A 222,653-nucleotide genomic window follows, 5' to 3' on the forward strand; every position below is an offset into this window, starting at 1 on the left:
CGTAAATCATGAATATAAAATGTTATTTAAATAGTCAGATTGAAGATTCATGTCTTGTTTTTATTTAATGTACACAACTATGGATCCCGTTCGTATTGACTTCATGGCACATTGCACGGATCGCTGCATGAATTTGCATGTGTAATGAATTTCAATCCGTGGAATGTAAATCTCCGAGAACCGTAGCATAGAAGTCTGGTCCATCAGACGTGAGGTCCTCATCCTCCTCTCTGCTACAAGTGAAATGAAAAGAGCGTGGGTTCTGTTTATAATCAATTTTTTCCACGGCTCCAACGTGATACTAACTAGTTTTTACTCAATAAAGTGTAAATATGAATTTTGTTTTATGGAAAACACGAGTTGTGGATATAACAAAAATTTGCTTTCATTGCACCTCTCCAGATGATGGTTTTGTTTCAAACATATATTTGGATTATGTGTCGTAAGCCACATTGAGATTCAACAAGCTTGTCAGTGGGCTTTACAATATCACAGTGTAATAGAAAAAAAGATATTTGTACATTTTCCTAGTCCACCGGCGTTTCAGCATTATGCTTGTTTGGTGATAATGAAGTCATGCCCTGCTCAGCAAGTCAAAGCAAAATAAAAATGATGCGCACAAGGTAAGCTGGGAAAGCTCGACAATGAAATAGTTTCTTCAAACAATGGCAGGCAACCTGTGCACTTACTCCGCGCATGATTTAATACGTTGACTAAAAAAAACATGTGAGAGTGGTAGTGTTAAGCGTGAAATAAATGTGGCTCCCGCAGGGCTCCGACAAAAAACACAAAGCCAGTGAATTCTGTTTTCGGTGCGTCTTTTGTGTGACGCCAGGAATGAACACAAAGGTCCACCTAAATAGCAAAGAGGTTTTGCATCATTGACCACCGTGTCACCCGATTGTCGGTCTTGTTTGAATATCACACAGTTCCCAACGGGGAGATGATTGTGTTTGTGTCCTCATGCACGTGTGCATTGTGCAAATACATGTCTGTGTCATCACAGTGATACAATGTTATTGTTGTATTGCCAGTGCAACCATTTTGTAAATCCACTGCTGGATGAGGGCCTCCCCATACCATGCGTGTTGTGGGGGTTATTTGAGAAAATGTCACCATGCTGAGCAGTGCAGGTTGGTGAGGGCATGGACCATAGATGTTGGAACGTAGTACAGCACAATAATGGATGTTGCTGTATTCCTCTCTGCTGGCAAAGCAGCCCCACAACAGCCGACAGCACTTGTTCTATAGACGGTGGTTGCCCATCCAATCACTATCCAGGATTAGCACTGCTTAGCTTCCAAGATTTGATGAGATCAGGTGCAATATTTGCTCACGGAGTTGTATCGGTTAAACATAAGCAACATTAAAAGCGACCCTAAAACGCGTGTAAATATGTGCAGCGAGCATATGGGGTCCTGGTGCGAAACTGTTGCTAACGACTGCGTCCGCGAAAGCAGATTGTTAATGAAAAGGGAAGACTTCACGCTGTGATTTTATGAAACCGGGCATCAATATTGGATGCGCGCGTGCTGGAGAGAGGACTCGTGCTCGCTGCCCGACGTCCTTAAGACATCCTCGGCCCAGCGTGACGCTCGCTCTTGCGAATCAAAGGCTTGGCAGCTCCCGAAGTGCGTGTTTTTGTTTTCTGTCTCTCTCCAATATTAATGTTAATTGCAGTCGTGCGCAGATGTACGATGCGGTGGTGTCTACAGTCATTCAAGCGTCCGTGCAGGGAGTTCGTGCGCGTTTCAATACCCAGGTGATTGAGAAGCATGCGGAGGTTTGCAAAGGGAGACGCATTGAATCTCAATGGCACAAACGGGGTCTCTCCCATTCATTATTTCCGCCACTTTCGATGCGTGTTATATCGGTGAATTGCCCGATGATGCTGGATGTAATTACCAGCGAAACGTCGTACTCAAAAATTGCAAATGTTGTGGATTCACTCTTCAACATATACCGGTGGGCTAAAGTAGTGAACTATTTGTCTTTTGTCAACGTGACACATTTTTTACTGAATGGCCATGTCGGGTGGTGGAGGGTTGCGACACATTTATAAATAACGCGATGTAACCCAAAAGCGTTTATTATGAATAATTTTGGTCATGAAAGCCTACACGTTAAACAATTCATCATTGTTTGTGGGTTAGATGCATGGGGGAATTGGTACATTTTACGCCCCTGGTAGTGAGTGTTTATTTCTTCGTGAATTAATAACAGTCCTTATTCACATGGTGTATTAGAAATGATTGGAAAAAAGAATAATAATTTACAACCCTTTGTACATCCACTGCTAACTGAAGGCTTTCTTACAACACGTCTTCACGTTAACTACTTGACTATGCTTCACCACACTAGTTAGGGTGTTATGGTTGTGTGTGTTTTTTAAAGATCTAATCCTGTGGCAATAAATGCATTAATGCATTCATCCCAAAAGCTTCCATACAGTGCCAAACTTGTGCTATGTGAGATACTACAAGTTAAAGAGTATCTAAAATCACTATTGTAGAGCTAATTTTGATATTTTTTTTTGTTTAAGCAATTTAAATAGCTATGTTATAAAATAAAATATTCAAATGATTTATTTCTCGTTTCAAAATATATTATTTCTGAGAACATAAAATATCAAGATTATGATTCTATACTCGAAGCTAACGTTTATTTTCTGTAGGTTCCTATGCATTAGCCACTATTTGTTAATGCTGCGTAAAATTGTAATCTTTGGGACACTGCAAGATCCGTAAAAAATGTTTTCTCTTATCAGATTTAATTAGGGGGCCACGTTTAAATGCAGTGTTAACCCTGGCAAAGTGTCATCGGTCAAATCAACCATCCATTGCAATGTAAATATCCACTGCTGCCAATCTTATTTTGTCGATCTAACGCCTGCCTCCCCCTCGCGTCCAGTGGCATGCGATCTGTGGGGCAATGATAAGCCCATGACTCTTTCGCTTTCGCCCATCAGTGGAAGGTCATGAGCATAACGGGGTTATTGCGTCGAGGCCTGTTGCTGAATTTATGGAGCCGCTTGCAGAGTAAAAACGGTCGGTGTCAGAAATTGTCATAAAACGGCAGCTGGCAGTGGGGTCAGAGCCTTTCTGTCACCTTTATTGGCCCGTGGACTGCAGGCATTCCTGTGATCTACGTTTAACCTCATTGTGTTTTGATGAACACAATGAAATATTCATGCACAGGCTGGGAGGCCATTTGGAACGATATAAAGTGTACATTCCAGTAAAACATTGCACGTTGCGCCGTGTATTGGAGAATGCATAAAACCTTATGGAAACATTGCATTTATGAATTGCCTTCCGATGTCAAATATTATGCTCCGTGTGTGTCCTTGTTTTGCTGAAATTCCATCGGAGAGAATTTTCTATGACTGATAAAATTTTTTTTTAGAGATTAAGGTTTTCCAATTAGTGATCCTAATATTAAGATACAGTTTTAATAATAAGCCTTTGTCAGTTTAATGCTGATTGTAGGTCTCCCGGTGCCATGTCAGTCTTAGAGATTCGATCATACTTCACCAGGATCAGTTTTGATGCCACTCGCCATTGATGTTAGCCATGGCTGGGAATTGAACTCAGGCCATCGGGTTCATATCATCGTGCGCTAATTACTGCACCACCACTCTATTCTCTGTACTCTTTTTGTGATCTTCTTGGTTCTTTCGGTAAAGTCACGTAGAATGGAAATAATAAAATAATAAAAATAAAACACAATAAAATAATTCTCACGACGTTTCGGCCACAACGCAAGCAGCCGTCCTCATGTGTAGAACAGGTCTGTCGAGAAGACAGAGTCTGAATGTTGAAAATGCACATTTTGATCACACAGACCACCAGAATGTATATTGGTAGGCTCGAGTCTTATAAAGCCTGACCTGTCCCTATCCATCTCACTCCAGGGTGAGTCTGTAAGGAACCGGCTGCCATTTTAAATCCTCATGAGAGGCCTGCAGGCTGTAGTCCCGTTGGTGAACTTTGCTAAAATAAAATGGTGGCTTATTGGGATTTTGTGTCGGTTTAATTTTTTAGCACCGTACACAACAATGTTAGTTCATCGGCAGATCATGTGTGGTGGGGTAAAGTGTGAACGATCTCACATCTTACAAAGAAACGCCTGACCAGTGTGGAAGATTAGGTCAAGCACCCACCCCAGTGACCTCCTGTTTGCGATATTTAGACACTTAACGTGGCCTTAAATGCACCTGGCCTGGCACAAGCACCGTGATGACGTCACCACCACTTCGTGGCAACATTTACTGCTGTTGTTCATGTGCGTGTACAACTAGTCTTTGGATTTCCAAAAACAAGGACTGATATGTAAAAATAAATACCAGCACGATCGTAGTGGTATTAGCTTTGATGCCATACAAGTTTCCCAATCCTTGTACCATAATATATTGGCAGACATCACAAGCCGATCACTCTTAGCATAATTAAACATCTATAAACATACACACATGCACACATATTTATGACTGTAGGCATGGGAAATTTGACTTTTGGCGGATAAGGTAGTGGGGGACTGGAGATTTAAAACCACTGTGGTACTGAACTAACTCATTCCGAACATAGTTTTTTCAGGGCAAATGGAGAAGGCGTCAGAAAGTTGACCACAGAGTTCAATCCCTGAGTCCCCTCTTTTGTCAAGCCCAGCACCCGTGGGGCAACCATTTCAAAGTTCAAAGTTCATTTATTAGGTATAGCCCTGTGAGCCATTCGGCTCCTGAATCGGGTGCAACATCAATAAACAAAAAACAAAAACATGAACAAGAAAACATCTTAAAGTGATTATGTGCAAACAGAAAATCCAAGAAAAGATAGCAAAAAATTGCAGAAAAAATCACCGTACACCAACCCTGTGCAAATATCCCAGTGGGATACAAGTCAAACAACAACAACCACAAGACAACTTAGATTAAGGCCATCAGTCTAACTCTGTACTACAACAAACAAACATGGCCAAACCAAAAAACTTTTCGAAAATCACCAAAATAAAGCCATAAAAGCAATGAAACAGTGGTCATAGGAACTGTGACCGAATTTTCACAATAAACGACGTAAACAACATGTACTAACAAACTCTGCAGCCATAGCTGGCTGCATGAGTCACTCCACAACAGTAGGAGCATCAAGTCGGAGTATCAACATTTGACACAGCGCACACTGCAGGCTCGTTGCTGGCAGTAGCATTGCATTATGCAGGACTGGTGCAGAATGCAGAGACAATAAGCGACAACCTGAGGCCAGTGCAGACACATCCAGGGTCGGTTTTGATAAGAAACTTTATCGTGCTCGCACTGCAGATGAGTCATGCATGCTGCACATGACAAACAGTCTTTACAACCAGTTTGCCGGGCTCATTTAACTGCAGTTATTGTTGATCATAATTCTAACAAACTGCGTTTTTTTATTTGTTTTGTAGGGGTGGTAGTGATGCTGGTTTAGTTTTGGATTTTTATATGCTTTAAAAAATTGGTGAGAAATAATGATGTCAACATATATGGTGGATTTAATTAGCTCCGATTTGCCACTGAAAACACAGCGATTATAACAAACGATGGAAATGAACAGCAGACGATAATAATACAAATGTTAAACTAACAAGGCTGCAAAGTTGGGTTCCACTTAAATTTGAGCAAGAGAAAAGTCAAGTGTACGACATGTTTAAAATAATAAAAAACAAATGTTGGAGGAAACAACTGGTAAACACAGCAGAGCAAAATATTCTGGATTGCTTTGTTTATTGCAGGTAGAACATGGCAGCACAAATGTTGCCATTGATTTTTTTTAATGCTAGAGAACACTCAATTGATGGGAAATGTATGAATGCATGTTGATGGTGTAGAGAGACATTGCAGCAGTTAAACGTTTGGCTGCAGAATATCTTCGTGGCAGAAAGACTCTTTAAGGTGACCCCAGGTCGGGGTGGTCTGCGGTGAATGAGGAACATTTCAAGGCTGAAAATAATAAAATAATAAAAATAAAACATAATAAAATAATTCTCACGACGTTTCGGCCACAACGCAAGCAGCCGAAACGTCGTGAGAATTATTTTATTATGTTTTATTTTTATTATTTTATTATTTTCCTTCTACGTGACTTTACCGAAAGAACCAAGGAGATGAATCCCTGCAGTCACGAAAGCTTTAAATCGAAATTTCAAGGCTGTGCGAAACGTGGTTTTGGAATATTACCATGTCACTGTAGCTCGATTAGTTAACACCTTGGACATGGTTGCATGCACATTGAGTCCCCAAGAATGCTAAGATGCGACGTCAAGCGCGAACGTCCGATAACTTCCCTCGATAATCTCACGAGGCAGACTGGCATACATTTACGAGGCAATAAATGTCACGATGAACATACCTTGATTCACCATTTACGACCCCAAGTTCACATGCAAACCATGCAGTGAAAATATCCAACATCTCAAACAACGCATGAAATGCAATTGAGAGTGCTCCGCAGGTAATGTGTGCACTTAAACATGTGGCACATGTTGACTTCATGCCACACAAGGGGACGGTTAGAGATACATTATTGGGTAGACTTTCTACGTTGATTGTATGAGCCAAGCAATGGAAAGCGCCGTGGAGAGATGAGAGCCACACCCACTAATAATAATAGAATACGACGTTTCGCTTGCAACACAATCAACCATCATCAGGTAAGAATGAATGAGAAAAAACAAACCTAGTTAACTTAGAAATATAATCCAATACAACATAGAGAGTCGGCTAACACAATAGTCAACACCCTACCTGGTTAGTGACGTTCTTCCAAAGAATGCTAAATTTGAGAGAGAGACAAAACACAGACACGGAGACAACATAGACACACAAGCAGTGAGAGAAGTGTCTCTCACATGCATGTTGTCTCCGTATCTATGTTTTGTCTCTCTCTCAAAGTTAGCAATCTTTTGAAGAACGTAATCAACCAGGTGGGGTGTTGACTGTTGTGTTAGCCGACTCTCTGTGTTGTATTGTATTCCATTACTAAGTTTACTATATTTTTTCTCATTCATTCTTACCTGATGATGGTTGCTTGTGTTGCAAGCGAAACGTCGTATTCTATTATTATTTTATTTTATACGTGACTTTACCAAAAGAACCAAAGAGTAATTCCTGCAGTCACGAAAGCTTTGAATCTAGTTTGAGCCACACACTCGTTTCTGCATGAAAGTGTCTTGGCAAGGAATTCCATTTTGAGGAACTCCTTAATTCTGTTCATATTCTTAGGTTTATTCGGTTAATTCTGCCTCTTCAACGAAAATATATTTCTTTACCAAGTAAGGCCCACTGAGCTATACAGTGTAGCAATTTTCAGAAGCGACCTGGTCACAAATGATAGTTCTATGAAATGGCTCATCATGTGAAAATTTATAGCAGCCAAATGCTCTAATTGCATATTTCAAAATGTGGAGGGAAAAACTGGAGGACCCGGAGAAATATCCACGCGATCACGGGGAGAACGTGAAAACTCCAATTAAAAAGGCGTCAAGCTCGAACTTACGACCTCCTGTATTCCAGGCGAAGTAGTTAACATTTTCTCCAGACGCAGCATCCAGTGACCTTCACGTGTTTCCCAGACTCAAAGCGCATGTGTGTCGGAAGCATTTTGACGATGGTGAAGATGAAGAGTTGGAGGCGGCTGTTGCAAAGAAACAGAAATGGGCTGGTAGAAAAAATATTTCTGGAGGGTATCCAAAAGCTTCAGGAATTATGTGAAAAATGTATTGAGAAGGAGGGTTGACTTGAAAAATAATGTTGTTCCTATCGGTGTGTGTACGTTGAAATGAGTTGGCCTCAAAACTTTTGAATCATGAATGTGAACCAAATTAATCAAATTTAAAAGTACATTAGTTTCAATCAATACACTTATATAATATTAATACAACAGCAATGGCTCATCCTGGCTAAAGTTTTGCTCAGCAATACATGTCGTGTAGGTGAAAAATGTACTGGGGTTTTCATTTAAATGCGTTGTTATCACTGTGATGTCTTCAGCAAGATTCCCCCTTTTAAGGATACATATTAAGGATCCATGTTTGCACTTATATGACACTTAAATGCCTCATTAAATCAAAGCACCTGACATCACATCTCGTCTCAATCGCTCCAGTGCCCTGCTGTAGCCTCGATAGGAGTACCCCCAGCGGCAGCTGTCCCTGTGAGACACAAGATTTACACATCACTGGCCGGCAAATAAGAATTATTATGATGCCAGTTGGGGCAATGTTGCTATGTGGTTTCCCCAAAATAAGTTCAGTAATTACATGTTGGCAAATTTGCACCAGGGCGACGGAATGCATAGCCTACGATATTTCTTTGTAACGTCACGGGATCTTTGACGTCCTCTCTGAAGCAGACGACGCGGCGTATTTATGGTTAACACACAGTATTAACCAGGGCGGCCACCGGCCCACGAACCTCCAAGCTCTGCAACGAGTGGCAAACGCTCTCAAGCTTTCGTGACTGCAGGGATTCATTTTCTCGGTTCTTTCGGTAAAGTCACGTAGAAGGGAAATAATAAAATAATAAAAATAAAACTTAATAAAAGGTATGTCGGAAAGACGCTGTTCTTCACCTGAGGACCTGTTCTTCACCTGAGGACGGCTGCTTGCGTTCTGGCTGAAACGTCGTGAGTATTATTTTATTATGTTTTATTTTTATTATTTTATTATTTCCCTTCTACGTGACTTTACCGAAAGAACCAAGAAGATGAGTGGCAAACGCTCTCCCGCTCGGCCACGAACTGCGCTGGACGGTGACGTGGCCGCTGATGCGTGCGTGCCGCACTGTGGAAGCATCGCTCGCAATGCACGCCGGTGTTGTGCAGACAAGTCCTAATGTGATGAACGTGCCTCGCCATGCCATTAGCCTGCGCATTTGTTATCTGATGGATTTTCTGTAACATACAAAAAAACATTACACCATGGTCGCCCCTCACCCACCACCACCACCACCACTACCATCCAGCACCCATTCTCGGCACGGTGCTACCATAACTAATGATGAAGAGTCGTCTCGTTCCCATTGACTGCCTGTCAAAGATTGCTAAAGTGCCTGACCAGGCAAGCACAGCGCCACGGAGTGATTTATTGGGCTTTTAAGACAATGGCATGAAATTGTATATTTTTTTCTATCTCCCATTTTACATCAAATGCAAGTGTCAAATGCAAGCGAGATAATCTCAAGGAGCTTATTTGGATGTGGATTTATAGGAAAGGTTCTGCGCACTTAACGCAAAACAATCGCACGTTTGGTTATTGTGGGATAGAGGTAATGTCACTTTTTTTTGCCACAGAGCGTCAGATGTTATCTCTTAACTGCCGTTTTCCATGAAAGGGTGTGGGAGCAGCTGTCAGCAATTTACAGTTGCGCCTTCCAATTTTCTGGTGCGTCATCCGAAAAAAAATGCTATCTTTACGAACGCCGCGTGAGGTGCAATCGTCACAGCATTTTCCATCTGAAAGTTTTGTAAAAGTGGTATGGACAACTGTGTTCCAAAAAATAATTACGTACAAATATATGACAGCCATTTGTCAATCCACATCTGGATGAAGTTCTCCCTTTGCGTTATCAGTTTTGACGGTTGCTTGATCATACTTCACTAATTGTGGCAGTACAAATTGTTTAAACAAGGTAGTCCTGTGTGCTTCAGATATCACTCAACACTGATGTTAGTTGTGACCAAGATTTAAAGGGCGGTTATCGGGTTCATAGCGCAGTGTGCAACCCACTTTGTGTGGCTCTTAAGTTAATAGAAATTACCACGTACAACATAATAAAAAAAATTAAGTAAAAATGCTTAGAATTCTAAACTGACGTTTAACAAAACATTAAAAGGCCAAGTTTGTATTCCCACTGCTACTGTCACATCAATTACTTCAACGCGTAAAAACGTATGGGTGGAAAGGTAGCACAGTAGTTAGCTTACTGCACTCTAAACAAAGGCGATTTCGGTTCAATTGCTGGTCACAGCTAATGTCAGTGGCAAATCAAATCTGAACCGATCTGGGGCACCCATCCCACCTTCACCAACCTACTTTGACTCGCGTGGTGAATTATGGTCCCTCATCTCCCGTGACTGAAAGTCATGGGGAAAAAATATCATCAGGCGATTTATTGAAAAGATGACCTTGATATCATATGTAGAATTACATTTCTTAAATGCATGCTGGGTAAAAATATTGATTACTGACATGTGTTATGGCTGCATTAATTAAAACTTCTGATTTTTTTTAAATAATGGCATGCTTTAGTGAAGTGTGGCGGTATGACAATGCAATTTATTTATTCGCCCCTGTACGAATTTATGTATTTCATTCATATATATGCAGTGTGTAATTGGTTCACGCGACCCCTGCATTCATTATGTTCAATAACACTTTTAAAGGAAAAAAAATATTTTTAATTAAATTTTAACCTCGAATCATTTACACCCCTGGTGAAGTGTTCCCGAAAACTCATCCACCCATCGGTCCTGGAGTGCCACCACAGACACAAGCCACGCACAATTATGTCATGAGTTACAGCCTTGAATGTAACACTGGCATTGGTATTGCAGGCCGTAACATGCTACAATAGCCTATATATGTAACTGACATCATGGGACTGGGAATGAATAATGCTTTAGTGAGTAGTTTTAAAACCAGCGCAATTTAAAACCATAAGCCTGCTTATGGTGAGTCATAGAATGCCCTATTTTGCAAGTTGCCATGAGTGATGAAATAACCACATGGTAGCGAATTGTCCCTGTAGTTTTGTTTTTGCCTGCAGCTCTTTTTTTTGTATTGAGTGCCCCCGTGCTAACCGACAGTGCTTCTTTCTTCGCGTGAGATTGTCACTGCGACTCATTCTTACATACAGCAGCCACTGTTCATGTAGTCCAAACGCTGCCACTTTGCTCCAAAGTCAAAATCGACTCTGTAGCAATATCGCATTCATCTGCAAGTGGATGCTCCAGTTTTCTGTCAATCATAAATAATCAAGACAGAATTACGCAACATTCTAAAAGCAGCATCCTCCTGAACATGATTACACAACGAGCATCATCCCAAATGAAACTGACATTGAAAAAAAAGTATTTAGGGAAGTAATTCTTCCTATGATTCAAATGATAGAATCCTGCGTGAATTCGTCATCATCATCATCATCAGCTGTGATCCATTCGCTGCAGGAAGAAGGTCTTCGCCATCTCTAATGATCCTGGGATGTCGTAATCCGCCGAGCACATACTCACTGGCTGATTTATTTGCTCCGTCTCATCGGTCGCCATCATCTCAGGGCAACGTTCCCTCCTATTCTTAGGTTTTTTTCGGTAAAGTCACGTAGGTAAAAAAATTAAATTAATAAAAGTAATATAAAAATCAAATAAAAATCACGACGTTTCGGAGGCAACACAAGCGTCCGTCTTCAGGTGGAACCGTCACAGCACGATAGCTGTATCAAGTGAGACAGATTCCAAGAAAGTAGTCCTTGTATATATACTGGTTGAGGGTGGGAGGAGCCAAGGTAGGCCCTGAATATTATTTTTGTGAGGTTCGGTGCGGCTGAAGCACGCTGTTAGGAATGAGCCTTTGTTGTGTAAAGTAGGTGCGGATGATGTAAAGGTGCGTGTAAAAGGGACTGCGCCTTTTTGTTATGTAGGAAATGTTTCCTCCTTTCGCTGCGACTTCACCGTCATTCTTGAGCATCAGGCCTTCATCTCTTCTCGCGAAGTGTGCCGAATTCACATTGCAACGCGTGTTTTTTGAGCAGCATTCAGATAATAAGAATATTTAGCGCGGCATCTCATACTTTCATAACGTGTTGATAGTTTTAAATGCGCAGAGTAAAAGTGGGTATTTAAGTGGCACCATCTGAAGTGGCTTTATAGTTTGCCTGTGGATGGATATAAATTGGCGTTCAACCGAAGAGTGTATGACCTTGCCGCTAAAGGTTGTTGAATGACCAAAATAGGTCTTGGAAGATGGAATGGGATGGGACGAATTTCCGTGTAAGTGGCACTCAATTAAATGCATTTTAATGAAATAATAATCTTTCGCAAAAGCGCTGTCGCACTTATTAAATAAGTTTTGATCCTAATTATGGGACGGCAGGGCCAAGCTAACGCCCTTGCCACATCAAGTCACTTCACTTTGGTCCGTCGCTAGTCTTATTGAATTACACAGGTCTCCTTTGATATTTAAATAACGCGTCATTGCCCTCATACGCTCACTTAGCCCTACTGTTTCGTGTGATAATATTAATAATATTTCACGAAGGTAATTTAGCACTTTATTAAGATCTGTCCTTTTTATAAAAACGAATTTTTCTTAACTGCAATATGTATACAATGTAACATTATATTGTACTTTATGTCTCCCCGTCATAAGTTTAAGCTATTACACTCCGCAGCTCCTTATTGCGCCACATGTAATAGCCTCGATAATACATATTAATGCTCATTTAAGAGGCTGCATGTGATGCATTTAAATGGACAATAATGCATGTACATTTTAAAGTACCCCTTTTCAAACCTTTAATGTCATCGCCTATGCCTCATACCACTGTTTCCTGTTGATCATAAACACGGACAGTGAGAAAAAGAAAATGGAACAAAAGCGTTTGAGCGACGCAACGAAGCAAAGAATAGTGCACGCTAGCAGAGAAACGCATGAATCGGAGAGCATAGAGACATCACATTAACTGTTAAAACATGTAAAGTGGGCTCGGGCAAAACCACTTCTCTAGAAGCAATAATGGCCATTTGTTAAGACTAACAATGGAATGTCAGCCAAAGGAGAGAACATTCGTGAGAGGGCATACAACAGGGAGAAGAAATTGGTGATATCAGCTCATGCATTAACGGGCATCGCAAGAGTCTGACAGATAGCAATGGCTGGGGGAGACGTTCATCCAGTTGTGGATAGATCAGGGCTGATAATGACTACATCCCATACTTGCCTGAATATGGCCCATATATAAAGAGCACTTTAATATACCACTATGCACCGTGCCATTCTCAAGCGCCCTTCAGAGAGAAATAAAAAATAAAAAAATTACTATACTGTGTTTTCTCAAATCTTGCACAATGACAATGTTTGTGTATGCAGTCAAACATGTTTATTTATTTGTTTCCCCAACCTTAAATAATTCGCAGAGCCGAGACATGTTGCGACATCTGCGCGTCTCGCCGTGCTGGGTATGGCCCCGTGGTTTTGATGTGTAACGCGCCGGGCCCCCAGTGTGCCTGCACGCAGGGGGGCGGGGGGGGGTGGCATTGCGTCTCGGTGTGTCACTTCGGCTCATCGTCTCGTGCGCCTAATTAGTGCCGAGGAGGTTCGCGTGAGAAGTGAGGATCTGGCACTGGTCTCCGCTCTCCGAGAAGGCAACCTCGCCGCGGGCAAGACGAAGGGCGATTTGTTGGGATGCCGGCTTCCCGCAGGCCCTCCGGCCAGTGTGGCAGCGACGGCGGCAGCACGCCCGTGAGCAGGCAGCTTCTCTTTATCCGAGCACATCCAACGGTTTGCGCCAAATTTCGTCGAGTAATTTACCTTTTTAAAAAGTTAAAGGTGCAGCCCTGCAATATCTTGCTTACGTCACTGCCGGTGGAAGGGCACTGCACTCGAGGGATCTTTAGAGAGCCCCTCTAGAGGGTATTTGGCCTACACTTCCACGCTGGCCAGCCGTCTTGGAAGAGTTCGAGATTGTCCACACTTTACCCCGCCACGCACAACCTGCTGATCGCGTAACTAGTTTTGTTTGCAGATTTTAAAAACGTTGTTAATCGGTGCATCTTGCCCGCTATGATATGTGGATGCGGAAACGTGGACATTGACAAAGAAAATGCAACAACATGCAAACCAAATGACTTAATGACGTTTATCATCAGCATTTATCATCTTATTCAAGTTATCATTACGAGGCTGGTTTTATAAATAGAGGTACACAATCTAGAATCGAGGCAGCAACAATGAACTTGAATCTAGCAGCTGATGGAGAAAAGATGATGACTTTTATTATAGTTATGAAGATAATAGTTATGAAAAATACACATGCGTGCACACAGACAAACGGTTTTAATTAGTGGATATTAGCTGCTATGACATAGGGGATTCATATTTATGAACATTGACAAACAAAAGCGAACAAATGACCACAATACCTGCGGTCGGAATGCAAACAAAAAACACAACTCTGATAATTCTAGATTTGAAGCTTTCGTGACTGCAAGGATTCATATTCTTAGGTTTTTTTCGGTAAAGTCATTTAGGTAAAAAATTTAAATTAATAAAAGTAATAAATAAAATAATATATATATAATATATACGGGGTGGTATTTCTTGTGATCTCTCATTTACTTGATACAGCTGTCGTGGCTGTGACGGTTTCACCTGAAGACGGAGGCTTGTGTTGCTTCCGAAACGTCGTGATTTTTTCTTTAATTTAATTTTACTTGTATTAATTAATTTTTTTTTACCTATGTGACTTTACCGAAAAAACCTAAGAATACAACTCTGATAATGTATGCACTGTCCTTGAAATTGATTGGTCGCTGTCTGCCCGACAGGCCTGGTCTTCACCTGAGGACGGCTGCTTGCGTTGTGGCCGAAACGTCGTGAGAATTATTTTATTATGTATTATTTTAATTATTTTTATTATTTTATTACTTCGCTTCTACGTGACTTTACCGAAAGAACCAATGAGATGAATCCCTGCAGTCACGAAAGCTTTAAATCGAAATTCTCCCCATCATCATCACCGACATCATCATGCTGCTGTCAACCCCCAATGGGTTCACACACTGATGATGAATTCCTAAAGAACACCGTTTTACGCGATGCACACGTACCATAAACCTCTTCGTAAACCCGACATTGCATTACGTCTGTAATCTTTATCTCACACAACTACGTTAAGAGCAAACAGGTGAGTGTGTTTAATTGCTGTTGTTGCCTTGTCAGAAATAATATATTCACAATGCACACACAGCATGTCGTGTCGTATTTAAATTGAGGGCCACCAGCTGGATAACGAGCATCAGCGTGCTGAGAAAGGCAGACAGAAGAAATGTTTTTTTAAAGGACCTCATGTGTGCCTCCTGCATATTCACACTTAAATCCACTGGCTTCGTTATTCTCGAGGGCAGCCGAGTTCCTCACAAGGACATTGTTGGCTCTACGGGAAATGTAAAGTTTTCACGACACCCGGCACATGCGCCGTCATTGTAATTATCGTCTCGTGCTCTCTCCGCTGCCGAATGGAAGTTTCACCGAGGCTGTTGCCATCTCGTGATGATATAATTCATCCAGCGTCTGCACCCGAGATTATTTCATTGCTCCATCTCCGCAGGAGACGTCCTCTTGGGTATGTTCCCTCCTTTGGCGGCTGCCGCTCCATCATCAGTTGACCATCGGCCATCGTCCATCCTAGCGATGTTATCTGCGCAAGCTCACTGTTCATAACAGTCAATGTGACGTTTTCTGTAACTGAATCTCTAATCCGCGTGTTGCTATTACTGTCTCTCAGTGGAATTCCAAGCACGCATCTCTTCATGCTTCATTGCGCATATTGCAGCTTTTGTTAAAATGAAATGCAATGTCCATATTTATTAACCTATATATCATGGCAAATGATATAACCTGGTAAAAAAACCTTTCTTCTGTGTACCTGTATATGGAGATATCAGCGTTATAATGTTAATCATCAGCTGTGCTCAATAAAATGGTGAATCAAAGTTTCTCATTGTTCATGCCTCAGTTTTTAGATGATGTATCTCCATATACACACATCAATTTAAACCGATTCTTATGCTCACCGTCAAACTCAAGAGGTTATTATAGCCATTGCTGCTGATGCCACCATCACTCATCTTCGCTTCCTTAGCACAATTAGAGAAATTTTGTTGAATAATGGACCTTGGCAATAATGAATGCACTGAGCATGCAAATGTATGCGGATTATTTGTGTAACGTTGCATTGAGGGATAATGGAGTAAACAAACCTGGACAAATGGGACAAACATATTTTTAAACAATACAAATTAGACGGTTAAAATGAGACAAATAAAATACAATTCTCAATCACGATCCTAAATACTTACAATGTAAGAATCTATCGGGATTGAATCATCACAGCTCTAGGTAAAACACATGGATGAGCATGGAATAACTTATTTCTTTTTTTTTTCACAAGCACGGTTAGTATCCAAATTAGATAACGCACACACAGATATACTCAAAGGTTAACTTTACATAAGATTACTAAAGAATAGGATACCAAAAAGAGTCCCTTTTATGCGTTTTCCACTTGGAGCTGCACACACGCACCCACGTTATGTGATTGATACAGTATCCAGATGAAGAATGACCACGAGTCATGTCAGTTTTGCGCAACGACCACCAACAAGGCTTCAATTTTACCGCATTAAAAAAAATAAACCCGTAAAAACAAAGTTTTTCACTATAAATCATTTATATGCGTGGAATCGGTTTTATTGTATTATTCATTTCTGTTTTTCTTGAGTAAGAGTTTCATTTTTATCACATTGGTATTTTAAATTAAATTTGAAAAAAAAATTCTAAAAAGTGCAAAATTTTGGAATTTTTTTCACGAAAATAAATTGTCACGCACAACGAGTCTGTGTGCAAAATGTCAGCTCGATTGGATCACGCGAAGTGGGTTAAAAAACGACCGAAAGATTTGCACGGTCGTAAGCGCGCAAGCAAGCAAGCAAGTGAACTTAATATAAAGGATTTAATAAGTAAACCCGTAAAAACAAAGTTTTTCACTATAAATCTTTTATATGCGTGGCGGCTAGAGTCCTCTCGTCCTCTGGCTTGAGATGGCTGCCACCTATGGGTCAGATGATTGTCTGCCAGTATTAAGCAATTGGTAATTAAATATTTAATTTGTTTTCCCTAAACAGTGTAACATTTTGGAAAAAAATTTTCACGAACATTAATTGTCACGCACAACGAGTCTGTGTGCAAAATGTCAGCTCGATTGGATCACGGGAAGTGGGTTAAAAAACGACCGAAAGATTTGCACTGTCGTAAGCAAGCAAGCACGCAAGCACGCAAGCAAGCGAACTTAATATAAAGGATTTAAAAAAACACCAGAATGCTGTCCCTTTTAAAGGATTAACACATGTCGTTGTGAAATTTAACAGGTTCCGCTTGCTGGCAGAAACACGTTCTCTTTTCGACGATAACTGCTTTGTGCATTCCAATGAGCACCAACCCCGACTGGTCAAGTTGTCTTGGCAAAATACAGGCAACGACAAAGATCCCCCGTATAGCCTGAGCAGACTTTTGGGGCAAGTGCTGTTCGTGAGCACCAATAAAAGCCGGCACGGCACACGAGGGAGTGGGGGGGTGGGCCAGTAGCACAACCTTTGTCTCCTTTCTAGCTATGTTATACACACCGCACCAGGTACTCGGTTTGAGGCTGAGTCAACCTAGCAGAGGCCCAGCACCAAAACAGATAATAGTCACTGATGTTGGCCGTGAGCAGGAATCGAACTCGGGTCGCTGTGTCCGTGTCACAGCGCTCAAGCCGCTACGCCACCGCACAAATATACAAACGCACAGGGGCACGTCACAGAATGAGTTTCACTCTGAACATCAACCACAGACGCACAACGAGTCTGTGTGTGCAGAGCTGTTTTCTCGCCAAATTAACACACACACATATAACGTGTACATCCACTTGAGTGGATTTTTCTTGTAAACTACGGGTTCCACAGCAGTAGACGTGAGATGGGAAATGTTTTTCATCAGCCTGTCAGTCATATCAGATAAGTACAATATTTTTTTCGTTAAAACTTGTTTTTAGTGTAATGGGCTCGACTGTTAACGTTTAATATATTTCAGCGGTTCACTGCATCAAGGGAGGATACTGAAATCATTAACAGTGCAGCCATAACTTGAATAAATCCGCCTCCTCTTCTGTCTCTCCGCATTAAAATGAAAAAAAAAATAGTTTAAGGGCCTTTTGGCCTTTTCAACTCCAGCAATTGTTGAAGCACGCAAACTCACGGAGACACAAAACAGAGGCTGAATAATGTATTTTATTACCCAGAATGCCCCACAGCATGAGTTATTAGCAACGCTCCTGGGCTTTGGCAGGATTGCGGTTGGACTCGTTTCCTGATGAAAATATTACCGTCAATTTGGTGCCCATTTCCCAGTGAGGTGGCTTGAAGAGGGTGGGTAGGGGGGGAGGTGAGAGAATATTTCACTGGCTACTTAGGAAGAGAAAGTTTTAAAGAGGCCTTCACCACACAAGGGGCCTAGAATCGATCGTGGTTTCTTGTGGGTTCTCGGAATTAGGGCAAACATAGAGCGCAAGTCTTTTGCATCACTTTAATGGATTGCGATGGATGTCTCCCTGACAAGTTCTCTCCCAGTGCGGGTGCAGCATCGTGCAGCATTCCAGGGAGGAACACTACACTCGGCCGTTTCGTCCATTTGAAGTCGTTAAATATTTGATGATGCCTCTGCTCAAGAGAATAGCCATTATATACTAGTTTGATGGCCACATTAATGGGACATATCATATACGCGTTCCCTATTTTGTGTGGCACTGGTCACGGTGAAACCTCGATCCTGTTAATTATCTAGAAAAATAATTAGATTTTTTGCTGCATAACATACAGGTCGTACGTCAGATTAATGCGCGTTAAGTATTTATATATCTCGGAAAGTATCACCACGGTAACTCATGGGCAATAATCTACCTCGGCTAATTTAATTATTATCAGCGATGTTCACTCCACTGCTGGATGAAGGCCTCTCCAATATGCCGCCATCTGCCGTGATCTCACGATGTACCAATTCACATCGCACCTGCACACCTGCGGTTTTCATTTCTCCACTTCGGAAAACACATTCCTGCGGAGGGAGCTGGTAGGAACGTTGGGTTGCTCGGTCAATGGCCAGGGTCAACGGCGGCGTGGTGTATTCCGCAAATATGCCCGACTGTGAGGGCGAGCATAAGCCGGTGTGAGTAGGTTAAACGTTGAGTTTTATAAGGGCACCACGGGGTGATCAGCCCCTCCCCACATAACAGTCAACACCCGACATGGTTGATTACGTTCTTCCAAAGATTGCTAAATTTTAGAGACAAAACACAGACATGGAGACACGTAGACAGACACATAAGCAGAGAGAGATAACACAGAGACACATAGAGATAGGCACACAGAGAAACAACGCCTCTGTGTCGAGGCCTTTAATGAATATTATAGAATTATTATACACGTGTAAATCCAATAATGCATCACGAATTCATTATCCAGTAACATCCTTTTACTTCAAATACATTTTCAAGTGAAGACAATGAGCAGAAAATATGGCCTGTTAACTAGTGGTACAGGCTTGTATTATTTTCCACATTGAGTGCTGTTCAATTGCATATTTATTTAACACTTATTTTAACTCATTACATAATCCGGACAAATAAATGAGTGTAAAATGTTCCACGTGTTTTGTTCAAACAAAATCTGTCCCTTATGTAAAGATCAAGCATTGTAACACTGCTGAATGACGATGGTGTGTGTGTGTGTGGCATACAGTATTTTATTAAAATGTGTTTCTTCATATTATATTGCATCCTGTCGCGAGACCGGTGCTGTCACGCTTGGGCTTCAACAATTGGGGCCTGCGACCTGGCAAAGCAATAATCTTGGAGATGATAGACAAATAGATACGAACAAAATACTGCGATGACCCTTGGGGCGCGTGTACTGGTGGCGGCATTGGAGAAGGAGAATGGAAAAGGGCCGCTGTGTGCCATTCAGAATGTGCATTTATACGGGAGGAATCCGATGAGCTATGAAGCTCTTTTCACAGATCTCCAGTATGCGAGGGTCAGGACATTACAACAACAAACAATACAAAAAGATGATAGGAGTGCAAAGTATAGGAAAGGTAAGCCAATAAGTGGAACCCCCCCCAAAAGTTAAACTATATTTGTAACCTCAGGGGTGTCACTTAGGCTTATGCATACCAAGCAAAAACTCAGTGCCCCAGGAAGTCCAAGGACACCCGGATTCATAGAAAAGATGGGTGTATGAAATATCAGCTCAAATCCCTCCCAAAAATAACAAACTATTCAACATACACATGCCAATGAATCATCCTCGCCTCAATTTTATTCACATATCTCTTCTCTAATCTCACTACGACTATTTGAGTGTGCATTCCTCTTATCTTACCGCACCTATATATCTGGAATACATTTCCTATGTGATCCTACTAGAATCTTATCAATTGAGAGCGAGAGGCCCCCAAATATGCGTTTCTGTTTCGGGCCCTCGGTGTTTGTAAGGTCGCCGGGCTCATTCTGGGCGAGGTTGTCCGAGTTCAAGGCTCTCAGAGGATTACAGAGAGTTCAGCTGCAACCCGGTTTCGGTTCAAAGTCTGCGCCCAAATCCCACGCGTCGCTTCGGAGGGGAAGCGTGAAATTAGCGCCAGACACTCAAGTCATCTGTGGCCTGAAAGGCCATTGGAAATTATAATGCGTATTGTACGTACTGTAATTTTCATGGCTGATTGAGTTAAAAATAAGCATTTTTTTTTGCAATTTACTACAGAAGAAATTATTGCTCAGATAGATCCCCTCCGCCCCCCATTATTTCTACCTCGTTTTTTAATGAAAATCAAATGATAATTCGATGAATACTGTAATTACATTTCCCTTATTATTTCGCTTTAGAAAATTCTCTTTTTTACTTAATGCCTTCATATTATTAAAATGCGTACGCATCAGTCAAAGTAGGTTTCACCAGGGTAATGAAGACTCTTGGGGGATTTTTAAATCGACTTTACATTTGCTTTGTTTAAAAAAAAAAAACTTCAATGTTAAATCATTTGAGAAAACTCTAAGTATGCATTCGGGCTAAATAATGAATAATGCTTTAATAGCAATAGCTGGTTCACAGGCTCCTTGATGTGTGTTGTAACTCACTTGAAGTGTTGTCAGTATCGCCCAGATTGATGCAATTTGCTGTGGCTTAGCAGCAGCGTTAACTCGGAATGTATGATTGTTGCATGGCAGGCACGTGCAAGCATGTATTTTGACAAATATTATAAGGCACCGTGAACATTAGGGACCTGAAAAGGCAATTAATTCTATTGATTCAATAAAAGAAAGCATCATTATAGAGCAAAAGCCCCTCGAAACAGATTTCTATACTGGTAACAATGTTGCAGGAATTGGACATTAATTCAATAGCAAACACGTCATAATGACTAAAACAATAGGTCCTATTGAAACTAGTTGTAGCCAATTCACTATATAATTCAGATATAATTAACAGTGACAGGTGTTGAAGGTGTGCAGATAAATCATGGACGTTTGTGAATTTTAAACAAGGACATTAACTATACAAACCCCATAGTAAAAAAACACGTGAAAGGAGTGATTTATAATTCCGTTACAAATCATCTGCAAATTACTTTCTGTCTTCTCAGACAAAATAAGTGGGATGCCCAATCTGACTTCAGCGATTCGTTTGAGCGTCCGGTCACAGCTCAGTTCACAAACAAAAGTCACTCTGCAAAACGTCTCTTCCCTTCCTGTTATATATCGATGGTCCATTTTCATCACTTTCTGCCACTCAGCGCTGCACTGCTAAACAGGGCTGCATGGATTTAAGGAAAATTGGCACTTTAAGGGCTTCTGATACGCCCAGGCAAGAACCACTGATGGAGCTACCGTGGCCACCATGGCGTTAATGTAGCTTTGAACATCAGTCCGGGGGCCCCATGTGACCACCGATTTCTCCAATAGGTAAGGCTCCATTACACTTTGGAGTGCACACAGTGTGTATATTACCTATAAATAGCTGTGCTATGGTTAGCTTGAAGACCTGAGAATTTTGTTTGTCCAAGTTGGCATGCCGTGGGCCCGGTAGTGATGCTTGCCCATTGGAGGCGCTAAGCAGATGACAGAAGAGATATTTCCAAGAGCTATCGAGATGACAGGAGATGAGAGAAGTGTAGACAAAAGACAGAGCTGTAGTGATATGAGATAAGAGAGATGCAGATAATACAGATCCAGTGAAATTAGAGAGATGGAGATAAGAAACGAAGATTGGAGCGAGATGAGAGACCAGAGATACAGAACAAATAGGGATATAATATGAATTTGCCTTTCATGTTAATTATCTGTTTTATGTGCATTAAGATTTGAATTTGAGTTCATGTTTGGTTAACTTCTATTTGACAAGCAGAGGGAGTTTTTTTTTATTAGCTTGGTCTTAAGATGGGAAAAAATATTGCTTGGCTTTTTTTACCTCTTTACTTTGTTGGTGATGTAACCCGTGACGTCGCCTTCTCATTTCTCCCAGCAGTGGCCTGGTGGCTGCCCACCACCCACGTATCGCTCGTCCTCACTGTGAACGCTCGTCCTCACTGTCACCACTCGTCCTCACTGTCACCACTCGTCCTCACTGCCACCACTCGTCCTCACTGTCACCACTCGTCCTCACTGTCACCACTCGTCCTCACTGTCACCACTCGTCCTCACTGTCACCAGTCGTCCTCACTGTCACCACTCGTCCTCACTGTGATCACTCGTCCTCACTGTCACCACTCGTCCTCACTGTCACCACTCGTCCTCACTGTGACCACTCGTCCTCACTATCACCACTTGTCCTCACTGTCACCACTCGTCCTCACTGTCACCACTCGTCATCACTGTCACCACTCGTCATCACTGTGATCACTCGTCCTCACTGTCACCACTCGTCCTCACTGTCACCACGCGTCCTCACTGTGACCACTCGTCCTCACTGTCACCACTCGTCCTCTCTGTCACCACTCGTCCTCACTGTCACCACTCGTCCTCACTGTCACCACTCGTCCTCACTGTCACCACTCGTCCTCACTGTGATCACTCGTCCTCACTGCCACCACTCGTCCTCACTGTCACCACTCGTCATCACTGTCACCACTCGTCCTCACTGTCACCACTCGTCCTCACTGTGACGACTCGTCCTCACTGTCACCACTCGTCCTCACTGTCACCACTCGTCCTCACTGTGATCACTCGTCCTCACTGTCACCACTCGTCCTCACTGTCACAACTCGTCCTCACTGTGACCACTCGTCCTCACTATCACCACTCGTCCTCACTATCACCACTCGTCCTCACTGTCACCACTCGTCCTCACTGTCACCACTCGTCCTCACTGTGACGACTCGTCCTCACTGTCACCACTCGTCCTCACTGTCACCACTCGTCCTCACTGTGACCACTCGTCCTCACTGTCACCACTCGTCCTCACTGTGACCACTCGTCCTCACTGTCACCACTCGTCCTCACTGTCACCACTCGTCATCACTGTCACCACTCGTCCTCACGCGATGGGGTTGGGTCCTGGTTTTTCGTGCGCTTGGAAGAAACGCGATTTTAAAATAGAGACGCACCAACATGCAGAAAGATTGACGACTTGAGCTGAAAAGTGCGTTCCGCAACATTGGCTTGGGGTTTATCGTGCACATCAGAATGCAACCCACGTGATCTCGTTATGAACATTATTTGAAATGACGCTGTTAATGTCCACAATTATGTTGTGTATTTAATTCCAAAATTACGCACACAATTCATGCAATATGTGCAATCGCCTCAATAGAGAATGAATGTGGCTCCACCCTGGCAATGAGGCCACCACTGGGAGGCTGCTGTGGTGATAACATCGTGTGACATCGAGGTCGACTAACGCACATTGGTGCACAACAAAAGCTTTCACTCCAAAACCTGCTCGAGCAGCAGACAAACTCAATCTCCTAAATTGAGCACGTAGTTTTGGTCTCTACCCAAGTTTCGTTTGTGACTGATTTCTAAAATAAAAAACCCCAAAACTAGCCAAAAGCAGCGTAACATTGCGTGTGTGTCTTTGTCTGTATACAAGCTTGCAAGGTTACTCCCATTACTTTAGGCTTCCTATACATGCAAACAATCTCTGCTGATTAGAGGCTGTGCCACATTATAAAACCCTGGAGGGTGGCCGGGGATTGAAAATCGTTGGTCTGTGACTTATTGGATCAGCGCTGAGCCACTCCTGTGGCTGGTTTCTGGATCGCGTGTTTTTATGGCTGTATGGGGAGATGTCTAGGTGATAGAACTTTCATTTCAAAGCTATTAATCTCTGCCATTCACGTGGCCACACATTGTTAATCTTGTGCCAAGCCTGTGATGGTTGCTCTAATAATGTCGTGAAGCCGCATACCTTCCCGTAAATACTCGCTACGCAATACTGTAGCACAGCGACATGAATTCTACACAGATAACCACACTATTTCAGAAATCAATTGGTTTTGTGGTGGTGAAAATTAATTGACAAGCTGATTGGCTTGCGTTTGAAAATATACATTATCCATGTTTCTGAATTTGTGTTAATCGCATGGTTAAAATAGACCTCAAAGTGATATCTAAATATATTTGTATTGTGTGAATGGTAGAAAATCTGAATAGACAGGTGATAGTGCTTTCTATCTATTATCAAAACTGCAAGAAAATACAAATTATACTGGGAAATAAGAAGAAAGCGACTATTTAATTAATCTTTAATTGGAAAAAAGCTTATCCGTCAACATTGTGGCTGTTTAATTCCATTTGCTTATCATTTGTATTCCTTTTGCACACTAGCTTGTAACATAAACCCTTTTTTAATATCTTAATGGAACAAAGACTAAAAATATGCACTTGACAATGCCGTACCAGTCAGAGATGTGGTTGACCGCAAATGGCCAAGACCGATGCATATCATATGACATCAGATTACATTAAAAAAACACTTCCTGCCCATGACTCAGGAAATTATTTAAATGTGTTACCCAAAGACAGATGGTTCATTTGGTAAAAAAAAAACACTGTATAATTTGAATAAACACTGCAGTCTGCTTGCTTAGATATTTGTCTTTTATGTTAATAAAAAATGTCAAATCACATCCAATAACATTTATTTACAGAATTTTGAGTAGAATGGAAGCTTCAACAACAATTTTAGTCTGGCCAAACGACCGAGATTACCGACAAATTCGGGAGGTCCTCATTCAGCAGAGGGTTGTGAATGCTTTTTAAAAGATTACTTTTTTTTACTGGTGCATGTGACCGCACGAAAAGGCTGAGTAATGAAAATGTAGAGATTATGAATCAGAGTGCCGCACGGTGTCATAGCTATTGAGTGTGCAGACGGTACCACTGCTCTAGGCCCACGGGTCAGAGGGAGCCAGGCTCTGGGCTTTGAAGAGGGAGATAAATTGGATTGTGGGGGGCCCATTTCCTTTCTTGCACCAGGACCCATGCCGACCGAGCTACCCTACTGGTGCCACACATGCTGCACTGTGGGCCTGCATGGTCTACCACGGGTGTATCGGGTGCATATCGCAGCCGTCTGGAACACTCTTCCTTCCGATATTAGGTAGCTACTGGAGCTATGCATTCTAAATTAACTAATTTCCTTAGAACTGCTTTTTGTGTTTAATTTGTTGTCATTCCTCTGCACCTCCGATTAGCACGGTTGGCTACGTACGGTGTGAAAGAAGTTCAACATACATACATATCGAAGCATAAATGTGGGATCAGGTGGCAGTGCAGTCTTAATTGGAAGTGTGAAAAAAAATGTCTTGACGCCATCGTTTGTTTTACTGTCTGCAGTAAAAACCTTGAGTAATGGTCGCATCCGCCAACATTTATTTTACTAGCGCATGTTTATTTTACACTTGGTGGTATTGTTTATAAATATTAATATACAATACTCCTACTGGATTTCACGTACCATATTTATTGGGAGCATAAGTGCACATATATATAAATTTCTAACATTTTGGAGTATCAGGAACTATATTCTTGGGTTTTTTCGGTAAAGTCACGTAGGTAAAAAATTAAAATAAAAAAAATCACGACGTTTCGGAGGCAACACAAGCTTCCGTCTTCAGGTGGAACCGTCACAGCACGCTCGCTGTATCAGTACTGGTAACAGCAAGCGTGCTGTGATTTGTATTTAATTTTAATTTTTTACCTACGTGACTTTACCGAAAAAACCCAAGAATATGAATCCTTGCAGTCACGAAAGCTTCAAATCTAGTATCAGGAACTAACAAAAACGGTGTGATCTTACATTGGGGCTTATTTTGAAACCCTACCATAGCGTAATAAAATGGGTAGGGGTGGAGCAGTGTCGCGCTGGGTTGCACCCGTGGCATCGGGCGATCGGCGTCGATTCCCTTCCACCGCTAACATCAGCGGAGAGTTACATCAGAAGCGATCTTGCCCCCCCCCGCATCCCCCATCCCACTTCCTCAACCTGCACTAACGAGCATGGTGAAGTTTGGTCAAACACGTTCCTTCGGAGTGGGCAGGTAGGAACTTGGTTGGACAGCGTATTCGTGCACGACAGACAGACAAATAATCCCTGGTGGGCAGTGTGGAACCTGTTGTTCCTCCTACCTGTGTACAAGATCACGTGACTTGAGGTAGCCAGGCAGACAGCCAGGTAGCCAGCCCCCTTCACTATCGGCCCCTCCCCCTTGCTTAGGCCCCTCCCCTTACCCCCCTCACTTAGGCCCCTCCCCTGACCCCCCATATCCTCAGGCCCCTCCCCTGACCCCCCCCTTCCTTAGGCCCCTCCCCTGTCCCTCCTCCCTTAGGCCCCTCCCCTCTCCGTACCCGGCAGTAGGTCTCCACCAATCAAAGAGCTGTTTGTAAGGTCTCCACCAATCAAAGAGCTGTGTGTGTTATATATTTATTTATGCACGACAGACAGACAGTCAGACAGACAGACAATAAATCCCTGGTGGGCAGTGTGGAACATTGTTCCTACCTGTAATATTCATCCCCACGAACGACATGGTATAGGGAGGCCTTCATCCAGCAGGGGTTTGACGAAGACGTGTGAATTATGTGAATACATTTTTTGTTGCAATTCAATGATAACCCCCCCCCCACACACAAACATGAGTCTATGATTGTCTTTAATGTGGCATTGACAAAACCCCACGAGTCGTCATCTGATATGTTCAACTCTACGGTAGAAAAATATAACATCACGTCGAAACGCCTCCTCCTCCGCATTCGTTAGACGTGCACAAATGTGCCTCGTTAGCGTTTTAGCTGCGCATGTCCAACACGATGGCCAAAATCAATTGCCGGGATGGAGTGATGTGTGTGTTTGGGCGCTCCGTGTGAGGAAATCCAATGCCACTTTGGGGGGCGGGGGGGGGGGCACGCGCGCGCGCCCAGTTTCGTGGCCACACATCCCGCTTCGGAGACCAGCATCTGGAGAAAGACGCTCCAGTCACTCGAGCCGTGAAATTAATCGATTTCCGTACGCACAATCCCCCCCAACCCAACCCACCCCTCTCTCCTTCATTCTGGACCGAGTTGACTCCCTGACCTAATATTGATTTTAGCTGTGATCCATATTAATGGACCAGGTCACAATGTTATTGGGGTGGTCAGTGCTGGTTGTATTTGTAATGAAAGGGTAGAAATAGAGCGATCACTCTTTATCAGCCGCGGGACAGACGGTTACGTCCACTCGCTCAGTCTTTATTCTTGGGCTCACTTCGATGCTCGGTTACACGCGATTCCAATCAATAGCAGCTCTCCTCCTCTCGCTGTTTATGGTGAAGCGTCTTCAGCTGCTTTCAATATAATCAAGTCTTGTAGCGAACGCTGGGAGAACGGAGTACACGCGTACAGTCGTGCATCCAAGGTGACGTATTCACACAACAAGAAAGGGTGAGAGTTAACTTTTATCAGTGACAGTAATTTTAAATTAACATGCATTTACAGAGTAAATGGACACACTTTGATAGGATCAGTATATCTTAAGGTTTATATATTCGATATAAAATGCTAGTTTTACCTGCAGCAGTGTGCAATAGGGATTGCAGACCCCCCCCCCCCCATATTGGCATTCATTGATATTAATGTATTTTCTTTATTGGCCAATTTTATTTGGATGGTGATTCTGGCATGATGTCATGCCACGAATAGGATGAAGTTGTTCATGTTGAGCTCTTGCAAGTGAAGTGCCATTGCTGTGTGTTGGTGAAAACACATTTAACGTGATGTTTTTTTTGCGTGTACTCTTGGTGACTAGGCTGAGATCATCAACTGACTACACTTGAAAGCCTGGTTGAATTACAAGTTGTCAAAATATAGATTGAAAATCAGGATCTCAGTGTTGCTGGCTCAATTGCTCCTCCCACCTCGCACCCAGCTTAGATACGATGCCAAGCTTAGCAGTGTTCATTGGAGCGCTGTCTTTCCGACAGCTCTGTTTCTTCACCTGAGGACGGCTGCTTGTGTTGTGGCCGAAACGTCGTCAGAATATTATTTTATTATGTGAAATTTGTATTATTTTATTATTTCCCTTCTACGTGACTTTACCGAAAGAACCAAGAATATCAATTGTCACTGTTATGACCCTTGAGCCACCATGCCACATCCTAGTATTGAAAATCTTACAGCAGCCAAGAAGGAAAAAAAAAACTGCGCTTGTTAATGGGTCCTGCACATAATAGGCTCATCGGCTGAGTGACCAGTGCCTCATTAATCCACTGTCTTCCATTCTGATGGCCTTTGCTCACTGCAGGCAGCGACAACACTCCAAAATCAAACTGGGGTACCACCTTCTCAATCTTCATAAAATGTCCCCCGAATTTCAACGCTGAAATTTCCACTTGAAAGACGCGGGTTCAGTCCATTGATAGTTTGCATAAGCCACACTCATTCGTCATCCTTTATTTGTCAGTCAGTTCGGCACCTTTGTACCCGACCTGCGGTGTTCTCTCCTTGGCCTGGCTCGTTTACGCAATGACAGGCACTTGCGATGAATCCCCGAGGAGGGAGATTTACGTTACCGCCTGATTGACAGCAGCTGCTGCAGCAGCTGTGCGGCTGTCAGTCGCTACCGCCCGTCACCGCGAGGGAGGTAGGGGATCTTTTGAAATTGTTTGCATTATATATATATATATGTCCAAGTATTTTTCCCGTCGTTTGCAAAGGAACGGGGAAGCCATTGTTTACACGCTGTCTCTTTTCCAAAGGTCGACTTTATTCAAATGTACTGAGTAAATAGACTCAGCCCAGTTAGCAATAACTGCACTTAAAATTGCACCGTCGTGTTGAATTTGGGGTTCGCGCTTAAATTGACCAAATGCTAGCCCAGATAATTTAAAATATCAGTTTTGCTGTCATGTGTTAGAGAGGCTTATAGCAGATTGTGTGGGGAAATTCAACAACCCCTACATTGAAAATAATCATGAAAGATTTTTTCAGAAAAGTTGTGTAAAAACACATTCTTAGGCATCCAGTCCCAGGGATGAAATGCGCTGCATGGTGTCTAAATGGATACTGGTGATAGACCTGAAACAAAACAGCACAATTAAACCCGACTCAAAAGATAAAATTAATAAAATATACAAACAAAGGCACACCTTGGAGACCTGTTTGAGAAAGAAACCAAACGATTTGTAATGATATGATAATTTAGCTGTCGGTCATTTTCAAATATGTGGTTATGCTCAAACACCAACAAACTCTCTCTATTCTTTCAAGCGGCGTCGCCTGAACTTTGACTGGTCCTAATTTACAAATCAGGCCGTGCTTTTGTCAAAGTTCCACAGCGTCACGTGCCACTCAAGCTGCTGGGCCAGTGCGAACTGGCTTAGTGGCGAGCACGCTGACCTTTAGAATATTCCGCCTTTTTTGTTTAAATTACCATTGCTGAGTGCGTGCGAAGAAATGTTCAATAACAGAGACGATGCATGCTTTGCCATGGCAATCTGTCTAATAAATTACGAGGGTAAAAAAAAAATCCACATAAATGTTGCGTAATTAATACTTTTCTTTCGTGAAATAGTAGTGTTCTGTCTAAGTTTACAAAAATAAAGTTAATTAATCGTAATGTTTTAAAGACCCCAATAAATAATTAAGAACGTTAATCTATGGAAGATTAATGTGGCAGTGCTTGCTATACAAACTGACGATCACATTTCAGCGCTCTCTAAATAATTATCTGCCTTGCAGTAAAATAACCGCTTTGCCAAACCGTGCGGTGAATGCCTGAGGACAAAATAAAAGCCGACTTAAAGATGTGATTAAAATTTCAGGAAATGATCCTGATACGCCACTTATGCACATACGACTGAGTGGTAATTTGATAGATCTCTTTCTCTAAAGTCTAATGTTGTGATGCCACCATAACATACGACAACACCAGAAAAAATTAGTTTTTTTTCTGTAGGCAAGTCTCTTCTTACAATTTTAACAAACGTTAAGTACAGTTACTTCGCAGGATCAAAGAGATTGTTGACAGCTTGGGGAGGCCTACATCCAGTAGTGGATTGACTTTGGCTGACAACGATGATGATGATATCAAAACATGCTTAGTGGATTTTACGAATTAATTTTAATTTGTGACTCATTTGCAGAAAAAAATCTATTAAGATCCGGTCCTGCATTACACTGTTTAAAGTGTTTCTACAGCCATCGCCCTTTGTAATGACGGTGCGACATGATTTGTCTCCGGACCAATTAAAGAGCTGCAGGAATATGAACGCATGATGGTGACAGCAGGCTCATTAACGCCCAGTGGCCTGGCTGCCCGCAAAGCTAATTTAGTTTGCTGTTGGTCTCAAGCCATTAATAACAAAGGAGGGGGTAGAGAGTGTGTAATCTGCACCCTCTGGGCTTTACGCTTGTTAAAAAAAAGTACGTAATAATATTCAAATCCTGGCCATCGTGACTGGCACGGTAATATCTTGTCTTTGTGTTGGGGAAGGGTTTGAGGGGTAACGGCTTATGGGATATAAACCAGCGAAGGCCACAACCTTGTGAAAGACCTGCCCAATGAAGGGATGTCTTGACTGCAGGGACTCCAAGTGTACACGTGTGGATTTGTGGAGTATTCGGAGGGTATTGCTCCCCGTAATCCGAAAACTTTCAGCGGTGAAATAGAATTCTCAAAACTACACAACGGAGAATGCTATTTTTGTAAAATTGCATCTCGCATTACAAACATTTTAATTACTTCACTTAACCAGTAATTCATTTTGGCACATAACCTAATCTGGTTGAAATATGATACATAACCGCTGAAATTGGAATTGGTGCAAGGTTATTTTATATATTTAGAAGTAGCTGGATGGTTTTTTTTATTGCATCAAGAACATTAAATATTTAAAACGAAATGAAAAGGAGGGGGGGGGGAAACTCTACCGCTGTGTAAATTAAACTTAATGACTTATCCGGGCATTTTGAGGTTCATATTTAATACCGTGGGGCCTCATTGTGCTGGGTTTATTGCTTGGCTGTGCTAAAGCAAAAGCTGAATGCTACATTTACAAGAGGCTTCTGAAAATGCAGCGCACCATTCATTCACCCTGAGCTGCCGGAGATGAAACACTGGTGTGTTATATTTATACTAACACACATTTCCTTAGTAAGCTCATTTATTTCCACGTTTATTGGTAGTAACTCCAAATCAATGTAACGTAGGAACATTGCGCTAAGGTGAATGAATGAATATGCTGGTTGACCTGTGATTGCAAATCAGATTTTCTTTTGGATACAGGGAGCGCTCCTCTTTGCATGTTAAACAGGCCACCAAGTTAATATTCTGGCATCAAAAGCCAGGCTTCAATGCTCACGTTAATTCCAGAGAGATTTATTGCCAGTTATTGCCTACTAAAAATTCCTATTTTATATGAAAACCCTTGTCAGAAGGTCAACAGATGATGTATAAGGCAATTGGAATGAGCTTTTCTTCTATTTAAAATAAAAATCACACTAAAATTATCTTTTCAGGATGAGATGTTATTTGTGTATTTTTTGGGATGTAAGATTTTACGTATGGATAATAGAAACCCTTTTTTCGTGTATGTGTCGTGGATCTCTGCTTTTGTTTTGTCATGATAAGAACAACAACCGCCATTCGCCACTAAGTGGTGGTGACATCACCGTGACGCTTGTGCCAGGCTACATGCACAACATAGGAAAACATGCATAATCTTGTATGACCATATCCAGGTCATAAGTTCTCACTGAATAGTGTTCAGGTCACTGGTATACTGAAGTAGGCACGTGACTATTAGCCACCGTTATAGTGAGAGGTATACTGGATGTGGTGTGCCTGGTGTGGAAATATTTTTCGGTTCACCGATCCCGAACGATATCTGCTTAAAAAATAAAAAAATATAATTGGTGGAATGGCCAGTGATGAGCAAGTGAATTCTAGGGTGAATGCACGTTTAATTTCAGTCAGGGCTGCTGGAAATAGGGGACTATTACTGGTAGGAACGAAGTGGACCAGACCACCAATAGATTAATGTGTCCGTCCGTCCGTCCGTCCGTCCGTCCGTCCGTCCGTGGGAGGGGTGGTGTTGGAAATGAAAGACTACGAGTCTTTAAATCTAACAGCGTTTCTTGTCAAAACAAACACTTTTAATTAACGTTACACTAGAATACAGTAATTTTTTCTTTAACTCCTCTATACCCGGTCGATATCTCTGTACCGGTACTAAGTATTATTCCTACCAGCCCACCCCGCAGGGTCCTGTTAAAGGCAGCCGTACAGATGCCTTGTTCTCACCAGGGCCCAAAGGGCTTGAATCAAAGGCCCAGAGGGGTTGAATGAGTTGGCCAAAAATGTCAAAAATGCCAACTTCTGCATTGTTCTGCTCCTAGTGTGAGCTCTCTGTGGGATTTAATATTACAGAACATGTATTGCCTAGAATGAGACGAAGATAAACGCGATGTTACGTAACACAACGACTTTACAGACGGCCAGGTTTTAGGTTTAAATATTGCAGAAATCAATTGATAACACATGGTCTAATAAAACAAATAATCCCAGAAAGCCTCATTGAGTCTTGAGACTATTTTCATGATGTTCCTGTCATTTCATTATTAGCCACTTCCTTTACTGAGTTGATGTTTGGCATATGGGAAGAATAATTAAATAATACAAATATATAATAAAATAAGTCGTATAACTATTACTTACTTATTTTTTACCTACGTGGCTTTACCGAAAGAAAAAAAACCTAAGAGTATGAATCCTTGCAGTCACGAAAGCTTCAAATCTAGAATATGGGAAGAAGCTAGATTGATCAGAGAACAGCTACGTGTCACGGCATAACACTGAACCCTCTCTCTGCATAGGTATAATCAATTAACTTGCTGCACCATCATTGTACTGGCTATCTCGCAGCCCAGCAGGTTTTCCTGCTGGGTTCTCCTGCCGGGCTGCCATAACGCTGGATTACAAATGCGCACCACTGCTTACATCGGCTCAATGATCGATGACCGATGATGAATGACAATTTGCAGAAGGTGGAGAAAAACAATGTAAACAAAATCAAAGGACAATTGATTTTAGTTATTGCATTGAGGCCACTTCTCGCGATTGAGTGCCGTTCACCAACGTGTGATTGCACGGTCCAACATTTGTCATAGTTTGTCTGAGTCATGGTACGTGGAAGCTTATCTCAGAGCATGGCAAAGCTGACGGTGGTGTTTGTTGGACTTTCATTGATGGATATATTCTGTAACCAAATAAAAGGCAAAAGGTCACCTTGCGTGGACATTTGGCTGCTGCCTTCCGCAAAATGCGCAGAAATAATGGCCTGTTTAGCCTCAGAATGATTTAATTTGAAATACAATTATGTTATCCCGGCGTGGCTGCTCGTCCGACACAACAAACTCAAAGACCTCACTCCCATTAACTTCTGATGAAGCAGATAGCAGCCCAGTATAATCTGCAGACCAGTCTCTGCTATCTGTTTAAGTGTGAGTGTACAGCCCCCTGTCAGTGCCAACGCTATGCACGTTATGGAGGTTGAGTGACCATACTTCACCATGCTGGGGTCTGTGTGCGTTGGTTAAGAGGTGGCGAGCCAGCACCAGTTCAGCTATCACTCGCCACTGGTGTTAGCCATGACCAGGATTCAAAGTCGTGTCGGCGACTTTATATCAAAGTGTGCTAATCACTACACCACCGCTCCCTGGCTATCTATTTAAAAGTATAATGCTGTCGTGTGCATTATGTCAAATATTTGGAATGGATCACTGCAAAACACCTCCGATGATATTGAGAAACGAAAAAAGCAAGACGGATAAATCGTTTAGCAAAGTGACGCGAGCCTTCGTGTTTTGGAAAGATTGTTTGAGTGAATCTTTTATTTGCACGCATTTGTGGGGTCTCCAGGAAGCTGAGCAGAGTCGTGCTTGGATATGGGCGACCAGCGGATCACGTTGTCGGCATGGGACTCTGAAGTGGCCAGGACATGGCAGAGCCGAGGGCTACCCCCTCGCATATCCGTGGATTTTCTCAGGGTACCCAGGTACCTTCCCACATGCCAAAATGCTCATTGAGGGAATCAGTCAAGCATCCCAAATAAATCAGAGAACGTAGTCTATTGACACTCAATAACACTGTCCTGGGTATAAATTAAGAGCGTTCTTATACTTCTCATTCTGCATGCATCTGTATGTAGGAAGATGTAACTTCAATGCGTGGGCCTCCTTTACAAAATAAAGGGCTCAATATAATGTGTAAGTTCATTATATCCATTACACAAGCATGGCATTTTCACGTGTTAGCAGTTTACTGAGAATGCAGACATATGACATGAAGTTAACTAAAGGGCCATTGCCCGAACTCATCAGTTTTGTATAAGCATCAGAGCTTATGCTTGGTAACTACATTTACGTGCTTTTACACAGGTACCTGCGAAAAGGACTTACACGCAAATTTGGTGTCAAACGAATTCTGCTTTTTTTTTACACACGCTGATAAAACAGAAAAAGCTTTCAACTGAAGTACCACCACTGCCACTCCATTCTACCAAGAAGCATTTGCAACTAAGTGGAGTTTTGTTCCCCGTATAGATTGTTGCCGTCACTGCGCTGTGATGGTTAAAGTTCACTCTGTGTTTGGACGCGATAAGAGCTCGACTGCCATTCTTTGGAGCTCGTGTTGAGATAACACAACGAGAACAATAGGGATTCAACTGCAGCTATTACATAGGTACTGGACTGCAAAATTACACGCATTTTTTCAGTGTACTTTGCCCTTTTTCACACTTAAAAAAGTTATTGTCCATACTGCATCATTGTTATTTTAACGTCTGAATAACAACTGAACATGTTCTGGGCTGTATGGTGTCGTGAAATCTGTATATAAACAAGCACATGCATTTAGAGCAAGGCCAACTGTGCTTATAACCAACGTAGTGTGCTTGTATCAGAAGTTGCTCTTTTCCTTCCCCCGACTACTGTGGTGCAATTTAAGGACGTGTTGCTGATTTGAGAGCTTTGCTTATAGATACTATAAAACGAACAACTCAGTATGAATTGCTGCAGAGCATGATGGGTAAATGCATTTCTACCCATGATGCTGTTCTCTGTCTCCAGATATAAATGCAAATAATGATTTAACCCATGAATAATATTGGCTTTTCATTTCAAAATGATCAAGCACCAGGTAAAGTCACGTAGATGGGAAATAATAAAACTAATAAAAATAAAACAATAAAATAATTTTCACGACGTTTCGGCCATAACGCAAGCAGCCGTCCTCAGGTGAAGACCAGGTCTGTCGGGGAGACAGCGTCTGAATGCGTTGTGGCCGAAACGTCGTGAGAATTATTTTATTATGTTTTATTTTTATAATTTTATTATTTCCCTTCTACGTGACTTTACCGAAAGAACCAAGAAGATGAATCCCTGCAGTCACGAAAGCTTTAAAGCGAAAAAAGCACCATGTATTTAAGAACAAAAACCCCCTAAACTCTGGACTGGTTTCGACCTTCCGTGCTTATATTAGGGGTGCGCCTGTATCCACCCTCGAATAAGTACAAAGCCATTCCGGCATCGACGATATAACTCAGTGTCTGTCAGCTAAGCCTGTCCACGTGAGACCATCCCTCCTCGAAGCGCCTGTCGCAACGTGTCAAAAAAAAAAATCGACCCGGCACCCCACGCAGCAGCTGTGCAAGACGGTCGACTTTGATCCCCCCCCCCACTCACCTCCCATTGCGGATGTACGGCACTTTAATGTGCTGACCAGCCACCTACCAGCGAGCCCCCCTACAAGCTTCCATGCACAAGTTAACTTTCGAGAAGGGAACAAAGGTGCGCGCGCGTTCGCGTGTGTATGTGTGGGAGACAAAGGCGGCCGGGCGTGGTGCTGGCCACCCACCCCCTCGTGTGTGCCGTGACGGCCTTCATAGGTGCTGCTCGCTAACATCACTTTCCCCAAAGGTCAACACAGCCAATTAGTAAGGTTTGTCACGTAAACAAAACATGCCAATTGGTTACTAGTACAGCACACCGCTGTGTTGGAGAGCCAAGCCACAACATTTACAATCTGAGTACGACGTTTCGCCAGTAATTACAACCAGCTTCATCAGGCGACAGCCAAATTTGTGGAAATCCTACTTGTTAAAGAAACTAAACACGATCGCACAAAAAGCAATCTCCACCTCGCATAAGCGTAAAGTTAATTCGACGTCTTGTGCAGACGTAACCTCCATAATACAGGTTTTTCTGGGGTTAGATCGCGTACATATGTGTCGTTAAACCCGCCACCACCCGACACGGCCAATTTGTAAGGTTTGTCACGTAAACAAAACGTGCCAATTCGTTACTGGTACAGCAACACCGGTGTGTTGGAGAGCCAAGCCACAACATTTACAGGCTCTATGGGAGATCTCTGTTTTCTGTCTCCCGAGTAAAATAAATGAACGCCCTAAGTCCTCGCACATCCTTGGCATTAATTTAGCGAGACGGTTTGTAATTACCTGTGCACATGATCAAGGGAGCAGTCGATACATCACGCAGCGGTTCTTGCTTTGGGCATTCTACATATTTTTTTTTAAAGCTCGTGGAGAACCCGTTGTTCTGCAATGAAAAATAAGACACGTCATAAATGTGACACATTTTCGTATTTTCCTCACAATCATGTCTTTGGACCACTAAAAGTACAGTAATGTTTTTGACGTCATAAAATGTGAATATAACACGTATTCTGATTTGTTTTATTCTCTATGATTTTAAGAATATTCTTGCGAAATAATTGCATCGAAAGGAGCAAAAATGTAAAACTTTGAGCAAATTTTTAATTCACCATTCTCAGTCTTCCGTATTCACTACTCCCACCTCTTTGGTGTCGCTAGTTTCAGTGGCAACGGCCCGCCGCCACTAACTACAGAGTTACCATTAAGGTGGAGAGGAGCCCAGCAAGCAGCCAGCCAGGAAACTCGAGGCATGGATTATTTGTAATCGTGGTATGATAAAGCAGCTGGTAAAAATGCAAACCATTGACAAAATATTCATAGTAGTAGATTTTTACCCTTTTAAACTGGTACAAAACTGACACCTTTATATGTTTGCAATAATATGCACTGTCCTTCAAGGACAGTGCATATTATTATCATTATCAGAGTTGCTTCTTTTTGTTTGCTTTTTTGACTACTTGTGTTGTGGTTATTGCAAACATAATGCCTTGAATAAAGGTGTCAGTTTTGTACCAGTTTAAAAGGGTAAAAACATACTACTATATTTTGCCACTGGTAAAAGAGATCTTATAGTGTTAAAATATTCATAACTGAAAATTCTGTGATTCAGGGATTCCATCCTATTTGTCATTACGAACACAGTGCATCTGGAATCGTGGGATTTCGTTACTCGCAGAGTTGGAGGCAATCGGATAAAACAATTGTTGAGACTGACATATTGAGCCCAAGTCATACACATACATACATTGGATTATACTTCTACTAACATATATTAATTTAACGTATTTGTATGTTGGACAACAGATTACTAATGTAACTAAAATACAAAGTTAATGAACAGTACTTTTATAGATGTATATGTTATAGAAGGCGGGACTTAAAATTGTAATTTTTTTTATCATCGCGAGCTTGGGAAAGAACTCCCCACAATCCATTGCACTCCTGAACATGAGCTGACCTCATGGCTTCATCTCCACGATGGCCATGTTCTCAGTTATGTTTCCTTCAGTGGCTGATATTCCATCACCACTCTCGGCCATCAGCCTGCATCCGTCTTGCGATGTGTTCTGCCCAAGCCGACTTCTTTTACAGTCAGTATTATGCCTGGTTTTAAATTGTTGCCTGATCCATGCGTTCCTCCTTCAGTCTCTCACTGTTGCCCCCCGGGCATGCTTCTCTCCAGCACATTATCACTGCAGAAGAGACATAGAGCCTACGTTCGAGGCAATAGCCCTTGAGATCAAAGTGTGTCTCTGCCCTTGTTAAGAATCAATGGCACGGGGTCACCGAATGTATGCATCTCCATGTTTGAAAAGCAACTGCTCGGTTTGCACGGGACAGCCAAGGCGAATGGGCGGGAAAGATAGCATTCGTCCATTTTACGCAACGTAAGAACTTGAAGCGGAGGTCGTGATTGACCTTCCACAGATAACATCTCCTCGAGCGTATCTCCCGCGACCAGTCCGGCTCCATTAAGCCGAATGAAGTTGCTGCTGTGTAGAGACGTGGTGTGTTTACCTTGCATGTAGAGGCAGGGAGGCACGGTCATTTGAAGTCGGCATGACTTTGGAGTCGCTGTGGGAGCTGTCAACAGTAATGTGTGTTGCGAGGCAGACATGTTCACTCAAATCACTCTCAAAGTCAAAACGAGGGACCGGTGAAGAAGCGTAGCAGAGGGCACCTCATGCATGCTACACGTGCATGTTTTTACGACCAGGGTTAGGTTTGCATAACCTCCAGTGCACCATATATATACACCTTCTACGAAAACCTTTCATACGGCTATCATTCAAAATTGGCAACAAAAACAAGTTGCGCATCCGATGTGTTGCGGGATTTATGGCAGATTAAAATACATCGAGTACACGGAACTGAGGTGAGATGAATAATTGTACATTTCTGACAGTGCTTTTAAGATCACTTTCTGTGAAGTTATATAACTTGTTTATTCGCTTTGAACTTATAGGAGGCTTTAGCGGTGGAGGCTGAGCATGGAGGTGGGTGTGGAATAGTGGTTCATGGGTCACCTTCTCGACCCTGAACTCCTAAAAGCTGTCACATTCATCGGGCTTGCACGAGCACATAGAGTCATCTTGTTTATTTTTAATAGCACGCATATTTAGAGTTGTTCTTTTAAGTGTTTTTTTTTCATGCGCCGCTAGCTTTTGGACTTCTGAGTTGATGAATAACGCTTATAAAAACATTGTTACAAATGTAATTCCACATGAGCGTGCGAGCGAGCGAGTGAGTGGCACGTGTGTGTATGTGTCCAGTGCAGTAATCATTTTTTTTTCACACAAGGTGTAGGCATGGATGCTCAGTAATAAAACCAAAGAATGACCCTCAACATTCTAACGTTTGAAACTGTGTTATAGTTGTATTATAGTTAAACCAAAACCAATGTCCCTATTTGGGCAGCGTAGGAAGTTCCTGTTTGTATACTTTTCCATTTCTTAGTTAGAAGCATTGACAACCATGTAATTATATATATTAATAATGATTTACATTTTTTTTGTCGATCCACTGCTGGATGACGACCTCCCCGTGCCTTATCAGTCATGGGATTATTTAACCATACTTCACTTCGTTGGCCAGTATAGTTTGGTGAAATGGGAGGGAGGACCGATTTCAAATATCACTTGCCATTGATATTATCTGTGGCCGGGAATCACCCCGTGACATGTAATTTCACAGAATTCACTCGTGCATTGAAATCATGCCAAGCAATGTAGGGATCTACCCACCAGGGTCGTGTCTCCTTGCATGCATAATATGACTTGATATAATGTTCAGTTTATTTTAAAACTAAACTATATGAAGTGGTTTGGTGGCTCTGATGCTCAATGAACTATCAACTCATTGGTGACCGCGCACACTAATACATGTAAACAAAGATCCCCCGTATAGCCTTAGCAGACTGTTGGGGCAAGTGCTGATAGCGAGCACCTATCAAGGCCGGCACAGCACACGAGGGGGAAGGGGGGTGGCCAACATCGCATACAGGCCGCCTTTGTCTCCCCGTGCTCATATTTACACACTTCAGCAGGTACTTATTTAAGGCTGAGCCATCTTAGAGAAGGCTCAAAACTGTTTCAGTCGTGACCAGGATTCAAACTCAGGTGGCTCGGCTAATAACGCAGTATATTAAACACTGCGCTACCACTTTAACAACACACTAATACAAATATAACAACAACTGCCATTCGCCACTAAGTGGTGGTGACGTGACCATGGCGCTTGTGCCAGGAAAAGTGCACTTCGAGGCCACGCGAATTGTCGAAGGCTCTCTGGCAGGAGGTCACGGGACAGACCCAGGTGTCATGCGTTGACTTGACTGAGATGATGGGTAGATGCACCACCTGTGCCCCCTACTGTGCCAACCTGCTGCATGTTAGCCGCCTGGCGCTCCGCTCGTTGTTTTGTGAGGGCGACTTCCTCCAACTGCCCAGTAGCGTCCTTTTCATGCTCCTCCATAAAGGCTGATCTTGAAATTGCTGGTACTAGTCATCGCCAAAGTCTACTCAACTCCACATCATCCTGTACCGCATCAGCCCATATCTTCATCAGCCCTTACTGCGCCCATTTAGCCCCCTCTATGCGGCCAAACAGAAACTGCTTGGGCATGCGGTGGCTGGGCATGCGGGCTACGTGACCCAGCCACATGCACTCACCGCACGCACTATTAACAGTTAGCACACAACCATGTATCGAGTATTTGATGTGTTGATCGCGTGGGAGCTGTAACAATGAAATGTAATGGGAACGTTCTGGAAAGGCCCAGAGTAGACGTGTATTTATTACGGGAGGAAGAGCAGACGGAGCTCGTAAAATATCTATCACAAAAGTTTCCGACAAACATTCGAGCCATCCACTCTCACCGCTGTGGGTTTACGAAACACTTGACAGAGCCTTAGAAAGACGTCAGCCTGGCAGAGAGCATGGTCTGACGAGTCAGCCATTGATAATTGTTTTTTTACCCTTCTATCTGGCAACAAAACTGACACCTTTTTACAAGGAGTCATGTTTGCATAGACCGCAATACCTGCAGTCATAATACAAACAAAAGAACATAAATCTGATAATGTGCACTGTCCTTGAAGTTGATTGGTCCACACCCGAGACAGCTTTCCTTAGAGCCTAGTCTCACATGGGTTGGACCAGATCATATTTTTACTGGCAAATGAGGTTCCCATAGAGTCAGCCATTGTGGCAGCGTGCGAACGAAGAAGCCGCCATTGTTGTACTGCACGTGGCACCTGACTGAGGATAGATGGTAAAATTGAGGGCGTTGCTTTTCAAGGAATGCAAAGGTGGTGCCGCTTTTCAAACGATGCCCCTCCGTCACATTAGTAACGCTGATACACAAGCTCCCTCCCGGCAAAGAAATGGACCACAGCAGAGCGTAATTCTCCACGAGGGTGTGAGTGATTGATGTGTGAATGATGTTACACTTAGTAACACTAGTAGCCTGGAATGAATGGGGCTGCCATTGGGATAGCATTGTATATAGCAGGTGGCTGGGTGGTCTGCTTGGTTATTTTGCTTGCCTCTGGGTTAAGGGTACATCAGTTTCGGAATAATGTGGCATAAAAAACACAAACTATATATATTTTTTCCATTTTCTCTCTCTTTACAAAGAGGACGATATGGGCATGAGTTATCATAGAATTTGAGTGCGCTATCTAAATATGTCCAAATTATAAAAACGCGTATGTAAATGAAACAAAAATGTGCCGTCAATATGCAGTTAAAATAATCAACAACTGTACAACCATTCTCAATCTGACAATGGATGAAGGCCTCCCTATGCCATATGCCAGTCACGTGGGTGTTTTTTCTCATATTTCACACTGGCCAGTGATGGTTTATAAGGCGCAGGGGGTGGAGGGGGGGGGGGGTCTGGGGGACCATGGGCGCGTCGGGATCAGAGAGGAACCGATTCTAACATCACTTGCTACTGATGCTCGCGGTGGCCGGGGATCGAACTCGTCCTTTCCGAGTTCAGAGTGCATCGCACTAACCGCCACGCTGCGCTCCGCTGTCATATGCATTGTCGATGTTGGCGACTACGACGCGATGCCTCTGCACGTGCAGCATCGGACGAGTGTCGCGTGGTGGACCATCGGTGGGTCACCTCCAGGCGCCAGGCTCACTGGACCAGATCGTTGACTTAACGCAGGGGAAAGACAGGCAGAGAAATTTGTCTCCCTATAAAGCAAGCACAGCTGGAGCGCTGAAGGTGCAATAAAGACCACATAGCCAGGCTCACATTACGGCTTGAAAGAATGCGATAACTCAAGCCTGAAGGGTCGATGAAGAGTGAAATAGTTTGGGGGCTTCATGAGGGAGATAGGGTCTGCACACATTCATGTGCATTGACTTCTAATGGGCAGTGGAAGTATTATTTTGCACAAAAGTAAATGATATTATTCAAGCGCAGTGAAGCTGTGGAACAACTCAATTCGGTTTAAAAAGCACTTTTAATGCAAGTGCATTTGAGAGTGCTTGCATGATACCTAAAAAGGTAGCGCTTTTAAACGAATTATAATTTGTTTGTTTTGCAGTAGTCAAACTCGCAAAGCTGCTTTGAACATGAATGTTGGTGTAGTTAATACGCTACTGTATTTCAGTTGAATGGAATAGTTTAACTTGGTAAATGAATGCGTTTTTACATCCTTTCAAATGTTTCTTAATAATAATAATGATGAATGGGAAATAATAAAATAATAAAAATAAAACATGATAAAATAATTCTCACGACGTTTCGGCCACAACGCAAGCAGCCGAAACGTCGTGAGAATGATTTTATTATGTTTTATTTTTATTATTTTATTGTTTCCCTTCTACGTGACTTTACCGAAAGAACCAAGAAGATGAATCCCTGCAGTCACGAAAGCTTTAAATCGAAATAATAATGGATTCATGAACGAGTGTACTTGTATTCATATTGTGCTCTATCACGCAACAAAACGTCTTATGAGCACAGACCCTCCTATTGGCAGCAGTCCCCTGTGCGTCACGAGGTGACTCAACACCCGGCTCGGCGATGGCATTCGTCTGCCAGGATGGGGCGATGATTGCTTCGTAAGTAATTTGTGTAGAGTTAATTTTTTTTGCAAGTTTCAACCGATATTGATGTTGTATTTATTTATTTATGGAGGCAGGGTCATCTATGGGGGGGGGGGGGGGTGTGGTCCAGGGTAAATGCCACCACGTGGGCCCCCCGACGCATTCAAACCAATTACATTTTACACCTGTGTTGTCGAAGCGCGGGGCCCCCCAAAGCGCGGGGCTCGGGGCAGTCGTCCCCGATTCTCCGTGTACCCCAGGGATGGCTCTGTATGGGGGAAACTGGAAAAAACCACAGAGGGAGAACATACAACCGCTAGACAGAAAGGCGTCCGAGTCGGGAATCTGACCCAGACTATTCTTACTGTGAGGCCCATTGCCACTTGCACCACCCAATGCTGGGGCAAAGCCAGACCATGCCATATCCAACATGGGGGTTATGTGACGATGATTGACCACACTGGTCAATGTGATTAGGTGAATCATTATCATTGTTAACAAAACTTGGGATGTGCTTGATGATACTGATGCTGATGGTGATTGGTGTGGCATCTTTTCAGGCAAGAGGTTGTGCATTCAGAACGAGGCTTATTGTGAAATGTGCCAGGGAGTGATGTTAGGGCCATTGTGAGAAGACACTGCAATGGACAGAGGCTGAGATTCTTCCTTGAAGAGCGTCCTGACAACAGCTTGTGTGATGGCCGCAGCACCATCGTAACCATTGCGTCTTTCTCCTGGGTGTGTCATGATTGATCAGCCTTTGTGTTCGCAGACAGCCAGTGCAAGCCTTCTCACAGCGCTGTGGAAAAATACGTATGGATGACGGATGGTGAAGGGGTTTAGAGAATGAGATACTGCAGCAATGTGTCAAGATGATTTTGAGATTACTATTGAGGTGTGTTTTCAATATTACGTGATATTGCAATTTTAAAATGAGCCTCGGAATTTGGTGTACCATAAAAACAAAACCATGTTCAGTTTTGAAAGATATGTATTTTACTGCTCATCATAAAAGTAAAATTGGTTCTCATTAGCTGGTAAAAAAGAGACATTTTAAAAAGAGTTAGTAATGCAAACAAATACACGGATCATGTGACTAGAGAGACATTTGCTTGTCAAGAAAGGAATCCTGGCATTGATAAATGCATTTGAATATTACAAGTTGTGAAATTATGCAGACATTTCACCAAAACACTGCTTACATTAGTACTCATTACGAGTAGCTTTAGCTGACACAGGGCAGACAAAATCAGCACATTTTGGTTGCCTGCTAATTAAAACCCAAAGACGTACGTGCAATCTTCCCGGGAGAGTGTAAAAGCGACTAATTGCTGGAAAATTATTTGGCAAGCAGCCGATGTTTGGCGGGTTGTGTCTCGTCACGGCTTCCACAGTAAAACAAAAAAGCGTGTAATGACGTCGCTGCTCTTCCCATGTTTTTCTATTCGCGTTGAGTATTAATGCAGCCTTCCTCTGAGAAATATTTTTTTTTCCCGTGACCGTCTTGCATTGCCCCAGGCGCTGGCCTCGTGTAATGTTGCCAAGCAGTTGGAATAACAAAAATCTTGATGTTTTAGCCCAGGCTGATTTTGACGATGTTTATGTTTAAGGGGAATTGCATATATTTATATATAAATAATCAATGACCAATGTGTCAATATAAAAATGCGATTTTTTCCAAATGAATTGCGTATTTTTTTTATCATAGACTAAAGTTATTTGTTCAGAATACATAAGTTATGGTTATATATTACGTTTCTTTACAATGCATGACAATGAGGGAATTGGATATTCACCGCAACCACATTTGACTTTAGCCTTAATATAGTCCGTTGTGGTTTTCATCAACATGTGTGCACATTGTGAGTAAATGTATATCTGCACATAGTCATACATCCGTACAGTCCTGGCTCAAGACGAATGTTATTAAAATAAATGTTAGCATTGTCGATAATCACGTGCAAAATAAAAGAAATCTATTTTTTCAAAATCAATTATCCTTATTTGCCACAATTTGCCAAACAACTGGAGATATCTATTTGAGGGACACAGCTGGATACGCTGCGGCGCAGGTGGAGTTTGACTTCGAAATATATCATTTATTTTTTATCTTAATTATAAACTACTGAAAGTAAATTAATTAAGGTGTCTAGTTTGGAGGCGGGCTTAGCCCCCATGTGCCCCCCAACCCCGCCAAACTCTGCCCATGCACTGCGGAGGACGTGTACCTGAGACAGTTATGGAAGGTGGAACGGGACCAGAGTGATAGAATAACGGCAGGTGACAGCGATATTTTGGGAAACTGAACTTGCCAATGAAAAGCAACAAAAACCCATGTGCCTCCAGAAGCATGATCTAATCAGTGCCAATTGCTGGCAATGACGCGTGGATTAAATGGAAAATGGAACAAAAACAAAAACCGACACAAGCGTGCTTTGAATGACACTGAGACAGAAAGCGGAACTCGTGGATTAGAGAAGAGATGCAGGTTACCGACACGATGCAAGCTGTGAACAAAGGCGAGTGGGCTTGGTCCGGACACAGTGCTCCAAGGGACGATGGCATGTGGTGGAGGAAAAAAAGAAAACCCGACAGAATGGCAGCCCAAAGGAGGGAAGGTAACCAAGAGGATGCCCACAGCAGAGATGGAGCGATGACATCAGTTCACGTGCAAGAGCCAGATGGAATGTACAACCACGGGACCACGACGAGAGATGTCGATGGCCTGGGGGAGGCCTTCGTCCAGTAGTGGATTGATCACAATCGATGATAATGACAATGACGACTATTATTTTACTGGATATAACATTACACAGTTAAGCCGTCACTTTGCGCGCAGCATGTGCCATTCTACCGCGTACACAGAGCCGTGTCACTGGTACTAAGCGGCGCCACGTCAGTGTCTCAGTGGAGACCAGGGGCCTCAGAGCCGCTCCAGAGCACTTGCAGACAGGGCAGTGGGCAGGGAAAGCGACAGAATGTTGCAGCCATCACACGGACGTGGCCATCATTTGAAGCCACGAGTCACACTCCCTTGCTCACATCTCCCAGCGTGTTCACGCTTTCCTCGGAGCAGGGCAAAGTGTCAGAAGATCATGGAGCGGGGGTTTCGTGGTTGGAAAAAGGAGAGTGGCTGTGGAGGAAGTGAGCAGGTTGTCGGGTGAGTGAGAAGTGTAGGGGGCTGGGGGAAGGCACAGGATAGCCAGTCGAGTGAATTGAAATGAAACAGCTTTCAGGCTTTGCACAGATACCGAGGACCTTATCCCCAATGGCAATCGCTCTCTCTCTCCACAGTTGATTGATGATTTGCTTTATGTACTTGCAAGGTACACGCTGCATTAATTATGCATGCGCCTCTTTGGTGTTAACGGGTTTTTTTAAAATCATATTTTTACAGCTCTGTGTCAGTCCACTGTTCAAATGCAGCCTCTCTACGCCATGTCGATTATGGGGATTGTTTGACCATACTTCACCACGCTTTGGCGGGGGCAGGATGAGTTGAGGCATCGCTCGACGCTGATTGTCATCCTTAGGTAGTGCCAAACCGTCCCCATGGTATTCAGGGAGGGATTGTCCAAATAAAGACCCGAGGCATAGGGCGGCAAAGATGGCCATAACTCACCGATGATTCCTAACAAGAATGAAACTGGTATCTTAGGCGTCTCATTATTCTCAGAATCAGAAACGGTTTTAATCGCCATGTAAGTTTGCACAAACAAGGAATTCACTATGGCGGGACGGTGCATACATTGAACAAGTAGGAATCTTAACTTATATAAAAGGTATACACTCTAACTATACTAACGTTACAAAGTATAAGTAATACCAAAGGGCTAAAATCTTTAAAATTATGAATAAGTAGACCTTATAAAATGCGAATGTAAAATGTAATTAGCCATATTAAGCAATCTTAAAATACAAAAATACAAATAAGAGTACACGTTGTAAGTATGGAAAGGTGTAATTATGTAGATAAAATGTTATAGTAAGTGTAACAGTCATTTTAAGTGTAAAAGTCATTTTAAGCCCTTGGCCTTGTTGAGGAGGCCAACAGCAGATGGGAAAAAACTGTTTTTATGACGTGAGGTTTTGGTCTTGATGGACCGCAGCCTTCTGACGGAGGGGAGTAGCTGGAACAGAGAGTATCCAGGGTGCGAGGAATCGTCCGCAATCTTCCTCGCTCGCTTCAGGGTCCTCAAAGTGTGCAGGTCCTCAAGGGTTGGTAGATTACAGCCAATCACCTTCTCAGCAGTGCGGATGATACGCTGCAGTCTGCTCTTGTCCTTGGCAGTTGCAGCAGCGTACCAGACGGTGATGGAGGAGGTGAGGATGGACTGAATGATAGCTGTATAGAAGCACACCATCATTGTCTTTGGCAGATTAAATTTCTTCAGCTGCTACTGTCTAAACTAATACGGCCACAATCTAAAACTAAGGCTCTGTGCATTAAACTCTAAGTCCGGTGATGTTACATGATATGCAAGGCATGATGGGAGTACGTGCCCTGTCCCTTTTTGCTGTCTGAAAATTATCTTTTGCGTGTATTATTATTACGACTCTTCTCTGTTTCCAACATGTACTCACTTGTGTCTGATGAGTTTCTCATCATTTACACGAAGTGGTAGAGTTGGTTTTCACCAGTGATGTTGATCGTGGCCAGGAATTGAGCTCTGGTCGCTGGGTTCACAAGGCAGTACGCTAAATTCTATGCAATGCCTGACCACCCTTTATCATATTATTGTCAATATATTAACTCATACTTTTTCGCAATTATGTTTTTTTGTCACAAGAATTCTAACTGAGCTGAAGTAAATTACAATAATGCTAAATATGCATAGATAACAAATAAAACACTCAAAACATTCATCAATAATACTGCCTGTAAAATAAAAAGGTATACAATAGGTGACGTTTTGAACAATAGCCCTTTTTCAAAGCACACAGCGAGAGGCCAGAAAGAAAGAGGCACCACTGTAAACACAGTATCACCAAATAATTAGTTTGAAATGCCTAGCATTGAGTTTACGATCTCACTCTAATAAAGTGTAGTATTCCACACAGTATAGTAGTTTATGTTGTTATGATACTTTTTTATCAATTGCCGTTGTTTACCATTTATAAATCAAAAGATAGAGAGGAGGTTATAAGAAATTGACATCATCATGAATTCATCTTCTTGGTTCTTTCGGTAAAGTCACGTAGAAGGGAAATAATAAAATAATAATGTGGCCGAAACGTCGTGAGAATTATTTTATTATGTTTTATTTTTATTATTTTATTATTTCCTTTCTAAGTGACTTTACCGAAAGAACCAAGAAGATTAATCCCTGCAGTCACGAAAGCCTTAAATCGAAATTTAAAAATCATCATGAATTATTTTATACCCTACCTCCGATGCAGTACATCTAGAGACGCCACGTCTTCAGTCAACTTTTTCTGGTTCAATGTCATTCACCTCTCAGCCCAAAGCAGGCAGAGCCAATTGATGCACTTGACAACTGAGCTTCAAAAGCCGATATACCTTGAAACCCGGCTCTACTGATGCCCTCGTGTGTCCGATGGCTGAAGGACATCTGTCTGTATCGATGAGCGGCATGGATCAGCGTGAGTCGCAGGCAATGATGACGTTCTGTGCGTTTGGAATAACACTGCGTCCACAAAGAGCAAGGTCAGTCCCGAGTCCCGAAATCCCTCACTGATTTCATCTCACTGTCATGTTGCGCTTCATTTAGAGTGGCGGAAATGCACTTCTTAAATTTGAACAAGAAACTTGCCCAGTACTTAGTCCAGGGCTTAATTACTTGTGGATATTTTATGGGGTGCCCAAAAACCCACAATTCCCTGCACCACCAGCTCCCACCTAGAGAAACCAGCGGGACGAAATATTTTCATGAGCACAGCCCTAGACAGCTCGAGCCGAATTCAAGCCCTGCCTTAGTCTGCCTATGCAGTATGATCACCATTGTCATCGTAACTGGGGGTTGATGCCCATGATGGACGCCTTCCACCTTTGGCGCTCTTCAGCGACTCTCATGCGGAGCCCCGTCCAACTGCATTGTCCTTGGCGTGAGATGTGAGGGAAGGAAATGAGAGGTGGTGGTGGGAGGGGCGGGGGGGGCATGGGTTGCTGGCAAGCAAATAGCCACTTTGGATGGCACTGGTCTCTGGGAGATAATAAAGTCAGGTTTTTCTGGCACGTTTACACTGATGTGTGACTCCAGGGACTCTGATAATGTCCAATAGTTCCATATCCTTGGGGCCTTGTATTATATTCATTATAATCCAACATTGCTATGTACACACGCTTGTTTGTTACGTATGTCCACTATTCATATGCGTACGCGTTTTAATGTGTAAACATTCCATATCTCGATCACCTCTTGAAGATCGTATTCGTGCTAAGGAGTCTGACAAACTACTACGTGAGGTGCCGTGTGGATCAATTACTTGGTCACGCCACTGCTGACGGAAAGGCCTTCACTTTAGGGGGCTCTAGGGGGCCTCTTTGGACGGTATTTGGGCTGTGCTTCGGCGCTGGTTGATCAGCAGGTCACATGGTGGCTGGGTAGAGCGTGGTGACTCTCACCTCTTGAGAGACGCCACGCTCTACCCAGCCACCATGTGACCTGCTGATAGACTAAACTAAACTTTTTATTTTACCAGGTAAGAGGCCCACTGAGCTGTTTCGCTCTTTTTTCAGAAGCGACCTGGCCACAAATGACAGCTCAACAAAGTGGCGTATCACGTGGAAATGTATAGCAGCCAAATACTACAATTGCATGTTTCTAAATGTGGAGGGAAAAACCTAAGGACATGGAGAAAAATCCACACAACCACGGCGAGAACATGCAAACTCCAAATATACAGGCGTTAGTGTCGGGATCGAACCGTCGACCTGCTGTATACCAGGCAAGGTAGTTAACATCTCGCCATCATGGCGCTCCTGGTGAAACCATTTAGACTGTTGGATGGATAGTGACAGGGGAATTAGAGAAACGTGTACACTTGTTTTAGATGCCACACCAGGAGACCGAGAGCTTGAACCAGTGACCCCCCGTATTGCAAGTCCAGTGTGCGAAGCATTGCAACATTGCAACATCAAACAGGATTATTTGAAAACCTGGTCGGTGATCCAGATCGGTAGTTTAACATTGCAGGAGCTGCTCATTACAATGAACTTGTTCATTTAAATGTCACTCTAATCCTCTAAGTCAATCGGTATATGTGGTAATGTTCTTTCATGATTAAACATTATTTATTGTGTAAATGAAATACGCTTCAATGTCTCGTAGGCGCGGCAATGAAAATAATATTTTGAACTTAGTTGATTTCTGCAAGTTATTCATGAGCCATTTTTTAAATGGTGTCGCGTTTTTAATGATAATATAATGAACAGGAAGGTGTGTCGGTAGTTAAGTTGGTGGGTGTGTATGTGGTTTATTATACAGATATAGAGAAATGGAGAAACGTACATTGAAAAGTGTAAAACATGTGTTAAAACGTTATTAATGACTTACAACAGCAAGTAAAGGTTTTCAAACATTACAAGCCTCCTAACGCCAGCCGTCAAAAGGGATATATCATAATTTAAATCCAAACGTTATTTATGGGACCCTTTGAGGAAACATGTACCCACTGCTATTCGAGGTGCCATCAAGGCCCATAGCACACCACCACCACGATTGGTTAACCACTGACCTGGAAAGTGAACTGACATTTTTGTATTAATAGCCTTCTCGGAGAAGGAAACAAGTGGTCTTATGTAACCTTCTATTTTTCACTGCTGGAGAAGTTTTATTCATGAAGGCATAGCAGCATTTATGAGCAACGTATGCAATAATAACATCATCTTATCAATATATTTGAGTCATGCGGTTGTGGATGTGTGCCTTGAGGTTTATTTTTGCCTCCTCCGGCAAAATGACGATGATGAATGTTCTGCTACCAATGTTGGAATCTCTCATAAAGAACCCCTTTCATCTGGTCTGGAATGATACGAACATCAACTACCTTAAAGATAATGAAGTTAAGTTTTTGGTGAATGAACTTAAATCCCTCATGGAGAAAGAGATCAAAGATTCTTGACATTTAAGACATATTTTTTCCCTGACAGATGAAAGTAAAAACGTTTTAATCGGAAGGGTAAACACATGATAAACTATCCATCAAAGCAATCTATTTTGATGGATAAAATTGACTTTCAAATTGCAACTTGCCAAAAAATGCTTTTCTTTCAAATGTAATTCCCAACGTGAAAATGTACGTTTTGCCTCGTGGCACTCGACTATAAATTGGGGCCTCTGTTATGAACGTGGCTGCTGACCACCGTCTAGTTGCGTCTTGCGGCGCGTTGACAGACGGACTCATCGTAGTCGCCATTGCTTGACGCAGAATCTTCATCTCCTCAACGCCAGATGGGTTGTGACAGCTTCGAGCCGGCTGATTGCCAACGAATGAAATGCCCCGGCAAGCTGCTCTTTGACCTCTTGCATACCAACCACCGGGAGCCTAAATATATGCGGAATTAGGGGAGGGGGGTGGGGAGAAGAGAACACGTAGGAGGTCACCTTCACGTCACCGGACGAGGCTTTGTGAACACGGCCTACGCGCGACAGGGAGAAGCAGTGAGACGGCACAAAGAGATAGAGCGTTAAATCTTGATTAAAAGCTTTCGTGACTGCAGGGATTCATATTCTTGGTTCTTTCGGTAAAGTCACGTAGAAGGGAAATAATAAAATAATATTAATATTAAACAATAAAAATATCTCAGGACGTTTCGACCGCAACACAAGCAATCATCATCAGGTGTGAAATCCACAGCAAGAAAATTTTCTTTCTGTGCATTTCACACCTGATGTGGATTTCACACCTGATCATGATTGCTTGTGTTGCGGTCGAAAGGTCGTGAGAATTTTTATTGTTTTATATTAATATTATTTTATTATGTCCCTTCTACGTGACTTTACCGAAAGAACCAAGAAGATTGAGCGTTGCTTAATAAAGCACACGCGTGTGCACGTGTGACGTCCCGAGGCTCTCTTGTGCGTCTAAAACGAATGCCACGAAATGAAATGCTGCTTTAGAAAGCCAGCTTGTGGAGCACAGAAAAAATGTTTTTATCACTGTACAGCGTTTATCTGTTTTTGTTGTTTTGTTTTCATTGGGAAACGCGGTTGCTTTGATCGTTCCTGCGAGGTGGCTTTGCTCACGTTAATAATAGATCGTGTCGTGTCGTGCGGATAAAAAAAACACAGTTCAAAGGTGCCGCTGGTAAAATTTGCAATATCCAGCAAAACGCCATTTTATAAACCTTTTATTGTCACTAAATAATAATGCTAAGATTACTGCAGTATTTTAATTGATTTTTTTCGCGTTCAATATATTGAAATGGAGTGGAGCGCATGTGATTAATGAACTACACTATGAACCCAGCGATCTGCCTTCGGTTCATGGTCACGGCGAATGTTAGTGGCGAGTTATCTGCACCAGTCATCAAGTTATCTGCACCAGTCATCAACCCACACTAACCAGAGTGGCGAAATATGGTCAAACCACCCCTGAGACTGACATGGTGTGGGGAGGATTTCGTCCATCAGTGAACAGACAAATGGCTGAGAATTAAAAAAACGAATATATTGACACATGCAAAAGGGCCAATGTCAACAATATAAGTGATAACATCATCATGGGCCATGGTCTAACCACTGCCGGATGAAGCCTCTCCAACACCTCGTGCCCCTGGGATGCCACAATCCGTCACATTGATGATCACCATCTCGGGTAACTTCTCTCAGAATCCGAATCTTTGTTTATCCTGGACAAATTGGATGAGCCGTGAAGCATTTTGCACAGATGTCCACTCGGGGCACGTCAGAAAGTTGGAAATCATCTCTTCTGTGTCCTTCCCAAACCCCACAGTTTTTGTTGAAAAATGACCCCCCAATTGTATTAATTTTGTTACACTCGGTGTTATTTTATTAGGCAACTAGAGCGACGTCTGCGATATTGGTGTGTGCCACGCATTAAAACGAAACTGATTCTCAAATGCACTACAGAGCTGTGGTTGTGTTCACTGATACATTTTTGTTTTTCATTTGGTACTTTCTCTCAACGTTACTGATGCATTGTTAACCAGCTCTGTCGTGGATATTTCTCAGTGGATTGAGTGACTGTTTGCATGCACAAAACTGGCCAACACGTCACGCAAACAATCAAATGCATGGTCCCGGGGAACCATACTGTCCCACTATCGCTCCGCACTGTCTTTACACAAGTACAGGTAGTCCCCGACTTACAATGGTCCGACTTACGATATTTTCCACTTACGATGAGGTCGTATCGTAAGTCAAGGACTACCTGCATTCATCGTTTGGGTGCCATTCAACTAATTCAGCACGTTGTAATCTAACACTGTGCCATGATACGCTGTTGAGATGCAAAATGTCTGACGGGCAACTTTAGAATTCTTATTTGGCCATGTCATAATCTTGAAGTGAATTAAGCAGCTAAGTTCGCAAGCCATATATGACTGATTGTTATTTTTGTGTCGTTATCAAGCCTTGTTGATAAAGGGGGTAGAAATGTATTTATTTTGTCGTCTATGTATACTGTAGTACAAATAATTGATGATAATAATAAAATAGAAAATAATTGATATCCCTTACTCAGTCCTCTGCTGGATGAAGACCTCTCCATGCTGTCTCGGTCTTGGGGGTTGTTTGACCATACTTCACCATGCTGGTGAGTGCAGGTTGGTGAAGGGAGTGGAGGCCCAGGACTGGTTCAGGTATCGCTCGCTACTCATGTTCGGTTGCGGCCAGGAATTGAAATCAGGTCACCGAGGAACATAGTGGCCGTTGCACTAACCACTGTGCCACCGCTCCACCCCTCCCTGAAAGATTACTTAACAATCCCGTCAAACAAAAAGAGTGAGTGGCCCAAGACCGGCTCAGATGTCACTCACCACTGATGTTGGGCATGGGGAATTGCACAAAGGTTGTTTTCCAGGTTCACTACGTAGCGTGCCCATCACTGCGCCGCCACTCCATCCCAGTACAGCAACAAAAAGGATTATAAAACATATATCAAACGGATTGTTACACACGTTGTAATATCCTGTCTTCGTATGCTTCATTGAACGAAAGATATAAAGAAGGGGAGGATAGAAGGCCTGATGTTACGACTGCGTTTGATGGGAGCAGTTTTAAAAAGCATTGCACGTACGTGTTAATGTCGCCCGTCTTAAAGACTGATTAAGATTCGTGTTGGCGGATCTGTGCTCTGCTCATTTTCTGCATCAGCTCCTCTCAAGGATGGTAATTCGGAAAATCGAAAGTGGAAATCTTTGAGCTCATTCTAAAAGGAGTCTGCGTGTGTAGTCTATCGCCGGCAGAGGGAAATTCGTTTCCCCACATAAACCTTAACTTCAGTCGTTAAACGGAAAACATCTGCACAGTTGCAGATGGACATGAAATAAAAAAGTTAATAGATGTACAACCCTTTATTAATTCACTAACGAAGACCTCCCCATGCATTTGAAGCCCCCCCCCCTCCCCAAATACCTTTCATTGAGAGTTGTTTGACCATACTTCACCACGCTGGTCAGTGCAGATTCGTGAAGTGTGTAGGGGGGAGGGGTGCAGGACTCATTCAGATATCACTTGCCACTAAAGTTATCTGTGTTTGGGAATTGAACTCAAATGTTCGGTTTTTGAAGGGCAATGTGCCGACAGTTACACCACCATTCCACCCCTCCAGGTGGGCACATGCTGCTGCAGCAGAAGCATGCAGTGTTTAAGTTGGTGTGTTTCAACTTAAAGTTGGGATCGTACGAGCGTTTTCTGGTCACAGGATTATTTTGAGTTGTGAACTTAACCTTTGCTTGACTTCAGAGGAATGTTGGTGGAGATTCAATCAATCAACCTTCATTTTACGTGCCAATATTGCCTGCAATAAAGTAGGCATCGGTGTACATGGCAGCGGGAAGGGAACAGTACCTGAGGCATACAGCAACAGAAAACAAGATGTATTTTACATTCACAGTAAAACGTCTAGGACATGCAATACTGAATATATATTATTGCTCAATGGATCATTTAGGCTGAATTATCATGATGAGTGAGGCATTCAAGCGGTAATGAAAAACAATGAGTATGATAATCCACATTACCTCAGTATTGTGGGTAGAAATGTATTCCTGCGACTCTGATTAAGAAAAAACTCCATAAAAAAACAAAATACATAATGTGTGGCCCTTTGGGGAAAATTCAATCAGTGAGCTGCTGTTATTGATCATGTAAATGGTCCTACAAACTCTTAAGCATTGCTATATTGCAATTTCAATTTAGCAATTAAAGCAGTAACCACATTTTTTTATTAATTAGAAATCGAATTAATGTCACATTAACAACTTATCGCTTGATATAAAACAAAATGATTGGTCATGCAAAATTGGATTTGCATTGTAGTTACATGGTTTTCAATCTGAGCACCAGTGCGGCACCCCGATCAGATGTGCACATTTAGAATTCAACATGATGGTCGTGCAGAAATTTCTGCCTTTTGCTTGACCACCACAATGAATGTTGCCCCATGGGTTGTATTTGAAGTTGATTTTCGTCACGTGGAAAAGACGGCAATGAGATATATTTTAACCGCAGCTCTAAATTCAGACAATATGATTTCAAACCAATATCTGTTTAATGTGTTTAGAGGTGACAGTGACGTGCAATTACTTCTGCACTTAAAAATGTGATATTTTCAAATATGAAGTGAATAAATAAACCACTTACAATATTATACGAATTATTTTAAAGCTCTGGAAAAAAAAATCCCTGAGCATGTGTAGAGCAAAAGGTTAATGTATACGGGACAGCAATATTCAAAATCCATACAAGCTTTAATTGGATCTGCCACTGTCGCCTTTGGCTCTGCGATTAAAGGATATGCGTGAGGTGGACGGGATAACGTGTTCACGACCGTCTCGCGGAAGGTCGACGGCCTTTGAACACTCTGCTCTCTCCGTAATGAGTGCAAGTGACAGCCAAGATTCTGGCTCAGCAAGACCGCGGCCTCATCAGACCACACGGCTGGGACGCTCATCCTCCTTGAAGGGCGCATAGTACTAACCCAGCTTACTCAGCGAGGAGAATCCTGCCCATCACTTTCTTCTAATTGCCTCCCACGTTTATCCCACCGGCCTCGAAAACACGAATGCAGGACAGCGGTGTCCACGTCCCAGGGAAATGTAATGCGACAATAGAATGGCGATGACTGCCGCTAAATCCGCGCCGCTGTGTGGGGGGGCAAGGGCGGCTCTTAACGTAATTGATGGCACTGTAATCGAAACACTCGTGAAAAAAGCCTGGCCGAGGAATAAGAATGGGAAATGGAGGGGTGCGAAAAGGATTCCATTGGATAGCCACGTGGTGGCTCGTTAAAGATTGCGTTTACAACGGCACAGGTGTTAATTCAGTGGCATTTACGTGGGATATTTTACTTGTCCAAACATCGCAGCCTCTATCGTGATTTATGTTTATGCATTGCCTTAAATGCTGCAATAAACCTCAAACACAACACGCGGTTCGTTTCATCGTTCCACGGTGGCGTCTTTACTTATTTGCAAAAGAAGCAGAATGGCTCTCTTTGTTACGCAGATCATTGATTATGGCACATTGGCCCTTGCCCAGTGAGATAAGTGCCTCCTCCAGGGTAGGTTATTACGTTTTATTTATGAGATTCTGGCGAGTGCATTGTCTAATGCGTGTTGTTGTTGTTGCCGCAGACTCTGCGCTTTTTCTACATTGTAATGTTTAGATGCATTTTTAATGCCTCTAAAGGTTAGATAGCAGAGGCTTATGCATGGGAGATTCAACTCTATGCAAATACAGATGTAAAACATCCTGTATATGCCCTGCCTTGTTATAAACGAAATACAAAGTGAATATTATATCTTTATAAATATATATTGCTATCAATTGTGTTCGTTCTTGTGTTTTCTCCATATATATAGAAGGCAAAGTTGTGAATGTGTGTCTGTTCAAAATGTTTAGCGTACTTCCCGACATACAACAAACTGCAAATTTGTCATGTGGGTACTTTCCAGACTGTACACCATGCAAACATTATAAAAATAAACTTTTTTTGGGGGGGGGGAGCTCAATAATGCATTTATTTTTTGCACGGCAAGTGAGCTGTGACGTCAAAACTGTCACGTGACCCGCGTATGTGGAAGCGTAACGCATTCACGCTCACGGCCACCCACCACCAGTGACGATTATTTGAACCGGTCCTGGGCCTCCCCTAGATCGACTCAGCCTCAAACGAGTAACTGTTGTGGTGTGAACATCGCCACTGGGGAAACAAAGGCGGCCGGGTGTGGTGAATCCAAGTCCCGGGCGAAGCCGGGTAGTACAGATAGTATATAATATTTTTAACTTGTAACATGCCACACAGTATTCGCTCATTCCAGAAGAGAGAGAAAACGACTCAGAGGCGGCAAGGAACCAAAGACAAACTGGAAGGCAGCCAGGGAGTGAGCTGGTACCAACATCGCCCAAGGTCTCTAGCCCTCTATATGTTAATTTCAAATTTGTTTTCAGCCAATTAGGGCAGGAGAGATGAAAAAGATGTGTTTTCAGCAGTGGTGCAAGTGGTTGGCGCTCTGCGCTGTGGATTAAAAGTTTCAAGTTTCATTTATTAGACATAGCCCTGTGAGCCATGCGGCCCTTGACTCGGGTGCAACCGCAACAAACAAAAACATGAACAAAGAACATCTTAAAGTGACGACGCGCCACAGAAACATCCAGGAAAAAACAGCAAAAATGTAAACCATCAACCTGAGTATTATTCCATGTTACAGCAGGCAGCAGTAGCTTATGATATCTGAACTGTTTCTGGGCCTTTCCTTTCACAAGCCCACACTGACCAGTATGGTGAAATAACACTTTCCTGCGGAGGGAGCTGGTAGGAACGTTGGGTTGCTCGGTCAATGGCCAGGGTCAACGGCGGCGTGGTGTATTCCGCAAATATGCCCGACTGTGAGGGCGGGCACAAGCCGGCGTGAGTAGGTTAAACGTTGAGTTTTATAAGGGCACCACGGGGTGACCAGCCCCTCCCCACCCAGCCACACCCCTCCCACCCCCCACCTAGCCCCACCCTCCCCTCCCCACCCAGCCCCTCCCCACCCTCCCCTCTCCACCCAGCCCCACCCCTCCCATTTTTGGATGCACGACGGACGGACGGACACAATAATCCCCTGTGGGCTGGTGGAACCAGGTGGTTCCTACCAGTATAATAAATCACCTTCATGATCAACACAGCATGGAGAAGCCTTCGTCCTTCAGTGAATTGAGAACGGGCTGTACATTATTATTAATACTACTACATATATATGTGCAGTGAAAAAATCTAATACAAAGTCTGCCCGAAAAACACGTGTGTAAGGATTCCATTAAAGTGTTGCATCCTGGTGTAACACAGGCTGCCCTTACAAACTTTGCTGATGCTGGTTTTTATTAGTTTACCGGCCACTTTAAAAAATTGTACGTCGTATTTGGGTGCTAGACAAATTTAAAATTAGATTACTTATCATCCTAGTAAGTTAGATTCTCAATGTTGAGTCTTTTTAAGTGGAAAAACGTTGAATATATGAAGGAGATTGAATGTTGAGGTATGCGAAGTGCCTTGCGATAGAATAAATGTCGAAGCCCCTTGACGTCGGAGTGATTGAGATTTCCAAGACTCAGAAGGTAATTGGTAGTCCAACTCTCCCGGGATCCCTTCCATGCGTCAGACAAAGGTTGGGTGGTCTTTTGTGAGCCCATCGGTATTTGCGCCGCTGTCTTTGTGCAATGGAATGTGTTCTGTGTGTGTCGAAAAGTTGTTTTGTATTTAGAGAACTATGTTTAATCAAACGGACTCTGTTGTTCATTTATCCTGCGAAGTGTCAACGAGTCTTAAGAATGATTTTATTTTCGTATGGCAAGTACTACATTGGGATGTATGGCCAATTCATTAGTGTATAGATAACATGTGGGAGAACACTGAAGTACAGTACCCAGAAGAAGAAAAAACATTCATACAAGTATGTAACACTCAAAGATCCACACAAATGTTGTCAGGAATGTATTGATGTACTGCCATGTCAAGCCGACAATATCTAGTATGCCTGTGGAGTGGGGATATGCATATCAGAAATAATGTATTTTCCATGCATGCTCTGGGAACATTCCATGGTAGCGCTACACCCGCAGCTATGAGGATAGCAGAAGAGAATGAACGATCTCTGACCTCCTACTGAGTGAAGGTTGACTGGGGCCTTCAATAGAAAGCATTGGTTGCCGGTGTAGAGAGTGTGGGGGAGGGGGAGTAGAGTGAGAGGTAGCTGAGTAGAATCTTGAAAATAGTCAGTGAGATCCTGAAATTGACCCATGATCGGGAGCCTGTGAACAGATTGGAGTCGAGGTGCGATGTGGTCTCATTTACAGGTGTGCGTGATGTCTTGGTGTCGGTGAGGTATCGAACACTCGCATTTTGCAGGGCACGTTCACATCAATAATGGAGAGGCAAACATGGCTAGGTGTGTAATCAGGCAAACGACACGATCCTTATCTCTCTAGGTGTATATCTGTGAGCTTATTTCTTCCTGACCTAGATGAATGGATAGCAATGCCGCTCTTCATTAAGCCTCCAGTAGCTACAATACCAAAGCAATCATTTTTCCTATGAACATGGAGGCGTGGTGTATGCAGTAAGTGTGGATGCGATGTTCATGCTGGGGCAGTTCATCTCATGTATGTAACTGCCCCGCAACGGCAATTGCTGCGTGAGAAAGATATACATGTGCGTGCGTTCGTATGCATGAATGTATGTGTACGTGTGTTGGGAATTGTGGTTACGGGAGAGAGCTTGGGGTGAATTATCTGTGTCATCCCTGCACACAATTCCACTTCCACATTGATATAGGCTATCTCATATGTGTGCAGTTACCCACAGGCTAAGGTTGCCCTTAAGGAGTGAGCAGTGCTGTTTATAAATTGGAGAGCGTTCCATCGCATTCAACTGTTCGCTATAGCCGCACAGTCTGTGCCACTTTGTTGTTCTGGTGCGCATCGATAGGATTCAGGATTCCTGCTTGGGAATGGACACAAAAGTGGATTTGAGAAAGGAGTGGGGCGAGACGGAAACCCTGGTGGGTATGTGCAGTGGTAACGGAGCTAGGATGAACGGGGATTGTATTTGAACGAAGTAGCAATGTATGTGTGCATGTTGAACTTCTTACGCACCGTATGTAGCCAACCGTGTTCATCGGAGGTGCTCGCTAATAGCACTTGCCCCTACAACCTGTTTAGGTTATACGGGGGCTTTGTTTTGTCTTTGATGCAGTTTTTAGTGGACCGCTGCAAACCCAGTAAAATAATTTAGTCTCCTGGCCACGACTAATGTCAGTGGCGAGTCATACCTCAACCAGTCCTAGGCCTCCCCTAGGTTGACTCAGCCATAATGAGTGCCTGGCGTGGTGTGTCGGCATCATCACTGGGGAGACAAAGGTGACTGCACATAGCGCTGGCTACACCACCTCCGAGTGTGCTGTACGTGCATTAATAGGCGCTCGCTAACAGGACTTGCCCCAACAATCTATGTCGGCTGCACGGGGGATTCTTCTTCTTATGTGCTTGTGTGCACTATGAACATGGCAATCAGAATTGTATTCCTAGCCATGGATAATGGCAGTGGCAAGTGGTGTCTGAACATGTCCTGCTCCTCGACTAGGTCGACTTAGCTGTAACATGGGCACGTGGACCGTTTGTGGACACCACTCCGGCTTGCGCCTTGCCCCCTCAGTTAATAGGTGCTCGCTAACTTGCTGAAAGCGGTTTCCGTGGGGGGTCTTTGTCTTTGTGTGTGCATGCAAATTCAATGGAGTGGCCGTGTGGGGCTCTTTCAAGGGTCGCAACCAGCAAGGCATTTACATTTTACCACCCTGCTAATATAGGAGGCAGCATAACGAGCATTGTTCACAACTAGAATGAATAACCAGAGATCCAACGAGTTTGTAAAAATAGAAATGGTATTGTTTCGATAATCTTGTAGAAAAAAGAGATTGTTTCGCATCATGAAGAGATAGAATAAATGTAAAAACAGCGAATTAATACACACACAAACTGCATTGAATAATCTCGTTATGTTAAATTGAGGCTGTTTTTTTTTATAAGATTCTAAACCCAATCTTCATCTGCAATACTGTAATCCCTGTCTAACAATAATTAAAGTAAAAATCTTGTTTGGAGTTAGTGGTGGCGCTAGCCGTAAGCAGTCTAAGGAATTGTTTAGTGCCCAAAGCAACCGAAGGGGTTGCCGATTCTGAATATTTGTAATCAAACCGATCTGTATGTCTTCTTGGTTCTTTCTGTAAACTTCACGTAGAATGAAAATAATAAAATAATAACAAAACATATTATGTTATATAATAAAACATATTATGTTTTATTATTATTTATTATGGAAAATAATACCGAAAAAACCAAGAAGATGAATCCCTGCAGTCACGAAAGCTTTAAATCGAAACGATCTGTATGTATTATTATTTTTAACTCCCCTTATTTACTGCGGATGTTTTTCTTTGTAACAAGGCGTAGTCGTATGTTGAGTTCATATATATTTTTTTATGTTGTGTGAAAATAATACAACGTTAATGTTTTCGGGGATGTGGTGGAGGAAGCGCCGAGGGAGAAGCAGGAAGAGGGGGGGGCACGCTCAGGGCTCGGGCAAACCATCGGAGCAGCGTGCGTCAATCTTTAAACGACTGCTCCGTGACCGTCTTTTATTAAAGACGTAGTGCATCGTGGTTTTTTTTTATATTGAAGGGTTTTTTTTTTGTACCGAATCCGAACAAAAAAAAATGTCTCTCGTTGTTATTTTGGTCGCCGACCCGTGTCCATGCTCAATAGGCTTGCAACCACCGCCGCTTGGTCAAAGTGTAATGGAGCATTGGACAAGTGGCTGAATGGCACAGGGTGTCTGCTTCTCACGCAGTTGCCATGTTAGAGCCACGCTGCTAAGAACCTGGGTTTAAATCTGGCCCCCACCCGAGTGCAGGCGAATTGTTCTCATTCAGAGCCCAGTAGACCATGAATATGCGAATACAACTGTAAGCGAATTTGTTTACTTTGCGTAGGCGCTGGAATGTGAGGGCCACTCACTGCAGTTTATCTCGTGAATAATGTGAAAAAAGAACACCTCAAAATACACACTACGTGCCTGTAATGAGCAACACGGGGGGTACATGTGCATTTCCATCTCGATAGGTTGAGTGCGAACAAAGGAAACCAGCGATCACGTTTACATTTTCGAGGCGAACTGCAGCGGGCACATGATGCGTGCGTACAGAAAAGAAAGAAAAAAAAGTCCGTGATTAATGGAAACAATCGCAGGGTGCAGTCGTCGCAGTCGCGGGAGAGGGGTGGGGGATGTGCTTGAATTATTAATAAGCGCTTGGCTGTAATGACCAGCGTGCCATTGAGTTAATGCGCCAGTTGCACCTGCTTTACTTGCCGATACGTGCTATCTGAAATATTAAGTGGTCCCCACCTTACAAATAAAGGCTGCTGTGCACGGCTACTGTGAAGAGCTTTCACGTGGTTATCTCTCATCGCCAAGCTCTCTGATGCCTTCAGCGATAATCGTAATTGAACCTCATGGCGGGACCCCGGGGTCCCGAATAAAGGGAAGTCAAAATCGTCATAAATTATCAATTTTTGGCGACTCCGTTCCACTGCGCAACACGAACGCCGCGACCCACGTGTCATGTCGTGTCCAAGCGCAGAAGAGCCGAACAAGCGAATGCACTCCATGCTCGGGTATGGGCAGGATCATGAGTCTTTTCCAAAGCTGTTCAAACTGCCTACACGACTTAAGTGATTTATTTGTCATAACGGTATGCATAATAATACAGTGAAACTGCTCTCTTATCTTAATTATTATTTGTGACCTACCAATGTCTGCAGCCAGGATCAATCGATGACAATCCTATTACCTGCAGATATTTAACAGATGTGATGCGTTGCACCGTTAATTCCTCCTGTTTGATAATACTTCTCTTGTCCGTAATGCATCTGTGCAGATAGTTTTTTTTGCGGTTTAGCCATAGTCCCCACCTACCGCTTGTATCAATGTGGATAAAAAGAGCGGCGACCCACTACTCTGTAGAGTAACATCGGTATTAACGCTTGTTACAATATGAACAGTGCATTGAAAACGCGTACTCTTTTATGTACTGTTTACAAAGTGTGTTCAAAAATACACACTGAGAAACACGATCATTGCCAGAGGAGTGTAAATTATTTTTTCGATAGTGTATTTAAATAGGGCGACTGCAGGCAAGTCGTTTTCAGTTTTAAAGGCTTAGTTTAACAAGACAACACTTGCCACCATCCTTCAAACCTATTGGTGAAAAAGAGCAACGTTTTTGTTTACATTATAATATAATGTTTATGCGAGAGCCAGGGACTTTTGGGACCTCGGGGTCACGCCATAAGGTTCAATTGGCGAAGTGATTCTATTCTGTTTAACCGCATTCACTAGGAGCCACTGACCACAAGCACTGAATGAGTTACTTCGATTTTGTTTTTGAGTCAAAGAATATATTCGTCTCTTGATATATGCTTGCTCGAAAAGTTACGAGACTATTCTCGATTGACATGAACGATTCAGACCACAGAGTTCGGGGGCAACCGCGTCGTTTTTTCTGACAGCGAACTAGACGGTAATTACAGCATTACAGCTTGGCCATAAGCAAAGCCTGCAGTTTGCGTGGCAGAATTATGCTGTTGCTTCAAGCTGTGTCTTGAACAACTCTAGCTGGGGCACGTTGGGGCACGTTCCCCTGTTGTGTCGTTGACTCTCCACCAGGAGAAAGGAAAAGTAAAATTCGTTGGGCATGCATTATATGTCGGAGGGTTGCCAAATAATTGGGAGCCAGTGATGTGGAAGGGATGCCGAAGATGAATGCCACGTGAAGCAATAAACCCAGGAAATGGACTCTTTCCAAGTTGTAACTCTCCCGAGATAATCCATATCTACTCGGGGTGTAACAATTCACTCCCTGCTCTACTAATTCACGATCATTCGACTCAAAAATCTATTCTTGAAAAAAAAAACATTTCTGTGCATGGTAGTGCCTCTAATGGTTGCTGATGTGACGTGACGACATTATACACAATATATCTGCATCGAAATCCATCAACCGCAATAACTGCATCGTGAGTTTAATAATAGATTTTAATGAATGCGTGCATTGTTCCATCCCTAATCCGTACAATTGATTTGATCGAATTATGCGTTTCGAATTTAGTTTGCAAGGAGAATGTTTGACCATACTTCACCAATTTGAACAGTGTGGGTTGGGTGAGGAGGAGTGGGAGGCGACTATTAGCCATGGCCGGGAATCACGCTCAGGTAGTCAAGTTCATAGTGGAGTGCGTGAACCATGCTCCACATACTTTAATTACGCAAATAAGTATGCACTCTGCATTTAAATACAGAATGCAATTCCCTCTAAGGTTACACAGTACTTACTGTAATAAGGGTATTCTTAGGTTTGTTCGGTAAAGTCACGTAGGTAAAAAATTAAAATTAATAAAAGTAAAATGAAAATAAAATCAAAATCACGACGTTTCGGAGGCAACACAAGCCTCCGTCTTCAGGTGGAACCGTCACACCTGAAGACGTCGTGATTTTTATTTTATTTTTTTATTTTACTTTTATTAATTGTAATTTTTTACCCACGCGACTTTACCGAAAAAACCTAAGAATATGAATACTTGCAGTCACGAAAGCTTCAAATCTAGAATGTAATAAGGGTCTTTGACACCGGTAATAAAATCTAATAAAAAAAATTGATGTGGAGATATGACAAGGAAATCAGCTCGTTGTGCAGGTGTTAGGTGCATTTTGACATTCCACAATCATGAAAGATGGTGATGGCTTGGGGAGGCTTTCATTCAGCAGTGGAGTGATCATGGTTGATGATTATGATGGAAAGGATAGGTGATCAAATTAATGTATTCCTCAGAATGCTTCGCTGAAAGTGCTTAGTGAGGTTGTATACGAGATCATTTGCTGTGTCCCACGCTGTAGAGAGATAGCTCTGGAAAGGCGAAACTGGTCCAGAGTCTGGTTTAACACAAATGCTCCATGTGTTATGTGAAAATGTGGGACGTAAGGCGATCCATGTAATTTATTGTCGTCTATCCCACTTGATGACGGACGCTTGTGTCGCGCCCGAAACGTCGTGATTTATTTTATTTTATACCTACGTGACTTTACCGAAAGAACCAAAGAGTATGGATTCCTGCAGTCACGAAAGCTTCAAATCAAGATTATTGTCGTCTATTAGATTATAAATTGAATTATATTTCGTTGACGAGTCTTATTCAGTGATAACATGGAGCGGTGTGACACAGTGGTTTGTCCACTTTGCTATGGACCTTGAGATCCGAGTTCAATTTCCGGCCATGTCCAACGTGAGTGGCGAGTGGTATCTAAACCGGGCCTGGGTTCCCACACACTCGCGTCGCCATAGCCAGTGTGGTGAAGTATGGTCAGACAACCATCGTGACTAACAAGGCCTTCATCCAACAGATGCGACAATGGACCTGCCCCCTATTTACCCATTCATCAATGTCAGCGTCTCATTGAGAGCAAATGCTGCAATTATGACGCGGGTCACACCTTCCAAAATAATCTCCAGTAAAGGTGAGATCCATCGTGTGAAATCATACTATCCTGGCCTGGAGATAAATACGAATTGAGCACTTAAATTAGTCATAGCTTAATTCCAGTGCACACGTTTGGCACAGAACACGGAGTTTAATCCCTGTACTTTAAAGTTGCTGTAGGATGAGTTGAGACAAACACACAACCCCCCGAGCTCCGCGGGATTACGACTCCACGGGCAGCTGCTAAATCTAGAATTGCGGTGGCGGGGATTTTTTTTTCAATTTTAATAATGATTCACACACGGTGATTACTCATGGTCGATCCGGACGTAATGGCCACGGTGGTGTCTCACACGTGGGAGGGACACAGGAGTGGCAGGGGGATGTTCGTGCGGGCAAAGGGGTGGGGGGGCGGGAGGAGAAATGAGTCGGTCGGGGGGAGGCAGAAGAAGCAGGAGACTTGGCTCGATGGCCTGCTGCCAGAACCGGCCCTAGACCTTTGGGGGCCCTAAGCAAAATTTGGTTGGAGGCCCCTTTGATGTATGATTTTTTTTCACCCACTCGCTAGCAGTGACTCTAGGGGGCCTTCTGCTGGCCACGGGGCCCTTTGCAATTGCAAGGGTCGCTTAGTGGCTGGGCCAGCTCTGCCTGCTGCTACCCATGGGTTTCGTTTGGATATCCCATCCACGCCAAACCCCCACCACTCTCTAACCTCCCGCAGTGCCACCCTCCCTCCCGCACGTCATCCTGTCTTTGCTGGATCAAGTCGGCACAAATCACCAGGGGTTGCTCCACCCCGGCGACATGGGTCTCAGCAGGAGCCTTTCCTCTGCAAGAAAGGAGTCGGGTTATGCAAATACCACGTGGCTTATTCTTCTTCTACGTCTCGACAGTTATCGTGGCCAGCTTGCGTAGATAGCCAAGTGGTTAATTCCACTCGTCGCTGAGCCAGTTGGCATTGAGCTGATGGTTCGATTCCTGCTGTTTTGCCCGATTAACCTCTGCGAATTATCGAAGCGCATTGGGTTATTCGAATTGCAGCGCAGTTGCGTGTTCTCTGGGCCATACTTATTCTTCGTTAAGAGTGAACGCGGTATTCGATAGGAAAACAATACGTGGTGTACAGTTTACTCTGTGGCACTACATTCTCTGCACTGGCCGTTGTTTCCTGCACCCTCCCCCCCCCAAAAAAATTGTAATGTGAAGAGAAACCCCGGGTGGTGGGTGAGGAGCTCAGAATTGAATACCTTTTGAAGTGGGGCCAGTTGAGGTAGGGGCGGAGTGGGTTGGTTGGGGATCGTGAGCGAACAAAAGAGCGCTTGGCACGCTGCCAACGGCCTCCGTTTTGTTGTTGGTATGAGCAGGACCTCGAAAGGGAAAATGGGAATCCACGCAACCCTCCCTTCCCCACAGTCCCTGCCAAATCCCTCGCCCCCTCCTTCGTTACCCCCCTCCTCCTTACCCCCCCCTCATTCTCCCAATTAATAGCCCACTGTATACCAATATGGTAATTGAATAATTGGTACGGCGGGCAATTAAACGGCGATGTTTTAAAGTGGAAGTTGGTTCTGTTGCGGAGTCGACAGACGCCTGCGATGCCGCGGATGGCACGGGCCTCTTGCGCTGGCTCTGCCAAAGTTTATTCTTTCATGGTGCATTAGTGACGGCAGATTAGATGCGTCGCGGAGTCTTCTATCCTGGCTCGCCAGACAGACTAATTGTAGCGTTTGGTTGGGCAGGGAGGGAGCCTTGTTTGTAATGGAGCAGTGGCACATTAAGGTCTTTGGCACGATTAGACGCCAGAAGCAGCACTCGTTCATTATCTACAAAAATGTGCTGTCAAAAATTGTGATAAAATTGGACTGATTAAGGGGAGCTATGCATGCAATTTAGGCATCCAAAATATCTGATAATAAAGCATGCATTGCATTAGCTACGGTGTACTTCCTGTAGTATTTTTTTCCACCCTTTGCTTCTGGAAAAATCTGAGCCTTCTTCAATTTAAGGCCAACATTGCAACCAAATCTGAAATTAAATATTCTCAAGCTGCAACATCCCTTGAATTTGTTTTTATATTTCTGATTCACGAATCGGAAAGGTTAGATTTTAAATTGCATGTGGTAATGGTAGGGATGACATTTAGCCATCCGATAACATTAGTGTTGCAAGATGTGCAGCTCAACTTGGCCACTTTTTAGGTGTATACAATAATTTCCCATGGGCACAATATTGCATTTTCAGACTTAAGCATCAAGTTTAGGATTGCAGCTGCCATTCACTGCACCTTGTCACTAATACGATGCTTGGATCCTCGGGGGAGAAGGGCATTTACGTTTGGTTTTGACAAATATGGGACCTCAATGAATGACAAACCGTGTGAGCCAATTAAGAAGGTGAGTATATGTATAAACACACACCTTTTTCAGCCTAGGTTATCACGAGTGTGAAAACAAATGATACACGGCCTACTTTAGCAACTCTCTAATGTCTCCGACGCCTCATTTTCCATGAACAATGTGAACCAGGCTCTATTATCCCAGAATGGCCTGGTAATAGACTAGGAATAGCACCGAGTGTCATGGGGAAAGCAATTTGCTGTGTTTCAATGACCATTGACAAGCGGGCCCAGTGGCCCAGGAAATACGTTTCAGCATCAACAATGTGACTCCGATTTGTGCCTCCATGCTCCATGAGCCATGAGACTATCTAAGCTCCGCTCCTCTGTAAGCTCAGCCGCTTCCACTCCAAAAATTCAAACAATGTTTGGGTTAGGTTGGGATATCCAAAGTTGAGATCGATTACATTCTAATTTTCTTCCATTATTTGAAACAAAAAACGCAGCCCTGAAGTCGAACTAGGCAAGGAAGCCTGCTGATGGTGTTCCTTGTTGAGCCCGTGATATCATTACTGGTTCCAAGGGTGGTCTTGGCAATAGCCCGCAGCTCCTTTGTGTAAGTCAGAAAGTGGGTTTGATTGCCGAGCCCACTTGGTGCCAAGTTGTCTCAGTAGGGCTGCTGTGAGAAGCCCAGCCGAGCCCCTGATAGCTCAATTCGCGTACCGAGCCACTCCGAGGGTAGCCACCTGTCCCGGTTTTCCCGGAATCATCCTCTTTTTGAGGTAGCTGTCCTGGAAAATGTCCTCCTTTAAGCATTAAAGTCTGGTTTTTTTGTCAGTTGCATAACAATACAACACTCAAGAAAAGCATTTACATGCAGTTGTTCCCTCTTCCTTTTTAATTTTACGTTGTCTTCCCATGAAATAATTGCCACATTTTGTAACTTGGAAATGGCAAAGTCAAATCAAGTCAATTTTATTTTGCTTAAACACGTGGCGCCTTTCTGGCACAGAAAGACGCGGGGGAAGGACAACAATCTAAACACAAAAAGCAGTTCTCATTGATCTTCTTGGTTCTTTCGGTAAAGTCACGTAGAATGTAATAATAAAAGAATAAAAATAAAACATAATAAAATTGTATTTTATTTTATTATTTTATTATTTCCATTCTACGTGACTTTACCGAAAGAACCAAGAAGATGAATCCCTGCAGTCACGAAAGCTTTAAATCGAAAATCAGTTCTCATTGCTTTTGAACTGATTTTTGTGTCATTCCCCTGCACCTCCGATTAGCATGGTTGGTTATGTATGGTGCAAAAGAAATTCAACATACTGTACATACAAATCTGCCATTCAAAGCAACCCTCACCAGAACCTTTTCCCGGTGGTAATGGCATCAGACAGCCTTCCAATTAAATTCGCTATTCCACGCACCAATGTGGCTTGAGGGTGAGGTCTAAGTTTATACAAAGAGAGGGCAGTGGTGCAGTGGTGGTGCTGAGCGCCAGAGAAGCCCCCACCTCTGTGCTGAGTCCAGGGTGCAGCATCGGCTGCCTGTGAGCCAGCCTTGCAATAATGGTAAACACGAGCAGGAGTTCCAATGGACACAATACATTCGATGCTTCTCATCGCAGCTGCCGGAAGAGCCCAACACAAGAGAAGGTAATTAAGATTTGTCACCCATATAATCTGATGTAAATAAGGTTATTGGCTCCCTGCACATCTGCATCCTGTACGTCTACACTGAATTTTAAATCGTGGAATTTTAAATCCGGATGTTGACAAATGTAGAATGATTAAATAGCTTCAGCATACAAGAAAACAACGCGACCCAGTCTAGAAATATTAAGAAAATTCTTAAACATAACATTCAATACATTTACACTGACAATGCTCAGTTCTAATAAGGAAATACAAGTTTATATTAAGAAAACACCAAAGTATTTCAATTATTGCGACTATAATGAGTCAAGAATGTATGTTTGTGTGTAACTCGCGTGACGTCACCCCACATGCCCCCCCCCCCCCCCCTGCCATTAATATTCATGAGCGGGAAGGTCGAGCGAAAATAAAAACATTTTGTTGGCAAGTTCGCTTTAAGTTTCACGTATCTTTATTGAAAGTGAATCTAATAAATAATTCTACGTAGCGACAAAGTGGATTTGGTGTCTTTATTTAATTTTTTCAGCACTTGAGACAAAAGGTAAGTCTAATTTATGCTTCTACATTATGGTGAAATAGACATTACTCGGTGATTTTACGGATATTGTATCGATTTCCAATTAATCTTAACCCCAGCGACCGAAAGCAGAACATAATAAAGTATCATAGCAGTGAATTTGAACAAACTGAAGGTCAGTTATATACAGCGCTACAGTGAACTGCAGTGAAGTGTTTGATGACATACTTTTGTGCAAGATTCACTGCCATTACATTTACACAAGACTCTGCTTAATTTTTTCGTGAATATTACAGCTTCCGTCCTAGGACGGGCAAAAGGCTAGTGTATCATAATGAGTAATTTCAAGCCAGCTCTTTGTGTGTTCAATGCCTCCACTGTATTATTGTATTTTTGTTGTTTTCATATCAGCGGGGATTGAGCGTCATAACACAGCATAGTCCAGTGGCTCACACTGCGGACTTCTACAAACGTAATGGTCGTTGTGGCTGCCTGTGGTCTCTCCCCGCAGGGCTGTAACCACATAAACCACATCGTCACAGGAGGGATAGATGGAAACAGCTAATACGGTGAAAATGTATTTACATTGGACAGTTCCATGAATTAAAGTTTGTAAAAGGGATTTTTAATTATTATAGTTATTCTTCACATGCTTTTCGTGATAATAATACACAAACCTTTTATTTAATTTTATGTTACCTTGACTCGAATGTGAGACACAGGTTAATTTTCATCAGTTTTTTTAAATCATAGTTTTAATCAAATATTAATGTTATACTGAATATGCATTAATTTTCTATGTAACCTTTTGCAGGATTTTACGATCAATCATATGCTATTTCAGCCAAGATAATGATAAGAAAATAGTAGGTTATATGACATCAAACACATTGGAATGTATGTTGCTCTATCAAAAGCAACGGTGAGATTTTTGTTCAGATAAATTATTTTACGATGAAAAGGTGGCCACAATATTGAAGTCACCAAATTAGGAACAATTCTACACACCCGTTCAATACTGTAGAAAAAATAATCAGTAGCTTGTAGAGGTTACTAATATATATAGCACCATCTTCGATAATGATCTCTTCAGGTATCATATACCAAGTATCACGTAGCTTGGTTTCTCATTAGCCACATAAAAAAGCTTGCTATATATATTTTTTTGCTGAAAGTGGTGTTGATGTATTAGCCAGAGACATACTCTGATCGAAAGCTGAGCCACAGTCCCGGTACAGACACGGTTACGTTTGAGGTGTCATTGTGTGGGACAAAAAACCCCAATAACCCAAATTGCTGCCTGTTACGTGGCCATTCTGGAATGCCTGGCATTGGTCCACAAAAGTCCATTACTGTATCTACAAAATTCTGGATAAAATTCCAGTAGCTATTGAACACAATGTCTGGAAATTCCTGATTTGTCTTGTTTGGCTAATGTGAAAAGAAATATACAGTATATAATGCTTTATCATATACAATCGAATAAAACATTAGCTACAATTAAACAAAAACTACGATGCTGTATGTGCTTAGGTTTTTCGGTAAAGTCACGTAGGTAAAACATTAAAATTAATAAAAGTTATCTCTTTAGGAAGGCCAGCGTCTCGAGAAGCTTTTTTTTTACCTACGTGACTTTACCGAAAAAACCTAAGAATATGCTTTGCAGTCACGAAAGCTTCACATCTAGAATGCTGTATGTGCTTTAAGTGTATTCATGTTGAAAACGTAAATCAAATGGTTATGTTTTTTGGCATCACGAAGCGCATGGCATTCAAACCCCGAGACGAGCTGTGTGTGTGTGTCGTGCTCCTGGCCCGCCCGCCGCACAAGTCTCGCGTCCATCTGTGCCGGACAGCAGGTCCATTACGGGCATTTAGTGAGCCCCTTCTCGGCCGCACGGGCATTAGGCCACGCGTCATTCCCCTGTTCGCGGAGCTTGGCAAGCAGAGCAACGGCGGCTCTGCCTGGCGTTATATTCACCGCACGGAGGGCCCAGCAGCAAGGTCCTCAGAGAATGTTGTTGGCTGGGCATAGGGAAGGACGCAGAGGTGGGGTCACTCAGACCCCTCGCCACCTTACACCAGGTAGACTGAAGCCTAATAGGCACCGTGACAGAGCTCGACGACTGTCGTGAACTCACAATAGCGACCCAATTCTTTGTGAACGTTAGGTCACGTCATGTGAAGCCTGCATAAGTTATTTGGTCAAGTGCTGTTAGGTGGCACCGTTTCAGGCTGGCATGGCGAACAAAGTGATGGTTTTGCCAGCACCACACCCGACCAGCTTTATCTCCCCTGTGCTGATGTATACACACTGCATCAGGTACTTTATTTGAGGCTGAGTTAACATACACGAGGCCTAGATACGGTTCTGATGTAAATGATTGTGAATGTTAGCCGTGGCCGAGATTCAAACTCGTACTTGTTGTGCTTGCCACTGCGCCACTGTTAGCCACAAACAGAAGTACACATCCATGCATACATACGTACATACACATGTACAAAATGTAGTCGAGTAACTCTCATTGGAATGAAGATAAAAAATATAGTAATAGCTGTAAAAACAGGTGCTTAACATTCAGTCAGCAGGTCTCCAATGAAAGCCTATTTATATATTTTGTTGAACAAGTGATTTGACGTGGCTAAAGTGATGTCCTACTTTAAACAACAAGCCTACGCCACTATAACCCTTAATTCAGTGGTGCAGTGGTCAGTGCACCGCGCTATGAACGCAGCTGCCTTAGTTCGACTCCTGTGGCGAGTGATTTCTGAGCGGGTCATTGATATTTCTGGCCCTTTATTAACCCACGCTGACGAGCAATGCTGAGGTCTGTTCACACCACCATCACGGCGCCTCAAGGTGCACCGCATGGAAGCTGTGGTATGAATAATAAATGATGATTATGATGGTGACTGTTATCGCGTAGAAAGGCCTTAACATAGCACCTCCGATTAGCATGGTTGGCTACGTACGATGCGAAAGAAGTTCAACGTACATGCAGGGCGGTGGATTGACTAAGAGCTGAAATAAAACATGTTACAGATACATCATGTCAAAAGTTCCCTGCTAATGATTTCCTCTTTGTAGTTTCTTATAGTCGTGGGCAATGGCGTTGTGCAATTTACTTTAGGGCAGTTCTCAGAGGGGTCTGCAGTGGTCATGGCGTGGTTGCCACAAACTGTGCCATGTGCTTGCAATCTGACACCCGCATTCCGAGATCAAGGCATTGCAGGTGCTGGCGGTACCTCTGATGGAGGCCCAATAAGTGTCTCGCAGTTGTTTTTAATTGACGGTTATTTGCATCCGCTCAATTACAGCTTTCACGTTCTCTTCCTAGTTAGCTCACACATAGGCACAGATAGTATCACCAATGTAGCCTTCTGTGGCTTGCCGATGACCATTCAAGTGTGAAACTGAAGCAAATGTGCATTGTGTAATTTCAGCAGTACTTTATTGATCGTTAAATGTCTGTCGCCAAAGATTACATGCGCAAAAATGTCATACGTATGCAGTATTTTTTTTCCTGCTGCTTTGAGGTCTCGAAAAAAAGTAAAACATCTGGCATGAAAATCAATATAATAGCATTAATTATAAGTGATAATGTAATTTATAATACGCACAATACTCACAGACATACATGACCGTGACTCAGAGGTGTGGAGTCAAGCTGAGCGCTGCTCGAAAACCACGCGAAAGAAGTTGGGTCTTTGAATGTCTCTTAAGAGTCGGTGTAGATGGTGTTCCAGATGACAGACGTTTCCACGGAGAAACGAGGCATGTCATTGACGGCCCTGAACGTTGGCGTGGAGAGAAGGAGGCTGCAAGTTACGCTGCAGTGAGTTCTTCCGTGAGCTGCCGTGCAGGGTGACGGCAGCGATGAGAGATGCAGTGGACGACCGAAATTACAAGTGTGGTGGAACGGGCAGACAGGCGATCTTGTAGCTGACCCTGGTGGTGATGAGAAGGGAAGTGGAGGGAATCTTGCCGAGGGTGGCAGGCTTCACATTAGGATTGCAATTAAATAAAGCCTGAATTGTAATGAAAACTAACCTTAAAGCACCAATTATCTGGTGCTCTACACATGTGCATTGAATAAAAGTGAACTTTTCAGAACAAAAAAAAAACCCAAAGACAATGAGTCTCAGTATAGATAGCTTTTGACAAACGGTTGGGGCAAGTGCTGTTAGTGAGCACCTATGAAGGCCGGCACAGCGTGGTGTTGGGTAGCCAGCACCACGCCCGGCTTCCTTTGTCTTCCCAGAGCTGACGTTTACATGGCACACCAGGTAATAATTTAAGGCTGAGTCTACCACACGCTAACAGTGTCACATGCACATGTACATTTAGCTGGCAGCAATGCACTGATACATATACACACAAAGAAGCAAAGCAATTCCTCTGAGCCTGCAGCTATAGGCTGAGCTCACACCACCTCAAAGACAAATACATTTCTTGGAAAAAAGAACCCCCTTCCTCCAGAAAGTCACCAGATATTTGGAATAGTTTGTACCAGGATCATGTTTTGCTGAAATATTTATAATTCGGCTCGGTGATTAAAATCTCAGCCCAGAGAGAGAGAGAGAGAGAATCGGCCTGCTGTTTGTGCGAGAGGAGACAAGTGGCTTCTCTTGAACAAATTGCCGGCGCCTGCTAATGGCGTTCGCGGGTCAGGAAGGGCAGGAGAAGAACCACACCGCCCCATGTGCCCCACTGGTCGCTCGGTGACAGCCACGGGACTTTTGAATCATGCGAAATGTCTGGCACTGCCTGTGTGACGTGACTTGAATGAAAGAGACGGCATCTGTGGCACAGCCAAAACAGCCATTACTTTTGCTATGTCCAGAGGCCGGTCTGCGAAGAGATAACTTATCACGCCCGATTGAATGAGGAGACATGACTTAATTGCCATGACATCGTAATTTATAAGACCCAGGGCAGGTCTTAGGCTTTCTTTGGACTTCATCTGCTAGCGATTAACACTCTTTAATGAGATCTTTGCAGAACAGTATTCAAATCTCATCGCACTTATTTCACTTCCCAAATTGAATCGATGGTTGGAAAATACTACTGGAAATATTCAGAAGCTAGCAAATATAGCCCAGCAGTGACTCAACATTTAACTTATTTAAAATAGTATATAGTTGTGTGTTTTGTAGCCTTTACGTACATTATGTTGGTAATTATCACAATTATTTTTTTACAGTTCAGTTATCTTGTCAACAAACTGCTGGATAAAGGCCTCCCCACACACCCTTCAGCCACGGCACTTGTTTGACCATACTTCACCACGCTGGTTAGTGCTGGTTAGTGAAGGGAGTGGAGGCCCAGGACTGGTTGAGATATCACTCGCTACTCATGTTAGGTCACGGCAGAGGAATTAAACTCAGGCCACCGAGGCCAGTTCAGTTATCACTCGCTACTCGTGTTTGTCATGGTCATAAATCGAGTTCAGGTCTCCCCGGCTCCAGAGCGCAGTGAGCTACTAACTAGTCCAGTCGAGTGTTGTTATTAGTACTGTATGTATGCGTATCTTTGAACTCAATACAATTACAATTTTAATATTTAATTGTATAATATGATAATTGTGTGCTAATTTGGCACACTTTCTGTTTTGTGTATACCAATTGTGAACACTATTTCCTTGGTCACGTATTTTTCCTGTGTCTCAATTGGATCTGTTTACAATATAAATACATTGGTTTAAATATGTAGCTTTTACTGTGCAGTGTGTATGCCCAAAACATACTGCACACAAATACTGAATTCACAGAGATCAGATGTTGTGCATATATAAACAAATAATAATTACATTAGAAAATAACTCAGAGGGTGTTTTTACTTTTAAAGGGATAATAGTATAATTAAAGATTCAAATCAAACGTTAAATTACCTTTTTCAAATGCACCTCGCATGATCCTTGACTATTGCACATTAATCTGCCTTGAACTAGTTTGTGTAACCCCCATTTAATGAGGTCCTAAATCATTTTTATCATTGACAGAACATCTTATAAACAAAGACTGTTTTTCCCTGCCTCTTTATTTGTTTTATCTCGGTGAGTGGCATTTTTATGACTTTAGTGACTTTTGACGTTGGGTCGATGGGTTTGTTCCTTGCCCACCATTAGCACAACTTCTCTGCAGGCATATGGTCTCAGTTGTTTAGTTTTAATTACGCTAGCGGATAGGTGCCAGACGTGAGTGGTGCTGAAGCCACTAAAGCTAAACAGAAGTGGAGACAACCAACCCCCTTCACACAGAGTTAGCTTGTGAAGCACCGAGGTTTTTTTATTTGTTGTCACAAAAGGCCTGCATTGGGACCTGACGTCGACGCACAGCGCACAACCTCGGCCACCGCCTGAGTCGGTGTTACTGCATTTGCCAACTTCTGGTTTGTTTCCAGCTTTGCTTTGCTCTGCTCTCCAGCCAAAAACGGTGGGATATGAATGGATCAAAGTGAGGGGTCATGGTCTTGGCTTGTAAATGGCCTAGCTCCAGAAAGTTGGCACGGAGTGGCCCGCAGACCCGGCTAACCGTTAAATTTGTTAAATTCGCCGTAAAAAAAAACTCGAGATGACGGAGACAATACTTTCTCCGGTTCCTGTCCATTACCATCTAATTGCTAAAGTAAAAAAAAGATTCTTATTAGCTTGTTCTGAAACAGTAGTTGCTTGGTTAATATTGCATCATTTGTCCTGCATTATTATAATAGAAGATACTCAAATGTTGATATACAACTCTAAATTATCCAATCTAAAAATGTATGAATAGCTACGTGGAAATTATGTATGCTGCCAGCCAGTTCATTTTGCAAAACACACTCAAACTAACAATGCAATGATTATATTTCATTTTAAGGTTAATTCTGTTGTAACGGGGAGGTGGGCTATTCTGTCTTACTCCATTAATGTTGCTTTAATAAGTACTTTATACCATACCAAGTACATTCTTTTAGGATATAATGATCCTATGATTGAGCAAAATTTTTTTTACATCATGATAACATTAATATTTGTCCATGTATGTAAAAACTGTACATTCCTTGCATACTTTATTTTCACTTTTAAAGGGTATGTTTATTAAAGTGCTAATTTGTGTTCGATCAGATACCACTTTAGAAAGAGTACGGATGTGCCCAGGGGCTGTTTACTATTGACGCCGTCAGCTCAGTCACTCATTCAGCCTCTCTGCTGCCCCGAACTTCAAGCACTTGAGTTTATGCATGGAGCTGAACACAGTAAACAAAAATCATGCACATGAAGAAAAGATCATGCCTTTAGGAGACGTTTACTGCAGTAGGCTTAAGCACGTTTCAGCATCCTATTACGGAGATATTGTGGGATCTGAGCCAGTAATACGTTAAGCCTTTGTGTGGGCCGCATTCTTTATAAATATTTCACAAGCTGCAATCCCCTGTGGCTCTCTGATTCCCTGTGATCCATGCGCTCAACTGAGATGGCAAATATACCCTCTAACTCTGATGTGATTCATAAACACCAGCGAGTGTATATTTATCCCAAAATGAACAACGGTGTCACGTTTAGTAGCTTTTTATTCTGTTCAGAGATATAAAAATATGCAGTTTCCTTTAGGACCAGGCGAGACTCCCGGTAAGCTGTAGTGATTAATTATTTCTATTTCCATGAGTAACAATGCAAGAGAGCAATATTGTGAGCGTACACCGAAATTGATTTCTCTTAGACGAAGGTACTTTGCAAACCCACTGGCTATCAACAAAGACTCGTTCATGAAGCCATTCCTATATACAGACACAGACACGATTTCAACTGAGAGGATGGGTACAAACTTATCAATCATTGGAAGGACGTTATCAATCAGTTTAAGTCATAACTGGCTGTTATGTTCCCATCCTGCCACCTTCCGATGTTAGTTGTTATTTTCGGCTCTTCGATTTTACATTAACAGGTTAAATTTCTCACACCAACACAGCCACCTCCGCGCGCAGACCCAAACGTGGCGTGGCTTTGCGATCTTCTATTAACATGCTAATCTCTCACATTAACATGCTCATCTCTCACATTAACATGCTCATCTCTCACATTAACATGCTCATCTCTCACATTAACATGCTCATCTCTCACATTAACATGCTCATCTCTCACATTAACATGCTCATCTCTCACATTAACATGCTCATCTCTCACATTAACATGCTAATCTCTCACATTAACATGCTCATCTCTCACATTAACATGCTAATCTCTCACATTAACATGCTCATCTCTCACATTAACATGCTCATCTCTCACATTAACATGCTCATCTCTCACATTAACATGCTCATCTCTCACATTAACATGCTCATCTCTCACATTAACATAGCCACCTCAGTGCGCTCGGCGTGGAGGCCGCTCACCGATCTTACATTAACATGCTCATCTCTCACATTAACATGCTAATCTCTCACATTAACACGCTAATCTCTCACATTAACATGCTCATCTCTCACATTAACATGCTCATCTCTCACATTAACATGCTAATCTCTCACATTAACATGCTAATCTCTCACATTAACATGCTAATCTCTCACATTAACATGCTCATCTCTCACATTAACATGCTCATCTCTCACATTAACATAGCCACCTCAGTGCGCTCGGCGTGAAGGCCGCTCACCGATCTTACATTAACATGCTAATCTCTCACATTAACACGCTAATCTCTCACATTAACATGCTAATCTCTCACATTAACATGCTAATCTCTCACATTAACATGCTAATCTCTCACATTAACATGCTAATCTCTCACATTAACATGCTCATCTCTCACATTAACATGCTCATCTCTCACATTAACATGCTAATCTCTCACATTAACATGCTCATCTCTCACATTAACATGCTCATCTCTCACATTAACATGCTCATCTCTCACATTAACATGCTCATCTCTCACATTAACATGCTCATCTCTCACATTAACATGCTCATCTCTCACATTAACATAGCCACCTCAGCACGCTCGCCGTGGAGGCCGCTTTCCGATCTTACATTAACATGCTCATCTCTCACATTAACATGCTAATCTCTCACATTAACATGCTCATCTCTCACATTAACATGCTCATCTCTCACATTAACATAGCCACCTCAGCACGCTCGCCGTGGAGGCCGCTTTCCGATCTTACATTAACATGCTAATTGTTACCTGGCAGCCCTTTAATTGGTGGAAACCCACCACCAGCATCGTCGTTGACCATCGCTTACATGAGCTGCCCTGCCCATGTTGCTGATGTTTGGGCTTCGTCCATTTTAAACCTTTATAAACAGTTTGCCTTTGGAGGCTATAACCCCCCTTTTCGTGATCACGACCGCTTGTGTTGCGATCGAAACGTCGTGTTTTTTTTTTTCTTCTATCTACGTGACTTTACCGAAAGAACCAAAGAATAGTATTGTACTTCTTCGCCAAAGGCCCATGTCTCAAGGCTATTTCAGCAGGGTCGTGTTTGAGAAGTTTGGCTAATTCCATTTTGAGGTGCAGTATTTGTGTGTGTGCCCAAGCCCACCTACTCTTCTTAAGTGAATGTGATGTCTCGAATTAGTGTTTGATTCTCTGATCCATGTGTTCCTCCTCCTGTAATTTCCATAAGTGCACAAGAGACACTTATCAGCTTTTTTTGATGTGTTTTTGTCAGTGGGAATGTGCCCAATCGATTTGGCATAGCAGGTATGCCAGATCCATACAAGCTATACAATATGTCCCTGTTTACAAACATAACCCATGATATTCACGCAGACATTCATGAATAAACATGGTTAATCGAATTCATTTTGTGCAATTTCTAGATTATACAAAAATACGTGGATAATATGATGAATGGAGCGCTTCCAGGAGACCACTTTCGGGTGATATCTACAGGTAAACTAATTTCGGATGGATTTCCTGCCACTTGAAAATCAAACCATTTATCTGTGAAAACACAATAGAGTGGAAAATAGCATACTATACTGTATTAGAAATAAGTTTTGTTGGCTGGATTCCTGACTGGTTGGTTTCCTGGCGGGCGAAACGTGTCCACATCTGCGAGATGACATCACCAGCATTCCACAGCATAAAGCCGGCCGTGTATCGTACACATGTGATAGACGTAGATGGAGGTGAGGGAGGGATATAAAGAATGGAGAAAGAGGGAGCTGAGGGAGGGAGATAGAGGAAGAAGGAAAATACGGAGAGGCGTGGGGAAAGAGTGAAAGGGCATGAAACGGAGAGGAGAGGAGAGTAAAACGGAAAGAGGAGAGTGAGGCAAATCAACAAGCAGTGGGAGAATTATGGGAGAGGCAATAGATGGGAAAGGGAGAGTGAGGGTGAGAGAGACAGGGCTGTATGTAAGATTGAAAGTTTTGCTGGCTGACTGGGACGGAAGGACGGTCACTTATAAAGTACGTGCGGGTTGCTAGTTTATATTGTCAAGGCTCGGATTAGTGCCGTGTATCTCAATGTGAATGCTTCCACTCTATTATTTTATTTTCAACCCAACAATCGAGTACTGTACAGAGAAGCACAAGAAGGCAGGGTACAACAACGACTCAACGGCCAAGATAAACATATAACAATAGAGGACTTTAAATAAATACGAAGGAAAAACTACCACTGTATATTATTTTAATAAGAAAATTACTAAACCGGTATAGGAGGGACGCACATCTGTGGCGTTGTGTCTACAGTTTATATATATATATTGTCTATACACAGCAACTGCACATCCTCCAACCTGCTCATGGCAAGTCCAGTCCGGATATTGCCTCTCCTTTACATTTGTCCACCCAAATCAATCCCTCTCACCCGGCCAGCTTCCCTCCCTCCTCCCCCTATCCCTCCCTATCCGTCTGCCTCCCTCCCTCCCTGGCCCTCCTGCTCCGTGCTGCCCTACCTCCATCGCTCCCTCCCTCCCTCCCCTCTTGCTCCGTCCCTCCCCCGCACTCTTCATTAGTATCACAATGAGCAGCAGCAGCCGCCGCTGCCTCCCGTGTCATTGCGCAGCGCCAGTGCGGCCACAGTCCCAGCTCACCGGATCCTCCTCCTCCTCCATTCACTTCCACGCCGCAACTCAACTCGCCATCCCATAGCCGTCGTCACATCATCACTCGCTCAGCCACCGACCCACCCATTCACCAAAACCTCACCGGCTCTATCAAAACAGAACGCAAAATCATCTCCGGCTAAAAGGAGGACATCGGGGAGGGTGGGTAAGCAAGAGAATGTATATGTGAGCAAGACTCAAGATATGTGAGCAAGAGGAGCGACACAAGCGAGCGGGCAGGGAGAGCTTTGGAAGTGGGACAAAGAGGAACAACGGGAGAGTGGGAAGGGGCTTGAACGAGAGAGGCTTCGGCGTGGCTCACAATTTGGGGGGGGGGGGGGTGCTGTGAATATATATCGTGGCTGGCTATGCGCCGCTGCTGCTGCTATTGCAGTCGGGAGCAGCAGAAGAAGCGGCAAGAGGAGGAGTCATCGGAGGAGGCGCGCGGCAGCCGCTCTGGATGAATCTGCGTCAGCGCTCGCAATGGAATCGTGCGCAGGTGGGCGACCAGCGAAACACCATCATCACCAACCGCGCTGGACGTGGCTCGCGTTACACATTCAGAATTCGTACTTCTCGTTCACTCTCCGTCGTTACTGCCACCGCTGCTGCTGCTGTAACACTGATCACTTCGAGTCTGGCTGGGACTGTGCCAACACTCGAAACACTTTTAGCACCACTTTGCAGCATTCCTGATTTCATAGCTTTTTTTATTATGAATTGAATTCATTTTATTAATGGAGCGATTTTTTTTCGATATCATAGCTCGAAAGATTATTTTACGCTTGTACCGTGGACTGTAAAAGCAATTGTCCGCATTTTGACATTTATTTTTCGAAAATAGGCGAAAATTAAGTGTGCGTTTTAATTAAATCGCACAACTACCGCGTGCATATGCATGCTGTGATGTGCACAGCCAACAGGTCACACGCGGCGTGTTTATCTTGCCGACTGCGTGACGCAATGGGCAATTGATCAGAGAGCGGACGCCTTGTCTAGCGATATTGCGAGACGTTCGCGATTGTTTGCTTCATTCATCCCCCGGTGTCGTCGTCGTTATTCGTTGAGCGTTTTAAATACACAGAGGAACGCATCCCTGCAAGAAGAGCAAGCACGGCATCCCCAGTGTGACCACGCTGTTATATAACGCGGCGGTGCTGGTGGTGCTGGTGGTGGCGGTGTTGTTACGTGCGAGCAGCTGCAGGACGCGTTGCTTGCCAGTTGGTGGATCTTCTTTCATTCATAAGACACGGGAATGTGTTTTTTTTAAAACGATATTGTATGTGGAGAAGACGGCAATCGTTGATTTGGGTCGGTTCGTACGTGCCACGCAGATGATGTTGTGGTGTACGTAACATACACATTCTAGATATGATGTCACCGTGAGATGTATTTTACAATTTCCTATCCTTGTTATTTTTTGTATGGACAGTCAAGTCATTCAGACGGGTTGATAAAAACCGTGTGCGGGCATTCGTTGACGTTTTCTGCTAAGGGCCGCTTATGCTTATTGTCTGACGAGGTCCTTGACGCCCCTCTTATGTTTGCGAATGTGAAATATTGTTGTCTCGGGCTTCCTGTAAGGTGCAAGCTGTGTTGGTGTGTTGTGTATGCAGTACAGTATCGTGTATATACAACCGTCATTCACTCCTCCAAATAGAGAAACAAAAATGAGATGTGGACTTGAACTGGCGTTCGTGTTGGGACATTATGGGTGGTGAAACGGCTTAGGGTGGGATTGTGGCTGGCTGGGCTAGCTTTTACTTTTACGCTTATTGATAGATTCAAGGAGATGGGTATTACTGTAGTCGGGTTAGGTTATGGATATTATGAGATGTTTGGGTAGATGATTGGTTAGAAGTTTGTTTTGGGCCCTTGTTTAATGTTAGGTTTATGTTTAGTGTTAGATTAGGGGCTCTGGTTAGTGTTAGGTTTAGGATTATGGATGGATTTGAGTGTTAGGATTATCGTTATGGTTACAGCTAGTGATAGGGATAGGAATGGGATTACGCAAACACAAAATGTAGAGTTGATGTTTTGAAGAATATTGTAGAAAATTAATCGGAACATGAAATTGATTCATATAATTTTCTAATAGACACGTACATGCACATACATAGACATGCAGAGTATATATCGTTGTGCTGTTTACAAAACACTATGCGATATTGATAAATATGCAGTACTGTGCTCGATGCAATATGTTTGGGTTTCTTTAATATTACCGAGTCTACAACTGTACCACATGAAACCGTGGTCCAGATTTTCCACCCGTGGAGTCTGTTTTATTTCAAATGCAAGTGAAAGGACTGACATGAATATATGTTCATTAGTAAAATACTGCAAAAACAATGTAACTCCCTATGCCATTATGCCATCCCAAAGTGTGAAAACACAACTTGAGGTGTTATAATGTTGCTTTCTAAAAATGTCACGTGCAAAGATGAATTACCCAGCGTTGCATAGCTGTGCGGTCGACATACGGAGAGAAAAAAAGCGCTCTGCTGAGGAATCGAGGCCGACATCAGCGATGAATCGCAGCCTAAGCTGTCTGCTGACGAATACTTGCATCACCACTCTTCCCACGTGCGGTGAAGCCCACTGCTCTATGAGTTTGATTCTCGTCCATTAAAAAAATAACATCGGTGGCAGGGCCCAGCGGTGGCGAGATGTTGCCTTGCTAGCTTGGTATGCAGGAGGTCGTGGGTTCGATTCTGACCCTGACGCCCGCTGCTGTATATTTGTAGTTTGCATGTGCCCTCTCTTGGTGGTCGCGTGGCTTTACTCTGGGTCCTCCAGTTTTTCCCTCCACATTTAAAAACATGCGTTTAGAGTATTTTGCCGCTATATATTTCTGCATGATAAGCCACTTCGTTGAGTTATCATTTTCGGCCAGGTCGCTTCTGAAAAAGAGCTGATAAAATATTAATAGTTGAAAGTGACATGTGAACTACTGGTCGTGAGACCTCTCCTCTTTTGATCAAACAGGGCTTTATTCAGCAGCGGGACTGACAAAGGACTGTACATGAGTTTGTTATTTACAATAAAGCCAGAGTGAGCTGGTTTTGGATTCTCTAATGATAGGCTGTGTTGTTCCTACAAAAAAACACGTTTACCCAGCACACATTAAAAAGTATTTAGTGATTCACAGAGGTGGGACCTAATGTTATGCACATCATGCTATGATCCTGTGAACGTGGTTAAATTACTGGCCATGCACATACACTGATGCAATTGACAATTGGTATCTTAACATAGTGGTGAGTGCAGTGGTTAGCACACTACGCTATGACTCGCAGCAACCCGAGGTTGATTTCAGTCCACAACTTACATTGGTGACGAGTGGTTATCTGAATAAATCCTGGGTATCTCCCCCCAAACCCCCTTTACCAGCCCAAACTGACTATCATGGTAAAGTATGGTCAAACAACCTTCACCGACATGGTAAGGACAGGGCTTCATCTATCAGTGACACGAAGGGTTGTAAACAATGCTCTGAATATGGTCTGGGCCTCCTGTGAAGTAAGTTTAGCTTAAAATGGGTCACTCGTACGGTGTATGTGTATCTCAACAATTGGGGGACATGTGTTGGTCCCCTATATCCTGATGTCTCCGGCCTTAAAAGTTTACAGCGTTCTACCCGCACGTGTCCCAGTAGCCTACATGGCAAAATAGGATATTTTTCGTGTTTGTCTATAAATTACTGTGCAATACAGGCACATCCTGCAGTACTGTAGATGTTTACATGTTTTATTAATTAACTTGTAAGTTACAGTACTTAGACATGACAATCAGTAAGTATCACTGGTTTTAAACTAGGTTTTATATATATTAAAAAAAATTCAGCATGTGATTACAAAGGGTGTAATTATTCGTTTGTCAGGATTCAGGATCGTGATTCTATGAAATACATTTTTCATTTTGGTGAATGAAACAGCCTCAATTGCCTGGCGGGTTCATGTGACGCAGGACAGAATAAAACAATTAATCAAGATTTTTACTGCACACGTAATCCGATGCATCTGTCATGTATTTTAAGCATCAATATTAATTGATTAATCATGGTGTCATAATTCTAAATATATCACAACAGTATAACATAGTTTGGGTTTTTTTGGTCATATTTATGCAGACAACTCGGTTTTGTAGAAGACGACAACTTTAATAACTATGAACAACTGAAATTGAAGGTGATTTATTTGATCTATTGACCTGACGTATCTGGGAACATAACTACCCCCCCCACACACATGCCCTTGCTAGCAAACCACCACAGAGCTTCTGGAAACAAACAGTGCCCCTAACTCTGGACAATGTGTTTCAACCAGAGAAGTGAGATGGTTAATCTCACAGGCAAGTGCCAACTGTTTGCCGAATTGCACAAACAAGTCTACACGTTGCCTTTTTACACAATACTGTACTACCAAATCACTCCCAATGTGCCTGATCTCGTAATACTTCGATTTTTAAAGGATTTGTCTTACCGAAAACAAGCTTTAAAATGCATTGGGTTCCATGGCGTTGTCTCCAACTCTGTCTGCCCTCTCTGTTCATGTGCTGTAAAGTACGGCCATTGCCTAAACATCACCAACTTATTTTATATATTTTCTCATTGAGTAATGTGTTTTTGACTAATGTGTTTTGTTGTTGTTTGTGCTTGTGCAACACTCCAACTCAACATCGCCAAATAATTCGTCCGATTTTGGAAGCCAAGCAGGTTTGAGCCTGATTCGTCCTGCACTGGAAGGGTGTGCAGTATATAGCAGCACAATATTTTTTTCTTGAATACATCTGGAATGCTTCGACTGTTACCCTCTCATTAATAATAATGGCATTTATAAAGCGCCAGATTTAGCAGAAAAGTCAACAACTCAGAGGTGCGGAGCCAAACTCAGGGGCTGCTTGAAAGCCTGACCCAGACAGATAGGCCTTCAGATGTTTCTTAAAAAGGTCAGAGTGCATTTGATCTTGCGGATGTGCAACGGGACAGAGTTCCACGCCTAGGCAGCAACGGCAAAGAACCGACGTGTGAGGCTCTTAACAGTTTGAGATCTTGGTGTCTGAAGCAGATTTGGGGTTTTCTAGAGGCAATCCGGTTTTCTCCCACATGCGTGAATGGCACTGGCCAAACAAGAGGAACCCTCTTCTTGGTTCTTTCGGTAAAGTCATCACGTAGAAGGGAAATAATAAAATAATAAAAATAAAACATAATAAAATAATTCAAACGACGTGTCGGCCACAACGCAAGCAGCCGCCCTCGGGTGAAGAACAGGTATGTCGGCCGAAACGTCGTGAGAATGATTTTATAATGTTTATTTATTATTTTATTATTTCCCTTCTACGTGACTTTACCGAAAGAACCAAGAAGATTAATCCCTGCAGTCACGAAAGCTTTAAATTGAAATTTAAGAGGGAACCCTCCTTTGAAAGTCTTGATATTCAGTCGTGTTCTCCTGGTTAAAGGGCATTGCTGTGTTATGGGAGATACAGGTACTGTATTTAAATTTTCAATTTCTTATGTAGAGAATACAATTATCGCAAGATTCCAAGTCAAGTACTACAGATAACTGTATTTTAACGTTATGTGTCTTTCAGTCTGGGCTTGGCCTGAGTAATGCAGCTGTTGGTAATCGTTGGTTTTGCTTATGGTTTATTGTGTTATTACAGTTCTAGACTTTCAGAAGGAAGAAGCATAGAGGGCGCAAGATGGTAAAGTTGATTGTTTTGGCATTTTGTGCAGGAAATTAGTGAACAATGGGATAACGGCATAACAATGCGGTCAAAATGTATGTATATTGAGCTTCTTTACATCGTATGTAGCCAACCATGCTAATCCGAGGTGCGGTGGAAGGACGACAAACTAAACACAAAGCAGTAAAAAAGAAATTCGTTTTCAGCTAAGATTTACAAGTGCATAGCTGTTTAAAAAAAGAACAGTTACATGTTTTAAAAAAACATCACAATTTCAGACGTTTTAAATGGCAGCTTCATGCCCTCGTAGTTTGTCTTAAGTCTTCGCGACCACCCATCCCTCCCGCGCTCCCCCACGAGCCCGCATTTTCTCGATGAACCCACCCACTCTTTTATATTCACATGCAAATCAAGCCTGCACGGCTCCCCGCGTGCATCCGATGGTTGGTGATCAGGGAAAGCTGCAACGTGGGAAGTCAAGAGAGTCCCGCAGTTGAGAAACACTGCTTTAGTATACGAACTGTGCTGTCGTAGGTTAGTAAACAAAAACAATCTAATGAGTCTACAGTTTATCAAGTTGGCACAGTAGAATGTACGTATGTATCTTCTTGGTTCTTTCGGTAAAGTCATGTAGAAGGGAAATAATAAAATAATAAAAATAAAACATAATAAAATAATTCTCACGACGTTTCGGCCACAATGCAAGTAGCCGTCCTCAGGTGAAGAACAGTTTTGTCGGGAAGACAGCGTCTGAAATGTTCTTCACCTGAGGACGGCTGCTTGCGTTGTGGCCGAAACGTCGTGAGAATGATTTTATTATGTTATATTTTTATTATTTTATTATTTCCCTTCTACGTGACTTTACCGAAAGAACCAAGAAGATAAATCCCTGCAGTCACGAAAGCTTTAAATCGGTACGTATGTATGTTGAACTTCTTTCACACCGTACGTAGCCAACCGTGCTAATCACAAAGAATAAAAATACCCACAGACAGATTGGCCTTTGAGTTATTTTAATGCGGTACCTGGAAATGTTTGACTGATGCCAAAAATGCTTCAAATAACAACTGGGGAAGCAATGACTCCAAGTAACAATGTGCATGATGTGCATAGCACATGCCGTAAAGACGCTTCCAAATAGTCCCTCGACAACAATGCAAGTTAGAGTGCTCTCTCTATCAGATCAACATTGTGGGCAACATTGACTGATTGCAGCCAGGTCCTGATGCACATTGCTGCATAGCCTCACCAAAGAAGAAGTCAAATGAGTTTGATGTTTATCAGTCATATGTTTATTTGTTTATAGTCAAACGCTGATTGGCTGATTGGCGTTGCCCGACACTCGTTGGTGGCATGTACTTATGAATCCGTCAAGATTACAGTCACCGTAGGGGCCATATCAGTGAAACGTATGAAAAACATGAACTGAAGTACTTTTTGGAAGAGATGAAGTCATGGCAAACATTCTTTATAGATTATCACATAGCTCAAAGTTTAATGAGGCCTACAAAGAGTTGCTTTTTTTCTTCCAATGGAGTCCAAGGAATGTTTCCAGCAGTGGGTGATGTCTTCTGTGTAGCTGTGGAAACAAATGCAAGGAGGTGGCCCGCATGTTCGAGAATGAAATTCCATTCTAAAACAAAACAAAAAATCCCACCGACTTAAGTTAACATTACATTGACGTCCCAGATTTATTTCGCGGTCACACATTACCGTACTTAATGCAAGCATTGCTGTACCGTACATGATGATAATATGAATAGGCTGTTGCATATCAGAATGAAGTGCTGCACCATAAAAGTGAGAGGGCACCATTTTAGCACTCTTATTGCCAAATGACTTGTCAAAGATGACAATATTAATAAAAATGAACACTAATGACCAATTATGCCTGGCATTTGTAGAAACAGGAAAAGTCATCCGACTCGGTGGAAATGTATGCAGTCACCTAAACTCTCACAAATCAATTCGTAAAAAAATTACAAAAAAGCGATTTCATGAAAAAAATCCGCAAAAGACTCTTTCTACCAAAATACTCTCTACCAAAATATTCTTTCTATCAGTATTGCAAAGGGAATTGGAACAAGGAGACATGCAATTTTTATTTTATTTATAGTGACATTCGAGGATAACTTCTCAAAATTGTACTGAAAAATATAGGCAGAGGAAATATTAACCATCTGAGATGTGCCGATGACTTGCTAGTCATAACAAGCAATCGAAATACACAACCGTACAGGAAATGAGACAATACTTTAATAAAGAAAGCTGCAAAGTGGGTCTCTAGATGAATGAGCACAATTTAAATCACGTGCAAGTTCTCAACATCTGAATACATCTGTTCGAGGGACACAGCTGGAAAACACACGAGGGTGCATATACCTCGGGCAGTGACTGTACAACACCCAGCTATGACATGGTCATCATCGATCACTGACAAACAAAATGGAACAAAAAGCTCAAGTGCACAAAGCAGCATGGAGAGGTGCATGCTAAGAATTACTGTATGTTGAGAGCATGGAAGAGGAACAGATTGGAGCGCATATGACAGCAAATATATCATACGGACTGTTCAGAAAAGTACATGGGCTTGGCATGACCCTTTACAAGAAGGTATTGTGGCCAGTGTTCAAACTAATGATGAAATGGCAGCCAAAGGAGGATGGATCCTCCACCTTGGAGTTACACAATCAGCTCATTTGCAAATACGAGATGGATTGGTGCATTAGAATGCCGTGAGAGATAGAGACCACTTGGGGAAGTTTTCATCCAGTCGTGGATAGATCAGGGATGATAATAAAGTTAGACATGTTATTGACTGGCACAAATGCATACAACCTCTAAACCTGAAAGCATGTGAACCTTATGGCGGTACCCCGGGATAACATAGTACCCCGGCTCTCGCACAATGTCCGTGATGCAGTCATTTTTAGTCTGTTGATGGTCGACGATGCGGCAATCGACTCATCTCGACGAGCTGTACACGATGCACTAGGGTGCATACGAACGTTCAGGGTTTCAGCGCAATCGTCCTCGCTGCGTTTCGACATCGAGTAGCACCGTTTTCGGATTGATTGGTACCCCAGTCGCGGAGTTTAGTACACCCCTGGAAAAAATAGTGTCCCAGAAATGAAATATCTAATTGCCTCGGCCCATTTTGTATTATTTGGTACCCTGGGGTACCGCCATAAGGATCATATGCCTAAAATTGGGGGTGGGGGGGGGGGAAATAATTTCTGTTGTCTGAATCAAGAAAATGTATACTTTTTTTACCGTGGAAACTAAAACGCCAAACCTCTATTGCATTACAGTAATTTGAGTACTGTGTGAAACAGTTATGCGTCTGTTTTTCAATTTCATTTTCTAATTTTTTTCTGCCCGCTGCCCTTTAAAATTATGAATATCTACTGTGCCAATTATGGGTTCTCGCGTAACATTGTGGGGTCAGGGTCATTCTGTCCATAATGTGTGTTGCAACGCTATCCGGCCGCAGGCCACTCGATATGAAATGCTCCTGCAGCTTTGTTCTGTTTACGGCATGTTTATACGTGATACACAGTAGGCAAGTGCTAAAAGCGTAGGCCACATTTTAGAGGAGTGGAATTTCATATTTGTGGCATCGGGGTGAATGTGGCGGCCTATGTAACAGACCTCGCAGTTATGCTCGGCCTGTACGAGCGAGCTGGCTGTCCGCCCGGGACAAATCCAAGGTACAGCGCTAGCGAAGGACATCAATGTGTGGCTATCGCTATACAGCCTAATCCAAAATAACCTCAGATGTTCAATTCCAATAGATCACTTTGACAGGCCGCGTGCACACGGTCGCAAAATATGGTGCTTTTGCCCACAAAAGGGGTATAAATCTTTGCCTTTTATTTTCACCAGTTAATATTAATGAAACAGGCTTTTTGGGTTGGATAGTTTTTTTATACCTTCGCCAGTTGATATTTATTGATGGCATAGCTTGATTTTACATCGCTGTTGTACGTGGATTTAGTATTTTACAACTCAGCATTTATTTGAAGGCAGCCATTACCTCAGATGTTATAATGGTAGCTTTTCAAGTATATGTATTGATTTTCATGTGGATATGAATCTTTAAAAATCAAGAATTTGGTGTTTTGTTTTTCTGGAAAACGCATCTGAACAACATATCCAAATTACTCCTAGTAAAGTTATTGTATTATCATAACAATACACTTTTTTAGACCGTATAATTTGTCTCATGTGCACCATAATTTGGGTGCTATTATTATCTGCCTACTTGTTTTCCTCTTATGCACATTCTGTAGCCGGATACATTTCCACTACTTTTTGGTGTCTTGTCTTATTTACACTTGTGGGGATCTACTTCTTCTGGGAGACTGCTTCTGGGGTCAATTGCAGGCAGGTCAATACCACGGATAAGCGCAGATAGTAGGATAAATGTTATGGCACTTCTGGGTTACTTCTCTTAACTGTGGGTAAGTGTGAATAATAGGAACATCTGCAGATCGAATCAAGGGCAGGTATAGGAATCGCTAACAATAGGATATGGATCAGAGGAATAATGCGGCACTGTATAAGCTTTTATTCCACCTACCTACAGTGTAGTTTACATTCTCACGTCTGATCAACCTGTTTGATGTGCTGCTTTCATGCGTTGTATTTTGGAAGATCAGCTTCACCACAATCTACAAACGTTCAACAATACGCCGGCAAGCCCTGCACGTTGACCAGATGCAGTTCTTGGCATTAATGAGACGTGTTGACCTCTTCCATGCAACAGTTGTGTTGAGTGGTACCATGATTCAATGCACAGGAATGCACGTTTTCCTCGCTTCTTTTGAGCAACCAAAGATGTGTATGTGCGTGCCTGCGTGCCCGCGCGCGGGAGTGTTTTTTGTGGGCGAAAAGAAAAGATCAAATTAACCCCAACGAGCGAGCAAACCATTCCAAAAAGGAAAAAAATACCGCTCACTCTCAACCAGACCTCCGGAGCTATAATCCGACCTTCGATAAAAAACAAACATTTGTGCGTCCGTGCCGAGAGGTACACAGCCGAGCCCAGCAGCACATGTGCGTGCCCTCGCACAGAAAGGCCAAAACCACCTGTCAAAACTAAACGCCGTGCAGTTACAGACGGGAGGAGAACAGTTGCCTGCCTCTTAAACCCATTACATACCCGCAGCGGCAAAAAAAAAGATACTTTCCTAATGTTGAGCTCCAAAACGTTCTCTTCCGAAGCAACTTTGAAAAGTAGACGTTAAATCTTAAGCACTATTTTTTGTCGTATTTAAAAAGAAACTGGCTCATCGTACGTTGAAAACAAAAAAGATAACCATTATGCAGGTAAGATTTACTGACACTAAACATTAGCAATGTATTTGATCATATTAAAAAACATATTTGGCAAGAACGGTACAGTATTTTAAAGTTAGTTACTAACATAGATTTGAATATTTCTGAGTCTAACGTTCGCCAAAAAATACTGCTGATCCTTCCTGTTTCAGACTTTCCTGAGTTGACGTCCCATCGGACCGAGGATGTCGGTTTGAGCATTGTTATTTCATCAAAGAAAAACAAGAAAAAACTCCCAACAGGTTTTCCTAAAGAATGTTCCTCTTCCTCCGAGTGGCACGACAGGCCTGTCTCCCCACATCCCCAAAGTCTTCCGTCTCCGTCACAACAGCGCACGGTGTCCTAGGGGGGGGGGAGCAGCCGCTTGCTGCAGGTGTCGTGGCCACTGTGGGTGGGTTGTCTGGTCCACCACCAACAGTTTTAGATCGATGCCACTTTCGACAAAAATCATATTTTGATTGAAAGCTTTCGTGACTGCAGGGATTCATATTCTTGGTTTTTTGCGCTAAAGTCGCGTAGAAGGGAAAACATTAAAAAAGCAATAAAATTCTCACGACGTTTCGACTGCAACACAAGCAATCGTCATCAGGTGTGAAGACACAGCAAGAACATTTTCTTGCTGTGTTTTTCTTGCAAGAAAATCTTCTTGCTTTGATTTTTTCACACCTGATGATGATTGCTTGTGTTGCAGTCGAAACGTCGTGAGAATTTTATTGTTTTATATTTTTACTATTTTATTGTTTCCCTTCTACGTGACTTTACCGAAAGAACCAAGAATAAAAAATCACATTATCTAGTTCCCTTGTCCACAACTCCATCCTCTCACACAACAGCACTGTACCACAATGCTCTGCTGTGCACAGTTTTTCCCATCCTCTCCCTCAGTCCTCACCCTTCTTCTTACTCCCCCCCAACCCCCTTCCCCACAAAGTTTTTGTGAGGTCTCGCCTGACCAGACCTCGTGGCATGTGGAGTCGAGACAGAGAATGCGAAACGACTTTTGCAGGTTTCCATAAAGCTCGCCGCATCTTTTAAAGCCATTTCACGGTGCCAGCCGAGCAGATAATTAGAATGGCTGCGAGGGGTGTGCGATCTCTCATTCTCTTGTTTGCGTGGCCAGGCTGCTGCTGCTGCAGCACTGAGACTGACATCTTAAACTTAAAACAAAGAGATGTAACATGACACCGTATGCAGCATTGGGAGTTCAACATACAAATGCTTTTAAAGCATATTCTTTGGGTCTTTCGGTAAAGCCCACGTAGATAGAAACATAAAAAATATCACGACGTTTCGATCGCGATTGCGTGTGTTGCGATAGAAACGTGATATTTATATTTTGTAATTATTTTTCTATCTACGTGGCTTTACCGAAAGACCCAAAGAAAATGAATTCCTGCAGTCACGAAAGCTTTAAGTCAAGGTTTTTAAGCATGTAGGTTGGTTCTTATATTCGTGAAGCTTAACCGAGAAGATATCAGATGTATGTAACGCTATAGATTGTGTGCTTTTTAAAATAATATAAGACAACCCCTTTTAACGTTGAGAAAGACTGCTTATTTGAAGCTATGGCAATTACTCTTGGCTGACCTTTGTTCTTGTGGCTAGCATACAGCGACACACAGCTCTTTCTTTCTCTCTGCCTATGTCCAAATCACCATGAATGCGACTGATCCCAGTGGAGCTCAGAAGCTAAGCAGGGTTTGAGTCTTCTTCTTGGTTCTTTCAGTAAAGTCACGTAGAAGGGAAGTAATGAAATAAAAAAAATAAAACATAATAAAATAATTCTCACGATGTTTCGGCCACAACGCAAGCAGCCGTTGTGGTCGAAACGTCGTGAGAATTATTTTATTATGTTTTATTTGTATTATTTTATTACTTCCCTTCTACGTGACTTTACCGAAAGAACCAAGAAGATGAATCCCTGCAGTCACGAAAGCTTTAAATCGAAATTTAGGTTTTGAGTCTGGTTCGCATTTGCTTGCGATGACCACCAGGGTCTTCCTGGTGTTTTCGGTGTTAGGCTGTTGATGGCCACCCTCGTATGGGTGATGGGTTTTCTCTTTGTATAGCTTCCTCCGACAAGAAACCAAACACTCATCAATCGGCACTGTATTGGGCAAACATTGCAATGTTAGGGCCCTCCTGAACAAAGGGTCTTCAAGGCTCTGGTGAGGATTTTCTGGGTAAAATTTGACACAGCTGTGTGGCGTTCACCTCTCTTGCTGGACGCTGCGCCGGGGGTGGGGGGGGGTCGTTTGTTGTCTTAAAGGATTGACGCGACAGACCACCGTTTTTATTTGCCCACAAAGGTCGATTTTTTTTTTTATCAAACGCGTTGTTTTTTTGCGTTATCGGGTTGCATGTCTCAGGCTTCATGGGACGGACAATGCCGCCGGTGCGTGCATTGTGTACGATGTTCGAGCAAACACTCAATAAAGGGGGATGGTTACCACAGTGGTGTAATGGTTAGCACACAGTTGAAACAATGGGCAGGTTTTTGTCATTCTCCCTCGCCTCTTTCTACCAAGTCGTAGTCGATTGCCAGGCATCGCGTGGTGGGGTACAATTGTGTGTGTGCACAGCTCTTGAAAGAAGTTTGGCCAGCATGGAAAAGTAGGCCAAACACTCCCTAAGCCTTGACCCTCTTGTGGAGGTCATTTTGCTAGCAGGAGAGTGAGCATGTAATTGCTGGCCTGTACCTTTATCTCTTACTTAATTCATCCCATTTGTTTGACACACAGCACTCCTTTTCAAAGAAACTCGCGTCGCACCGTGCGACCATGAATGTATTGAGTAGTTTTAATGCATTTAAATTAGTTCATCGTTCTGCCTTTTATGCAGTTCCCAAGAGCATGGAATGAAGTGGAGCATTATGGGTAATATCAATGAAATACTAATAAAGGGTCTTCCATTTGTCTCACCACATCAAAATAAATATGTATTTTGCTTCGTGCTATTTATTTCCATAACATTCCCAGTATTGTGACAATTCTTCGTATGCAACATTCATTTTATTTGTGATCATCCATGATGAGTCTGCTGCTGGATGAAGGCCTCTCCAAGCTGCTGCCGCCACCTCTCACATCAATGCAAAGCAAGAATCCATCGTAGCACCTTGCACATGACAGGATTTAATCTCTTGAAATCTTATGTTTCCTGCATAAATACATTCCCTAGAAAATGGGATTCCTCGTAAATATGAATAACAGTACCATATGTGTTACCGTATTATGTGTAGTAGACGGTCCCGTGCATTAGCTATTCAATTGTGGTAAATAGGTCGCAGTGCACACACCAGTAGACGCGTAACATTTCATCAATTCATGAATAAAACTTGATTATTGCATTCAGGATGCATGCATCGAGTCATCCGCGTAACAATATTTTCTATTCATACACAAATTGGTTTGCATACATCTCTGCAGCCACTAGGGACACTCCATTCACCACGGCAGTCAAACAAAAATAATTGATTCTTGACATAAAATCATGAACCGTTGTGACAATTCATCACACTGAGAGAAGGGAGGGAAAATAATTGCGTGCTTACTAATACGACTCTGATCTCAGGTGCCCCTCTACACCGGAAATTGAATTAAAATAAAATATCAAGACCTGTACCGTAATTAGCCATACACTTAACAGCAATACTGTACGATGCGCATATATATACGGAGTGGTAGCTCTTGTACTCTCTCATTTACTTGATACAGCTGTCGTGGCTGTGACGGTTCCACCTGAAGACGGAAGCTTGTGTTGCCTCCGAAACGTCGTGAATTTTATTTTATTTTACTTTTATTAATTAAATTTTTTACCTACGTGACTTTACCGAAAAAAACCTAAGAATACGATGCGCAGCGTTACGTTCTACTTGTTGGAAAAGAGAAATCGGTTTGACGGGGAGTAAGGAAGAGCAATTTCCTTTTGGGAAGGGGAGGAGGAGGAGGGGGGGTTCCATTCTTATTCATAAAAATAAGAAACCACACTGCCGTGCTGAGTCTGCGTTTCCCACATAGCAACTGTTGTCTTGGCGTTTAGCTGCCCAGGTGTTGCTGCTCTAAGTCGACCGAGACGGGGAGATCGTTAGTGCCCAGAGAGAGAAAGAGAGCACAGAGAAGGGGAGGAGGAGTGGAAAAGAAGCCTCTCTTCTCGCTCTCACTCTCGACAGAAACACTTTTGACTTTTAAACAACTTTTATTGCCGCCAGCAGCAAAAGCACCGGAGGCGATTCCAATATGAAAACCAGTCACCAGCAAACGAAAGAAAACAAACGTTACATATCTTTACAAATCTACGTGCTGTGGTGATGAAAGCACCGCACACAACACAAAAGAAAAGACAGAGAGAGAGATGATGTTCTCGAGAGAGAGATGAAAATGGTTTCCAGCTTGCAGGATCCGTTGCTACATATTGTGCCCGTGTTTGCTGTCATTTGTGTGGAATGTCACATAAAAAACTGAATGATTAAATGGCTAAGCTTTTTGTTGTTGCAGTGTCAGTGATTAGTTTAACCAGAGCAGTACAGCGCTGCATCGCATATGAGCCATAATACGGTGGACAGAGTGATCTTACTGACCAATTTCTTACGGCCCTCTTACCTTCTTCACAACAGGTGATTTAATATTGTAAGAGGGAAGCCTCCATATCTTACACAGCGGGGAGTACCGTCTATTCACATTATACAGTGGCACAATGTGTGAAATTATGGTTTGTGTGTGTGAGAGATTTTGAATCGGCAAATTCATGCGTGGGTCAATGTGGAAGGGCGTTTTGAGTTGTTATCCTTTGGACATTCCCTGGCAATGACCAAATGTTTCTTGCATTGCGGCTCGACATCACGTCAAAGGGACCCAGTGTCTTTATATTGGGCCGAGGTGCAACCCAACTGCACATAACGTGTGTTTGTTATACACCACCAAAACTACAGCACTCTACGTTGTTTGTTACCACCGCCCTCCCCCACCCCGTTTTCCGTAGGATTGTTTACAACCAGTTAATACTGCGAGTGTACAAGTGGAAATTTAATTTGCTGTACACGATTTGATGTAAAAAAAACTTTTTCAATGAACACACCAGAGGTGTGGACTCGAGTCATGTGACTTGGACTCGAGTCAGACTCGAGTCATGAATTTGATGACTTCAGACTAGACTTGGACTTGCATAACAATGACTTTGTCCCACCTCTGGAACACACTACACTAGATGTTGATGTTCTGCTTGGACAGCCTTGTTCATTCATAACTTCTTGAGGTCATGTACAGTACAGCGTTTGATTACTGCACTTTCGCCTACCAGTCACTGAAGCACTACAAAATTAATTGGCTTCTACTATACCTACTATAATCACCCAGGAATGTCTGTCATTAACGCTCGTGACGTCACTCCACACAGACCAGCCCCCCTAATTAATATTCATGAGCAGGTGACGTCCTCCAAATGGACACCCCCCCATCCCCCCTCATTAATAATCATGAGCGGGTGACGTCACTCAATATGGAGTACCCCCCCCCCTCACTAATAATCATGTGCAAGTGACGTCACTCCACATCGAACAGCCCCCCTCATTAATAATCATGAGCAGGTGACGTCCTCCAAATGGACACCCCACCAAGAATGTCTGTGTGCAACGCTCGTGACGTCACTCCACATCGAACAGCCCCCCTCATTAATAATCATGAGCAGGTGACGTCTCTCCACATGGAGCGCCTTCCCCACTCATTAATAATCATTAACAGGTGACGTCCTCCAAATGGACACCCCTCTTCATTCATAATAATAAGCGGGTGACGTCACTCCACATGGGGGGGGGGGCCGAGGCGCCTCCTCCCCCCTCTTCGGCGTCAACTCACAACCCTCACTACAAAGGCAGAACCCTCAGGTCACGCGATCTCCGTAACGCTGTTGAGACATAGAAGTAAAAATGACGTCATGATGAACAAGAGATTATAACCTTAAAATGAAATAGGTCTGTGTCACCGCGCCCTTACAAATTGCACGCGAATTGATGCAATGAATATCACGTCGCGGTCTGCTTTTCGCTTGCAAGTTTCAGATTTACTGCAATACACCCGTCCTTGGACGGGCAAAAGGCTAGTAATTTATAAATGTCTGTGTAACCGTCAAAGTTAAGTGCAGTCCTCATCATCAACTTTGATTTATCCGCTGCTGGATGAAGACCATCTCTGAACAGTCTCGCGATCCAACTCCTTCACACGATTGCAATGCACTACTGGAATCAATTGCATTACGTGGCATTAGTAATATATTTTGTTAAATATCATCAATCTACTGGCAAGGTTGTGAGTTTAAAACCAGGTGCTGTGGCATGTAATCTAGCAGTTTGAGGCCAATGGGTGGTGGATCATGTATGGTTATGACATCCCTATATCTGCTGGGCTGAAAGGTGGCCATGAAATGGCAGTAAAGCAAGCCGGTTCACAAATACGTCCGCTTGGATGTTTAGTGTTTGCCTCTTGAATGCACGGGGTTTCTACGGACACGCTGCTCTGTTTTCTTCCCAAAAATGAAAAAAAACACTCCTAAAAATGGACTTGCATGGTCAAACCACCCAATGCAGGATTCTAATGAAAGAGACACTGGGGCTTTCGTGGAGAAATGAATGGCTTGATACGGTTATTATGAAAGGATACGGTGTTAAGTAGATTAAGGTAAGATGTTTAAGTAGTAAGTAAAGCTTCGAACAGGAGCTGAGAACCTTGTTCTTCTTGGTTCTTTCGGTAAAGTCACGTAGAAGGGAAAAATTAAAATTAAAAACATTAATTGGGACGCTGTCTTTCCGACAGCTCTGTTTCTTAACCTGAGGACGGCTGCTTGTGTTGTGGCCGAAATGTCGTGAGAATTTTTCTTTGTTTTATTTTTATTATTATATTATTTCCCTTCTACGTGACTTTACCGAAAGAACCAAGAAGATGAATCCCTGCAGTCACGAAAGCTTTAAATCGAAAGAGAGCCTTGTTTTGTAAATTCTCAGTCGGCTGTAAATATAAAAAACACAATGTGAATTATGATCACATCTTCATGAAGTAAGGGCTGGTGGAGGTTTTAATGTAGGTCCATGGTTATTTCCCACCGATTTTGAATGGCTCAATTTTGCCTCAATAGGCGATTTGAATATTATGAAAGCGATAGCTCCGCATCTTGCAGAGGAGAGTTTCAATATTTAACAAACGAATGGAGATTGCTGTGTGATATGAGGAGTCTTATTTCCTAGAATTTCTTAGCAGTTATACCGTTTAGTGTGGTGTTTATAAATGGATCGATGCGTACAGTGCAATCCTCATGATTGTCGTCGTAACAATTGATTAGCTATGATGATGAGTAAAATACTACCCAGCGTGTACGTAAATTTGTTTCTAATCTTAACATAGACTACTCGTTTATTAAGGGGAAAATGATGGCAGTCGGTAGTTAAGGAGGCTATATATATATGGTGTGCAATAAAAACGTACAGTGAATTTTCTATGAATATGTTAGCAACTACTGTTATATTGACAATATAATTATTAGTGCACCCAGTGCCATAAAATGTATTACAACGCTGCAAGTGTTTAAAATGTATGCTGTTAAGTGTGTAAAGTGTTTTATGTTGCTATGATTGGTTGCTCATGTTGAGTTTGTTTTGAGGCAACATTTATTTTCGGAATTCATTTAAATAAAATACTGCAGTGAAAGTAAAAAAACATGTTTTTAAATTAATGGTTGCATGGTTAAATACAACCATTCTTTTTTTTAATAAGCCTGCTTTTATTTAATAAGCATGTGCCTATTTTGTCTACGCTTATGCTTTATGCCGAGGGAATGCAAGGTAACATTCATTGGCCTCCAATCTGTTTTCGGGTTTTACCACGTGTTCTTCGGCATGAAGTGTGAGCAACTGAATTCATTTCCCAAAGTAGCTCCCAGCACATGCAGTTAAATGTTGGACATCATGTCGAGGTACATGTAGCACAACCCAACATCTACATCGGGAGAGCACTACAGAAATGACAGCGCAAACCTACGCAGAGGTATTTATTGATCGTTAATCACAAGGCCACACTTGCCTTTAAAAGTGACAGAAATGACTGGTGCACAAGAGTGGCTATAATGCCGCCTTTCTGTCCATTTGGGGTCCGACCACATGCCATGGTGTTGCTGGCCATGATCCAGAGCATTTAAAGAGAGGGCCTTCCTATAACATGTCCCGGCTCGGTCTTCTCGTGTTTGACGTACAGAATTGGCATGGAAAGAACCCCAGCTTTTGGCCAAAAAAATATTTAAGCCGTGTCTTACAAACCAGCGCAGCAGCGAAATGGGTTTGTACATGCCCTCCCACAATCCCCCGTGGAGAAGCCGTTGCATCTGCTACCAAGCAGCATTGATGGTGCAACTAGGCAGCCTTTATATCCACTATATATATGAGCAGCTGCATTCATGGCCATTACAGGTAATAAAGAACCCTGTAATGAATGGCATCATTAGGTGGGTTGTATTACTGAAGCACTATAAAGGTAGGGATAAATATAACCTTTGCTGACAGCTAACATAACTGGCTGGGCTACCAATAAATAATGCACTTGAGTTTACTTGTCCTTGGATAATGAGGGTTATGAAAAAAAGCATTGCACCAGCTCTGTAATGAGAACAACTCCCCGGCTGGCTGTTGTTAGCTCGTCCAGGGATTAGCAGTGTCGATGCATCCACTTTTTTGGTGGTTCTGTTCCTTTTTTTATTTTGTTGTTGTGCCACTTATTTTTAACCTTTCACATGATCCGCCAGAACATTAAGTGCAGCGCAGTATTTCTTCCAGCCATTGATGCGGCGCTCCGTTGTGTGCGAGCTGTTGCATAACCCATGGATACGACACGAAACAAAAGAAGCACGCAAGGGGGCACCAGAACTTAGAGTGGCAGGGCAAACGTAACAAATTTACGGACCTCGGTGCGTTACATGAGAACAAGTTAACCTTGTTTTCACGGTTGTGCTCGATAGCTCTCTGATGTGTTTTTTGGTTTGTACCGCGTGTTTCTCGGCACGATGTCTGACGTTTCACTCGATGCGCTGGAGCTGAAGAAGCTCCCCCAGCACGTGGGGGGGGGGGGGCGACAACATGCCAAACAACACTTGGTAAAATACGAAAACGCAGAGAAGTTAACTCCTTAGCAGAAGCTTTGTCACAACCGCCCTCATTTTCCCATTATTTTTGTACGAAGCCATTCACCATATTTTCCACTTATCGTCGGTGGCATGAGAGCAGCAGATGTTGCTTTTTATTATTATTATTTCATAACAACAAGGCGTGTTGCAGCCCAGATTTGTTTGGCAAAATACAACATAGCTCATGGTGACTTTTAAAGGGTGCATGGAATGTGTCTTCTTGTTGGCCTGGGGCCACCAGTGTGGCAAATAGATATTTTATTTACATCAAATTCTTATGCAATTTTTCTCAGAGGCCCCAGGCTGTTGACTCTAGCTGATTGATTTGTTGTGGCACCTGAATGTGGTATTTTGCTAAACCCCGAAGAAGGGCCAGCCACTGCAAGTATAATGTGCTTTTTTTATAATTTAAAAGTTAAAGTACATCCCTGCATTTCGATTTAAAGTTTTCGTGACGGCAGGGATTAATCTTCTTGGTTCTTTCGGTAAAGTCACGTAGAATGGAAATAATAAAATAATACAAATAAACATAATAAAATAATTCTCACGACGTTTCGGCCACAACGCAAGCAGCCGTCCTCAGGTGAAGAATAGGTCTGTCGAGAAGACAGACTCTGTAATGTTTTATTTTTTATTATCCCTGCAATTGCTCGCTCAGACTACCGCTGGCAGAAGGCAAGGGGTAACTGCAGAGCTCCCTCTCGAGGTTATTTGGCCTATTCTTCCATGCTGGCCAGACGTCTTGGCAGAGGTGGAATAAATCTTCCATTGGTTCCACTGCCATGCCGGGAGATTGAACTGCCAACCTTTGCAATGCAAGTTCAGTGTGTTGGCGATTACCCGCAGCCCCCAGTTGGTGGAGGGGTCAAGGATTAGGGAGTGCATGGAAAGAGCAGGTGGGGCCAAGCTCCACACGGAGCCTCGTGGTACGTGGAGCCACAGATCTGAGCTCTGGTGCCGTTTCTGCACCTCTCTTGGGCCATTCCTGGACCAGCAAAGTCCAGTGTCCAATGTTTCTACAAACGGGAATATGAGCATGTCAATGAGCTTCTCTCTCCATCATGACCAATCAAGCTTTAGTTTTCATGCACAATGACACCGGGTGGAATTCTTACCAAATTTCAAACCGAAAATCCTCGCTCCTTCTCGAGGGTTAGTAATAACATGCCATATTGGTCGCAGGGGTTGCTTGATCATACTTTGTTCCGTATGACTTGGCGAGGGCAACCAGGACAAATTCAGGGTATCCCAGACCCACTGACGTTAGCCGTAACCGTGAATCGAAGGGAGGCTCTAGCCGGCTCGCAGCGCATTGCACTCCACGCCCGCTCTTTAGGGTTAAAATACCCAATATCACGGATCTCATTACATGGGTGCCTAATGTGGTACTGCTAAATCCAGAGAGAGTGGTGCTACCTTTCCTCTCTAACGGCCCTCTCTCCCGCCTCTCCCAACTCCCACCCTCCATCTCTCTTTCCCCCCCTTTACCAAATAGGCACTTGATTAAATTCAGTAATAAATGGTGTTTTTCATATGCTGTGCAGCTTCGCATAATTTATTGTGCTGCAGAGAAACCTTCCTTTGGGAAATAACGGTGTGTAAAACATTGGACAATTAAAGGCGTGGAAGTGATTTGTGAGCAAAATACTCTCTACCAAATGCTAATGCAAGTCACCACAGTATGTGAAGGTGTATACAGAGTGTTTATCTACATACACTATATACATATACGGAGGTGCAATATATACACACACACAGTATGCAGCATAATTAGGCCTCCTCTTTGACTGAAGAAGTAGAACCTGTTTCGATTCCTGAGGGAATGCTGATCAGCACAAGGTATCGTTTGTTTAACGGGAAATTTTTTTTACCACGTTAATAAATTGTATTAGATGTACTAATTGCTTATTGACGCTGCGTTTGGCAGTGGTGCACAAGCAACAACATCAGTAACGCCGCCTTAAATTAAAACAATATAGATAGTTGACGGTTTCGGCAATGGGACCCCCCCATATGCTTTGGAGGAGGTCCATTGCCAGAAATGTCACCGACTATATATGTTGTGCTTTAAGGCGGTGTTATTGACGAAACTATGTTTTGCATTAATCCAGTGGCTCTTCTTCTTCTTAACCTGGTGCACACACACCCCCTGGGGGTGCGAGATGCCCTCTCGGGGGGTGTGAGACATGGCCAGATCTTTTTAGAAGGTAAATCATCGAAAGACAAATTAAGAGGGGCACGTAAGTACAATGAGTGTATTTAATCAAATCTATGCATTTATTTATACTCTTTGGTTTTTTCGGTAAAGTCACGTAGGTAAAAAAAATGAAAACAACTAAATTAAATCACGACGTTTCGGGCACAACACAAGCGTCCTTTTTCAGTGTGAGACACTTAAGCGGTTGTGCTTTCGCTACGTTGTCCCCACCTGAAGAAGGATGCTTGTGTTGCGCCCGAAACGTCGTGATTTAATATAGTTGTTTTCATTTATTTTATTTTTTACCTACGTGACTTTACCAAAAAATCCAAAGAGTATGAATCATTGCAGTCACGAAAGCTTCAAATCTAGAACTATGCATTTATTAACATTATATGAAAAAAATTACGATTGAAAACCAAAGGGGTGCAAGGCTGCAGTCAAGGTTAAGAAGCAGTGTGTTAAATGTATACATATTTTAATTATGAAATGAGTGTGAGTCGAGCAATGCAACTTAGCAATTCTTTGTTAGGAAGGCTCATTCATCCTCTGTTTAGAGAGCTGCAATGCAAAAGGAATGCGTGTCACCGCATTAGTTCCACTTTCTGCATTTGCACTTTTTGAATTTGTCATCTGTGGCAGGCCAGGTGGAAGGTTAAAGCAGAATTGGGGGGGGGGGGGATCCACCATTCCTTAACTAGATATTAACCACTCCAGTATTGTGTCACAACATGAAGATATAGGGAATTCATTACAGTACAGTGATCGGTGTGAGTTGGTTACAATTGATTTAAAATGTTGCCTTTTTATTTTTTCCCAATTGTATTCCAATTTTGAAAAGGTGTCACATCATGGGATTAATAAAACGTCCGTTTGGAACTCTCACAGTCGGCAGTTATGTCAGAACACCAGTGATGTCGGTACCTGATGTCTAAATAGCTCTGGAAGATGGCACTTCAATGTGGCTTTAATCAACATCGGTCCTATATATATCTGCTGCCTCTGTCGCTGTATGCATTGATGATATTAAGCACATATGTCCTTTCAATCTCATACTCTATCAATGCTGAGTCTATGATCATGCCAAGGACAGTTATGATTTTGGCTGCATTCTCTGACCTTTGCTTTCCACAAAAGCCCACGGTGTGACATTTCCACAGAGCACTTTTATGCACGCTGAACTTATTTCGCGCCGTACATAGCCAGCCGTGCTAATCGGAGGTATATTGTTTTACATTTGAAGTAAACTGAACAATACGAGACTATTTGGATTCATATGATATCTATAAATGTGATCACATCTCAAGATGCTGTACATATATAGACTGCCAGTAAGTCATAGACAGAAGGAAAAAAGGGAAGGAATTGAGCCTGAAATTGAACAGGTTCTTGGAGTCGACAGCACGGATTTCCTAGGGGAAGGGTGTTCAGCATAATGAGGGCAGCAGAGGAGAAAGAGCGACATCCCACTGACCAAAGGTTGTGTGTCTACATCAGCCATACGATGTCGCAGTCGTTTTGTGACCACTTGGGGAACTACTGCGTGTTACTCTCCTGCAAGTCCAGTACCGTCTGGTTAGCATTGGCTACGATGTAGAGGACACAACAACAACAGATAAGAGCAGCTGTTGCTTTTCGGAAGCCACGCTCCAGTTCAAATACAATAAACAATGCGCACGTATGTCGAGACAAATGTTCAGCAAAATATGTAACTGAATCATCTGCTGGGTGGTCGAGCGAAAGTTTGTGTGGAGCAATTTTGAAGGTAACGGGAGGATTGTATATAAATATATATTGCCTTTCAAGGTTAAGTTGGTAGCTTTTAAGTGTTTAATGCGGGGGGGGGGGGGGGTGGAAACAGCGTATGGCAAAGAGCGGCACATGCAATCTTATTCCCTGGTACGAGCGGCTCTTTTGCTTGTTTCCGCCTCCCCAAACCCCCGTCGCTGTGCGTGGTATGAGGCAATGTATCTTATGGAAGCTCCAGCAACCGCAGGCTGCATAGTCTGGCAACAGAGGGGTGGGAGATGCATGCGGTAGACGCCTCTCTTTCACCACAATGAGGATTTTTTTTGTTTTGGGGGGGGGGGTTCTTTTTGACAAATGAACCGTGGGAGATTCAATATTTTGCATGGGCGAGCCACCTCGCCGTTTAAATCCGGTTGAGAAATGGAAGAAAGCATGAAAGGCAATATATGTGGAATATGGAGGTGACGGGTGTGTGGACATAATGGTTAAAATGCTTTGCGTGAAAGGGCGAGTTTATTAGGTTTAATAAATAGTCTCCTTACTTCGCTGCATTTTGCAGTGCTTTATTTACTCGCATGGGAAGCAATGCAATTTGGTGCTGTATGGTAACAGGAGCAACAAACGATTCATTAAGTGCCATTGTCCCCATAGGTTAGAAAACGACTTTCTGCATTTTCTGTTGTTTTGCAACTCCTAAAAAAATACAATTTATACTTGTTTACGGCAAAGTGGATTGGTGGTATAGTGGTTGTGAGTGCAGCGTATTATGAGCCCAGCAACCCAAGTTTTATTCCCGGCCACGTGGCCAACATCAGTGGCAATCCCCGCCTCTTTCACCAACCCTCACGAACCGGCCAAGTGTTCACACAACCCCATCGACTGTAGCATGGAGAGAGAGAGAGAGAGAGCGACCTTCATCCAGCAGAGGATGAACAAAGGGTTGTAATTTGATGTCGTAAATAGACTACAGTAATTACAAATGGAAAAGGCATAAGAGTGAATATGAAATATGCATTACAGGATCTCACTAAAATGGCTTTTACAATATTGTGAACTTGCATCATGGAGAAGTGTAAAGTACAAAGTTCCATGATCCATGTGGAGCTCACAACAAAATTAGGATATAGAACCATTGTCACATAATTACACTGTTATTGGAGAAAAAGCCTTTGTTGAATTTCGTTTGTAGGGAATATATAATGCATGTGAATGCCTCTATTAAACTTTCATGCCACTGTTGGCATGACACATTGTGGAAAGACCTGTTCCCACTGAAAGCATTAATGCTCATAAATTGCAGACAGTATGTGGCGATAAATATTCACTTGACGTCCACAATTCACGTGCCTCTGAAAAACCTGATGGCTGTTGGTTAATGGTATTCGAATCTCCGAGGTTTTTTATGTCTATGACCAAATCATCCAGAATTAATCCGACCTCAGAAGCTAAGCGCATTTGAGCCTGTTTTGAGCTTGGATTGGTGACCACCATTCGTGCCAGGTTGTCATAGATAGATATCAGCAGGGCTATGTTGGCATGTGCTTCTATGCTCCCACTTTTATGCCTCCCACCATCACCAACCCAAACTCCAACCGGCTTTGTGACGTTACGAACAAATAGCCCTCGTGCTCCATACGGTGTCGCAAGAGCCCTTCCATCCATCAGTGGATGGACAAAGGGCGCTGTAACGCGTACCCCGTGTTATAATGAAGCAGGTGCGAATGTGCACGCACGCCCGCCTTATTGCGGACGCGTCGCCCCGACCCACGCACGCACTCTTCAAGGTGCAAAGCAAAAGCCGCTCCACTCACTTGCTCGCTCACCCTCCTTCGCCGTGCCGTTCATTGCGACGCGCGGATTCGCCCCGGCACTCAGCAGCGAGGGTTGGGACTTGCGAACCTTTTTGTTTTGTTTGGGTTGCGTGTGTTGTGGCCTGACCGAGGTGGAGAGGGGGGTGACTGATACGACGACAATGAGCCAGTGAGCGCGTGCGTGCGCGTGCGTGCGTGCGCGCGCGTTGGGGGGGGCGGAGTGCCCAGAGGAGTTTCATCTCCCCCCCACACACCTCTCCCCCCCCCCACATCTCTCCCTCCCCCACATCTCTCCCCCCCGCGGGTGTCTCCCAGGTGTGGCGCCCCAGCTCTCTCCTTTAATGCGACGTTCCCTATCATTGGGCCCATTCTTGTTGAGCATCGGTGAGCAAAGGTTAATTTGAAAGTGCCGTAAAATAGGGTGGTGGTGGTGTGGGGGGTGCGCGTTCTTGCCGTAATTTGTTCGTCGAAGTTTTTTGTTTTAAACGTATCGTTGTTGCGTTTTAAACGAGTGACCACGATGAGCTTCGTGTTTGCTAAATCGGCGTTGGCTGTTCTTGCTCAATAATGCGGCGCGGTACTGAACTGGTAAGCTCGAGGCCGAGCTTGAACATCTGCCACGGGCAAGTGCAGATCCTTCCAAAACATCTGCCGGTGGTGCTGTGACCTGTTCCGAAAGGTACGTTTTGTGTCGCCCTTCAATGTGAAACGGGACTGGCAGTGGGTCTTTGCCGAATGCGGCACTTGCAACACATTCATTTAAATTTGGACGATGTAAATTGTGTTGATCGTGCGACAAATAATGGTGTAAAAGTGTTATTAAAACCAGCAGTGCAAATCCCCTGGGAATTTATGCTGTTTAGTCGGCGTGCAATTTTAGGGGCAGATAACCTGCAGGCTTCTTCTTGGTTCTTTCGGTAAAGTCACGTAGAATGGAAATAATAGACAGGGTCAGACCCTGTCTACTCGACAGACCTGCTCTCCACCTGAGGACGGCTGCTTGCGTTGTGGCCGAAACGTCGTGAAAAAATTTTTATTATGTTTTTTTTCCCCTTCTACGTGATGACTTTACCGAAAGAACCAAGAAGATGAATCCCTGCAGTCACGAAAGCTTAAAATCGAAACCTGCAGGCTGCAGTTCGAGTGACTGTACACCTAGCCATGAAGCATCAACAAACCATCTGTGGCAGAAACACTTGTAAGCTCTTCTATTACAGCCCTTTGTCAATGCACTTTCTAGATGAAGGCCTCTCCCATTGCTTGTTGACCATGGGTGCTGTTTGACCATACTTCACCACGCTGGTTAGCGAGGGTTGAGGACGAGATTGGGGGCGTGAAGTCTAGGACCGTGTCAGATATCACGCGCTCGTGATATTAGACTTGGCCGGGATTCAAACCCAGATCATAGCACAGCGCTAGAAACCACTCCTGTGTATACCACTCCACCCAGCGTCTTATACATACTGTTGTACGCACGATACTTTGTCATTTTTTGTAGTTCCTGAGGATACATAGCATTTTTTGTACAAATGGGATGTTACGTTTTTTTTCATTAGATGTTGTGAGGCTTTGTGTGCAGTGTTATGAAGCTTTAGAAAACATTGATTTTTTTCCAGGATATTCTGGCTAGAGCATAACTACACAAAGTCGTTTCTGTATTCTTTCACATTACAGCATATTGATACACGCAGGCAATGCACATGCACGCATACTTGATGTCTGTGCGTACCCTATAAAATACCGTCGTAAGTCTGTCAAAAGTAAAGCTGCAGCCCTGAAATTGCTTGCTCATGCCACTGCTGGCAAAAGGGCCTCAACTAGCAAGACCCCCTTGAGAGTGTATTTGGTCTACTCTTCCATTCTGATCAGACATCTTGGAAGAGGTGGTAGAATACACATTTCACCCCACCAAACGCGAACTCCCAATCGAAAGTGTGACGTATGTACGTACGTATGTATGTTGAACTTCGTTCGCACCGTACGTAGCCAACCGGAGTTGCGGACATACCCAATTATGCTGTTCGCGGTGGTGGAGAGAGGCGCGGGCGATTTACGAAACTGGCCCCTTATTTTATCTGCCGCACCGGGAAAACGAACTTGGCGACATTGTAGATAGTATGTCAAGTGTGCAAACGGTTACACCACGTCAGGCGGCATCCTAATCCTATGCGTGGTCCACAAATCTGTGCAATTATGGACACATTCAGCTCGGACTTGTGTCATCGATCAGAATTTCACCATTGCCCATTATTAATCAGAGCGGTCGCCTTGTGTTAATGGTAGCAATGTTATTTTAATTATCTGCGTCGCTTTGTTTTGTCCTTGGTGCATTGTGAGCGAGGGTGGGTGGGGAGGGTAGCCCATACATCACTGTCAGTCTTGCACGGTTTACACGCCTCATTGTGATGCCATTTGGGCCTTTATTAGCCCTGATAAGAAAATGACGTGGTTGGTCTTGACGTGTTCAGTCAGGTAGCAATTACACCGTGGGAAGCAACTGCATGGTTTGTTGTCTGCCATGGAGGCAGAGCCATGTCCAGGTGCTAATACAAAAAAATACTTGGAATTCTAATTAACCACTTCAAGTGCAGGAGAACCATTCGAATTGGGGGGCTTGCACTTCAGATTCAGCTGTGACCTTCATCTGACGATGCCCTTAAGGGGGAGAGAATGCAATGACATCAGCCTTCTCGAGAATAATTGTGTTACCATCTTATTGCCCAGCTCCATAGATCAATTGCAGCTGATTGCACCTTGGTAGATGCCCTTAAATTATATGCACGCACGGCCTTGACGATGCCAAACTCGTCCCCACCCACAGCGACCACACTCTTGTGAATTCAAAAATGAACACATTGATGCATACACATAAGCTTGCACACTCACACACAGACAATGAATGCAATCGGGTGGAATCTAAAGCATGATTTCATTTCAACGTGGGTCCTTCAGCTTTCCATTCCCAGAGGTGTACAGCGTAAGTTGGGGGAAGGGGGCTGCGAGGAGAGTAACTTGGTATTGCGAGGGTGTGAGAGTGGTAGGTTTCTCACCTCGTCGGTGGGAATCCCGTGCACTGGGGGGATCTAAACGAAACAATTTTTATTTTACCAGGTAAGGCCCACTCGGCTATAAAGCTCTTTTTCAGAAGCGACCTGGCCACAAATAATAGCTTCACTAAGTGGCTTATCACGTGGCTATGTATAGCAGCCAGATACTTTGAAGGCATGTTTCCTAAATGTGGAGGGAAAAACCGGAGGACCCAGAGAAAAATCCACGTGACGATCATACAAACCCCAAATATACAGGCGTCAGGGTCAGGATCGAACCCACGACCTCCTGTATACCAGGCGAGGTAGTGAACATCGCGCCACTGGTGGTGCCCGTGGCCGTGCCCCGCAGATCGGTGGGATCCCTACGTCGGTACTTCACCAAGAAGCTACTGTTGTTGTCGTTTACCCAATTAAACAATTTAATCAAGAGCCTGATTGGTGGGGGTGTATTGATGCACATATTTAATACATTAATACCAATTCTTGAAGCTCAGGATAAAAAAAAATGCGTCAATCACACATGTATAAGAATCGATGTGTTTTCTAATTGCACATATTGTATGTAATTGGCTTATATGACCAAACTAAGGACTGCTGCATTCATCTCATTGTTGAAAACATAGATTAGTTCTGAGAAAAACATATTTGATTCTTGAATGAATTGTGATTGTCAATCACGAAAATGGAATTGAATTATGAGAAGGGAGAATCATAGACGTGGCTTTTGCGATTGTTGCTCACTAAAATTCCCCATGTTTCAAAATGTGTCGTTCTCAAAGCCATCGGTAATATACTTGCATATTCTTTCTGTTAATGTTTTGCACATGCTGTGTGGACTTTGTACAACTATAATAATGAAGGGGCCAAAATGTATGTTTACACTTGCAACGCACCTTCAATTAAAAGTGTGTGAAAATACGCAAAGGTTTTCAAGCTGTGGCCTTCAAAAGAGGCGATATACTTTATTCATGTGCAGGGTAACGCTTACATTCGGTAAATTGTGTTGGGGTGACTTAAAGTGCAGGTTTCCAGAATGTTCACATCTCGAGCAGGGCTATATTAAAAGTGTCGTATCCATCATGAGATTTACAACTATTTCAGTCAATTTAATCCAGTGATGGTAGGCATACACAACCCAACATACACACAGCATAGCACAACATGCAGTATACACAACCAATACGTTTTTTTGTTTGGAGATGAGACTCAGGAAATCAAACCTGGCCATGAATTTGGCCAACTTAAATACATTAAATGCTTCTGGAAAACAATGGCCCAAAAGGGCTCATAGGCCAATTGACAGTACTTTGATTATGGTGGCGAGATGTTAACTATCCACCTGGTATGCAGGAGGTCGTGGGTTCGATCCCAACTCCAACAACTCTATATTTGGAGTTTTCATGTTCTCGTAGTCGCGTGGATTTTTCTCCGAGTCCACATGATAAGCCACTTAGTTGAGCTATTAATTGTGGGCAGGTCGCTTCTGAAAAAGAGCTGTATAGCTCAGTGGGCTTTACCTGGTAAAATAACATTTTAGTTTAGATAAGACTCGCATCTTTTTACATACGAATGAATGACTCACAATTTGTCCACATGGATTAGAGAATATACACAGATTAGATACATCACATTGACTGTTCAGACAAGTTATTTCTTGAATTGAAAATAGCCAGTGGTCGAGACTAAGACTGAAGCAGCATCCAAGGTAAGGGGCACAGAGCGGTGCATCTACTGTGACAATGGAGAGATGAAATCAGCCGTGTGCATTGGCGAGATTGATTTGTATACTTCGTGAGACTGTGAGGAGATGATGATGGATTGGGGGAAGCCATCGTCCAGTGGTCGATAAGCTCATGGCTAAGGATGAGTGGGCATATGAATGCTGGGACGTGCAGCTGACGATTTGCATGGCAGCGTCCCCTTCCCCTTGTTGGAACCCAGCCTCAATGTGCACTCACAGGTGGGTTTGGGAGATGTCGTGTCTTCATTGCTGTGTGTTGTGGAAAACACTGGCGCTCGAGGGGCTTATTTTAAAAAACAAAAAGCCTTCGTTAACCATTAGCAAAATAAACGTCTTCCATGCGAGTTGCTGAGATATACTTGCGTAAACATAAATAGGGCACGCACTACGTTATGCTCAAGTACAATTCGTTCCAAACGTGAGTGGCAACCGTAGATATGTGCATTTTCATCCCATTAAAACAGTCTGTAGCTTTGTCATTATTAACTTTTAATACGGGTACTTCATAAATCATGTTGCTTTGTGAAAGAGAGGGTGTTACGTGTCCTCGCATTTGACAGTTTGGGTGGGGTAATGGAATCATTATTTTCTTTCATTAAACATTCTATACAATGAAAAATGCAGCAATTTCATGAACGCTCATCTCAGTTCTTTGCACCGCCATGAGGTGACTGCAGACCAATTTCATAGTGCAGGGGTAATGCAGTAGCAGTAATCACTCGCTTGACGCGGCACTTTCAAGAACGCATCCACCGCATTTAACAAGGAATTGCCATACTGTAATAACAAACGGTGAGCACATTATTTTGTTCGTTCGTTTCTCAGTCCGCTTGTCCTGGCGAGGGTCACGGTGGGAGCATGTCGAGTAGGGCGGTCCGGACCTCCCTTTCCCTGGCAAAAGACTCCAGCTCTTCCTGGGGAATTCCCAGACGTTCCCAGGCCAGCTGAGCGACAAATGTTTTCGATGACACAATTTTTCAGCAACTACTTTGACGGAAAAGTGATGTTTGTGAAAATAAAGTACATGGCTTAGATGTTGTTGAGATGCCATCGCTGAGCTTCTGGGTCTGAATCCAGGCAGCTGCCCATGATTAACCTGGCTTCTCAAGTTTCGTAAGTTTATCGTCTTATTTTGGTCACCGATAACTCGATTTACTCTCAGTTTGGTGAATACTCTACCTTCGAAATATTGGTTTCGATTTCATGGGACAAACATTCTGGGTAATGTGGAATGTGAGGTTTACCTTGACGAGATTTCAGAACTACTTTTGTGACATCGCGTTTCGAATGATTGTTCTGGCACATGCATCCACGCACTGCTCCTTGAGAGTTCTGAATCGATTCTTCGATGAACCAAGAGATTGCGCACAACAACGAAATTCAGCACAAGGAGGGAGCTGCCAAACCCTCATCGCGAGACACTCTCGTCATCGTGGGAACAGGAGTACAAAGTTACCGGGGAGGCTGGGAGAGGCGCCCGCATGCTCTCGTGTGCTTTGCTGGCTTCCTGAAAACCATTTGATCAGACACTGTCTGCCCACGGCTCTCCTGCCAGCCACACTCTCTAGACAGCGGTGTGGCTGCAGAGCATTCACATTTACCATCAGATGACTGTGGTTAGTCTTGAGTTTTTAGTGCCCTCTTTGTTGGACATGCTTTCTGATTCATGGGTGAGTCAGAAGTAACGAGATGCCAGTTTGCTATTCTTGCTGATCATTAACAAAACGTGCTTGTGACGTTTGGTTCAAGTCCACTGGTCTGCAGTGCAGCATGAAACAGATGCTCATTTTGAGAGCTTATAAGATTGTGTAAGAATTGTAATTGCACAGCTCGTGACCAAGACGTGCAGTGTAGGAATTGTTGCTGAATTGTTCAACGTGTTTTAGTGCAGATGTATAATGACTTCATGACGTTAGATTGTAACGAAGATCTATTTTACGTGTACATCATGTGACAATGCCACCGGCCGTGCATGTAGAAGAGGCTACCAGCTTATTGGGCCTTTCCTGCTGAAATACAATCTATGTCGTTGAATAATTGTGGCAAGTGCGAAGGAAGATGGATTGGCAGTACAGTAGTTTAATGAAAATGCCTCATGACATTGCGTTACTGCAATGTGCATGTACAGACGTGGGTGTTAGCCTGTCTAATTAAAATAAATACTAATATATATCAATGGACATTGTAGCAGTGTAACTTTGTTTTGAACCACGTTGTGCAGATACTTTAAATCCACACGTGGGAGAGAGAAAAAGTGACATTCTGGGAATGTTTTTTTTCCGGTTAAGAAGCAATCTTTCAGGGACGGAGCGGTGGTACAGTGGTTAGCGGAATGCAATGTGGACTCGGTGAGCTGGGTTAAATTCCTGGCCGTGACTAACATGGGAGTAGCGAGGTGATATCTGAACCAGTCCTGCCCCCCCCCTCCTCGACCCCCTTCATCAAATCGCTCTGACCAGCCATCGTGCTACAGTGTGGTCAAGCACCCCCCCCCCCATGACTGACAATGGCATAAGGAGGCCTTCGTGCAAGTGGATTGGCAAAAGGTTGTATATGAAGAAATATAAATATATATATACAACTTGAAGAATGCAAAGCACTGTGTGCCTTTATGAATGTGTGTTTCATTAACAACATCATGTTTGGTGGAACAAAAAAAAAACCTTGCCCAGATTTATCACCCCTTGCATACCTTGTACCCTGGCCAGAGAGAGAACACTATCTGTGTAGAATAAACAGAGTGTTTGAGATACTGGCTTGCGTGGGGTTTGCCAAAAGGCAGCGTAACAAAAAAAACGCACGGTGGGTGGGTGGGTGCTGACGTGCAGAGCTGGGTGGACCGTCCACCACCATGGTCAGATACGATTACAGGCCAGGCATGTATCTGTCTGTGCTCGTGATTAATCACGCGTGTTTTTCTTTTAATGCCTCCTCTTGCTGGAAAGTTAATGAGGGCATCTTGATGCACAGCCGGTATGTAAGTGACAGCTGTGAAACGAGTGCCGTGTTGTCCGGGTTTGTTAGACAGGGGTGTGAAATTATTTTCCCTTGGTTTTTGCTCATTTTACTTTCTCCTTGTGGGACGTGTTAATGGTTACCTGTGTGTCATGAACCCTCAAATTACTTTTAAGTGTTTCTCAATGAATATCGTTTGCCTGGACTGTATTGACATGTGCGTGTACAGCCCTTTGTCCGCTGCTGGATGAATACCTGCCGATGATGTGTGGCTTATGGGAATTATGTGACCGTACCTGACCACACTGGTCCGTGCGGGATGGTGAAGACGGAGAGCATAGAAGTACAGTCCAAGAATGGATGTTGTTGTGCGGTACTGCACTATGCTGTCCACCATGGATCCACTATCTATAGCCTGTAAGACATGTCATGCATGGTGGTTGCCCATCCTAGCAGTATCCATACTCAAGCCTGCTTAGTTTCTGAGATATGATGAGATCGGCCACATTCTGGCTGATTTGGTCCCAGGCCTGGCCTATGTAATTGGCCCCTACAGCACTAATTCAGGACAGTTGAGCCATTAGCCAAACAAAGTCTGCAGCATACAAATGCAACAGCTCTCTTTCAGCAGCAGCAGCAGCTGAGCCATGTACAATGTCAGCTGTTGTCTCGCGCATTGTGAAAAGCATTTATTACGTAGCTCTCCTGGTGCTGGAGACGCACGTGGACTTTGATGCATTCCGTGGGTTGAAAGGCAGAGACGAACTGCTCGAAGCCAAAGTGATCTAGTCGGACTATCACGGAGCACGTGCCGCAGATGCGTATCTGCTTTCGCAGACAAACCGGCGTTAGCGTGTGACTGAAAAAAGGTTCGGGGAGTTTAACTGGACAGCATTTTGAGTTGAGGCGTTGTTTTTATCGTCACCGCGGTGTGTCTTAGTGCATAAACGGAGGAGACGTTTGGCATTGAACGATCGCCGCGCGGCGTCTCTACGTTTTAAGTTGACGTGAGTGTCTTCGTCAAATTCTTCTTCGTTGCTTTCCAAAAAAGTGCACTTAGTGAGAGCTTATCGATCGGAACAGATGGCCAGTTGATGGCCACGTACCTAACCTCTGCCTGAAATCCGTGGCCTCTGACACTTTGCGTGGCGGTAAGTGTGTTGTGTCCGTCACGTGCTTAATTTCCTTCATCGAATTAACGTAAAATGTGTGCCGTGCCTATTCATGTCCTGTGCTACAGCGCTTAGAAAAGAACAGTAATTTAATCTGAACCCAAAATTGGTTGGCACACTTCTGTCGTTTTTTTAAAAAGAGTTTGGTTTCTTGGCGATAATCTAAGTGCTTGGCCGTTATCGTGTTTTCATTTGTGCACCTGGATAGCAGGTATATTCTCCGTTATTGTTTGATATTTTTAAATTATTAAAGAAGAATGTTTTCTTTATTTGGCACATTATGCTTGCACCAGCTGAAATGTATTCTCTCAGTTCTTGGACTGCTCAATCCGTTGCTTCCTTCTTGACTCCGATTCATTTGCATGAATTCTAGATTTGAAGCTTTCGTGACTGCAAGGATTCATATTCTTAGGTTTTTTTCGGAAACAGTCGTGATTTTTTATTTTACTTTACTTTTATTAATTTTAATGTTTTACCTACGTGACTTTACCGAAAAAAACTAAGAATATGATTCACTTGCATGGGATTCACTTGCATGAGGATGAGGTGAAGAACTTGTATCTTGGAATCCCTGCCTCACTTGATACAGCAAATCTGGCTGTGACGGTCCCACCTGACGACGGAGACTTGTGTTGCCTCCGAAACGTCGTGATTTTATTATTTTATTTTTATTAATTTTAATTTCATTTATTTACCTACGTGACTTTACCAAAAAAACTAAGAGTATGAATCCTTGCAGTCATGAAAGCTTCAAATCTAGAATGAATGGAAAGAGGCAACGGTGAGCGCATTACTTTGTCAAGAGGGGATATAAACTCCCACTAGGTAACATTTAAAAGCAGAGTTTTGTTTTAATCATTGTAAATGACAGGCTAATTATGCTGTGGTATTACATTTCACCGCTATAATTATGCCTGCAAATAGATTTGTTTGTCTTTTTCAATCCACGATCTCCATTTGATAGCATTATAATTGACAATTACGCCGTACCTTTAGTCAATATAACTTTACGTCCGCTGTTTGAAAACCAAAAATGTAATATAAGCTTTGAGATTGGTCATTTACGTTCATTTAATATTAACGATGGGCATGCTGCCTCCATCCATTGCTGGGGTTCTTTCAGCCTTGTACATTAATACCCGTGCTATGTCCACTGGTATGTGAAAGGGTTATTATGCGATGTTAGTTTGAACACATAACCGTAGCTTATTACAGTGTCCATTTCCAGCGGTGTAATTGACCACGTAATAGGCCTGTTGACTAAAATTGCCCCTGGGGCTGACTGGATCCTGTCTGTAACATTATGCAGCAATTGCAAAGGTAAATCATACCACGGATGTGTTTGATACTTTAATTGTACTGTATTTGGCCACAATGTACACGCGGTAGGTCGTATTTATTTCAAAACATACATTGCCATTTTTTTAGAATACAGTAACATTAATAATGTTGTTCTGTGGATCAATGGTGCATCGACAGCCACCGCATATCCATTACAACAGAATAACCCCCCACCAGCCAGCGTATGTTCAGACTCAATCAGCCTAATGGAACATTGAAGCCCTGAAGGTAAAGGTCAGCCCATCACATAGTGATCATTCCACTACAAGTGAAGCACCTCAATATTTCAAGGGGTATTTGTGCCACTTTTCTTCGGCACTGCCCAGAAAGTGGACGAGGGAGGGGGGTGGAGGCACCCAACACACATTGCCCCAACACACAGAATCCCTCAATGGAGTAACTAAAGTCACGTAACTAACTTAATAATTTACACCCCTTTGTCAGTCCACCCCTGAATGAAGGCCTTCCCATGCCATTCATTTGTGGGGGGTATTTGTCGATTTGCCACCACGCTGATCAGCACGGATTGGCCAAGGGGAGGCTCAAGATGGTTTCAGATATCACGTGCCATTGATGTTACTGATGTTAGCCGTGGCATGGGAATCAAACGCTGGTCACTGGTTGCATAGCACAGCGCGTGAAACCGCAGCACCAACACTCCATCCATACCCAAATGGAGCATTTTATAATTATTGGTAGATAGTAGGCATGTAATTTCCAACTCAGTGAATTTCCTGGCAACTCGATGAAGTCGCCACAATTTTATTATAGTGGTTGCAGGTGGGTACGTGAGTCTAATTTATTCAACGAATGCAAATTGTAAATAATATTATCATATTTTTATATTATCATACACGCACAATTTGATGCATGTGTCAGGAGCATACGAATTAATTTTAATCAATGAACCGGTGCATTGCAGTCTACCGAGTGGATAGAGGCACTGCAAGAATATACTATAACCCACCATTTGTTTGAACAGTTTAATGAGACTCAAACTTGCTGCTACATGAATTGCGCGAGGCCATTGATAAGCTTCTACACCACGGTAGCACCATTTGAATACCATACACAAGAACAATTCCTTTTGCATAGATGCTAATACTATTGAGGATGAAAAGCATTTTTTTGTAATAAGTGGCCAGGCATTGTGCTGACCCTACAAAATTGGACGTTTTGTTTGGGGACAGGGGCGGTAGCTGCGGATGCAGAGCAGAGGTCACGACCCCTGGGCAACGGTGAGCGGCCACCAGTCGAGAGTGGGATTTTATTTTGCCGATTGGGCGAGCCTGCTGTCGCTGTTGGGTATAATGGCCGGATTAGTGGCTCAGTTCGGGCAATTCTGGTCTTGTTTTCTCTCTTCCTGAGCAGCCATGCGTGGGGATGGCAAATTTCGGATTTGGGGGTGAAATAAATGGGGCACATTATTTGTGAGCCCGTGGGAGTGCTTTACATACCTAACTGTTGGCCGCACATCTCACGCTGACACGAGTGAGACGCTCTGCTTGCCAGAACCGCTCACTTTGATAACATGAAAGTGTAGTATAATGGATTAATTGCAAGTTAACTTTGTTACCGCTTGTGAACAATTCACCCGGAATGTGCCTGATCCCGTCCGACCTTAGAAGTTAAGCCGGCATGAGCTTGGATAGCGCTCGCGTGGGTGACAACTGTTCATCAAACAGGTGTAGTAGGCGTTCTGGTGAGGGCAGCAATATCCATTGTTTTGTCCTACCCCCATATTTACCAATCTGCAGTGACCAGCATGGTGAAATATGGTCAATAACCTCTACTACCTTCATGGCATGGAGAGGCACTCATCCAAAATCAGTTGAATGATGTACGCTCTAAATCAGCAACAAACAGAAGCTACGAAAAGTTACGGCGTGTTTATGTCTATTTTTTTTATTTAATTATTTTTTAGAATTCGAACAGATGAAAAAATATATCGATTTCTTTAATATATCTAACTGGTGGTATACATGAATTACGGGACTGTGGCAGAATTCACAACTTGGGGTTATGGTTACCAAAAAGTGATCATCAATTTAATAGAATAATGTTTGATGTATATGACTGAAATGCATGGCTCTCACCATGAGAAAACAAGAATCTACTTAACGTGACCTTCAACAGCTCTTGTAATTACAGCCGTTATCACCGTGTTATTTTTAGAATCTTATTTTTTTCAGTGCAACCTTTCGAGCGATGACATTTCCACACTCTGTGTGTGGGGGTTTCCTCAATATAGTCCAGATATTGTGGGTTTAAGCTGTCTTCCGTGCCACTGATACGATCAGGCGCATAGGGCACGCGGAGACGCACTACAATGCACTCTCTTGTTGATACCAGACAGAGAACATATCTGACGTAAGCCCGGTGCTTATTGTGAAAACAACGGATCATTGTTCACTGGAAAATGTGGCGTGCCAGACTCTGCTGCGTGTTTTAGCCGCTTGTAAACGTTACAAGTCGAATTTTGTTCCTGCATCAGTTTGGCTGAGTACGGTGAATTATAACAATCGCCGGGTATTCTGCCAAATGCGAATACTCCCTGCAGCTATTACTTGTAACAATTCTAAAGTAAATTAGATTGTCAAAAACATTTTAACTCGTATGTCATTTTTATAATAGCACTCGGTTTACACGGATTTATTGCTCTTACATCATTATCGTCATCGTCATCATCATCCGTTTATTATCAATGATGAAGCTGAACTAATTTCCATTGTGGTTCTCTCTCTCTCCTTAGCCAGTTTTTTACTGCTTGGCTCAATCTCAATGTTCCAAATCTGTAACCACTGCATCTACCTACCGGGTATTCTGGCTTCCCCTACACATTTTATCGTTCTACTTGTGTGTCCGTCGCCAAGCCCGGGATTCTCATTCTCACCGCGTTCAAACCACTGGAGTCTTCTTCTTGGTTCTTTCGGTAAGTCACGTAGAAGGGATATAATAAAATAATAAAAATAAAACATAATAAAATAATTCTCACGACGTTTCGGCCACAATGCAAGCACATGAGGACGGCTGCTTGCGTTGTGGCCGAAACGTCGTGAGAATTATTTTATTATGTTTTATTTTTATTATTGTATTACTTCCCTTCTACGTGACTTTACCGAAAGAACCAAGAAGATGAATCCCTGCAGTCACGAAAGCTTTAACACTGGAGTCTTCTTTACTTAACTTTGTATGAAATAGATTTGCACTCTGAACCGTTTTATACTACTATGCTATGAAAAGTCTGCAAAAAAATAATCATGAATATATGTGTTAAGTACGGGTGTTTATGGAGTGTGTTTGTTCCGGAGATTATCCCTAAAAGGAAGCAGGGATTGTGCTGGTATACAGAGGCATACAAAGGTGCAACAGGGCTGCATCAAATCCATTGTGTGTGGCCACTGGAGCGTGGCCTCCGTGCCACCCTACAGGGCAGTCGTGTTTATGTGCAGCTCATAAATAGATGGGACTTGTTAAACAGATCATTCAGCGCCGTCATCTCGAGAGAGTTATTGGATGGCTCTGAGCACTGGGAAGTACATGGGTGGCGTGCGACGCCTGTGACATTTTGGCACAAGAGATCTAGCCGCAGCAGCTGGACTAACCATTGCGGCTTGTGCCCAATAAGCAGAGCTGACACGACATCAATAGCACGCACGGAATACATCTCGCGGGCAACATTTTCAAACAAATGATATCGATTCTAAATCGCGGACATCTCGGCGGGAAGGCCTGTCATTAATTGATTCACTTTAGCACAATGGTACGGAGAGAGGGTGAACCCAGTTGTAATTATTGCAGGCAACTAAACATGATAAACAAAAGGCTGGACTGTTATTTATTTATATTGCCTTAGGCAAGTCCTACATCATGGCAATATAGCCATGCCTTTATATGTGTTTAGTGCCTGCCCATTAGAGAAGAGGGCAGTAGAGCCAGCCGTCACTTAGACCCACCAGCTTGTAATAATTAAATAACTATTCACATTTACTTTTTTTTCACACTCTCATTATTTGCCACCCCAGGGATCGACCCACAAAAGCCAGCACTGTTGCCTCCATCATTTCGCCATCTCTTCAAAAATTCCCACCAAAGCTAGCTGCCGGACAGTACTTACTAAAGCCAGGCCTATCGTAGGCTGCAGTTGTGGCTGCAGCCTTGTTGTTGTTGCTAACTGTGCATGACGACCGCAGGCGTGAGCACTGCTCGCCCACCTCTATCTATCCCACCGTCCTGTCCGCTATCCTGCTGTCTCCCAGCCATATGGGTCGTGATCTCTGCTACTCGCTCAACGAATGTCAATGGAGAGTGATGGGAGCCTGCCTGCCTGCCTGTCTTATCTGCCCTGAACTGTTTGTTTCTCAGCCCACGCACATGAGATTTTTTTGGTTCTTTAGAACTGCTTTTTGTGTTTAGTTTGTTGTCCTTCCCCCGCAACTCTGATTAGCACGGTTGGCTACGTTCGACATACATACATTTTGCTTCACGGCACTTGGGAAAACAGTTGCGGTGATGTTTCAGGTAATTTGCTGTGCCAAGTCAACAGGTACAGCCATTAGGAAAATTACGCCTCTGTTGGGGGATCGAAAATCCTTGGATTTCATTTAATGGACTTGAGCAAGTTAGGCAGCTGTTCCATTACTCCCAGTGTGTGAGTTGCACAGTGGGACGTCGCAGGTGGTCTCTGCCACAGTGGAGAATGGCCCCTGGCATTAGAAACGTGTAATTTCCACTATCTCAAAGCCACCACTGGAGAGAGAGAGAGAACATAATGGCCCTGCACGCATAGTATACCTGAGATTGTACCGTGAGTGAAAGGTGAGAGAGAGAGAGTTGATGATGCCTTCTTAAAAACGTGTGCTCTGCACATGAATCAGACAAAATATTTAATCTCTGCATAAAAAATAAAGGTGCATTATTGTTTTCGCCTCTCACCTATGGGCCTTGCAAACCATTGCTCATGCATTTCTTTAAGCAAACTCTTTGATTGGTTTCGACTTTCTCCGTGTTATCAGCAGAGTGCTTCTACACAAAGGAGCAATGCAACAACACAAGATAATCTATCCCACTTAAATCCACACCAGCCTCAACAACGTGCATGCATGCACACAAGACAAATAATTCCTTTTGTAAGTGCTGTTCGCGAGCACCCATCCAAAACCACTAATTAATAATTTAAGGCTGAGTCGTCCTAGGTGAGAACCAGCTATTCGTCACCGATAGTGACTGTGAGCGGGCATCGAATTCGGGTTGCAATCACACAAACAAAGACAAAGATCCCCCGTATAGTCTGAACAGACTGTTGAGGCAAGTGGTGTTAGCGAGCACCTATAAAGGCCATGAGGGGGTGGGTGGCCCAAACCATGCCCGGCCGTCTTTGTCTCCCCAGTGGCGATGTTTACTGCACACCACACCAGGTACTCATTTAAGGCAGAGTCGACTTAGGGGAGGGCTCAAGACCAGTTCAAATAATCGTCACTAGTGTTGGCCGTGAGTAGGAATCGAACTCGGAACGCCGGGTTCATAGCGCAGCGCGCTAACCACTACACTACCGCTCCCCACACACACACGCACACATGCACACACCAGTTATATTGTTGCGTCTTCTTTCCAATGGGTATCATGACAATGGTCACTCACTCAAGTCTGTCGTCATTTATTTTGCGGCTGAAACATTTTTAAAAAATGTAGCAACTACGAAAGTGGTAATTAGTATGTGCTGATTGACAACTTCCATAATGAACGCCGAGGTTTCGTAGGCCATTGCAGATGCTTTTTAAATACTCCTGGGTGTCGTTTTCTGCAGATCACTTTTTCCTTTGCTCTGGTGTGTCAATCGACTGTCTTGATGTGCAACAATTGTAGCCGTGCTGAGTGCACGTGCAGCAAGTGAGCCTGATTTTATAATGCAGATTGTCAACTGATTAGACGAGCTGTCTGGTGATCTGGTGAAAGGCAATGTGCCGCTTACGTTTGCTGTGCGTGTGTGTGTTAAATCCCTTGTGGCATTGCACATTTTGCTTCCGTGGGTTGTGCACTGCTCACCAGCTCGCTGCTTTAACATTACAGCATGAACGTAACGTAACTTGTATGACAGGTGTACAGCGGTGAATCGTTTTAACCTGATTTTGAAAGCTAACTTGTGAATAAGGTAAGGCTACAGGGCACGGGGCTGTCTCGAATTGAATGTCGTTCATCTACAAAAGCTGCACTTTCTCCACAGCCTCCACACCCTCGTGTTTTAAGTAGCTTCTAGCTGCTTGCCTTTGTGGTCACACTGATAGAACCCAGCAATCCATCTCGCCTTTGGCAGAAAATTGGCGTACCTTTGAAGGCGGTTGTCTGGCGTGAGTTTATATTTTACCTGCTAGGTTTAGAAGAGGGCAGTTACTGTTATAATGGTTCGTTTAGCCATTTAAAACATGCATTTATCAATTTATACAGTGGCTAAATGCAACCGCATCCCGAGACGCATTGCAAAGGTGAAACATTACATTTGTTGCTGGTGAGGGGTTGGAGTTGGGGTCGTGAGAGAGAGAGAGAAAGACGCGAGAGAGGACAGGGTTCAGCACTGCGACGAAGCAGCCAAGGCCCAAACTTAATTTGGAGCTTTCGTGACTGCAGGAATTACTCTTTGGTTCTTTCGGTAAAGACAAGTATAAAGAGAAAATAATAAATTAAATACTAGCCCCCTCTCTCTATTTAAGGCCTCGACACAGAGGTGTGGTTTCTCTGTGTGCCTATGTTTGTCTCTATGTATCTCTGTGATATCTGTCTGCTTATATGTCTGTCTATATGTCTCTGGTTTTGTGTTTAATCTCTCTCTCAAATTTAGCATTCTCAGGAAGAACGTAATCAACCAGATAGGGTGTTGACTGTTATGTTATCCGACTCTCTGTTGTATTACATTACATTTCTAAGTATACTAGATTTGTGTTTCTATTTCATTTATACCTGATGACGATTGTTTGTGTTGCAATCGAAACGTCGTAGGCTAGTATTTAATTTATTCTTTTCTCTTTATACGTGACTTTACCGAAACAGCCAAGGCCCAGCTGACGGCAACGGGAGATCAGGGACAAACGGGGGCAGCACCAGGGTCCTTGGAGATCCCTTGGGTGGCCGGGGATCTTCAACCAAGCTCAGGGCAGGCCAATTGGGGGTGGGGTGGTGAGGAGGCGTTTTTGGGAATTAATTTTTACATCCTGAAAGTACAATCCGAATGGGCCCATAGGCCGATCAACAGTTATGTTTACGCGTGGACCCACAGTGTTCAACAATGGCGCATAATTTTAATTAAGTTTTAGTGAGAGCACATACCCCGGGGTTATTTTTTTAGAGCTAGCTCTTTTGTTTTGCAGAGCGCAGCTGTTTCACTCATAAATCCCATTTGACAGACAAGATTCTGAATTAATATCAAGCAAGTAGACCTTTGTGTCTGCCCTCGCTCGTCACACAAAGTGAAGTGCACCACCTGTAGATAATAGAACTGGGGAGGTTTCATTTTCATTTACCGATAAGAGCCATGTCAAAACACAAGGAGTATATTTGAATAGGTCACTGAAGCATGCCGCCACGGTGTAGTGGGTTGGCACAGCGGATTTGCAATGCAGAGTTCACCGGTTCAACCTCCCGGTGTGGCACTTCAAACAATCGGCAAGTTTCTTAAATCTCTCCACCTCTGTCCACTCGACAGCATAAATGGGTCCACCACAGTTGGTCGATTGGCTTTGTCGTGTATGGTGGAGGTATGTGTAGGTGCAGTACTCCCACCTCTTCCAAGACATCTGCCCGGCGTGGAAGTGCAGGCCAACATACCTTTTTTAGAGTGCATCTTCAAGAACTTTCTCCTGTTCGGAGACCCTTCTGCCAGCAGGAGCATGAGCGAGCATTTCAAGGCTGCGCCTTTAGCCTCTTTTTTTATGCAGCGCGCAGGCAATGAGTAGAGGAACAGTCTTCTTGGTTCTTTCGGTAAAGTCACGTAGAATGGAAATAATAAAATAATAAAAATTAAACATAATAAAATTATTCTCACGACGTTTCGGCCACAACAGGTCTGTCGAGAAGACAGTCATTCAGAATCTGTCTTCTCGACAGACCTGTTCTCCACCTGAGGACGGCTGCTTGCGTTGTGGCCGAAACGTCGTGAGAATTATTTTATTATGTTTTATTTTTATTATTTTATTATTTCCATTCTACGTGACTTTACCGAAAGAACCAAGAAGATGAATCCCTGCAGTCACGAAAGCTTTAAATCGAAATAGAGGAACAGTGTTTTAGCATGGCGACTGATCGTCAAGCACAACAACTGATACCCATCACCATGAGCTTTGCAAATGTCAGGTGGCAGAGGCTTTTTTGCGAGAATGCGAATAAATCGTGCCAAGTATGCATGCAGGCACGAGTGGAGATAAAGAATGCTTGAAAGTTGTTCACACGCTCGTTGATTGGTTATGGGGTTATGCTTGATTTTTTTTGCTTCTAAACGTGCCCATTCATTTACTGCGATATGCTTAAACTTACAGCTCCAAAACGCATGGTAGCATAATGCTAAAGTGTGCTTCTGGTTTCGTTTGTTGCGCTTTGATGGTAACTTGTCCTTCTGTCAGATGTATGCGTGCTGGATATACTAATTAATTGGTATTTTACGTCAATCGTAATCAGTTGTTTTTCCTAAAAAGCACACACCAATTAATAAGTGGGATAATCCATAATTGACAATGTATGTATACTGTATACAAATTACTTATTCTAGGAGTTTTACATTTTGGCCATTGGAACAAAAGAAAACTGTGTAAAGGAGGAAAAAAACTACAAAATACAAACGAGACCGTTACAAAATCGTGATAATGTAACCAACTCTTGAATGGAATCGTGGCCCCAAATTGTGATGATCGATTGAATCACCGGAAGGTAAAATGTTCCAATGCCTATTAAGTAATTATCAGAAGATTGAGAATTAAATGAGGTTTTTAGTCTGCATAGATGTTTTTAAAACAATTCTACTTTCGTGCTGCGTCGCTAAACAGCATTTCACTCTTGCGACAGGATTTTTTGTTTTTAACAAAAGCATGCATAACATGTTATTGTTTTGTTGCCGAGCAATAACACTCGGCTATCATTTGGCACGATGACCGCCGTTGGTGGTGCAAACTTAAGACTAAGAGAGAGAGAGATTGCCAGTTGGCACAAACCTGCGCATCACTTGCACCGCACAGGCTGCAAGCTGTGCCCCTTTTCTGCACGCATGCATGCATGCATGCGTATCTATAGGTGTATTTTGGTCTTGACATGCATACACAACTCGGTCACATAGAACACATTTGTTCCTGGCTGAAATCGACATCGGTGGCTGGGAGATAGCATCGTGTGTATGTAAATAGAACTTCTTTCGCACCCTACGTAGCCAACCGCGCTAATCGAAGGTGCGGGGGAAGGAAAACAAAAGCAGTCACTCTGCTTGCTAATGAGCCGCTTTGGTCGGCTTTGGCGGTTTGGATTCTTTGCTGCCTTGGATCTTCTGCAGAACACTTTTTTTTACTAAAAATTATGCCATCTAGGGTGCCGTCATTCGACAAAAGAAGGGCACTGCACGTGTGTGTCCAAAATGGACAAGATTCGCCACATTTTAAAGCCAGAATACTGACGGTGATGAATTCAGAAATACAATCTTATGCTGTGGGGGCTAAATATGAATGAATTAGCATTGTAACATTTCATTTGATTGTAGTCTATTGATCTGGAGCATTTTCTACGCAAATGATAAAGCGGTCATTTTGAGTCCGTTTAAGTCTGGAGTAGAGGAGTTTACGCGTACGATGATTACATTCGGAATCAGGATATGTATTATTTATACTGGAGGAATCCGATGAGCTGATAAAGTTCTTTGTCGCAGATGTCCAGTAGGAGTGTGTCAGAACGTTACAACAACAAACAAAACACGATAGGAGTGCAAAGTATAGGAAAGGTGAGTAAGTCGCTTAAAGAATCTACAAATAAAACGAAACTATTTTATTTTACACTCGCCGTGCACTCAGGGATCATTATAATGCTAATTAATTAAAATGGTAGGTCTATATCCCTTGAAATTAAAATTCTTCTTTTTAGCCACAAGTTCCATTAGTGCACTGGGAGACAGCTGTTCGGATTGTTTTTCTCCGTGCACTTCGATTCTGTGCGTCTTCTCTAGTCACATGCACCAGCCTCCAATCTCGTTCTGCCAAATGCTTACATCCTACCCTTGGTCTCTCTCTACTCCTGCCCTGCGCTGGTAGCTTCACACTCCATGGAAACTGTAGCTCCTTCATTTCTTCTCAACACAACGATCAAACCATCGTCTCTCTCTTCTAGGCATGCTAAGCCTCGACCTCCCTTACATTCTTGAGAATATTAGAGATCATTGTGAAGGCTCTAACTTCTTCATTCAAACTTCTTTCCCTGCGAGATATTCCCAACATCCATGGTCAGCGTCGTATTTCTGTCCTTTCATGTGCTCTTCTTTCGCGCCCATGTCATTACACCATCGTACATCATCGGCACTCGCCGTATTACAGTTTTTTTAATTCATATAATCAGTTTTACTTGCATCTTCATGTACAAGGAATTGTTCACATGAGTGTATGGGTACATAATGAGTGAAAGGCACCTGGAGAGAACCACAACAACAATAATGATTGTGGTAATTGTGCTTGAGCCAATCTAGGACCCTAACAAGCAAAAGGAGTGTCCGGTTTCAGTAGGCAATTACCAAAATCGATCAGTGCTGATCAGCCTAATTACGTTGGGGCTCTGGTGCCATTGGAAAGAGCTCACGTTTAGCTGTCCACTCCAGTCGCCAGTGCCAAGTTTGTCCATCTCTTAGAATTTACACAACAAAAACGAACAGCAACTAATGATGAGATTATTCTGTCGCATGGAAATAGCAACATTTACGTGGGTAGATCAGGTTTTGATGTTTTAGTCAAGAACATCGGATGTGGAATCAATTTGTGTTGTCTGCCGGAGAAGTCAATATGAGCGGTGACTGTTCGATTGCATGAAGTTTGCCACAGTTGTGATGGGAATTCTTTTTTAATTGCCACTTGTGCATCAGACATTTTAGATCGCCCATGGGAAGTCCTGATGCAGTTTATCATCAATAACTGCTGCCGGGATAATGCGAAAGAAACAAAAAAATGCACCCTGCTCACATTTGCACACCCTTTAGCCTAACAAACTAAAAAGGAGAACTAAACATCTTAGTTCGATCCGTCAGCACAACGCTGCCGTCTCGACGGCCCGCACAACAGAGGTCGCAAATGGGTTTTGATTCCTTACCCTTACCCGTACCCGGCCGCACCAGGGTCGCAAATGGGTACCCGTACCTGGTCGGGTACCCGTACCTGGTCGGGTACCCGTACCGAGTACGGGTACCAGTACCCGGTACGGGTACCAGTACCCGGTACGGGTACCCGAAATGAGTGACAAACGGTTACTCACCAGTGACTCACGGCCTACCCGTACCCGTACCCGGCCGCACCAGGGTCGCAAACGGGTACCCGGTTGCAACCTCTGCCGCACAAGCGGCCACCAGCGCAAGTGGCCACCCCTCCTCCCTCGTGAACCCTTGCGTAGCCTGGCCAATCAGAAAGTCAACCAAATCCATGCGGAGGCTGGCCTGAGAAGGGGCCAGGGAGAAGTAGCGGCCGTGGCGAGAAGGCTGGAGCTGTGTTTTCCCCCCTCCTCCTCCTCCTCTCTCATTCGTTGCCCTGTAGGGGCATTGCATGATTGCGTGGCTGCACGGGAAGTGGACAAACACAGCCCAAGCCGCCTCGCTGGGCTTTGTGCCTTGAGATGTTCACGTGTGGAAGGGGCAGCCGGAGACGGGACACGCGGGGCAACAGACGTGTTCGTGGGCGGCGGATAAAAGAGGTGACGCTTCCAAGGAATTTGTTTTCTGCTTGGAAATGAATGGTTAGTAACATGGGTATGCGCCAATGGAGGTGCAGTGCTGAAATGCGGCATCGTGGTTTCTTTTTTCTTTTGCTCGTGTTGCAACAAGTTACTGCTTAAGTTGTCAAAAGGACGAAATCTTTCTTAGGTAATCCAATACTTTCAGGCAGCTCTGCCGAGTTCTTTAGTTTATCATAGTGTATGGGCATTATGGTAATTATTACTGTCATTACATCAAACTGCAGTTTTGCTCTAAAGCTTTTTGTGATTTGGATCGGATGTTCAGATTGTTTTATATATACCAACATGAGTTCAGTTTTTTTCTCTTTTTTTCTCATGGAATTGCTTGTCAAAGTACAGAGCCACACTCGTACTGTACTGTGGTGGAATGACTGGATGCCATAACGTTAAAACACACTTTATAGCTGGTCATAAAATGTGAGATGGATAACCGTACCAAACCTAGTCTGCAAATAAAAAAATGTGTCCTTTACAGTGGTGATGTTGGATTCAGTGCGTGGCTTATTTTGGCAAGGTGACGGTTGAAATACACAATGAAATGGAGAAGACACTTAAATCTGTGAAACCTAAATTAAGAGCCCCGCTTCAGTAATACCTTCACAAGTTTATCCTAACCTTGAGAGCGGCCGGTGCGCTTTGACTGTGCAACTGCAACTCTCTCCCTGCGGCTTGGCAACTTGCTGTCGATGCCGGCTGTGGAGTCGTCCATCGGGTGCACTCATTTGGCACGTGGCAGGTGTGTGTGTTTTTTTAAGGAATGTTTTTGGATGATTTTGGGAGCTGGGGAGGAGATGGAGGGAGGGAGGCATGGGGCATGGGGGGCAGGGGGGGGGGGATGAATGAAAGGCTCCGATTGTCCCTGTCGACGTGGATGGGAGGTGGGAAGTCGGGATGGATGGGGGAGAACATGGGTGTGTGGTGTGTGGGGGCGCTGGAGGAGGATATCGCACCTGAGTTGTTGGCACCATTTTGTGGAAGGTCATTAGTGAAAGAGGGTAGAGGGCCGTGTCCAAGTTTTTGGGTTGAGGGGCTTTTTTGTGTTTTAAGCTCACAAGAGCTGCTTTGTGCGTGTGCTGTTTTGGAACGTTTTGCCTTTGTAGGCTCGCAGGGAAGGCAAAGTGTTTTTTGTTGTTGATGCTTGTATTTTTTTCTTAGATTCTCATATGAGGCCTATTGCTGTGCCCGTTGATGCACAAGTTTAAGTTGCGCGTGTGCCTTTGTTTCTGGTGAATACCTCGAGTTAACTTGCTCCAAAAAATGGCCCTAAGTCTTGAAACAAACTCTCACGTTGTCATTTTTATCAGGGCACAGTTTCTCATCCACGCTTGTGGGAGTAAATATTGTGCGGTGACCCGTGCGGGTTTGTAGTGACGAGAGGCAATGGGTGGCTTCCATCCTTTTCCTTGTAGCCTTTGTGTTGAATTAGCCCCCCCCCCCAAAACCTTTTTTGAAGTAGAATTTATGGTGCCCCCTTGAGTGCTTGGCAGAAGAGTGTCTTGGCAATTTCCAATGCACTTGTGTGCGTTTTGTCTTGTTTGTTTGAGGTCTGAACATTTGGTTCTTCGTTCCAACAAATGGGGCCCCTTCATCTGTGTTTTTTTTTTGTGAGGTTGTAGCCATTCAAAATACAATCCCGTGTTTCATACTTATTACTTGAGCCTGCAGCGCTAGCTTATATTAGTTGGGAGACTTAAAGGCCAGAAAACTGTGACTAATTCTTGAGGTCGGAAGAAGACTCAAAACGATCACCTAAATATGATCCGCTTTAAGAAAGAAAATTGGACAAAATGTTTAGCTCAACCGTTCAAAATGTAAGAACGCTTACAAGGGTTTTTTTTAAGGTTGACAAGTGTTAAATATCAATGCCCATGTTCGATAGTTATAACTGTTTACAGTCCGTTACCATATATATGTTTCAGATAGGCTACTGTACTCATAATCCAATTCATGACTTCATGTCTCACGTGGTATCATTTAAATGGGTTCTGTACATTTACTAGCAATTTAATTTCCCAGATGAAAACTCAAAAAAACATGTACAGTGCACGTAATTATAGCTACAGAACTGTCACGTTAAAAATTCCCAACCGACTGTAGAGCGCATGAATAGGCAACACACAAGGCCCCATGGGCCAGGCGCAGCTCAGTCTTTCAATGCCGTCCAATTAGGAAGCGCGGTTTACTACTTGCAATCCACTTCACACGTGAATGGAGAAGCGTGGCCGTCTTGAAAAAGCCGCCTGGGCCCGGCCCCACGAGGCCTGGACTTGCCCCATTCCTCTTCCACCACTGTGGCTTGTGAGATTGTGTTTGTGCGACGGAGCTCCCCGAGTGAGATGTGGTGGCACCGTAGGGAATTCACATCCTGCACCTGTGCAAGTCACGGGGATGTTTATGGGACGGCACCAGCTGCATTGGCAGACATCGGGTGGTGCTCGCCTCGTGTGACTGCGCTTGCGCACGTTTTGTGTACGAAAAAACCGGGACATATTCTCAGTATATATTTTTTTACTCAACTAAAAAAAACTGTTTTTTTTATTATCCCAGGTAAGGTCCACTGAGCTATATAGCTCTTTTTCAGAAGCGACCTGGCCACAAATGATAGCTTATCATGTGGAAATTTATAGCAGCCAAATAACTCTTAACGCATGTTTCTTAATGTGGAGACAAAAACCGGAGGACCAGGAGAAAACTCCACACAACCACAGGGAGAACATGCAAACTCCCAGGTAGTTAACGTCCCACCACCTCGGCGCCTTTGCACACTGTGACCACTTGTGCACTGATCTCTTCTCCAAAAGGTGTAGTACAGTAACTCGCAAATGCAAATTTGTATGAAAAATCAGGGAGGCCCGGCATTGAGATGTTTGGTCAGCACCATTTAACGAGTGGCTTCATGTTAGAGGCAAGTGGCGTACCTGGAGAAACCACGTGGATATGAGGGGATGACCCTCGGCACTACCATCACCTGGACAACTCGCCGCCTCAAAAGTACAACACCAGCAAACGTCCGGTGGTCACCCATCGTATCACGGCTCAACCCCTCTGCTGTTTAGCTTCAAATTATTAATGTAATACGTACAGAATAGTACCATGATGTCGATTATGTCTTGCATATAATGCAGTATGTCAAGGCTTTGCGCACTGCGCTCTGATCCCATCGACATGAGTTTGACTCCCAGCCAGAGCTGCTAACGTGAGTGATGGGTGACGCACTGTGACCTACGTGGTGAAACATGGTCAACCCCCATGGCCGTGACACAGCATGGGACCCCCATCGATGGGTAGGCAAAGCTCTGGAAAGGTTTTATGATGATGATGTCATGGCAACAAACCGATCTAAGACCAAGAGTTTGGAGAATAAACTCAAATCTCGGATGTTTTCTTAGGTTTAGTATTCATCATCGTCGTGTGAGGGGGATGGGAGTGTAACGGTTGGCGCTTTGCGCGACGAATCCGGTCACCCGAGTTCGATTTCTGCTCACGGCCAACACCAGTGACGATTGTTTGAACCGGTCCTGGGCCTCCCCTAGGTGGACTTAGCCTCAAATGAGTACCTGGTGTAGTGTGTAAACGTCGCCATTTGAGAGACAAAGGCGGCCGGGCGTGGTGCTGGCCACCCACCCCCTCGTCTACTGTGCCAGCCTTCATAGGTGCTCGCTGACAGCGCTTCCCCCAAACAGTCTGTTAAGGCTATACAGGGGATCTTTGTCTTGTAGGGAGAGTGACAGTGACATGCTTACTGAGTGCCATGTGCTTTTTGCCCCCCACCCCCATGCACCTCCCCCATCGTAGTAGCGAAGTTACAGTTGCCGGTGGCAGTAGCGCGTGAGGCCATATGTTGGTTTTGAGTGTTGTGTTACATCGATGGGGATGTCACAGTGCACGCACACGCACACGCATGTACGAGGGTGCTGGCCTGTGGTGTCGCACCTTCTTGCTCGTTCAGACCATATGGCGAGCCAATGAACCCAAGACATGGAAACCCCCCCACAACATTCGGCAAAAAAAAAAATGCAAAGTTGATACTTATTATTTGGGTCTGGCGACGGGTAATTTTATGCATTACAGCTTTTATTTATTTCAACAAAAACAGCACTTTTTGTGGCCGAGTGATTTCGCGTTAATTATTTACATCAATTTTAATGAATCGTGCTTAACGCCTCAGCGACTCCCTCAATCTCTGTGCCAGTTTTTTGTTAATTATGTAATATTAAAGCATTTTAATACCCTCCAATTTATATACTCGAAATGTGGAGCCTGTGTCTTGCCTGAAGCTAAATAAAAAATATAAACTCGTCAAATAGTGCAAAATCATACCATGCATATCTTTTGAGTTATTACTGGTCATTGGTGATGATGGCTGCATATCCAAGCTTATCCCACGATGTGAGCACAGTTGGGCATTTTACATGACAGTCCAGCTTTCAAAACATCCACACACTTGCTTGGGGTTGACAAATGTTACGTCTAAATTCCAGTGGTCCAGAACAATGAGTTGAATAAATGTATGAAACTCATTGTGCGTTGTGGTGGAGATCCAAGGGTAACACATAAATCATGGACGGACAGGAAGCCCTTCTTTGCGGTGTTTTTTTTGTTCATCAGCCACTGGGTGGACCAGTGTTTTCCATCAGATAAACCGAGCCCGTTTCGATTTACCGAGTTTCATCAGCATATTGGTGCTGGGTTGCCAGATGTTACAGTAAATAGCGCTCCGTGAAAATTGTGCCCCTCAAAAGTGTACATAACTCATTATTCGGTCATCATTAGTTTATTTATTTTCCAACGATTCTCAACCACAATTCACACGAACCACAACGAAGTTGTGACTGTCAAAGTGGTGACCGGACTCCCAAACATCAAAGTGCAGAGATCTTGAATGTAATATCTGGCAACCCAGCACTGCTTCTTGGTTCTTTCGGTAAAGTCACGTAGAAGGGAAATAATAAAGTAATAATTTTTTTTTTATTATTTCCCTTCTACGTGACTTTACCGAAAGAACCAAGAAGATGAATCCCTGCAGTCACGAAAGATTTAAATCGAAATTTAACCCAGCACTTGTCATTTAATAATCCTGATTCTGCTGATTGAAAACAAGAAGTAAAATCCAGTCCTGAGTTTGCTTGTTTAAACACATGCTGCTGTGAAGCACTGGTGTGAAAGGCCCTTATGCTGATAGATATTTGTATTTCATATTCAAATATCGTCTTTCTGTCCTTTAATTAATAAGCCATTCGTCTAACCACTGCTGCAAAAAAGTCCTCCCCATGCCGTGTCGGTCTTGAGCATACTTCACCATACTCTTAGTTCTTTCGGTAAAGTCACGTAGGTAAAAAATGAAATTAAAAGTAATAAAAATAAAACAATACAAATCACGACGTTTCGGAGACTTGTGTTGCCTCCAAAACGTCGTGATTTTTATTGTTTTATTTTTATTAATTTTAATTTCATTTTTTACTTACGTGACTTTACCGAAAGAACTAAGAGTATGAATCCTTGCAGTCACGAAAGCTTCAAATCTAGAATCATACTTCACCACTCTGGCCATTATGGGTTGGTGAAGGAGTGGCCCAGGACCGGTGTCAGATGGTATTCCCCACTCTTGTTAGCCATAGCCAGGCATCGAACTCAAATTGATGGGTTCAGCGCACAGCAAGATGGCTGTTTAGGCGCCTGCAGCACCACCTCGCCAAATGTTTTGAGCCACCTACCGCCACCGCTCACTTCAGTATCCAACAATTAGGCCTATGCATTGATGCGGTGCCGACCTCGGGAGTGAGGGGTGTCCAGGGTAGCCACCCTGCCCTCCCCATACTTTGTCTGTTTACGAAAGGGGCACATTGGTTGGGAGATGTTAACTTCCTTGCCTGCTATGCAGGAGATCGCGGGTTCGATCCCGATCCTGACGCCTGTATATTTGGAGTTTGCTGCAGCTCAGTGGGCCTTACCTGGTAAAATAAAAAAAATTGTTTAGTTTCACTTGCTTATAGCACTGGCACTAAGATTATTGAATAAAGTTGAATCTCATGGAAGGAGCATGCTATAAATTGTGTGTGTGTGTCCATGAGGGGGAGCGGTAGTGTAGCGGTTAGCGCGCTGCGCTATGAACCTGGCGACCCGGGTTCGATTCCCGCTCACGGCTAACACCAGTGACGATTATCTGAACCGGTCCTGGGCCTCCCCTAGGTCGACTCAGCCTTAAATGAGTAGCTGGTGCGGTGTGTAAACATCGCCACTGGGGAGACAAAGGCGGTCGGGCATGGTGCTGGCCACCCACCCCCTCGTGTACCGTTCCGGCCTTCATAGGTGCTCGCTGACAGCACTTGCCCCTACAATCTGTTAAGGCTATACGAGGGATCTTTGTCTTTGTCCATGAGGAGGCCAAGGATAAAGGCATGAGACAAGAGCCGACTGTTGGCCATAGTCTGCCAACGTGGAAATGTGCAGGGAGTCGTGACTTTTTAACCGAGAGAGCAATTACCAACCTCACGGAAGAGTTGTCTTTTCATTACCAGAGAAGCATGTACCACATTCCACCCTTATTCCATCTTAAACATTCTACATCAGTTTTTCATAAATAGGTTTATCGTTTGCCAATTATTTCTACAGCATGTGTACAATAAATAGGCTACAAAAGGTCATGGAGAAAACCAACTCAAAAAAATGTTGCTATTCAATTAGGCTGGCCAAACCACAGCGTCATACTTTTAACTCGAACGTATCAATAACTCGTCTTACAGGTATAGTGGAGATTCAGGGGAATTTGTGTAAGTTTAAACGTATAACTCGGAGTGCTCAACAAAGGCGATGCATACCTTTACTTTCCAAAGCACTCACCCTGTAGTTCCCTCCACATTCTGAAGGCTGAATTCGGTGTAATTTGCTGCTCTTCTTACGTTACCCTTTAAATAACGCCCCCCCCCCTCCCCCGTCTTTTCGTTGCCAGTGAGTCCGGCGTGGTCCCCGGTGGCGTCCAGCATTCGGCATGGCCATGCTCCAGGCTCTGCTTCTCTTCTCGGCTGAGTCCACGTCCCCTACCTCTCCACCGCCGCTGCTCTCCGACCGCCGACAAGGCGTGCGACAGCCTCCACCTCCGCGTACACCGCCAGCACAGACACAGACGCAGTCCCGGGCTTGGCCGCCGCCACCGGCCGCCCCCCTGCGAACCTCGGCCTCCGATCCCAGCCTCGCGCAAAGTGCCGCCGCCGCCGCTAGCGCCGGTGCCGGGGCCGGCTGCGGTGTTGGCAACATGGGCAGCGTGAGCAGCCTGATCTCGGGCGGCGGCGGCGGCGGAGGCGGCAACGGCGGACCCCAGCACGCCGGAGCCAAGGGCCTGCGCAGCAACGCGGGCCGCGCGCCGCATCTCAAGCAGGGTCTGCTGCAGCGCAACGGGCTGCTCAAGAAGGGCTTCTCCTCCAAGGAGTCGGTGGCGAACCTGCTGAGCGAGGAGCGCGTCGCGGCCGCCAAACCGGCCGTGGCTCGGCTCATCAAGGACGAGCGGTCGGCAGCCGAAAGGCTCGGCGGCGCCAACGGACTCGGGCAGGGCGAGTACGTGCAGCTCAACAGCGGCAGCCTTAGGGGCGACGAGAGGGGCGCGATGGAGCCTGCCGACGGCAGCGCGGGTGGCGGCGGCGGCGGCGTGCAGGTGGCCGGCGTGCCGCTCATCAAGGACATACGGGGGCCTCCGCCCAAGATCGTGCCCATCTCTGGGAGGCTGGAAAAGGTGAGCAGAGAAGTTCAGTTTCATTTATTTGGTATAGCCCTGTGAGCCATTCGGGTCCTTGAATCGGGTGCAACTGCAACAAATAAAAACATGAACAAGAAACATATTAAAGTGACTACTCGCAAACAGAAGAATCCAGGAAAAAAACAGCAAAGTTTTCCAGAAAAAGCACCGTATATCAATGCTGTGTGCAAAAATCCCAGTGGGATGCAAGTCTCTTGCTGGGTCACAGTTCGGTTGGCAATGCGTTATCACAAACGGGAGTTTAGAAAGAGACGTGTATTCATCTTTGCCCTGCCTTTAAAGCAGGGGTCTTCAACTGGGCGGCCGGCAGGTCAGATGTGGCCTGTGAAGGCAGTTTATTGGGAGTGGTCAATCAAACTGTGACCCAGCAAGAGATTTGGCTCGCAGGCGGACGGAGATATACAGATATTAAAAATAGAAAACAACAGATAGAGATGAGAGCACTGTATACAAGAGATACAGATTAACAAGAGATATCTGAGAGACCTGAAGACACGGGTATAGATTAGAAGGCACATGTACGCGATGCCAGCACATTGCAATCTCATTATGTGGCCCACCATAAAATATAGTTTTAGAACCCTGCCTTAAAGAATAAATAGGGTTAGCCATTGCCATTCACTACAAATTCAGATTTTCACACCGCAGTGTGGGAAATCAAAAGTGACATTCGTAACATGTGAATGGAAGTTAAATAATATTTTATCAGTGCGCAATTATCTGCGTGTGAGTGGGGTGTTCGCTGTAGTGTGGTGCACTCCATCGTGTCTGCTAATGCATAATTTAGATTTCCTTTATCATCGTAAGTTTCTTTTTGTGCTGCTGCCTCTTTGTCTGTACAAATGCCTCATGACGCTCTTGAAAAGGTGGCACAACACAAGGCTGTTTTACTCCTTGTACTGTGTAAAAACTACATAAATTAAATGTAAAAAAATGTGTGAACAAGCATATATTTGAACAAGGTGGCTGTGCCAAGGACGGCTTGCGAGGTTTCTCACGCTGCGCTTAGAATTTTTGACAAGTCGCTTCAGTTTGACTGAGCCTTTTTGGCGTTTATATTGACTGACATCCTTAACATGATCTGGTATAATATAGGCAACTTTCAATGTTGCATGGTTGTTAAATGCATTAGTTGTGAAGGTATTTATTTTTCCTTATCTTGAACGGTTGATTACTCGGAGTTCTATCATACTCTATTTGAAAAAAGTTTTGCCGGCTGGCTAGCCCACAGGCGGCGGGCAAGTGCACGGCGGTGACATCACCTACGTCACACAGCCTTGACACGGTCCGTGTGTGTCACGCTGATGTGACACCTCCCACGCCAGCTGTGGCAGTGCTCGTTATTATTATGTGTATGCTCGTGTCCATGGTTGGTGAGCTTACATTTGACGGCAACCTTAGGCGGGCAGTCGTGGCACACACCTCTTGTCCAGCACTGTGGAGGCAAGGATTGATTGATGAATCGTGCCCCCTTCCCGTCGGCGTTGAGGCGCTAATCCTCTGGCTTGCCAGGAGAGGGCAGTACAGCAGACTGCCTGTTCTGTTTGGAATTGGTGCTTCTCCCCTCGCACGCATGGGGTTTTCCGGATGCTACAGTTTTCCCCCCACATTTAAACACTCATTAATTTTCGATTTAAAGCTTTCGTGACTGCAGGGATTCATCTTCTAGGTTCTTTCGGTAAAGTCACGTAGAATGGAAATAATAAAATTATAAAAATAAAACAACAGACTCTGTCTTCTCGACAGACCTGTTCTCCACCTGAGGACGGCTGCTTGCGTTGTGGCCGAAACGTCGTGAGAATTATTTAATGATGTTTTATTTTTATTATTTTATTATTTCCATTCTACGTGACTTTACCGAAAGAACCAAGAAGACTCATTCATTTTCCAATGACACCTTAATATACAGAGGAATGCAGAGCTTTGGCAATTGCTGGTACCGGCTCATTGCCCCCAGGCTGCCTTCATTGCGCGTCTGTGGTTCCCTCTCGCCTCAGCGGCGTTCCCTCTCCAATGGTGTGGATGAAGATCAGGATACAGATTATATATTTACATTATATAAGATCTCTGATGTATTATATAATAAATATCTCCTTGCAGGAAAAACAAAAACAAACTGATGGGTGCTAAAGCATGTGCACTTGCTCAGAGGGGGTGACAGTGCTACACACTGGTCCCAATAGATTTTGGGGGCCGTCCATAAATGACGTCACGCACCTATGGGGGGGGGGGGGTCAGACATTTGTGACGATCTCCTACAACATCAGAGTGCAGCGCCACATTAAATACGCACTACAATGACAATAGTTTAAAGCGATTTGAAGCATGTTCTTATTTTGGGGTGCGGGGGGCAGAGCTTTGTGACGTCATATTTTAGGGGGGTCTGACTTTTTGTGACGCCGTGTGCCGATGGAGGGTGGGTCAAAAATCGTCCAAAATCGCGTGACGTCATTTATGGACGGTCCCTTTGAGCAAAATAACCAAGAGGTGAAGTCAACCAATCTCATTGTGTTTTGGGAGTAATTTCATAGTAAGTAGTACGTTATTTAATTCAATTCTAATAGCATTTCAGAAATGTGTTTATCGAAGGCGTTAGGGTGGAGGACTTTAAGTTCACTGTTCTGTTTGTGACGAGGGCCTGCCCTAACTTGTTAAACATCCTTGTCATCTGCATAAACAAACATTCAAGTTATTTTTAGCGCGGAGTACTGTATTCTGAAAATAATAAAAACATGTTTTTTAGAAATCACCTTGACAGCTTCTGTGAAAAAGGCAGCTCTGGTACATTTTGAGGTTTTCATTTTTTTTGCAACAGATTCATCATGAAGGGCCTTTCCCAAACTTATCTCCACAGACACCCGCCGCATTAACAAAACCCAAATGCACCACAACTAAGGAAGATTGCACTGGTGGTCGTGATGCGTGTTAATGTACATCAAAGTTATTTAAGAATTGTAGTTTACAGCCATTTTTCATGCCACTGCTGGATGGAGCCCCCCCCCCCTCTCCTTTCAAGCGTGGGGGTTGTTTGACCTTACTGCACCACATTTGTCAGTGTGGGTTGGTGATGACGGATGCCCGATGCCAATTCAATTCAGATATCGCTCGTCACTGATGTTATTAGCCACGGCCGGAAATTAAACTCGGGTCACTGAATGTATATCACAGAGTTCGAACCACTGTACCACCACCCGCCCCATCCCTTTTTACTGATGAATAAAAAAAAGAATTGTAACGTTGCAAGCAAAACTTACATAAATATAACGTATTTAAGACTGAAGCTTTCGGGCATTTTCCTGAGTAAAGATGAATAATAATACCGCGTGTTCCTATTTTATAAATAAGCACAGCGTGAGCTAAACAGGTTTTCTTCTTAGTTATTTTTGGAATAAATGCAAAGGTAATTTGTCACTTTGTCTCATTATTCATCCTACGTATTTTGGACATGCACCAGGGTGTTCCTGGGTTTTTCTTTTAGTGAACGAAACCACACGTAAGCTAATTCACCGAGGTGAAAGAAGCCATTGCACTTACTGTGCAAGCCCTTATTGAAATTCTTCAGGGCGTCTTCATAAATTCCATCCATCGCATGCGTTCCTTCCTCGCCTGTCAGCAATAATGGATTGCTTACATGCAGAAACAGACGCTCGCTCGCTCATTCCATTGGCTGCGAATATACATTTTTTTGTCAAGACCACCCTGCACAGAAACAATGAAAATGTGTAAGTATTTGTAAGTACAAATATCGTAAATACAAATACTCAATTAATCGAATCGGTAATACTTTAGCTCAGAGTTATATTAACATCTTTAACACGGGCAGAAGACAACCGTCACGTTTAAAATCGTTTCACCCCGGCTGCTTGCCAAACGTTCGTCTTAATTGCAGTGGCCAACGTTGTTGTGGCGTTCACACTGCAGTGGGACGAGTTCCTTTTTGGGCAGAATGCGCTGTGGAGACAGCCAGTCCTGTGGGCGTTTGCAGGTGTCACCCGTCACCCAGACAATGGCCACACGCTGCCGCCGCCTCACTGACGCGGCTTATCAATGCCGCCCACATTCCAATGAAATGACCGAATTCTCGGCCGCGGCGGTGTGGGGCAAGTTAAAACTCGCTTATCCGATCGGTCAGCATTCAGAAGGATCGCACGAGGCGGTGACATTCATAACGGTGAGAGGCTCTAGGCAAAACATACTTTTTAGATTAACCCAGGTTTTGGCAATAACTGCGTAGCGTCTTTCCACGCAACACAAAGGTTGCTTTTGTTTTCTCTGACATTTATTTGTTTTCGTTTCTCCGCCTTCATCCCTCGTACCTCCTCTACCCCCCCCCCCCACCACCACCACCACCCATTTTGTTTCAGAGTGTGGAGAAGAAGCTCATCCGTCCCATCGCCCTCAAGCCGGCGGCGACAACGTTGTCTGGCGGCGGTGGCGGCGGCTCCTCCCGCGGTGGTGGTGGCGGCGGCAGCAGCTCCCAGCGGCCCTCGCAAACCTCGGGGCCTCGACCCCTCAAGGGCATCTTCCCGCTGGAGCAGGTCAAGTGCGCCGTGCCCAACTCGATCGCGCCTCCCAGCAAGTGGAGCTCCACCGAGGGCCTCTACCAGAACGTGGGCCAGCACGCGGCTGCTGCGGGACAGTGCCTCCTCTCGGACTCGGGCCGCAACTCGCTGTCCAGTCTGCCCACGTCCGTGGGGGCCGGAGTGGCCGGTGCCATCGGGCGGGTGGACGGGCTGTGCGTGGTGGGAGGGCCCGGGGGGGTGCAGCACCAGCAGCAGCACCAGCAGCAGCAGCTACATCATCATCATCAGCACATCGTGGGGAAGATCAGTGCCTCGACGGGGCACATCGACCACATCGCGAGCGGAGCGCCGCTGCAGCCGCCCCCGCCTGCCACGATGATGTCCCATCACCACCACAATGGGCTCTCATCCGGCAGGAAGGCCTCGGCCGTTGAGGTTTGTGACGCACGCGACAATTGGATTTGTTTCCCACACTGTTTAATGTCTTTCTTCGTTGCTCTCTGACGTGTTTTTGGGTCGTACTGCATGTTGTTTGGCATGATGTCTTACGTTTTTCTTCCCTGCACGTGCCGAGAGCTTCAGGAACTTAATTGGTTATTTGCCCCGTTGTTGAACTTGGTTTTACGTTGTTGCATTAATTTTTTTCGTCATTTTGGTGACCCGAGTAACTCTTGCAAATCGGATTATCTTTGGTCTCTTTGATTTCCCACATGGCTAAACAACATAAAGTAAACTGTCCGAACAGCAAGCGACAAAACCCAACAACACAATCGGGGGAGCTGTTAAGTACGTAGCAATAAAATCACGAGCAGTATTACAATGAAATGCACGCTTTTCCAGACTGTGAACGAGCGGAGTTGGCTGTGTGATGTATTGTGCCTTATATATTTAGCAGAATGGAAATTCAATGTTCAAAAATGTCTTATCAACTGAATACATTGTACTGCAAATCCACACATAACACCTGACTGTAAATCCCATGGCTTTTCGTAGCTCGTGAGCGGAAGAGACAATTGTTTCACACGTGCCTCTTGTTCCATTTGTTCGTCTATTTTTGGGGAAATTACACACATCCATGCTCGTGCATTCACGAGCGTTTCACACACGCACACGCACACACACGCACACACTCACAGAGCTGTTAAAACCACGAGGCGCGTGGACCCATTCTCATGACCGCATGATTTGTTCTCTCCGATGTACGTTTGCAAGAGCGCGCACGCATCATCTCTGCGAGTCGTCTGCCGCGCGCGTCCGCTCACGCTAGCGCGCACACTTTATCCTCGCACCCCAAGCTCGCCCGTGCGCTGCCACGCTCGCCCTTCTGTGCACCTCTTCTGCTCGCTCGCTCGTCCGTTTGCCCGTCCGTCCGCTCACCCCGCTCGCGTCGTGGTTCTCCCCCCCCTCCCCCCCGCGCAGTCAGGGATGCTCAGCGGCGGCTCCACGCTGGACAGCGGCCGCGGCTCCTCCTCCAGCAGCAGCGGCGGCAAAGGGGGGGGACGGCGGCCGACGGGCACTGGCGGCAGCGAGGCGGGGGGCTCGTGCGACCAGTCGCCGTGCTCCGACGACCCGTACGACGTGGAGGAGGAGTTCCGGCGGCGGTGGACGCGGCAGGCGGGCGGCGAGGGCGGCCCGACCGTCCCCTACGCCCGCGACGACCGAGGGCCCGGGCCCTCGGAGGCTGAGCTTGCCGAACTGAGGTACGACGCTGAGCGAATGGATTTTTTGGCGTTGTTTGGTTGGTACACTGTCTCCCGCGTTGTTGGCAAGTTCCCCGTAGCTGAATCTTTTACGTGTACAGAGAAAACACGAAAATGCACAACCTCTACTGGTTGAGGCACCCTGTCACATGACCTCGCCACCATTACTTTTTCTCTCTATAAGCCGTTGACTGCGGGTGGTGATAGCTGCCAAGGAAAATTTTATTTTCCTTAATAATTTTTTTCATTAAATTTTTTGTCTGGTCAGCGCACCATTGGGTCCGGGATCCTTCCATTTCACACGTAGTATATCTTTTTTATTGTGGCTCCTCTGGGTTGCAAATCTGCAAATACCAAGGGCCGAGGGCTGTCGAGGGCCAGGCTTGCTGAGCTGAGGTATGACGCGGCTGAGAATTTCCGCCCGTGTAACGATTTATATCTGGCCATTGAAGCAGTCATAAAAAATATATTATTCAGAGAAGCCCAAAATAGCGGCCCCCGAACATGCTCCACACATGCCTCCGCAGCCTCATCCGCGCCGTATAAAATATGGTCGGCAAGTGATAAATTAGGTGGCATGATGCAATTAAAAAAGGGATGTTCATTAAAACTTGTGCCTCGCATGTCAGTGGCTTTGGCATGGAATTTTCGTCATTCCTGATTTGTTGGATTTGCTTGGACCCTTGGGGGCACTTAAATAACCCACAAAAAATAACTGCACAGCTTTGTGTTGCCGCTGTCTTCACATGGAATGTGTGTAGGTAGTGGAGAATTTACGGCAATGGCTGCTAAACCGACGGTTGCTTTTCTTATCAGGGCTTGTGTTATGAGGCTTGTTATCCAAAATAACCACAAAGCAGAGAGGTATGATGAAGGGCCATTGGCTGAAATGTTGGCTAATGGCATATCTTTTTTTGTTCCTTTCAGGGCAGAGTTATTGATGGATGTTTTGACGTTTTGTTATTGTTCTGAATGCACCAAAGCCAAAGCATTATATCGCAAAAAATAAAAAGTTTAAACTATCTCAAACGGTGAGAATTATTATTTATGCTATATAAGCATCAGGAAATGTTGTTCATCCAGTTGTAATGCAAATCGGTGGGTTTTATTTGGCTGTGAGTGTATTTAAGCGAAACTTCAATTGCACTCGCATTAGAATTACAGCGAAACCCCATTCCCAGATTCTCCAGGAGTTCCAGAGAAATTTAACATCATGGACCAGAGAAAACCATGGACCAGAGAATAATGTTTCTTCCCAGAACACAGTTCACTTCATGCTGTCTGTTTATCCTAAACCTGTTCGCCTCTTTCTTCCTCTCACACCTCTCTCATGCTGTATTTGTCTCCCTCCATACATCCTTGCAATGTTTAACACGCAGTAGCCTTTCTCGACCAATATCCATAATAGAGGTTTTTTTGGGTTAGATCGTGTGCTTATAAATGTGTCGATAAAAACTCCACCACCCGGCACAGCCAATTAGTAATTCGTAACTAATTGGTGTGCTGAACGAGTAACTAATTGCCATGTTCTGTTTACGTGACAAACCTTAGTAATTGGCTGTGTCGGGCGGTGGCAGGTTTAACGACACTTTTATATTCACGCGATCTAACCCAAAAAAAACCTTTAATGGATCTCCTTGTAATGTCTTCAGATCTCTCACTGCATACATCTGGAAGTCCGGTCTTTGCTTCTCACGGCTCGTGCCACATCTTGGTGCGATAAACGTTTTGATGGGGAAAAAACAGTTAAAAATATATTTACAATATATGGTAGAGGCAGAATTCTAAACGATGCAATGCCTGGAAAATGTTGGGAGGATGCTTGTAGAAGGAAAATGTAACATCATGCTGATAGGGATCTTTGGGGATCTCCCAAAAATGTGATGATGCAAGAAAAACCATGACAAATAGGAATGTTATGTCAAAGTTTGTATATTCACTGTTTCCAACATCACTCCCGCACAATTGAAAGTACAGTCTATTATAAAGTGATGCGGATTACCTAAAAGCTGGAAAATAGTGTAGTGCTCTGACTATCAAGGAAAGGTTTAATTAATATGTATCCATTACCGCACGAAGTTGTGTGATCACATGCAAAAAAAAAATGTGTGCAGCAATAGTTACATCTGCTGCGAAAGGATTAAGAACAACTCAATACTCTAGGCAGTGGTAATAAGGGGTGGCCTGGATTCGATTCGGTCAACACCGGTGACGATTATCTAAACCTGTCCTGGGCTTCCTCTTGGTCGGCTTGGCCTCAAATGAGTACCTGGTGCAGTGTGTAAACATCGCCACTGCGGATACAAAGGCGGCAGGGCATGGTGTTGCTTACCCCCCACCCCCGCACAGTGCCGTGCCGGCCTTCATAGGTGTTCGCGAACAGCACTTCGCCCAAAAATCTGTTCAGGCTACACGGGGGATCTTTATCTTTGTGTATTCGTATGTGTAGAGGATGCTTTTATTTTAATGCCACTTCTCACCCTGCTTTCATATAATGTATGAGTGTGACATTATGTAACTTGTTATATTTACATACATATTGTTTCCCATACACACATCTCTTCATTCTTACGAGCTCACTCTGCCACCTTCTTTATATTCATGCCCTCTTCTTATTGTGTGTCTATGTTGAACTTCTTTTGCACCGTACGTAGCCAACCGTACTAATCAGAGGTACGGGGGAAGGACAACAAACACAACAGATCTAAAGAAATTCGTTTTCTTTCTCGATTTAAAATTGCATAGCTGCAAGTAGCTTATTAACATCGGAAGGAAGAGCATTCCAGACGGCCGCAGAAGCACATCTGAAAGGGATGCTATGCAGTACCCGTCTTTGTTCTATCGCTCGCCAAAAGCCACTGTCCATCTCAACTCAAACGTGCACCCTCTACCTCTCGTACGTCTCTCTACCACCCAACACTACCACCAGCCTCACGCCCCGACCATTCCTTGTTGACCCTTGCCTCCACCTCCCCCGCCACCCCCGCCCCAATGCCACAATTTCCGCTCGTGGACCAGCAGGCAGGCGTACGGGGCACGCCTGCGCCAGGCCGGGCAGAAGGCTCAGCGGGCGCAGCACATGGCGCAGCTGCAGGTGTTCCAGCTGACGCAGGAGAAGCGCCGGCTGCAGGAGGAGGTGGGGCGCCTGCAGGACGAGGTGGCCCGCATGCAGGGGAACTGCCAGACGCTGGAGAAGCACTGCTCCGCGTTCCAGCGCCAGCAGAACGAGCTGGCCCCGCGCCTGGAGGAGACCAAGTGGGAGGTGACGTTAACGCACAGCTGCGCCACCCGCGTACCCGCACCTCCGATTTAAGCACGGTTGGCCTACGTACGGTGCGCAAAGAAGTTCGGCGAAACGCACCGCTGCTGCCTACGACGACGTAACGCGTCGCTGCCATCGCGAAACGCACCGCCGCATTAAGAGCGGCCGCGCATGTACGAGTAAGGAGAGACGCCACTTCTCCGGGCGTGTTCGGTGCGAATCCTGTCACGTGTGTGTGTGTGTCCGCACAGATTGCTCCTCTTCATCCAAACGGTGAAACGTCTGTTTGACCAAATCGGCTGACACGCGTCCGATCTCACTAGGCTTAAAAAACTTGAGCAGGGGTTTCCGTGGCTACGTGGCAAGCAGTCGAAGGGAATGCAGCACATTTCATCGTTATACTGTACTTTCATGCTCCCCGCCTTCACCAATTTGCACTGACCTGTGTGATGAAGTCTCGTCAAATAACCCGAGTGACCCGCACAGTATATGTATACACAGAGTGCAGATGAACACGTAAACGGAAAGAATGTGCCATCACCTCCAGCTGACTCCTTATTTTATATTTATAGAACACTTCAGCTCAAGGCACTTCACATAATAAAATAAAGCTGTATAAATATATTATTTAGATGGTGCGGGATGTTCAAGGGATACGGAATGGGTGACCACGATAGAGTAGGGTGAGTTTGGGGTTAGGGGAGTGGATGGGGGGGGGGGGTATTGAGGGGGGAGGGAAGAGGAAGAGAATGGGCAATGGAGAAGAGGTGAGTTTTAAGCTTGAGAGGCGAGGATAATAAGATGCATTCAGCACTTCGTAGACATCACTTCTGGGTGACTCGTCCGTCCGTGCGAAGATTGGGAGTATAGAAAAACATTTGCCACAACGAATCGGCCACCCATCTTACCCGGGCACTTTATTTGGCGATCCTGCATTGGCAGCGGTGCACAAGCAGAAATGACAAACAGCTCGAAACATTCCTCAGTAACACTGCCTTACAAAGAAAACGAATATATTGAGGAAAACTTATCCGGGCAAAAGCTTTGTGTCGTGCGGCAGCTGACGGCCACGATAACAGGAACGTGAACTGATTGATTTTTAGGAGGAATGGATAATAGATATACTGTAGCGATGGAAGGAGTTTCATTCACCCCATTAGCATGGAGACGACTGTTGTTGTGACCACTCGCACTTTGAGTGAGTGTTGCCATCTGCTCTGTGTGGTGCTGGCCACCCCCCACCCCCTCGTGTGCCGTGCCGGCCTTAATCGGTGCTACTTGCTAACAGCACTTGCCCCAAAAGTCTGTTAGCGCTGTACAGAGAGGATCTTTGTCTTTGTTTTCGCTCTCTCCATCCAGGACACAATGAGTCCATCTGCGACCAGTATCCCTTAACCAGAGCATAGCTCCTTTTATGTTTTGCTCGGGGCCTACGTGGAGGGGAATGAGTGTCGGCAGTGTCAATATTAGCGTGGGTTTATCAGATCCAGATACAGGCAAACCCATGTGCAATGTGTACACGCGTGGGTGGGCACAGTACGATTTCATGTTTTACATTCTCTTCTCAATCATGGATATCAGAGTGTTAAGAGATTTTGCATGCCAACGTTGTAACCTACGGTAAGCTACGGTAATTGTATAGCTGTATTTCCAGGTGTGCGACAATACGACTGCGTATGTTCTCGTGGTCCAGCTCAGGTGTAAACACATTGGAAAACCCTGACTCGTCACGTTCGTCTCTTCCCCCACGCGTGTGCCCCTTTTTTTTTGTCGGGTTTCGTTCGTCCCTCATATAATTTCCCCCCCATTCTCGAATTTAAAAATTTTTAATTTTCAGAGTCCTCGGTGTGTTTCTGACGACGGCGTGCCACAGGTGTGCCAGAAGTCGGGGGAGATCTCCCTGCTCAAGCAGCAGCTCAAGGAGGCCCAGGCGGAGCTGGCGGGTCGCCTCGGCGAGCTGCTCGCGGTGCGCGCGCAGGCACGCGACGCGCGCTCCGAGCTGGCCTCGCGCGACGAGCAGACGCGCGCCCTGCAGGCCCGCCTCCACGCCAAGACGGCCGAGCTCGAGGTGTGCGCCAACGAGCTGCAGCGCCGCGCCAGCGAGGCCGCGCTGCTCCGCGAGAAGCTGGCCCAAAACGAGGCGCAGGCGGCCGAGCTCCGCCGCAAGCTGGCGGACGTGGCGGCCGCCCCCCCCGCCGGCGGCCGGGGCATTGACGACGCAGACAGAAGGGTGCGCGAGGATGAGGAGGAGGAGGACGACGAAGAGGGCGAGGCGGAGGAGGCCGAAAACCACCGTGGGGAAAACAGGACCGACGGAGCGCAACCGGGGCCAGGGAAGCCACCCGTCGGCACGCGGGGCCTGACGGAGCTCCCGCCCGAGGGCGACGACCGCAGCGGAAGCGCGGGGGACGGGTCGGAGGCGGAGAGCCGGCTGCAGGGCCTGCGGCGCGATGTTAGCAGGATGCAGGTGGAGGTGGAGGCCCTGCGCGAGAAGCTCGGCGAGCAGGCGGGCGCGTTCGAGGAGGAGCGGCGCGTGTGGCTCGAGGAGAAAGACAAGGTGATCCGCTACCAGCGGCAGCTGCAGCAGAGCTACCTGCAGACCTTCCAGAGGAACCGCGCGCTGGAGGATGAGGTGAGGCGCATGGCGGCCGAGCTGGAGAGCAGGGACATGGAGGAGGTGGACGCTCACAGCGAGTTTTCTTACAAGAACGCGGCGACTGCCGGCGCCGTGGTCTCCGCGGTGGCTCCGACTGAAATCTGACGGCACCGCTCGACGGCCGTGCTGCACGGCAGGGACTTGGCGCGTTTGCTTACCGCCAGACAGACAATCGACCAGTCGCCATCTCTGCCCCTGAGAAATGTGCACCACGAAGAATGGAGCCTTAATTAATGATTGATTTCTATTGACCTTATGGCCAAGAGCAGAATGTTGTCACACCGAAACCAGTTTTCTTTTTAACATTGCAAAATATTTACATTGCAAAGTCCGTGAGATGACTATTTAATTCAACTTCCTGGTAAACGGGATGCCCGCTGTGATGGGGGATGGAATATTCTACCCCCAAAATGCTACAGATGGTTCATTGTGAAAATTACTTTCCTGACCCCCGCGTGCGTGTGTGTGTATCTGTCTGTCCTTGTACTTTGTTAATTCTCTGCAGTACAGTATTTATCTCTTGCCATAACCCGAGGCAATATTTATTCATCAGTGTTCGCTTGCACTTACTGTAAACAGACAGTGGAATAAGCACATCTAGTTCGGTTTGTACAAGCACATGACCGCCATTATATGTGTACATATAGCAGTTCGCCGGTTTGTATATATTGGTGATGGCTGTCAAACCCTCGCAGATGTCCTTGTGTAGGTTTGTAATGTAGCTTTTTCTACGTTTAGAGGTTACGTGGACATTAATGTTTCTACTACCGTCATGACGAAAATGTGAATATTTGTGCGTGTTTCTTTTTTTCTACGTGCTGCATGGTTGCCCCATTGTTGCCGAATTAACGTCAAACCGTTGTGTAAATGTGCATGTGTTCCCGCAAACGGTGTCCACGATGAACGAGACGAAGTTGGCGTCGGTGCCATATGTGCGAGTTTCCAAAGAATTCCGAATCCCCGCTGAAGACGCGCTCCGTGTTCGACGGTTAACTGACTAGCTTTGCTCGCTCGAATACACGGCGGTCTTGTCCAACGTGCGACATCCTTCCCCGCCGTACTTATGCGGCTTCGAGCGTGTTTCGTATAATCATCGACTGTCGCGGCTTAATGACCACTCGCATTTGTATGTGAAAATAATACGTCTAAAAATGCCAGTGGTGAATATCTTTAAATGCGTTTTGAAGGCCATAATTCTCACACCCTTCAATATCGTGGTGCTGCTCATTTACAGTGCCGTGGATTCAGGCTCGCCTAGTCAAAGCTCTGTAAAGACGTCGTACACATTTTGGTGCACTGCTATATACACTGTACGGTAAATGTTTGCTTATTGTTTTTCACTCGATAGAAATTGCTTCATCACCAAAGTCCACGGGGGACTCTGCATATGGACTCGATTTGGTATATACAGTACCTCATACTCAACATTTTTCAAAAGAGTCCACTCGAGGCTAACTACAGAAATTACATATTGTGTACGTACCAAAATCTCACAGAATGTTTCCAGCTGGTGATTGTGTAGAATGTCTGTGTCATGTGATTGCGGCTACTTGGGTTTTATAGTTTGGTAATTATTGGCAACTGGGTGTAAAAACATAACACATTTTGTATGACAGTGGTTCTCAACCATTTTGTTATTCTGCCCCCTCAGCCTCAGACTCCCATACTGCATTAGTGTTTTGTTACCACATCATGTGATGTGACGCTGACGTTCCCCGGCCACATTCACGATGCATCCTGCACGGTATCCACGCCGCAGCCTGCGCCCTCTAGGCCTCCTAGGGGGTGCATCACACAGGTTGAGAACCACTGCCCTCAGAACTCGTAATGTTTGTCCCATGTTTCAAATAGTAAATGGCTAAGACAACAGCTGGTGTGTTAGGCTGAGCTGTAGTTTAAATGTGGGTTCAATTGTTTATCTCTCCTGCCTTGAGGCTTCCAACGTGTTGGAATATGTGTTCCCTTTTTATTTATTTAAGTATTAATATTTTAGCAATAATTAATACAAAGCAATTTGCCAATCTTATGTTACACTTCTGAGCGTTTTAAAAGTCGCCGTTTGTAGTTGAATTGATCGTCGTACATGATGCTTTTCATAGTCCACAACTGTAATTTTTTTCATTTTCAATTAAGGACATTGTGTTACTGAGAATTTTTGGTCTATTTCCCATATTACACATGTCCTCATAGTATACATATACACAATACAGCGTATAAAACAACCGTTTATGCAATATAAATAAAATCCCAAAAGTAGGAAACTTAACAGGATAAAAATACAGTACATAAATACGATGTCGTTAACCTAGGGGCCTGTATTCAGTGTTGCCAACTTATCGATTTTGTTGCTAGATCTAGCTACTTGTTGGGTTTCTCTCGTGGAAAGCTTGTCGAAACGACTAAGCTACATATCTAGCGACTTCTTGAGATGAGGACATGATGCAGATTTAGGAGCTATTCCCCATGGTGGGTATGAAGGATTTTTCACCGGTGTTTACTCTGCTCAACGCTCTGTAAATTGTCTCGCAACATTTTTCGAAGGCAACATCTCGTGACCTCTTCGAGGTTCGTTTCGGCAACTCTCTCCGCGTTAAGGAGTTCCCAACGCTGCCTACGATTGCGAGCGTCGTGTGCACACGCATACCCTGCGGTGTCGTTGCAAGAGAAATAGCGGACGAGGCTGTTGATGCTGCTGGATCGACGATAGTATTGCTATAGCGGTGTGCTTCGAGTGTGACGGGGGGGTAGTGCAAACCTGCCAAGCATTATTGTGTCACACCTTTCACCGCTGCCGCCATTGTGCCCAGACTGTGTAGCCATGTTATTTTTGTACTTGGTGCTTCCATATTTGGAGCCAGGATGTCTGTGGCATGTGTACATTGGCTCTGCATGGCTGGACAGAGAGTGCTTGCACACGTAACACCTTTTGTAAATAAACTTAAGTGAACTTAAACTCGCGCAAGTTTCGCGTCCTCGTGGTGCATGTTGTGTGCGTTGCGTCTATCCCAACTGCCGTTGTTGGCTCCAACATTATCGTCGATAAGATTGTAAGCTGATGTCCAAACACTGATTAGAAGTAATTGTGTACAATTAAACAAATATATACATGTGCAGTTGTCGAAAGAAAAACATACTGTCATAATCCGTGGTAAAATTGCCCTTTATTTTACATCAGACATTCTCATTGACTTTTGAAGACTTTTCTAATCAGGTGCTCCTGCATCTGGATGTTTGGCCAAATTTGTTCATGACTCTAGATTTGAAGCTTTCGTGACTTCAAGGATTCATATTCTTAGGTTTTTTCGGTAAAGTCACGTAGGTAAAAAAATGTAAATTAATAAAAGTAAAATAAAATAAAAATCATGACGTTTCCTCTCACTTGATACAGCAATCGTGCTGTGACGGTTCCACCTGAAGACGGAGGCTTGTGTTGCCTCCTAAACGTCATGATTTTTATTTTATTTTACTTTTATTAATTTTAATTTTAATTGTTCATGACTACTTGGCATGTGAAAGGAAACTGGAATTTTTGAAGAAACCCCACCACGAATACAAGAGGATAACGGTCAAAGCTCCACACAGATACATTCTCTCCACAGACAGGGTAAAGCTGCAGATTTAAAGTATTGCTGTCCTCTTCTTGGTTCTTTCGGTAAAGTCACGTAGAAGGGAAGTAATAAAATAATAAAAATAAAACATAATAAAATAATTTTAAAACATAATAATAAAATAATTTTATTATGTTTTATTTTTATTATTTTATTACTTCCCTTCTACGTGACTTTACCGAAAGAACCAAGAAGATGAATCCCTGCAGTCACGAAAGCTTTAAATCGAAATTTATTGCTGTCCTGCTATCATCGGGATAGCTCACAGCCCCACAGCTACAACACCTGGTATTCCCGCTGATATACCAGACGAGGCCAGTTAAATTACAGGCTAGTCCATAGTATTATCAACTACTCATGACATGCTTTCTAAAAAAAAACCGAGCATGGTCAAGCATCGTCGACCCCCGTGGCGAATGTGATGTGGGGAGGCCTTCATTCAGGAGTGGATTGACAAAAGGGGGGGAAAACGGAAACTGTGGTTAGGAATGGCAGGGCATGTATGCTGCTTTATAATTAAGCCCTCACAAATGAGACATTGCCTATTCATCACAAAGCAAAAAAAAATTGGCCCATTAGTGTGGGAGGAATGGAAGTCGGGTAGAAATTAAAATCGTCATAATGTGCAGGTCTGCTTAGGTAGATTTGTGACTCATCCTAAACACGGTAATCATAGGGCCGCTGCAGGCAAGTGGAGTGTCATTGGTGTTCATTATGCTTGTGACAAAGTGGGTGTGCATGCGTCTAAATCATTAAGTAGTTCGTTTTAAGACAGACTCATTATTTGTGTTAATCTTAGCCACTCGGAAGACAGCACCTCCACATGCAACATGGTCAAACAATGGTGACACGGGGTTGGAGATTCCTTCTTGATCCAGCACTGCATTTTCTAAGAGCTGTAAATGATTCCTCAAGCGTTTGTGAAATGAGAGCCAACGGCGTTGGGGATGCCTGCATCCAGCAGCGGTGATTATGGCTGATGATGGATGAATGTGGTTTTTTTTTAAATATTAGATGGTTCGCTACCGCATTTATCCCCTTAAATTATCCGCCGAAATCGTGTAATTTTTCACCACTCGGCAGTGCTCTCGTGCGATTTAATGTTTCCTGCCCGTCGTTAAATGGCACGCACACCCGAATTAAAAAAAGAATCTAATAGCAGCCTCACAATCGGGACTGCTGTGTGCTCTGCTATCAGGGCCTCGTGGTCACATTAACTTGGCACAAAAAAGTCCTCATTTCCTGAAAACAATTAGGGGCATTCTTGTAAACAAGCCTTCCAGTCTGCCTCATAACGTTCTCATGTATAAAATGTAAGTGTGTAATTCATTGCAACCAACAGGGCCTCCGTTATGAGCAGCTACCCTGCTTATGCCTCGAATTGTGCAGGATTTTGACAGAATAATAATAATGGCATTTAGCTGCTGCAATATGAAAACATCTTGTGCATCCCAGCGTCCTGAACAACCCTGTCACTTGCCTTCTTTTTAATATGGACATTTTGTCATGAAAAATTATACCTTGTGCAATATTGCGACACCCGTAGAGGTATTTTGTTCATGGCATCATTCAGTCTGCTAAGAAGGAAAACAAGTTGACTTGGAGAGAACACGTCGCTAGATGAGATGATGATAATACAATGTTTTAGTTTTATATTGCATCATTCATGCAAAATACATCTCACAAAGTTTTACAATTCGTAACGCAGGGAGGCGTGAGGAACGGCAATGGAAAGCGCATCCAGGCGGTGAGCCAACACCAACAATTGCCAAAGCTCTGTGGTTCTCTATATAATAAGATGTTTTTAACCAGTTAATGTGTTTATACACGTGGGAGGCCATCCGAACACCCGGTGAAAACCCAGACATGCGAGGGGGCAATACCCTATCTCGTACAGATTGATACAGATGGGGATTCATCTTCTTGGTTCTTCACGTAGAAGGGAAGTAACAAAATAATAAAAATAAAACATAATACAATTATTTTATTATGTTTTATTTTTATTATCACGTAGAAGGGAAGTAATAAAATAATAAAAATAAAACATAATAAAATAATTTTAAAACATAATAATAAAATAATTTTATTATGTTTTATTTTTATTATTTTATTACTTCCCTTCTACGTGACTTTACCGAAAGAACCAAGAAGATGAATCCCTGCAGTCACGAAAGCTTTAAATCAAAAGATGGGGATTAGTTCACATTTGCCGTATCCCCCTTTTCCTGGCAAGCCAGAGCATGGCACTGCAACACCCATGAAAAGGAAGTTTCACAACATTTGTGTGTGATCCACCGAACCTGGCATCATTCAGACCGCTAAGTAAAGTAAGTGGACTTGGGCCGAACGCGTCGCTAGAACAGATGATGGTCGATCGTCAAAGATTGGTGACCATGGTGGCAAAGTAATGGGACGGAGCCGAGAGGACGATGAAAGCAACTCGTGTGCAGCTGCCATGTGGATTGTTACATCACAGGAGCGTGAGAGATGGTGGTGGCTTTGGGGGAGGCCTTCAAAAATAGACTGCCCAAGGCTGATAATGATGATGAGCACTTATCATCGAGCATTACTGCATACGCTTTGGAGATTCTGGAGATGCTGGTTGGAATATCACAACAAGTCTGAGGTTTGAGGTAAGTCGATCATGTAAAGCAATCTCAATGTACATAATATACAGTGTCAATTATTGTACACCAATATACCAAATAACTTCGCATTACGATATACGGTATTTACGCTTCCTCTTTAGAATACATTGGTTCTTGTAGTAATAATACAGAATTTAATACAACAAAAATAATCTTTTGGTCCATGCTTCCCCTTGAAATCACCACCTATATGAATGAGCCTTATAACGGTATTTCTGTAGGACCCTTATAACAACAACAACAACCGCCATTCGCCACTAAGTGGCGGTGACGTCACCACGATGCTTGTGCCAGGCCAAGTGCACCTTGAGGCCACGTGAAGTGTCGAAAGCCCGCTGGCAGGAGGTCACGGGGCAGACCCAGCAGGTGCCACGGGTCGACTGACCGAGATGACCGAGATGACTGGCCGATGCACCACCTGTGCCCCCTACTGTGCCAACTTGCTGTGCTTTAGCCACCCGGCGCTCCGCTCGTTGTTATACAACCTCAAACACAGTCAGCAATATATGACAAAGCGGGGAACAGGCACACTCCAGCCTCTTGCTGGGGTTGGGGGGGGGGGGGGAAACACACAATAATGTTGAAAATAAAGTAATGCATACACAGGAGCCTTTACTATATCATGAAATGTAATCAGAAATTGTGGAGAGAGAAAGAGAGCGAGAGAAAAAAAAACCCCACCACACTTTCGTCCATTACTTTAAGTGGTTCTAATCTGTCACGCGGCGATTGCCGCCCGATAAATGTCGGACCCATCATTCCCATCACGTGCATTATTCTAACGGAGCCCTATATTGTATCTCGACTAAGTAACGTACAGTGTGCCAAGTGCCTCGTCTCTCTCACGTCTCTCTCTCTCTCTGCTACCTCCACCATTTACGTGACACAATGCTAAGTGCGTCCCAACTGAAACGAGGGGTGGGGGGGTGGGATTTTGAAATCCAACGATTGACCCCCAGCCCCCCGCAACTCGGGCAGTAAAGTCTGGCCGCACCCCGCACCGCCGAAAGGGAATAAATGCGCAGTGCCGCTAACGAATTGGAATAGAGGGAACGGGTGGGGGCAATCAGCCCCCCCCCCCCCACATAGCTTTAGACAGGAGAGGCGCGGTATGGTCTAGTGCCATCTCGGTCATGGGGGTTATTTTCACCACACGTCACATTGGCCAGCGTGGGTTGCCGCTGAGGGGAGTTCGTGAACCGCTGCACCAATGCTCCCATTCTGTATCTGAATTTGTTTAACGAGTGGCGGCACAAGGTAATAACCCAATTAAATTTAATGTGCATTACCTAACCCATAAAATCCATTGTGAATCATATTGGTTGTCAAAACCTCCGTGCCGAATTGAAGGTATGTTGCCATACCCATTTAATATCGTGTGTATGCAGTATGCCTGTGACCAATTCACCCGGAATGTGTCCCATCTTGTTCGAAGCTGAGCACGGTTGAACCTGCATCGTGCTTGGATTGGTGACCACCGTGCGTAACAGCGTGGCTGCGTGGCGAGACGGTGGTCAGCAAAGGGCAGTGCAGAAAAATACATTGTCGAAGTGCTCCCCTAGGTGCCCTTCACCAACATGCACTAACTAGCATGTTGGTGAAGTGGATGATGAGCTGCACAGATGTAGCTGCACAGATGTAGCTGCGCATCTACGTGACCGTAATTCACAACTTCAGCTGATGACGAGGCATCATCTGGGTTTTAATCATCAACGTGTATGACAACACAACCTCATTGAATGTGTTTATAGAGTTTTGTTAGAAACAAACATGGCTGATTTTTGGCAGCTTGTTAATTTTAATAAATGTGACCAGATGGTGTGATTTTTCTATTTTAATTACACAATTATTTCGATTTTAAACAGCATTTATAAACGCTTGATATAGACATACATCTGAAGCATTGGCATTGCTCCCCTTCCAAAGGGCAAGTCTAAATATACCTGAATTACACTTCATTATTTATAAGTAGTCGTGGGTTTCAAGGAGAACATTTAACAATGAGTTTTTTTTTTTGTCCAGGTCTTAAAGAGCAACCTAAATGTGAGAAAATCCACCCCGAGGCAAATGGCTGGTCGTCTTATTGCGGCAAAGAAGGGGAGCCATCACGGTTAAATGGAAACACACTTGGCATCTTTATTACAGTCATCAGACGCATTGCCATTTTCAAAATCACAGCCTTCAACTTCCAAGTGCCTCAATCTGCCTGTTACCATCAAGAGTGTACAGGGTACACGTTTGTCAAACCTCTCATTATCTAAAGCAAAAAAAAAAACTCTCCATTCCAAATATACAATTGCAATAATGCAACAGTAAATATAACATTCGCTGATTCATTCATTCATTTTCCAGTTTTTAAAGTGCTGAGTGCCAAGCATTGTCAGTAACTCACAGCCATTATATGAATTCTCAATTAGCGCTCTAGTGGATTGTATTTTACATTGGGGTTATTGTTTGTACCGATGAACCATGACGTAGCAGTATTTGCCAAGCACGCCTGACTTTGCTGATGAGCCCAAGCAGAGCGAAACCAGTCCAGCTTGAAAAAATTCTGCTGGTTAACATAAGCGTGGAAGGTTAAAAGGTTGATACATTAAATGTATTAACGTTTGTATCTAGAGATAGGGAATGGAGGGTGATTTGTTTAATTATTACTCAACCACAATTATTGTAGGCCTCATCCTGGCCACAATCTTAGGTGGATCCATCAAAAAGTTAATAGAATAAAATCCCACAAACAACAATCCATTGTCTTCGAGGGCAAATGTCCGATTGCCATGACAGCAATAAACAACTTATGTGTACATTTCCATAAAGTACTGACTTTTCTTGTAAACGTGCTGCCATAAACTTTATAGGTCCATAAATATTCCATTTGACCTCCGATAAGATTACTGCACTGTACACAATGTATCTCACTAATACTTGCCTGGCTTTGCTGTAGTTGATGTCATGTTCTAAATATTTACTCGTGACATGAGTTGGTACCAATTGTTATTCTATATTTGAGACAGATAATGCTATACCAACTCCGAGTTGCACATGTGTTGTTTAGAATCCTTTTCCACACATTGCAAATACAGGGTAGTTTTAAAACGATGTCAGAAAGTTTCATTTTTCTCGATCTTCAACACCTTGTGAAGCATTTTAAAACAAGTACGCGGGTTCAGATGACCTCACATTGCCATGATTTGTTTTCCTCTTCTCCCACATCGTAAGTAGATGATTCTTCTCTCTCGACCCACGGCGCCTTTGTCTCCGTTTGAAAGAGTCACGTACAAAGCGTGACTTTAAAAAACAAATATATTCTTTCTCCTGCACTCAAAAGTGTCCCGTCAATCTCAGAGGGCCGCTTGCCCGGGCCACCTGATCACCAGTGCCATGGGCTCCCGCGCTTTGTTGCGGAAGGCGGCGCGGATGGTACCCACGGCCTCGCAGTGGCTGGCGCTGCGCAGGCTCACGCCGTCCGCCGAGATGAGCTCGACCCCGGGCTGAAAGGACGGGGGGCGCAGGGAGAGAGAGAGAAACGCACAGCGCCGTACGCCACGGGGCCACCGTCGACGTTACAGTCGGAAGACAAGAAGAGATCCAACCACCACCTTTTCCACCCCCCAAACCACCAAACCACCTGGACAGGCTGTAGGGGGAATGTGCTGTAAAGCGAGCGCCTATCAAGGGCCCGGAATGGCACGTGAAAGCCGGCGGTGTTGGCCAGAGCCATGGCTGTAGGCTGCCTTGGTCTCCGCAGTGCTGATGTTCGCACACACCTCGACGGGTATTCATTCGAGGCCGAGTCCACCTAGGGGAGGCCCAAGACTGTTTCAGATAATTGCCACTTACGGTTGGCCACGAGCGGTAATTAAACTTGGAGGAAATTGGGGTTCAAGTGCAGTGCACACTAACCACGATGTTGCCAACACTCATCGGGAAACACACGTTCCCCAACACGTCCTCGGAATGTTACGCTGCATAACGGTGGCGTCGTGTGATTGGCAAGGCTCCCTGGGTGCAAGAAATGAAATAGCGGACGCCTGTCCCAATTTCTCAGCACCGCCTTCATAGCGGAGAACCTGGGCCCTTCTGGCACGTGGACTCCAGTGCAGTTGTGCCGCCTAGAATCTCGGTAGCCACACCACTGCTGCGTAATAATAACAACAACCAGTTTTTAAATGTAATCACTGGTAGTGGAGTGCATACTTGAGCTCAGGCAGATACTTATTTGGAGATTACACACTTGCATATGTATAGCCCTTTTCACTCCACCGCTGGATGAAAGCCTCTCCACGCAGCATCAGTCACGAGGGTTTTTACCATACTTCACCATGCTGGTGTGAGTTGGTGACGTTGCCCAATGCTGTCTAGTGAAATGTGGGTTTGAATTTATGTATTTTTTTGCATAAACATGGTAATGTGTTTAGGAAAAGTAATATAAACCGGTAAGGTAATACAGCACTGTATGTATGCAATGTTTTAATTTTAATAACGGCCAAAGTATTTTCCGTGGGTGCACCTTCCAAGTTTTTAATGCAGGAAAATCTGAAAGACCAAATCACAACACGGCACGAATTGATGACAAATTTTCCACCGCTTAGCCACTTCCAGACAAATATCACTCTGGTTAAAGTGTATTCTACTGTTACTCTCCCGAGTTGGGATACTGCCATCGTGTGACGGTTAGCACGATGGACTTGCAATCCAGAGGTTGATTCGATCTCCTGGTACGGCAGATTAAATAATAGGCCAAGTGTCTCAAATCCCCCTCGACGTCCTCGGGTCTAACACTGTTTGAGACGGGCCTCTAAAGAAATCTGTCTCTAAGACAATGCCATATAATACCAGAGCACGTTATTTTTTGTTTGCATGTTCACCACAAGTATATGTGGTTAATGCAAACATGATTTCTTGCTAAAACGGTTTCTCTTTGGTGTTTTAAAACATTAACACAGCTGTTTTATTGCCAGAAATGATAAAAACCGATTCTGATACAGGTCACATGTGTTGGGGTAAAGTGATTGCACTCCTACTTCTACCGAGACGTCTGATCTGTGTGGAAGAGGGTAAAATACTCTCTAGAGGGGCACTTTCTAGCAGTGTTCTTCACGAATTTGCAGAGGGGGCTCTACTTTCGACCACAAGACATGATCAGTGTGAGGGCCGCCACACTGCCTGCAAGGGGCGTTTTCACTCGTTGTGCATTGTCGGGGGCCGCACTGAAGGCCGACAGGGGCCGCCAGTGGCCCCGCGGGCCTTGCGACGAGATTCCTCTTGTGAAGGCCCTTCCGAAGCAGTGGCGAGGGCCAAGCAATTACTGGGCTGCACCTTTACAACCATTTTACAAGGTGTCCATAGAGGTGTCCATTCTCAGACTATTATTATTAGCAGTTTGAAGTGTGAAAAAAGTTGGCCGAGTGCTTCTTGGGTAATTAAACTGTTTAAACAGAAAAGGTCGGCGATTGTGAGCGTCACGTAGCAGCAGCCACCCGTGACAATCGCAGATTGTTGGTTTACGCCTGAATAATTTTGTTTTATCTTGAGTTGTGTCTCGCCAACACCGTCGCGGATATGAGGATATTAGGATGATTTAACTCTTTGGATAAATTCTTCACACTGCCAATGTGCGAGTGAGTGTCGAGTTTTATCAACCGAGCTCAAACTGACATCATTAAAATTATTTGATAATGGATGATACCTTTATAGACACCATGTACATTAGATGCTGCCCTGAGAACGTGTGCAAATTAAATGTCGGGAACAAATGGAAGAGGGTGTCAATCCCCCATGCACTGATTTGTGTTGCCTGATGTCCTGCTACGTCACATATCTGACAACTAGAATTGCTCCCAATTGCGTGCATACGCAATCCATCGTGCCAAACGTGCGTCCCCCACGTGAATAACTCAACACCGCCCTGCTCATTTACTTGAATGTCCTCTCCACTAGCCTGCCAATGTCCATGTGGTCTTCTTGGTAGTGCTTCAAGTATGATTTGTGTTTCTTATGTAACCCCGATATTTCTCCTCTGTATAGCCCATGGCGGGGTTGAGTTGCCGCGTCGTGCTTTGCGTACTGCGCTCTGAATCCGGCTTCCTGAGTTGAATTCCCGACGGTGGTCGTAACATCGACGGCAAGTCATATCTCAACTGGTCATGCGTCCCCCCTTCACCCAATATGCACTGGCCGGCGTGGTGAAATATGTTCAGAACATTTCCCATATAATTTGATATTATAGTCAACACATCACAATCACTGTGGCTGTAATATTTGCCCCCGAAGAATCAATGTACACTTGTACAGTAGTTCCATAAAACAAAATTCTCATTGTTTTAGTTTTTTGTCTCACCTGTACATCTTTATCGATGAGCTCATATGTAACATTGTTATAGCATTTGTATTCATTGTAAATAATCTATTCGACGATACAGGGTTTGTGAGCTTGAGAATCGATGTCACTTGCCTAATCGTCACGCCAGAGAGAACCAAATCATATGGCACAGAAATGTAAACATAGTCCATGTGAACAACAACAATTAAAAAAATGCATAATTTCATGCGTGTTCAGTGCCACAACTGATCAAATTAGCCCGTGACTTGCTCCTGAGTGGGCGTAAACTCCATTAGCAGGATTTTTTTGATCCGCATCTCAACTGCAGCATCATCACAGAGCTTTTATATCCCCCAATTATTTAAATTGCTTTGTGAACATGGACTCTGTGTATCTTTGTGGACGCACATAATAAATACTATGCCAGTCAACACATTAAAATGTGCTAATGGCACGCGAAATGACTCTCTCAACCGAGTGGTACCTGCACATGCTTTGTGTAAAAAAGAAAAAATTGGGATTTTGTGAGATGAATGTTTGACTACAAGGAATTGATACTCTTTGGTTCTTTCGGTAAGTCACTATAAAATTTTCTACCTACGTGGCTTTACCGAAAGAACAAAAGAGTATGGATTCCTGCAGTCATGAAAGCTTCCTACCAGGAATTGTTTTTTCGCAAAATCTTATTTACAGGCCTGGTGGATTTACACGTGAAGCGTGCCTGGGACCATGCTCAGAGCCGGCTCAAGTTAAGCACATGGCCTTAAGCCAGCTCACCCGAGTCAGGCCTTTGCAAGAGCAAAACTACACCAACACTATCCGCTGAAGCCCTCTGTGTGTATGTTGAACTTCTTTCGCACCGTACGCAGCCAACCTTGATTATAATCGGAGGTGCGGGGGGAAGGACAACAAACTAACCACAAAAAGGCAGTTTTAAAGACATTAGTTCTCAATCGTCACTTAAAAGTGCACAGCTCCAGTTGAATTTCGATTTAAAGCTTTCGTGACTGCAGGGATTCATCTTCTTGGTTTTTTCGGTAAGTAATAAAATAATAAAAGTAAAACATAATAAAATAATTCTCACGACGTTTCGGCCACAACGCAAGCAGCCGTCCTCAGGTGAAAACCAGGTCTGTCGAGGCGACAGCGTCCAGTTGCTCCCTAATATGTGAAGGAAGAGTGTCACAGACCGCCGCAGAAGTGCATATGAGAGCGTGTGACGCAGCGACCGTCTTTGTTCGATGGGCAGCCGAAATCCGCTGCGAGGATGACCGGAGTTTGCGCGATGCTTTATGTTCCTCTCGTGGCTATCGGACCTCGACATTGGCATTTAGCTCCTGGGCCATAGTTCCATCATACACAAGATGAAGGAGAAGGAGAAGAACGTGAAGAACGTGAAGAACGTCCCGGGAAGACCCAAGAGATTCCCCCAGGATTCGCTGCATCGAAAAAGAGGAGCTGGCAAACAACCAGGACAGGTGGCAACCCCCCCTTGTGCGCTGATCGGAAGAAGAAGAAGAAAGGGCATGAATGTTTAACGGCACAGGGGCAGCGCCGCTGCTGGAGCACTCGTGGTGGCTGGGGGCATTAATTATGCATCTCGTCACTCCCGCCGTGCTGGGTGACACAATGCAAACAACAGTGGCACGGGCTCGAGGAAGCAGTTGATATTTTGCAGCTCCAGGTGACCCTTGGCAATGTGAAGGGCAGAAAAATGTTTACGACGGTTTGTGTTATTGCAGTAATAGCCTGGGCTGTAAACACAGCTGGATTCCTTACTCCATTGCCATTGTTTGTTGTTGTTGTTTAAAACAAGAACATCTATAGTAAAAAGTAAATCGCTGGTATAAGAACTCGATAAGCTGTCGCGAAACGTTGTGGGCAGTTAAATAAATAATTTCAACATGTTATTTTATCTCCCCAAATGAAAATGTTAAATCATTTCACCACCCCCGTGGGGTTTCCGTTCCAATTTTTATCCAGCAGCATTTGTTTAAGCAAGCAAACTCTTGACCGCTTTTAACCTTCAAGCATATCAACATGTACTCTTGGAGTCGGGCTTATTAAACAAGTACGACTGGATCGCCAGATGTTACTGGCAAGAGCACTCCATTTACAACACAGTGCCCAAGGCTTTTTTTGTCGATATTTTCAGATCGCAAAGGGTGAATGGGTTATCATTTCACGGGCTGCCCCCTGTTAATAAATTGTGCATTTTATCCCGAGACAATGTACAGTGATAGACAACTTGAGAGCGTGTTTTGTGTCCTGTACAAAGCAAAGCAAAGCTTTGTGCAGGATAAGTGTTGCCCCAGTAAACATGGCCAACGTTGGCATGTTTACTGCGGTGTCTTATGCAACGTAAACAATCATTATGTGCCACGTGTGGGGTGAACGAGAGTAATGACGAACGCGCTGGAATTAATCGTGTGCCCAGAGAAGGACGTTGGATTTAGAAGATGTGTGGGCAGGAGGGCAGGAGGGCGACAGAGACGGACATGGTGGTGGACACCACATTAACGAGTGGACCCAGTTCAGCATAGGGAACATCACGAGAGCCAATGGGAAGTGCTGGCATCCATTGACTGTCGACATCTGAACCCGAAGCTAAGACCTCAATTGATGTATGCATGTTGAATTTCTTTCGCACCGTATGTAGCCAACCGTGCGTGGTAAGGACAACAAACTAAACAACAAAAAACAGTTCTAAATAAATAGTTTCAATCTTGATTTAAACGTGCATACTTCCCCGTGGCTTCCGAATATCGGAAGATGAACACGTAAACTTTCGCGACCAATATCATCAATAATATAGGTATTTTGGGTAAGATTGCGTAAATATGTGTCGTTAAACCTGCCACCACCCGACACGGCCATTTATTAAGTTTTGTCACCTAAACAGAACATGCCAATTCGTTACTAGCACAGCACACCGGTGTGTTGGAGAGCAGATGGCCGCAAAAGTGCATCTGCGAGCGATGCAGTGACCGTCTTTGCTCGATGGCTCGTCAAAAGCCGCTGCTGCGAGGATGACCGGAGTTTGCGTGATGGTTTATGCTCCTTGACGAGTTCAGCAGGGTATTGTGATTAATTTGCGAAGAGCACTTTGTGTGTAAAGATCGGGACCTTATAATGTAGAGATGGATGTGTGAGTTGGAGGACACGTGGGAGCTTCTCACTTGTAACAGATGGCACTCGGCCGCAGCTCCACCAGGGAAGATCTTCTCAATCTTCACGGCAGGCTGAGCCACGATATCTCGGCCCCCAGAAATGCTCATTCCTGATGTGGCAACATCACCAGGGAACAACATCACCAGGCAACACTCTCGTTCAAAACCACTCCTCGCCGACAACACTCACCGACGGATCCGGAGATTTCCTGCAGCAGTTGTATTTATTCCACTTGGCTATGCATCTATAATAACAACAATTAGAATAACATCTGCATTGCAATATCCTTCAGACAATTACAGTCGCACTGGATTAATATCAGTTTGCGTGCCTTGCTGAAAACGACACCGTCTGTTTTTGACTCGTGGTACTCGATTTATCCGACATCGACTCTTCAGGGATAATGGATAAACACTGCCTCCCGGTGGTGAGCGTCTGTTACTTCGTAAAATCTTATTTCAATTTTTTTTTAGCTGCGGAACTTTAGGCAGCCTTCTTCCTAAGATGACGGGTCCGGTTGTACTGCGCCCAAAACGGCAACAGCAAGGGCTTGAGTCGCACTTCGAGAGGCAACAGTCCTGGCTGTGTGTGGCGGTTGCACATCTTTAATGCACACGTCTTCCACAGAGGAAAGGGAATGGGGTCAAACAAAGCAATCACGCCAAGGTAACAACGGTGCATGCAGCCCTGCAATTTTTTGCTCGCGCCAATGCTGTCAGAAGGGCCTCCACTAGAGGGAGCTCTTCTCGGGGGTATTTTGCCTACTCTTCCACACTGACTAAACGCGCCTGGTTTACAGGTTGTTGTGGGCTCGATCCCGACCCTGAAGCCTCTATAAAGCCAATCCTCAAATTTCGATTGAAAGCTTTCGTGACTGCAGGGATTCATCTTCTTGCTTCTTTCGGTAAAGTCACGTAGAAGGGAAATAATAAAAGAATAAAATAAAACATAATAAAATAATATTAATATATTATATTATTATATTATTTTATTATGTTTTATTTCAATAATATTAATAAATAATAGTATTATATTGCTTTATTATGTTGTATTTTTATTATTTTATTATTTCCCTTCTACGTGACTTTACCGAAAGAACCAAGAAGAAGCCAATCCTCGGTTCACGCACTTTTGTGGTACGCCATTATGGAATAACGCGCGCTTTGTATTGAGACCTTTCTATTGACACACGCGAGGCAATTTTCGGAATAACGTCGTCCGCAACGCGACGTAAATTGCTTTTGACGTACGCGATTTTGAGATGCGCACGTTTGTCCAGAAACGCATCGATCGCGCATGTCAATGAGCGCCTGTCTTTGGAGTTTGCATGTTCTTTCCGTGGTTGCGTGGATTTTTCTCTGGTTCCTCCGGTTTTTCCCTCCAAATTTAGAAACATGTGTTGAGAGTATTTGGCTGAATCTTGATTTGAAGCTTTCGTGACTGCAGGAATCCATACTCTTTGGTTCTTTCGGTAAAGTCACGTAGGTAAAAAACATAATAGATCACGACGTTTCGATCGCCACACAAGCCATCGCATTTGGCTGCTATACATTTCCACACGATAAGCCACTTCCTTGAACTATCATTTGTGGGAACAAGTTGCTTCTGAAAAATATTTACAGCTTAGTGGGCCTTACCAGGTAAAATAAAAATTGCTCACAGTTTCTTATAGTTTTACCCACACCTTACACCAACCACGTTGACCTGACGATCAACTCATTTGTGTGTCCATTTATACTGCAGGGTGGACAGAAACACCGGTGATTCAACTACATCACCGGGAGAACAAACCGCCGATCTCTGGATCTCAAATCCGATGTGCCAACCATCACACCATGGCAGCATCCCGACATTATAAAATATTCTCGAGGCTGAATGAGGTTTTTCCTCTTGAGATCAGTTGCTCCGATGTACCTCTAATCTCTGCCTCTTCTTGAGTCACGTCCACCATCCTCTTACTTAGTTTCCACAACATCCTTCCTTCAATGGCCCCTTTACGTATTCCTACCCTGCACAAGCGGCATCTTCACAGCTCTTCGAATCGCATCTTCTCTGTCTCTTGCCATCACATTGCCAAACCACCTATCTGTCGCCTCCGTACAAAAGCAAGTGAGGTTTATCTGGGCAAATTATGATACATTGACAACGGAGCATTACGTGCAGTGTGTGTACGTACGTTGAACATCGTTCGCACTGCACGTGGCCAACCGTGCTCATCGGTGTGCGCGACGTACCGAGCGATTGCTTCCTTTTAGAGATCTTTAAGAAAACGAGACCGTGCCCGCGCTCTCTGCCGTCCTGTTGAGCAGCACTCGCCGCTGAGGCTCCAGCAAAGTCACCTACGGAGACGTCCTCCAGAGAGGCGACCTTTGGTACCGGCTTGAGTTTCATCCGAGCGAGCGATGCTCGTAACAGCCGAGACGTTTCCTCCTCCTCATTCATTGGTCTCAGCAAAAATCCACCATGGTAATCTGCAACCACATCGGCAAGTCATTTTCAAAGCAGCCACGGATATAATGGGTGTAACGATGCTGCGTCGATGCATTCATATTGATTCTTAAGCTGATGGACTGAATCACATATGTAAGAAAGTATGCGGTTTTTATTATTTTTTAGATGTATGCAATGGGTTGTTAATGTGATCCCTGCAGCTACTAGAGGCCCCTATAATCACCACAATGTAAAAAAATATATACATTTCATAGAATCGTGACAATTCATCAAACTGCCTAGGGAGTGAATTATTACAACCATAATCAGCATAAGCCTAAGATCCAATCAGCCTGAATGTGACCGGTCTCAACAGATTCCGGAAGCCAAGGAGGCTGTAGACTTAATTTTGCTTGGATGGGGTTAGCACCATCTATAGCAGGTCGTTATAAGCTGCTGTTAGCCTCCGTGTGGGCAGCAGAAGGTTGTGCAGCAAAAGTCATTGTTGGATTGTACTATGCCACCAGGTCTATGCTCCCCACCTTCGCCCCACCCACACCGACCGGCGTGGAGAATTGTGGTCAAACAACGCTGATGACCTGCGCGACGTAAGGAGACCCTCGTCCACCGGTGAACTGGCAAAGGGCTCATACTCTTAGGTTTTTCGGTAAAGTCACGTAGGAATAAAGAAATAAATAATAATATAAATAATTTATTCAATAGAAATAATAATTGAAATAAAATAATAAATCGCGACGTTTCGGAGGAAACACAAGCTTCCTTCATCAGGTGTAAAAAGGCACAGCAAAATAACTGTAGTGAGAGTTATTTGTGATGGGACATTATTATATAGTACTCTTAGTTCTTTCGGTAAAGTCACGTAGGTAAAAAAATGAAATTAAAATTAATACAAATAAAACAATAAAAATCACGACGTTTCGGAGGCAACACAAGTCTCCGTCAAATCTATAATTATTATATAGGGTAAGAGGAGGGGGGAGGAGCCACGTGACTTTACCGAAAAAACCTAAGAGTATGAATCCTTGCATGGCAAAGGGCTGTCTGTGTCCGTGTAATGAATGAGTGTGCAATGGTAGTTGTCCGAAAACGGCACCCGGTGATGGATGAATAAGAAAGACTGAACTCACCGGGAACAGGAGTGATCAACTGCTTTCTTGGCATCCCTTTTTCAGTAGCTCTAAGCACTGGACAGTAATCTGCAAACACATCCATACTCTTAGTTTTGTTCTTATTTCCCAAGTACAGTATGAAAGAATTTCGCAGTTCAAATACGTATATTATTCATAATTTTCGATTTAAAGCTTTCGTGACTGCAGGGATTCATCGTCTTGGTTCTTTCGGTAAAGTCACGTATGAGCATGTATTGATTATGAGCATGTATTGATTACGTTGAGTTCGGTAACTCCTTCTGCGTGTCCGTGTTCTCTACGACATTTTTTTCATCCCACACGCAGAACATAAATTGGACAAAAATCCCAAATCACGATCCCGCATAACACGAGTCTTGAGACTACTGCGTAGGTTTCCGTGGCTGCGCTTTATCGCGTTCCGATGTCTTTTAGCGCGAGCTGTACGGCATGATGTCCGACGTTTTGCTCCACGTGCTGGGAGCTTCTTCAGTAATGCAAATTAGTTCTTCAATTCGTCCCTGAATAAGCTCTCATCACCTCGAGCGAAATGTTGGACATCGTGCCGAACAACACGAGGTCCAACCGAAAACACTTCGGTGAGAGCTATGAGAATTGAGGTCGAGTAATCATTTCCTGGGTTAACAAAGAAACCACGAATGTCCTATTTCACAAGCTCCCGACCCCATTCACGTACTCGAGTGTTTATACGAGACACGGTTAAATCTTGATTTGAAGCTTTCGTGACTGCAGGAATCCATACTCTTTGGTTATTTCGGTAAAGTCACGTAGAAAAAGAATAATAGATCATGACGTTTCGATCTCCACACAAAGCAGTCGTCCTTTCCCACCTGAGGACGACCGCTTGTGGCGATCGAAACGTCGTGATCGATTATTATTTGTATACGTGACTTTACCGAAAGAACCAATGAGTATAGAGACACGGTTAACCCACTCCCTCGGCACTCGTGCCACTTCTACTGGGCAGGGTGGGACTGACTCGAAGCATTAACCCCTGGCGCCTTGCCTAGATGGTTGCATCGCAAGACCACGAGAGGTGACTACGGGAAGGCCATCATCCAGCAGTGGACAGATCATGGCTCATGATGAAGCACCCTGCTGGTCTCTCTGCAGCGTAACCCGACGTACCGTTGGATTCCTCGATGGGGCTTTGAGACACCACCTGCTCCTCCGCCTGTCGCGCGTGCTCTATCTGCTGCTGCCCTGCATCGTGGAAGCCTCGGGAGCCGAACCGAGACGAGGCACGCCGGCTTTTCCGCATCGCTGCTCACACACACGCGCACCCAGCACAAGCTCGTCACGCCGAGTACGATTTTGAAGAAGCTGTTCAGAAATCTCGGAAAGTGAATGCCATGGAGCGACTTCTGTAATCTCTTCGAGTGCCGAACGTGTGATTTTTTTTCGCGCGGGATTAAGTGATGGCAACCATTTGGAATGAATTACTTTTTGAAGGACGGATAACAAATCTTGGTCTCGGTGATGATGCTGTGAAGATAACAAAAAATATGTCACTTGTTACTTAAATATTATTTACAGAAATTTTAAAAAATGGTTACGTGACGTTGAGACATCGACCTTTGGATTACCTAAGCCCTGACAAAATGATTTCCAATTTCATTAACACAATACTCATTTAAATTTTTTTGTACATTGAACTCGACGAATACGAATAGAAAATCAGGTTATATACACATGCGTTCAATATTACATTTCCTCAAAAATGACATTAAAATCACAAAAAACGTGATACTACGTTGGCAGTGGTGCACATGCACAAACAACACAAACCCGACACGTTCCTCATTAACACGACCCCAAAAGGAGAACGCACATCACAATGTTTCGGGCAATGGACCTCCTTCGCATTAGAAGCGAACATAAAACTGCACGTGCAACCTTTGCAAGCGGTAACCCGCGACAAAATCCCAAAGTGAAAAACGTTGAAAAAAAGTAATCGAATCGACTCACCGTCAGCAGACCCGTGCGCGTGGGCCAGATCTCCGCCCTCGTGCGGGTAGCCGGGAGCCGCCGTCCCGGGGTACGGGGGCCGTGGCGTGGCGTGAGAGGGCGGTGGCCCGTCGCCCGCGGAGGGCCCTTCGTCGCTTGGGGCCGCCGCCGCAGCGGGGCCCGCGCGGCCTCCGCGAAACAGGCTCATGACGGGGCGCGACCTCGTCGTGCCCGGCTGCTGCTTCTTCACCCACGTCAGCTTCTTCTTGACTTTCTTCTTCACCTTCTCATCTGTCTCCTCCTCTAGGAAGAACAAAGAGCTCCATTCTTAATGCACAGCGTGGCCATGGCAGCGGCCTCACTCCCTCCCTCGGTGGCCTGCGGGGCTAAAAGCGGACGATGGGCCCGTGGTGGCCAAGACGTTGGTCCGCCAGGGCCACTGACTGAAATGTTGCGTCGTGTTTACGCGGAGAGAACACAAGTCACTCTTTGTCCTATTCTTAGGTGTTTTCGGTCCGTCTGTTGATTTTGGTGGTGCACGAAGCTTTTATGTGGGCAGTGCAATTGGGGCGATGTGTGGTGAGACTTTTCAGTCGCTGCAGAGCATCGCAGCATACACATCGCAGCGTTGTCAGGTCACCTTTGCTGAAACTAGGGAAATACGTGTTCTAGACAATGCAACTAGGGAAATACGTGTTCTAGGCAATGGATTAGCATCGCCAAATTTCCGGTGAGATTTTTTATCAAAAATTTTTAAATACTGTACTATAAAAGAGGTATTGCAGGTATGTTTAAAACTTCATACTATTGACAAGTAATTTAACTTCATATGCTTGATGTACATTAGCACTCGGTGAAGGGGTGGAGCAAAGGTGAGTGCACTGAGCTAGGAACGGGGCAACCTGAGTTTGATTCCCAACCACGGCTAACGTCAGTGGCGAGTGATCATTAAAGCGTCCTGGAACCCCAATTTTACCAACCTGCATTGACCAGTATGGGGAAATACTGGATGGTTCAACAACCCCATGGCTGACACCACGTGTGCTGGCCTTAATCCACCACTGGATTGACAAAATGACTAAAACATTATTTAAAACTATTAAATCAATGCAGGTGCTTCCAGTAGCCTGGTTTGGCTTCTACATCCAAATGCAAGTTACACATTGCATACCGCTGACGATTGATGCAACATTTTATTTGCACTGTGGTGGGACATAAGGACTGGACTAACACTTTCTATAAATTATGAGAAACTCATCGACAGAAAAGTGCGTGTACAGGCTCTTGGCATAAGAATAAAAATACATAGGGAGGTGAATTCTAAATAGCAGACAGCCCTCTTGTGACAATTTTGAATCTTGGTAGTTTACACCAATATTGTGGCCACATTGTTTCAGTGGTATAAACCGAGGCTGTGTGCTTTATATTTACGCAGAATGGTGATGTCACGTGACATGCAGAGACCAGGCTTATAGTCACAAGAGTGTATTTTGCTGTCCATAAATCACCTTTTGTCTGTGGTCTTACTCGGTTTCATTCAACTTGGCGTAAGTTTAACAAATCGCTCTTGACCCTTAAAGTCTCATCGCAATAAATCTGGCCCTGGTGAATCTCCACACTTCCTCCCATGCACGTCCATCTCTCCAAAGCAGTGTGGCCTTTGCTGCCTGGGGCATGAGAAGGCTGCGTTGCTACCATCGCTGCTGTCACCGTCAGCAAAAACTCATCCGTCTCCTGTGCTGTCATGCGGTAATCCCCGCTCCAGAATGTACTTTCAAAGTTAGATAATTTTCTTTCTTACAGCTCGTAAATAAAATTAAAATGGAATGGAAAGGCTAATATAAACCTGGCCAGGTATCCAAATAAAGAGATCATCATTTCAATCATCGGTCATGATCCAACTACTGCTGGATGAAGGCCTCACCAAGCTTTCGTAATCTCTCAGTGGTCTTGTGATGCAACCAAATCTAATTGTATATTTGTAGAGCGCCTTCACTCAAGGCGCATGACATAAGTTTAAAACAAAGGTGACAGAGTAGAACGATTTTGATGGCAGAGGCGTGCAAGGTTTGAGGAATGAGTGACCACGATAGTGGGTACTAGGGATAAAAAAAAGGATAGGGGAGAGACAGGAAAAAGTGGAGGGGTGAGGGAAGATGATGGGCGATAGAGAATAGGTAAGCTTCAATCCATCTAGCATCTGCACGCAAGCTGATTTCATCGCTCCATCTCTGTACTTCAGGTGGATGACAGCAGGTTGGCTTGGTGTTTGTAAACTAAACTTAAATAATAAAAAGTAACATACCAATGTGTCTCAAGAAGAAATAAAAAAATAGATAAGCGAATTGTTTGACCATACTTTACCGCCACAATGTAATGGGTTATTTTCTCATATTTGTATTGGTATCATCTCATATAACTAGGTTTGCTCATTGGAAAATCCATCATTACTATTTTATGCAATTTCTACACAAATAGTACCGTAAAGAAATAACGGCTTTATTAGCTTTGTATTTGTTCATGCTGTGGGGCAGTAATTATTTATTCCCTCCAAAAATTCGATCAACGCTTACAATTTAGCGTCACAATTTTGGTTGTACAAATAATTTTACATTTGCCACATAATCTACAGTATCGCTCACGATGCACGAATCGTGGGCACAAGAAATGATAATTGTAGGCTCGTGCAAACGATACGCGTATAATTCATCAAACGCATGGCAGCGGTTTCATAGTTAACCACCGCGCCCACCGATGTAAGGTGGCGGCGTCATCTCATCGGTGCTGTCGTGCAAAGGGGGCCCTCGTTGGGCCACGGAACCCCACGCCACCTGTGAGCGTCCTGGAGCTTTGTGACCTCCGGGCTGGCCGGCGCGGCCAGCTGAGGGCCGTGAGCAGGGCCGTCTTGGCAGAGAAGGTCGACTTGGGCTTGGGGGCCTCGTCCGTCCCGCCAGAAAACGTGCGCGGCCTCACCAGCAAGATGTCTCGGGACGTCTCGGACAGCCTCACCACGGCGTCTGGCACGCCGCAGTCAGGGGCCCAACGTTTGTGGCCGTCACAGTCACAGTCTTATATAGGTGCTCTACGACCGTATATCACCGTAGATGTGGTTCGATCTTAAATTTGGAGCTTTCGTGACTGCAGGAATTACTCTTTGGTTCTTTCGGTAAAGTCACGTATAAAGATAAAATAATAAATTAAATAATAGTATACGACCTTTCGATTGCAACACAATATCTGTCTGCTTATATGTCTGTCGATAGTTTTCTGGTTAGATTTTTGTTGCTATTTCATTTATACCTGATGATGATTGCTTGTGTTGCAATCGAAACGTCGTATGCTATTATTTAATTTCTTATTTTATCTTTATACATGACTTTACCGAAAGAACCAAAGAGTAACCGTAGATGTGCCCAATCTCGGCAGATCTTTGAAGCCAAGTAAACTTTTTTGCCTGGTTAGTACTTTGATGGAGTGGAAGATGGCAGCCATCACCGCCGCCCACTCTGTCAAGTGAGAAATCACGACGGATGCTGTCAACGCGGTGACAGACCGAACATCGATCGTCGAACTCCTGGTCTCCAGACCATCGACACAAGTACTTTGATGGGAGATTGCCTGCGAATTCTGGGTGCTGTTCTCTTGGATTACGAGGTGGCCGGGAGATGGAAGTAGAGCAATGGATCCATAAATCTATCTGTGTGGACCACTCGGTTTTCCCACCTCGTTTAACTGGGTTATCGATTCTCCTCCCGCAAGAAGCCAAACGCTCGCTAATGTAAGTGGCTAAAGTTCCCAAAAAAGCAGTAGCTTCTTGACAAAGTGTCTTGAGATTCTGTTAGGCTATCCTGGCCAAGGGCGATATTGGTATTGTAATATTACATCACTTTACAAAAGTTAGAAATGTTTAGTGTCTAGAGTGGGTGTTCAGCACGGTACTGTGTGATCATTTGGAAAACAGGATGCATCACATGACTTACCACAAAACATAATAAATATGTATATCCTGTCTCAAATCTAATTGTATGGTATATTGATTTTTATTATAACACTGCGGTAATGTTGTGCTATTCAGCTAAGCAGAGGTATTTTTTGTGATCTAAGCAGAGAGGCATGTTTATGTCACGTCTGGTCAGCACGACATTAGTTCAACAACATTCCTCGATGTAACATGTTCATTTATCCAGCGGGTTTGGCCAAGGAAATATTGAATACCATACTATGAGCTAAAATATTTCCATTATCTTTAATAGTTTGGTTGTAATTGCTTTCCCTCAATACAGCAGAATTACGCGAGAGACCTGAATCCTCATAGGGAATTTGTCTTACACCACCCGCTCACAATTGAGCTTATCATGGTGCACTAATAAAATGAAAGTGCCATTGCAAATAAGTCATCTTAAAACCCCATGAGATGAGAATTGTGAACATTTCCGGCAACTGTATTTTTTTTACCTAGGTTACAAGTCACATGTCGTGCAAGATTATCATCACTACCATCGGCGTTTGGTTCCTTCCGGGCAGAATGTGCACTTACTTGAATCTGTACAACAACAAAAACATTCTCAAGGAACTGCTCTGACAGACAGACAGACTCGTGGGCAGACGAGACGCTTCTTATAATGCAGATTGAAGTGATGTGTAAAAAGATTTCGATTTAAAGCTTTCGTGACTGCAGGGATTCATCTTCTTGGTTCTTTCGGTAGAGTCACGTAGAAGCGAAGTAATAAAATAATAAAAATAAAACATAATAAAATAATTCTCACGACGTTTCGGCCACAACGCAAGCAGCCGTCCTCAGGTCCTCAGGTGAAGAATGAAACACCACCAAGCTTGGAGCGTATATTTAAGCTGGGTTGGAGGGGGGAAGAAGAGTGCCTTGACAACATAATTTGCATATCAAGAGGAATTTTAGCATATTTATAAATCTGCTAAATATGCTAAAATTAATCTTGATATGCAAATTATTTTGTCAAGGCGCTCTTCTTCCCCCCTCCAACCCAGCTTAAATATACGCTCCAAGCTTGGTGGTGTTTCATTCTTCACCTGAGGACCTGAGGACGGCTGCTTGCGTTGTGGCCGAAACGTCGTGAGAATTATTTTATTAGGTATTATTTTTATTATTTTATTACTTCCCTTCTACGTGACTTTACCGAAAGAACCAAGAAGGTGTAAAAAGATGTGAAACTGGTTTGTCAGGCGAGGTTCACTTGGTTGAAGGTTTTTCACAAGAAGGAGGGTGGTAACTAATGTTGCCATAGAGATGATCTGTACCTTCTCCGTCGGACGACTGGGGCTCTCCGTCGGGGTGATGCTGGTCCAGGTCTGTCTGGACGAAGGCTTCTCTCCGCGTGCTCAGAGCTTCGCTGTCACTCGAGGCCAAGAGGTCATCGTGGAAAGATCCCGAGTGCTGCTCTGGGAGAGGAGGGGAGAGCTGGTAGCTCGGCAGGAGCCCATTGGCCAAGGATGAGCCCATAGTAGCAGCAGCAGCAGTGTTTGGTGGAGACACGTGGACATTGACTGCAACGATCAAGGAAGGGACACACACCAAACGACATTCATTCAGTTAATACTGGTAGGAACCTCCTGGTTACACCAGCCCACAGGGGATTATTGTGTCCGTCCGTCGTGCAGGGAGGGGCTGGGTGGGGAGGAAGGGGCTGGGTGGGGAGGGGCTGGGTGGGGAGGGGAGGGTGAGGAAGGGCTGGGTGGAGAGGGGCTGGGTGGGGGCTGGGTGGGGGGTGGGAGGGATGGGGCTGGGTGGGGAGGGGCTGGTCACCCCGTGGTGCCCTTATAAAACTCAACGTTTAACCTACTCACGCCGGCTTGTGCCCGCTCTCACAGTCGGGCATATTTGTGGAATACACCATGCCGCCGTTGACCCTGGCCATTGACCGAGCAACCCAACGTTCCTACCAGCTCCCTCCGCAGGAGGAATGTGTTACGAGTGTGGGTGGAGTAGTAGTGCAGTGGTGCATCGGTTAGCACCCTGCGCTATGAACCGTAGAGCGGAGTTTACTTTGCGGCCACGGCTAACATGAGTGACGAGCGATGTCTGAACCGGTCCCGGTCGCACCCCTTCAGCAAACCACACTGACAAGCGTGGTCAGGTATGGACAAGCAACCCCCATGATGGACACGGTGTGAGAAAGCCTTCGTCCACCGGCGGATTGACAAAGAGCTGTAAGTAATCATTGTGTGTTTTGCGGAATTACTTTCCAGTGTGAATGTATGATGAACTTCTTTCTCACCGTACGTAGCCAACCGTGCGAATCGGAGGTGTGGGGGAAGGACAACAAACTAGAGACAAAAAGCAGTTCTCAAGAAATGAGTTTACAATCTAAATGTTAAAGTACATACCTCCCAGTGGCTTGCTAATATCGGAAGGAAGAGTTCCAGATGGCCGCAGAAGTGCATCTGCGAGCGATGCAGTGACCGTCTTTGCTCGATGGCTAGCCAAAAGCCGCTGCTGCAAGGATGTCCAGAGTTTGCGCGATGGGTTTGGCTCCTTGACGAGTTCAACTCGGTATTGTGATTCATTTGTGAAAAGCACTTTGTGTATAATGATCGGGACCTTATAATGTATGGATGGATGTGTGAGTTGGAGGACACGTGGGAGCTTCTCGCTTGTAATAGATGGCACTCGGCCGCAGCTCCACCAGAGAAGATCTTCTCACTCCTCACGGCTGGCTGAGCCACGGTATATCTGCCCGGTGTGGTGTGTTTAGCGTCATCGCCAAAAGGAACTCACCCTTGTTGAGCCAGCTGTATTCTTCAACGAGCTCCTGGAATGCTGGGTAACGGCCAACCTCCTAGAGAATCCAACAGAGGAGTTGTAGAAAAATGTGTCCACTATGAACTGAACACAACACTCACGAAAGAGTTCCATTTGGCAATAAAGTTACACTTGTATGCAAAGGCAATGCCATGATTTGACTTCACCTGAGGCATGTATTACAAAGGATATTACTGGATTTCCTGTTCAACTTTGAATTCTAATATGAGCTATTCATTTAAAAAAATTTGGGACAAATTATAGGATGAACAACAATTATATGCAGACATTCTGCTAGTGAATAAGATACAAATGTATAAATATTTTTTTAAACCATTTAGAATCTTAAACTATGCTGCACAGGATACATTGCATTAATTTAAAGACACTTCTAATCAAGAATAAACTACCTTAACGAATTTGTAAATAACAGTAGTGGCCATTAAAGGGAATCAATTCTGACTCGAGAAAATGGTAAGATACACCACTTATACTTTTCAAACTTGATGGACACCCAGGGAATGATTCCATTAATGCAACATCTGACCTTGTTGATACAATTACCGAAGATTTGACACAGCCTGACAATGTAGTGCAGTGTGATTGTAGTGCAGTGTGATTAAACCAAAGGTTTGGCACATATACTGAGAAAGCAGTGTCATTGAACTGCAGTTACAGTACTGAACATTAGAGACCGAGCCCGATGATGCGGTATGATTCTAGAACAACGTAGAACTTTCTTTGCACCGTACATAGCCAACCGTGCTAATCGGAAATGTGCAAATAATTCATAAAATGTGTATAATAAAGTTTAATCTATAACAAAGTGTTGCATAGAGTGTAATATAACGTATGATATAACGTCATGTAACGTGTACTGTAAAATGAAGTTTCTCGCTAATTCGTAATTTTTATCTCCTCGACTGAGGCGATAAATGTCGCAAACGCACTTGATAACGATACATTTTTTCTTGATTTGAAGCTTTCGTGACTGCAGAAATCCATATTCAGGTTCTTTTGGTAAAGTCACGTAGATAGAAAATTAATAGATCACGACGTTTCGATCGCAACACAAGCAACCGTCATCAGGTGAGACAAACACCGCAGGTGTTCTGCTGCCTCAGCAGTTCCCCTGCTGTGTTTGTCTCACCTGATGACGATCGCTTGTGCTGCGATCGAAACGCCGTGATCTATTAATACATTTTGTTTTATTTTATTCTATTATGTTTATTTTATTTTATTATTTCCATTCTACGTGACTTTACCGAAAGAACCAAGAAGATGCTAAATTCCTCTTGATATGCAAATTCTTTTGTCAAGGCGCTCTTCCCCCTCCAACCCAGCTTAGATATACGCGGCCGAAACGTCGTGAGAATTATTTTATTATGTTTTATTTTTATTATTTTATTATTTCCATTCTACGTGACTTTACCGAAAGAACCAAGAAGATAAATACATTTTGTCTTTATTTTTAACACCGCTGCCGATGCAGTGCAGGGTGCGATGTCACGGCGGTGAGCGTGGAGCCGCTCACCCGGATGGTGAGGATCACGTGCTCGTGCTGCCTGAGCGTCTCGACCGCGTGCGCGTGTGACACTCCCTCAAAGTTGACGCCATTCGCAGCGACGATCTGATGACCGATCCTGATTCCGCTCCTCTCGGCCACTCCGCCGGTGTCCACCCTGGGCCGGCGAGGAGAGGAGGGGCGGGGAGGGGCGGTATTCGTTTAAACTAAAACTAAACTTGTATTTCACCAGGTAAGGCCTCGCTGCGCTGTAAAGCTCTTTTTCAGAAGCGACCTGGCCACAAATGATAGCTCAACGAAGTGGCTTGTCATGTGGGAATGTACAGCAGCCAAATTTTCTAAACGCGTGTTCCTAAATGTGGAGGGAAAAACCGTAGGACCCAGAGAAGATGCAAACTCCAAATATACAGGCGTCAGGGATGGAACCAAACCCACGACCTCCTGTATACCAGGCGAGGTAGTTAACATCTCGCCACCATGTGAGATGTTAGCAGCGTGATGATGCATCGATACACATCGATTCTTACGGGCCTCTGTGTGAACATGATACATCATCATTAACGAGTGTGTGCAAACTGAGAGGTTAAGAATTACTAAAATGCCGAACAAAACTGCAAATGAGACAGAGACAACGACAAATTAAACAAAGGAAATGGAAAAGGTTCAACTATGCCAGCCAAGACGGGGTCACTGCGTTACGCTTTTAGTTGCACTTCTGCAGCCGTCTGGAACGCTCTTCCGTCTGATATTAGGAAGCCACTGGAGCTATGCACTTTTAAAGCATCATCTCGATTGAACTGCGTGTTGCGTTCAGCTTATTCTCCTTCCCCTGACACCTCCGGTTAGCACGGTTGGTGACGCATGGCGCGAAAGAAGTTCAACACGTATAAAGATAAAATAATAAATTAAATAATAGCATACTACGACGTTTTGATTGCAACACAAGCAATCGTCATCAGGTTGCAATCGAAACGTCGTAGTATGCTATTATTTAATTGATTACTTTATCTTTATACGTGACTTTACCGAAAGAACCAAAGAATAATTCCAGCAGTCACGAAAGCTCCAAAATTAAGATAGAAGTTCAACATGCAAGCATCACAATTACACGGATCGCCCTAGCCGTGGCGACGCGTGTGTGTGTGTGTTTGTGCGCGCACCTTGACACGTAGATGCCGAGGCCGAATTCGCTGCCGCCGCGGATGTTGAGACCCAGACACGGGTCCTCTGGCGAGAGGCGGAGGTGCACTACACGGTCCCGAGGAGCCGCGCCGTTCACGAGGTGTCGGGCTGCGACATCGACCCTGCGCGGGCACGGCGACGCACAGGCTTCGTGTGTGCGCTGCAGTGGAGTGGCCATCGAGTGTGTGCAGGCGGTGCAACTGCGACGTGGCCCACTGGGTGTGTAGGAGCTCAGGTGCCGGGCTATGAAGAGGGAGCGCGCTTGGCTATGTACTGTGCGATAGAAGTTCTACATGCATACGTACGGGAGAAGAAGGCAGGCAGAGGGGGGTGGGGGGCTGTAGTTCATCCCTTGAAACAGGGCCCATACTGAAACTAGCTATGCCACTGTTTACTGTATTTTTGGAAAATGTTATATTATAAAGAGACAAAATACCTGAATCTGGCCATGTGCATTGCTGAAACCCTCTACATCATCAAATCCAAGCACAAGACTATCAATGTCCTCATCCGCGTGGCTGCCGCCTGATGAAGCTAGTTGTAATTACGTCGTACTCAGATTGTAAATGTTGTGGCTTGGCTCTCCAACACACCGGTCTGCTCTACTAGTGACGAATTGGCATGTATCGCTCTATTAGCACGGATGGCTACCTACGGTGCAAAATAATTTCAACAAAACGTACATATTAAGTGTCTTCAGTCACACTTATACCATCATATTTTCTCAATACCCTTTCTATGCAGTTGAACTTCACCCCTCATTCCAGGGTCTAATGAATACAATCACTCTGTAAACTCTTTGGATGGGCATGCCTGCCCAATTTAGATGACGTCTTTTGAGATGTCGCATTCAGAGGCTGTATTCACACCGGGCACAAATGTGGGGTGCGTCTTACTTTCTCATAACCGACAGATTCCTGTATTGTTGTTTATCATTGGGCCAGCTTTCTCGATTACTCGAAACTGGAGGTAATCGACTGCGTCAATTAAACTCACCCCGCCCTGGCGGAGCTCATGAGGACAGAGCTGACTCGGCAGGCTTTTCAAGTAAAAAAGAATTAACCCGTAATAAGTAAGTATAACCCGTAAAAACAAAGTTTTTCACTTTAAATCCTTTATATGCGTGGCGGCTAGAGTCCTCTCGTCCTCTGGCTTGAGATGGCTGCCACCTATGGGTCAGATGATTGTCTGCAGTATTAAACAATTGGTAATTAAATATTTAATTTGTTTTCCCTAAACAGTGTAAAATTTTGGAAAAAAATTTTCACGAACATTAATTGTCTCGCACAACGAGTCTGTGTGCAAAATGTCAGCTCGATTGGATCACGGGAAGTGGGTTACAAAACGACCGAAAGGTTTGCACGGTCGTAAGCAAGCAAGCAAGCACGCAAGCAAGCAAGCAAGCACGCAAGCAAGCAAGCAAGCGAACTTAATATAAAGGATTTAAAAACAAAGTTTTTAAATCCTTTATATGCGTGGCGGCTAGAGTCCTCTCGTCCTCTGGCTTGAGATGGCTGCCACCTATGAGTCAGATGATTGCCTGCCACCATTAAGCAATCGGTAATTAAATATAATTAATTTTTTCCTAAAAAGTGTAAAATTTTGGAAAAAAAATTTCACGAAAATAAATTGTCACGCACAACGAGTCTGTGTGCAAAATGTCAGCTCGATTGGATCACGGGAAGTGGGTTAAAAAACGACCGAAAGATTTGCACGGTCGTAAGCGCGCAAGCAAGCAAGCAAGTGAACTTAATATAAAGGATTTAAAAAAGCCTCGAAGTAAAGTAGTGGATCAATATTTGTCTTTGTGAACCCGATTCACAACAAGAGGGATTACAAACGTGTTAAAATGCGTTCTCAAAGTCCAGTTTGAAATGTAAGACTATGTTGATCATTTTTCTCTGAAATATTCTCGTACCAGTGGATGACTAAATCCACGTCCCCCCCCCCAATATTCAAATATGCTCAAAATGTCCCCCCCAATATATTGCTATAAAAATTGCTATGCTATGTAAATCAAAACAACACTTTGATAAACCTTGGCCACAATATCTGGACTTGTCTTCATATAAATCAATGCATAGATTTCTGTTTATATGATTGTGGTTATGGTTGTACTTTATTAATCCCTAATCTCTGCCATTACATACAATGAAACAAGAAATGGTAAAACAGTTAAAACAGAGCAATGTAATACAATACACTACAGTATTGGACATTATTGTAAAAAATAAAAGTCCATCCCATGTTCTTGGTTCTTTCGGTAAAATCACGTAGTAGGGAAATAATAAAATAATACAAATAAAACATAATAAATTGTATTTATTTTATTATTTCCCTTCTACGTGACTTTACCGAAAGAACCAAGAAGATGAATCCCTGCAGTCACGAAAGCTTTAAATCGAAATCCATCTCATGTGTTAGTGAATTTTTTAATGTTTTAAACAGGAAATGAGTTTTCAAATTTAGATATTTTTCTGGGTTGGGACCCCCAAACACCCTGGAAGATTTTGTCCCCCCCAATGTTGACTCCATGGCGACGGACTTGGTGCAATGGGTCTCGCTCACCACGAAATCTTCTCGCTCGAGCGCTTGAATCCCGGCACGCGGCCCACGCGGCGCACGGTGACGCGCAGGAGACCCGCGCCGCTCGTGATGACCGACACGGCCGCGGCCAAGGTCACGCTCTCCACGCTCACGCCGTTCACGGCCACGATCCGGTCTCCTACGCACATGCCCTGCTGGGCTGCGGGGGTAGGGGGGGGGGGCATATGGGACGCCCGCGGTGGTGGCGCAAAGGGCCGTCGTGGGTTGCAGGGGACGGGAGAGGGCACGGGGGGTGATGGGAACAGGGACGAGCAGTATAGGAGTGGGGTGGACGCATTGTGCGTGAATTATCAGAGGGGACACTGTGGTGGAGGAATATTGTGCGTTGGCGATTGGGGATCGCGTACGCAGTGTGTGTGTGGGGTGTGATGGGGGGGAAATTTCCAAAGTTAATTGTGCTGCAAGGACAGGACAGTTGATTGACTGAATGTGTGTGTCAAAGTTACGTCCAATTTTGACTTAAAACTTTCGTGACTGCAGGAATTCATATTATTTGGTTATTTCGGTAAAGTCACGCCGCTGCTGTCTCCACTCCTTTCAAGGAGGAATGGACGAGATCCACTCCGCTTCTGAGCAGACAATTGAGTGGATAACAGCTAAAGTTTAACAATAGGTTTCACCCTTTCTGGGAAAAAAACCTATTGTTATATTTTAATATTCGCAAGAAAGGTCTTATAAACAACATCTAAAGTTGCATCTTTAATCTGCTGTAAATTAGTCCATAGGAAATAAGAAGTTCTAAGAAGATGAATCGTGGTCAGTGGACAGGAATGTTAATGGTCACAGATGGGAATCGTCACCTACCCACCACCACTCATCACCACCCCATCCATCACCCCCCACCCATCACCCCCCCCCACCCATCACCCCCCACCCATCACCCCCCACCCATCACCCCCCACCCATCACCCCCCCACCCATCACCCCCCACCCATCAACCCCCACCCATCACCCCCCACCCATCACCCCCCACCCATCACCCCCCCACCCATCACCCCCCCCACCACCCCCACCCATCACCCCCCCACCCATCACCCCCCCACCCATCACCCCCCACCCATCAACCCCCACCCATCACCCCCCACCCATCACCCCCCCACCCATCACCCCCCCCCCACCACCCCCACCCATCACCCCCTCCCACCCATCACCCCCCCACCCATCACCCCCACCCATCACCCCCCACCACCCAATGCACGCACCTGCCTGGCTGCGGTCCTCCACGCGGCTCACGTAGATGCCCAGGCCGTGCTCGGCCCCACCGCGGACGCTGAATCCCATGGGGCCATGGCCGAGTCTGTTCAGAGTGAGGCTCAGCTCGGCCGCCTGAGCTTCGCCGCCTTCCTCCCCGCTCTCCGCTGCAGACACGGGGAGAAGGGGTGGTGGTGGTTGTGGTGTCGTGATGGACGAGGAACTGGAGCACAACTGGTCCATTCAGTCATTCAGTCGTTCATTCTGTCTGTTGTATTTGGTCGTCGTGTGTGTTGGTGTTGTACACAGGGGTGCAGCCTATGTGGGTGTAGTGAGTGGCTGGATCACCCGACAGGTTTAGCCATGGCTAAGGGAAAATGCCCACGACATTTGGGACAAATATCGTGGAATTATTATTCTACCTTCAACAACGCTGATAATGTTGTGATGACGGAATCTTCAAATGGACAGCGGGCACACGAATTACCGGGACACAGAGACAGTGGCATAGTACAGATATAAATCATTCATCGAACGGTCGACGGAGAATGTGTGTAACGATGGTGGAGTTCCCATCACGTTGCATCATTGCTGACTCTCGTTTGTCCTCCTCTGGGGTGCACAATGCATCGTGTGTTCACCCTATGAATATTCATAGCTCACCACTCGACCTTTCATGCTTGCGGAGCAGTACAATGTCGACGCTTTTGGGAGGCATCTGAATGAGCCAGTTGCTTCAAAAAGACAGAGGGAACCTCTTTAAAATGTTGTTCGTGGCAAGCGAACGTCAATGATGAATGATTTGTGTAGTGAAGGGGGTTCTTTGTCGGTGCTTTGTGAAGGATTCTTGGGTTACTATTGTCAATCAACCGCACACATAATATCAAATAAATGTGGAATTTAAGTATTAAATATTGACTTAAAGCTTTCTTGACTGCAGGAATTCATATTCTTTGGGTCTTTCGATAAAGCTACGTGGCTTTAGCGAAAGACCCAAAGGATATGGATTTAAATATTGATTGAAAGTATGGGACTGCGGTAATCGCGACTGTACGACCATATCCTGAATTCATCTCGGATGATAAGCGGAGTTGAGCCTGGCTAAGGCTTTGGGTTGGCCAGAAATTGCAGTACAGCAATTGATTATATTTGTAGTTTTGTTTTTTTTCCAAAATTATATCCCGATTCCATCGGCGTCAAGTCATGAGACAAATAATCTATTCGGATCTTTTTGGTCGTCTAAATGACCAAAACCTGGATTTGATACAAGACATCGATGATGACGCCGTGCTCTCTCTCTCTCGTCTTTTTCCACAACACGAGAAGTCATCCTCCCAACCAACGATCACCGCGGTTTCAAAGTTCTCCCTTCATCGGCCGCTCCCAACGCGAGATGTCTCTCGTGAGTTTGAAAAGTTTCATTTGGAACAAACTTCTACAAACGCTTATAATGATGTTGGATTCACTAGGATGCATCATACATTTGACGATGCCGACGATGCATCACACTGGTCGTACATTTGATGATGATGGTCTGTAGTCTTCATCACATACGCCTTATATTTTATGAAGGATTGAATGATGACGAAGCATCTTATATGCCCTACATTTTTACGATCATAATTACTACGATGACAAAACGGACAACAATGATAACAATACACCGCACGAACGCATTGGACACTTCTGACCTAAGCATTATCCAATGACCCCCTCACTTGGATCGCTGATTCCTATAACCCCCTGCGGTAAACTCAGACCCCTGTACCGTGACGCACCGTCACTGCGAGGCTCCGCGCTCTCGTTCCATCCCATCGAGTCCCAGGGGGGACCAGACGCCGCTGCCGTGGGGGGCTTTTGTCGCCGCCTCAGCTGCGTGAGCCCTCGGCTCCTGATCCTTGACCAGAGGGCCGTGGATTCTTCGGCAAAGAGCAGAGAGTCCCTCGGCGCTTGGCGAGGTCGTCCCGCGGGTCTCGTCGTCGTCGTGCGCGGCGCCGTCGCCTCCATGCGGCGGAGAGCGGCCCCCCTGCAAGGGCGGAGTCGTCTAGGGCAGCCCCATCGACGCCTCGTGTCATTCACTCGCGACGGGACGACGGTGGAAAGCGCGCTTCATCGTGCGCGGCTCTGTGTGTGTGTCTGTGTCACCACTGGGGTTCTGTGTGTGGGGCTCTGTGTACGTGTGTGTGGCTGCGAGTACGCGTGTTGGTCGGCGTGTCACAGCTCTGGGTCCGTGAGTGGCCGTGGCCGTGGCAACGAATGCACTGAACTTGGCCGTGTGTGTGTGTGGCTGTAGGTACGCGTGTGTGTGTGTTTGTGGCTGTAGGTACGCGTGTGTGTGTGGCTGTAGGTACGCGTGTGTGTGTGTGACTGTAGGTACGCGTGTGTGTGTGTGTGGCTGTAGGTACGCGTGTGTGCGGGTCTATGCGTCACGGCTGCGGCTCCAGTGAGTGGCCGTGGCCGTGCAAATGAACGCACTGAACGTGGCTCAGGCCGTAATGTTGGACGCGTCTCCTGCACGTCGCACACGTGGCAACGGGAGATGTCCCGTGCACCAGATCCAATTACAGCCGCGCATTTGCATAGCTCGGGGTAGCGCCGCGTGTCTGCCCCGAGCCGCGGGGGCGGCTCTCACCTGCCCGCGCGCTGCACGTGGCTTGGGCAGGTCGGTGCAATTCGCAGTCGATTTAGTTGTGCTTTTAAATCCCGTTACGTCGAATTTCCAGCATTGTTAGGAATGTTGTTGTTCTTCTTCGTGAATAAGTTGCGTTCGGGTCTGCGACGCACACGAGATACCCCGTAGTCGCTTTAACGTCGTCACGTCTCGTAACACTTCTAATGACACTTTAACGTCGTCACGTCTAAAAACAATTATACTGCAGTGTCCTTTACCCCGGAAAGCCGCCTCTCGAAAACATGTGTTTTCAGGACGGTCCTGCAATTGGGGACGTTTGTTCAGCTCCGTTGATGGAGTGTTTGGTTGCACGTGGGAGGAAACGGACTCCCGAAACTCCGCACACATGAATGTGGCCGCCACTTGGGAAAGGTCGTAAACCATCTGCGGCACTGCAAGCAGATTTGGCCGCGCGTCTAACATCGGAGCTACGAAACGACATCAACAAGAACACAACAACAACAACAACGCACGCGTTAGTGAGAGTAAAGCAGACAAAGGCGTCGTTTTCTCGAGGCAAATGTGAGCCAGAGTAATCAATAGTAATCGATTACTGGGTTACGCAAAGGTGTTACTGCGGGATATTTGTGAAAAGTTTATTCGGCCTTCGGTCTCCAAAAGGGTGGCGTGATGTTAACTACCTCGCCAGGTATGCAGGAGGTCGTGGGTTCGATCCCGACCCTGACGCCTGCTGCTGTATTTTTGGAGTTTGCGTGTTCTCCCCGTGGTTGTGTGCATTTTTCTCCGGGTCCTCTGGTTATTCCCTTCACATTTAGAAACATGTTGTACGTTTCCACATGATAAGCCGCTTCGTTGAGTTATCATTTGTGGCCAGGTCGCTTCTGAAAAAAATATAAAAAACCCATTAAGTTTAGTAGGTTAAGGTTACAATGGTATAAATGCATGCCGGCAATTGCTTGTCCACGCACCTGCTGAAATACCACCGCTAAGGAGTGCGAACTTGGATGGGCCACGGGACATTTGGTGATGCAGGGGTCCATCACAGCATCCCGAGCCACGGTCCCTGGTGTGAGCTGGAGGAAGAGGGGTGGGGGGGCGTCTTTAAATGCGGGTTCCTTACAATGGAGGCCGCGTTGGGCACCTTCAGAGAAAGGTCGGGGGGGGGGGGGGAGAAGCGGTGGTGGAGGGATGATGGGAAGGTATCACTCGGGTAAGTGGGAGGCGAAGGAGGTGGAACCCGAGCTTGTCTATGTATAGTTAAATGAAACAAAATATAGGTCAAGGTCTCCGCGCCGAGTCTTAATTCTCCACTGTAAATAAGCCGCCTGCTGGCTACGGAGACGAGGCTGGAGAGGTCTTTCCCGCGACCGACAGGTGATTTATGCGGGGTGGGGGGGGGGTGTAGAGTTACCGAGGCTCTCCGTATGTTGCGAAGCGGACAATTAGAACCGTGTGTGACATCGTTCGAAAGAGTTACAAACTCAACGCACTCGTTACTAACACTGCCTTCAAAGGAAATATATCAATTTGGCGACGTTTCGAGACAACGGTTTTTGAAATATGGATTATTTTTCCTTTTAAGCCACTTTTATTGACAAACGCGTTGAGAGTCAGTGCGTAATGTCGTTCGCGCTTGTGCGCGCGCCACTGCCCAACGCAGAGCATGGAAACGAATGTGCTTAAAACCCAAGACCGGCTTCAGTCAAATAGTCTTTGCGTCCATGGCCTCGCCTCGCCCCGGCGATTCCCATCGCCCGTAACGACGGTGACAAACCCGTGATCCTCGTGCCTCTGGAGGCAGAGAGAGAGAGGGACTCTCGGGGGGAGGGGGTTGTATTTCAGCCGCTGTCAGGGCCGTCAGCGAGCCGCTTGGGTTACTTGCCGAGCTGTGTCCACGGCCAGCTGATGCACGCGCGAGACCAGGAGGGGGAATCCGCGTGTTCCCTTGCGCGTGGATTGACAAGTTCTCCCGGATTGTAAGACGCACGGGGAGTGAAGCGTACCCCGAACCTGCGAGCGGCGTCAATGAAGTCTCAACGCTGGTGTCTCTCACACTCACACACGTGTATGTACCTACCGGATTATAAGACGCACGCCCAGCGTTTGCTGTGAAATACAGGTGCAAAAAAAACTGTTCTTTAGAAGCCTTTTCTGTGTTTAGTTTGCCCTTACCCACACCTCCAATTCGCACGGTTGGATACGTACGGTGCTAAAGAAGTTCAACATATATACATGTGCGTATTATAATCCGGAAAAATACGATATATGCGTGTATTATATTAAGTTTTGTTGCGAGTGATGTTGCCAACGATCGGCGACGATGCACGTCATTGCAAAGCCCTCCAAAGCGGTGGCCACCTGTACGAATCTGCGAGCTCACGGGCGAGGAGGAGGAGAGACTAGGCGGCAAGCGAGGCAAAGCCAGCCCCCCCCCCCCACAGCGGGGACATGGGCGAGCCGCGAGGTGCGGGCGGGTCACGTGGACTCGCTCCTGGGTGCGTCTCAGCACTGCGCTCATGGGGAGCCACTTGGGGCCTCATCATCCAGGACATCTGTAGGGTGGGGACTGCCCAACACTCGCTTCGTCGCACATGGACACAGATACACGTGTTGTATGCATGTTGAACGCCTTCCGCAGCGTACGTAGCCAGCCGTGCTCATCGGCGGTGTTATTGCATTCCCACGTTATAATACTGTAATATGCCGTTTAATGCTGGTTGAAAGGGCCACAACATTCACGGGTGTAAACTCGCTCCAGCTGCTGCGCAGTGATCAGAGACGGTGTTTAATTCTGCAGCCACGTGAACCTGCCCCAATAAACACGTTCCTTCGGAGTGGGCAGGTAGGAACTTGATTGGACAGCGCATTCGTGCACGACAGACAGACAATCCCTGGTGGGCAGTGTGGAATCTGTTGTTCCTACCTGTAACATTGAATCTACCTCCCCATGCGTCCAGTAGTTACACGTGGACTCCGATCATTGTTAGTCTGTTGGCGTTGTTTCTCTATCATGTTTCGGTCCGTCACTCCGTCTAAACCCATCAATTATGGTTTAAAGGCCTCAATTTGCTCTGAACCACTTTCACCCCATAAGTTTTTAAATGCAGTTGACCAATAAAAGAGCACCCCTCGTACGAGTTTCACAGCAATCTCGTTCTTCTGGATGGATTTCTACGCGACTTAGAACCGCTTACGGCATGGAAATGTTGACAAAACGGTTTCAAGTAATTTGCAGGATGTTTCAATGATGGGTTCCAATGAACGAGCCTCCCCCCCTCCCCGGTCAATATTTTATAGCTTTGAAAAGTTGTCTTATTTCTCCCACTCGTGCCACATCGCTTTGGCCGCGTCCCTTTTATTTCAGGAATGTTCATTTCCAGGCGTCTGCTTCGTAGTCCATCCTTCTGCAGGTCCTCCATCTCTAACGTTGGGCTCTCCATCCTCACCCGGCATTGCACAACATACGTTAGGCACCTTTGTCCGTTATCCCGTCCAACATGTTCTTGTCTGTATTGTATCGATACCAGCCCATCAGCAATAACCGTCCCAGGTACACATACTTCGCTGCGTTTGGTAGTTGCATACCCCAATAGATATTGTTTAGCAAACGTGTTCGAAATCATTTTATGCGCCACAGTATAATTTGAAATATAAAATTGTATCGTCAAAATTCCGAGGGGGTGGGGGAGGTTAGTCACCGCATTAGGCCAAGGGCCTAACCAGCTGCGTGTGGAACTTTCCGCACACAGTACATCGCCAACCGCGCTAACCGAGGGAGGTGCGCGATTTCATTCCAAACGCGACTTTGGAATCTGAGAAATTCCAAGCACGCCTCCGTCATTTTGGCATCCACCAGTTGACCAAATGTGCACTGCACCGGTCACCACATTGCCTCGGAAATTTACGTCTAAAGCTCCTGTAAAATGTGCACCCCTTGCACAACCATTTCTGGGGACGAACGGTGACGGCACACAAAAAACATTTCACACCTGAGCAGATGCCACTACTTTTATTTCAAGGATTGCGTTGTTGCACAACCGGCGTCACACTCAACGGACGTCACTCACTTCCACCGGATGGCTGCTCGGACCGTCTGGGGGGGGGGGGGGGTCGAGCAGTCCCAGTAAATCCGTCACCTTTGACACCAAACTTGAGAATCGCAAGTCTTCAACCTAACGTCAAAATGGACTTGTTCAACCGAAGTAAAACGTAACGCCACCAAAATGTGCAAGAAGCGAGCGAGTCGCGTTGCTATTGAACGCCGGTTTTGGCTCGCGGGGTTCTCAAGAGCCGAGGGCAACGAACTCGGGCGAGGCTTTGTCAACGACGCGCTGCTGCTGGCGGCGGCAGAAGACGGCGATGACCAGGGTGATGATCAGGGCCACAAGCAGGCTCACTCCGGACAAGCGTCAGCACCATCACCTTGATCGCGTCATCACCTGTGCAGTGGGACAGACGCGTTGAGAGAGAGAGAGAGCGCGCAGATAGGTGGCCGATTAGGGCAAGCATTTTTAAACCACCTTCAGATCTGCCCGCAAAACAGCATGGTTCTTATTTCGCAATGGAAGCTGCGTTTCAATGTGTCTGTACAAGATCGGTTAAATGAGTAAAGAGTAAACGCCTGAAATCTTGACTTAAAGCTTTCGTGTCTGTAGAAATTTATATTATTTAGGTCGTTCGGTAAAGTCATTAACATTGGGTGCTGACATTTGGGCTACGCCCATTTCAAACCTTTATAAACAAACAGTCGTCTTGAGAATATAACCCTCCTTTTCCTGATGATGACCACTTGTGTTGCGATCGAAACGTCGTAGTTTTGTTATTTTCTTTGAACCTTCGTGCCTTTACCGAAAGACCCAAAGAATATAAATAGTAAACGCCTGCTTTAAAAAGGGTCAATCCCACTCCAAGACCAGGACATTTAAGTCTCATTAAAAATTGGCCATTATAACACATTCTGCCATATCACACCACTACTGCTCCTTATTGGAAATGCTCTCAAGCTGTTGCTTATTTAGTCGTCATAAAATGTTCATGCCGTTGACAAATCACCCCTGCCACACCAACGCATTTAACATTCACAAATGCAAGGTATAGAAAGGGCACACCAAGAGGTTATAGGTGGCCAGGTTGCCCAGCTGACTGGCGCTAGACATGCATTGCATAGTCTCAGGAACACTGGGATATGGACCGTTAACTAATAACAAAAGTGTTGCATTTACAGATAAATGGGTTTTCTACGTTTAGTTGTGGGTAAACACCAACCTTTCGTACTTTTGAGATTTTCTATACCAAAGGATTTTTGCAATCGATCTCACATCTTGATTTAAGAGATGTTTTGCCACAATGGATTCTTCACGTGGTTATTACAAATGCATTATTATGGATAAACAACCAACTATGCTTGCTTACCGTCCATAACGTCACTCGATAGAAATCCCCACTCTTCATTCTCCTCGGGTACCAAAATTATGACAGGTCCTTGTACAGTCACGAGGGACAAAGATTCCGCATCAGCAGGCGTTCCTGTAGGAGAAAACGCACCGGCGAGGAGCCATCCGTCATTTAGGCAAACAATGTTCACGAACAGTAAAAACCCACCCCCCCCCCCCCCTGAAGGGATCTCTAAAGTAGTTCTGCAATACCCACTTTATGGCCATGAACCCACATGGGGTTTTACTGCCAAGAAAGCTCCGAATAGACTCGTTACAGACAGATGTCATGGAGGCAGTCTTGATATTTGGGGTAAAATTGGTTAAAAGCAAAACAACCCAAAAACACAGCTCTCATATGAACCACTTCTAAAGGTCAAGAGCATCAATACGTGAATACAATGACGCCGCCAATGCTACTTGCGATTGATCATAGCTTTGTTGGGCTCTGCATATATATACACACACTAAATTTCACAGCGCGTTAGCCTGGGACGCGTAACGCATCCAATTTTGCTTAGATATGCGCCACTTAAAAAAACCCGAGAACCGCCGAGCAGGCGAAAACCGGGCAGGAACGCAAAGGACCTTACGCTTAAATCTCGAGACGGGGCATGGCGGCACGCAGGAGACGTCGTCCCCTTGGCACACGTAGGCGCTGCAGTGGAAGTAGAGCTGAGAAGACAAACCTGGCTGTTTAATTTGTTTTTTACACAAATACTGATTACTTATTTACATTACTTTGTCAATCCACCTATTGGATGAAGGGCCACTTCAGTCAAGTCATTGGGGTTGGACCAAACTTAATTTGGAGCTTTCGTGACTGCAGGAATTACTCTTTGGGTCTTTCGGTAAAGTCACGTATAAAGATAAAATAATAAATTAAATACTAGTTGGACCATACTGCCACCAAAACCTCAGGTCATTGGGTTTGTAGTAGTGTGCAAATCCCTGTGCTGCAATTTCACACGTTAAATTGTATTACATTTAAAGGTCAGTGGACAGGCAGTGTTTGGACACGTTAAGACCACACGGAAACCCAAAAAAGCGTCAATTACTCTGCAGAGAATGCGTTCCAGGCTCACACATTTTAAGCGGTTCATAAGAATACTCTAAGCGATTAATGTGCATGTTGCTATAGCATTCAAGGAGGCACACTTTAACAACCATCCAGAGTTTGTGCTAGAGCAGTGCACCGATTAAGACTCCAGAGATTCATCTTGCGTAGCAAGAAAATGTTAACTCACTCCTCGCCTGTACGCATGAGGGTCATGGGTTCACTTTGCCATCCTCACGGCTGTATGTTTGGAGTTTTCATGTTATCCCCGTGGCAGCGTGGATTTTTCTTTAGGTCCTCCAGTTTCCTCCCTCTCCAATTACAAACATACATTGAGTATTTGTCTACTATAAATGTGCACGTGATAAGCCACTTCGTTGAGCCATCATTTCGCAGCCAGGTCACTGAACCATACCTGATAATTTTAAAAAAGTAGGCTTTTACCCTTTAAACTGGTACAAAACTGACACCTTTATACAAGGCATCATGTTTGCAATAACCACAACACAAGTAGTCAAAATGCAAACAAAAAGAAACAACTCTGACGATGACAATGATATGCACTGTCCTTGAAGTTGATTGGTCCACACCCGAGACAGCTTTCTTTAGAGCCTAGTCTCCATTGGTGTTGGACCAGATGTACCAGTTTAAAAGGTAAAAACCTACTATATTTTGGCACTGGTAAAGGAGGTCTCATAGTGTAAATGCTTACCCCGAGCTCGCAATACTCTGATAGTGCACTGTTTGAGTTGTACGCCTTTTGGTGTCATCTGGTCCAACGCCAATGGAGACTAGGCTCTAAAGAAAGCTGTCTCGGGTGTGGACCAATCCACTTCAAGGACAGTGCATATCATTATCATCAGAGTTGTTTCTTTTTGTTTGCATTTTGACTACTTGTGTTGTGGTTATTGAAAACATGATGCCTTGAATAAAGGTGTCAGTTTTGTACCAGTTTAAAGGGTAAAAACCTACTACTATATTTTGCCACTGGTAAAGGAGGTCTCAGTGAATTTAAAAATAGTTAATCGATTTGGTAAACCGCCATGTCGGCAATGCAGAATAGGTATCGGCGAGGAATTAATCCTCGATTTCGGCGCGCTTCACCTGTCCGTTGGGCAAGACGGTGCCGCCCGGCGTCATGAAAACGAACGTCTTCACCTCGAAGCGCTTGTAGTGCGTGCCAAGGGGCGTGCTGGGGAACTCCGCCATGGGGTGCAGCACCGTCAGGTAGTTGTCATCTGTGAAAGGGCAGCTGCACAGATTGTTTTTCAGAATTAGGTGAAAACCAGCCGTATCGTAATACTTCACTGAAGGAGTTAAATACTAGTGCATAGTCATGGCATTATCCCCCAGCCTGTGGCTCTTCTCTCACCTCCACCGTGGCTCTTAAGTTGACTCATTATCTCAGCACTAGACTTCTATGCTACCCTTAATGTTGACTGCCCTCCATTTCTATCGTCAATGCTCTTCTGAAGGCTCAAATTACCCCACATCCTCTCAACCCCCCTTGCGTCTATTTTTATGTTCAATTCTCTGCGAGTGTCGTTTCCTTGCCATCCTGCAGCACAAAGTGATGACGCCACCTTCAGATTTCATCTCGGAAAAACGTATAAACCACCTTCCCGTCCCACGTTGCACTTTAGTATTAGCTCGATTGTTAAAAAGCACTAGCTTCCGAAATTGCCATCCAAGTTTCACATACAAACACGTTTACATTAAGGTTGAAGCATCAGTGAATCTTCACTGCTAATTAGTAAAAAAAAAACACTTGTATTTCACCACACGTGCACAACTTTGTACGTAATTAGTGCGCTGCCTCACTGGTTGTCCAGCACCCTCCACTGGACGCTGTTGAGGGGGTCAGGTGTCGGTGTGGCCCAGCAGTCCTGCAGCACCAGCACGAGGCTCGGGTCCGGGTGGTCCAGGAGCCGAACCTCCAGGAAGATGGGGTCCCTCAAGAACTTCACGACCGGGAACTGCGAGTAGTAGTCCAGGTAATCTCCGTCTGGGAGAGTGACACGGTCACTTTTATGAATGGTTACAAGCGTTACAAAGCAGACCCGGGTGGCGACTCCTTGCTCTAGTTATGCGAAGCGACACATTCCACCGTGGGTGATGTGCACAGTTGATTAGTTGATGTGTAGTTTATTAGTCATAGCCCACGCGGAGCATTACTGAAAATTGACACGTAGATCAGTGGAATCACACAATTGTGTCACTACACTTTAATTAAGAGGAATGGTATAGCGTTAGCCATACAGCAGTTCCAAACTAAATGATGCACGAGTGGTTCTATCCTACCTAGTGGAGCTGCCTAAAAACTAAATTATCGGTGGGTCAGTCAGTCGGTGCACCGTTCGTACCAGTGGCCACTCGAATTTCTATGAATAGGGGTCCCTCGGCAGTGGCCGGTGGCTGAGGGGGGAGGGTGTTGACCTCCACGCCGATCATCTCCACGTCGCTCATCCCTGGGAATCTGCACTGCAGAAGCAGCCTGTAAGGGAGGAGGAGAGAGAGAGAGATGCCGTAACGTACTCTCGGTCAAATTTTACAGGTCAAACGGAGGGGAGAAAATCATCAGATTGCACATTGGACTGGTGGGCCGTGCAGCCACTCGTCTTGTCGGGAGGTTACTCGTAAGTTGAAGATCTCGTGATGGAAACATCCCCATCGGTGCAGAGCTCTCTGTCAGCGATCAGCATCACTTCGTAGATGAGATCCTCGCCGTCCCACTGCAGCAGGACAGGACAAGGGTCAACATGAAGCTAATATCTGGTAACATACAGAATACGTATTTCTAGACGCTTGAACACATTGTTCATCTTTCTGTATTTTTTTCGGTCGTTATTTTTCAATAATTTAAATGGTTCCAAGTTGTTCGACGAGCATTATTATGCAAGGAATAAAATGCCTATTGGCAGGTCTTAATAGCAGCGCATCAGAGTTGGAAAGGCTGCAAGATGAGGTCAAATGCTTAACGTCTTATGGTCAAACAAACCAATTTTCCAAAGAAACTGAATTAGGTTTTGTATAACACAATTCAGTAATTCCTGGAAAATACTTCAATATTATCACCAATTTCAAATGGTCCGTTTAATACATTATGTACCTAGTTCTACGTATTAGTCCATTTACACAACCGTCACCAACTCAAAAAAAAGTTCTCTTGCAGCTAGGCAAGTCGAGTAGCCCAGCCTGTAAGGAGCTTGAATCGTCAAGACTTGAGGTTTAAACTGATGGTTTCCAGAATCACTGGTACACACGTTTTAAAACAATGTTACCCGGAAATGCCTGCAAGTCCACTTTTTTAAAGTTGTGTTATACAACCAGTCACGCAACTCAGTTGTCAATGCAAGACTAAGATTGTTCTTTAAAGGATAACCGATGCCAAATCATGCGTGCACCTTTGGAGTAGTGATGTCATGGATACAAGCCATGAACAACCCATGCCGAACACTTCCAGTGCATCATCCCTCCCCCTCACCAACGATGGTCAAACTTTAATTAAGTTTTCGATCTACTCAACCTACCGCGACAAAAGCAGACTTCTTGTTCAATGAGATGTGCGAGTCAAGCTTATTTTCCCTCCCCATTAAGAGCAAGGGGGCTTTCCTGAGACTGTAGAACTTCTTTCACACCGTATATAGCCAATCGAGGTGCGAGGGAGGAAGAAACTAAAAAACACAAAAATTAGTTCTACAGAAGTTAGTTTGAACCAACTCCGCGCACTTTGGGGGAGGGCATCAGCCTTGCCAAGTCGCACAACAAACCTGCGAGCTCGTCCCACAGGAGGCCAATGGAAAGTCGAAGACGACATATTCGTCCGACGCCACCACGGGACGGCACTCGGGCAGATCGAGGCCGAGGCGGAGGGTGCTCAGGTTGAGGGCCGGCGAGGTGATGTCTCGTGGCACCGGGATGACAAAGCGGCCGTCTGTGGTGCAAACTGAGCCACGATGCCGCACGCGTCCGTCGTTACCGGTTTGTGGAGGAAATTTGGACCTGGGATTATTAGTTTACAAAAAAATTGAATAGACCCAATTGTTTGTGGTAGGGCAGGGAGCACACACACACCTGGGTTGCCGTAGAAGCACGTCTGCTGGGCTGCATCGTAGCAGCAGCGCCGCTCCCTACAAGATGCATCGCTCGGAATTTGAGAGCCAGATCCACACGGGATGCGGCGAGTGGAGGCGTCGCAGGACGGCGACGGAGGCGCTTGCCACGGAAGTTCTGCAGAGGACAGTCCGGTCAAGCGTTGCGTTCCATCCTTCAATTAGCACCGTTGGCTATTTGCTGCATTAAAGTTCAACATGCATACACGGACAAGTACAGGGCCCAGTGGCGTTTTGCTAAAAAGGCCTAATAATAGTTCAGCATTTCTACGTCCATTGACAAGCAGTGACCGTATGGTCAAGTAGCCCCCCCCCCCCCTTCACCAAGTGGTGGCATGGAGGGCCTCCTTACAATACTGGAAATGTGAAAAGAGCTTCATAGCTCATCGGATTTATACAGGATAAAACACTTTTTATTCAGTATTGGATTGACAAAAAGCTAGAAACTGATTGATGTACAACAGATGTGAATAAATTGGCTTCTAGAATTGAGCAAGGTTTTTATAACTTTGTAGTCAAACATTATGCACTGGATGATATAAGAGTGTTTTGTTAGACTTTTGATTTTAAATGTATTTTCTTTTACCAAACTAGTAAAATTCGCATGGAGCTCGTGAACACATCAACCACTTCCGAAAGAGACCAAAGCCCGGAATAACCTCACCAACCAAAAAAGCCAAAAAGAGCAAGCACAAACACCACACTTATACCTTGGTTCTGACCACCAATCGACCTCAAGCTAATGGGGCACTCGATGGCGAATCTCAAGGCGCGTTGCTTCTGCCCACGCACCACCTTCTCCACCTCCACGTTCATGACTCGTTTGTCATTCTGCAGGAAGAGATCGGAACGGATGGGGTGGGCGAGGTGGGGGGGGGGGGGGGTCACGTCATCACGGCAACACTGGCAAGCTCGCCACGATAGAAGAGCAGCTTCGTTATCCCCCAAAGCCACGACCTCCACTTTCTCGAAGCTGAAATCAATCACTCAGAACCTCAACGATACTCACGTCGATGTAGACGCGGCATCCCCCGTTTGGCGCTACGAAATGCAGACCGTTGGCATCTCTGGTGATCTCGTATCCGCAGCCCTCTGCTTTCAGAGTCTCGGCATACTCGGCCGTGTTTTGTTTATCTGGGGAAAACACGATTCACGATAATAAAAAGATCACAATGTTCACCCCCCTTTGTTTAGTTCTCTGCTGGACGAAGGCCTCTCCACTCCGTATCATGGAGGTTCGTTTTGCGATACAAATTACAGCACAAGTTCTGATATACGAATTCCACATTCGATGTTTATCCTGGGATGGAAACCAAATTCTGGTCCCGAGGTTCAGAGCGCAGTGCGTTCAGCACAGCCCACCCACTCTGCCTAAGGTCCGAAGCGGCACAAATGGTGTAAAAACGGATCTACCTAAATGTCGGCCTCCTATTCTATTTTCTGTATTTATATATGGCTAGTTTTTAAACGGCAAAAAATGTACCCGTAAAAACAAAGTTTTTCACTATAAATCCTTGATATGCGTGGCGGCTAGAGTCCTCTCGTCCTCTGGCTTGAGATGGCTGCCACCTATGGGTCAGATGATTGCCTGCCACCATTAAGCAATTGGTAATTAAATATTATTTTTTTTCTTAAGTGTAAAATTTTGGAAAAAAATTCACGAAAATAAATTGTCACGCACGAGTCTGTGTGCAAAATGTCAGCTCGATTGGATCACGGAAATTGGGTTAAACGACCGAAAGATTTGCACGGTCGTAAGCAAGCAAGCAAACTTAATATAGAGGATTTAAAAATTGTAATGAGACCCTTAACCCGATAAAAAACGTAAACAGCGGAAGCTCCAACACGTCTTTTTGGGTTGTGACCGCGTCTATGTCAGAGTTCACCTCCACTTGGCTGGAGAATTTGGGTGCCTGAAAAAAAATAGCAGCTACCACCACCAGCACGAAGCAAAAAGCGTCGGCTATCATCTTGGAGAACCCACGAACAAGCACATCAGGTTGGTTGTGCATCATTTGAGCATATTGGCACAAAACAGAGGCAAGTCAAAACAAATAACGAAATGTGCAATGGACACGTACGGGATATCTGCGCGCGGGGGGGGGGGGGGGGGTCATCGATGCAGGGATTTTCTTCCAACGATTAACAACAACGCAGGACTCGTACCCAGGATTCGAATGTAGTAGACGGTGGAGCGCGCGTCCTCCTTCACAAGGAAGCCCACGGTCGACGGCTGGCATTGTGTGTAGAGATCTGCACGGGGAGGGCCGGGGTGGGTGCGGGGACCCAGCGACACGCGCGTAGAGACATCGTTTGAAGTGCCAATGCGTAAGAGTTGTTTTGCGTGCACGCACGTTTCATTTCAACTTTGAGCATCACCTAACGACCACGAAAGAGCAGAGTTAAGATACTGGGTTTTCTCTCTTTCATCGAGATGAGAGCAGAATCGTTTCAGCTCACTGGCCTTTGTCAGGAAAGCTACCGTTGCCCGAAATCGCGGCTAGATACGTTTTTAAAGTAAAGCTCATGGAAATATTTCAGGTTCATTAGAAAGCAATGCGATGCGTTTTGGTTTACCTTGCCAAATCATTTAAATTGCGTTACCCGTATTAAGTCACGAGTCAAACGACCAGCGGAGAGAGATATCACATAACTCGGGGCGCTATATTAAGTCCCATACACTAGGGAGGCAGTTTCGCTCACTAAACGCTGAAGAAATCTCCACGTGACAAACTCTCGTCTAAATTGGAATTCATCATATCAAGTCAAATCCAAAAATTAGTAGGGTGGCTTCTCTATGCGGTCAACGGTGACCGGGCCGAGGCCACCAAAGGCACCACGCCGTTCAAAAGCCAGAACGGAACCCCGGGCACCCAGACCCCGCTCCCCTCCCTCAACGAGCCATGCGGCCCCGTCTGCGCGGATGGTAATTTTTACAAAGAACGAGCACATGTGGTGGGGGTGGGGGGTGTGTTTACGCACTGCTCGGAGTGTCGTGCGACTCGATGGCGTTCTTCCACGCACGATCAATCTGGGCCAGCGCCGAGTGAGCCACCAAGACGCTAAGGCGGGAGGGCAAGCACAGAGACGGCATGACACAGCGAGTCAAGTTCGGCATAGGGTCCTAGCGACAGGTCGACAGCAGCGCCTTGGCACCAACGTGGAGGCACTGGAAGGACACCGAAACGTAAACAAAAAGAAGAACCCTGGTCGCAAATACAGAAACATAATTTAAAATATCCTGGGAGAAATCCGACGAGCCATGAAGCGCGTTTCACACAGATGTCGAGGCGCACGCATGGTGGCAAGGGCTACACGTGGCTGCCTGTTTTGCCTTCGTTAAAGTCGGTCAATTGGTTTTTTACCCTTTTTTCTGGCAACAAAACCGACACCTTTTTTTACAAAGCGTCATGTTTGCATAAACCACAATACCTGCAGTCGTAATGCAAACAAAAAACACAACTCTGGTAATATATGCACGGTCCTTGAAGTTGACGAGGTTCCAATTGTGTTCGTTAAAGTCGTTTAATCACAACCGGGCGGGGTGTGCGGGTGTCACAGCAAGGCGTGATTACGCGCGTTACCTGAACACTAAAAACCGAAGCGCCGCAGATTCTCGAGACAAAGGTGCCATGGCCACACGACCATTCCTCCAGCGAAAGGAGCCTCCCACAACCGCGTCTCTTAAATAAACGGCGTGGGTTCGGCGCCGCGCCTTGTCGCCGCCCAGTCGTGGTGGGGAACGCGCGTGGCCTCACGTGGCGTAATGAGCCACGCCGCACACGCTACTCGTGCAATCACGCGACAACTATCGTCACGAGCACGTGCGACTAATTCCCATCCCACAATTAGAAGCAATTGAAAGCAACGTTGTGTTTGCTCAGCCTGCAAGAGATGCGTGTGGATGAGCGATGATAAAACGACGGCATGCAAGGATGTAATACAAAATGAAATGCGCATTTGATAATGAAACGGTCGTTTGTCAATAACAGTCATAGAGGGGCTGTGTGGGAATTCCTCACTCATCAAGTTGGCCAGAGTGGGTTCGTTTAGGTGTATATGAGGCGAGGCTGAACTGCTTGGGATATCACTCGCCACTGATGTTAGCCGTGAAATCGAACTCAGCTGGCCGGGTTCATAATGGCGCAGTTTGCTAATCACTCCCACCGCTCCTCCAGACCCTATAGTTTGTTTATTTTTCTCTCTCTGATCTCACGAAGCTACAACTCCAAGTGCGTAGTTCATGACCCAGAGCAGGAACTGGTACCACCTAAGGTACCAACACTTAAGTCATACGGCTAATAAGAGGGGCCCACTCATTAGAAACTATCCATAATAGAGGGTTTTTGGGTGAGATCGCGTAAATAGAAAGGTGTCGTTAAAACCGCCACCACCCGACGCAGCCAATTAGTAAGGGTTGTCACGTAAACAAAATATACCAATTCGTTGCTAATACAGCACACCGGTGTGTTGGAGAGTAAACCCACAACGTTTACAATTCGATACTTAACGTCTCTATTCTCCAGCGCGTTATCGAGGTCGCTCTGCTGCTACTGCTTTACGTAGGCCCCAGCGCATCTCTTTCTATTATCTATCAAGTTAGAGAGCAGCATTGATTGTCTATTGCGTGTCCCTACGCCTGATTAGAAATTATGTATTCGGCATTGAACGATTGTTCCTCACTTCTCCCCATTGATTCGAAGCCCGTTCACGGTTTAAAGTCACGATTTGATTCAACGTTCGATTCGTTTTTTAATGACTCCTTCGTAATGTTTTAGTTTCTGTGTCGTTAGTGCAGTTTTGTTCCCTAAGTTAGTCTGAATGCAACAGAATTACATTTGAATATTCGTCATTCATTCTATATACCTTGCTGCAGGAGCACAAACCAACACGCGAACTCCGATCATCCTCGCAGCAGCGTTTGGCTCGCCATCGAACAAAGACGCTCGCTGCGTCGCGCGCCTTCAGATGCGCTTCTGCGGCCGTCTGGAACGCTCTTCCTTCCAATATTAGGAAGCCGCTGGAGCTGTGGTCTTTTAAATCATCTCGATTAAAAACTCGTTTCGTTATAACAGTTTTTGTGTGTTTAGTTTGTTTTCCTTCTGCCCGCACCTCCCGTTAGCACGGTTGGCTACGTACGGTGCGAAAAAAGTTCGACATACAGTAGATACGTATATACAGTATATATACTTATACTGTATGTAACGTTTTCCCAAGATGTGTCCCCAAGGGGAGTTTGGCAAGTAAAATATGGGTAATGTTAAAATTACGTGGGATACAATCATTCATTGCACGTGGGCTCATGAATAGCGGCAATGGCAAAAAAGGTAAGTAAAGGTGACTTTATTTTATGTTTAAATGCCACTCTGCAATGCATCTAAGGTGACGCGCTGGGGAATACACTCTCTCTGCGTCATGTGGAACACGTTCATACATGAAGACAAGTCAAGTAAGTCAGCTTTATTGATCACATACCCATGCATATATATGAGGTACATGGCAGTGAGATTATTTGTTCCCGTGTCGCTCTCTCTCTCAGCTTGTGCAAATTAACAACAACAACAATGTCAACATCAGCAACAATATTTAAAAAATATATATATTGTTTAAGCTATGTAAAATCGTTGTGCAGATGATAAAAGTGACATGTGCATCGCAGAAACATGGCCCCTGCGGGTGAGCTTTATAAATTATATCTTGTCGTGCAAAATGTTCTTGTCTGATTAATGTCTAGTGCAGTCGGTGGGGGGGAGGGGGGTGTGAATGGGGGTAATGGGGGGGGGGGGACAAAATTGGGGTTTGGCGAGGCTTGGACAGATATTCCGCGGGGCTCTGCTCAGCTCAGCATCCGGATGGCCTGGGGATAGAAACCGTCCCCGAGTCGCGGTTGGCGGTAGCCGCAATGCCGATGTCGCCCGGTCTTCCTCTTGGATTGTTTCCTGGTGAAAATGCCATGGCTCAGGTGGCTGGAATCAGCGATTATATTTTTGCACCTCTTGGTGTCGCGGTCTTTCGGAGTTGGGCAGCGCGCCGCCTGTGAGCCCATGGGCGGACCGCATCGCCCTCTGAAGCCTCTGCCGGCCCCGTTCGGTGCGGTGACCGTACCAGGTGGTGACGCGGTCCGTCAAGACGCTCTCAATGGTGCACCTGAGAACAGGTGCGGGGCATGCCAAATTTCCTCAGCCTTCTGCGAGAGGTTATCAAGGCGCTGTTGGGACTTCTTCACCGGTGTATCCACATGCCGGGATCATTTCAGGTCCTCTGAGATGTGAACTCCGAGGAACCTGAAGCTGTTGGCCCGCTCCACTGAGGCTCCGTTCATGGTTCGTTGGTTACCCCTATAGCCCGATCAGACTGTTTGGGGCAAGTGCTGTTCGCGAGTAGCACCTGTGAAGGCTGACACGGCACACGACTGGGAGCGAGACCCTCAATCTCAATTTTATAATCGGCTCTGTTCACGCAGACAACGTTAATTGCTTAGCGCGTCACATGGGACGCGTTTAACAATCACCGGACGCGTGCAACGTGTAACGAGTTAATTTGTATCTGGAGTAAATTAGTAAACGCGGAAAGATGAAGCGTGGGAGATCGCGAGCAACCAAGTTTTGGAAACCCTCAAGCAGAAGATTAGTACTGGATAGTTACATTTGCAAAAACGATTTGTAACTTTTAGAATTAGATGTGTTGAAGGCCTCGCCAAGCCGCCACCATCCCTCAGTCTGGCAACGCCACAATCCATACTTATCCTGCACATTGAACGGAACTAAATGATGTATTGCTCCTTCTCCACTGTAGACATTGTCGAGTGTATTATTTCTACTTTGGCTGCCATTTCATCAGTCTTGTCCATCGGCTATCATCCCACACAGCAACGTGTCCTGCTGCTCAAGTCCACTTCCCTCAACAGCAATATACCTTTTAATGTTGAACACGGGTCATTGTGCATATTTAAACTTTTGTTCCTTTTTCTTTGCCAAGGTTCCGATTCTCCCCTGTATCAAATCGATGTATCCGTTACTTCGTGCTCGACCAGTGCAGATACACATTGGTGGACGAGCAACACAAGTCACTCATATCAAACAACTACGAGCACACCGTGCCATATCTGCCATCTACACCCGGTGCATTTTCATGAAAGATTTAATACGGGGAGAAAATAAGTTTCTTTGGAAATGGGGCAATGTTCAGCGGCATCGCATGGCTTTACATGGGCCTTGGGGGTTTCAAGCTTCTAAAAAATTTGGGGGCTTCCTCTGCAGGCCACGTGGCCCCCAGTTCAGGTTGCACCGCCTGACACTCGACAGCTCCGTCATCGGCACAATTCCCGTTTAATAGCCACAGACTCAAATGGGGAAAAAAGCACAGATAAAGCAATCAAATCGAGGTTCACCAAAAAGTAACTTTAGAATTTTTTTTATTTTGTGTATTTTATAAACTGTATATTTAGCAACCGCTTGCACCGCTCCAGCTGCAAGTAGAAGTTGCCACTCGGGAGCGCCGCGCGGCTCCACGGTGCCGCGTGGCGTTCAGTAGGCGGATGTAGCCTCTGCCCAGGACGAACAGCGTGCAGCAGAGGATGGCGAGCAGAGTCAGGCCACAGAGCGCCAACGCCGCACAGCCCAGCCCGTCACCTGCACCGTGACAAGTTCAGGGGGGGGGGGGGGGGGGGGCGAGCAAGGGTCTCAATTCTATAATCACACAGTACCACCAGGAGGGGCTAGATGGGTCCAATCATCAACCCCTGCCGCCACTACCCAACAACCACCCAGTGCATCAACGCATGTCCTAAATACGTGCACACGTTTGTACGCTTGTTGAACTTCTTACACACCGTACATAGCTAGCCGTGCTAAAGAGGGGCGTTAATGGACAAACTATACACAAAACGCAGTTCTAAAGAAATTCGTTTTCAATCTAGATTTCAAAGTGCATAGTATCAGTGGCTTCCAAATATCGGAAGAGTGTTCCAGACGGCCACAGAAGCGTATCTGAAAGCGCACGATGCAGTGACCGTCTTCGTTCGACGGCTCGCCAACAGCCGCTGCGAGATAAAACTGAACTACTAAGCAATGTTTTTATTTTACCAGGTAAGGCCCACTGAGATATATACATATACATTCCATAAGCAACACAAATGATAGCGCAACAAAGTGGCTCAACGTGTGGAAATGTATAGCAGCCAAATTCTCTTAAACACACACATTTCCAAACGTGGAGGGGAAAACCGGGAGGACCCCAGAGAAATTCACGTGACTACGGGGAGAGAGACGAGCAAACTCCAAATATACAGCAGGCGTCAGGGTCGGGATCGAACCCACCACTTCCTGTATACCAGGCGAGATAGAGAACATCTCGCGACAGGAAGCCAGCACATGTCTAATCAAGGCGATCCTGATTTACACATTTCAATACAAAAGACATGCGAGATACAACAGTATACAAAAGTTTCGATTTAAAGCTTTCGTGACTGCAGGGATTCAGATCTGTTTTCCACCTGAAGACGGCTGCTTGCGTTGTGGCCGTAACGTCGTGAGAATTATTTTTATTAGGTTTTATTTTTATTATTTTATTATTTTCTTTCTACGTGACTTTACCGAAAGAACCAAGAAGATGTACAAAAGTTATCCTCATCGGCTCGCAAAATGCAATTACAGTTCAGCAAGTTGCTCAGCGTGGAAGCTCCGGTGGTTGGCTTCTTCTCCAGCAGCAGGACGGCGCCTTTCGACGTGGCCAGCGAGTGGTCACGCTGGACGACTTCACGCACTTGTCCTTGCGAGTCGGGGGGGGACACGGTGGAGAGGGCAGAATCGTGTGGGAGCAGTCGTCACGTGACAAGCGCGGTACCCATACATGGATCCATGCAAATGGTTCAATGATCAGTTCGACGCGATTTAAAAACGATGTAATGATGTCGTGTCTTTAAAGGAAAGGTTATACATTGCGTCTAAAAAAAAAAATCCACTCTGACCCCATTGGGTTATTTTAACATTTCACGCACTTGTTTGTGAATAGCTAATTTATAACATTTCATACCATTTTTAACGAGTTATTTTCGTTACTTGATTACATTATTATTTTGATGTGTTAGTGGTAACGTTTTATTTTAATATTGTCTCAAATCATGCATTGTGCTCTGGAATAATTAATGATGATCGCACGCTAATCTCGGGCTCTTGAATTTTTGTCCCACCAACCCCCGCCCTTCTTGCTCTACAATTGGTGTCTTTGTTCTGGGCTCGCGCGCAGTCATTTTATAAAAAAGAGACTTACTCTTCAACCTTGAGAGAGGACAGGCGGGGACGCAGGAGCGATCGTCGCCTTGGCACACGTACGCACGGCAGTGGAAGTAGAGCTGGGGGGGGTGAATCGAACGAGGCGGCGGACAACGCGAGGCGCGCGTCCGGTATCCAGTCATTTTACAACAATTGGGGGGGGGGGGGGGATTTGGGCAAAAAATCGTCCCGACACACACACACACACTTGCGTTCAAGTTGTTACGGACTCATATATGCAGAGGTATGGTGGGTACCTTCTGCCCACCATGCATCTGATAAATATAGACCATCGGGACAGAGTAACCAACTGACGCAGAGTTTAAGGACATTCTACAAAGGGCAATGATGCTGAGATTTTGCACAAGCATAATCAAGTCGACACTTCGAGAACTAGAGAGATTGAAAAACAGTTTCATTTTTATTCGGGCGACCAATAATTAAAGCCCAGATGTGGATTAATTTTACTCATATGGGGATGATCAGCCTAAACTCTAAATTTCATAATGCCTCATGCTTAACACTTAAGACAAATTTACAATCCACATCAATGAACCCGACTGATTTAGCTCCGATGCACTGCCGAAGCAGATAGAATACAGACGAAGCTCACCACCACAACAGTCACTACGTTACTCGCGTGTGCGCGCGTTGTTCATCTACAGCCCTTCGTTCATCTCCTGCCTGGTGAGGGCCTCTTCACGTCACGTGCCGGGTGAGGGCCTCTTCACGTCACGTGCAGGCCGTGACCCACACGTCACGGATTGGCGAGGGCAGCGGGGGACATAGGCGCGGGAGAACAAAAGTAAACACTGCAGCAGTGGATTTTGATGCCTCGTATGCAGAACGATTGTTCCCACCGTATATAGCCAATCGCGCTAAATTGAAGGTGTGTGGAGAGGGGGGGGGGGGCAGGACACAACCGCCCACTGCCGCCAACATTCCCTACGACACCCCGCTGCTCTATGCAACGCCGTCATCCATCCAAGCGCTATCAAAGTCTCAACGCTTCTGAGCTGCTGCGGATCTGACGAGCTGGGGGGGGGGGGGGTGGTGGGGGTTGAATTGAGGCGACGTGGTAATTTCGCTCACGCGTGCGTTTACTGGAACGTACGTTCGCCTGTCCGTTGGGCAAAACGTTTCCTTGCGGTACGGCGAAGGCGAACGTCTTCACCTCCAAGCGCTTGCGGTGCGTGGCAAGCGGCACGTCCGGGAACTCCGTCATGGGGTGCAGCACCGTCGGGAAGTTGTCGCCTGTGAAAGGGCAGCTGCGGGAATGTCGGTCAGGATCACAATCAGCACATGGATGTAAGTATACTGGAGGAATCCGGTGGAGCTATGAAGTTCTGTTCACCAATGTCCAGTATACTCCGGCGAGACGAGCGTCCGCCAAACGCGTGGGAGATTTCGCGATAAAGTCGGGGAGACGCTGGTGGCAATTCCCATTTAAAGGAGCAACAGAACACCTCCTCATCCTAAAAACCAGTAATAATGCGAATGATGATGATGAGGGTGCTACAAGCCAACGGTGATGTCTATAGACAACACAAGGCACGATTGTGGCCACCACAAGATAGGTCCCCTCCTATAATACCCCTAGCATGTCACATGACTTTACCACACTGCCCACGTAGCATGCACGCATCCTTGTTTTAGTCCATAAAACCAAAACGTGGTCATTTTCATTTTAGACAGAAGCAGCATATACTGACGCGCTCATGCTTGATAGGAAATATCAGCACACTAATCCAGACGGAGCCAACATATGCAAAGTGGATTAACTATTAAATGGAAAGTGAACTTGATTCTGGCTCAAACTGCATCCAAAACCATCGGCTGGTAATTAAACTACATGATATATGCTAATGCAGGGTTTCCAAAACTCCAGTCTTCATGACCCATTCGTGCAGTTTTTTTTTTTACATGCTAAAAGGTCTTCTCGTTTTAAACAGGAGTCCTTGCACATTTCATAAACCTGATGATTGGCAAACCCATCTAAGCAGAGTCCAGATTCAATACAAGAATGCTCCATGAATCACGAGGCACACACGGACACACACTGCATATTAATTTGAATCTGCACTCTAACCAAGAACCAAAGAAGAAGTGTAGACCTACAGGAAATCATCGCCACGGCCAGAGAACGGAGGCAGTGGAAGGATTTCACAGAGCCTCATCAGCCGCCACGTGACAACTTGCAAAACCGAGATACTTATATTTCGATTTAAAGCTTTCGTGACTGCAGGGATTCATCTTCTTGGTTCTTTCGGTAAAGTCACGTAGAATTGAAATAGTAAAATAATAAAAATAAAACATAATAAAATAATTCTCACGACAGAGTCTCCTCGACAGACCTGTTCTCCACCTGAGGACGGCTACTTGCGTTGTGGCCGAAATGTCGTGAGAATTATTTCATTATGTTTTATTTTTATTATTTTATTATTTCAATTCTACGTGACTTTACCAAAAGAACCAAGAAGACGCGATATACTTCTACAGCATGTGGAATATGTTCGCAAATCAGGCATGTTGCAACATGTAACAGTCTCTTCTCTATTTGACCAGAGCAAGTCCGGTAAGCAGTCGGGTGGGGCGCCATGGTGGGTCAATCACAAGGAGTCTGGGAAATCTCGAGCCAATGCCCCGAGGTGCGCTGTCTCACTGGTTGTCCAGCACCCTCCACTGGACGCTGTTGAGGGGGTCCAGTGTCGGCGTGGCCCAGCAGTCCTGCAGCACCAGCACGAGGCTCGGGTCCGGGTGGTCCAGGAGCCGAACCTCCAGGAAGATGGGGTCCCTCAAAAACTTCACGACCGGGAACTGCGAGTAGTAGTCCAGGTAACCTCCGTCTAGGAAAACAGCACAGCCGGAGCTTACGTGTTTTACTTTTATATTTTCTCTGTTCAATAGGAGAACCAATACTCAAACTCCCTCGATCTTTTCGATTTAAAGCTTTCGTGACTGCAGACAAACTACCCCTATCCCCTCCCTTTGATGCTGCCAATCCTGCATAATGCACGGGCATAATATGACTTTGAAACCCCCCCCCCCCGCCCACTTCCTACGCATTTCACAAGTAGTACTAATCACATACCTGCATTTCCCATAAATATGCTAAATTCATCTTGATATGCAAATTATTTTGTCAAGGCGCCCTTCCCCCCTTCCAACCCAGCTTAAATATACGCTCCAAGCGTGGTGTTGTTTCATTCAGACGCTGTCTCCCCGACAGACCTGGTCTTCACCTGAGGACGGCTGCTTGCGTTGTGGCCGAAACGTCGTGAGAATTATTTTATTATTCTATTACCTCCCTTCTACGTGACTTTACCGAAAGAACCAAGAAGATGAATCTCTCGATCTTGTTCAATTCCGAGCAATCTTGTTCAGAGCACTATGCGGATCCTATTCCTGCACATTGTTAAGCAGCAAGTTGTCAAGTTGTCTTTGCCTCTTTCCCAACATCATTTCCTGTAACTCTGAGAATGTGCCCAATCTTCATATTTTACCTTCTGGATATCTCATTAAGGCTCTCGCTTCATCAATACCGTCTTAGAACTTAATCATTATTTCACTGCATCGAATCTGATTTTCTCCATTCGACACCATACTCATTTCTCGAGACTTTCCAGCCTTCTTGCGTCTTGACTTTTTCGGGAACTTGATTCTACAACAGTGATATTAATGACAACATTAAGCAACACTCAAGGGACATATCGTGTCAGCTGCTTGACATGTACCAGTGGCTACTCGCAGCTCTATGAAGAGAGTTCCAATTGCGGTGGCGGGCAGCGGAGGTGGGTACGTGTTGACTTGGACACCTAGAAATGCTCGATCGTCCGTCCGAAGCAATCTGCACTCCAGCAGCAGCCTAACAGACAAACACAAAACGTTGCTTATACTTTTGTTGAAGACGCAAATGTTTATTGGCGACAAACGTAATTTATAACAAACGCACATTCATTGGATAATGTGTTGCCATGCTGCCCCCCCCCTGCCCCACTTAGGGGGTTAATCATGACACTCCGAGCATGCATGGCAGGCCTGCCAAAATATTTTTTAGAGCCCCCCCCCCCCCCCCCCCCCAAGGCAAAATGCCAGATGAGACCCCTCCTCGGATCTGAGACCCAGAGAAGACTACCCCCCCCCCCACCCCCTCCAGACCCCCTCTACAGCCCTGCATAGTGTGTGTTCATGCAGCGTGGCAATGGCATTGTAGGCTACTTGAAGGTTGAAGATTTGGTGATCGCGACGTCCCCGTCGACGCAGAGTTCATGCTCTGCGGTCACCAGAGCTCCGTACACAAGCTCCACCTCGTTCCACTGCGCGCACACACGGGCAGAGACGTGCGCTTCACAGACAGCGTGGCCAGACAATTACAATAATTCTGCTCGTAGCAAACAGAGGGAACCCGTGCGCGGGAGGATGTTCGCTGCGCAGATGCAACGGATGGTTTGCAGCATCAACGTACATTTGGGTTGTACCGGCGGACATCTCTGGCAATCTGAAGAGCCAACCGGCTGAAACGTCACTCAATCGTTTTTTAATTCATGGAGCACCTGCTCCCCCTCCCTCTCATTTAGTTTTGACTTTTCTTTACTCCTTCGTGTTCGTGTTGTTCTTCTGAAGCCATCAACTTGGTGCTGCTATCCCCCCCCCCCCCACCCCCGGTGTATTTACACGCGTTGGTGCACACCAAGAGTGTGCACGGTAACGAAGTTTTTGAATAATTTGTTTACTTTGCATTTTGTCGTCATTGCCTTTAGACGTCCGTCTCTCTATCGAAATCAGCTCGAGCTTCGCGTAAATCACGTCACGTCGTCTGTGTGGCCACCCCAACCCAGAATTCCTCCGATCTCCCCGTCGTCACCTCTGGGAAACAGACGCTGGGCTTTCTCCGTGCGCCAGCGCCGAGAATCCCTAACACGCAGCGCCCCTTCCTTCCCATCCTCATCTTTCCTGATCCTCTGCTCCTATTTGTCCCATTCCTATCCATCCTTTTCCTCCAATTTCCCTTGCTTTGTCTCTTCTCTATTCTCTTCCCTTCCACATTTCCCGTGCATTGACATCCTTGATTCTAGACAGAACTCGCTTGTTTAGAGCTGCTTTTTGTGTTTACTTTGTTTTCCTCCCCCCGCACCTCCAATTAGCATGGTTGGCTACATACAGCGCGCAAAAGACGTTCTACATCGATTGCCCTGCCCGTGATATGCCACGGGTAAAAACAATTGCCAGTAAATTTATATATTTTTTATATACATATCTGTTGGCAGCATACAACCGAATTAGGCGAGGAGCTTGCAAACCACTGCCATGTGCAGTTGTGACAAACGTGGTGGTTCCGTACCCTCGTCGTCACGCCACAGGAGTTCACGGAAAAGTCAAAGACCACGTGGTCTGGAGACAGCACCACGGGTCCACAGCCCAGCAGATCGCCGCTCAGGTGCACGGTGCTCAGGTTCAGCGGCGGCCAAGTAAGATTTCGGGAAACGGTGATGACAAATCGGCCATCCGTGGTGCACGCTGATGGTGAAGAGCAAAATACTTAAAGTTATAAACGCTCGAAAAGTTACTTTTTTTTTTACATGGGAAGATAATCACAGCCGTGCCCAATCTCGCAAGCTAATCGGTGTCAAGCTTGAATAGTGCCCGGCTGGGTGACCACCATGTGTGGTGTATCGTGATTTACAGTCAAATATTTGCCACAATCCACAGTGTGGGGGAGGCCCTAATCCAGCAGTGAATTGCCAAAAAGGCTGTGCGTGTACACATTGTACACGTGCATGACCCGAAATGTGACATTGAGAAAACTAACCATAAGAGCAACCCAACATTCCTACCAGCTCCATCCGCAGGAATGTGTTATGAATCATGTTGTATTACTGGTTTTGTAAAGTAATGTTTCGTCACCAGTTTGAGAAACACTGCTCCGAGTAAAGCACGATTTTATTGTTCTGGCATCGTTAATGGGCTTCGTTACCGCGTTCTCAGACAGCGTGGGGCTGGCCTCGTAGTCACGGCACTCACCTGCCTCTCCGTAGAGGCACACCTGTCGGATGGGGTCGTAGCAGCATCCTTTGCGCGAGCACGCGTCCCTGTCCGAGCGAGCAGCGGCATCACCGCAGCGCACGTGTGGGAGCGTGGACGCGCAGGCCGAAGACTCTGAAGCGTCCACACGTTGCGGAGAAAACCGCGAACCCTGTCACCTTAAAACGCGACCCTTGTTCAACAGCTTGATGCGCAAACCGCAGCCTAATTGCGCGCATTCAGTTGGCGCTTGAGGTTCGGTGGACTGCGACCCTCAAAAGGAACGGTCGCTCCCCCCTCCCCATAATACGTGGATCAAACAATTTACTCGAGACACCGGTGAACGGCAGCAAGAGCAGTTTACGCTAAAGCCGTCGCAAGGTGTCACACCTTTTGGCGAAACGGTCCTTCGCCGACTATGCGTGATGAAGTTAATTGAAAAACCGAATTAAACTTTGCATGATCGTGCCCGCCATTAAATTGGGTATTTAACAATTCAACTCCACCATTCACACCCTCCACCTCTCCCCCCCCCAATAATTTTCTCATTTATCGTCTCATTTTGCAGACTTCTGAAGTTCTTCCATCATTTCCTGGAGTTCATCACCGTTGTTTGTGATGATGACTGTCAGCGTAAAGGAGATGGAGAACACTTTAAAACGCGTTAACTTTTTTTGGCGTGTATGTCAAACCTATTTGTCACAAGCATCTTGCTGCCGCGAATATCCAGTAAATAAGTGAAAATCCAGTGGAAACTTTGCACAGCCATCCAAACTTTGTAGCGAAACAGAATGTTAGTTTTTTTGATAAACGTGAAATAGATGCACCGAGAGATGGCTTAAATGGAGCAACAAGATATCGATCAGAAGAGGAGATGGGTTATAAGACACCCTCTCACAAAGGCTACTTGCATACACGTTGGCATAATTCGTAAAGAATCAATAACCGCATGCACAAGTTTAGTTGCGGAGTGCAAATGTAGCAATTGTAGCGGATGAATCGAAGCATCGTTACTTGGCGAACACAGACGTGAACGATGTTAGTCGTTAGGTACCGCCGATTCTGAGCGACCTCAGGTTGAGTGGACAGTCAAGGGTGAACCTCCAAACTTGCGTCGTCTGCCCATCCACAGCCTCCTCAAGATGAATATTCACAGTCCTCTTTCCGTTCTTAGAAGAGGAAAAACACCATCACTCACACGCACACACACGCAGCCCGACAAGTGACCGATTAAAACGCTGTGGTTCGCTAATCGTTTGTCGAGGTTGCAATTATAGACCACGACATTCCAATGCAATTGCAAAGCAAAGCCTACCTTGGTGTGAACGCAGCAAGCGTCGTTGTTAACCTTGAACTCCACCCCACGAGCGTCATCTTCGATCTTGTAGCCGCATTCGTTTGGCAGAGTCTCAATATTTGTGGCTATGTTGCTATTTTCTGTTGGACGAAGGCCAAAGCGTCACTACAATGCCCACACAATATATACAAACTCATCCTAAAAAAATCGATTCTCCACTTGGCTAAAGCGCTGTGCTTTAGGACATTTAAAGATGACCGCAGGTAGTGTATCAAGTTGATATACTTTGCCTGGTCATCAATGGCTACGCAATAAAACTCAACTTAAAATTTGCCCAAGCACTCAAATGTGGCTAAATTCCAACGCTGACGATCAAGACGTCGGCGTGACCGCCACGTGACGAGCACGACTCTCGTTTGACGGTGGGTGGGAGAGGGCTGCACTCAACGATGCCGACAGGATTGCACATGGAGCTATGCATGTGTAGAGGAGTAGTGGAGAGTGGTGGCGTCGTGTGCGCTGTCAGGTGCGGTGACCTCACGGGACGTGGGGTCGCACGCGCTGGGCAGTGCACGCGACATCACCCCTCCGAGGGTATATAAGGGAGACCCCGTAACGTAAGCGGGGTCACTGGAGGAACGGGGATAGTGGAAGGGGTAAAGAGGGAACCAGGGATAGTGATAAGTGTTAATAAACCCTGGCGGAAGCCCCTAACTCAACCTCCGTCTCCGAGTACCTCCGTCTACGATACAACACATGTACGTCAAACTTCTTTCGCACCGCACGCAAGCCAACCGCGCTAAACGGAGGAGCTTGGCTACATCGCCACTTCTGTGAACGGCTTCTCTGCCGTGAAGGTGCGCGCTTCTCTCCGACAGAACCGAAATGATTCTCCGTCATATCATGAGCTGATGGCAGCGACATCACAATCGGGTTAAATTGGGGGACGAATACAATAAGATATCACCACAAGTTGTTTTTCTCCAGATTCACCACGTTTCTTCCATTGTACCGGGTGCACAATACCGCCAAGTGGCAAGTAATCGTTAACATCGTCATGCCTGTACTCGGAAATTAAAACACGCGGTTTGCTCGCATATTACAGCAACTGCTGTAAACATCTATTTGTAACAGTGAAACAACATAGGATGGTGAGAAAGCCTTACCCAGGACTCTGATCGCGAACCTCTGGGCAGAGCCACTCTTCGGGATGAAGAATCCCAGTGATGTGGAAAGGCATCGCGTCTCGAGATCTGGTCACGTGAGGGCATTCGCGAGCAATATGAACGTTATACAGCGATGCCGATCTGAAGTTGGGTAGCTATGCAGTAGCTGGGTCAAGTTTCACCATGATCATTCACCATTGCGATATCGGTGACATTTGAAAGATAACTTGTCATTAGTGTGCAGACTGGTGGGTAGGTATGTTGATCCCGGTTAGACTTCGGGATAATGCGTTTGATCGGGTGAGACGTCAAGAGACTAGGATCGTCTCATTTGCAGAGGAGTGGCCTGCAGCATTAGTCTGCCTTTCGAGTGATGCTTGCCCCTGGTATTAACCCAATTAAGCAATTTTCCCATTTGGCACATTTTTGGACCCCGATGCCAACACACAATAGCCCACACAGGTGATCTTTAACGTCGACTGCGAGGCATGTTGTGCCTTACTACGGTTATCATAGCGAATACATCCACAGTAATAATAATAATCAGGGTGGCCAGCTGGTCTCGAACCGTGAACCTCCACCACGTGTGGCGAACGCGCTTCCGCAAGGCCGTGGCACTCCGTTCACGTTACAGGAGGCGTGACAGGAGGCGTGGATGAGCGGCGTGGATGAGCGGCGTGGATGAGCGGCGCGGATGATGGGGGGTGGAGGGCTCAGTGCGGCAGCAGAGGGCGGCGAGGGAAGTGGCAGACGCGGGCGAGGAGGCTGCACTCACCTCGTGGCGCGTCTTGGAAGCCCACGCGTTTCCACAGGTTCGCGACGCGTGCGTGACACGTGCACGTGCACAGCACGCTGCGCGCCAGGGGGGGTGGGGGAGTTGACAGCGGCATGAGGGCACAGATTGCCCATCAGCGTGGACGCGTCCTCTGGGTTCCAGCTTGTCACAGTCTCCCGACGTTAACAGGCGCAACGGCGGCGTGACTCCCCGATGCGACGATTGCGCCGTACGCCAAATTTGATAGCCACTGCGCCATTAAACTCTTAAGACCGATGGACCAAAACAAAGTTGAGTTTTTTTTTGCTACGTTTGCAGATAGACTCTTTGTCTGCACTGTATTTACTCGGACCTGTATTGGATACCCAGGGGGAGCAAAGGTGGACGTTTCATGCACATTTGTAAATCTTCCAACCCCGCCGGGTTATGAGTTTTGCCAGGAGGATGGCGGTACAGCAAAAGCGGGTTCGTAAACCTATTCGTGCGGACATTTGAGCGTTCACGTCTCCAAACATCCCATCTAGGACCCTCCTGAAAAGGTCTCAACACTAAACAAAAAGTTTAGCTTGGTAAACAAAGGGCCATTTATCTCGTACAAATTGAAAACCAAATGGTCTCTACTCAAACGAGCAATACGATAGCACTCATCTCAGTTGGATGTCCCGAGCCGGTGCGATTTCCACGGCGAGAGCAAAGCAACTCAAGACGACCACTACCGATTATATACACGCACAGCCCATCAAGACCATACAACATTTAGTGCTGCATACTTATACTGGTAGGAACCTCCTGGTTACAGCCCACAGGGGATTATTGTGCCCGTCCGTCGGTCGTGCATCCAAAAATGGGAGGGGTGGGGCTGGGTGGGGCTGGGTGGGGAGGGGTGGGGCTGGGTGGGGAGGGGTGGGGGGCTGGGTGGGGAGGGATGGGGCTGGTCACCCCGTGGTGCCCTTATAAAACTCAACGTTTAACCTACTCACGCCGGCTTGTGCCCGCCCTCACAGTCGGGCATATTTGCGGAATACACCACGCCGCCGTTGACCCTGGCCATTGACCGAGCAACCCAACGTTCCTACCAGCTCCCTCCGCAGGAATGTGTTTGCATACTGAACATGTGCTCTCCATCTCTATGGACGATACGTCACGTGTTTTCTCATTAGTTAGCTTCTCTCTTCCCTTTGGCAGTTTCCCTCTTTCTGGACATCATATCCTCGAATTCATTCTACCTCCCCGCGGTGTGCCACCTTTGTTAACTGGGACCCTGTAACGGAGGCTCACGAAATCACCTGGCATGACAACTCCATGCGACCCGATCGGGTTTGTTCGTGCTACTTTATCGGAGGCTCAGCATCGCCCAGTTAGTTTTGCACACTTTATCACATTTCGGCAAACACGTGAACACCAACAACCGTACGAGGGAAAGGTTCAACACCAACTTTGATTCTCGCTCTCCTTTGCAGGGGGGGTGGGGGGGGGGGCAATTGCGTAGAGATGACATCACCCAACTTGTATGGAGTGCTCCTCTTTTATGGCCAATGCACGCCCAAGAGGGCTGGTGAAGTATGTGCAAACAACCCCCACACGAACGCAAACTCGCGCCTACCTTAACAGCAAAATGCGAACCATCTCCCAGTACAGCACCTCCACTCCACACTACCGAATGCGCTGGGAGCATCTCGCCCATTTATAGAATTGCGTTCACTCCGAGGCGGAGTCAGGGGGGTGTAATTGGAAAGGTAACAACCGTGCAGGTGTGGGACTCCCATAATATTTCTCTGTCGTACACAGATTTGTAGCTCTGACATAATCGTGCTTTTTCTGCACCACGCGCGTGTTTATTCTTGCTGTTGAAATGTCCCTTTGGACAGAACAAGGTTTTCTCAATACTCCAAACCCTTCTCTCTACGTTTGCCAATCTTCTCCGTTAAAATAAAAATGTATTACTTAAAAACGCTGCACGCGATTAAGGATTGCCAATAAGTGGCACCCACGCGACGATTTACAGAGTTGATTTCAGTGACGATAGGACATCCCGTGCTTGCGACGTGCGTGTACGCGCGTGTCACACGTGACCTATACGGACCGATTCAAATGAACCACCTGGACCTCGTTTCGCAATCATCAGGCGCGTGTCGCCTGTAACCACTTTGCGTTAGAACGGAGGCACAGTTGGTACCCCGTTGCCTGTTGGTCTTGCAAACATGAGTTCCCGTACAGAGGTGGAGAAAGCTTGATCGTTGTGTAACTTTCTTGTAACCACCCTTTGCCGCATCCCGTGCTGCTATACGGTCATGGATGAATCAATTTGTCGTAATCGTTTTGAAGCCCTGTGGATGAGTGCCACACGTGCTCTCAATTCGGCCTGACCGCCTCATTGAGTGCAATGGAGAAATGGTGGCGGGGGGGGGGGGGGGATTCTAATGCCATGAATTATATCCGTGATAATTATTCGTCTCATCCACCGATCCTCCTCCAAATGCAAATAATCGTCACGATTCAAGGTCGCGATCCGATTTCAGAATGTTCAGTTTTTTTTTTTAATATCGTGGTGAATGTTGCGGCATCTCGCGGCTGCAGATGGGGTGGGGGTCATATTTGCCCATTATTTAGAACATGTACGGATCTATAACAAACGTCGGTACTTAGACGCGCGATTAAAACGTCGGTCGTAAGAATCGGCGTCTAAGAATCGAGGTTAACCGGCGCATAATTACACCCCTAATTGATATAAATGCGTGAACACGGAAGAAGAGATGCGCAATTTTTATTGCATTTTTTTTCTCTATAGCCGCGCGCTCTCTCGCTCTCTCTCCATCCCCCTTCGCCTCCCATGGCGGCAGAGCAGTGAGCGCTTCTTCGTCAGGAGTGAACGATGGGGAGTTTGTCCCTGGCAGGAGTCCTGCTCAGGGTGGCAGTCTGGAGGTGGGGACCCAGCAGCAGCGCGTTCTCTCCCCCCCCCCCTCCTCCTCCTTGTCGCTCTCCGCGTGCTGGCACAGCGAGGGTAGCTAAGACGCTGGTCCACTGGCCGCAGTCGAGTAACTTGAACCGGACGTGCGACTCTGTTGTGTGTTCGTTCATTGCATGCGTCCACGCGTAAGACAATTGCGTAATTTGTGCTTGATTAATTGTGATAAGTTAAATGTATAGAAGTAAAATGTGTGGTTTGTTTTCCTTCGGCATCTTTGTTTCATGGATTTGTTTACCCCGGAGGGAGCGGTGGTGCAGTAGTTGGCGAACTAATTGCACTACGATCCAGGATAATTGTTAAATTAGTTTTCCGGCCACCGCTTCATTTTTGGTGATCTCTGCCGAGTGAGATCCCGAGCCCTCCATTGAATAATCCGCTCCGACCACCAGTGGTGAAGTATGGTCAAACAACCCCCATGACCGGCACTGCGTGGGGGAGCATGGCTTCAGCAGTGGATTGATAAAGTACTCTAAACTATTGATACTTACGCATTATCATTTTAAATTAATTGTCAGTAAGCGGACTGAACACGCATCGCATCGCTTGCTGTGTATACAACTGCATTCCACATCCTAAAGAACCGATAAGAACTATAGCAAACGTTGGGAACAAAGTTAAATCGCAATTTCGCTTTTGGCTTGATCTCGACTTTCAACTTCCGTTCCCGGCGAGTTCTGCAACCAAGTAAAACCAACACCTTTCACTTCTATTCCTGAACAAAAACTCGCGGTTACAAGAACACCGGCGTCCCCCCCCCCCCCCCCTTACATCATATCTCTCTTGATCTCACCGCAGCCTCGTGGGAAAATTACTCAGCCACGCAAAATCTCCAAGTTCATCCGCCAGGGCTCTGCTAACGGGGGCGCCAAAGAGTACGTATACGCCCACATTGTTTGTTACAGTACTCCGCTAAGTATATCGACCCCGGGAGAATGATGGGCCGAGTCGATCCCCCAACCAGGATTTAGATTTACAGCGTTTATATTTTTGGCCGGGCTGCTCGCTTAACTGCTGAGCCAACAAACTGCTGGTGTCTCTGTATCTGATGGTGATCAACCAGCGGAGGAGCGGTCGTGCAGCAGTTAGCACCGCTGCGATACTAACCTGGTGACCCTCGTTCCGCTCACGGCCAAGACCACGGATGATTATGTGACTCGATCCTGGGCCTCCCCTAGGTCGACTCGGCCTCATCAGTACCTGGTGCGGTGTGTAAATATTGGCACTGGGGAGACAAAGGTGGCCGGGCGTGGTGCTGTTGGCCACCCACCCCATCGTGTGCTGTGCCGGCCGTCATTGGTGCTAGCTAACATAACTTGCCCCCCAGTCTAGATTTGAAGCTTTCGTGACTGCAAGTATTCATACTCTTAGTTTTTTTCGGTAAAGTCACGTAGGTAAAAAAAATGAAATGAAAATTAATAAAAAAAGAAAAAAAACATTTATAATAACTTTATTATTTTATTTTTATTTATTTTTATTTCATTTTTTTTACCTACGTGACTTTACCGAAAAAACTAAGAGTATTGCCCCCAGTCTGTTAATGCTATACGAGGGGATCTTTGTCTTTGATGGACCATCTAATGCTACAATCGCAACCACAATCAATCGCTTCTGTTACAGATCTGGAAGTCATGTGCCACCCGACAACGGTGGGATTTTTCTTTTGGCAGGGTGGAGGGGCCGGAACGTCTTACAGAGTTCTGCTTCTCGGTAAGTCCTCACGATTTTGACCGTCTTCTTGGTTCTTTCGGTAAAGTCACGTAGAAGGGAAGTAATAAAATAATAAAAATAAAACATAATAAAATATTATTTTTTTATTGTTCCCTTCTACGTGACTTTACCGAAAGAACCAAGAAGATGAATCCCTGCAGTCACGAAAGCTTTAAATCGAGATTTTGACCGTATTGATCACGTGGAAATCTGGTGTAACACTACAAAATTAAATGCCGTTATTTACTCCGTACAAGTATTGACTCACGTGTGTAAGATACTTTTTTAATAATTCGTAGAATGTATGTACAGGGATCCGGTCACTAGCGGGTGCGATATTGAAAGTGAAATGGAAGAATCGCCACCCAGAATTGAAAAATTCATTAATAGATGTGGTGGACACGGTTGCACGTCTTGTTAACACGAGTTAAAACCGTGCTTGCGACGCGTCATCATGATGCCGTCTCCTAATTGTTGTTGTTGCTGTTGTTTGTTTAAACAGATGCGCAGAATTCCGACGTTCCCGCCGAGTCCTTGGCGGAGGAATGTGGATATCGTCTCGAGAGACATCCAGGCTGCATGCAATTCACAGCGCCCAACAGCGCATGTAACGTGAAGACGAAGGTGATGGTCTCTGTATAAAACACCGGGTGTCTCGATCTCCATCCTGATCCACCAGCCCCTCCCTCTTCCTCCGTCCAAATACATTTTAAGTTGGTTTACACGCTGCACGCGCCTGATTGATGGCTTCAACGTGCCATGTGATGCGGGCAGGCACTTCTGAAATAGTAACCTATGCTGCGTACATCAACGTGGAAATACGCATTTATGATGCGCGCACGTGTGCACAATTGCGCTCTTCAATTGACGACAAGATCTCGATAAATTTACATTGGTGTGCCTCTCACGTGGACGTTAACCAATCATCTGGTTTGCGCGGCATGTGAATTTGTGTTGTATATGAATTGAGTAAATGTTGCTACACGTAGAAATGCTGTGGGGTGGGTTGTGTAAGGACTGTAGTTTACTGAAACCTTACCTTAAGAGGAAGCAGAGTAGTAAACGGGATCTGCCAATCGTAATTTAATGCCTGCGATCCATATCTTTAGGTGAAAGGATTGGTAGATCATGTAAGAAGCAGCACGCTATCAAGCATTTTGGGTTGCAATATGGGCAAGGAGGTGGCAGTACAGCAAGTGGGCTCGCAATTCCATCTGCGCATACCATTTGAGTACTCTGCTGTCCGTATGCGTGTGTTTTTCTCCAGTTACTCCAGTTTCCTAAATGCGTCAAACGATCATTGTAGAGGTGGAATTGTCCGAACCATTATCGATGTTGTCTGAACCTCCGAAAAAATAAATGACTCGCCCGAGGCCTTCCTTGGCATATGCAGGGCATAGTCACTATTATTTTTTGTTACGCTTGTAATTTAATGTATACAATTGTACCAACGTTTGCCATTTAATCCCCCATTACGCGTGTACATTTCCTCTTACAGCATGAGCAGAGAATGTTGACTATTAAGCTGGAGGAGAACTGGCTGGGTCAAAAGCAGAGGGACTGGACATTCACCGTGAGATGTCCGATGCACATGAGATCTTTGCGTGCTGGAGGCAAGTGACCAGCGCCTGTTTTTTTGCAGTGTCATTCCTGGCTTATTGATTATTATCTCTTTAAAAAATTGCTCGTAATCACATTTTATTCGGGTAGACCCCCCCCCCCCCCCCCGCACGCAGACTGCAAAAGCCACAGAGAAACATGTTTTTTGCAGTCGGAACCCTCTGCGCACGCAATTGCGCCGAGTGAACTTCACCCATGTTCATAATCAACGATTTTTGGGTTTAGATCGCGTTTATTTATAAATGTGTCGTAACCCTCCACCACCCGACACGGCCAATCAGTAAAAATGTGTCACGTTGACAAAGACAAATAGTTCACTGCTTTAGCCCACCGGTGTGTTGAAGCAACAACATTTACAATTTGAGTACGACGTTTCGCTGGTAATTGCAATCAGCATCATCGGGCAATTCGCCAGAATGGTGAGGCTCTCCTGTGTCTCCTGCTCTATATAGAGCAGGAGACACAGGAGAGCCTCACCATTCTGGCGAATTGCCCGATGATGCTGATTGCAATTACCAGCGAAACGTCGTACTCAAATTGTAAATGTTGTTGCTTCAACACACCGGTGGGCTAAAGCAGTGAACTA

General features: G+C 44.9%; 4 protein-coding genes across 12 annotated transcripts; 1 reads left to right on the plus strand and 3 right to left on the minus strand.

Moving 5' to 3' along the window:
* The first annotated feature begins 81,305 nt into the window (after positions 1–81,305).
* LOC133343371 (leucine zipper putative tumor suppressor 2 homolog) lies at positions 81,306–152,426 on the plus strand. Of its 9 annotated transcripts, none has more exons than XM_061552937.1 (6): positions 81,306–81,886; positions 136,492–137,268; positions 141,657–142,250; positions 143,235–143,515; positions 146,534–146,777; positions 148,651–152,426. In XM_061552937.1, the coding sequence occupies exons 2-6, from the start codon at positions 136,531–136,533 to the stop codon at positions 149,536–149,538; spliced, it is 2,745 nt and encodes a 914-aa protein (XP_061408921.1). In that variant the 5' UTR covers positions 81,306–81,886; positions 136,492–136,530; the 3' UTR covers positions 149,539–152,426. The 9 variants fall into 9 exon arrangements, with proteins under 9 accessions (XP_061408921.1, XP_061408930.1, XP_061408928.1 ...); XM_061552946.1 differs by having other exon boundaries at positions 146,537–146,777; positions 148,651–152,425; XM_061552944.1 differs by lacking the exon at positions 81,306–81,886 and adding an exon at positions 107,286–107,304.
* A 5,572-nt stretch (positions 152,427–157,998) lies between these two features.
* LOC133343373 (PDZ domain-containing protein 7-like) lies at positions 157,999–186,015 on the minus strand. The gene is made up of 15 exons (XM_061552948.1): positions 185,787–186,015; positions 184,020–184,175; positions 182,779–182,956; positions 180,189–180,332; positions 179,038–179,185; positions 177,480–177,540; positions 176,003–176,248; positions 173,560–173,745; positions 170,750–171,031; positions 170,225–170,266; positions 169,910–170,044; positions 168,761–168,829; positions 167,417–167,653; positions 165,191–165,291; positions 157,999–159,180 (listed from the first exon to the last, which is right to left on the minus strand). The coding sequence occupies exons 1-15, from the start codon at positions 186,013–186,015 to the stop codon at positions 159,031–159,033; spliced, it is 2,364 nt and encodes a 787-aa protein (XP_061408932.1). The 3' UTR covers positions 157,999–159,030.
* Positions 186,016–190,750: 4,735 nt separating this feature from the next.
* Positions 190,751–200,971, minus strand: LOC133343378 (zona pellucida sperm-binding protein 4-like). Its single transcript, XM_061552952.1, is given in 15 exon segments — positions 190,751–191,046; positions 191,048–191,079; positions 192,053–192,166; positions 192,666–192,747; positions 194,234–194,381; positions 194,951–195,134; positions 195,493–195,623; positions 195,764–195,861; positions 196,900–197,075; positions 197,204–197,359; positions 197,952–198,072; positions 198,251–198,375; positions 199,408–199,494; positions 200,224–200,303; positions 200,826–200,971. Coding segments are annotated over 15 exon segments (1,707 nt in total). The 5' UTR covers positions 200,876–200,971; the 3' UTR covers positions 190,751–190,923.
* A 3,713-nt stretch (positions 200,972–204,684) lies between these two features.
* Positions 204,685–215,887, minus strand: LOC133343241 (zona pellucida sperm-binding protein 4-like). Its single transcript, XM_061552675.1, has 13 exons — positions 215,773–215,887; positions 214,998–215,084; positions 213,850–213,971; positions 213,589–213,703; positions 212,535–212,669; positions 211,855–212,030; positions 210,732–210,829; positions 210,248–210,378; positions 209,176–209,359; positions 207,628–207,781; positions 206,512–206,593; positions 205,894–206,010; positions 204,685–204,872 (listed from the first exon to the last, which is right to left on the minus strand). Exons 1-13 carry the CDS (start codon positions 215,885–215,887, stop codon positions 204,685–204,687), a joined length of 1,704 nt encoding a protein of 567 aa, XP_061408659.1.
* Positions 215,888–222,653: the final 6,766 nt, after the last annotated feature.

The sequence above is a fragment of the Lethenteron reissneri genome, chromosome 17 (assembly GCF_015708825.2).
Source record: "Lethenteron reissneri isolate LAM-NWPU_2019-01 chromosome 17, ASM1570882v1, whole genome shotgun sequence".
In the NCBI taxonomy this organism is placed as follows: domain Eukaryota; kingdom Metazoa; phylum Chordata; class Hyperoartia; order Petromyzontiformes; family Petromyzontidae; genus Lethenteron; species Lethenteron reissneri.

Excerpts from the sequence above, each read along its gene's own strand:
- LOC133343371 (XM_061552937.1), top strand. The coding sequence starts at position 136,531 with ATGGCCATGCTCCAGGCTCTGCTTCTCTTCTCGGCTGAGTCCACGTCC. Across the intron at positions 137,269-141,656 it reads TCTCTGGGAGGCTGGAAAAG|AGTGTGGAGAAGAAGCTCAT; the intron begins GTGAGCAGAGAA and ends ATTTTGTTTCAG. Across the intron at positions 146,778-148,650 it reads TGGAGGAGACCAAGTGGGAG|GTGTGCCAGAAGTCGGGGGA; the intron begins GTGACGTTAACG and ends GGCGTGCCACAG.
- LOC133343373 (XM_061552948.1), bottom strand. The coding sequence starts at position 186,015 with ATGGAGGCGACGGCGCCGCGCACGACGACGACGAGACCCGCGGGACGA. Across the intron at positions 184,176-185,786 it reads CGCGGAGCCTCGCAGTGACG|CGGAGAGCGGGGAGGAAGGC; the intron begins GTGCGTCACGGT and ends CCGTGTCTGCAG. Across the intron at positions 170,267-170,749 it reads CGCGCACGGGTCTGCTGACG|CATCATCACCGAGACCAAGA; the intron begins GTGAGTCGATTC and ends TTATCTTCACAG.
- LOC133343241 (XM_061552675.1), bottom strand. The coding sequence starts at position 215,887 with ATGCCGCTGTCAACTCCCCCACCCCCCCTGGCGCGCAGCGTGCTGTGC. Across the intron at positions 215,085-215,772 it reads CTTCCAAGACGCGCCACGAG|ATCTCGAGACGCGATGCCTT; the intron begins GTGAGTGCAGCC and ends TCACGTGACCAG. Across the intron at positions 204,873-205,893 it reads GCTGAGCAACTTGCTGAACT|GTGACGGGCTGGGCTGTGCG; the intron begins GTAATTGCATTT and ends GTCACGGTGCAG.